At 40.4% G+C, this 288,358-nt stretch overlaps 9 protein-coding genes and 2 long non-coding RNA genes across 13 annotated transcripts; 4 read left to right on the plus strand and 7 right to left on the minus strand.

The window, feature by feature from the left end:
• Positions 1-6,879: 6,879 nt before the first annotated feature.
• Positions 6,880-47,092, minus strand: sntb1 (syntrophin, basic 1). The gene is made up of 8 exons (XM_085473152.1): positions 46,364-47,092; positions 31,706-31,943; positions 23,312-23,429; positions 23,078-23,167; positions 21,452-21,588; positions 21,049-21,245; positions 12,016-12,245; positions 6,880-9,835 (listed from the first exon to the last, which is right to left on the minus strand). The coding sequence occupies exons 1-8, from the start codon at positions 46,905-46,907 to the stop codon at positions 9,743-9,745; spliced, it is 1,647 nt and encodes a 548-aa protein (XP_085329278.1). The 5' UTR covers positions 46,908-47,092; the 3' UTR covers positions 6,880-9,742.
• A 7,058-nt stretch (positions 47,093-54,150) lies between these two features.
• On the plus strand, positions 54,151-57,682 carry LOC146698141 (nuclear factor 7, ovary-like). Of its 2 annotated transcripts, none has more exons than XM_085473153.1 (2): positions 54,151-54,476; positions 54,705-57,682. In XM_085473153.1, exon 2 carries the CDS (start codon positions 54,727-54,729, stop codon positions 55,990-55,992), a length of 1,266 nt encoding a protein of 421 aa, XP_085329279.1. In that variant the 5' UTR covers positions 54,151-54,476; positions 54,705-54,726; the 3' UTR covers positions 55,993-57,682. The 2 variants fall into 2 exon arrangements, with proteins under 2 accessions (XP_085329279.1, XP_085329280.1); XM_085473154.1 differs by having other exon boundaries at positions 54,725-57,682.
• A 1,530-nt stretch (positions 57,683-59,212) lies between these two features.
• Positions 59,213-61,456, minus strand: LOC146698142 (CCN family member 3-like). Its single transcript, XM_085472638.1, has 5 exons — positions 61,242-61,456; positions 60,806-61,034; positions 60,450-60,704; positions 59,848-60,071; positions 59,213-59,694 (listed from the first exon to the last, which is right to left on the minus strand). Exons 1-5 carry the CDS (start codon positions 61,290-61,292, stop codon positions 59,401-59,403), a joined length of 1,053 nt encoding a protein of 350 aa, XP_085328764.1. The 5' UTR covers positions 61,293-61,456; the 3' UTR covers positions 59,213-59,400.
• A 12,071-nt stretch (positions 61,457-73,527) lies between these two features.
• Positions 73,528-87,043, minus strand: LOC146698143 (secretagogin-like). The gene is made up of 11 exons (XM_085473156.1): positions 86,760-87,043; positions 86,278-86,348; positions 82,918-83,010; positions 79,874-79,963; positions 78,090-78,146; positions 77,680-77,757; positions 77,052-77,107; positions 76,806-76,851; positions 76,615-76,674; positions 74,875-74,943; positions 73,528-73,990 (listed from the first exon to the last, which is right to left on the minus strand). The coding sequence occupies exons 1-11, from the start codon at positions 86,827-86,829 to the stop codon at positions 73,862-73,864; spliced, it is 819 nt and encodes a 272-aa protein (XP_085329282.1). The 5' UTR covers positions 86,830-87,043; the 3' UTR covers positions 73,528-73,861.
• A 1,947-nt stretch (positions 87,044-88,990) lies between these two features.
• Positions 88,991-174,143, minus strand: LOC146698144 (F-actin-uncapping protein LRRC16A-like). Its single transcript, XM_085473155.1, has 38 exons — positions 173,622-174,143; positions 169,839-169,936; positions 148,488-148,538; positions 143,579-143,638; positions 142,366-142,487; positions 141,533-141,630; positions 140,399-140,469; positions 140,060-140,133; positions 139,823-139,898; positions 136,108-136,196; positions 135,079-135,173; positions 134,174-134,260; positions 132,682-132,785; positions 131,484-131,561; positions 130,941-131,017; positions 129,171-129,275; positions 128,806-128,875; positions 127,415-127,496; positions 127,222-127,321; positions 120,626-120,680; positions 118,627-118,799; positions 117,590-117,658; positions 115,044-115,137; positions 114,770-114,868; positions 114,433-114,561; positions 110,212-110,343; positions 109,897-110,072; positions 109,728-109,815; positions 109,358-109,498; positions 96,589-96,655; positions 95,785-96,011; positions 95,524-95,633; positions 95,142-95,381; positions 94,794-95,004; positions 92,815-92,851; positions 92,421-92,684; positions 92,193-92,321; positions 88,991-90,325 (listed from the first exon to the last, which is right to left on the minus strand). The coding sequence occupies exons 1-38, from the start codon at positions 173,659-173,661 to the stop codon at positions 90,153-90,155; spliced, it is 4,191 nt and encodes a 1,396-aa protein (XP_085329281.1). The 5' UTR covers positions 173,662-174,143; the 3' UTR covers positions 88,991-90,152.
• LOC146698145 (uncharacterized) lies at positions 98,912-99,600 on the plus strand. The gene is made up of 2 exons (XR_014922992.1): positions 98,912-99,061; positions 99,469-99,600. It is a non-coding gene; the product is annotated as an uncharacterized LOC146698145 (long non-coding RNA).
• LOC146698146 (uncharacterized) lies at positions 106,809-108,188 on the plus strand. Its single transcript, XR_014922991.1, has 2 exons — positions 106,809-107,000; positions 107,409-108,188. It is a non-coding gene; the product is annotated as an uncharacterized LOC146698146 (long non-coding RNA).
• Positions 174,144-178,358: 4,215 nt separating the features above from the next.
• LOC146698147 (tumor necrosis factor receptor superfamily member 11B-like) lies at positions 178,359-179,930 on the minus strand. The gene is made up of 5 exons (XM_085473157.1): positions 179,738-179,930; positions 179,255-179,645; positions 178,935-179,114; positions 178,772-178,853; positions 178,359-178,675 (listed from the first exon to the last, which is right to left on the minus strand). Exons 1-5 carry the CDS (start codon positions 179,753-179,755, stop codon positions 178,435-178,437), a joined length of 912 nt encoding a protein of 303 aa, XP_085329283.1. The 5' UTR covers positions 179,756-179,930; the 3' UTR covers positions 178,359-178,434.
• A 9,444-nt stretch (positions 179,931-189,374) lies between these two features.
• Positions 189,375-192,156, minus strand: LOC146698148 (tumor necrosis factor receptor superfamily member 11B-like). The gene is made up of 5 exons (XM_085472782.1): positions 192,148-192,156; positions 191,119-191,509; positions 190,799-190,978; positions 190,636-190,717; positions 189,375-190,539 (listed from the first exon to the last, which is right to left on the minus strand). Exons 1-5 carry the CDS (start codon positions 192,154-192,156, stop codon positions 190,299-190,301), a joined length of 903 nt encoding a protein of 300 aa, XP_085328908.1. The 3' UTR covers positions 189,375-190,298.
• A 4,133-nt stretch (positions 192,157-196,289) lies between these two features.
• LOC146698149 (tumor necrosis factor receptor superfamily member 11B-like) lies at positions 196,290-214,711 on the minus strand. 2 transcript variants are annotated; one of them, XM_085473159.1, is made up of 6 exons: positions 214,593-214,711; positions 206,653-206,847; positions 205,761-205,905; positions 200,086-200,301; positions 197,921-198,145; positions 196,290-197,617 (listed from the first exon to the last, which is right to left on the minus strand). In XM_085473159.1, exons 1-6 carry the CDS (start codon positions 214,638-214,640, stop codon positions 197,223-197,225), a joined length of 1,224 nt encoding a protein of 407 aa, XP_085329285.1. In that variant the 5' UTR covers positions 214,641-214,711; the 3' UTR covers positions 196,290-197,222. The 2 variants fall into 2 exon arrangements, with proteins under 2 accessions (XP_085329285.1, XP_085329284.1); XM_085473158.1 differs by having other exon boundaries at positions 206,653-206,880; positions 214,593-214,710.
• Positions 214,712-275,239: 60,528 nt separating this feature from the next.
• colec10 (collectin sub-family member 10 (C-type lectin)) lies at positions 275,240-286,205 on the plus strand. Its single transcript, XM_085473160.1, has 7 exons — positions 275,240-275,439; positions 277,485-277,556; positions 281,082-281,153; positions 283,098-283,151; positions 284,967-285,062; positions 285,365-285,576; positions 285,798-286,205. Exons 1-7 carry the CDS (start codon positions 275,340-275,342, stop codon positions 286,023-286,025), a joined length of 834 nt encoding a protein of 277 aa, XP_085329286.1. The 5' UTR covers positions 275,240-275,339; the 3' UTR covers positions 286,026-286,205.
• The last annotated feature ends 2,153 nt before the right edge of the window (positions 286,206-288,358 follow it).

The raw sequence follows: 288,358 nt of genomic DNA on the forward strand, positions 1-288,358 counted from the left end.
TACATCTGGGATTGGCTCTGAGCTCCTTCTAATTTGTAGTGGTGATGGACAGGTTGACTGGTGGGGTCAGCCAAGATTCTCTGTGGACTCTGATGTGTGTAGATGACATTATGACCTGTAGGGAGAAGGTGAAAGAAAGCCTGGAGAGGTGGAGGTATGCTCTGGAGAGATGAGGAATGAAAGCCAGTAGAAGTAAGACACAATACATGCATGTGACAGTGAGGATGCAAAGAGTAGAGTTAGTGAGGGTACATAAGTTTAAGTTACTGGCATCATTCTTCCTACAGACAGTCCACTAGACAGGTGAAGGAGAGAGTGCAGGCAGGGTGGAGCGGGTGAAGATGAGTGTCAGTTGATTTGTGACAGAAGGATAATAGCAAGAGTGCAAGGGAAGGTTTATAAGGTGTTAGTGGGACCTGCTATGATGGTTTGTGGACATAATGCTATTTCAATTTTCATTGGAAGTGACCAGAATGGATAAGATAAAAAAAATTAGTTCATCAGAGCGACAGCTCAGGTTGAGAAAAGTAAGAGATGTTGAAATGGTTTGGACATGTGCAGTACTGATAGGAAAGAGCAAGATTCATGGATGCAGTGAAGGAGGATATGCAGAGGATCAGCTTAGATGGAACAGATGATCTCCTGCGGTGAAGCTCAAGGGAGCAAGCTGGAAGAAAAAGCTGAAAGAAATCTCTTTTGCTTAGTCGTCTTCTTTAGAATAGGAATTATTTGACATTCGATAAACATCACTAAAACCTACTCTGTATTCAAGATGAGAAGTAGGTGTCTGACTGATGGGTCTAATGAAAGAGGCCTTCAGAAGAGTCCGATTGATGTTCGCTGAGACTAAAACCAATCAGGCACCTTTTATCAGGCAAAGCTTAAAAAAAAAAAACATGAAACAAGTTTTATGTCTCAGTTTTTCAGTTTCTATCTCAGCAGGATTATCGTCATCATTAATAAAGGCCACAGACTATGTTAAAAGGAAAACAAGGCTGAAATTGTGAGAAAAGGGAGGAGGGTCAAGGAGGTTTAATTTAATAATGAACGTCTTTGACTTTATGAATTGCTGAGGGCTCCATTATTCTACAGCTAGAAGTGTATTTATAAATATTTAATGTAGTTTTTATACTGTGAATTTTCTGGTTAAATTTCAATAGGATTGTTGCTGCTGTTGGTCTGTCACTGTGATCAGTTTACATCAATAAGCGGTAACATCAAAGTCGCCTCCCTAATGATGTGTTGTTTTAACAAAAAAGTCCTGACCCACTGGGGCATGGACTCCACAAGACCTCTGAAAGTGTCCTCTTGTTTTGAGTCAGTGCTTTGGTTCTCTAACCCCCCCCCCTTTTTTTTTTTGTAAGTGTATTGTCCTGCTGGAGTACGATGCTGGGTTTTTTTAAATGAAAAAAGTCTTTATGAATGTTTTTTTTTTAAAGCTTTATTTGCTTATGCCTGGAAAAAATGATATTGCAAAACCATTAACAAATAGTTCACGCATTCGGCTGACGTGCACCAGCTGAATGCGTGAACTATTTAAATTCATCTCCTGAAGAAAATATCTAGCTCCAAAGTCTCTGTATCTGTACAACCCGTTCTCACTCCCAAAGCGTAACATTTTACGCTAGGTGACAAATCGTCACCATATTACGTTTTCGGCTACCCACCACGTTCCTAAATGACGACCTCGGAAAAAGAGGAAATATGAGAACCGTCTGGACTGAACCTACACATGTTCGCTCTTATTCTTCAAATCGCTTAGAAACACGCTATTTAACATCATTAAAGTCCTGGATAAGGTCAGGAATAAGGTTATGGTCAGGGCTAGGGATAAGGTTAGGTTTAGGGCTGGAATACAGGGCTGGAACGTCTACTCCCGCGGGAGCGTCATTGCACTGGATTCCAGCCATAACCCGCCGCGTACCATAAGAACGCCGAAGGTCTCCTTTCGCGTTCCTCAGGAACGCCGCGGGACGTGACAAAACGTCGACATGTTACGCCTCGGGAGTGAGAACGCTCTGATCTGTAACACAAAACACTTACATTACACATCATGATTTAATTACATTATTGCTGCACTCGGTCTTGTCTTTATGACAAAAAGAGTTAAATGATTTGCTTTTTAATGTTCCGCCTGCATGTGTACATGTGTGTTATCGCTGTGCCTCAGCTCAAATGGTTTCTCCCCCCTCCCCATCTTTTATAGAGCCTGCACCCCTTCCTCTTGTTAACATACACATTTTGACTATAATACTGAAAAATGAGCAAAATAGAGCTGGGCATGCCTCCTCTGGGTCGTTGGCATGGATTTTGCATGCACCCCGTGCATCATCGCGTTCCCTGATTGTCCACAGGATATCTTGTTACAAGCACAAGTTCAGCTGAAGTAGCCCTCTGGGAATAAAATGATATTATGACACAACACAATGTTTACGTGTAGTTTGAAGTGTACGGGATTATCACTGCACCAAACCCCCGTTGGTTCTATTTTTGTGACAGTGTGCTGTACCTTTGGGATCCATTGGAGTGCTCAAGAAAGCAAAGTACACACTTATCTTGTGCTTCTGTGCAGGTTTATGGTACAGAGGAGACCACAGAGCGTCCAATGTGTGTGTGTGTTTGCATGCATTCAGGGGCACTTGGCTGTGGCAACCTGAAACACTACTTTGTCTCACTCACATGCATCCCTTTATCACCCCACATCTTTTTTTGTTTGTCATCACGTTCCCAGAGACTGGCACTTTGCACTGCGTATCATATTTGAACTTGGAGAGAAAGGGGGCGGGTAGATGGATTGTCTCTCCTTTGCTGCCAAAAACAGTGAAAGGTTGTGTACAGTCGGTGGGAGTACATAGTTTCATGAGTTGAGGGCGTGCATGTGTATAGGTTACATGGAGGCGGATGTTTTTGCAGCAGCAGACCTTGAAGAAGAGCCCTCCTTAAGAGAGAGGGTCACAGCAACATGCTCTCTATCGGTCTGATGCTGACAGACGGTGTGCTTTCCTGTGTTTGTGGACAGGATGTGCATGTTGCTGAGAAGGTTACTCATCCTCCTCTTGTCTATTTACAGATAATAATAGGGAGAGGGTGAGGAGATGACCCAGTTTTTCTTCTCTTGCAATGCCTACAAAGTGTTCTTTTGTCTCACAGCCATTCTTGCACTGCCTCATTTAAAACACATCAGTAACCAGATTCCAGAGTCCTTGAGTTATCAGTTCTGATATAACTTTAGTAGGAAACTAGCCCGAAAAAAGATATTTTAAAGCCACGAAAAGCCAGCAGGGAAAGTAAGAAGAAATAAAACTTATATTGTCAAGATTTTGATTAGAGAAGGGTTGCTGTTCACTTTATGGTCATTAAAATACAACATTCCTATGACTGATCTGTGACCAGGTTCCTGCCTTTTCTGGCATCAAGCACCCAGTACCAATGTCTGTCCCTGTGGATCGTGGATCTAAGGAGCAGCAAAACCATATTGTTGCTGGTGTAAACTGTGCAGGCTGAGCCCAGATCTGGCTCTAGGACATGGATGCAGTTTCACTTTTCTGGATATGGCATTGCAACTCCTACTTTTTGTAAACCTGGAGACAACAAACCTATGATCCACCAGTGCTGTGCTTAAAGGAAATATAGAAACTAATTTGGGGCATTTTAACAGCATATGGTTTAAAAAAAACATAAACATCCAGATGTGATTTTGACCCTATTACTGTTGTCCAATGCAGTCTGACAAATGTACAAAGCAGTAATGTCCTTAGGCACTCAATAACTCATCACACACACACTCATCAGGATGTGAGATAGGAGCTCCTGTTGAGGTACTTCTTGGTAATGAAAGCATTTAGAATTCCACTGAGCACAATCCCATCCTTCACGTCGCACTTGAGGATCACCTTCAACAGTTCAATACATCCCCTTTGCAGGCCTTTGTGACATTATTGCATATAGCTCACAAAGAATGTGTAAAATACTACCATAGTCAATTCTTCAGCCTTCATGAAAACACACTGAGTGGCACTTTTAAAGCCACTTTACACCTGCTTAATCCTGGAATCATTACGTACTTATTGCTGCAGAGAGAACATGACTAAAATATGGAGAAATAAGACATTTTTTACTCAGGATTTCTGCCCAGTGCATATGAGATAGTCGGGACAGAGACTTAGGAGGTGCATTACAAGTGCTTTTTATGGTGGCATCATGTCTTAATCTACGTTGTAATTTTTATCTTTACTTTTAGAAAAAGTTTGAAGTTTTGATAGCAAATGAAATCCAGTACTGAGTCCTGAAGGGAAGCATCACACAAACACTAAACCAATCACCAATTAGAAACTTTCCATAAAATTTAAAGTTGTTAAACTTTTAGAAATTTTGAATCATGATGACTCTTATTATGGGAGCTTCTAGAGACAAAGCAGCAACGACAGTCAGCCCTGCCAGCTGTTTTATAGGACACCTGGAAAAAATTACTTGTAATTTGGAACAAAGTGTTTTCAAAGTAGACAACAAGGCTACTCTTGATCTGTTTTGGAGTCTATTAATAATAATAATAATAATAATAATAATAATAATGTCATCACCATTTGTTTCTATAAAATTAATATAGACGAGAGAACTACTTGAATGTCTTATCAACTATCAGGCTGGTTCCTTTCTGTCGTATTTTTCAGCAACAGAATTTTTTTGTGTGTCCCTTATTTCAGAAATAAAAATTTGCCATGGCATGTAAAAGCGTACCGCGTATGGCCACATCCATAAAATATGATTAGGTGGACCAGCGATCTCCATCTCGACCACTCTATTCAAGACAATGGGACGACTTGGTGGCTTCCACAAACCCGCTCACTTTGCATTTATTTGTTTATGAGAACACATTAATCTGTTGAAAGACATAATTACCCACTAATGACTGTATATTTCTAAGTAAAACATTATAATTTTCTATGAACTAAACTAAAAAGATGTCTGACTGTACCTTTAAAAAAGAGAAAATATTACTATGACATTTGAATGACTTTAAATGAATGCTAATTTTGCATTGTGCATGCTGTTAATGTAAACAAGGATTACTTTGCAAACACATTTGTCATATCAACTTAACGTTGTGATAATGCAATGTGGTTACCTTCAAGCGTTATCTGCAACTTAAATGCATAGTGTTTCAAGGGCACTGAATGTCTGGAGCCCCGTGCTGTAGTAAAGGCAACAAAGTGTAAACTGCACTGTGACATTCATGAAGCCACATGACAGATTTAGTGTACCTTCACTTGCAAACTTGGGTTATTCGTCTTTTTTTTTACTATAGTAGTTAAATAATAATCAAATATTTTAGGTGAGTTTGTTCAGTTAGAGAATGTGCAAGTGGGTGTGTGTATGATAGAAAGGGCCCTGTCCAACACGCACACACACACACACACACACTTGCAGGTTATCCCATGAATCGAAGTGAAACATACTGGCTATTCAAGTATTCTGCTGTCTGGATCACACCATTCGTAGTCTGTACCTCTGGACCATGACTTTTCAGCATTTCATGCCATTCAGCCAGACTCTACTTCTTTTATGTTACTAAAGTAAGGACCCGTATAAAAGTTTAAGTTTCCATCTAGACATTTCACCTCATAAATGTATGAGTCGATTATTGACTTTAGCCTTCTGCGTGCCTTCTTTTCTTCATCCTACATGCTCTGTTCTGTTCCTCCAGCAATTCTGATTCCAACTCACACAAAACATACAGCAGATTTACACTCTTGCATGCAGCCAAATGCAAATACATGCAAACACGCACACGTAAGCGACCCAGGACCTGTGAGGACCTGCCACAGTTGAGGAATGCAACAAGAGGCTCAGCCAAGAGAAAAGCTATTCATTCAGAGCCCCTTCACGCCCCCTCCACCCACACATGCATTAAAAACACACAAAAAAACAACTTTAGTGGAATGCAGTTGCATGCTGCTGAGAGAGGTATCCACTGTGTGCACAAAAACACAACTTTGGGCCGCTCTCACACACAAACAGACACACAGTTTATGACTGATTGCTAATTGATTTGGCACTTTGCCAAGCCCTTAAAATGAAAAGCTGAAAGCCTCACTCAATACGGTCCATTCTCTCACTCTCCCTCCGTGAGAAGGCTGGGCACACGCGAGCGTTCACGTTTCTGTGGTTCGGTGCGTGCGCAAAGTTTCAGCACAAACGCCGTCGGTCCGTTTGTGTGCGTTTTCAGGTATTAAGCTTACCACAAACACAGCCTTGTGCGTGTCTCAGTGGGAAAGCTGACCTGTGGAGAAGTGATTTTCTTTCATATGATGCAACCGTTACTATCTGCAGACGTTTGGTGTCCTGCTGAGAGTCTGACTTCTGAGCTCAATATCAGCTCGAACAGAAGGGGAACGCAAGGAGCTTTGGAGAGGTGGGAAAATTTACTGGCAAAGGATGTCGGCTAGTAAACAATGTTGAGAGTTATTACTTTGTTTCAGGTCACAACACGTCAACCTCGACGGAAACACGACGTGCCAGTCCAGTGTGTGGAGGAGGAAGAGAGAAAGGATGCTACCTCATCACCTAGGATTCAAGTAAACAGTGTCAAGAGTTATGGCCGCATTAAGTGCAACACACAACTCAACTGCTCCATGAATCCTATCTGCTGAAATAGCCAATAAAACACTTTCTAAGTAAAGCTGATCTGCCACCAATACACTGTAATTTAGCACGCTGCTATTCATCCCAACTCTCTGTTAAAGTAAAACTTGGTTTTCGCTGCACTGCAGAGAAAATATTTACAGGTAGCGTTGTGCTCAGCTTGAGCCCGAAGCTGAAGGAAGAGACAATTCGAGTGCTCCATCATAACATCATAAAAAAAAACGAGCTGAAAGCCAATATTATCAACAGATTTAATTTACATTTTAACATGGCAGTAGTGTTGATTGGTCCTCAGTGTTAATGAGCAACGAGTAAATCACAAAGGAAGACAATGAAAACAAACTCATCATGTCACTGTTGTTAAATACATGATTTATGTGCACAGTTTGAATTAAAAACTAAGCTTTTCATTGTGAGTGACAGTACAGTAGCTGCCGAAGGCATCGGAGTATTCTACGTATCAAAGCATCCTTTAGTCAAAGAGCATCTCGCTGTTTGGCATTATCAGTAAGTGCTGGATTATCGAGGTGTTACAGTGTCTCTTTTACTATCAGTACAACAAAAATTTCTTCTACAGTGTAGTAAGATTACAATCACAGTGTGTGTGTGTGTGTGTGTGTGTGTGTGTGTGTGTGTGTGTGTGTGTGTGTGTGTGTGTGTGTGTGTGAATGACCACTGGAAATATTTCAGTGTGTTTACAATATAAAGAACGCAAACACAAAAATACCACTTTTAACAGCCATCATAGAAGTCACACTATTTCATGCTCACCCTGTGATCTCTGATTCACTTCTTTTATAATTCAAATATTTACTTTCTTCAGATGTTTAAAGGCACGAGAAAAGAGCCGGCAGCCAGCCTGTCAGAGACAGAGCGGCATACAGAGTTGATCTGCTGCATGACATCTAAAAGAATAATGAGCTGCGTGGCGGCTACAGGACTAAAGCAGGATTGAAGACCACGATAGCCAACTTGTTTTGGTTTTTCTCACAAATAATACAGGAAGTTTGGGGCAATATTTCATCGAACTTTAAGTTTCAGTACAAATACTGAGAATCACTTGAATTATACATGGCAGGTATTTTCGTGATCGGGTTGCAGTTTGTAAGCAGTTTATGATGTAGAGAGAGGTGTGCTGGGAAATTGTCAACCCTGGAATTAAGACAAGAGGAGCAAAACAGCATCATCACGTCTGATCGGACTGGATACTCTTAGTGAGATTGTTTGAAATGATGAGAGGTATGCTGACTCAGTTTGTTAAAAAGATCTAAACGAGAAGGCTCACTCAGTCATCTAAACATAAGGCCACAGACCACAGCTTAGAGTGGAAAGAGGAAACAGCTACACTGGGTCTGTCCAAAGGTTCTAGAGCTGACTTATTAACACGTCATGTGTTTATTGTGTGAAAACATCAAGTTATTGTTTTACAGAGTTTGCTGTTATTAGTCAAGTTCTTAGCTGCAGTCTTTTTTAGACTAAATCCCCTTTACCACAAGGTCAATTTAGCAACTGGTAACATTTTCTCCAATGGCATTTTGTGGAAAAATATTTTTCCCTCAGAATAGGTAAATAAACTTTATTATGTAAGTTTAAGATTAACTGTTTTCAGGCAAAGTCTTTATTTTTCGACCAAGTTAGCCTCACTCTGTCCAAAGATAACAAAATCAACTTACTAGTAGAGTAAAGATTAAATGGGGAAGACAGAGCCAGACTAGCTGTTCATGCTGTGCTGGAATACTACTCGGAAAATTCACGCAAAAACGTCTCACATAAATCCAAGAAAACTGCTCAAATAATGGTATCCTACTTTCTGAGTTACTAACATGAAGAAAAGGATGGCAGAAGAAAGTAAGCATTTAGCTAATGGTAAGAAACCTGTGGTTAGTGGTGCAAATTCATGCATTAAACATTATCTTTGGGGTTTAATATGTCATGCTGTTTCCACATCCTGACTTTTAGTTTGTATTTCTGAGCGAGGTCATCGGTGTGCGTTGGACAGCACTGTACTGAAAGGTACCAACCCACGGGCACACGTGAAGGGCTCAAAAAGGTAGAGAAACTGAAAATGCGACTTCATAAGAGGTCACAGTTCTGGCAGAGCTTTTAAATGCGTTAGTAGTTCCTAATAAAGTGGTCGCAAGTGCTTATAGCAGTCATCTCTCAGCAGGAGCATCAACGAGCATATTTACCTAAAAGATTAAACTGCTTCTTTAAATTATCTGCTCAAAATAGATTTTCCAAAATACTCTACATGTCTTATTTAGCTGTAGTTCTGTCAGGGATAATTTAATCAAACGCATCCCTACGCCCTGAACGTAAAACTCCATGCATGTAACGCTAATTTAACTGTCAGATCGCTGTCAGCTCAAATACTGGGCCACCAGCTTATTGTGTGCGGTGTGTTAAAAGAATACAGTGACATTTTGAATCTGAATGAGCTGTCACACTGTGGGAATCCGAGCCGCGGACTGTGGCGACGAGCTCCGATGATGAATGCCGACACTGCTAGCGAGACATCTCAGGGGACGCTAATAAAGACAAATGCGCAAAGTTTTTCCACAGTGTGTCAAGTGTTTGTGGAAGAAAAATGACAAGTGAAATTCAGAATGTCCTTTCAGAGCTAATGGTAAATAAATTATTTAATTGGTAAATGGAAGGCAGTTTGCCTGGTATTTTGATTGAATGGAAAGTGAATTCATCCCAGGCCTGCTACACGTGGACAATCCTTCCAAATCCGAACGTGACAGCAATGCCCGATATTCTCCTTTCATATTTCCTTATGTCATCCTTCTGTATCTAGGCCAGTCTGAACTTTCCTCCGTGTTTCTTCAATCAACATTTCAGTCCATGCAGCCATTACAGAGAGTCTGTTAAGAGCACATTTTCACTTTGATCTCTTTCTTAATTTTTTTTTCTTAAAGATAGAGTTGGAGAATCCATACAGAGTTTGATTTCCAGATAGAGGCTACATTCGCTCAGCTCGGGTTTCCGACTGAAGGAGTTTGAGGTGGTTTAACTGCATGCAGGCTGCAGATAGGCGGACAGACAAGGTGGAGTTCTGCTTTCAAAGAAGTTTACATGTCCCTTTGTGGAGGCGCCATCAAGCTACCAGACCCAGGCGGGAGATCTTAGCAGAGAGGAAAGAGTGGAGGATGAAGACGATTGGCTTTGGACATGAGTGGAGGTCCAATTGCTATAAAAGGAAAAGAAAAACAACAGGATTAAAAATTCAAAAACACAGCTGGGATACAAATGAGAAACAATGATCTATGTATATTTTTAAAAAAAAAAACAGAAAATGAATCTGCAAAGCACTTAAAACCAAAAGAAATATACTCAAAATGAACTGCACACAAATGGTTCTCCATGTGGCAAGTATTAGACGGCCCTAGCTGGTGCCAAGCACACACAAGTATGCACGCAAACACCACATCACTATGAACAAAGCTCTCTCATAGCCTGAATCAACAGTGGGTGATTTCACCGGTACTGTGACTCATATCCTGTTCCTGAGGTCAGTGGGGAGATTTAACCTAGAAATTCACACTAAAACTACTGTTTAGATGGTTAACTGTAACACTGCAGAAACAAGTGAAGCCAGAGCAGATCTACATGTAGCTACACTGTGATTGGACCATAAAGCTTGGCTTGATATTACACGCTTTCTGTATGTGCATCTGTGACAAAATTAGACAAGTTTAGATCCTGCTAAATTTACAGTACAGTACATACTGTGTGGGGGAAAAAAAGACTCCTAGTTATCTCCTTTTTCAAACGATGAGCTAATGAGCCATCAGCCACATCCGCAAATGTCTTGGGATTCCTCTTATAAAGCCTATAGCTGTGCTGGGATTTCAGAAACACTATAGACACTAAAGCAGTTTCTGCTAAGGTAGTCAGCAGTGGGTTTTGATTCAAAGCGCCAAAGTCTTTGCTTATTTGCCATCAGCTTAAACGGAGCAGTCAAACGCTAGTGTATCCGACAGAAGTTCTACACAGAGCTGTATGTGGACTGTCACAGCAGATCGAGGCGTTGACATAAACATCCGTTTCCAATTTCTAAATCCCATAAGCCTGGGGAGTCTATATTGTTTCACCATCACTCTCTCTTCCAGCATACAGTAAATGACACGGCTTTATGAGTGATGCAAAGGCAATGTTGTTGCTCTGGGTAAACACTTTGTTTAAAGGCTGGGGAAAGGTACTCTACAGGCACATTAATAGTCACATAAAATCCAACCTAAACCACACTGATGCACACACTGGCTTGGGTTTGCACTCGGCTGTTTTCTGGTCCTGAATTACTCGAGGTTGGCCTCTGAAACATGAGCCACCTGGACATCTAATCAGTGAACTGCTAGGTGGTGTAAAACAGATTAAAACTCTTACAGTAAGTGACGGGCTATTTTTAAGGAAAACTCGTGTGCTCTTACCTTCAAAGACTTAAGTGTTCGTGCGAAGTTTATTTCATTTCAGATTTTTTGATTAAGTGCTGTAATTTACTTTCTGCTGTACCACATTCCTTCTTCCTGTTGCGCTTGCTTCTAGCGCAGCTCGTGTTCCTTAATTCCCAGAAGGCCTTGCGAAAGCCCCTGAGAGTGGGAATGAACCTATTCTGTTTACTGTGAGGTGTGTGTAACCACACCCATTTAAGCCTGATGCTTTTTACTCACCAGTATTTCTAAACGCTGACACAATTATACCACTTAAACACTTTTTAGGACATAGTGTCTTTTAAAATGTGAATTACTGGAAAATCAAGCTGTAACTGAACCCTTTGGATTCAAGGAATCCACGGCAACTTCCTCGGGAAGATCCGAGTCAGCATTTTGGCCCGTGCCTTACCCACCTGTCAATAAAACAAGGTTTTTACAAACCTCTTCACTAAAATAAACACCACCTCTGAATCATGGTTAGAAATGTAACAGGTATGGTTTATAGTCAGGAAAATGTAAGAAATTATGTGTCATAATGTGTGTTTGTTTAAAGTTGATTTTGAACAGGCCTGGGAAACATCTGCAGAAACATCTGGGCTACTAAAGTAACTCCTCCTTTCAGTGACACTTTGTGGCTGCTGCACGTTTGACTTTCACAGCCTTAGAAACTCAAACTCATTCTTTTTATTAGATTGTGCCGACTCCAAGAACAAGACTTTATAGAAGTGCCGTTATGATATCTTTCAATTAAACTATGGTGTAGCTGAAAAACAAACAAAAAACCCTCACAAAAATACAATCACTACTATCAGTGTTCACCTCTTAGAAGAAACCGATTCTTATACATGAACATATTTTGTGAGGGTTTGTGTGTCTAAATGTGAAGTTAAAAATACAAAAAATGAACCAAAGAAAAAAAAAAAAAAAAAACACTCACAATTTCCCCTTCCTTCCCCCCAAAGTCGAGGAACAGCATGCGTACTCCGTCATCTGAAGACATCTTTAGTTTTTCAAAGGGGTAAGAGAGGAGAACTTGGGGCTTGCTAGTAGTGCGAGCTACTCTCTCCTCAAAGTCCTCCCCATCTTCTGCTTTCGGGTCAGCCAGCACAGAGAAGCCCCTCTCATAGTGGATCGCCAGCCGACACTCCTGACCCCGGTACAGACAACCTGGAAGACAAAGATTTTTGATTGTTAACAAGGTGCTCACGATGCTTGGCTTGGAGGTGGAAGAGTGAGGTCTAAAGGATACCTGCAGAGAGCAAGAGTAGAATAGCTAGTCTTAACATACAAGGGAAAATTTTTGTTTTTTTATGTGTAAAAACCATAAAATCCTTACAAAGTGTTGCTCACTGACAAAAGCTGTGTTTTGTTCATAGTCTATAACAACTGTGCCTGTGGAACCCAAAGTCCAACAAGAGACTGGAACATTAGCTATACTACATCCAAGAGAGGTACACTTCCTCTGAGTGAACTGGGATGGCTGATCTAAAAGAGCTTTTGCATATTCATGCCAGTAATATGGTTTATTAGTGCCGTTCGAGGGCTGGTTGTCAGTCCTGGCACGTTATAAACAACCCAAACCCTCGTATCTCTTGTATCTCATATCTGTTTACTTACTAAATGAAGTAGCAGCATTTCAGTGACACACTCTCCTTCTCATTCGGCTCATTTTACAACATTTCTCATCACTTTTCTCCCGCTCTTCCTCCTCTCGTCACAGCAGGTGTCTTAGCTGAAAGCTGAGTGTACTATCTTTATCAGCTCCTCCTGCTTTGCCTTGTCCCCGCACTGTGTGATCTAGGTGCATTTAGCCTTATTTTTCACTCCTTGACAGCAGAATACCTCCACTCCCTGCAGCAGACGTGAAGGCCGCAAGACGAAAACTTCATTTGCAGCACAAACTGTGCTCTCCTGACGATATCTGATCTACCAAGCAGCGTGTTTGTTTGACAAAGAGACGGTAAGAGAGAAGAGAGATGTTATCTTTCTATTGTTTGACCAAGATGTGTGTACAAGGATGGATGTTTGTATGTAGATACACACACACACACACACACACACACGAGGCACTGTTTAAAAGCACTTTTAACATCGCAGGTGATTTTCAGCATTTCTAAACACACTAGTTTTCTTTACAAAGTATTAATTCTATTCTACTTGCACACAATAACAGAATAATTTCAGAAAATAACAAAAATGATCAGTGTCAATGTAAACCATAGCACAAACCACTGCTGTGCAATGATAAGCTTTAACTTTGTAGAGGTAGGCGATGGATATACAGAGATATCACAACATTTCCATGTGTCAAGAACTGGAGTGAGAAGTATCATCAACAAAGAGAGCCACACAGTGCAGAACAAGCCTGGTAGAGGCAAGAATCAAAGATCTCAAAAACTGAAAAGAAAACTAGTGAGAGATGTGTCTGAAGACCCCAGAACAACTGCCAAGACATGAGTGAATGACTTGGCTGAGTCTGGAATTGCCTCAAAGAAGAAAAATCCTGCAGAGGAATGAACTGCAAGCCTGCAGAGCAAGAAAAACTCCACTTCTGCAGAACAGACAACTTTAGGCAATATTATAGTATGCAAAGGATAACCTGGAGAAAATTATGGATACTGGAAGCGCAGGCTTTGGTTAGATGACACCAAACTAGAGTCTAGTTTGGCCAAAGAGATACTGCTTATGTTTGGAGAAAGAAGAGGTGCACGAGCTACAGAACACCGTCTCCACAGTGAAACACGGTCGTCTGAGTATTTTGTTGTGGGAATGCTTCTGTTCGTCTGGATCTCGGGGATCTTGTCAAGGTGGAAAAAATCTTTAAGAAAGACAGCTTTGTGAAGATTTTCAAAGAAAACCTCAAGTAGTCAGCAGCTAAACTAAGTCTGTGTCTTCTGTTTGTCTTTTAACATGAAAATAACCCAAAAACACACGTCACTTCACGTCCTGGTGAATAACGACCTCCAGTAAACCACATTGTTGCTCTTTAGGGTTTAGTAGTTGTTAGCTTGTCGTTAAACTGAAAGAGACACATAATGTCCAATTAACTATGTTGGCAGTTAAACCTTCCTAATCAGACTACCATGTTTCAGTTTATCTAAAAAAACAAAAAAACAACAACAACAACTAAGAGAGGACGGTTAGCAAATGTGACTTGACTTCCTGTGAGTTTTATTTCCCCCGTACAGGGTAATTTGCAGTGCACAAGAATGTAATTAAACACAGAAATGCATTCTACATTCATTTTGATTTTGCTCTTTTCAAGCATATTTCAGTGTGGGTCAGCAGAAAGGCAAAAAAGAAACTTTAATTTCACTCTGGAATGTCTTATTCTAGATTACAAACAGCGGGAGCTGTCAGCTGTAAAACAAGCGTGGAACAAAATGCTACACGAATGTGCTCAATTAGCACTTCATCATACTCGTTACAAAGCAAAAGTAGGAGCACAAACTGCAGGTGCACAGAGATTAAAAGCTGCAGGTTTGGGTCAAGTTATAGGGAGCGCATAAAAGTGATAAACGTGGCACAGCTTTAGTTAAGACACAAAACTAAAGCCAGATTTACATTAGCTGAGTGCTGTTACAGCCAATGACATTCATGCAGGTGTACAGCATTATCAGTGTTGCTGGCTTAATATTAATGCTCAAGTATCTGCTTTTTTTTTTTAGTTAAACAGGCGGAAACTTGTTGACACCTGTAATCTTTGAAAATCCTTCAAACACTCCAAGCTTACTGTACACCTCACGCTATGAACAGCTACGTTTCTTGAGACGACCACCTCAGTTTGAACTTCTTTGAACTCTTGACAAACAAAACCAAAAAACACTGACATAAAAGTTGGAGAGCAATGTGAACAACATGGTGACAAATATAAAGTATCTGGCAGTGTTTGAGTATTTTTAACCTCCTAAGACCTGAACTCTTCCACGACATGCATTTTTAATTTCTCTTTGATATTTGGGCTGATTGGGAGCTGATGAATGTAAAAACAAAGAATTACCAGATTTATTTATTTTTTTTACCTAATTTTTGTTTCTAAGAAAAATGAGAGCCACATATGAGGATATTTGTTTAAACATTTGATAGAACAGTAGCAGTATAATGTCCTCGTAAGTGGATATCAGGCCCTTGTAGAGAAAAATTGACTATTTTGGTATAAATAACCCAAAATGTGATGTCCACATATGTGGACGCCAGGTCCTAGGAGGTGAAAGGTCTTTTGTCCACTTTTGTCTGATCTCCATTTGCATTTATAACAAATTGAAATATATGCAACTTTATGTTAATGTTGTTAAATGTAGCACAAAAGAGACTCAAATTACATTCAAGTAAATAAAGCAATAAATTAATCTCTTTCCTACTTATTGCCTGTGATACTCAAACAACAACCTGTGTGATGACTACGCTTCAGGAAGTAATGTTGATATGGAGAGCAGTCTGATTCAAATAGAAGCTGAGCCACACACATACAGTCAAATAGAGGATAATATCCTGTTTTAACCCCCGATGAAAAATGAGTGTCATAACGTGTAATATTTTTCTAACGATGTATAAACAATGTGACGGGAACAGCGTGTTCCTAATGGTATAAATGGCGCTGCAAATGAAACAAAGAGTGGCGGTCTTTGTTGTGTTCAGGAGAGAATATTAGACCTGAAAGTCTTCTACCTGAGAACATTGTTCTGTGGAGAAAGTTCCCACAAGAATACACACACAGAGGGAGAAAGAGGCTTTTCAGGCAGCAACAAAAGCCCTTCTTTCTGCCTGATGGTGAGTGGAAGAGACAGAAGGAGGGGCAGAAAGTGATAACACTGGGAGCCAGAGAGGAGCCAAATGAATCAGGGAAAGAGAGGGGTCAGAGAAAAAAAAAAAGGAGGGAGACACTAAGTGTGTTACAAACACCAACAAGTGGAAATTCTAAAAGATTATTAGGAGACAAAAAGTTGCATTCAGTATTATTTGTCTTGTAACTTGTAACTCATTAGGAGGAGGCAGAGTACCTCATATTTTGAAACTGCAACCCACAGCTCCGGTCTTCAAGTGTCGCAGAAGGTTAATAGGTTAATTTCCCACAGCCCCTGAGATAAAATTGCTTTTTAAAGTCCTCTAAGTCATTAAGAGGTTTACCTGTTCATTAAGGAGACTGTATCGACCTCCAAGACAATTCGGCAGGTTCTGCAGCTGTCACTTCAACGACAACATTAAAGAGAAGCTTGAAAAGGAGGACGTGGGGATTGCTGACTTTAAACAGCTAATGGTTTGAAGCTGAGAGTAAAGTTTGCTTGACTTTGGAAAACACAGTTGAGAAAGCGGTCTCGCTACAAGACCCATGTAAAACGGCATTAGGCAAATCACACATGCTAATTAGCGTGCATTACAGGAGGGAAGGCGGAGAGCTTTCAGTTATTGATTTTGATTAACACTGGTGAAAAGCATGCAGATGTCGGAAGGCAGGGAGAGAGGGTTTACGGTAGACATGAGTAAGGTTTAAACTATTCATATATTATGCCATGATATGCACCACAGAACATCGTGGCAGTGACTTCTTCCGCTAATTGCTTAAAATACCAGAATAACCTCGAGAAGGTTTAAGTCACCTTGGATAATAATAATAAAGGGAATGACAGCAGGCCGAGAGCTCACAAAATTTGATTTCAAATACGCCTTTAAAGCCCCTCAAGAACGGCCTTCTGCCCGATGAGTGATTGAAAGTTAATCCATCTTCAGAGCAAATCTTTATTATAGGATCTGACAGTGAATAAACTATAAGGATGATTTAGAATATAACACAGACGAAAAGCAGACAAGGTCAGTATAATGAATCCTCAAGTGGCAACCGCTGACACATGAGCAAATGCACTGAGGAATGTGCATCAGTCCATTCTAGAAAAAAGGTTAGGTATAGGGAGCAATGGAGATTCAAAACCCCGTGTCACCAACTTATTACCCAAAAGAATATTAAAGTATAGTCAAAAAATTAATCAAAGAAATCTATTACAATAAACATTTGTAGCAGTGGTAATAGCATGGTTCAGTAGACCTGTTAGTTGGACGAAAGTGATAAATACCCCATCCACACACAAATGTTAAATGGTCTGCAAAGGAATAAATTTGTATATTTATTGCCGTTCCCAAAAGATGGCGCCTCCCGACCTGACCTCTACAGTCAACATGAGTTTTAAAAACATGAGCTGTGAGTAAAATCTCAACAACTCTTGGCTGGATCGTTGTTATATTCATCAGATTTTAGAACTTTAGTGAATCACTTGCATTTAATCTGTTGTTTTCCATCAGGTTGCTTTATTAATTTAAAAGACCTGTAAAACTAACACCCTAAGCGGTTCCTCTCTGCTTAGTGCTAAGGAGAAAACGTTAACATTTTAATATGCTAAATGATCATGGAAGGGTTCAGACCAGTATTAAAAGGGTTGGCACCCCTTTGCTTTACACATACACACATCACTGCCACACATCCCTGAAGTCTGCTCAGCAGATTACTGGTCCTGGTTGGCCCGAGGTCCAAGTTAAAGCATAGCAGAGACTGGGACTGGGATTTAAAATGCTCACAAATTGTGAATCTCCTTCCTCTACTAATCAGGAAACATCAGAAAAACATTTTCAAAACCACTTTTTGTTGCTTGGTTTTTAACCCCACCAGTCAGCTGCATGTCTTTGGACTGTGTGGGTAACCGAGAGAGAACCCACACAGACACAGGAAGAACATGCAAAATGGTGAGTGGTGAGTGGTTATCAGTCTCTTTGCTTTAGCCCTGACACAAGACTGGCTACCTGTCCTAGGTTGACCCCGCCTCTCAAGCTGGAATGTAACACTCTCAACCCCAAATTAGATAAGGAGAAGAAAATGTATCGATGGGTTTTTAAAACCCAACTGAGTTTTTCTTACTGCTAGCACTACTAGCATATAAACAGTCTTTACAGATGTTGTGCATGCAGATGTTTTAGCAAATAAAGCAGCTGTCAAAAAAAAGTCAAGCAGCAAACAGCAGGGAGACTTAGCTAGAGTCAAAGCAGCTCTCTGGTTTCCTGAGGATTATTAAGAGACAGATGCCTGAAAAGAGAATGAAAAGAAGCACGACTCCAGATGAATTTGAACGTTTCTCAGTCTGCTGGGTGTTTAAGTTGGTCATATCAATTTGAATGATGATAATATGTTGTTGCTGTTTTCATAGAATTTTTTTCAGCTACCCCTGAGTGGCCAAAAATAGTTACAGCAGACTCTAAAGGCCCTGCATGACCGCACATGTGTTTTCACTCATCTTGGTAGAATCAACCTCTGCTCAGATTGGAGGTGGGCAAAGCTATGCCGAGCAATATAGGACTATGCACCCACACACCCCTATGAAGTCTTTTGGTCATCCAGTAGACAAGTAAAAGAAATTACCTGTGTGGCTGTATCGTGGCTGTGGCCTTTGATTTCTTTCTTTCATTGCTGCGTTTAGAGCAACAGATCATTTATGTTGAGCAACGCGCGTCAGTCTAGACAACGTTTAGTCATGGGATTAAAGAAAATGTGCTGATTGCGTTCACATTTCACAGCTAACTGCCATGACAAACAAAATCATACTTTTACAATGCAGCTTAGAGGTTTTAAATTAAGTTTCACAGACGTGAATAAAGTCGTGCTACGCTAATCACAGCGTGACATGTGTGGAGACGCATTTTTAGGAACGTTTTAACAAGAGCTTGGCGATAAATGCTCCAGAAACTACACTGACAACGAGGACACAATGACGGTGATGGTCACCGCTCGAGTCGGAATAAAGTCTGTTTCGTGATTGGCTAGAATCTGAAGAGAAAGTTAGTTTGGCAACGTGAGAAGGGGCACCCAAGGGAGAAGTGGAGGTCCCAGGGCATTCTGTGCTTTGGGAGAGGGAGGGGTGGTATTCTGCTGAAATTCCCGGGACGACCAGTGCTCACTGCTAAATAACACACACACACACACACACACACACAAACAAGCCCGTTCAGCTATCTTAGTGAGGACCTTCATCGACATAATGGTTTCCCTAGCCCCTTACCCTAACCATTAAAAATGAATGTGGTTCTCACTAGAGATGGCACGATACCACTTTTTTATGTCCGATACCGATACCGATATCATAAATTTGGATATCTGCCGATACCGATATGAATCCGATATAGTGTTTTTTTAATCAACAAAAGTGTTTTTTAAAATATCTTGCTGCATTTTGCAAGTTCATACTCAAGTTTAAAACAACAACTACACTAAAGCTATTCTGTTATACCTGTATGCAAAAAAAAATATTTCATAGTTCAGCAATACTGATCAATCTAATAAACTTAAACCTACACCATCCTCCCTATTCTGGTATTTTAAAGAGTACTTAGCATAAATATTAAGCAACCTAACTAATAGGGTTCCAACTCCCAGCAACAACAAAAATAAATAAATAAAAAATAGGGAACCACCCCTCACGCTCCACCTCATGATGCTTAATCGACGTAATCAACCTTAATTTGATGCAGTGTGAAAAAAAATGCACAGAAATCAATTATTTTTCAAGAAATATTAAATAGATTCAACATCTTTCTTCAACAAAATTGCAGACTGCACAGATGGTACCTTCCCAAAGGAAAAAGTACTATAGCTTACTAGGGTATATATATTAGACTTAATAGTTACTATATACAGTAATGGACTTCTATTCCTTTTACATCAAATTAAAACTTTGGGTGTCAGATAATTATTTATTAAAAGCTTTTATTTATTAGACATTTTAAATGAGAATAAGAAAGAAAAGTATGTCTTTGTGCCCCCTTTTCCCTGTTAATGCCCTATCGGCCCCCCTGGCTAAACTTTGCTAGATCCGCCCCTGCACAGTTACCAGCCGTCAGCTGTAGAAAAAGATCCTCGAGTAGAAAGTAATAATAAATAAATTCTAACAACAGCTTATCAAGCTTAAACGTGCTGCTGTTGTTCAGCCGCTGGTTTCCTCTTTCTGGTGCAAAGTGGGCCAAAAGCAAACTAGAGACACGGACTCGTGACAGAAAAGCCGATCAGCTGATCGTTAAGCAGTTTCATGATTGAAGTAGCAGCAAGAAGAGGCAGTCGCTTGTTAAGCTTAACGCAGGAATGCTTTACAAACATTCAGAGATGGACTTACACACTTGCTTTACTTCTCTCGGGGATAACTTTGTCGGAGATGAAATGCCGGGTTGCTAGCGAAGCTCCAAATGCTATCCAGACCACCGACAGGTCCCGCATGCCACAGCCGCTCTATCACGTGATGCCTACTGCTCCGACGTGCTAACGTTCTGTGGTGAGTTACGGCGTGTTGCAAGTTTTGTGAGGTGCTTTCGTGATATTTAATGGATCGGATTACATTTTTTATTTTTCTCCGATATCCGATCCAGTAATTTAGGTCAGTATCGGACCGATACCGATACGTAATATCGGATCGGTCCATCTCTAGTTCTCACAAGTATAGTAGAATGCACATGTTGGTCCTCACAAAGATAGCTAGACAGGAACACACACACACACACGCACACACACACACACACACACACACACACACACACAGTAGAAAAGCGTTCATTTCTATAAAAAGCAAGTACTTTGTCCACATCCTCCATATGGCTGTCAAATTATATCACAAACCCAAAGGTATCCTAATGTTTTAGTGGATGTAGGAGTCTGTATATATTATGCTCTTTGTACCAGATTTACGCTTGCCAGACCTCAGGCTGTACTTACTGGTGCAGCCTCTTAAATCTCTCTGGATATGATTTGCTGCAGCATGCCTGAACACACGTGAGAAAGCATCACAGAATCCAGCACAGTGACCCGCACAACTCAACCTGCTCCAGCCATAGCTCCTACATGCATTCCTGTCTCTATGCAGGTGTATCAATATGCATGTTCCTATGTTTTTTATGCATTATATCACTTAATCTTAATGTTTGTGTGCTGTGTAGCGGGACTCACTCGTAGAGACTTCTTTGATCATCTCAGCTGATCCGTGACATCCATTCACAATGTGTCTGGTCCACAGGGACAGGTCCTTGGTGGTCTCAGTCCGGAACAGGTGAGTCTCAATGCCAAGTCGTGTGCCAGTCCGAGTGGCAAAGAACAGCTCTGTGCCAGAGTGCGGCGACCCCCGGTCAGGGCCTGAGTGGACCAGACTAAATAAACACATACAAAGCCTTTTAGCAAAGAGAAGAAATTCAATATACACTCTTAAGCTTGGAAGTATTTTTAGAAAAATCATTTTTAAATGAAAAAAGCAACACCATAGTGTTAGTCATCATAAAACAAATTGAATGTGTTAAGGCCCAATATTAATGCATGTGCAAGTTTCTGCAAGTCAGTATCTTTATGAGGGTCCTACCGCGTTGCTAAAAGTGGGTAAGTGTGTGTAGGGCTCTGCCAGGCCTCCTGGCCTCGTGGTAAGCAGTCATATAGCAGCAGGTCCTTTTCTGTCACCACCACCAGCACCGGCTTCCAGCACTGCTTCTCACTCTCTGTCTGCAGCACAAACAACGAGACTATGACAGCTTTCCTTTAATGGTCTGACATATAGATATATAAAAATTAGTCTTTTAAAGAGCTGCACTAATCAGGAGGATTATCCGCACGACAAACGCTCCAGCTATTGGCCCATATAGTCAATATCTTTGTATGCAAGGCATTGTGACATAAATTTAGCAGTATTATTTGATGACAAAAAAAACCTGATAGATGAATTCAAAATTAAATGATCAATTAGTAAAATTCTAATATAATAGATTAACTAGGCAGTTAATCCTGTAAACCTGTGCAATATAAATTTGATCACATCAATTCTGCACGATTAGAAATACCTATTCCCTCTTGTGGTTTTTGCAAATACTAAGATTGTCTTCATGTTTTTAAATGAGAGTGCTGATGAGGCTGATCACTGGCAGTAACAGAGAAGACTGGTGTGTGTGTGAGCATGTGTGTAGTTGCAATCTGTAATAGCTGTTCACAAGGCTGTTCTGTTCTGTCACAGGAAATGTCTAGATTCACTATTGTGCACCCAAAATAAATGTGGCTGGTGTGCAGTTGTAGGTTTTTTTAAGCATATGCTTAGCGGTGCCCCCTCAGCCACTCATCTCTACAAACCCCTCACTCAGAGCACGCACACACCAAGTGTGGTATTTCATTTTACAATGCTCCATAACTATTCTCATTATGAGAACTTATCTGCAGCACAGCCACGGAATCCTAAGCTGCTCTTTGAAGTTCTGCCTCATCCAATCGTATCGTGGGATTTAGAGGGTCAAGGGTCATATTTTTAACATAATCAGAATATGTTGCTAAGTAACAGTATTGTGCTGCATTTAAAGATTAAAATACTGTCGAATTCACGAGGACTAAATTAGGTAGATACAGATATCTCTGCACAGATGTCTGCATGTATGTATACACAGTACAAACACACACCACATTAATACTTTGTCATATATTCATACACCATCTGGGCCCCTTTCCCAGGCCCACCGCCTCACTAATTTACACCTTTCTGACATGCAGATTGACCTATTGCTTTATCTTTCTCCAACAGTTAATCTGACAACTCCAAGTAGTATGCAACAAGTAAATACTGCCACTGCTTTATCAAGCAAACTATTTTTGTCGTTTTCTGTGTACAAATGTGTGCAGCTGCATGGCGATTTTCTTGACATTTACACCTGACTATCATATTTCCCCCTTCTCTGTGACAGATGGCTTTTTATGCTGCTTTTACGTGACTATTTTGAAGGATTTCTACCATCTGACTCAATTAAAAAAATACCCTTTACAACTTTACACACAAACAACAAATGCTTTATCTCATAAGGGCATTAACTCAGATTCCAGATATATTAACCCTCATAAAATACATTGGAATAATGTATCAGGAGCTGATTAAGAACTGATATAGAAATTTGCTGTCCCACCCCCAGAGGGTAGACAAATTTATATCCCCACACTGTGAGTAATGCACTCCTACCTTGCCTGCAAGCCATCCCAGGTGTCGTATCTCTTTGCTGCCAGCAACTCCTGCCCTGGCTGTGTTTTGGATAACCTCTTGCAGCACCCGCTGTAGCAAGATGGATCATTTTTAAGGTAAATAGTTCAATATGCATAACTTAACATTCAAAGACATTTCCAGAGGCTTACTTATATCTACTGAAATATCGAGTGCTGAGAGACACTGGTATAATATTTCACGTAGAAGACAGACCTGTGCCAGTGCTGATGTGACAGAGTGCATGGCGGAGAACCACGACAGGGCAGATGGTTGGTCTGGGCAACGCAGCACCACAGTGTGCCTGACATCAGGAGAGTGTAGCTCTAGTTGTCTACAGGGGAAGATAAGAAAAGTTAAATAGGTTGAACTTCTCTGTTATCATCCTGAAGCGAGTGCTAAAACCTTGAGAGTGAAGAATCTTGAAAATATATTTGTTAGCCTTACCACAAAACTCCAATTTATTCTGGACTTATAGTTTTAGGACTCAAATATTACCTTTTCAGGTTTGCGCTTTAACATATGCCCCCTTTCTTATTTGCTTAATCACAGCAACTCGGTCAGAACAATGAAATAAATGGCATGGAAATTTTTGTTTATTCAACATGCATTGCATTCTCTGTGGGAGACCAGCGCCGTCTCTCTCCAAATTTCCATATCTAATCTGCTTACATGAAATGTGAGTCTTTCTGGCCTTGGTTAAAAAAAACAAACAAACACATGCCTTTCAATCTCTCTGAATGGCTCAGTGAATATGAATTTTAAAAAGGCACATGTGTCTGCCTACAGTGCATAAAGTGGTGCACTGTTGTTTTATAGGGCAGCAAAGCAAGTATACAGCTCCACGACGTAAACCAGTATGCTATAGATAAATAACCTGACCACTTTAAAGGAAGGAAATAATAAGAGTAACAGTGGACACAGAAAACTATTAAATATTCTTGACTCAAAGATTTAAAAGAAGCGATATGGTAGCAACTGTACAATGTGTACTTCACATTGTGTTTGGGCCGTGTTTGAAGTATGCACAGTCTACAATGTTTATCACGTGATTTTCAAGGATTGAAAATGCACAAATAAGGTAAATGAAGCTCAAGTAGGAACAGTGTCTGCTTGTGTACGCTTTGGTAATATCCATTTAATAACAACCTTTAAAATACGATTGAAAATACAGAGAAAAAATTAGCTGTGGCACAGTGGACTAAAACTCCACACTAAGGGTGGTTTCAACATGACAAAAATGCTTTCTTTGCAGCTTTCTTTTATCACACAGATGGAGAACCTGAAAAAATCCCCAGTGGATATGATTAATTTGCTCTTCTATCAAAACGTAGGCGAGACCATCTACAGTAGATAAGCTCCAGGTGTTAATCTGAACTAAAAATAGAATCGGTGCTTGTAAAAAGGCAGGTTGATAAAGGGCATCCTGGAGGAGAGGAGCTATAAGGGCTGAATTCTGGGGCTAAAAGTGCTTTTTATAGAGAAAGTTTTTTGGTGTGCTATTTGCTTTGGCAAAAACTTTGACAACCTAAGTTATCTGTCCCTTGATTGCATGACGCAGGAATGGGGAACATAGGGAGGACTAGCAACGAAACCCATCCCACACACAAACAGCACAAGTGGATCTTTGGGTTCTCGCTACAATTTTGTAGGGTCTTTAACTTTTAACTCAGCATCTTAAGATGTTTTCATGTAAATTGGCTCTATAGAAATAAAACTGAGCTGAGCTGAAAAGGCTACTGCTCTGAATGCATGGCGTTACATAAGTGTGCTCCTGCATGAAAGAAGTTAAATCTCTCATTTGATCAAAGGGTAGTTGTCCTCGTGGGATTATCAATAGATTTAGCAAATATGTATTCAAGGTCTCTTCCATCATGCAGATGTGATCCAAGGATAGACTGTATGGATGTAGACACGGAGATGTCGTTCAGTGATTTTTTAAGCCTTGTTGTGAAACCCTGACTTGAGAATTTTAGCTATCTGCCTTATTATCTGTATTATAATTAACCTGTCTTCACCCAAAAGTAAACATCATTACTTTCTCTCCTTCTCCTGTCATGTAGTCCCCTTCTTTATTAACTCACTCCTTCTGAATTATCACTCCTGCTCATCACTGTCCCATCTTTCCTCAAATGCCAATCTTCTGAATCTTAGGCTTAAACACAGTTTAAACAGCATCTGCTGAAATGAAGAGAAAAACCTCAGATAGATGAACATTGCACTGAGTAAAGTAAAAGAAGATAAAACAGGCTCATCTATCACTTAATATAAAGCCATTTTATCACCCCCGAATCCTTAAAATGAAAAAAGAGTTTAATCTCACTCTGCAATCTTTAACTTCTGTTTATTATATCAGAACAGCCAAACTCTGTGAAACATCTAACTTTCGGGACAAATATGAACACCTCGTCAAACTTTTGCGGCTTAAAAACGACAACCTGCATTTCAACTTGGGCGTCCTTCTGTTTAAACATTTACCAAACATCTACTGGCAAGGTAAGGCTGGAAGTGAAGAAAGGAAAGAACTTTCTTGACTTTCTTGAGAGAAAACAGGTTAGTCAAGATAAATTTTGCTAAGGACTTTATCTGTGTCTGTGAATCTGCCCTCAAGCTTTATCAAACCACATAACAGTGTTATCTGTGTAAAGCTTAAGCTGCCTATGTCACTAGATGAGATATTGATCCCAGCTACTCACAAATAAAGTCAGCAAAGTTCAAGTCTGTCATGTTTTTTTTGTGTAATAATAAACTTCAAAATTAATGAACTTTAACCACAAGTTGTGTTGTTGTTGTTGTTGTGTAAAACACTCATATATGAGAAGACTAGATGATTGTCCCATGTGGATATAGCAGAATACCACTGAGCACATACCCCAAGGCCAGGTCCATGCTAATTAACTGCAACTTTTTTGTACTATTAGAGTCCTTCAGTCAGGCCTACTTTAGTCAAAAGAAGATAATTATTTCCAGTGGCAGTTTATGTCTGTGAGTATGGAGCCTCCCTGGACCTCCTTCCTGTCCTTTTACAAGGATATGTGGGAAGCAAAAAAGGACTCCTTACTCCTAGCACAGAAGAGAGAAGGAATCCACATTGACACAACACTGATTAGATCGCACAGAGCATGAGAAGGAGGAGCTGGGGTCAATGTTGGTTCCAAAGTGGCTTGCAGATGCAGTAGCAGTAGCCAAGCTAAATCAAATTTACAGCCCTTCATATTTGAGATTTGCCAATTAGATGTACGGAGACGCAAATAACTGGGACTCTAGACTCGGAGAGGGAAGGGTTGTGCCATGTGACAGGACAGCACTTTCTCCACAAATGTCACCTGTCTTTCCAGGGTTGAATCCCGGACCAAGTGACAAAATGCACAGTCTTCGGGCTTAGCCAATGCTCTACTAGCGTGGACAATCTGCAGGTACATGTGGAATGTTTTGTGCTGATCCTTGTCTTGCAAAGAGAAACCGCACCCTTTAAGACAGTGACAAACAGAAGATTTCTGCTTTGCTTGCTTCGGTTTAGTAATCATAACCAAATAAAGCAAAAACGCTACACAAGAAGATGTGAAATTAGTACCCTGCGGGCAGTGTACATACCAGGTAAGCATTGCAGACTAACACCAACAGGAGCTAAGTTAAGCTAACTTCAAGCCGGCTAACAACCGTGCTAATTAGCAGTAGCAAGCTAGTACGACTGCAGAATAATTACACGACTCTGAATGTAATTCTTTCTTTAGCTTAAATACTGGAATAACAAGTTGAGTATTACTTTGCAGACTGTCCCAACTAACATTATGCTCATTAACAGCCACTGATATAAATAAGAATCTTAAGTGACCCTGCTTTATTTTAGTACCTTGGGAAATACACACTAAGGCTGTGTCATATCATACCATCCCTGCTTATATCAGTATAAATGTTTATGTCATATAAAATTGTAATATTGCGAAATCAATGACATGTTGATGTCTTGCCTTTACATTTCCTAGCACAACAACACAAGCCCAAGCATGCTTGAGAGCAAGAACAGCATTATAGACTCCAATAACAATTTAAGAGCTAGCTTAATATATTAAGTGGTTTGCCTAAAAGATGTCAGACTTTAGCGCACAGTACTTTGCAAAATATGCAAGAAAACTGTTCCTTCTAAAGGTGGAAACAACCAATTTGTTCCACCACTTCAGGCAAAAACATGCTGTCGAGTAGGGTTGCCAACTCCCTGAAAAATAAATAAGGGACACCTCGTGGCCAGGGCCGGGCAACCCAGTTGTCTTCACCCTTCCCAGTGTGGTAGCTCTTTTTTTGTGTGTGTGAAATAATTTTTTAACCATTTGACTTGAATTTGATTTAAGCAGATGCATATTCTTTGTGATATGACCATATGGGAAACAAATGATCATTTAGCTATTTATTTTTAGCTCAAAATGACAACATTAACACAGTAAAACAGGTCTCTTTCTTAAACAGAAGCCTGTCATGCTTAACTTTTGAGAATATAAGTAAATCTTTCTTTAAAAGAACTCTGTCCTGCTTAACTTAAAATTATATAAATTAATAGAAAGCAATAGAACGAAAAATATTCTTGTAACAGTGCACATATAGTGCATTTAGTACAATTGGCTTCAGTTGAGGTATTATTTCAGCTTTTCTAATGCTAATCAGCTGCTCCTGTTTGTAAACCCGCTTGTTCCCATGATTACGCATCATAACTCATCATCATTATTCATCTATGTATTACTTTTATGTATTATTCATCTATTTGTTGTAATCATCCATCCTTGCAGTTGTTTATTACACAAAATAAATGATATTATCACACTTCTGGCCACATAGCGCTGATATTCACCGCACATGCCCATATTAACCTTAACCAGAGGGTTTAAACAACAAACCAGTGTTTACATACCATATCTGCTTCTGCCGTGGCCTGGTGGACAAAAAATTGGTTAAGGGTTCCCCGAGCTTTCACGCCCCTCATGTTCTTCTTGTGCCCACCACTAGAAGCATGCCTATGGAAAAAGTGCGCCGGCACACAGTGCAGTGCGCTTTATAGGTGTTATCGTGCACTTTCCCAGCCAGGTGTTTTCCTTTTCCCAGTCCTCCCTGTACTTTTGCAGCCTTTTTTCTTTTCTTTCTCTGAGGGGAACAAACATTGCTGCTCTAACGCTGGGCTCACACTGTGCGATTTTTGGCCCATTTTGAGACGATTTTTGAGTCGTGCGACCGATTTGGTGATCGGCCCGATTTTGGCCTTCATCGTGCATCGTGTAGTATACGTGGGGTAACGAGAAGCGATTAACACCTCGAGCAGCTCCCGATCATCAATCGCTCGTGAGGGTGTCACCGCAGCTGCTCACACTGCTCATGCGCAAACACGTAAACATCGGTGAAAAAGACGGCGCAGCACGGCTGTGCAGCGTGTGATCTGGACACAAGTGATGGAGGCACTTGTAGAACTTTGGAAAGCTCATCCGAGCCTTTTCGATGTGGCATCACAAAATTATCACGACCACAACAACCGTGAAAATAGTTGGATTTACACTGCTGCTCAATCACAGCTGCCTGATCATGTTTTTCATTAGCAATTTAGCAAAGTTGATGGTGGTGTGTCTGTGTGAGTGAAAGACAGAGAGAGCGAGCGACAGATTTTCTGTTATAACCTTCATGTTATGTTGGCACAGTGTGAGCACTCAGGTCGCATCAGAGCATCGGGCCGTATAGTGTGAGACCCTGCATCGTGACATGCAAACTTCTAATCCCTGCGAGTCAATCGTGCAGTTTGAGCAAGAGCTGAATAACGTGACTGAAAAAATCGCACAGTGTCTGCCCAGCTTTAGGTGTACTGTCATCCGAGACGTGCACCGCAGTGTCGGCGTTTGTTTCCCTGTTGGCCATGCTTGTTGTTGTGGTCATCTGTTGTCTTCCGGTATTTTCTCCGCAAGCGACCTTTCCTCGACCAATGAGATAATCTGAATTGTCATACTCGAATTGTCATAAGTGTGCTGTCAGCTCATTGGTCACAAAGCAGGAGAGGGGCTGGGAATTATGTTTTCAAACAAAGCGTTAATTCCATTAACATTTATAGACTACTTTTGATTCTCACTGTATTACGGGACAAAGTGCGTCCCTTATTAGCTCAATACGGGACGTGTACTTTTGTTTCTAAATACGGGACGATTCCGTTTTTTAAGGGACGGTTGGCAACCCTACTGTCGAGTGCAACTAGGGTACAAAGGCATGTGAGGAGGAGATGCTAACAGATGGTAATGTGTAACACAACCCTAAACAAATGATTCTACCAAGCATGTCTATAACTAGCACTCGCTAGTTACAGCCCATATTACAGGAAGAGCAAACAGTAGATGGAAATTACTGCTGTGTTTACATAATGGTAAAGAGAACTTAAGCAACTGGTTAAAAAGCAGAAGACTTCTAAGAAGACTTGAAAGGTTAAGTATTTGATTTTCCTACAGGATGTAAACTTTACAACATCCTGTAGGAATTTAGAGGTACAAACTTCTTTGTAGTTTACAGGAAGCAGACAAAAGAATATTTTTGAAATGAACTTATTTTCTTTGATACTTATAAAAACAATGCTAATCATAATGAAGGTAAGTATCAAGCAGCCTTGCGTGTTGCCTTTATGCTTAATGTGGTACGAAATGTCTCAACAACTCAAACAACTGCAGCTGCAAGTGCAATGAAAAACTAACACTTCAAACTGAGAAAAAGTCAAACGAAACCAAATCTAAGCCGAACAATCTAAACACAGCTTCCACGATAAGCTGATACTGCAAAAGTTTAAAAGGTACATCGTGTTTCCAGCTGACAGAGAACCACATATTCTATCCACAGATGGCGTTTTTACTTTTCATTCTATTTTTATTAGATTTGTTTATTTTTACTGACTGATTATTTAGTAGATTTATAATGTTAAAGTGTTGTTGTAGCGTTTCCATAAAGACAGTTGCGACTTGGCTTTGATGTTTCCTTCATCATCTCAAGCTTTCAAGTGTGAGCTTCCACTTTCTCCCAGAATCATACATATGGAGAGGGAGGCAGGACTAGACGAGGCACAGAATGATAGGAAAACACTGACAATTGTTTAGAGGGCAAAAAGTAAAATATCAAGAGAGTGACAAGGATGGGAGGACAATAGAGACAGAAAATTGATTCAGATGGCAGAATACAAAGAGAGATGATGATAGAAAAGAAAGGTAGAGGAAACCAAGCAGACAAAAACACAAACAAGTATGAAAAACAGACATGAGAGAGAGCAAAGTATAAACAAGTAGGGAAGCAACACAGAAAGTGAGGCAGAGAGAAAGACAGCTAGGGCATAAAGCACACAAACTCTGATATCAAACGTGTTTAGAAAAGGAGAGTAAATCACTCTTATCTTCCCCCATGCTGTTTGAGTGGGCCATTGTCAAATTACCAACCAATTAGCTTGATGACAGCCCCTAACAGACCACCCCCCACTGACTGAGAATTAGCTAGGCAATACTTCAAAGGTTTGTCTTTAAGGAAAACTGAAAATGGATTTTAAAAACCCGTTACTGAGTAATCCCCACAGGACAGCTGGAGAAGGCTGCTTCTGTTCACTCACTGTGACATGCAGGAGCAGAAAACTAGTTAACCTTTAATTAACTAAAGTAACCAACGATCTTTTCTTTGTTTCTGTTAAATTCAATTTTATTTATACAGAGCCAAATCACAACAACAGTTGCCTCAAGGCGCTCTATATTGTAAGGTGAAATCCCTACCATAATACAAAGTAAACAGAAAACCCAACAATCATATGACCCCCTTTGAGCAAGCACTTCGGCAACAGTGGGAAGGAAAAACTCCCTTTTAACAGGAAGAAACCTCCAGCAGAACCAGGCTCGTGGAGGGGCAGCCACCTGCCACGACCGGTTGTGGTGGACAGGACAAAAGACATTGATAATAACTAATGATTAAATGCAGAGAGGTGTATAAATACATAGTGAGTGGAAAAGATGACTAAAGAAGAAACACTCAGTACATCACGGGAATCCCCCAGCAGCCCAGACCTCTTGCTGTGTAACTTTGGGAGGAGAAAGTTCTGAGGTGAACTTTCAAACATTTTCTAGTAACAAAGCCTGAAAGCTATGTCTGACTACAGTCACATGACAGACTTATACCCAACATATCTGTGTTGCAAAAAAGACGACAACAAACAGAAAAAACTGCACACAAAAAATAGTTCCAGTGACCCACAAACATAATATGAGCATCTTTTCAAGACAAACCTGGTGAACTATGAGCGCAAGAAAAAAAAGATACATTGTATCCACAATGGAGTTTCGTTTCACTCACCACTAAATACAGAATTAAGAATTTGAAAAAGCGCTGCAGGCCTGGCAAAACAAAATGTACAGAACATGTTAAATTAATAACAGTTTTGATTCAAGATCATATTACTCAGCCCAAGGTGGAACTATGTGTGTGGTTAATGTATGAACCTGAAGTCATTAAACAAGCATTTAAAAAAGCCCAGAGAATCTGCTCGTCTGTGTGTGTGTGTGTGTGTGTGTGTGTGTGTGTGTGTGTGTGTGTGTGTGTGTGTGTGTGTGTGTGTGTCTTCGCTACCTGTTCTCAGGGTCTGGTGTGGTCATGGCTCGGGTTACATAACACATCTTCAGTGGTATGCACCTCCTGTCACCGTTCAGCGACAAGGAGTGCTGAATCGTAGGACTTGGAGTTTCAGGTGAGGAGGTGACGGGAGGGCTGCTGAGACGGGGCGACTCGGGAGGAGGCGTCTCCCAGCCGATCTCTGACACGGGAGAGCCCTTTTTGACATATGGTGTGGCCTCACGCATATACTTGACTGGAGAGGAATAGAAGAAATACATTTTTAGTACACACAAAGCAATGATAACAATAAAAATTGAGCCACATGTTGAGATTGCAAATTATTTGTCGTCACGTTTGGCCATCTTCATAATTTTCTGTAGATAAAATGGTTCATATTTATATGCTATAGTGACGCCTATTTGTCTTTGCACACTCTAAACAGTATAAATGATTTAATTCGTATAAATATATATACTTTTACAAAAATACATATTAAAATGAAAAAAGGCTACATGTATAACAATGAGGCTGTTCTTTTGCTGGCAGGGTTGTAACCTCATTTAATACAAAGGCCAATTAAAATCCCAACACGTTTGACCTTACAGGCTTGCAGATACTCATAATGTAAAATCCATATGTGCTTCAGCAGCAATTAACAAACCTTGTTGTTTTGAAGGTAGTCTGTATCTGTCATAACGCAGAGGAAGGAAGTGAGGATACCACAAATGTTCACATGCACAGCCAACATTGAAACTGTTTTACTTATAATACCACTGAAGTGTTTGTTAAGCACAGACTTTCACGGGGCGGAAAAGTAATTTTCAGCAACATATCTGTGCGTTAATGATGCTTGTCAGAGACCCAGGAGGGTGTACAGATTACAGAAACTTGCCTCTGATAGTAATAAAACTTAGGACCACAAGTCTGTTTCGTGTCCGCATCATGCAGTGGCGGTTAATTAGATTGATTACAGCCTCAGACCTGCTGCGTCACGCCCTCACCATATATTTCCTGTGTGTAGTTTTACAATCATCTGTCCAATACGTTCTCGTTCACCCGTTAAAATCAGAAGGAAGAGAATCAAATCAGTTACTTTGCACATGTGCTCTGGAGTGCACGATAGAAGCCCACTTCAGATGCTCTCTCACTAAAATATTCAGTGTCCTCTGAATAATGTCATCTCTAAAGATGACTATTGTCCACAGAGTTTTCTGATAAAGCAATACACGTTTTGCTCCACAGACAGCAGGAAGCTCAGTGGAAAAACAGTGATACATGTTCCTGTAATAATTAAGTGGCCCTCTGCGCTGCCACTTGATAACAGTAAATGTCAACATGCCATTTAACTGCGGTGGTTTTTGTCAACAAAATCAAGTGCCTCTTCAGCTCTCAATAATTTGTTGAAACGTATTGATTTGCCTCATCGTCTCTGTTGCTGCTGGCAGCTCTGGCACCACTGAGTCACTTCAAGATCCACGGCCGACGCCGCTGGGCTATCTGAGAAACGCCGAATCCAGGAAAACACACAGCTTTACTTGTACGAGTCATACTGATGCTCATTTTAAATTCCACATGTCCTCCTCTTTGAGAGGAGGAGAAAAGAAGGCTGGAACCATGTTACAGTGAAAGACAGAAATAGGGAGTCGGAGATAAAGTGGGTGCACAGATTGCTTTCTATGTCCTGAATACGCTAAATCCTTATTATGGCCTGGATGTCTAATTGGCATATCTCGCAGTACAGCTGCATATAATTGGCATATGGCTGGTGGCATTTGTAATCCAGCATGTGAACTATTCTTGGTAGAAGCACTATTGAGCACTACGGGATGGTATAACAAGCCTAACCTCCAACCTGTAAATTAGGGATGATAGGCTCATAACACAGAGGCTCATAACACAGAGGAGAAGACAGGGATGATGTAAGAGTGTCCTCAATGGACGTACAGATACGATGTGATCTAATTGCACAGTAGAATAACCCACACAGTCAGATCAGATTAAAACAGCTTGAAAAAAAAAAGAAAAAAAAAAAGGTTGATACTTTTGTTGAAATCAAAGGACTGAATAGATCAAATCCAGCGCAGTCAAATAAGGACAACCACTTCTGCTTTATGTTAAGTGTGTTAACTCGAAGGATATTAATAAAAAAGGGAAGAAGCAAAAGTCTGAAAGACTGAGACTGACTTTTGTGATTAGACAGCAGCACAGAGACCATCTGCCTCATACTTTGTGTTGCAAACATCACAAATCTGCAGCAGAACATCAAATTCGTGACGTGGCGTTTTGCTGAAAATTTTCTGAGCATCTTAGTTCAGCCATTCCTGCACTGTGAGGATGCGTTTTGCTCCCTCTGCATTCCTTTAAATGTCAGTTTGAAAGTTTAGACTTGGTATTTGGGCTCAGGCTAAAAAAACAAAAACAAAACACATATATAATCACACCTTTCTAATGGGCCTACCCACAGCACTGTGCCTAAATCATACATCCTTAAAAAATAACTGTGAAAGCATGTACACCACACAGAAACCACAAGACCTGCGGTTGATCAGCTAGGCGTCTTTTGCTCTGTGTCAGTTTCCGACGCTGGTAGAGAACGTGACTGTAAAGACAGCACGAAGCAAGATGAATCCCTCTGCTGATTTTCAGACACAAACATGTGGCACAATCCTAACAACTTACCCGTTAATTTCACACCATACACAAAACCTTTATTATTATCTACCCAAACAGCTGATACCCTGGTTACAAATTTACAGTCCACTCTCTGAGCAGAAAAAAAAAGACATGCCACCCATCTACTATAAAAACATAATGTTTAGTTGATGATTTGCTTGCAGTTAACATCTACAAAGAATCCCCATTCCTAGAAATAGAGCTCTAAGTGTTTCCAGTGGAGGGGAAAATAAAAAGGGGTACAGTCCGTGCAGTCATTACACTGTAAGTGTGTACATCTGTGTGCATTCCCTTGGGTCGTGTTTCTATCCCATTACAGCGCCAGCTCTGCGCAATAACCTCAATAGCTGGAGAAGAGCTTGAAAAGGATAGGGCTCATACTACTGGAGCCATGAGAGGAGTCTATGAGCCGGTTTGCTGTTACATAAGTCAAACTAAAGAGATTCAAACGAGAGGCTACACTTCCCTATCTATTTGATTTTATTTTCCACTTTCCAGCTCATCCTTGCTCACCCATGTGCAGATAAATCTTTTTTTATTATTATTATTATTAGTAGTAGTAGTAGTAGTGGTGTGATTTCCATTCTCCGAGGTATTTTGCAGTTACAGCAGTCATTGATGCAGATGCCTCAATGCATCAAAACAGCTGTTCGACTCACCAGTGAAGTCATTGACTTCTTTTGATGATTCAAACGCTCTTCGCTTAATAGAAACTGTACACGATCCATTACTTACACATTTTTACAGCTGATGCACTCAATTTGTTCTTGACTGTTAGACCTTCACAATGAATACACAACGACAAACACACACTCTTCAGTCCGTCCCTCTTGACAAACACACACTCTGGTCTATAACATTAAGTGTAATTACTGTAGCTGTCTCATTGTCTCTTTTTTTATTTAATGGTCTTTAACGGTATTTAATGGGGTTTGAAGTCATTGCATTTACTACTATATGCTTCAAATGTACTTTCTGTTTTGTGAGAAAGTGCATCAAAGGAGAGAAAAAAAACACTCATTAAAGCTGCGGAAGTGAAAGTAGACTGGTAAAAGCTGGAAAGAGGCCAAACCAGACTAAAGAGGTAGAAAAAAAAAGAGACGCTCCTCTGACTGTAGAATTGGGCCTTTTCCTCTTGTACCTGGATACTACAGCAACACAAAAGGCCCTTACAAATCCACCCTCGAGGCACCTTTTTGTAAGATGTTGGCCAATATTTCAAAGATTCCAATACTACCTTAACCGAACAATGTGTAGCAACTAACAGCAGGTTAAAGAAACGTGAAATGTGCATAGGTATGCTTACTCACTGACCATGAACTGACACCAAGTTCAACACTTTTCTAATCAACTTTCTGAAGAGCATATTTATATAAAAGACACCTGAAAGGCATTTGCTAAAATGTCACATTTTAAAATACCGCCGATGATGTTACAACACAAGAGATGTAGTACTAACAGATTAAAGAGTACTTCTATATGTAATACTGAACTTAATGATTTAGTTATCGTGCTATAAATATGAGTTAACCTGTGGGGATAGGTTAATTGATTAATCTAAATTGCCCATAGGTGTGAATGCGGCAGTGAATGTGAGTGCGAATGGTTGTTTGTCTCTGTGTGTTAGCCCTGTGACAGACTGGCGACCTGTCCAGGGTGTACCCCGCCTCTCGCCCTATGACAGCTGGGATAGGCTCCAGCGCCCCCCGCGACCCTGAAAAGGATAAGCGAAAGCGAATGGATGGATGTAAATATGATATTTACTGCAGGAGTGAGGGAATTTGGCATAGTGTAGTCTGAGTGATGCACAGTAGAGAGTATGAAAGAAATAAGAAAGAGAAAGGAGCACAAAAGGAGCGCTCAAAGACTTATTTGCCCAAAAAAAATGCAAATGTGCAGATGCAAATGCAGAGGATGTGGACACCACAGTGTGTGTTCAGGACACAAGAAACTTGCATTGAAATTACATTAAACATTAACCTGAATGTTAAAGATAACAAACCTACACCATTCGCACTCACAGGCAGGGATAGCTCAGTAGGTAGAGTGGTGGCCCCATGATCGGAAGGTCGGGGGTTCGACTCCACTGAACGGCTACCCTGAGGTACCCCTGAGCAAGGTACCGTCCCTACACACTGCTCCCCGGGCGCTGCACTGGTGGCTGCCCACTGCTTCACTGGGTGAATGGGTTAAATGCAGAGGAACTATTTCCCTATGGGGACTAACACGCACACTTTACTTTACTTTTACTTTACTTACTTTTTACTTTCTTTACTTACTTTTTTTACTTACTTTACTTTTTACTTTACTTTACTTTACTTTAACTTTACATTTAGCAGATATCATTATCAAAAATTTGAATTTACCTATAAAGCACTTCCCCTGAATTATGACAGCTAGCAACTTTAAAAAAAAAACCAAAGCTTCAGAGGATGAAAGTGTGAGCAGGAGGATACAGTCACTTTGTGGGGTTACAAGTTTTGCATCATAAAGTTTGATCTTTCCAAACTCTTTTAGCTCAGATTCATGCATGCAGCTATCAAGTAAGGAGTGCAGTGAGTATTCAGCTTATTATTGTATAAAGGAAAACTGGTTAGCAATTCTAGGCTGATGTCTATAACATTGAGATGATGGAAGCTGTAGAAAACAAGAGAAATATGGTCACAGTTTAACTTCCATGCTTGAAGCGTAAAAACTAATAGAAATAACAGCTTCAAAATAGTGCCAGGTCACCTGCCGTAATCTCATGCATGCGTTCACTTTTCAAATACGACATTACTGCTGTGTTTAGACAAAAGACTTTGGCTATTTAAGAGGATTAAACGTATTACTGGGAGTTCTGTAGAGAGTACTGAAAGGACTACATTGACAAAAAGCCTATAAAAGATAATTAATCCACAACTACCTCCCTTCAACAGCGCAAACAATAAAGCACAAAATAACTTGTGAAACCCTGACAACTTGTGCGGTAATGTTAACCAGCCATTCAGCATGACCAAGGACTGGGCTTTCAGTTTGGTCTTGGCTCAGGAATCACCTCCACACACAGAGACAGTGAATCAGCTGAGGCTGAAAGATGTTCTTCCAGATGACACATTTTGTGCCATGACGTTTGGAAGAAGAAGACGACGACTCGGTGTGATTAAGGCCTCACTTTCCAGCTCTGAAGTGGAAACAGTGCAAATGACTTATACGCAGACTATGTCTTAAAACAGCAACACACGATTCCTCCAACATGTATTTCCTCAGATCCTGTTTTTACAGTGGTAGAAAATGATTTTGAAGACACTAAGACAATGATAAAAATAAATAAATAAATGCATTTAAACTGGATTTGCAGGGGGGGGGGGTCTATCAGAGACAGGATAAAAAACTTTCATCACAGGGCAAAGGTAACTGCGCATCTTTTTACTAATTTACAGATACTTGTTCATCTAAGGCAGGAGTTGACAGCCTTTACTATCAGAAAAACAATTTTTGAGACACTTTAACCAAATAAATCTATAAAACATGTTAACATGTCTCCCTTTAAAGCACTGTAGATACGAAGCAACGCAGGTAAGTATGAGTCCCATCTGTTTTGGTGTAATTTAGTCAAATTTAAAGTGCTGAGTTTAGATTGACAATGAATAAAATACAATCCCAATAAGATCCCAGTAGCTTAAAAATTCAATTAAATTTTGAACAAACTCCAGCAAGAGCACACCAATACACCGACAGTGTTGGGAGTGAAAGCAAAGTTAAAACAAGTTTGTTCACAGGCTGTTAAATTGAAGGCTTTTCTCTGCAGCATTTAGTTTTGGGGGGATTTGGAATCCATAGGTAGGGGGACTCAAAAATAGTCACACAGGCTAGACATATGTATAGGATACACATCCTGCTCTGTCACTTCAACCCTTTTGCTGTCCTTCACTGCATTCATGAATCTTCTCTGTTGTCTTCCTCTTTTCTTCCATTGTACGATATATGCACTCTCTCTATTTCAGGTAGTTTCACTACTACCAATTAAGAATAGCTTGAAGCAATATTTGATAAAAAATTTAAATAATACAATAAACAACCGTTAATTAGTATCGTATTACTGCTCATACAATTTTTTTGGATCCACTAGAGAGCTGCATGAGGCTCAGGAGCCAAATGTTTGAGACGCCCACTGCCACCGCATAGCAGTGGTCAAAGTGCAGGATTTCCCCTTAAACTGTTCTAATACTCACATAAACAGTACAACAACTCTAAAGAGAGCCTTTATCTAAAAATCGACAAATATTGTTTGCCGGTAAATTAACTTTCCATTACTCACTAAAGCGACACATATGACAAATATTTCATTAACAGGAATCTCTAAATTAGAGCTGTATTCTACATTTTCCCCCGTTTCCACAAATGGCAACACAAACAAGTAGACCTACTAAAAACCAAAACGACAGACTGAGCAGATGGTGGGTTTGACAAAAGCCTACTGCCTCATACGTTCAACAGAAGTCTGCGATGCTGCATGACTAAGAGACTCTAACATGTGTCATTTTTGTTCACTCCTTTAAAAATCCTAATGTAAGGTCTAAATTGATGTGCTTCTTCTCCACTATAATAAAAAAAAAATCTATTTTGTCCTCACAATCACAAGGAAACTAGGCTAAAATAAACATAATGCACATAAACACAATGATTACACCTGGAGAAAAAAAGTTTTTGTGTTTTTTTCCAAACAAAACCAGCCGGAAAAACAGATGAGTGTCAGCGCCGGGTCGCTGCTTTTGTTTTGTCTCTATAAAACACTCGCACAGGAGAGGAATGAATGATTCAATCTATTATCTCCACCGCCACAACCACGAGTACAACGCCACAGTTGCTGTTATTATCGTCACAGTCATCCGCTCTGAGTCAGCCTCCACAAGCTGTATTGAAGGAGATGATATTTTCTCTAATGACATAAACAGTCAGCTGGTAGACACGCTGACTCGCGCTCTTCTCTTTCCACACACACTCAGCCATATATCGACTCTCACTCGTCTAGACAACAACGCTGATGATTTAAATTGATGGCACGCACGAATGCACACAAACAGGCAGATGCTCATTCAGACACGCACGCTGCATCACACTGCTGACAGCAGCACGCACACATGCACGCACACACACTTCCAGATGTCAGGTGATGACAGCTTTGGCTTGTTAAAGGCTCAACAGGAGAGCTTACAGGACACCGACTCATTTCCCGTGGCTGAAGTGAAGTGTGGCAGGTGTTCTATTGTTTTCTGACTTTTTATTCTTAACATGCTCTGCTTCCAATGGGAAGGTTGCCAATATTTGTTTGCATGCACTCAGCTGCGTGCAATGGTTCCATCAGTAAATATACTATTAATTAAAATACAAAAAAATACTACCAATTAAACTTGTTAAATAGGAGTTGTGTGTCTTTATGGTGCCCTTATGTAACCCATTATCTGCATTTATTTAGATAATAATGTTTTTGTAGGGTGAACAGTTGGTCCTCAACTTAAGAAAACAAACACTTTTTACTTGTGCTGCATTCATTTAACACAAGTACCGTGTGTATAAAATCTCTTTTGAGGTTCTCCTTTTCAAACAATCAGCCAAAAAAATGAAGTTTTCTCCACAGACTGTATTTAAAAGATGAACAAAAGGAAGGAACAGATCAAGGGGAGTACCAGAGGACACTGCGTACCTCTGTGGTAGTGGCGTATTAATCATAAAGTAGCCATAGCCTCAACCATACCCTGCTTTACTGTTTGTTTTACTCACAAAGAGATAGTTTGTTCACAGAGTACAAACAGCTTCAACTAACAAAATATTCATGAATCCTGGGTTTGTGCACATGCACTGCGGACTTCTATGCAAGCTGACTTATTTTGCAACCAGTGGCACACTGGTTGCAAAATAAGTCAGCACATTCAGGGGGAAAACAGAAGTGAAATGTGTGAATCAAACACCGGGGCAGCCACTTTCTAAATTAAGATCTGCACCTATTTGCATAGGACTTGTTTTGATCTGACGAAAATTCACTGATCCGTTTTAATCAGGAACTGCATTTTTGGCTACAAACAAAGCACTCTGAATAAATACTAAGCATTATTTGCTCAAGTGCAGAATATAAATATTGTGCTTGCCAGACTAGAATTTATGCTTCTCCAAACAAGGTGACAGGCAAGAGTGAATAAAAAAAAAACATTAATCTCGATGTTGATGACCAGTTGTAATAAACGACTGATCTAAAGGGAAGATTTTCCCCAAACTGTCCCAATTTAGTAGAAACTGACCTGTCTCTCTACATGCACTCGTGTTTCTTAGACTGAGGTTCTGCCCACTGCACTGCAGTGGGTAATAAGACTTGTTAGAGAAGATGTAAATGTTCCTTATAAGCTACTTGAAATGCTCAGCCTGGTGGATAAACTGAAGCCAGACACTGGATGATGCTACAAAGATGAATTGAGGGATCACTGTAGCTGCAGGGACACTACTGATATGTTAGGCAAGCTTTATGATGAAATACACAGTTTAATGTTACCTGCTAGTTCAAGTCAAAATGACTGCTCTATTAGCCATGTAGTCAGGTGTTGATTAATATCAGGTTAAAGCTGTTAAAGGGTGAACAGGAAATGCATCAGGATAAAGGAGTTTATATTTATTACATCAAGATCTCCCATTAAAAAAAGACAAAACCTAAAAAAAAGAAATACCACATAGACAAACCAGAGGATAAAAATTAAGGAGCAAACAGAACAATTATTCTAAGACTCTTTATACCTCTAGTAATTACAGTTGTGGTCAGAAGTTTACATACACTCATCACAAACATGTCATTTTTGGCTTTTAATGACTTCTTTGAACTATTTTTTCAGGTTGGAATGATTATATAACATGTATCTTTAATGACTTTAAAAACATGAATTGGGTGCACAACGTTGAATTTATGACATGTAAATCGACTGGTTTCCTTGCATGGACCAAGCTTTAAAGCCAGTTCTGAAATGTTCAATAGGGTTGGGGTCGATGCTATGCGAAGGCCATTCCAGAAGCTTAATGTTGGCCTGCTTTATCCTTTCCAAAAACCAGTTTTGATGTGTGTTTGGAATCTTTGTCCTACCCAGTTGTGTCCATGTTTCAACCATCTAGCTGCTAATTTAAGGTGAAGCTTAAGAATTTCACCTTAAATTATTTATTATTTCACTATATCAAATGTGCAGTAACAGCAGCAAAAACAGTGCATGATGCTACCAACACCATGCACGACAGCTTGTACAGTATTCTTAGATTACTGTACAAGCTAAATGTACAAGCATAGCTCTTGTCATTGAGGCCAAACAGCTCAATATTAGTTTCCTCTGATCATAAAAATATTGATTTTGATTTTTCCATGATGATATGAACTGTGATAGTGATAGTGTAAAATTTGTTTCGCTTGTGGACAGTGCAACTGGTGTCCCAGCAGCTCACAGTTCATGGCAGGCTGGTTGGTTCCTGGGTTTTCTCCTCTCACCTGAGGCTGACAGTTTGGGTCTTCTTCCAGACCTCTACAATTCTCCTTAGATCTTCACTCTGTTTCTTGGTCTTTTGCACTGTTCTGAGTATTGGTCAGTCCAATGAGCGCTGTCAAAAAGAGACTACTGGTTGTAGTCAACCATGATCACAAACAAGAAATTAATAAGCCTTGTCAAGTTAGACGACCTTCAGCACCACTAATTAAAAGATTTAAGTATATGTAAATATACATTCATGCCCATGATGAGTGGATGGAAGCTTCTGAGAATTGTTTAACTGTTATTAAGTCATTTTTAAACATCTCAAAGTGTTGGCAGCTTCTAAAAGAGTCAAGTTAATAGAACATCCTATTGCTCTGAGGTCAGTGAAAAGTCCATTTAGATTGTTATTTATAATGGCACTTTTATAGTCTTGCTGATCCCTTAAGACACTTTTACACTACAAGCCACACTAAGCCCTTCCCACAGGTGTTCACACAGCTCTTTATCACACACACATGCACACAATAACACCAGTGGATGCATTGTGGAGCAATTTGGGGTTAAGTATCCTGCCATAGGACACTTTGATATATAGATCAGAGGAACCAGGCATCGCACCAGCAACCTAGTTACATAATTACTCCAATTTACATCTTAGCTGTAATCTGACATCAGGAGTAATATATTTATCCTTAATTTCACTTGATGACTCATCACATGAATACTTAAATTAATACATATATGTCTTAAAATAAATAATCTGTTTTGCCACCTACCATCTATTATAGGGTTAAACTATTCCGTTATATTTACAGAGACGAGTGAATTGACGTGTTTTTCTCCAAAAGAATTCTTCTCATGTCTTTTCATCTTAAGCATCTTAAGCTGAGGCATGAATCAACTTTAACACCCACATGATTGGACTGAAGTGTCAATCATCACTGCATAAAAACATTTAACAAAAAGAAAACATAAGAAAGAAAACAAAGAACACAGTACAGGGACCATAAAATTCTTATTGTAGTTAACGTTGAGAGGTAAAAGGGTTCACATCCGTGATGTTGCCACGCAGGGTATTTCAGAGGTTTTCTATAGAGCCCTGATGATGCGAGAGGAGGCAGATTAAGACCTATGTTTGCTGACGGAGGGCACGGGAGAATCCCTCAGTGTCATTTAAGGGCTCAGTGCACTTCAAGCAAACTGTCTGATAAAATGTGACATCCGATCACGTCTAAAAGCAAAAGTGTGTTGGAGAAGAGTCAAGTGAAGGGAGGTTTATTTAGAAAGCACATTTACAGCAAATAAATAGACAAATAAATAACGCAAGACCGAAAAAACAAACACTTGCCATCCAGCACCCCACTGGTTCAAATCTGTGGAAGGACTGTGTCTGTTTGCGGTCTTTATCTGTACAACATGAATCATTCAAACGGGTAAACAGTGTTCCCTCAAAGGCATTCATGGTATTCCACTCAGTGTTGTTAAAGTGAACAAAAAAGAAGCTTGTGAACATGAACCCTGCCTTCTTTCTCACCTCTGCACACCTGTCCATTAGCTCTTTTGCAGAAGACATTTTGATGTGTTGCACTGGCACAAGTAAAGGTGTAAACAATAAAAATAATGAATGGTAAATTCCATGTAGCCGTCTGTTTCAGGGCCCTGGTATTTCTCATGCAGCTATAATTACATATAGGATTATTTTTCTTATGCTTTGCTTTTCTTGCTGTGACATGTCAAAATGTCTTCTGTGAACACAGCGCGCTACAAACCAAAACTCTGGCCTTTATCATGGTGACCTGCCGCAAGCGGTTATTTAAAGGTGACCGATTAAACTGCGTTCTAAGCTGATCTCGTTTGCAAACAATCTTGAGTGCAAACATCCAGCTGCACTGCACAGCAAAGGCAGACACTCCAAGTTTAAAGTGTAAAATTAGTGTAAAATTTGTTTCACTTGTGGACAGTGCAACTGCTGTTTCAGCAGCTTACAGTTCATGGCAGGTTTGGTGGTTCCTGGGTTTTCTCCTCTCATCTGAGGCTGACAGTTTGGGTCTTCTTCCAGACCTTGGCAAAGTGGTGACAGATCTGAAACTTGTATTTACATACAACTGCTTGAAGTTTTTAAATGTCTCCAAGAAACCTTCCAAATTTGTGTAAATCTACAATTCTCCTTCTTAGATCTTCACTCAGTTTCTTGGATGTTACCACTGTTCTGAGTACTGGTCAGTTCAATGAGCGCTGTCAAAGAGAGACTACTGGTTGTAATCATGATCACAAACAAGAAATAATAGGCCTTGGCCTTGTCAAATTACCGATAACGGTGACAGATTAGTGTTCTAAGTGGACCTCGTCTGCAAACAATCTTGAGTGCAAACATCCAGCTGCACAGCACAAGGCAGACACTCCAAAAATAAAATTCTGTGGCACAAACTTCGACGATTGTCTCTAAAGGTGCCATTTGTTGATCGGTCCTTCAACAGACCACCATAACATTACCGGTTGCGGTTGCTAGGAGTTTTGTGGTGCAGAGCCTTTACTGATCTCCTTATAGAGATTCCCATTTGGTTTGTCTGACTGCATACTGAGCAAAGAACAGAGCCTACCGAGAGTCTCTGAGGACTCTTTAACTAAAGCAGGAGGCTCTCTGACATCAGGGCTTGTTCTCAGTGGGTCAAACTGCTGCCCTCTCACAGCTGTGTGAAGCGGAGGGAAGTAGCTGCTGCCTATTTTCAGACATATCTGTCCTTCGTAATGAGTTTCCAAGATGCCTTGTCTGTGCTTTAGTAAAGGATACACAGATTACAAACATCCACGTACAAATCCTTTGCACATTTGCAGACAAATTGCACCAGCACACTCTATTCCCACGGGACAGGTACGATCTCCTAAAAGACACATCAGATGTTTTGTCTTGATCTCTTTCCTCATATGATACAGTCTGCCTCTCTCAAATCTTTTCAAGGTGGCTCCCACTCAAGAATAAAATAAAATGGTGCTGATATTTAGGTTTGACATATCACTATTCATTCGATTTTACTTTACATTTGACTAATTGATGCCATTTTGTTGTGCAACACCTTCATGTGTTACCCAATTTCTCACGTGCAAATTATCTCTCTTAAATAGCAGTTACTGTGAAAATACTAACCCTCACAGTAATCTTTATTTCAGCCTCTTTAAACCTCTTGTTAACTGTCCTTCTGTTTCAGTCTCTCATCCACTCAGTCTCCCATTAAATGCTCTTATACCCCCTCATTTTTCTCTCTCTTCACCTTCCTCTGCTCCGATCTCCTCTGCCCTTCTTTCAGATCGTGATACAGTTTTCAGCTGGGACCAGCATGTCCCCATGAGGAGTGTGATCACCGTGTTTGTGTATCTGAGATGAGAGAGAGTCGTGTGCACATGTGTATGGGAGAGAGAGAGAGAGAGACACTTTGTTCTCATTGTCTTGGGTCCAAGAGTCCTCTTAGGGACAGGAATGAAAGAACTGAGAAGTAGGCACTTATGTGCAACAGTTTCCTGTATGAAGGAATGCGTGTGCGTGTGTGTGTGTGTGCACGTGTGTCTGTGTGTAGTAAAATGGTCTTCACCTTTCTCAGTGTGGCTACCCACAGCCTAATCTTGATCTACATCTTGATATTTTAGCTGAAAGCAACTGTAAAAAAAAATGAACAGGCTGCACATTTGAGGAAGCAAAAAAGGCCAGAGGAAGGGAAAAGATATGAGTTTGATGTTGCATGATTGTCCCATGGCACATCTAGTTGCATAATACCTATTTCCTTAATCTCAATTATTCTTTTCTGCAAAAGGCAATCAGTCTGTAACCTGTTTCCAAATTATGTAATAAAACAGCACCAAATGCCAGTGTTGTTCAAGACTAAGGTGACTGCAATCTAATTTGATATAAACAGGGTGAATTAATATCGGCTGCTGGAATAATATTTACTTTCCCAGGTATGACAACCAGCACCTCTCTTCTTTAATGTAAAATAAATTACATCCTACAGCAGAGGTCAAAGTGGAAGCAGTGTTTTTCCCGGTTCTTTTCTTTTTTCCTGCACATTCTATTAATGTAACAAGTGAGTGACAAGTGACTGTAATTAACTGGAAAGTAGAAAATAAAAAATGTGTCTAATGGACATGATCGAGAAACCTGAGTCTAAAAAGGCAACCATGTGGAGCCAGAGGTTCTTCCGACATTACCGGTGTCATTCAGTGAAGGAGCACTGCTCTCCTCACGTCTTTGAGTGAGCCTATGGGCATCCCAAAAATATTACGCAACATTTGAGAAACTGACACACAAACTGATGTGGAATATGTTACACTTAGCTCTTACCGTCGGGGTACGCTTTTCACTCATTCACTAAATAAAATCTGTACTTGCACAAACACTCACAGGGGCTTCCAAAAAACAACCCGTAATCTAGTCAATCAATAAAAGGTTCCCCGACCTCTACCTCTCTTTCAGGTGTTCCTCTAATTCTTTTATCCTCTCACATGCCTCCTCTCCAGTATGCCTTACCTTCCAGAGTCACCTCTTTCCCGGCTCGTTTCAACGCCTGCACAGCCTCGTCGTGGGTCGCGTCCCGCAGGTTCATACCGTTCACGGACAGGATCGCGTCCCCCACATACAGAGACTGGGTCTGGTCCGCAGCGAGCCCCTTGAATATTTTACTGATGAGGATGGGCATCTTATTCTCCTTCCCCCCTTTGATGCTAATCCCGAGTCCCCCGACTTCCTGCTTGGTCACCTTGACGCACCGCTTTTTGTTGGCGATCGCTTCGGGTACCCGCTCCGGGAGGTCCGTGAACGCGGTGCGCACAGTTTGGGGGCCATTGTTGGAGTTGGTATTACTGTTGTCATGGTAAGATCCGTTGGTAACGCCGTTAGAGTTGACATTGTCATCGACACTCTCGTTAACGTTGCTCTCACAGCTTAACGTGAGCGCTTCCTCGTTCAAGTTGACCAAAACTTTGTGCCACTGCTCTCGCACCAAAACCTCCACAAATCCACTTTTTTGCACTCCAGAGCCAATCGGAACTCCAGTCGCTACTACCACCGCCATCTTTGGAGCATTTCTGTAAAAAATCACATGTGATTTAGTTCCCAGTGCGCTCGCAAGTTCCACCCTATCTCCCTCTCGCCCGGGCTGGACTTTGCCCCCTCTGAAGTTTTCTGCAGGACTTATATCGAGCGTCCCGTCCGACCAGCCCGAGCTCTTTCAGCGCAAACTCCCCCTCCGCTCTGCCTGCCCAAGATCCTATCTGCTGGGTGGAGTTTTCCTCCCCCCGCCGTCAGCCGATCCCATCTCCAGATCCCGCTTGTACAAAATGTGTACATCATTTGCCAACTTCTTGTAAAACACGCTAACCACAGAGGTAAACAAACACCGGGAAGATTAGGCAAAAATTCACTTCTCATCTATTCCAGCTAATTCAGAACCGACAAGACTACCATGATATCTGCCTACACTACTGTCATGTTAGAGTGGGCTTTACGAATCTTTTACACTGGCAGGAAAAGAAAATGTAATTTGTGGAGTAGAATATTTTTGTTTTGTGCGCTCTTGGGTAAGATGGAACTGAAGTCACGGAAAATTTGCATTTTTTTCCACGGCGCTAGATTTTTAAAGACATATTTAAATAATATTAATAATAAGATGAATCATATATATGACTAGAACTAATTTCCAGTCTTTCAAGTGTCTAGTGGGTTCCAGTCTTCTACGATAGCCCGTTTTTCCGTGGGTGAAGTGAGAAGGTTTTACGCGCGTACAGGAATGCGCCTGTGCGGGTTTTGTTGTTTCGAAGAACGAAAGAAGAGAGGGAGCACGTTTTTCTCTGAAACTCTGTCAAGGAAGGCCTCCCTCTAAGGCTTTGCTTTGTCTACTATTATCAAAGGACGTCCTTACGCCCTGTCAATCACACACGATCCAGAAAGCTGAAAAAAAAAGTCAGTCAGCTCAGACCTTGAGAGCGCAGCTGGAGATGTCAGCATAGTGACCGGAGCTTCTCGGAGCATCGCTGGTCAGGCGGACCTTTCTTCACAGGCTTAACCCCTGTGTTCAAGTCTAGTGAGTGACTGACATTGAGGCTGAGACAAAATCAGTTTCATCTCATCACCAACTCCTGACTGCGTGTCAGTAAAAGCTGGAATACTGAGAACAAGAACAATGTTTAATGTAAACGTCTTTAGCTCCGCAGCTGTCTGGCTGTGGATATTACTCACAGCTGCTCAAGTGCTGAAACGTGCTGAAGTAGACCACAGTGTCACACTAAACTATTAGAAATGTTGCTACGACACCTACCGGTGACGCCTTTAAATACTAAATACTAGAGCCTCTTTGGCGATTTAGTGAATGTATGACTTGGCCGCAGACTGCTAATGTAGAGTATTTAACCTCGGTTTTGTGCCATATGTGCACAACTAGATTGTGTTTGGGATTAAGTTGAAACGTGTCATTAAAAGTTGTTCAGTTATGGAAATATGTAGGAATGCTGTGCAGTGTGGGAGACAAGCTTCCCTACAAGCCTGCCCTAAAAACTATGTCAGATCATTACTACTGAGCTGCACTAAAGACATGATTAACTGTGAGCAAGAGACTGCAACAGAAATACAAAGAATATTTTTAGTTTAATGAGGTGTAGGCAATACAAGCGATTTTTACTTTTATATGGAAATGAGCTGTCACGTGAAATGTACAATCTTTGTTGTGATAATGACCTTCAAAACAAACAAAGAAACAGAGAGGGAGAGAGTGCTATCTTTTTAAAGGTGATGGTACTTAAAGGTGTTAATAAATCTTTTTTATATCCCTCCTCACCCGGCGACTTGATTGCACATTTTGTTTTCAGTGCATCAGAGAGCAGCTGCACAGAGGTGTGGTTACACACAAACGCACATGTTCTGTGTTGTGGGTCTGTGAACTGGCTTTCTGGCGATAATTAAGAGGGGGAAGCAGTCAGATGAAGACTTACTGGACGCACATGTGTCCCGATCTTGTTTTGAGCTTTGTTTTTTTATTATTATTACTATTATTTCACTTTTTATTGAATCATTTATTCATTCAGGGCCACCAATGGCCCCAAGGGGGAAAAAAACCACACTCATTCGTAAAGCTCACTTTGGTATATCTTTTTCCCCATCTCTCTTCAGCTTTTCTTCATCATCCATCTCTAGTTTTACTAGGCTAATCCTCCCTACTAGGCCTATTTGACCCTAAAAGCATGGATGCTGTGTTTAAAAAAACTTGTCAGCTGCAACATGTTTCAGCTGACAAGTTGAAAAATAGGAAGCTAAAGACCAGGAAAGATGCATAATGCTATAATTAAATAAAGCATTTTTCAACAAAACAAGTGAAAAGAATTTGGAGATTAAAAATTATCTAAATTCTACTGAATGGCTGTTGTGTCTGGCCTATTCTGAAAGCCACAGCTACGCAAGGGAGATAACTGGTTTTTTTTTTTTTTTGGTAAAACATCCCCAGTTATCGACTGGGAATGAAGAAATTATTTATATATTCGAGAATGCATATAGAGATGCACCCTATCAAAAACTTATTTCCAAATTATATTGTTCACTGACCAATCTAAGGGGTCATGATACGAGATATGTTAAAGCAAGATGGGAAACAGAGGGTAATCTATCCCTAACAGGAGAGGAATGGGATGGGATCTGTAGGCAGCAGTGGTCGGTAACAAGCTCCGCCTCGTGGAGGGAATTCAGTTGGAAGAATGTAATTCGTTATTTTAATACCCCGGCTCAAAAATCCAATTATTCTCATAACACAACATGCTGGAGGCAGTGTGGACATGCAGCAGCAAATCATTTCCACATTTTATGGGAATGTCCTCGTGTGGTTCCATTTTTGAAGGAAATACATAAAGTCCTGGAAACAATCTTTCAAAAGAAAATACAATTTCATTTTGCAGTATTGTACCCGGGTAACTTAGAGAGTCTTAATCTATGCAAACCGGATAAATATTTGTTCAGTGTGCTGTTGGTAGCTTCCAAAAAGGCCATAACCCGCCGTTGGCTTAAGGAGGATACTCCTACTATAAATGAGTGGATTGATGTGATATATACTATTTTGTTATGGAAAGAATAACTTTTAGACTAAAGTTGCAGGCGGACACATTTGAGGATTACTGGTTGAAATGGTTGAAATATGTACAAAATGGGAGGCCCGATTTTGTATAATCTCATTGTATGTTCTGGTTTGTTAGTTTGGTTTTGTTTTGTTTCCCCCCACTGTGATTAATAAAACATAAATTAAAAAAAAAAAGGGGGAGATAACTGTTTGGTGATATGATGAATAAAATGTGAAAATATCTTTTAGGAAATCACAAGAGACGACCATCCAGCTTGCTATCAGTCCATAAGTTTAAAAAGCAGCCCACAGTCTAAAAAGCAGCATCTATGGGCATTAATGCACATGGCATGAATAACATGAATAACCATTAATGCCGAATGATATATACAAGTTTTGGAGGGACAAATGCTTTTTTCCAGGGGAAGACCTTGCTTAATTCAGTAAGACAATGCCAAACCGCATTCTGCATGTATAATCAGATCCCTGCAGTCTGGGTGCCAAGCAGGAAAAACTAATATATTTGGTGCATTATGAAATGAAACATACAACAAATGAGGCACTTAACTGTTGAGAAAAACCTTTCACTGTCAATTTTCAAAAAGCTTATAGAGCTGATGCGACTCAGTGAGAGACATGGCCTTACCTCAGCTTTACAGAAACATGTATAGTCATCATATTGCTTCACCAATACATTTTTTATCTATTAGTTTTAGCTGGAATGAGAATCGAGTACACTGAGAAAACCTTTTTAAGTTTGCTGCTTTAAGACTGACATGTCAGTTTTCCTATATAAAGCTTATACAGGGAAAAACATGGTGGGAATGACCATTGCCTTTGTCCATGCTTGGTGGCACATACATCTTTATGCTTGTCCAAAACAAAATGAGGACACGCTCCTCATAGACAAAGAAAAAAAGATCAGGATTTTGTAAAATACACTTCTCAAATCAATTAAATGAACGCTTGAGATCTGAATGGGAAAGAAAATCATGCTGGATAAATGTACAGATATGGACTGAGTAATGTGTTAGGGATGAAATGATGCCACATTGTTTGACGGAAATGAAAATTATCAACCAAATCAAAGGGGGAAAATGATGCAGCAGGCTAGTCCATTACCAGTAGTCCAGTAACTCAAAATGTTAGTTTGTATGGCCCCCACATGCATGTGTGCATACCTGATGGTGCTCCTAATGATACACAGTTGGTGTCTTGGGGGATCTTCTCGCAGATCTTGGGCAGGGGCGGATCTAGAATGGTGGCAAAATGATTTCTTGCCATCCCTATTTCCACCCAAGTGTTACATATGACAGAGTTGTTTATCAAAATAAGATAGCATTAACACTTTGAGCCTAGCTATTATTAACACTGAATATAAATTATAAAACTGAATATATTACATAGTGTTAACCCCTCTCCACAATTAACAAATGGTTCAGCCCGTAGTGCCGACCGGATTTATTTCTTGTTTTCTGACTGTGATTGTGCCAGATCACATTTTGAATCAACACCGTGGGCATTTCAGATTTCACACAGGTGGTTGTTTGTCACATGGAATGAAGGTGAGTTTTATAAACCCTCTGAGGTCCACGGACACACCTGACTGATTTTAGCTGATATAGCAACAAGCTGCAGCCACGCTGAGTCTCCATTTGAGCTTGTGTTGAAAGTTCGGACTTCAAAGTATACACCAATTGTTTAAGAAGAGAGCAAGGAGAGAGCGAGAGAGCGATGTCAACAGCGAGTTTTGAGATGTGGGAGATTTGTGACGTTAAGCGTGGAGTGTATGGTTAGTGTGTTTTGTATTCGTTGTTTTGTTTTGTGTGTCAGTGAGGGCACTAATGAATGTTACAAATGCAGATTGTCATGTAAACACTGTCTCCAGGTGGAGTGATACACCTGTTGTCAGGCCCGCAGGGTTTATCCCTGTGGTGTCTCCACTGTCTTGAGGCGGACGCACTATTTATTTATTTTATTTTATTTTTACTGTCACAAATAATTTGTGGGTCATCTTATTGTGACACCTGATTGTTCTCTCATTTTAGTTATAGCAGTATTTCTTTTTTTTATATATATATGGTTGTATAAAAAAACAAACAACAAACCGCCAGATGCATTAGCTGCATTTTTAGATAAATAGTTGCATATAACTTTATTGTTTACAAAATTTGTGCATAAGTTTTCAAAATTTACAATTTATATTTGCATTTCAAGTTATGAAAATAATTTATTAAACATGTCTGTGGTTTTATAGTAAAAAATATAACTACTACTAGGATTTTATGTTTTTTGTGTGATTCCATATCAGTTATGTTAATATAGTATGTCAATGAAAAAATAACTAAATTCAGATTTCTAACACTTTGTGTAAATTTAAACATGTAACAATTTGATTATTTCTAACAAAAAATAGTGTAAAACTTAAGTTAGACTTGTTTGTAAATAAACCACCCCATGTTGTGTAGCTTTCTGGATTATATACTTATTGGGCTACATACTTATTTATTATACAGGCTATACAGTACATAAAATCAAAATTCACATGTTTTATGTAACTGAAATGTTTAATTATGTGGGGTACAGAAAATAATTACGTTATAGACCATATTTATATGAAATGTGTATAATTACTGCATTTGAATCGTTTTAACCATATGTAACACCTGCATATGTGTGTTTTTGTTTTTGTTTGGTTTGTTTTGTTTTGGGGTTTTTTAAAGGCTTTGATTTTGCCACCCCATTTGTTTTCCATGTCACCCTAAAAAAAATTCCTCTAGATCCGCCCCTGATCTGGGGGCCATTCAGTAGTATCAGTTCAGTGGTGTTTATGTGTTGATACACAATAACTTGATGTAAAGCCTTATTAGTCCGACAGAAACAAAAAATAAGCAGCAATTTAGCAGCATTAAAAAAAAAAAAAAAAAAAAAAAGGTTTAAGCAAAATGAATGATTTGTTATTTAGGGTTAATTTTAATTTTACCTGCACATGGTTTGGCAAACAAAACAAGCACTCCTGATAGTTTAGGACACTCTTGGTAAATATATCTTGTTCTCAGCAGTTATATTAGAAACCACAGGTACATAGTTTCAATAAAAGTTTCATTGCCACTCCATGCCCTCATGGCTTACATGACTGAGCCCGTCTATCCTTTCACCTGTTCTTTTGTGTTTCCTGCCTTCTCATCCTCTCATATTTCTACTAACTTACAAAAAATTTTCCCGTCAAAAATTTTTTTTCTTTTACTTTGATTACAGGAAAAGCACAGCTGAAACAAATTAGATATGTGTTCCAGTAAGCCATATAAGTGAGTCAGCGTGCACACCACAAGGATGCTGGATCTACTCCACCCAAATGGAAAGTAGTTCTTGTCTACATGTAGCAGATGCTGGATGGACATTAGAAAGACCAGACATATTTACTGGTTAGCTTGCAATTGAGATTTGTGCATATGGATAAAGGGGTGGCATGATGCTGAATGGTGAAAAGGGGGCTGGGAGATTAAGTTAATGGCAGCTGGACAACTGACTGGCACAAAGCTATACAAATATATGAGAAGCCAGCTGTCAGTGTGACATGCTGGTGCCAAATGGAATCTGATACTGAAATGAAAAAAATAAAACAAAACGGATTATAGTCATGCTGGTAGCACTTAAAGTGTGTAAAGTGCTTACCTTTGGTTTTATAGAAGAAAATAAAACATTATCATATAACTTGTTGACCAAGTACAACTTTGCACTATCTGTTTCTGGGTGGTTTTAAAACTCAGGCAACCACAATTAGAAACAAGAACTTCAGTCAAATGTGCAGGCAAAGGAAGGAATATTGCACAATAGTTCATTCCTGTGAGCGAAACACACAAACATAGCTGTGGAAGTTAACCCTTTAAGAACAGAGGCTGTACAAGTAACCACTTGCTTGCTACAAGAAGAGAGTTTTTCAAGATTAAGACACTCAAAGTCGCTTCTCGTGGCTTTTGTAAATAAGTTAATTTAGTGATTGCAGTAAGAGATAATTAAAGACAGTAGTGCTTATATAACTCATGCTCTCAGTCATTTAATGTCATTATTTGCTTTTCAGGGCTGTTAAGAGGTGAGGGTCATAAATAAACAAGTCAAAGGGAGTGTTACTCAGCAGAGCATGGAGCTACTTTCGCATCATTTACAAGGAAATGAAAGCAAACAGAGCAGTTTGTGTACAAAGACAGGAAACAGGTCTGCATACAAGGCGGGGCTCAGCTCCCCTGGTTTATGTAGAAAACTAGGATGAGTATTTTAATACTTTGAATTCTGCTTATAGTTTGTTGTTTTTATAGTACATTTTTACATGCATACTTTTCATGCCATGTGGATGCCAACAATACTTCACCAGTTAAACCTGGACTTGTTCCCTGTGAGTGTGAGTCAGGGGAGGAGGAGCACATTTCAATCGTTTATAAGGAAATGAAAGTGAGCATTGCAGCGCAGTCGAAAGTCAAACTTTTAAAGGCAGCATAGTTTGTTTTAAAGAGGCAGCAGAACAAATAAGAATTTGTGTCCAGGAAGGTAAGGATCAAGTCCTTTAATAACATCCATTTAATTATGTTTATTCAAAGTAAAGTGAATGATTAAAACTTGTTGATTAGACTTTTACGTGGAAGTTTAGTTGACAGCAGCATCGGGGTCACTCTATGATCATGTTTTTAGCCTTGTTTTGTTATTTTTCTGGTGTGTAATGGCTCATATTAGTAATTCTATGAATTAATAATAGGTATTATTATTGATACTCAATAGATTTCAAACTCATGCTCCAGGAATGGCCGCAGCCAGCAGTTTTCTGACAGAAGATCAGCTCCAGTGCTCCATCTGCCTGGATGTCTTCACTGAGCCTGTTTCTATTCCATGTGGACACAACTTCTGCAAAGCCTGTCTCACCAAACACTGGAAAGACAAAGAGCAACGTCAGTGTCCACTGTGCAACGAGAAGTTCAACAAAGGGCTCAAACTTTGTGTCAACACCGGATTCAGGGAGGTTGTGGAGAATTTTAAGACGCTCCCTGTAACAGCTGAGAATAATTCTCCACTCCCACCTGGACAGGTGCCATGTGATTATTGCTCTGGCAATAAGTTCAGAGCCTCTAAAACCTGTTTAGTCTGTTTGGCTTCTTTCTGCGAGACACATTTAGAGCCTCATAAGAGAGTCGCTGCCTTAAAAAGACACAGACTGACTAATCCTGTGCATGACCTGGAGGACAAAATATGCACAAAACACAACAAAATTTTAGAGCTCTTCTGTAGGACAGAGCAGACTCGTGTTTGTACCCTGTGTACGGAACACAGCGCTCACGATACTGTCCCTTTGGAGGAAGAATATGTAGATAAAAGAGCTCAGATGGGGAAGAAAAAATTAGAAGAGCCAGAAATTAAGCAAGAACAAGCACAGAATTATCAGAGGATAAAACTGAAAACACAGAGGAAGAAGAAAAGCAAAGGTAAAGCAAAAGAAAAAGTGCCTAATCAGATAGTAGGTCCTCCTCCTTTTTCTTTTCTCACTGAGGAGCCACGGCATATCGGTGGCTATTCCTACATCTCTGAAAATAAGGGCTTGTCTGAAGGGAGATTTTACTACGAGGTTCATGTTGGAGGGCAGACCGGCTGGGTTTTAGGAGTTGTCCCGGAGTCGATGCAAAGACAAAAGAAATTCAGACCAAACCCCAGGAATGGAAATTGGATTGTAAGGTCAGGAAGTAACTACTGCAGATGTCAACAATGCCTGCAAATGCCTGTTTTAAGAAGAAGGCCTGAAAGAGTCATGGTGTTTGTAGATTATGAGCAGGGATGCTTGTTCTTCTATGATCCAGACAATGCAATGATAGTGTACTCTGTTACTGGCTGCAACTTCAGCGAGAGGATTTTCCTGTTCTTTCGTCCTTTTGAGGAACTCAGCTGTGTACAGAGGCTGCAACGGAAGTTCCGAGAAATTTTTCAAGATCCAGAATCAAATCGCTTATACTGGATGTTTGTTTTGATATTCGTGTTTCTGATTTCATATTGGACGTCATTGAATGAACGAGAGGACTAATCTAATCCTACCACTGATGTGATTTCCTTTCAGTGCTGGATGCTTGGCAACAATGATGTTGACCTTTGCTTTTTAATTTACTACTTTTTAAACTTCCTACTAAAAATGTTTTTCAAGAGTATTTCTTAAAGCATTATATATATATATATATTTTTTTTTTCATCGTTACTCTTCACAGAGAGACAGAGATGGATATCTTTTCCTGTATGAGCTGGAAGACTAACAAGCTGTGGTCAGTGTGCTTCCAGCTGCGTAGTGATGAAGGAATCTGCCACTTAACCATGTGCAACAATATGATGGAACTTTATATAGAAAATGTCAGAAAATCACAATAAATGCTTTTACAGCTGTAATATTATCATTTTTGAGTACATTATTATTGCACGACATGAAAAATGATTCGCATTAGGTTTTCAAGAGCATGGTAACACCACTTGGGGGAGCAATATGCTCACGCTTTCTAATACCCCCTCATACGTTCACAAATCACTAAAGTCAGATGAAATACTGTATACAGTACAACTAAACAGTACTTAATGTAGCTAAACCACCACATTGGGTTTTATTTTCAATTTTTAAGAAAAATTAAAGCTCCTTGGAGACTTAAGGTAAAAGCAATTTGTTCGCTGCTCAGAAATTAATGTTCAAGATTTTATATTTAGCAGCTCTGCCATATAATTAACTGGAGAGAAATTTCTAAGATAACCATAATGAAAGATAACTTTTCATTTTGCATTATCAGCTCAAAATTTCTATTTGCAAGGCAGCCTCATGGTCAGTCCTGCTGACATTCCCAATAGCCCCAGTTATAGTGTTAATGTCAGTATCATGCCAGCATGCTGAACTAAGAACATTATACAAGCTGAAATAATAATAACTGATACAGTGTTGATACATAAAAGGTTTCTTTATGTCAGTGATACTGTATTGACCTAAGATTTTAAATTGTATTCTGCATGTTTTTCAAGTTGTTACTGTATTGTTCTTTACATGTTACTGGTTTTCTGGTCTATTTCGCATAAGATGGAATCCATTCACTTTTTCTATGCAAATCCCTCAAAAAATTCGTATTCATATCAATAAAATTTTTTTTAGAGTAAATACAACTGACTACAACATAACAAGCTTAAAATCCTATAGCCACATGTTAAAACCACACATCTCCACACACCTCTGGACAGCAAAAATAATGCAATCAGAAGCACCGACCACACTGTCAGCCCCCGCTGATTTGAGCTATGAACTAAAGTTTCCACTGAGGAGGTATTTTAGGAAACTGTGGGAGTCCCACAGGGAATATTAGGCTTTTCCATTATGACCGCCCAGGTTGGGTTCATGGAGAGAGGTCAAAGAGCCACCTCCCACTGCCAGCAGAGTTCACAGGGTTTGGTAATTCCCAGGTCCCAACACAGACATCTTAACGTTTCAAAAGGGAATCCTTTGGAAGAGGTATTTCCCAAAACACGTACCTGAAAAATAAAATATGTCAATTTATTTCTGGGAAAAAGCCTATTTTTGTCATTTGAATTTGTGGGTTCTCAAACTATATTACCAAATTCTAAATTCTTCTTCTTAATGTAGAGCAGCCATTGTCAGTCAAGTAATAGTTTGCAAATCCAGAGTCTGACATAGTCACGTAACAATTTCCCGTAGACATCAAGTACAGCAGATGTGGATCTACCACGCATTCAGCAGCATCAGAGAGCAGCCAGTGAACACAGCCCACAGATCACTGGCTGCTCTCTGCCCAGCCTGGAGGTCACTGCAAACTCTCGGTACCTCAGCAGAGCTGGCAATATCATCAAGGACCACTCTCACCCCAGCAATCAACTGTTTGAACTATTACCGTCAGGCTGACTGTACAGGTCACATAAAACCAGGACAAACAGATTCAGAGATGGCTTCTTTCCCAGAGCTATCACCGTAGTAAATAAGCACAAAAACAATTGAACCTGCTTAGCTATACCGTACCGTCACTGCCATTATATTATGCTGCTATTCATACTGTCATTATATTAATGCTGCTATCCTGTATATATCGTTTGAGTACTTGCGATTATTTTATTGTACTTTTTATATTTTACATTTATATTTATTATTTATCTTGCACCAAGGGAGTGGCTCTCCAATTTCGTTGTACTCTGTACAATGACAATAAAGGCTATTCTATTCTATCAGTGGCACGCTGTGTCCTGCAAGCTTTATTCGCAAGCTGCAAGTTTTATATTAAAAACTTGCATGTGTTTCACATTTTGCTCAAACCAATTGAAAATGATATTTTATCTTACCTTCATCCCAAGAGTAAGAATGATTCCAAATGCAGATTTTATCATTGCATGGCAATAAAAAGAACAAAGCTTTCATACAAAAAAATACACCTTTATTTCAAATGCTGGGATTTGCAATTTTTGTTCAGAAACGTACAAAAAGAAGCTGAAAAGGATCAAGCAGAAAAAATATATACAATTTGTGTTTAATATTACCAGTTAACTGTGTATTCAATACACACTCGGTCAAACAGGCTACACAGCAAGTATTTACAAAACTTTTGTCATGATCAAAATAGCTGTTACGTGCACTACTTTAAATAAAACTACAGAAACAAGTCCACTAGAAATAAAAAGCGTACATTTAAAACAGAGGCAAGATTTCAAGACAATGTTAGAAATGGCACTTAGACACCACAGTGAACTCTCTTTCACCGGTTGAGCTTTTGTTTGCAACCATGTCCAAAGTAAACAGTTCAGCTATTTCAAAAACGTGTCTCACGGTGGGAGAAAAGGTTACTGATCGCCTCTGGTTGTAACCTTTGCTCTCACTCTCCTCTTTTCTGTCTGTTTATCAATATGAATTTTAATCCAAGTGTCAAGCTGTACAGTAACATTTATTCTGATACAGGGTATTCTTGCGTTTATTAGCAATAAACACTATGTTGGAGAAAGGCTTCGTACAGTCATGACACAACCCTGTGCTTGTATATCATCATACTACTCTACCTCTTTAATAGAGGGTGTTTAAAAGACTCTTTACAGCCTACACTCATCTGTCCAAATCTATTATGGAAGGATTGCAGTATGCTGTATCTGATCTCCAAAAGTGAAGAGGCATCAGATGGAATCCATTCCAGTCATAAGGTTTAAGTGCTTTCATCGTACTTAATAAAAGTAAAGATTTTTTATCTTCCACAGGATGTGAAACAATTCCTCACCAGGGGAATCAAAAAATGAATACATGTACCACAATGGACAGATGTCAGATGTGTACATGTCCCAAATTATGGCTCTATTGAATATAGTGTGTATAGTTCTTCATTTATACTAAAGATATAGATGGTTTTAAAACAGAGTCATTAGCCACACTCTGGTGATAATTGTGATCTCACTAATAAACTTTTGGGTACTCCCTGATCTATATTCGCATGCCAGTGTAACCCAGCTCTGAGGGCGGCCACACAGCATTGTCTCGAGGGCAGTGGCGGTGGCAGGCGCACGTCGTGATCACCATGACGGGCCTCCGTGTAGTTTTCCCATTAGCACACTGGAACTCCACCAGCGCGGTTTTGGTTCTGTGAGGGGTGCAGCAGCGTCCGTCTGTGCAGGAGCCACAGAACCGAGGTTTGTAGGCTTGGACGCTGGTGCAGTTCTTATAGAAGAGGTGAATGGCTTTGCTGCTCCTCACCATCTTCTGGCACCTACTGCCTCTCTGCAGGGAGCGGTAGAAACGACAACTCAGTTAATGTGCGCTACATCGCTCTGGAAAATAACTCCATTCTTGTGCTTTGTCGTTGTGAAATTAGCTCATGCAGTCAAGTTACGCAAGCTAAAGAAAAGGAAGAAACCTCTACTCAGATTGTACCTGTTGTGCAAGCTGTGTCAGCTGGACCTGCTGCTCATCGCAGGGTCTAATCATACACAGCCGACTCTGCTTCACCATCTCACACCGGCTGTTCTTATTTGTGACCCTGGTGGACACCCCCATGCCGCACGTTTGAGAGCACGCTCCCCACTCTGTAGTCTGCTCAATGCAGTTCAGGCTCCGGTCCCAAGCGTCAAAACTCACAGTTTCTTCCTGACGGTAGGCTGAATGAAACACAGAAAGGCAGTTTAGACAGAAATCTAAAAGTAAAAGCTTCAAAGCATATTCTGGAAAAGCCAGTGATCACCATGTGCCTTGGCATGTTTAAGAGACCATGCTCAGGTTGCACATTCCAGACTCATGTTGCAACACTGTCTCTTTGTTCTGTGCTTCCTCGTCCTCAAATCTTACTCTAATTTCTTCTTTTACTCCTTCTCCTGGTTCTTACTACCTTAACTCTAAAAATGTCAAAGAAATATGCAAAACCTTTTAGCACTGTGTCTCACAGAGGAGTGACTCCAATTTCAAAAAACAATGTGCAGCTTATGTACACCTCAGTATAAACAGCCCATCTCATTTCATCCTACTTGCAATCTTCTCACCTGCCATGGCAAAGCCGCCCAGTGCACTGGCCCCAGCCTGGGGCTCACACACCCACTTCTCGCAGCACTCTCCAGGCACCTGGATCCTGCGTGGCATGGGGCAGTCTGGTCCAGGCAGCATAACATCCACGTTGCAGCGTGACACACATGCTACCTGCCCGTCGCGGCATATGCACTGGTACTTACAGCTGGGGAAAAAGGTCTGACCGTTCTGGTAGACAGAGCCGTCTATAACACACACAGCTACCTTGGGAGCTGGAGGAAGAAGGCAAAACAACAAGAGAGGACAAAACTATGAAGGGTTAAGCTATGATTTTGAAAAATCTATGTAGTAGCCCTAAGATCATCCCATTCACCTGCACAAATACCAGTCCTCTTGTGGATGTCAGCTGAGTAGTCACATTGGAGCCCTTTACGTGTGTCACAGGGGTTCATGTCAGAGCACGCCTGCCCTTTTTGACGGGCGCACACCAGGCAGCAGATGCAATCATCCAGAACCAGAGGCACCCCAGGGGGACACATGGGAGGCTCTTTAGGGCACTGGCATCGACGTGGACACACCTGGCACCAGACTAGTGTAAAAACCTATGGAAAAAACAAAAAATGTATTTCACAAGTTAGTAAATCTCCATTTTTAAACTGATTGCGAGTAAAACAAAAATATAAAAATATACATCAAATATATATAAAACTATTTAAAATGATTTAATTACCTGGTATTAAATAATAAAACACTTCCATGTTAAAACCTAAAGTCCTACAGGGATATTTCATTACCACTGTGATTCCTACCTGTGCTGTGACGAAGAAAACAAATACCACTCTATCCACCACACTGACCATCTTCCTGCATGGAATCAAAACTATTTGCAGCCTAAAAAACGTGCAGTTGTCTTCAGGGTCCGATTTGAGTCCTTTGGTTCAGGGTTTATTCTTCCCTCCTCTCTGGCTGTGTGATGTAGCAGAAGGTGTCTTTGTCGTTCTGGTCAGAGTTCAGAAGAGGAGGACCTTAAATACAGCCCAGCTGTCCTGCTGGCACCATGACGACAAACAGGAAGGAATGCTGGAAAGATCTCCCAGACTGCTGGACGAAGGCGAGGGCTGCATTTTATGGAGCGACCGGATCAAAGACGTGCCACGAACCCAACAGAGGGTCCAGCTGACACAAGATTGGATTCTCCGAGGAAACGTTTTTATTTTATTCAGCTGAATTAATCATCATAAATTATATTTGTGCATTCAGTTGATTGCACAAGAAACAGCTGTTTTTGTTATATACACTTTTATCATAACTATTTATATTATAGGTTCCTTTTGTTGCAGTCCAAGATGTTAATATCATATACAGCAGGCTGGCTCTTACTTTTAACCCTTTGACCTCTTTCCTTGAACCGTGCCTTGGAGGTCACAGTGAAAAACCATGCTATTCCCTGTAGACTCATTTCTATTTCTTTAAATAGCTGCACAGTGGAAACATTTGGTTCATCAGCAGCTTGGAAAAGCAGGGAGATGACAAAAACACATCTATCCTGAGGTGTATTATGGTGTCTTCTCACCAGACATACAGTGGCTTGCAAAAGTATTCGGCCCCCTTGAACTTTTCCACATTTTGTCACATTACAGCCACAAACATGAATCAATTTTATTGGAATTTCACGTGAAAGACCAACACAAAGTGGTGTACACGTGAGAAGTGGAACGGAAATCATACATGACTCCAAACATTTTATACAAATAAATAACTGCAAAGTGGGGTGTGCATAATTATTCAGCCCCCTGAATCTTTGTAGAACCACCTTTTGCTGCAATTACAGCTGCCAGTCTCTACCAGCTTTGCACATCTACAGACTGAAATCTTTGCCCATTCTTCTTTGCAAAACAGCTCCAGCTCAGTCAGATTAGATGGACAGCGTTTGTGAACAGCAGTTTTCAGATCTTGCCACAGATTCTCGATTGGATTTAGATCTGGACTTTGACTGGGCCATTCGAACACATGGATATGTTTTGTTTTAAACCGTTCCATTGTTGCCCTGGCTTTATGTTTAGGGTCGTTGTCCTGCTGGAAGGTGAACCTCCGCCCCAGTCTCAAGTCTTTTGCAGACTCCAAGAGGTTTTCTTCCAAGACTACCCTGTATTTGGCTCCATCCATCTTCCCATCAACTCTGACCAGCTTCCCTGTCCCTGCTGAAGAGGAGCACCCACAGAGCATGATGCTGCCGCCACCATATCTGACAGTGGGGATGGTGTGTTCAGAGTGATGTGCAGTGTTAGTTTTCCGCCACACATAGTGTTTTGCATTTTGGCCAAAAAGTTCCATTTTGGTCTCATCTGACCAGAGCACCTTCTTCCACATGTTTGCTGTGTCCCCCACATGGCTTGTGGCAAACTGCAAACGGGACTTCTTATGGTTTTCTGTTAACGATGGCTTTCTTCTTGCCACTCTTCCATAAAGGCCAACTTTGTGCAGCGCACGACTAATAGTTGTCCTATGGACAGATTCCCCCACCTGAGCTGTAGATCTCTGCAGCTCGTCCAGAGTCACCATGGGCCTCTTGGCTGCATTTCTGATCAGCGCTCTCCTTGTTCGGCCTGTGAGTTTAGGTGGACGGCCTTGTCGTGGTAGGTTTACAGTTGTGCCATACTCCTTCCATTTCTGAATGATCGCTTGAACAGTGCTCCGTGGGATGTTCAAGGCTTGGGAAATCTTTTTGTAGTCTAAGCCTGCTTTAAGTTTCTCAATAACTTTATCCCTGACCCGTCTGGTGTGTTCTTTGGACTTCATGGTGTTGTTGGTCCCAAGATTCTCTTAGACAACCTCTGAGGCCATCACAGAGCAGCTGTATCTGTACTGACATTAGATTACACACAGGTGCACTCTATTTAGTCATTAGCACTCATCAGGCAATGTCTATGGGCAGCTGACTGCACTCAGGGGCTGAATAATTACGCACACCCCACTTTTCAGTTAATTATTTGTAAAAAATGTTTGGGATCATGTATGATTTTCGTTCCACTTCTCACGTGTGCACCACTTTGTGTTGGTCTTTCACGTGGAATTCCAGTAAAATGGATTCATGTTTGTGGCTGTAATGTGACAAAATGTGGGAAAGTTCAAGGGGGCCGAATACTTTTGCAATAGAGATGAAGCTAACTGGAATCCAAAATGAAAATCATTTAATGGGGGCGTCTGATTCCAGTCCAATACAGTTTTCATGATCATCATAAAAAAACATGAAATAGGTTCAATCTTTGTAGTTGTTCTTGTAATCCCACATGCATGTTAGGAGACATTTAAACAGATTAAAGCAGATGACATTGAAACTGGGTTCACACAAAGGTATAAGTGGATCCAGTGCCACTCACGTACAAAGTGGGGTTTAATAAAGTGTGTGGCAGATGTTCGTGAAGGATGCTTTTCTTGGCACAACCCCAAAGGGAGTGTGTCTAAAAATCCAGAGCAGTAACAATATAGTGCAGGAGGTTGTTTCTGTTTTGGAAAGTTGGCATACAACACCTGATTTCACTCAGTAATACCAAATTTATCCATGCTGATATCTGTTTTGTTGCCACAACAATATATATTTTTTCACATTTCTAAAATAAGTGAAATAGTTCAAAACTATGATTACATCAGGAAGTGTGTCCAGGTTCCAGCTGTTTTTAAAAGCTTCTCGGTCCTTCGCAGTATACTGCCCCTTTGATAGTGAGTAACATAAAGCAAGCCAAACCCACCCCCAACCAAAACTCAAACTCTCTAAATAACTTGGCCCTGCCAAAAGCTTCAAATTCAGTGCTGTTCAAACAGTTTTACCAGAGGAAGCCAAAGAATGTCAAACTTCACAACTTTGTTTGCTCAGTCTGCGCAGAGATCTACTTTTTAACTTCGTCCATTATCTCCTCTTCAGCTTCTTTGGACTAATAGGAGGAGAGGCTGTGCCAGACATCTCATCATGAGCAGTAGAGCTGTAGGATGTGATACAATGTCACTAAAAAAGAAAAGTTTTTTTTAACATCCATCATCTGCTTTTGTTCTTGTTTCTTTATACTATCAACCATCCAAGATGCCTTTCTTTTGATATTCACTGGCAGAAAAATACATTATTTGAATGCTCTCCTAATATTTTTCTTTTTACCTGATTACAAACTTTACAACTTTTAGATCACTGTAGAGTTTTCACTGGCCGTGACCGTTGGGGAAAATATTTAAATTCTTGGAAATCTTTGAGCAATGTGGTTACAAATCTGTAGATTTAAAGGAATGGGTCAAAAAATGTAGATGGCACCGTAATAGAAGGAATAATGTAGAGGCTGAGATGACATTTATCCACATGTGCCAGTCTTTCTGTGTCTATATTTATTTCTCCAGAGGGGGTCTGTGGCTACAATAGTAGATGAGGTCTCATCCCCCTTTTTGTTATTGTCACTCGTCTTTTGTTTACCTGTTAAATGCATTTTATAATCCAGCGGTAGGACACGTTTTAGTGCCACTTTAAAATGAGATTTGACACACTGAGAGGTTATTACCATAATTTGGCCTGTCATCCTGTTGGTGTTGGTGTTGGACTCTGCTGTAGGGCTGTAAGCTTTTTGCCAAGTGGTCAGGCCACACAGTCACAGCCTCCTCTGAGAGCTTCACGCCCTGATTCTCTGAGCGTTTACAGTCAACAATAGTTTGCAACAAATAATAAGGAAACCTTTGTGGTGAACACACCGTGTGGTGCAGTGGGTGGAGTATTCAGCATCTTTGACCTGTTATTTATATTGTATACAAATTTGTATGATGGCAATAGCCACTGTGACAACGTACCATCTAATGGTTTGTGGATTACTGTTTTAAAATTCGAAGTTTGGCACTCTGTTTCCCTTTGAAACCGGGGGTGGGGGGCATATTTGGACAAAGTTATTGGCTTATGCTATCTGGCAGGCTAGCCTGGTTAGCAAGATGGAAGCATGGATCCCTGGACAGTTATACTGGATGCTGACTTAAAAACATTCAAAAAAACAAAGGTAACTATTTTTTACATTGTAATAAAATGTAAAACAGGTGAGTTTTGCCAATCCATATATTTTTCCATCCATCCAGTCAGTCAGCCAGCCTGTGTGGAAGCTGTGTGCATAGATTTGGCTTTGCAACCAACCTTCATTAGGACATTTGAACTGTAGTTTTGACTCTTTCACAGCTGTCTTTTGTTTTCCAGTCCTTCTGCTCAGTTTAATTATATGCTCCTGACATGTTATGACACCTTATGAGCCAATATTAAAATGTTCTATTAGGTTTAGCTTTTGGTGAGTGTCGCACTTTCTTACTTTGTAGTTTGGAATCCCAAATCAAATGTACATTAAACCTTTTTTCAGCTTTATATTGCATTTAATTACACCGTTATTACAGGGTATTCATATTTCTTTATATGCTTGTCATAACATCCTTTTTCAAAAGTGACTTCATTGTTTGCAGAAAGTTTTCTCCACCTGAAAACCACCTGGGATAAGTCATATGGATCCAAACATTCACAATGCAAATTTGGCTGGTTTCTCTGTTGAAGACAAATATAATTATTTGCACAGACTTCTGTTTGTAATAACTGTAACACACTTAGAACAGAGCTTTTTCCAGTTTTGTGAAAATGATAAAAGTGAACACAAAGTCCAGTCTGGGTTATTGGTCTCTCCTGATATGTTTTTTATGAAGCCCATAAAATATTTAATGTTCTTAGTGTGCATTCTGATGGTGGTATGAAGTAAATGAAAGAGTGTAAACTCAGTAACTGCAGTGTTTGATCAATTCTTTTCCAAAGGAATTACAAAATAAGACCTTGAATAATTCAACATGGTTAAAACTGCCATGCCTTAAGTCCAAATATGGTTCTTTTCAGTAAACAGGCTTTAAATCCTCAAACATATAACTCTCCAGCACATTGTTATTTTCTTACAAACTGAAAGGAATACTAATCATAGTAGTATATGCTAGATACAAAACGCTGAAAAAAGTGGCAGCCTAATAAGCTGTTCAACCAATGAGTCAAAGCATAGTAGACATGGCTTCAGGCTCTCTCACCCCGACTAGGGCTTCATCTCTTGCTCTGGCCGGGTTCAGGAAGAGTTGAAACATCCTGATCAAAGCGACTCGTCGCCGTCGCCTAAATTTTAATCATCTGCTCAGGGCAACATATTGAAAGTCTTTTATCATGTCCATATGAATCATACACAAAGTTTAATGCTCATCGCAATTTAAATTCGCTTGCCTAGTGGCAGTCAGTCAGTGGGTTTAGCAGCTTGGGAGGCCACCACAAATCTCTCAGTCAGGGTTTATTTGCAGTATGCCACTGCATATGAGCTGAATCACTGGGACAGAGGCATGTGTCTCTAATGGTGGGTGGTAGTGGATGGACACAATGTGGAGCTTCAACTAATAAAACATGTTGTATGGAAAAACCACAGGCTGCACTTCAACAGGATGTCAAATGGCTTTATACTCTGCTGAAGGAAACAGAGGGACCCGATGGCTTCCTGTGTGCAAGGAGAGGGAAGCTTTAGACTCAACTTTTCAGCTGTTTCGGGTGCAGTAATTGAATCTGGTCATAAAGTACGAGGGACTTTCTTTTGCTCAGTAGCAGATCATAGTTTTCAAGCAGTCAGCCCTTGGAGTCACTTATTGTCTTAAAAGTACTTAAACTGGGAGGTGCCTGCCTGCACACATCAGCGTCATGTATCTAACTTGAAGATGTGCAGTGTTCTCTGAGGGAAAAACCAAAATGTTCATTCTGACAGTCATTTTGAGGCAGCAGAGACCGATAGCAGCAGTGCAACAAAAGCGTGTTTAATGCTATTCACAGTCAGTCTTTGCATTTCCAACAGGACACCCTGTTGAGCTTTCTGTTTGTCACAGTTTGCAGCCGAGGGCAGAGTTCATCTGTTCCATGGTGATGTTTGTTTTAACGTCTTTGTGGCTGAAGAACTGAACACATGGCTGCCACTTGGGGGAGAGCTTATAAAAAATCAGACCACAATAAAAAATTGAATTCACAGCCAAGTTTAACGGCGCACAAAAAACGAACTAACTGAGGGAGGTCTGACTGGAAAAGCTGACAGAAGGGCTTGGACTTAGACTTTGAAGCCTAAAGTATATTTGGTTTATATTAAGATCAACGATCACTGGATTTTTGGGGATTATTTTACAAATTTCCTAGATTTATGAGGGCATTTACAGGAGAAGTATCCCTAAAAACATAATGTTTAAGTACGAGTGCCTGTAATTGCATGTTTTAAATAAGTTCTGTATCTTATAATAAAATATTCGCAGCTGAAAATTTCAAAATGTCAGCATATAAACACGTTTTGGGTGGTTTGAGTCATTGGCTTTATCACTGCTGCCACACACACTTAGTATTATTCTTCCAATACCCTTTAAAAGCATAAAGTGTATACGCAGTCTCAGTGCTGTGTAATGCACTGGAACTTTATGATTGTTACAGAAATAGTCATGTTTACTGCCTGATTACTAAGGACTTTATTTCTTAGTCCTCACTTCATTTCATTCCTTAATTTGTGTTGCAGAATAAACAGTTTGAAATGACTGGCAAGATTTGTTTTATTAAAACATTTTGACTTATGAACATTAACATGGTTAAACGTGAATGTCTGTTTTGTGCTGAGATGTCCTAATAAATAAGTGATCAGCTACAATAAATGAATTCAGTAATAAACAATAGGGAGTGTGAATTCAGATTACAGATTACATATTTTACTTGCTGTCAAATTCTGTGGTTTTATTTTGATTTGTTGTTTGTGGTTGTATTTTGCTGGTTTCTGTATTTTAATTTATTAGAATCTATTTTAATCTACTGTTTTATTGATGTCATTATTATTATTATTATTATTAATTCAAACCAGTAGCAAAATAATAAATTTAAAAACGATACATTTAAACAGCTCTGAAATAACAAGTAAACATAAGAGTTGGGTTGTTAGAAGAAATGTTGTGATGGCCCACTTTATTAACGAGCAAGTTGTGTCGATTTCTTTGCGTTTTTGCATCTGAACCTCAAAGAAGTTTGTGACATAATGATAACATTTAATCTGTTTGATTCACTGTTCTGAGTTTGGCTAAACTGCAGCAAAAATTTACGAGATAAATTCAAAGGCCCTTGTTTCACAACATATCTTGTCTTTGAATGACCTTCTATTGCAAAGGTCATGGAGCTGCTCAGTTAAATCCTTGGCAACCAGTGACCTGGCAGATTGTGAAGTATGTTGAGAGTTCAGCTTATAGGTCCTCTGGCTATTTAGCACTGGCAACGTGGGAATGTTATGCTTCACCTAGGAGAGGGATTGAAACGCAACTGCTCAGAGGCAGGCTTTTAAGGGTTACAATTTACAGCACCTTTCTTATTTGGTGTTTACTTACTTAGAATATTCTGGAGAAGTGACATGGAAGAAGGACTGGGGTCAGCCGTCTGCCCAGCACCACTGCCTTCATAAATTTAACTACCTATTGTTCCCAGTTTAGCATCGTCAGACACGCAGCTTCATGCAGCAGGGCATTCCTGCAGATATTTACCCAAGAGCTAGGCTTAGCCATCAAATTGCATGTGGTCTCTGTTTTTAGGGAGTAAAAATGTATCTAAAGAAAGAAAAAAATTTTTTGAGATGTGCAACATGTTCTTGGCTCTTTATTAGCTGGCCTTACCTCCAGTCAGGACACGTGGTCAGCTAAAAGTTTTTTTGTTTTGTCTCTTTAAACTGCCATGAGCTCATCTGCATCTGTGAGTACATTGGGCTTTTGAGAACAATAAAAAAACAGTCATACTGTTAAAAAAGTGGAGTGTTCATGCGTAGCTCTATAGTGGCCTCTTCTGGATATAAAGAGAACATTCGTGCACAAAAGTGATCAACCAGGAAATCAAACATATATGTAACATATACATAACATATATGAGTGTGACACTTTAACACTCTAATGACCTCAGTTTTAATTTGATAGTCCCACTTTGGGTTTCTTTTGTTTTTATATGTCAATGTTTATAGGAGAACAGGAAGCTTTAGGAGTGCGACAAGTGAGAATAAACCTTAAACTGTTTTGCAGACTCAATTTATTATCACTGAAAATCACAAAAATTGTTGGTGGGTTTTTTGTTTGTTTTGTTTTTTTCACTCCCTTGCCTGTCTGCTAGAGGGCAGCATTATCCAATATTAAAATGATGTTCTGTGCAGAAGGGAGTGTCTCCTTCTCTTTCCAGCTCTCCCTCTCACATGCAGGCACACACACATACACACACACAATCCAATATGCGTGCACTTATTGGTTCAGCAGCTGTGTCTTAATTACTCAAAGGGCTTCCAGCTAGCACACCAATATTGTAACAACAGGTGTAGCTTCACATGTCGAGCAAAAATCTCCCAGCGGTTGAAATGTTCCTTTAGTATGCTACATTCAAGACTATTTTGTATTCATCATCAACATGAGATATAACTTCACATACAACTTATTTGCTTTTTTCAGGAAAATTGTCCCACTGATGGAAAACAATGCTCCTATTAGCCATCTTAGTTCTTGGAACTGAACACAAAGACAGAATAATGACTTCAAAGTGAAAACACATTAGACGCCACGTGCCATGTGCCACTCAAAGGAAAAACGCAGTCGTGATTAAATTAGGAATGATTCTTGGCTGTAAAATCTACCTCGTTAAAGCAGTAACCCAGCAGGTGCCCTTCTCGCGTTTAATAAGACAATAGTGCAAATACATTCAAAACAAATCATAAAACAAGTTCGATTTTTTTTGGTGGTCTTCAGAAACAAGCCAAATCTAAACAGTCTCTAAGGCTGTTATAACACCTTCCCTGTTTGGTTTGGTTAAAACAAACTGCCTGTTTGCACTTTAAGTGCAATATGGGCTGGTGTGAATTTTGACAGGTGCAGCCTGGTGCAGACCAGAGGAAGGTTCCTGGTGCAGGATGTTGATTGTGAAAGTGTGACATGAACGCAAGCAGACAAGCCAGAGTATTTTTGGATGATAAATTTGCATTGAATTGGCAAAAAACCAAAATCTGCTTTTATAAATGAAATGTATCAGCACTGTTAAGGTCAAAAACAGAGCAACACCTTCACTTAAGTGACTTGTAATGCATTTTCAGCCTGCAATAATGTACCGACACTATAGATTAAAATCTATTATTAATAATTTGATTTTCCTATTGAGGATGAACTAGAACATTTAAAGAATTGAATGTCATGCAGACTTGTTTTTGAGTTTTAATGTATTCAACTTAATCCAAGCACACAGAAACATCCTGTGCACCTCTACATTGTCTCAGGAGCTTGAAAATAAAGCGCCTGAAGTTTCGTGAAGATGTTTCCCCTCCACAAGTCCCAGGTATTTAAAACCCTGAGGGGATTGTCCCTTAAAAGGGTTGTTGACCAACTGTTAATCATGTGTTTCACCACATGAGCCAAGGTGTGGAAAAAGGTCTGCCTTGTTACCACCAGAGGTTTTGGGGTGAAACCACTGTAAGATCTTGCTTCGCCCTATTGGGGATGACCCATCGGGGTCACCTGACACATGTGAGTGGATGTTGATCGCAAAACTGCATTGTAGATGGCAGACAGTTGGTATCACAACGCTCCCTTTATTCAGTGATAGTTGTTCACCGCGGACATAGACGGCCTCCTTTAGGCGCAGTGTACAAAAGGATAAAAGTCACTCGCTTTTCTTCCAAGATTCTTAGAGTGCCACGGCCTGGATGACTGAGAAACTACACAGATAAACCTCTACACCACCGTATTTGACAAGTGATGTGGTATGCTTTCCTGTTTGCTCAGATTAGTTTAACAGATGTTTGCAGAAACAGTTGCATAGATGTGAACATGATCTGCATATCTTAGACTTAACTATAGCTACCCTTTAACCATATATTGTGTCTGGCTTCAATAGACATACTCCAAGAGCTTTAAAGTATCAGGCACAGCTCTTGCAGTGGAACACTACAAAATAAATGCATCCATGGGTCATTACTTAAGAATTAAGCTCTACCTAATAGGTTTATAACCTGTTTAGGGGCTTGGAGCAATGGTGGTTCAGGGATATTTTGCTCCGAGGCCACATATCAAGAGGCATCACGTCTCCACTAAATAAATACAACCAATATTATAAAGTGGAAATTATTTACACAAAAATATGGATCTTTCTCCATGCAGTCATTTTTATTCATAAATGAAGGAGGTAGCCATCTATATCTAAGCTTATTCCTGGGGAAAGAAAATATTACATTTTCCCGGTAAAGCGGATCTAAAAATCCAAGAGCCTTCTGTTTTGACTCAAGATATATTTGTGATATCGTCAGCCTTTGGCAGGCTGATAGTGGTTCAGATATAGTCCAGGTCAATCTGAAAGCACTGTCATCTAAAATTAAGTTTTATTCAGCTGATAATACAAGAATGATTAAACTAAAAAATGGCCTGAATAATTCTGAATACACCGTGCTCCAGCCTTGATGATAGAAATTGTATTTTATTGAAATTCCCTCCTACTCGCCTACAATAGCTGTTAAACATCCACTGCAAATGATTCATGTGATACGGTGGTTGGCCATAATGGGAAAGTGTTTTGCAGAAATTGGGTAGCAGCTGCTCTGCCCACACAAAAACACACAATCAGCCCTTAACTGTACCAGACATGCACGAAAACACTCGCAACTGAACCTATTACCTGTATAAAGCAAACAGTGTAAAGGTAGCAAGGCTTCTTTGGTGAGTGATCTCTCACACACACACATGCGCGCACAGGAGCTTTGTGGAGACTCAAAGGTTAATGAGGCTCCGTAATCCAGAGTAAAGCTTTTAGGTCTTCACCATTAGTCCCTTTCAGTGGCTTGAGGGCTGTTTTTATTTTAACAGCTTTAGTTTACATTGTCCATCTCTGTGAGCTGTTAGCAGAGAAGGATCAGAATGACATGTGTTACAGTGTATGTGGTGGAGTATTTAGACCTGACCTTCTCTAAGCAGATCATCGAGCTTAGCCTGATCAGAAACAGTGTTTTTAGAATACAAATGATCAGCCAACAAACGGCTATTGGATTAATCTTTATCCCAGGGATGTGAAACTCATTTTACATGTTGGTCACATACAGCAAACTTTACCCAGAAGTGGGCTGGATGAGTGAAACTCTCTTTTCTGTCAGTGTAATAACTAATCTCTGAGATGTCTCAATATAAGGTTAAAAAAAAGAAGAAGAAGAAGAAGAAACTGAATTTCCACAGCATGTCTTGGTCTTCCTTTTTGACAGATGTGTAATATTACAGAAAAGGTGCTGGTAGTTCATTGCCCAGACCGCTCCGTATTTATAAAACAAGGTTTTTGTTCATTTAAAAAAAAAATCTATAGACAGCAAAAACAGGAACATTTAATTGTTTTTTGCTTGTTTACTTTGAGATCTTCATCAGCAGGAAAAGTAGTTAAACGTATGAAAACACATTTAAAAGTCACAAAATTGACGCCCTCCTTCACTTTTACCGAAGCATTTCAGCTGGTCAGGTTTGAGTCTTTGCCAGGCCAATTCTGGCCCTGGGCCTTATGTTTGACACACCTTCTGTAGCCCCTTATTTGCTTCTGCACACTCCAAACATTATAATTCTTTCCTTGTGTTTTTGCAGCCATCATCATCAATGTGATAAAACTGATAAAAGAAACTGAAAAGGCGTCTCATCTACAAAGACTGTGCAGCTTTCATGTTATTATTTTCTACAGGAAACACCAGCACCGGCTTTAACATTTTAACCCTCTCAAGGCAGGCGTTGCAGATTTGCGACATTTAAAAGCTAACAACCTGATTACCCCACATACATATTTTATGAGTTTTTTTTTACTCAGAAGTACCACTGCAGGTATTCTTTTGTGCATTAGCAACAAAAACTTAATTTGAGCCTGAGAGGGTTAAAGATTTTACATGACACGAGAAATCAATATGCCATTGTTTATTTCCTCTGCAGACCATTACAGTAAAAATATTCTCAACATCCTGTGAGTAAGCCTTCTCTGTAAGCAGAGAAACATGCAAGTGCATAAGGTACTCCAAGAAAACATCAGAATGAAAAAAGGATTTATTTTCACATGAAACAGCACACTGATATACCACAAATCATATGGCACTGAAGTTCATTTCAACGTAACATTCAAACCTCATTGTTTTCATGCACAAATAACCTGTAATTTCAGATCAGAGGTCATTTTATTTCGCCACAGAGCATCTTATTATGCCTAGCATATCAGGATCCAATACACCATGAATGCTGACCTTTAATAACTTAGCAACTTGACTTAGAGCATAACACAGCATTTCACTAGCTATCATTTATTATCGATTAAACAGCACACGTAGCGTCATTGTTTCATAATCCACTAGTACAGTACAGATCTCTAATTTTTCAGCTTGACTCCCAGACACAGAGCTAACTCGTTCCTTTGGATCTTTCCATCCTTGTTGACATCGCAGTGACGCAGCAGAACGGCTCGCAGCTTGTCCAGCTCAGGACCCGTGATATTAGGCTGGAGAGGAGAAAAGTACAAATTCATCTCTAACTAATGTGGTGACTTTCCCTTCTTTGTATTCAGTATTTATTTATATTATAGATTAATATCTGTGTAACTAAAGAAAACGGGTAGAAAACAGGAGTTTTGTTTTTGTTTACAGCAACGTGTCATTAGTGTGTGTGCATGAGCATGATCAGTTTTTGTATTCAGGAAGTAGGGAGTCTGATAAATCTGTTTCATATAGATAACACAACATTACACACTCGCCATAACACGTAATGTAGGTCACACACAAAACAGTGAAGCTGTATAGGAACAACTCTCATTTCTGCTGTTGAAGGGAGAGAGATGGTACAACAGGGACAGCAATGACTGATGATTAATCTTGTTTACATATGATGATGAATGATTTCGCCACCAGCAATTACTGAGCAGATACATTCTCTGGCCACTTTGTTAGGCACACCTGTTTCATTTGCTTTAATGTGCACAAACTGGCCAAAATGAAACAGGTTGTAAAACACTGCCCTGTCTGGTGACTTGAAAACATGAAGCCATCAGGCAGATGGTTCACACTGTTGGTGGTGGTGTAATAGTGTAATTTTCTTGGCACATTTTGGGCCCCTTAGTACCAATTGAGCATCACTGCTGACCATGCCCATCCTTTTATATCATCTCAAACTGCTTTCTTGAACATGAAAATGAGTCCACTGCACTCAAATGCCTTCCACAGTCACCAGATCTTGATCCAATAGACCACCGCTGAGATGTGGAAGAACAGAGGGGGGTATAGTCTTCAGTAGGACGATGTTTTGTAAGCTAATGTCAGCATTTTCAGCTAAGTACTACTCTGACTGGCACAACCATTACATTAAGTGGACCAAAGAACAGACTCTTACCCTGACAAGGCCCATCATATCCTTGACAAAGCCATCGACCTCAGGACCCTCAAGTGCTCCTGTCTCACTCTGAACAAGAAAAAGAAAAGAAGTTGTAGGAAAGTAGAGAGGCAAAAACAAAGGCGCTTATTATCCTTTGTAACTTACTTCCCACTCACATTAGTCAGGCAGTCAGCTTTTTCCTTTTTTCTTTCTTTCTTTTGTTTGCTAGTTAGGGGTGAGGGTTGTCCCACAATTGTTATGTACAAAGGAAAAGGAAACTCATCGGAGGATGAATGAAATTAATTGCAGGCGTCGGTGAAACGACTCATAGAAAAAAGTTTAAAAATCAGATCTTAGGGAATCACGTCACTGTCTTTTATTCTGTGCTAAAAACTACTCATATAAATACTTAAATGTTTATAGAATAGAACTGGGTTTTACCAAGAGACCAGCTCTTAGCTCTTTAACCTTCTGCCTATGTTAAAATATTAGTTAACTAACTTGTTCCCATCTTTCTACTCTATTATATGTTAAGTACTTAAACTACTTTATTCTTTAATATCCTGAAAACTGCAGAACAATTGTCAGTAAGCTGATTTGATCATGCATCCAAGTACAGAAAAAAAGGGTTCATTCAGATCATTTCCTCAGGTATAACTTGACAACTGCATGCAGATTACTTTCGGGAATATGTGGGCTTATTGGAGGGTTCTCAGGCTGCAGTAGGTGTTTGATTAATCAGAATGACAGCGTTAACTCATCATCCCAGAGTGTGATTTGACTACATAATGGATTATTTACATCATCATCTAGATTACAGATGTACCGAGCCCACCGCAGCACAGTATGCAAATCTGTGAGTGCTATTAATTGGCACAGGAAGACAATAGTGCTGATGATATCTGTCCTAGGGTCAGTCCTACTGATAAGAGATTCAATAACAAGTTGAAAAGAGACTGCTGAACCCATGTTTTATGTTACAATCTGATCGACACACTACATGGAAATTGGCAACTGCAGGCGCAGAAAATAATATATTATACAGCCGTCCACTGCCGGCAGCTTTATCACCACAGGGTGCTTTGCTCATGATTTCTGCTGAAATTATTATTATTTTTTGTATTTGCTACAGCAAAAAATATCTGCTTTGTTTTAACAAAGAAAACCTGAATCCAAACATCCAATATTATTTGACCCCTAGGTTTGCATTTGGCAAGCCAAATAGTGTTTGTCTACATAGATGCAGATTTTATTTTAATATTCAGTCAGTTTAACACTGAGCCAGACAGCAGCCTTTCTCCCTTTAGTCTCTAGCTTGTTGAACAAGCAACCAAAGAAATATTTGTTAGAGATGGACAGTTAATAAACCTGCACATAGCTGCACATTGTGTGGCATGTAAAAATACCTGCAGAGTAATACCTAATTTGGTTTACTCCTACTAAATATCCCCTGTATTTTGTGCCTCCTTGCTTATGTCTTCAGTTACGTGTTGTCTTCCACTGAGATCGATCATGTGATTCATCACAACTATCTGCTACGACTTGCCGTAACAATTAACAGTACACTGAGAAGTTGGAATACAGTGCAGATGCAACATTTTAGAGGCGCAACAAATGTAGTGATGATGTGTCACTTGTTCCACACGATGTCTTACCACAATATTCCCATATTTTCTTTCAGAATGTGCTGATGAATAACGTGGAAAACATGTCTGGAAATGATTGTCTTTCATCCACTCACTGTATTATTGTACTTACAACATCATAGTGGTTAAAAATCTTCTCAAAGTCTCTCTTTCTCTCGTCTTTACTGCAGGCCTTGGATGAACAAGGGACGAGACGGGAGGAGGGAAAAAAGTTAAACAAGAATTTGATTTAATCATAGATTTTAATCTGTTGTTGATCCAGTTACAAAACTTATGAAAGAGCAACATAAAGAAGAAACTTACATCCATTCGGAACTGGAGAAGGAAATTTTCTTCTAAAGCTAAGATCCTTATGGGAAAAACATGGAAAAAACAGGGAAATAGTTTGTATCACCAGCTTTGAAATAATCTTATGAATAGTTTCATTCATTCTTACAGAATAACTAAACAAACGGACATTCTGTGTATCCGGTAAGAGACAGTGGAATTCATTCTGAGACATGTAGCGTCTTGAGCTGTTATCACTGAGCAAGAATCTTTGAGCCGTACCTCGCCAGATCGTTCAGATCCAAACGTCCGTCCTTGTTTTTGTCAAAGATTTTCATCTGCAAGATAACAGGATGTGTTAAGAAGCATGAAAAACATAACCCTCAGTGAACGTCTGTCTTATTTCTTTGTTTTTCTGCCTTTTTTCTTAAAACCACCTGCGACTCTAGAGCCACTCATCAATCTGTATGCCTCTATGGGAGAATCAATCTCTTGTAAAATGAAAACTATAAAGGAGAAGGAATAGGCTGTCTGACACTTGAGGCTGGTAGAAAAGTAACTGGGGAAAAAGAATTTGTATTTGATATTGCTCGATTTTGATCCTTTTGTCATTTGATAGCCGCAAAAGCAAAGAAAATACCAACAAAATGACATCACAAGAATCGCAAAAATCTCTAATAAAAACTAAATAAAAACAAGTAATGTTTTGGGGACAACCAATACAAGTCAACATTACAGGAAACCCACAACTCCTTTACCAGCTTTACACAGCCACACAGGAAATGCAACAGGCGATCCGGCTAACAGTTAAGTCAATGAAGGGGCCGATGAGTCCAGCTTCACACTGAATCAACAGCATAAACTGTCAGCAAGGACTAATCGCACTTAATTCAAGAGTTGGATTTACTACCATTGCATCAGTGTAGTCCTCCAGCTTGTCCGGTGTCACTTCCTTGTGCTGCAGCTCGAACAAGTCTTTCAGGAAAGCCTGTCGGTTTATCAAATAATCAAACAGCAAAACAGTCAGTTCTAGGAGTTCTAGTTTACAAATTCTGCAAAAAAACAAAACAAAACCAAAACAAAAATAGCGCTTTATTTATGCACGGTATGAAAAAAAAGTAAAGACATTCACAGCATTGATATGCATTTAAAGCACCGTATATCTCTAAATCAAACAGCCATTACTAGATCACACCAAAAACAACGAATCTCTATTCTGAAGAAAAAGATTGCATCTTGGTATGTGGAAGAACAGGAAACAGTCAGTGAGGAAAAGACACATTAAATGCTTCTGCTTCACAAGGAGTTTATTTTTGTTACCTTCAGCTCCTGAGCCGATATGTAGCCACTGCAGTCAACATCATACTTCCTCCATATCTAAACAGGCAAATCAGCAAAGTATTACATGTGATGTCCCGCGGTTATTGAGACTATCTGAATACTGTAAAATCACGGTAACTCATATCATCATGTTTTTACAGGATATTAACTAAAGAGAATTGCAGTTTGCTGGTGAAATTCCCTGGAAGTGCAGTGCAGATTTACTTTAGATCGATTATTATGGATTTATTGCCAACAGTACTCACTTGTCTGCCTTCACATGCAAACACATTTGTGTGACATCTCATTCTTTATCCATAGGATTTAATATGATGTCAGACCACCCTTTTCAGCTATAACGGCTTCAAATCTTCTAGGACGGCTTTCCCACAAGGTTTAGGAGTGTGTTTATGGGAATTAGTGAAGATTCTTCCAGAAACACACATGTGAGTTCAGACGCTGATGTTGGACCAGACCGCTCTAAGTAATCCCAAATCGGTTGAGGTCAGGACTCTGTGCAGGCCAGTGAAGTTCTCCCACACCAAACGTGCTCATTCCGTGTCTTTCTGGACCTTACTTTGTGTGCTGGTGCGCAGTCATGTTGGAACAGGAAGGGGCCATCCCCAAACTGTTCCCACAAAGTTGGGAGCATGACATTTTCCAAAATGTCTTGGTATGCTGAAGCACAGAGCGTTCTGGAACTAAGAGACCGAGTCCAACTCCCCAAAAAACAACCCCACACCATAATCCCTCCTCCACTAAACTTTATACTTGGCACAGTCCAGCAGACAAGTACTGTTCTCTGGGCAACCATCAAACCTAGCCATTGGATTGCCAGAGGGAGAAGAGGATGAGAGAACACGTCTCCACTGCAGCTGACACTTTACATGCACTTGGTGATGTAAGGTGTGGATGCAGGTGCTCGGCTATGGAAACCCATGCCATGAAGCTCTTTCTGCTCTTTGTTCTTGTACTAATCTGAAGGTCATATGAAGTCTGGAGGTCAGTAGCAACTGACTCTGCAGAAAGTTGGCAACCTCTGCAGAACATGCACCTCATGCTTTAATTTTACATGGCCTACTACTCCGTGGATGAAATGCTGACACTCCCAATCGCTTCCACCTTTTTTTAATACCACTAACAGCTGACAGTGGAAAATTTAAGTGTGAGGAAATTTTACTTGTAGCACAGGTGGCATCCTATCACGGTACCACCCTGGAATTCCCTTTGTGGAAGAGCGACCCATTCTTTGTTTGTTAATTTTACCCCTGTGAGCACAGAAGTGAAGTGGAACACCTGAACTCAGTGATTTCGATGGGTGAGTAATTTGGGTAATATATTCAGGAAAACCTGTTGAAGGTTTGAAGAACCACAATGGGCTATCACCACACTGTAAAGCATTTCAAACAACAATCAGTAGCTGCAAGCGTTCATGCAGAAATCTCACATGCGACTTGTTGAATCTGACCTGCCATGAAGATTTTTTAGTCAACTTAATCAAATAAAAGAACACCTGAGCCCATTCATACTCTTCCAACGTGCAAAAAAAGGACGATGATGTCCAGTGAAATAATGTATCATTTGAGGATATAAAAAACAGTCCACTAATCAGATCTTTAACGGTGTGTTCTCCATATGCAAGCCTCAAAGCCTGGGTCATCAAGATACCACTGGGGTTTGAGAGGTTTTAATACTACTGGCATTACTTTTAATTGTTAAAATTGTTGATGGGCGATGCTTAGGTCATGCCATGCTCTGCTCTCGTGTGTTATTTTTGACCTTACCGTCATGAATTCAACACTGTTGTCCAGAGGATTTTCTCTGCGGAAAACTAAAAGGAAGTTTTCATCCTCAGGCAGGATCATGTGGGCCAGCTGGAAAATAAAAACAGACACAAAAATCTGAGTAAAGACAATGATGATGCTCCGTGAAGCTTTTCATCTTAATTCTCGACTAAAGTTTCCATATTGGGAGACAACACATGGGGATGATTTAATTTAGGTGTGGTCCTGCACTAGCCCATCCTGGCTCCTCTCCAGTTCATGATGCTTTACTCTTGTCTGTCCTTCTAACCAACATCAGGCCTCCATTAGCAGATTAAACCATCTTCGATCATCATTCCTACTAAAACACGAGATAATACTGGCGCATTCAGGTCACAAATCCTGATGAGACCTATAGTAAAACAAAATTGTTTACTGCACAAAATATGTGGCTTTTAAAGAGCTGATTGCCTAAACAAGTGTTGCTTAATGGTTTTTTCTTAGCTCGCTTTAATGCCGTGAAACAAAAGTCACAGATGCAAAACAGACCTCTGTAAGTTTTCTTTTTGCCAGTGAGGCATGTGGTCGCAACATAACAGTTGCACACACCAAAGAATTCATGCCATGATGTATATCTGGCACACAACAGTTTGTTTGCTAAGTGCACTTAAACAGATCACTCATGTATAGAAACAGCAACTGCAGCAGAGACAGGATATTGTGGCTTTCTGGGTTTTTGACTTCCTACTAATAATGTATGTGAGGATGTCTCAAGCGTGCAGGGTGGGGAGATGGCATCATGACCCAAAAAGTGGTTGATTCAGACACATTTATCTTCAAGTGTGTAGCAATTCCTGGTACAAACCCAGATGAGATGTTACATCTATAAATGATATGACTTAAATAAGTATTTCAACTTATACCACTATGATGCAAATAAAATGCTCAATATATGTCCTAGCACACATTTACATGTAGTGAATTTTTATGTGTTGAGACTGAACATTAGCTACACTTTGTTAAAAATGATAACTGCAGTCTTTATGAATGTGTGTGTGGAGCATCGCAGCTAAAGCTCTGTCACCTTGAATCTTGCACACACATCTGGAGGACTCTCTATGACAAGTATGACAAGAGAAGTGTTTGAACAGAGGTGTTAGTTTACTACATACTCTGTTTAGAGACTGAACTTGTCTCAGAGACTGAACTTGTCTCTGAACTAGTTCAGTTTCTGAGCTAGTACCACAGAGCATTGTACACATTATCCTACTGGAAGCAGCCATTAGAAGGTGGGCACACACTGGTGGAAGTAAAGTCTTCAGGTAGCCTGTAGTGTTCAGTTAGTGCGAACTTGTGCCAACAATGGTGTAATACCGTATATGAATCAGAATAGTTCCATGCTTTCTTTCCATTCACCTCAAATCCTGGCCTACCATGTATATATTGCAGCAGAAATTGAGACTCATCATATCAGGCAGCATCCAGTCTTCTGCTGCTGTAGCCTATCTACTTAAAGATTCACCATCTGTTCGTAATGAGTGGATATTTAATTTACTGTTGCCTTCTTATCAGCTCCAAGAGTTCTGGCCATTCTCTGACCTCTCACATCAGCAAAGCACCATAGTACTGGCACTCTCTGAATATTTTCTCTTATTCAGAACATTCTTTGAAAACTCTAGAGATGGCTGTGTGTGAAAATCCCAGTAGATCAGCCGTTTCTGAAATACTCGGAGCTGCCATTCTGGCACCAAAAAACACACCATGTTCATTTAAATCACCGTTCTTCTCCAGCTCTGAAGGTCAGTTTGACCTTCAGCAGGTCATCTTGACCTTGTTGAATTTGATTGCTACCACAGGTTTGGCTTATTAGATATTTGCTTGATTTAACAGGTGTACTTGTAAGCAGCCAGGGACTGCATGTGACAACTGAAACTACGATTGCCTTTCCATTTGTTTGGACAAGAGCTTGAATCACCTGCTAAATTAGCACAACAATTATAATAGCTTACATAAAAATGATTATAGTGACATCCACACAAACAGAGTTGGCACAAAAGGATGATTGTTACCAGACTGGAAATTCAGATGGGCAGAACATGAAGCTACAAAGAATACTCTGTCCCTGCCTCGGTCACAGTAAATCTTCAACGGGGCACTTAGGGAAGATATGTATTGATTTTTATTTTCAGCTTTCTGAGTAAATGCCTAAGCTTTTGTGTCTGTGGTTGCTGCACACATGGGAATGGTCTAATGAATGGCTGAAAGTTTCTGTGTTAGAAGGAAACATAATTCATTTCATTGCTCTGATGAAGCACTGTGGCTACTGCTTAGCTGGGAGGTGCATCAATTACCCAGAGTGGAGCTCGGGAGAGCAGCGACATATAAATATGTCTGTAAAATTCAGGGGAACAGCTGCTGCATGTTAACTCGTCAGTCACATTTGATTTAAGGAAATAAATGGAATAAATCAGAAAGTCCTGTAAGAATTAACCCTGGTTAAACCCAAAAAAAAATGATGTCGATGTTTGAAGAATTAAAATAAATCAGTGGGCCTTTCACAATGCCAGTATATTGTTTACACTGCATAATGTAAGCATCAAAAGAACAAAAGAGTACAGTTTATACATTGTATATAGAGCAAACTGATATTTATTATATGGACTGTTACTCTTTAAATTAGGATTTTCGTGCTATTCTCCTCTGGCTGTCTTTTCGCTGCAAGGATAACTTTGGATAAGCCCCATTAGTCCGAATAATTTCAGTTCTTCTTAGATAACATACAGACTGAGCTACTGTCATACATAGATGAGGTAAATAAAAGAAGAAAAGGACATGCAGCTAAAGAAGTGATAGGAGGACTTGAATAGACAAAGTGTATAGAAAACAGGAAGTTAGCCCAAGAAACTAAACAAGTTATCAGAGAGTGACTTTGTAGTGTCATGCTGGATGTTTGTGCACACCAAAGTCTAGAATTGTACAGCTTAAATTTTCACATTTTGCTGAAAGCTTTGGTATTAAAGAAAAAAGGAGAATTCATGTGTGTTATGAGACATAACTGGCTGTACCTCCTGAATCTGTAGTTTCCCGTCGGCAGTGAAATCATAGGCAGACATAAACCTTTTCTTCAAATTCTGGACATCTTCTTCAGTGACTTTGTCCTGTACAAATTAAAACAAAACATTGATTCTCTATCCAAACTCAACCATTACAAAACCAGTACACGGTTTAACTGAAAGGCAGCTACAGTGTGGAATAAACAACGGTTCTAAATGTACACAGTAATAAAATATAATATATAAGATAAATCCAGTTATGCTATTACATACAGGTTGCTTACTATATATTTGAGAATCTTAAGAATCAAAGATATTGAACATAATACTTCAATGGGTGAGTCACACTTATTTTAAGCAGTGTCACCATGGATACTTATTTAATCTAAGACTTTTTTTTCTCTCAAGGTCTGCTTTCTCTACCCCAGGCTAACTGATCCACAGCTTAACCCACAGTTCACTTACTTGGCCTTCCTTTTCACATTCCCATTCTCATTACTCACTACATTATCACTGCAGGAGATCACCTGCCTACATCTACCCTCTACCATTCTCCTGTCACTCTGCATGTCCCCCTTCACAACATCTATGAACCTCCTCTGTGGTCTTCCTCTTCCCCACCTGCCTAGCAGCTCCACCTCAAACCCCCTCTGTCCAATATATCAGCTATCCCTCCTCTGCACATGTTAAATACAGCTCAAACTTGCTTCTCTAACTTTGTCTCCAAAATGTAGAACCCGAGCTGTCTATCTGATGTTTTCATTTCTAATCCCGTCCTGGTCTTTCCTAGTGAAAATCTCAGCTTCCTCAGCTCTGCCACCTCCAGCTCAGCCTCCTCTCTCTTTGTTAGTGCTAGCATCTCCCAACCATACATCACAGCAGGTTTCACTACTATCTTGTAAACATTCCCTTGATCTCTTGCTGCTCCTTCTGTTGCAAATCATCCCCCACACTCCTCTCCGCTCACTCCACCCTACCTGCACTCGTTTCTTTACTTCTCTCAAGTGTATTTAAACTACTCTACCTTGAATACCTCAACTCCTTGCAGCTTCACTTTTCCACACTTCTCTCTCATTCACATATTCTGTCTTACTTCAAATTTCATTCCTCTATTATCCAGGGCATACCCCCACCTCTGCAGGGCCTTTCTACATGCTCCGTATTCGAACTACAGGTCACAATGTTGTCTGGGAACATCATCGCTTTCTAAGACTACTGCTTTGATCTCCACTGCCAGCCTGTCTATCACCATGCCAACAAAAAGGGGCTCGGAGCCGACTGATCCATCCACTGGAAACCATCCTTGGGACCTGTGCGAGCTCGTTGTAATTACTGCCAGACCAACCTGTTGACTCAAGTCAAAGAGCAGTCCTGAGAGAGCTGACAACTTTTCGGACAAAATGAGATCTTTTTCAGTTCATTTATCAGTCATTCGGTTTATATAGTACCCTAACAACAATCCAGAGGCTTGTGACTGGAGTGACTGGAGCTCATTAGGTGAGTAGGTCTTCTACTCAGTGGAAGGTTGGTGGTTCGATCCCTGGCTGGTCGCCAAAGTATCCTTGGCCAAGATACTCAACCCACAAATTACTCTTCGATGTATTCATTGGAATATCTAATTGTTAGATAGAAAGCACTTAGATAGAAAAAAGTACTAGTATGAATGGATGTGAATGAGGCATATTGTGTAAAGTGCTTTGAGTCTTCACCTAGAATAGAACAACACTGATCCATTGAGATTCCCAGTGGACAGACTGTGCTGGGTCTTTTTATTTTCCATTACCATCTCAATTATGTGCTTTTATCTGATGGATTCTTAACTTGCTATTTGATGCACAACACTGTACTAGAGTTGCATTCAAGAATAAAGAAAACACTTTCTAATAGACTGTAAACAAAATTAAATAGACCATAAAAAGAAAGAAAAAGCAGTGCAGAGTTAGTTTGTTGCATGCTTATCTCAGCTTCTTTCATTTCCTCTGCAGACCAGTTTCTTTCTCTGCCAGATGTCAGATAAGTGTGAATCAACTGAAGGCGATAATTTTGAGCCACTGAAGTTCTTTTAAAGTATATTTAGCAGCTCATCTTTCAGTTCTTTTTTAACCATGAACCACTCTGTAACAGTAACTATAGAAACCTGTGGATCTAAGGGGCGGAAGTCTGACTCTCTGCTTCATCCAATGCAGTGTACACAGTCTGCAGACTGACAGCCCTTCTCATTGCAGAAAGAGTATTGCTCTTGAGCATTAGCCTTGTATCACTCACTCTGTTGCTAAGTAAAGATTTTAAAGCAAACAACTTAATTTGAAAAACATGTTTTTCTAGACTAGCATTGTTTAGATTTTACTGCCACATTAGACTTGCAATGTATCACATAAAACCTGAGTATGCAACTTGTGAGCAATTCTTGTACAATATTTTGCACCACATGCATAATTATGTGGCATGATGCACTCCAGGAAACAAAAGAACAAACCAAAGAGCACTGTGTGGCTGATGCTGCCCAATAGTTCAAAAGCAATGAATAGAAAAAAACAGAATGACTGTCAAGTGCTTTTGTAGCACAAAAACAAACACACCAAACACTATATCACCTTGGGGGGGGGGCATTATGGATGGAAAGCAAACATCAGAAAGACAAAAAGGACATGTGGTTGGTGGTCTGTTTGTACTAGTACTACATAATTAGTATCCAAGGGAGTTCCACTGATAAACACACATGCAAACATGAACGTGTGCTAATAGATGTGTGCTCGTCTCAGTGTCCATTAGGAAAGAGCTGGCTCTGTCTTTTTTTCAAGACAATGGTACTATAACGTTCCTCAGTAAACACGATGTGTCATTAGTGCACAAAACACACAGAAATGGCCAGTTTCTAATCACGTCAAGTGCTTTTCCTGACAGTGCCCAGAGCTCTTTAATTGAGTTGTGCCTAACATCCTTAAGTCACCCCACCCATTTTAGATAGCTCCATAATGTTCAGCTGCCCACACGGCAGAAAATGCTGTGAATTCTGTGTCTGAATTAAAATTGGGATTACCCAATTCACGCTTTTCTTTTCATAAACTGCCTCCAGTGAATTCATGAGACCAAAAAGAAGAAAATACCTCCTACTGTGCAGCAATTTGTAAATTTTGTGGCAACAGAAATAGAAAAGCATTAGACTAAACAATCTATAAAATGCAGGCCTTCATGCAAATTTCTACACCACTACTTCTACTGATACTATATAGAGATAAAATCATACTACATGCACACAGAGTGTCAGGATCAGATGTTACGATGCTATAATTTTCAGCATTGTGCTTGATCAGCTGCCCTTGACTGTATTTAACAGCTGTCATCGCAATAATTCATCCAGAGGCGACTTACCTGTGGACGCAGTCTTTTCATCATGTGACGGAAAAAGTCATCAAGCTCTTTGCCCTCAATGTAGCCATTATCTGTCCAATTATAAAAAAGAAAATCCCGATGTCATTAACAATTAAACAAAGTTGGATTTTCTTTCAAATAAATAAATAAATACCTAGTGGAGAAGTAGCTCTACCATAAACAAGCCGAGTTCATATTTTTAGGTGTCTTGTGCAACTTTGCACTACTGCTTAGTATTCAACATCCTCTTTGTTTTATCTAATCTTTTCAGATGTGATTAATACAAAGTTCCTACAGGAAATGAACAACTCACTCATTCTCTTCTTTTTTTATTTTTTTTAATGTGATTATAATATTTCAACTTCATGAGAGGTCACCTTTCTTAAATGTCTAACAATGACAAAAAAATAATTCTAGGTACTCCACTGTTTTATGCATCTTTATTATAAGAACAATAAGAAGACATGAGTGAATGTCCTTACCATCTGCATCAAAGTGTTGCCATATCTCCAGGAAACCAGCTGCGTCCAGGTCCTCAAAGGCAGAGTCCATGTTTATTAAGGAAAAGCAGGCTGTGAACTTTACACATACAGAAAGAACGACGTCTGAGGTGACAAACTGTTTTTACACTGTAGCCTGCTTGGTTGACATATGCTTTTTGTGACTAAGCGAAAAACCACTCCTCCTTCCTCTGTGTATGTGTGTGTAGGGAGAGAGAGAAACACACAGTTCACATCCAGAAGGAACAGCACTACTGTATTTGCCATCTGGTGGTTGTTTAGCTACACTGCAAAGCAGATCTTCAACTGGAACAGCAGATACACACAACGTGACAAATGTTATAGCCTGTAAAATTATTTTAATCAGTATTAATTGCATGAAGAAATGCCCATCATCAGACTTAGTGGAACATATTTAACCGTGTCCAAACAGAACAAGTGATGTATTAATGACAGAAGGAAACAACCAAACAACAAAAACACATTGAAGTGCATTAACAATCTAAGTAAACCTAAAGTGATTACGTTTAATAAATAATTACGTACAAAGAATTCATTTCTACATTTATAAACAAGTGAGAGGAAAACCAACAAATGATCAAGACATCACCGGCCACTGTTTGCTTTTTTTGAATTTTTTTTTTTATTATTCCAAATAAGTTACAAACAAATCACTAGTATAGAAGTGTACTTAGTACCAAAACAATATAGGATTCGCTGCGGTCACATAGGTGTGTGGCTATATCATATGTAAGTATATTACACGTGCATATGTTACACATACATATATACACACACCTACATGTATGACAGCACATATATACATACAGTACAACTCACAGTCACATCATGCAGTCACACACGTAGACACCGAGGTCTAAACTTAATGCTACGAGTTATTTTCATGTTTCTCCCACCAACAGAAACGATGTGGACACTCAAGTTTGGAAGGAAACTGGAAACTATCTTTCACGCGACACCACAGATGTCCGGATCCTTTCCTTGCAGCATATTGCAAAGTAGTGCTTTTTTTGTTTTTGTTTGTTTTAGATAGGCGTGAACACCTTTGAGACAAAAAGTGAAGTCTGAGTGTTGAAAATCAAAGCAGCTCTTAGGGACAAGACTATATACAGCAGAGACGTTATTTCAAGTCCATGATTAGTGACAAAGAAGCAAAACCTAACCCTAGAAAAAAGACATCAGAAGACACCATAATATATGGAAAAGGTGCACCAGTAAGACCTTTGGCCCTGACTTGAATTAGGCTCTTGCACAGTAACATAAATACAAGCCATGGCCCTTTCACACTGTTCATGAAGACCCAATCTTGAGCGCACATATCAAAATGACAATAGAGCACAGCTCGACCTGCAGAATAAGTAGTTAATGCGATATAAAAGGTTGGAGTTTACATACCGGTGTTTATAGAGTGTGATGCTGACATTATGTCAGACCGAGTGACTGCAGAGCTCGAAATAAAAACAGAGGCATCTGTTTAAGACTGAACTGGCAACACAGTGCAGCATCACACTCAGGAAGAGTGGGCTGACTGAAGCATATCGGCCACTAAAAACCGACGTGGCATGAGTGGGATATCAAACCATTTATGCAACGTCTGTGAAACTGCACGGTCCAGTATCAAAAAAAACAGCATCACGTGCAGATGGAGAGATGAGCTGTCCACAAATCCTTTGCCACTTTCACTGTTTTCTTTACTTTTTTTCAATTCTGAAGATTATTGAGTCCAAAAGCACCATGTATTTGAGAAAGTTTGCAAACTGTATCAGTGTGAAAAGGTCACTGCTTGTTCTTAGAAGAGAGAAATCAGAAGAATTTGGCCTGAGACCCGAGCTAATGTGACTCAGTCAGATCCTGAAAATGGTATGTACAAAATAGCCCGAAGGTCCACGTGGTCAAAATACTGCTACCTTCAGTTCACTTTCACTTTAGGCACTGCTTGCTTTTTGAATTTAAGCATTATGATTGCCACCTAATGGCTTGAGATTTTTCCCCCGTCCTGTGTGGAAAGTAAAAGTGAACTAAATTTGGAAGATGCTGAGGAAGAAGAGTGTCTGAAGGCTGGATTTCCTTCCTGTATCCTGCTTTTACACAGAGGACAAACTGATGAGGTTATTTTCAAAGCCTGGGCTTTTCTTTTGGAGGAATGTCAATATTACTCAATGAATAACATTAGTCTGTTTTTGGAAGGAAGGAGCCCTCTTTATCTTTAAGAGCAATACAGAGTCTCAACATTTTGACTAAAGGCTGCAATTTGTTTTCAGGAACACTTAGTAAGAATTTAATTTTGTTATAAACACAGAAATTTGGCCAAAATGTATACAATCAAACTCTGTATTGCACTTTAGTGGTATCCTCTCCCCTTAAAACAGCAAATAAGATATTTTTCCACAGTGTTTACGTACAGAGAACAGTATTATTTAACAGTGCTGAAGCCATACTGATTATCAATAAAGTTCAGGTTAAACACATCGCACTGTCACTCCAGCTCTTGCAGTGAGTCTAACTTGAGTCCAGGTGGTGTGTTTGCTTTACACTGATTTAGAGTTATCCCTCAGTCCTGCAGTGTAGTCTGGCTAGTCCCCTGTGAGTAAGTCAAAGTACATCAAATATATCTGAGTTCTGTCTTTGCTTAGAGTCTCAGCTGAAACCTGTATATTCCTGTAAAAAAAACACGAATTGCATAATGGATTCAGGCACCGTTGAAGTCCCCAAAAAGTCCTTTGCACATGCTGAAGATTGTATATACCAAAATCTGTAAAAATATATTGAAAAAAACAAACGCCATTGATTCCTGGTCTGGTTGTATGGGTAAAGTACAGTAATCGTGACGTGAGCGGTATTGCGTGTTTGGTCCTTCGGAGACGAGCTATGGCAACAGACAACAGAAAGACTCAAGTTAAAGATTTTACACGTACACACACTTTCACAGTCTCTCTGCTTTTTTGTATAAATGTCATGCATCATTTTTAGTGGTTTGAAAACCTAAGATTTCTATTTAAGTTCCAGACATGAGATTTTTACCTGAAAGCAGAGATCAATAGTGTGATCTAGAGAGGAGAGAGAAGGCTGTCTGTGAGAAGGAAGCTCTTTTGCGACATAGTAAAGTATTTGGGTTAGGTTAGATAACCAAGGAGTTAAAACCCATCATTAAACATGATTAAATTAAGAGGTTTTCTTTTTATAAACTACTACAAACCAAATATGATTGTTGTACTTTGCAGTCAGACAGGACCTACAGGTACAAGCTCTAACACAAAAGAAACAACAGTTAGGTTTGCTGCCCTGTGGGGGCCTTCCTTCGTTCAATGTAAATTTGAAGCTTGTCAACAGGCGTTTTATGTCAATTTGTTTTACTTATATCAAAATAAAGTCTTTGTCTGCCTCCTCCCCAGAGTCTGAGGACTTCTTGCCTGCTGCTTTGTCCTTGTCTGAGTTTGCACTTTGGTCCTTGTTCTTGGAGGAGCTGTGATCTTCAGAGTTGGTGCTGAGAGGGCTGGATCGCTGAACAGAGTCCAACATAGATCTCACTGGTGGAGATAAAAGGAGAAGAAATAATGAAGCAAGAAAGAGAAGAAAACTTTAACAGTTTTAGCTGTTTATTGTTTAGTGACTAACCCACAAGGACTGATGGCTGCTTATTTTCACCTCGGTTCTCTTTCTATATTATGGTTATTTTTGAACAGTAGGATAATGGAAAAAATAACCATGTTTGCTGCTGTAATAATGATATTATTAAGTTATAAGACTATGAAAGGAAAGCGAAAATAAAATTAAATCAAGAGAACTTGTAACATTTTAGCTATCTATGTTTGGACCTTTTAGCTCAGAGCCTCGAGCAGAAGCATAGTTAGCTTTTTTAACCATATTTCTAAACTGGCAACAGACCATTGTGACTGTGCAATTTGAAGAGTAAGATTCAGTACCATGGCATATGATTGGTTGAGTTGACATGAATGAATTTAAGCTCTGTGGTCCCACGGGAATGAAAGAAGTGGCGTTCCATATGTTCCATTAAGAAATGGAGAGAAAATTGCAATATTTTAAATATTCTCAACGGCAGCCCTACACTCAGTTAATAATACATAAACTCACTTTAGGGATTAAGATTTATGCTGTCCACAGTTTGAATATTGGCTTTGATCCTGTCTTTGTAGTTTCAGCATATTTCAGGAGCTGTACTTTGTATCTACTTTCAAAAAGAATCTCACTCCAAACTCACAACACTTTTTCTGAGTGGTAGCCTGCATGAAGTTGATTTTTCTTGCTTATTGTGATCATTATGTTGAGTCAAAATGGCAACTTTTTGCTTTTGAAATCTTGCAAAATTACATTTTTTTTTTAAAGTTTACTAGTGGTTTTACTTTGCACTACATTGACCAGCAGATCACGCTGACAACTGCAGTGCCTGGAGCGAGGCCTGGGATCCCAGATGAGATCTGGAGGAAAGTGCAAAGTGCAGAGTTTCAGAGGCGGAGCTGTTGAGTGATCATCATGGGGAACATGAGGTGTTTGGACAGTAATATGGGCAAGTTCAGTGAGATGACTGAGACCAGGGGGAAGACGGTCTGTAGTCTTCGCTTACTGGACCCACAGTGGCTTCAGGCTTCTGGTGAACTGGGACTTTAATCTGAACAGAAGTTAACATTGCTGTTTAAATGTAGTTTGAATAAACACACTGTGTGGATTCCTCCATCAGGAACAGATAACAACCAGATAACAACCAGATAACAACAGGGACTACATTTCAGCTCCTTCTTGTGTCATATTTAGATTCAAATCAATGACTTCTTTATGTGACTACTAAACTGAGCTCCTCCTTTAGGCAACTCTGGAACCTTTCCGAGTTATTTCTTTCTGTGATGTTGCATTTCATTTACTTTTTTCATATAAAGTTGAATTTACAATCATCATAAGGAATATAAAGGCAGTGCTTTACGTTTTAAATGTTGGGATCTACCCAGTATTCATGTTTGAAATGAAAACTTTTGTCAAAGGTCACTTGAAGATTGGCCACTGGACCAGGGTTTCAAATACAAACTCTCACATTAATAATTATGTGTAAGTGTTACATAATAGATAGTAGATCAAAGGCAGTGAGAGCCTTGTGAGAGCTGTGACCCGAATCTGTCAGTGTCACATCTGTCATTTTGTAGAAAATACAGCAGCGGCCTCCACGGCACGATAACAAATACGAGACCGCAGGGGAAGCAAACACTGTGTCAGATCCTGACAGCGAGATCAAACATCCACCAGTCTGTCCAACTTCACGAGGAGACAAAAAAGTAACAGCTGATGTATTTATACGGGGATGACTGACAGTTCACTGCATTTTCAGTGAGGCTCTAAATCTATTTTCTTTAATGTGTTAACATGAACAAAATAGGAGAAACGTACCTTCCTGAGTGGTTTTGTTGGTGGAGACTCCGTCCTTGCCTTTTTCCGATAGCACCCTCTTCAGTGTTGGAGGAAGACCTGTGGCTTTATGAGACACACTGCCACTGCTGGTGGAATCTGAGCTCTCATCTATGTGAAGAAAAAACAAAGCAAGAGAAAACAATCTTTAAGCATTAAGTATGGATACATACCTAACAAAATAAAACATCGCACAGAGTTTGACAGTACCTATGCTCCTGCTGCTATTCGTGGTCCTCGGCTTCTGCGGGATTGTAGGTCGAGCAGCCAGAGCAGGCTTTGCTCCCTGTGGCACCGGTGGTTTGGGACTTACTGGTCCTCCTGGGGAACTCGAGGAAGATGTAGCTCTGAGACGAGGAGCTGGCTCTGGCTTAGTCTCACCGCGTGGTGAGGTCTTCTCTGGAGAAGCAGGGTCGGGCTTACTAACAGAACCACCTGGAGACCTGCTTTCTGGAGTGGTGGGTTGAGGCTTGGCTGTTTTACACGTGTAACAATGAAAAAGAAAAATCTGTTTTTTTATTGTTTTATTGTACTGGAAACATCAAAAAGATTCTTAAACTTTCTCCTCTAAAATTTCAGGTATATGAAGAAGAAAAAAGCTCACCTGTTGTATTGCTGTCAGGTCTGTCAGGGCTGGAAGACTAGAGCAGACGAAAAAAACAAATAAACACTGGATCACTACACAAAACAGCTGAATAGTTTTAGATCAGGCTCAAGTGCACAGATGCAATTGCAGTTTTTCAGTTTCAACCATACACACACCAGGAAGCCAACCAGAAGCGGCGTACAGCAGGAGAAGCTTTAGTGCTACTGATACAAGGTACAAGACCCAGAAACCCCCGAATGATGCAAATACCACAAACCTCTCTGTGCGCAAACTTTTAGTTTAATCCCTGGTGTTGCCACACTAATTCTTCCCCCTTTGAATCAAAATACATTTTTTTCCGTTTTCTCTTTTTTCCTTTTCTATTTTTAATACACACCAGGGGAAATAAATATGTCAGAGTGGAGAAAGCAGACGGACGTGCGGGACGAGTAGTTGTATGGCTGGGAAATCTATGTAGGTAGAATATTCACAGCACTTATGTCATGCTGTGAGTCATGACAGAAAAAAATAAAATCGGCCTTCTTTTTCGTCTTAATTTTGTCATTTTGCTTGATTTCATGTTTCCATCAATTCAACTTTGCACTTGTTTCCATTCCTGCTACTCTCACCTTGCCCTCTGGCAGAGAGGCTTGTTTGTGTTTTTATGTCAACATGTTGTCAGGTGCTGTGAGCAGCCTGAGGTCATCAGGGTCCTTGCATGCCTTTGATTTTCGATGCTTCTTATTTTACACATCCTCCCAGCGGGGACGTCACACTTAGTGACTGTTGAATAAAGGAGCTTTGACAAGTGGAAGCTCATAACCTAGAGTGCTTTGAATCCAAATATGCTCTTTTTAAAAAAGCACCACCAGCAAGGGTGTACTGGGATATCGTTGATTGACTGATCAGGATCCTCTGAACTTATTAAAACTACAGTTTACAGTTTATTTTTCCATTTATCTGCTAAATAAGACTTGTTTTAAATAAACTTAAATAACACAATATTGATTAAAAATTAACTGCAGTATTATTTTCACAAGCTAAGAACAACCCTAATACCAAAACTGATGCCATGTAAGGGCCCCACCCAACTACAGAGCAATAATTAGCCACAAGGACGAATTGCTTTACATTCAAAAACAAAAACAAGTAAAAAGATTATCACTGCTCGAATATGAAAGAAGAAAAAAAAATAGGCTGTGTTTTGACAAGAAATGAGGGTATACCAAGAGGAAGGAGGAAAAAAAAGCTGTGAAAATGGCCCAGGCGAGACAAATAGGAAATCCACTAAATGAAGTGTGACAGGACAGGAAAGTCCCATTTAAAAAAAATATTCATCTTCTTTTATTGCGTCGCTTATTAAGGCAATATCTTTAGCTCAACTTCAGAGACTGGGCTTGAACCCAGGGTGGAGTGAGTCGTGACGAGTGTCAGGGGTGAGGGTGAGAAGGAGGTGAAGGGGGAGGAGGAGGAGGAAGGGCATCTGAACCAAAGGCCTTTTAAATCCAAATACAGACAAAATAAAAAAAAATGTGTGTGCATGTGTGTATACATTTATAGACAAACAATTAGCATAGACAATGACTTTAATTCCTGGAATGTGTAAATATATTTTAACGCATTTTAATCCCTGTGTGCTTCTCTACCCATTTAAAAGCCCAAACATATGAATCAACTTTAAACCGCTTCATTATATCACCAATCAAAGAAATAAGTAGAGCAGTAGCTATTTGGTTCCACTGGCAGGATGTTTGCAGGATTAGTTCGGCATGTTTATGTGTGTGACTGCTCTGTAATACATTCTTAACTCAAAGACTTTTTACTCACTAAATTAAGCTTGTATATGTGCGACAGAACTGCAGAGTTTAAGTCTTTTTGGATTTGCCTCAAGTCTTTGTCTTCATCTTTGAAACAGAGCCATCATACATATTGCTGTGCCCCATTTTCATGTACTTTGTGTGGTTTCTTTGTTTTTGGTTTAATTGGCATCACTTTACCTTGTACGCTCTTCTTTCGTGCTTGGCTTTCATCTCTGCTAGGAGCCCACTGCCCATCATCTGCACACCAGGATACCGCTTGCCTCCCTGAGGACTCCCCCTGCCATCTGAACCCTCCCAGGGTTCGTCCATGGAGTCTGGTGTCCTCAGCTCCTCTGAGCGGTCTGAGCTGCTGCTGTAGTCTGTGGGCTGTGAGCGACTGGAGGCGTCTCTGTGGTGGAGACGGAAATGTTGTCAAAAAAGCTGGGAGTGGTTACAGAGGAATATAAAAAATATATATATATATATATATATATATATATATATATATATATATATATATAATTCTGCTTTAGTCTTCATCTTCACCTCGACTTCGGCTCAGGTGCTGGGCTCTTAATTGCAACCTTCGGTGAGGAAGGCTCCTCTGGGATGACGGATGGCTGTGCAGAGGGTGATGGACCCGAGGATGTTAAAGTGGCCTGGATTTTCTCAGACTTATCCAGTTTGTCTGATTTATCCGATTTAGAGGATCGTTTGATGAGATTTAGAAATCCTCCTTTCTTTTTCTTCTCGCCATCTTGAGATTCTGAACTCTTCAGGGAACGCCTGAGAAAAGACACGACGGACAAAGGGACACATGAGAGAAAGACTTAATAAGAGAGGAGTATTAGAAATGTCAAGATGAAGCCCATTTCAACTTATGTATTCAGTGGATAAAAACATAAAGAGACAAGAGTACAGTCCTTACTTGGAATCCATCTTGGTGACTTTTTTAGAGAAGAACTCATCTACACCCTCATCCACCCTTCCCATGAGGCCGTTCTGTTCCCCATCTTGAGATGGAGTGCTGCTGATTTGCTGAAAGAAAAAAGATTTTCTGGACCATCTGACAGAAAGCAGATCAACTGCACTGGACTATATCTAAAGAGGTCTTATATGTTATTTTGAGACAAATGTAAGCTCACTAATGCCTTGAAGTAAACTTGAGAAACCCATCTTGACCACTCACTGGTACTTTGCTGGAATGTGTCTTTTTGTTCCTCCGAGGTCGGAGTTTGGTGAAGTGCTGGAGCTTTTTTTCTTCCTCAGATGGAAGCTCCACCATCACACCTGTGGGACATGGCTCCAGTTTGGGCAGCACCATAGATGGAGTGGATGGAGTGTGAGATGAAGTTGAAGTATCCTCCACATGGATGGGGACATCTTCTAGGGCTTTGTCCAGGTCAAACTCCATCTCTGTAGATTTGTAATTTTATAGGATCAAATACAGAGAAATAAAAAATAAAACCCCATCAAGTCAACTTCTTATTAACGTTATTACAGTTAAAACTACAAACTGAAAAACTCAAACTAGATATGAAAAAAAGATTTTAACTATAATAAAAAAAATAAAAACTAGATTTTTATGACACGTTAACAACATGAAATGATTTTGGGAACTTGGAAAATTGTCTTTTAAAAAAGGAAAAAACAAAGAAAGTTAACATGACTTAGCTGATGACGGTTTATTGGACATATTTGAAACTTTGCGTCTATTTTTCTAAATATTTTCCTAAATCTTGCCTCTGGCATGTGTCCTCTATAACTAAACTAAACACTAAAACTAACACAAATTTAAGTAAAACTAAAGATTTCCAACCAATAAAAACTAAACAAGAAATAAAAATCACAAAAGGTAAAAAAAAAATTAATCCAACTACAAAACTAGAATTATTCTGCTTTGTATAGCCTAAAGCAGCAAGACAGCATGATAATCTCAATTTAAGAGAACGTGGTGTTATAACATGTAAACTCAGAAATATGAAGTACTAACCAAAGGCACGAGACACTGGTCGCAGCATCCTGCTGTGGATGCTCTTCCTTTTGGATTTTGGAGTCATCTGCAGGAGGAAAAGTTACACTTGTAGCAACTGTGAACTAAAATGAAAACTTTATTTTCTATAAGTGACGAGTGGATGAGTGCTGAAGATTTTAAAACCACGTAAGCAACAACTGTGTGCAAGTACAAAAAGAGTGAACAAAAGAACAAACAGCACATCTGTCATAACGCGACACAAGCGAGCCGTTAACATGTTTTCCACATCTTATATTTCTAATTCCTTAACGTTGAAACTCAATAACAGATATTATAGCTTCCTGTGTTTAACCGTCAAGCTTATGAAGAGATAAAAATTAATATTGGGCAGAACTGAGTTCAGCTTATTGCTGCAGCCCTCCACAACAATCCCGGAGTCTTATGTGGCCCTTTAATAAATTTTTTTGTCCACCCCTTCTCCGAAGTCTTGACTGCTGCTTTTATTTACTCGTATCTCAGTGCCACAAGATGATATCGGATCTCCAGAAGCCAAATGTATATTTAACTTAGAACATATTTTAAAGAAAATAACAATATTGTAGGCCAGTTTTCTTCAGACTTGGAGCTCATACTCTTAGTTTACAAACCAAAGTATCAACTGGTTAATCTGACAAATCTCTAGAATTTTAAAGGGGTTTGAAATGTTATCTTTATTATTTATCCTTAAACACAGTGGCAGGATGAGGGAAGCTCTACTGCTTCTTTTTAAGGAAACACTCTTCATACACCAAATTGTAAAAGAACCCAGTGAGGACTGTATAGCAGGCATGCACAGGGGAGAGTGAGGGACAAGGAAAAGAACAGTGAGAGCAAAGAAAAGTGGACAGGAACGAGAATCGAGCGAGGCAGTCCACTATTACTTACACTGGTGCAGCACAGAATCTCCATGGAGCAAAGGAGGAAAAGAGAAGAAGGAAAAGAGGAAAAGATTGAAGAGAAAGGGAGACAACACAGAGTAAGGCCTAACGAAGAACAAGCGAGGAAAATGAAAGGAAGCAGAGGAGGAAGGAGAGGGAGGCAGGGGAAAGATTTAAGAAGAAGAAGAAAAAAACGTGGAGATAACTATGGAACCAGAGGAAGACAGAGGACAGGAGGACTTGCTGCTTTTCCCCACAGCAGACTGCACCAACACTTTTCTGCCAGATGATTACAGTTATCATCTTTGTTTTGCCAACAGAAAAAAAACGGACACTGCTAAATATTTCACCTCTTAACTCGAGGCCTATAAAAGACTGTTTTCACTTGCTTCTGTTCCAGTTTGGCTGGGAGAAATAATATATATTGCACTGCTGGTAGTGAACTTAAACATTGTCCTTTAATGAAAATCACTAGAAAGCATCACAGATCAAATAAGCCATGGATCACAAAGGGGATAGAAGATGCATGTAAAAAGAAAAATAATCTATATAAGAGATTCATAAAACAGAGGACAAAAGATGCTGAAATAAAGTACAAGTTATATAAAAATAGATTAGTAAATATTATAAGAACAAGTAAGAAAAAATATTACCACAAATTATTGGAGCAAAGTAGAAGTAACACACAAGAAACATGGAGGATATTAAACAGTCTAATCAAAAAGGGCTCAAAAAATAAGAATTATCCAGAATTTTTAAAAAAAGATAAAGATATTGTGCTTGATAAAACTAAAGACATTGCAAATGAATTTAATGATTTCTTTTAAATGTTGGCTTTAATTTAGCAAAAGAAATTCCAGAGTCAAGAAATAATAACGACCTAAATAAACATATTACTCAGAATGTGTCCTCCATGTTTATTGGTGCTGCAACTCATAGAGAAATAATTAACATTGTGAAGACATTTAAAAATAAAAAGTCCACTGACTGTTTTGGTATTGACATGATATTAGTTAAAAGTATTATAGAATATATAGTGCAACCTTTCGCATACATTTGTAATCTGTCCTTTCAAACTGGTGTGTTTCCCTCACAAATGAAAATAGCAAAAGTTATTCCAATCCATAAAAACGGAGAGAGATGTCAGTTTACCAATTACAGGCCAATATCACTACTCCCACAGTTCTCAAAAATTTTAGAAAAGTTTTTTGTTAATAGACTTGATAAATATATGGAGAAGCATAATCTCCTAAGCGATAACCAATATGGCTTTAGAGTGAAAAGGTCCACTTCAATGGCAGTGATGGAACTTGTTGAAGGGATATCTAATGCAATAGATAATAAGGAATATACTGTTGGTGTATTTATAGACTTTAAAAAGGCGTTTGATACATGTTAAAAGTCCGCTTGTTCATTGTAACTGTTTATACTACGTTACCCATGATGCACCTCGGTATCTGTACTTCCGGTTGGGAACGTGTTCAGCGCAGTTCTGCACAGATGAGAGGTGTGTCGGAGGATAACGTATTTACTTGCATTCCTGTGTGAGTTAATACTGTGTGCGTGCTTACCATGTGAGTATTGTAAGATGAGAGTGATGCTTGTTTGACTTTATCTGTGTAATTTGCTATGTAAGAAGCTAGTCCCGTTGCTATCGCTAAGATGCGTTTTTTTGGCCTACTACAGGCAGCCTTGTGTTCAGCCCATGTTTCATTTCATATACGACTTACTGTCAAGCATTGTGGTTGTAGGCGGATGTAACTATTTACTATGTTTATTCTCTGAATCGTTGTAATCTGCAGAGGTCTGGGTTGCCAATGTATATACGAGCCAGAAATTCATTTATGGTCTTAGGGTGCCATCTAGTGGCCATGAGGTTATGGCAGATTGTATAACATTACGCTGGAAACCCACAGTACTGTAGAAGGGGTACACTGCTATCCATAGTGGTTAATACAAATGTTTGTTTTTCTGTTTACAGATGACCACACACACCCATAGACACACTCACACCCCCTTTACCTGCATGTGAATCCTATAACGCCTCCCTACCAACGCTGTACATCCTGTTGATGTCATCTGCCACCTCCTTAGTAAAGTTATTTGAACTACATCACTGTGGAGTACCATTCCTTCTGACCGAGGACGACTCAGTTGAAGCGTGATCGGCAATCAGTGCAAACATACATTACAAGTGGTCCTTCGAGCCGGAGTTCGCCTTGGCTGAGTTAATGAGATGGCAAACCCTCGGGATAGAGGTGCATCGAATAGCCCCCGTCCAGCGCGGGAGAAGAAACTTCCGGGACATCTGGTGGACTATGAGCACAACCTAACTGAGCCACCCGAGCCATCTAGAGCTCCAAGTAGTTCAAGCAGCTCCGACTATGAAGAGGATGAGAGATTGCAGAAGATGGAATCAGTTTGGAGCAGTGTCCTCCAACTAGAGCTGGACGATATATCGAGTTTTTAAAAAATATCGATATATTTTTATACGAGATATAAGATGTGACAATATCCTTTATATCGATATAGTCTATGTTACGTTATAATTATACTTGTGGAGCCGCAAGTTTGCCTCTCTTTTGTCCACTTTCGTCTTTAAGCAACGTTACTCGGCCTCCCCTCCTCCCCCATCGCTTCACCTGCAGGAAGCGACAAGATGGACACGGCAAATCTCCGTTAACGAGTTACTGCGCATCGCCCCGTGCGTGGGGCTGGACGGCGTCAACGTGTAAGCTAGCTAACCACGCTAACGAGCTAACCACGCTAACGCCATGCAGCCCAGAGGTGCTGCACGGACTAAAATCCTTTCATTTTCTCAAAAGTTGACAGCGCGCCTTATGTATGAATTCTGGTTGTGCTTGATGACTGCGAACCGATTTTATGTGGAACACGGCGCTCAGCAATCTGTGAAAAAATGTTTTAGTACGACTTTGGTAAGCTACGGAGCTGCACCGCTTGATGGATTGTCGGAGCATTACGGCTGAGCCTCGCGGAGTGATACGTACTGTGCTTCAACGTAATATTACCCTACTGTGTATAAGGACCATAAATGGCACCTGTTAAGAGACGTGGTTGCGAAGCGGATTTCAAACTCCAGGCTGTCAGTCACGCAGTAGAAGTTGGGAACAGAGCAGCTGTGAAATCTGTCTTTGTTATTGTGCTCAGCGTCTTTTGGTTTACATTTTGACTGCACAATTGTGAGCTTTTTGTTTAGCACAAAAACAACATTGTTTTCTTTTATTTATGGAGCATTATTATTTAATAAATGCTCATAATTTATTTTTGAGTAAATTTTATGTATATCTGTTCTATGTTAATAAAAGTGCCTGTGTGACATCTGGGACACAGCTTTGACTAAGAACTCTCTTTTTGTTCTTACTTTATGGCTTTAAAAAAATATATCGAGATATATATCTTATATCGCCATCCAGCTAAAAAATATCGAGATATGAATTTTGGGTCATATCGCCCAGCCCTACCTCCAACACATGACTCAACTGCAAGTGTCTATGGAGGAAACTCGTGGGACATTACTAAAGCGGGTGGAGCGTTTGGAGCAAGCTTCTAAACCTGGCAGTCCTCTTCCCCCAGAAACAGGAGCGTTAGAACAACCCCAACGTATTTCCTCCATAACAGAAGTTGCACCACTACAACCTAGCAATGAGGTGTTACATGATACCACAGAGCCACTAACTGTGCTAGTAAGTCCCTCAGAGCAGGGCACCACAACACCTGCAAACATGCCAACGCAAGCGGAAACATCTGCTCCATCACCTCCCCGTAAAGCGAGCCTTCACATTCAGCCAGTGCTGCACCCTGCCACTTATGTAGCCGCATCGACGCCACTCAGGAGACCTGGACGATGCACTGCTGAACCCTTCTCATATCAGCGATCGGAACATCAGCCCCTGATAAACAGGCCAGGCCAGGTGCAGCTATTACATTCTGCATCCCCAGCTGATCAGCCACTACAACATGCTCATCTTTCAATGCACCAGCTATCACAGGCTGTGGACCCAGCGAGTCTGCAGCAGATGTCACATCCCGCTGCTCCTGTCTTCCAAGTCAGACATCCAGCTAATCCTGTGTACTTGCAGCAACCTTCAGGTCCACCAGCACCTGTGCCCCAGCCATCACAGTGGGCAGAAGCTCATCCCCCTGTGCCCACCATACTGCATCCTGAAGCTTTGCCCGATCCAGCTGGCAAATACTATGTTCCTTATCCCTCAGGATGTAACTATTCATCATCTTCCTCTGCTGAACACCATAATCCACAGGTTGCCACAATTTACCCAGCAGGAACGCCTCTACCAAACCTGATGGAGATGATGGTGGCATCTTCATATGGCATTCCAAAGCCTAAGCTGGTGATCTTCCGGTCGGGGAGAGAGAGTGACTTCGCCTTATTAAAGAAAGGGCTGGACAGCACCTTAGGGCCATATTCTCATCTGGGAGAAGATTACAAGTATCAGGTCCTACTAGATCATCTAGAGCATCCCAGCGCCCTACAGGTAGCCAAGCGCTACATTCACGACCGCACTCCCTACACTAGTGCAATGAGGGCGCTAGAGCAGAGGTATGGACAGCCAAGGCAGTTAGTCCAAAGTGAGCTTAGCACTATATTAAACTGCCCCCCTATTAGAGCCGGAGACTCTCAAGCTATTGAAGACCTCTCCCTGTCGGTGTCCAGCCTGGTTGGGCTTCTCAGTACCATGGATGAAGTAGCAGCCAGTGAGCTTCATTGTGGTTCACATGTGGATAGACTGCTTACCAAGCTCCCTCTGAACTACAGGGACAACTTCATCGAGTACTGTATCACCCGGGGGATCATCCGCAGTGGCAGCAGCCGAACATACAATATGTACGACTTCTCAGAATGGCTCGAACGGAAATCCCAAGTCCTTCAGCTATCCAGACAAGCCTCTCAAATGCCCCCGGACAAGCCACGTCCAGAGAAGAACCTACTCAAAGCCTCAGCAGGGCTCAAGCCACACAACAGATCTGCTTCCATCTACTACGGCCCAAATCCAGCCCAAGCCAAGCTAAAACAGGAGGGAGAATCTACAGCTCCAGATCCGACAGTCCAACCTAAGAAGAAACAGAAGTTCAAACCTTATTGTCCATACTGCGAAGGGACAGAGCATTATCTGAATGGCTGTGATGGATTCAAAAGGCTAGACCTCAAAGCTATGGCTACCTGGATTACCGAGAAGGCCAAATGCTGGCGCTGTGGCCGTAAACATTCTCCAGAGCAGTGTACTCTGAAGAAGCCGTGCAGCACCTGTGGTGACCAGCATTTGTCGGTGCTCCATGACCTGGTTGAGGCCAAGAAGTGGGACCCTAACATACTAACTGTGAGTACTAGTATGGTCTACCTAGACTATTCAAGTCACTCAGGTCGTGTTATGCTTAAGGTAGTACCAATCCAACTACATCATGGGGGCAAATCACTGGATACATTTGCTGTGCTCGATGACGGCTCAGAGAAGACTGTTGTGCTTCCAGCGGCAGTTAAATCTCTAGGTTTGGAACAGGAGGAAGCAACACTCTCACTGAGAACTATCCGTCGAGATGTAATCCAGATGAAGGGAGGCTTTGTCTCATTTCAGGTGTCACCAAGGGCTAAGCCCAAAGTGAGGTACAAAGTAACACATGCCTTCACAGCCCAACAACTGAGCCTAGCTACTCAGTCATGTCCAGCTGAACAGCTAAAGAAGAAGTATCTTCACTTACAGAAAGTCCAGATTGAGGGATTTAACCAGATCCAACCTTTGGTGCTGATTGGCTCAGATAACGCTCATCTCATCACCCCTGTCCGCCCCGTCCTTCGGGGATCGTCCAAAGGGCCAGTAGCTATCTGCACCAAGCTCGGATGGGCCATCCAGGGGCCGGCCAGTAGTATGCCTACATCTGAGGGGGACCTGCAGTGCCTGAACATGTGCCTTTCTCCTGCAGAGGCCCTGCATCAAGATGTGAAGCGTTTGTGGCAACTAGATGCTCCCCCCTACAGGACAGAGAAGGAGGTCACACGGTCAAAGGAGGACAGAGAGGCGGTAGCTATGTTGGAGACAAAGACCATCAGAGTCCCAGTAGACGGTGTCGAGAGATACGCCACTCCGCTGCTGAGAAGAAGGGACTTTCCACGGATGTGTGTCTCTCCTGAAGCAGTAAAAGGCCTCCTCAGATCCACCGAACGTAAGCTGGCCAAGAATCCTGATCTGACCCTCACATACAGCCAGGAGATCCACAGGTTAGTAGATTCTGGTTATGTTGTTAAGCTGAGCCCAGATGAGACACATAGCTCTTCCGAGTCATGGTATGTACCCCATCACATGGTACATCACAATAATAAGGCTAGGGTGGTCTTCAACTGTTCGTTTGAGTTTCAGGGGGCCGTCCTGAACCACTACCTCTTACCAGGACCTCCCTTGGGGCCCACTCTGCTGGGGGTATTACTCCGCTTCCGCCAACACCCTGTAGCTGTGAGTGGAGATATCAAAGCCATGTTTCACCAGATTCGGCTGCTCCCAGAGGATTGTCCTCTGCTACGGTTTCTGTGGAGGGATTGTGAAACTGACCGGCCCCCAGACGTATATGAGTGGAGAGTTTTGCCCTTCGGAACGACATGTAGCCCCTGTTGTGCTATTTTCGCCCTACAGAGACATGCAAGGGAGCACAAAGACACCCACAAGGACATCTGTGACTCTGTCCACACAGCCTTCTATGTGGATAACTGTTTACAGTCCCTGTCCAACCCAGAAGAAGCAAAGCAGCTCATCGACCGAATGAGAGATTTACTCATTCAAGGAGGATTCGAGATACGTCAGTGGGCGAGCAACGTGCCCGAAGTAGTTGCTCACCTGCCCGCTTCAGCTAGATCAGAGAGCTGCGAGCTTTGGCTGAACTTCAAAAGTCTCGACCCACAAGAGTCAACATTAGGACTCAGCTGGCACTGCCCGACAGATGTCCTGGGATATAAGCACCGCCCTATAACCTACTCCACGGTCACGCTGCGCAACGTGTACAAGGTACTAGCTACCCAGTATGACCCCCTAGGTTATATTTGTCCCTACACTACAAGGGCCAAGCTGATTGTACAGGCCCTGTGGAGCACAGAGAGAGGATGGGATGAGCCCATCGAAGGGAATCTACTTAAGTCCTGGCTTGAGTGGGAAGGCGAACTGTCACACCTTCAGCATGTCACCATTCCCCGCTGCTACGCTCCTTCTCACAACTCCAGCAATGTGACATACGAGGCTCACATATTCTGTGACGCATCAGAAAAGGCGTATGGGGCTGTGGATTATCTCCGAGTAATCGAGCAACAACTGCCCATCGCCACATCATTCCTGATGGCTCGCTCCAGAGTGGCCCCACGCAAACAGGTGTCAATGCCCCGGCTGGAGCTTTGCGCAGCACTCACAGGAGCCCAATTGGCCAAATTACTCCAGACAGAGCTCACCATTCTCCTGCAATCGATCTACCTGTGGACAGACTCTACAACGGTGCTGCAGTGGATCCAGTCTTGTTCCTGTCGCTATAAGGTATTCGTGGGGACTAGAATCTGTGAAATACAGGAGCTGACATCTCCTGAACAGTGGCGGTATGTGACCTCTGACCTCAATCCCGCTGATGACATCACCAGAGGGAAACATCTCGCTGACCTAACTGTCTGCAATCGTTGGTCACATGGTCCACCCTTTCTGTCACAAACTGCTGACACTTGGCCTAAGTTTCCAACAGAGTTCCCGGCATGCAGTGAGGCAGAGCTCAGGAAGACTGCATTCTGTGGGCACACTTCTGCATCCCCGACCTTACCGGATCCAACACAGTATGCCACGCTAGATGAGCTGATTGCTGCTACATACCAGACCCAACACGGGGCGGCTGACGCTCCTATTACAGCAGTGGAGCAACTAGAAACCAAGACCATGCTGCTTCGCTCGGCTCAGACTGACAGCTTCCCAGAGGAGGCCCGAGCCCTCCAGATCGGGCACCCAGTCCGCTCAGACAGCCGTCTTAGCGTGCTGTCCCCTGAATATGACAGTCTTACCGGTCTCCTCAGAGTCGGAGGCCGCCTCCGTCGAGCTGCAGACTTAGATCCAGACAGTATTCATCCCATCGTATTAGCAGCTGAACATCCCCTGACCAAGCTCATCATAAAAACTTATGATGACCAGCTCCTTCATCCAGGTGCAGAGAGGCTGTTTGCGGAAATACGGCGCACCTATTGGATTCTCAGAGGACGTCAAGCCATTAAGAAGCATCAGCACCAGTGTGTGGACTGTAGGAGATGGCGCGCCTCGCCTTCTACACCCAAAATGGCTGACTTACCTTCATCACGGCTGAGACTCTATAAGCCGCCGTTCTGGTCAACGGGCGTAGACTGTTTTGGGCCATACACGATAAAGATAGGTCGTAGAAGAGAGAAACGCTGGGGAATTATCTACAAGTGTCTTACAACCAGATGCGTGCACCTTGATCTCCTCCCTAGTCTTGACACCGATTCCTTCCTTATGTCATTACGCAGATTTATTGCACGCCGAGGAAAGCCATACGAGATGTGGTCTGATCGAGGGACCAATTTCAGAGGTGGGCACAGAGAACTCCAAACGGCGTTTGAAAACATGGAGCCGGACCTCAAGCAGCAACTGGCCAAGCAGACTATCAACTTCTGCTTCAATCCCCCACACTCTCCTCATTTCGGAGGAGCATGGGAAAGGGAAATCAGAGCAGTGAAGTCAGCTCTGCAAGTAGTCCTGAAGGACCAAGTTGTGGCGGAAGAAGTCCTACTCACTGCTCTCATAGAGGTTGAGGGCATTTTGAACTCAAAGCCGCTCGGCTATGCATCGGCTGACATAGCTGACCCAGATCCCATCACACCAAATCTTCTTTTGATGGGGCGGCATGATTCGGCACTACCCCAGGCAGTTTACGGCCCCTCAGGCACTCTTTCGAACAGAAGATGGAGGCACAGTCAGGTCATCAGCGACCACTTCTGGAAGCGGTTCATACAGAACTACCTCCCAGGACTGCAACTCCGACAGAAATGGAGGAAGTCCACTGACAACATGGCTGTGGGACAAGCTGTTATGATTGTGGACTATAACTTGCCTAGAGGCCTTTGGCCTGTGGGTACCATTGTCAAAGTTTTCCCAGGGATTGATGGCGTTGTTCGAGCCGCCGAGGTCAAAGTTAAAGACAGTACCTATGTTCGCCCGGTAACTAAGCTGGTAGAACTTCCCGAAGTTCCTGAGGACTCACATGACACTGTTTCAAAATAGAAGGACTCTAGCGGGAGTGTATTTGCCTACAAATACAGGGGCGGCTGTTAAAAGTCCGCTTGTTCATTGTAACTGTTTATACTACGTTACCCATGATGCACCTCGGTATCTGTACTTCCGGTTGGGAACGTGTTCAGCGCAGTTCTGCACAGATGAGAGGTGTGTCGGAGGATAACGTATTTACTTGCATTCCTGTGTGAGTTAATACTGTGTGCGTGCTTACCATGTGAGTATTGTAAGATGAGAGTGATGCTTGTTTGACTTTATCTGTGTAATTTGCTATGTAAGAAGCTAGTCCCGTTGCTATCGCTAAGATGCGTTTTTTTTGGCCTACTACAGGCAGCCTTGTGTTCAGCCCATGTTTCATTTCATATACGACTTACTGTCAAGCATTGTGGTTGTAGGCGGATGTAACTATTTACTATGTTTATTCTCTGAATCGTTGTAATCTGCAGAGGTCTGGGTTGCCAATGTATATACGAGCCAGAAATTCATTTATGGTCTTAGGGTGCCATCTAGTGGCCATGAGGTTATGGCAGATTGTATAACATTACGCTGGAAACCCACAGTACTGTAGAAGGGGTACACTGCTATCCATAGTGGTTAATACAAATGTTTGTTTTTCTGTTTACAGATGACCACACACACCCATAGACACACTCACACCCCCTTTACCTGCATGTGAATCCTATAACGCCTCCCTACCAACGCTGTACATCCTGTTGATGTCATCTGCCACCTCCTTAGTAAAGTTATTTGAACTACATCACTGTGGAGTACCATTCCTTCTGACCGAGGACGACTCAGTTGAAGCGTGATCGGCAATCAGTGCAAACATACATTACAATACAATTGATCATTCTATATTAATGAATAAACTAGAGAGATATGGCATAAGAGGGATAGCATACAAGTGGATGAAAAGTTACCTGGATGAACGATATCAATATGTCGAATTCAATAATGTAAAATCTAAGCAGTTGAAGGTAACTTGTGGTGTTCCTCAGGGCTCTGTGCTGGGCCCTAAATTATTTATATTATATATAAATGACATATGTAGTGTTTCCAAACTGTTAAAATGTGTATTGTTTGCTGATGATACCACTCTGTACTGCTCAGGTAAAAACTTAGAACAGCTTCTGACTACAGCGGAAAAGGAGTTAAATATATTTAAAAACTGGTTTGATGTAAATAAGTTATCATTAAATATAAAGAAAACAAAATTGATTATTTTTGGCATTAGACAAGTGAAAAATGTGTCTAAAATAAGGGTTAATGGAATTGAAATTGAAAGAGTGTACGAAAATAAATTTCTTGGAGTGATAATTGATGATAAGCTGAGTTGGAAGTCTCATATAAACCACGTGAAAACAAAAATGTCAAAAACCATTGCTATTCTCTATAAAACAAAGCATGTCCTGAACAAAAAAATCATTATACACACTTTATTGTACTCTGTTGCTTCTATATATGACTTATTGTCTGGAGATATGGGGTAATGCATATAAAACGAACACTCTTCATATTTTCAAGTTACAAAAAAGAGCTATAAGAATTATAAACCAATCAAACTATATAGAACCAACTAACATTTTGTTTATTAATCTGAATACCCTGATATTTTATGATTTAGTTGAATATAAAATGGCACAGATAATGTATAAAGCACAAAATAACTTGCTTTGCCCCAGTACTCAGAAACTGTTCAAAGTCAGGGAGAGTCAATATGACTTAAGGGGAACAGATTTCTTTAAAAAAAACAAGATAAGGACAAATATAAAGCAGAGATGTGTTTCTGTTAGAGGAGTTAAACTGTGGAATAGTTATGACAGTGATTTAAAAAGGTGTGGTTCATTTTCCTTGTTTAAAAATAGAGTATTAGAAAAATATATAAATCAAGAATGAAAAGAGCAAAAATAATAATACTGAAACTCTTGATTTTTTGCTTTGATGTAGTTACTTATCTAAGGTGGAAAGTTTTTTTTTTCTTTGTTTTTTTGTTTGTTTGTTTGTTTGTTTGTTTGTTTGGTTTGGTTTTTGCTTTGTTTTATTATTTTCTTCAAGCCCTGTGTACAGGAGCTGCATACAAAAAGATATTTTGTGAAAAGGGTTGGCGTAATAAGCAAATGCTTCAGCCAATACCTTTTGATTAGCCTTGTCTCATGCTTTCTTTCTTTATGGTAGATTTTTGTTCTGTTTTCACTGTTTTTTTTTCTCACTGTTTTCACTGAGATTTGAATTTGAATGCTAATCAATAAAATCAAATCAAAATCAAATCAAACTCCAGCCTAGTTTTGTAGCCTTTCTACACTATTTACTCACCTGCATTAAAAATGAGCCAATAACAGCCAAGAGTGCTGTTAGCATTTTGGCAAAAGTTTTTCAGTCTGTGCTAGAATTAATGATGGTCAATGTAAAGATGACGAGAACTAATTTTTTAGGTAGAGGTTAAATTTAAGGCAGGTGTATTTGTGAGCTACAGCTAACTGTGAGAAAGAACCACTGCCTCCCTTTGCTTAGGTAGGTCAGCCGTTAATTCTAATTAAACACTCACACCCTCACCTGTTGCCCACCATAACCTACCATACATGTTTCCAAATCCTCAAGCCTCTCAGCCTCCAGTATCTCGGCCGATGCCCTTTTTGGAATCTTTTCCTCCGGCACATCCAGGTCCACCGACTCCTGCTGCACCAAGGGGCGACCTCGGCGTACCAGATGATCCGCCTGAGACGACCGGTGACAAGAAAAACAATGAGATAGCGCGCAAGAGAGACAAAAGATGTAAAGAGAAGAAGGAAAGTTGTTGAAAGGCAAGCAAACAGAAGGGGTGAAGAGTCAGGATGAGACAAGATCAATAGGGGAGAAAATACTAAATAATTTTAAATCAACATTTACTTTTCCCCCTCTAGCCATTGTTAATTAATGAATACAAAACAGTCGATTCTAATCTTACCAGCACGTGCTGTGACGTGGAAAGAGCCTCCAAAATCTCATCGACGATGCGATCGGACAGAAAGGACGCTAGACTCAGCTTCACCTCACTGCCACAGAGAGAGAAGGTGAGGGGAGCTGTAAGGTCACAACAGACTTAAATGCTTAAACTATGAAGCCTCCAAACACACCTGATCTTGTTGATGATATCTACCCCAGACTGCTCCAGGAGGGTTTTGCTAACAAAGCTTTTAGGTACAACCATCCTAGCTGAGCTGGCCTTCATCAGCTCTACTCGAAGATTACTCTTCTTCATCACATGAGGACACAGAGACTCTGCTGCATCCATCATGGTCTCCAATAGCGTCTAAAGAGACAGCAGGGAGGAAAATGTAATGATGGATCTGATTAAATTACTAGATGACAGCTGTCATACTGATCTCATGAGCCTACATTTAAAATGCAATTTCACAGACTTTACTAATCTATGACCGTTAAGGCCCAACCTGCAGCTGTTGGTCCATGACAGCAGTCACCTCCCCGGCCATAGACTCCAGTTTCTCCTGAATTGGACCTACTGAAGTACTGTTCACCTCCTCTCTGGAAGCTGATCCGAGGTGGTAGAGGTTGGGAAGCAGCTAAAAACATGACAGGAAGGCACACAAGGACAGGATAAACATGGGCTTTCAATATGGCTGATTGAATTTTTGCTCTAAATTTTGAAAAAGAAACATCTCGATATCACTGGAACAATATAAACTATCCACACTGTATTACTAAATTCATTATAAAAGTCTAAATTCAAATGGAATAGGGCTGAACGATTATGGAAAATAATCTAATTGCGATTTTTTGCCCCAATATTGCGATTGCGATGCGATATGCGATTATTTTTTAAGGTCTTTGTCTTCTGTATTATTAAACAAAGACAAGCAATACATCATATAGTATGGCCAATACTATATTACATTAATTTTAAACTGTTCTTTCCTGGAAGACAGACCTCTGTTATGATGACATGAGGTGATGCATGAATTGATGACTGACATTTTTATTTAACTTCTTCAATCACAACAGTATATTTGAACATACACAATAGTTTATTTTTAGCTTACAAACATCTAAGCATAAAGTGCTGACAAGGAACCCTGGTGTAAACATTAAAATGAAAGTCAGTACAATGTGCAGATTGCAGAAATATACATAAAAAAAAATCAGTGGCTTTACCACACTCAGTTTTTCGACATCTGTGAACTACTAGACAGTCATTCAATTAAAAAATAATATTAAATAAATAAAACTAATAAATAAAAAATACACACATCTTACTGATCTCTGCAGTCAGTAACATTACACATAAAGTGCAAACATAATAGCAATTGTATAAACACACACACAAACACGCCTTTAAAGTTTAAAGGCGTGAAATTGGACGGTCTAGTTCTGATTAGCGTCACCGCTGTCTCGGTGGAGTTTAATAAACTCGGCCGTCTGCTTCTTGCTATCTAAAATATAACCAGACACTGGTGTAAATTCTCGACTGTCTCATACTTCTGTTTAAGTTTTCTGTTTGACGTTTAGTCAGCTGTGTGAAAACCAAGGAGGAACCCACCCGGGGGATTAATAAAGTTTTATTTTATCTAATCTAATAACTTTAATCTCAGCCAAACCGATTTACTCACGAACAAACAAAACACTGAAAAAAGCCCAACAATAACATTTTTAGGTTGTCTAAGTGACTTATATATTACGTTTAACCCGAGCAGCGAAACTCCGCGGTGATCTGAAAATGATGTGCCGGGAGTTGTGCCGTTCTCGGCCGCATCAGTAACCCTCGAGCTCCTGGCTAGCTGTCGAGCTGGTGGGTAGCAGACGCCTCTGAAAACGTCGAAGCACTTTTGCAAATATGGGATATCTTGATAAACCGAGCAGATATTTGATGTTTACACAACTACTTTCTCGCCTGAAAATATGTTAAAAGTTTATTTTGTGACCCAGAAAGATTAGTATGAGTAATTTTAAAACTTAGTAGCGGCCGCCATTGCTGGAAACTGGAGTTTGGCTGGGCCGCGCTATGAATTCTGGGATATGGTAGTAATTTGGACAGCCTTCGGCGCGTCGCTGTGACGTAATCGGTCTACAAATGCGGCCTCAGGAGGATGCAGCCCATGAATTTGGACATGTCCAGAGTATAATCGCAGCCTTTGCGGTTAGAAAATTGCACTTGATCATGTCGCGATATTATCGCAAATGCGATATATCGTTCAGCCCTAAAATGGAACATATAGAATATAATAAAACACTGACAGTAAAGTAAGATAGAGTTTGCGTACGTGTGTCAATATATTAGTACAGGGCAGCCATGTTTCCTAATGCATGTGCACCGATCGGGCATAACCGCTGATGACGTGAAGTGGATAACACTCATTATCACTTTATCATGGCACCTGTTGATGGGTGGGCTATATTAGTGTGAAGGTGGACGTTTTGTCCCTTTACCCATATGGAAAAGAAATAGTAAAAACTTATATGTGATTACTCATGAAAGTGGCCACTTTCTCATTACTTTCATACATTGTTTTAGTAAGTATCCAAAACATACAAGTTTCATTATATAATTTTTCAAGGGATCTTATATCTGTTTTCACTCTTATATGCTTTTCATACAAGTTTCACACAAGACAGATACAAACTTTATAAGATTTATATATATCTTTTCCATATGGGTAAATTTGATGTATTAGGAACAGGAAAAAATGGGCAAGCTTAAAGATTTGAGCAAGTTGGATGAGGGCCAAACTGTGATGGCTAGACGACTGCGTCAGAGCTCCTGTGGGCTATTCTCAGGCTGCAGTGGTCACTTATTATCAAAAGTGGTCCAAGGAGGGAACAGCAGTGGGCATCCAAGGCTCACTCATGCACAAACGTGCTCTTCACAGAAAAGGACGGATTGCGTGGTTTAAACCAACAGACTGTAGCTCAGATTGGGGCCCCATTGAATGCAAAAAGGGGGACCAGCACAATACTTAGCAGGTGGTCATAATGTTATGCCTGGTATGTGTCTATAGCTGACAAATACACCTTAAAATCTTTTATGACGCAGGATACTTGGTGAATTTGAAAATGTTGGTTTGTTTTGAATACTTCTTTTGTACATTATTTAAGACAAACATACCCTACATAATTTTTTGTTTTCCAGTAAGAAAAAAAACTAACAAAAAAGTAGAATTAATACAATGATTTAGAACAAATGTAGGAAGAAAATTTAAATCTATTGCATAAAATAATATATATGATTCTGACAGGCTGTGGTCTGGACTTCTGCACACTGAAAGTAAGCATGGGCATTGCACATTTACTGGTACAAACCATGACTCGTATATCCATTGATAATCCAGTGTTTACAGTACAAATAATGCTTCTCCTCTTGATGCTTTTGTGCTTTTTGAAACAGAAACACTTTTGGAAGCATCTTTGGCAGCCCACCTTTTGTCCGCCTTTTCATTTTTTTAACTGAATGGTCACAGCATGTAAAGATTAACTGAATGTTTTATTAATATTTTATCTCAAGCTTTTTGGTTTTAATGTCGAAAACACTTTTATTAGAATATTGTTTTTATCAAATCTGTTCTTAGAGACTTCAGTGTACAGTTACAGTGTGCAGCAAAAGTGCAGGTGTGACTAGGTGTCTGTGAAGGTTCTCAGTCATCCAGGTCATCGTAGTCAAAGGAGCTTGGACAAAACACAAACTTAACAATGTGGTGTATGCTGCACAGTGCAGCGAGGAATGCCCAGACCTCTACATTGGAGAGACCAAACAGCCACTTCACAAGCGCATGGCACAACATAGCAGAACCACCTCCACAGGACAAGACTCAGCCGTCCATCTGCATCTTAAGGATAAAGGACACTCTTTCGAGGATGCCAATGTTCACATTTTGGACAGAGAGGACAGATGGTTTGAAAGAGGAGTGAAAGAAGCCATCTATGTCCACTGTGAGCGACCATCTTTGAACAGAGGCGGGGGTTTACGACACCAACTCTCTGCCATCTATAATCCAGTTTTGAGATCCCGTCCCAGACGCCTTAACGCCCACTCACATCCTGGGCCATCTGATCTCAGGAATTTGCATGATAAGGTGGGGCCAGGTTTCACAATGAACACACCCGAAACTCTGGCTGATTGGGACCCACGCCCAGTTTCCCACCTTGGCTCAGGCGATTAGAGGATCATCAGGGGGTCCTTTTGTCCCTCTGTGGGGGGTCACTCCCACTAGGTTTATATCTGGGACTCTCCACCATTTGACCTTAGAACTGAAGAAGCTTCTCGGATGAGAGGTGAAACGTCTTCAAGCAACTTAAAGAAGTCCAGACGCTTTTCTTTGCAAGCTCCTTTGACCAGGTGTGACTAGGCACAAGTTTAGGATATTGAAGAAGGCCCAGTCTATCCTGGCTGATCTTAGCCTTCTCTTATCAAAGGACGTCCAGTTGCTTCCGTCTGGTTTCAGAAACTGTATGTGAAGGACAAATAGACTCAAGAACTCCTTTGTCCCAGCTGCCGTTGAGCTTTTGAATATCTTCTTAATTGTAATTTTACATAATGTAGCGATTTTGTGTATCTACTGACTATTTACTGATTGATGTTAGTGTGTTTTCTGCTGACTGTACAACAAATTGCCCCTTTGGTGATAATAAAGAATCCTTGACCCCTTCAGCTGTCTCCTCACCGTTTTTGAATTTCTGGCATCTTTGATGAGGCTCTCCGCTGACCTGACATCCTCCAAGATGGCGTCCGTCTCCGAGTTCCTCAGAGAGTTCAGGTGGTCCTGGACTTTAACACAAATCCTGTCAATCATCTGGAAAACAAAAACAACAAGCGATGACTGTTTTTGTGTGCCATACAACATGTAAAATGCTCAAAAGAGGAGTTTCCAGATGCAATTTAGTATAACTTGGGGCAAAGACACTCAGTGCTATATCACTACACCAACATATTTAATATTAACTCAAGTTCAGAGCAGAAGAGTTTAAGTTTCTTGGGGTCGCAATAATCGCCTCACTCACCTGCTGTGTGGTTGTGGTTACGATGCCCTGCTGAAGCCGATAAGCCTGTTCCTGAAGATATTTTCTTGTTTCGTGGTTCCTGTACAAATACGTTTCAATCTATGGAGCGAAAACAAAGCTGATGTCATGACAGCAAACTTAAAATAAAAGATTAAAATTAAAATCAGTGTCAGTTTATTCAGAATGTTTTTCTTCACTGATGCCATTGCATTCAGCATGTTTTAAAGACTAAAAGTCTCTAAAAGACAGGAACCAGAGGGAGTTCTTCATGTACCTTTAGTAAGGCATCCTCAGTTTTCTCAGGGCTCGCCTTTAGAGCCTGGGAGGCATCAATGATGGGGAGGGGCATGAAACGAATGGTGAAGTTCCTAATGGATATTTTTTTTTAAAACAGACGAAAAACAAAATGAAGAAGAAGCAAAGTGATGTATTTAGAGACGCATTGTGCATTGTAGCAGTGAAACATTATTGGATTAAACTGGTACTCCTGCGGAGGTCACTGATCTCTAAGTGAGAATCACACACATTATTTACATCCACATTAAGATTGGAGAGATGAAGGGACAGACATGTAAGGCAGAAAAACAAAGACAAAAAAGCATATATACAGTACTACAATTCTACATTGTAGATACAAACTGAAGACAAGAAATATATAAAGCAAGATATATGGAATTATGTAGCAAAGAAAAAATTAATAAATAACTCTAAATATGTCTTATATTTTAGATTCCTCAAAGTAGCCACCCTTTGCTTTGTTGACAGTGCTGCAAACCCTCGGCCTTCTCTAAGTGGTGTCAGGGTTCATGGCCTGGCCTCCACAGTCACCTGATTTAATCCCAATCGAGATGGTTTGGGGTGAGATGGACTGCAGTAAAGGCAAAAGGGTCAACAAGTGCTCAACATCTCTGGGAACTGCTTCTGGACCATTTCAGATGACGACCTCATGAAGCTCATTGAGAAAATGCCAAGTAGGGCTGTTCCATATATAACGATATATATCGGATGACGATATAAAAACATCTTTCGTTTCATTTTACGCTATGTTTGTTTCGTGGTGTCGCAAAATAAACTGTTTACGGCAATATTTTTTTCATCGTTTTGATGGTCATTGTAGTGGCTATATTAATTTCTTAAAGTTCTCTCTTTCTCTTATATTTAATATAACCACACTACAGACTACTGTTTTTATGGGTTGTTGTTAGCAACAACGACGGTAAAACCATCGCATGTCCGCTTGTTTATTTTCCACATAAACTTTTCACAATAAAGCTCAAGATCCTGTTGAGACTTTTCAAAATAAACAGAATCACGTGAAAAAGTATTATTGATGGATGAGAAGCAAAAAAAAGAGCCATCAGGTGCTAAAAAATAAACCTTAGACTCAAACATTAGAACAGGCTTTTCCCCGCCGTCTAATAAATACTCAAAGAAAACGGCGGCCGTTACAACCTATGTCTAAAAAAGTATAGTTTCATGCATCGGTTAAAACACTCGACTCCAGATACATGACGCCCAGCTGGAAACACTTCACCTATCCGAGATTCACAGAATTTACAGAAAATATAAAATTTTTTGTGATTTATATCGTTATCGGACGATAGATGTTTTATATCAGCATATGAGATTTTGGTCATATCGCACAGCCCTAATGCCAAGCGTGTACAAAGCAGTAAACAAAGCAAAGGGTGGATATTTTGAAGAATCTAAAATATAACACGTTTTGAGTTATTTCTCACTTTTTTGTTTACTACATAATTCTATATGTGTTAATTCATTGTTTTCATGCCTTCAGTGAGAATCTACAATGTAAACAGTCATGAAAATAAAGGAAAACCATTAAATGAGAAGGTGTGGCCAAACTTTTGACTGGTAGTGTATAAACCTGTTGCGATATGAAGGTAAAGCAAAGGGATTAGAATAATTTTTTAACCTCAAAGGCTGAATAAATGATTGTTATTCATTCAGATTGTTATGTGTGCTCTCCTTCCTCACGCCTTGACCAGACAGATCTACTCTGAACAATTTCTATAAATCACTGAGACCCGTGGATAGCTTTTATATGCTGGGGATTGTGGGAGACTTTGAATACTCCAACTGTCTGTTATATTGCAGTATTGAATATCTGGAGAGAAAAAAACTTTAAAGAATGCAAGGTACACAGGAGGAAAATGGCGAATTGAGCAAAGGAAACAAAGACACGCGATGCTGCACTGCTGAACCGAACGGAGATCAGAAACAAGAAATTGTTTTTTCAATAATACAGCACAGAGACTCGGAGGGGAAATGAAGATATGTGCTGCTGGGAGAATATGACAAAGAGAGAGGAGATGAAAAAGAGGAAAGAGGTGGATGAACCTACACATCCCAGAAGCAAATTTATTCACACGCACAAACATCCAGATACACAATCTGAAGGCACGGTAAACAAAATCTGATTTGTCTGGCTTTGACTTCTACTTTTTTATGTCTTAATGTATCACGCTTTCTTTCCCTCAGCACACTTTCATGTCATTGTGTCTCTGTAGTATTCCCTGCATGTGTCACTCTCTCCTCTCTGCGCCTTCCTTCCTCTTATCTTTTCCTCCTGTCTAAACAAACCTCAGACTTTCCTTCTGCTCTGCACAAAGAAAAACCCCCATCTGGGCTGCAAAAGCTACAGTAACTACACATCCGTTCCTTCAGCAGTTTTAATGTTATACACAAAAGCATGCACGGTGTAAAAAAAGAAAGAAAAAAAGGCATTATAGAAGCACTATACATTTAAAGATTTAATTTTGAATAGACAACACATTTACAAGCATGGACGGCATTACTTACTTTTCCAGAGCGGCTGCTACATCCTGCAGACCCTGAGGGCTGGTGTTGTTCTTATCCCAGATCACAGTCCTGCTCAAAACAAGCACACAGTATGACCCGAACAGAGGAAGCCATTAATTCTCAAAGATGATTTACAAGATTTTACTTGCTATCTTCTGATTACCCATAGGCATTAAAGAACATTTATAGGGATTTTATACAGAAAAAAGGGGGTAAAAAAAGAAAAGGGCTATAAAATAGTGGTTTGAATATTTAACTGCACAGTGGCAAAAGGCAAAATCTGTGTCAAAACAATATACGTAAGTATAAGATATGGACTGTTGAATACAAATAACTGTGCAATAATTCGTATATAGGGCATTGTAAATATTGTAGCCTATTTTAGTTACTGCATTATTAATACAGCAGTAATTACACAGGTTTATTAATCCTAGAACACCAATGTCAGGTGATTTTCACCCACATGATGAATAAATACCACTTTGTGGTTATTTCCAGGGGAATTCATGTAGTCAAATAAATAAATAAATAAATGAATAAATAAATAAATAATAGTCATTTGGTCATTTTTTCTCCATCAAAAAATGTCATTGATGCAGGGAGATCGTGCCTCCAAGTTTTACATGTGCCAGGAATGGGTGGCCCTAGAAGTGAGAACATTCCCAGTTCCATTGTCCTTTTCAGTTTTTTAAGGAATTTTGTTGTTAATAATTCCCTAATTTTCCACTAAATTTAGAGCCTTTTTATAGGGTACCCCCATGATACCTTTATTTATTTTATGAGATGCTGAATAAGGAGGAATAGGAGAAAAGTACATATGTTTCATCGGGTATATCGTGTTACTGATGGTGTTACAAACCTGCACATTAGTCTTCTAGGGTTAATGTGGATCTATGTCCAGCTTCATATCTTTATTATTAGATGCTACTAGACAAGTTGCTTTTAAACTGGAACTCTTAGAAGCCCCTCATCTTATGAAACAAGCAGTTTTAAAAAGTTACAACCATGTGGTGCAGCTTTGACCCCTGCACAGCTACCTGAGTTTGGAGTTGATCTGTAACGCCTTAGCCAGCATTTTGGCCCCCATGTCACCCATTGCATTCCCACTGATGTCAAGCCTTGTGAGCGTGGAGTTGCTGCCCAAAGCATTGAGAATGATGGTGAGATCACTCTTGAGCCTGGAGTCTGCTAGAGACAGAGAGTTGAGGGGCTGGGAAGGGCAAGATTTAACAGGGACAAAAGGTGTGTGTGGGGACAAGAGAGGGTAAAGGTGATTAGAGTGGGTACATATTATGAATATAAAGGGAGAAATGCATTCAAAATTACTAATACAGGACAGTAAACATGTCAACATGCGTGGCCGTCAAGTAGTATTTGATATGTTTTGGCATTGCTGGAAAGCATTCAATAAGAACTCCTTTGATTTTGGCGATTTTGACCTGTTTTCCAGTCAAAGCATTCAAGAGCTTAGTCACTGTTACAATAAATAATTCGCATCACTTTATTACAGTTTAATAATGTTTCCATCGGCCCACCCTATGATCTTTACCACAAAGAAAATGTGATAATGAAGCTGGACATGACAGAAACTTTATAAAACTCTCAGGTTTTTTCATAAACAAAAAAAACTAAAAAAGAAAACAGATTTGAATACTGCAAACTTCATTTAATCCCTACAGTTTCAGCTTATCTCAACTTTCAAAATAATAAATGTAGAGCGCATAACCTGTAAAAATAGTAACTAAGAAGTGTACTTGATACCCTTTCTTTGAATTCAATTTTATTGAGCTTATAAATAAATATCCAGCTGTAGTCACGTCAAGGCCTGCACGCATGCTCATTCCATGAGCTGCAACAGAAATACAAGAGACCTATTGTTGGATGAGAAAGGTTTCATTATTTCTTTTAATAACTGATCTTGGCAATGAAATTAACATCTCATGGTTTCCTGTGTTGGGAACGAGCTCTAAATATAGAGAGCTTTAAACAGAGCAAACTAACAGTTAATGCGCTCACAAAGCGAATGGGGCGGCAGAGCAAAGGCTGTTTGTTCTGACATGAAGGATTTCCTTTTAATGAAACTCAGAAGGCATATTCATGGGATAAATTTAGAGATAATGACTATAAATTGCAGTGTGTGTGGTGATGACCGTGTGAAAGGCCAGTGTCAACATGGTTATTCAAGCAGAGGATTACTTGATTAGAGCTTCTCTGGGGAAGCACAGAATTAATTACAGCCTTCATCCGCTCGTGTTTCACTAAAAACATTTAACACAAACAAAAAATATAAATAGAGAAGTTTACACTGGAATAGCCACGGAAGAAAATTCTTGCTTAACTTCTGTAAATACGAAACAAGATTGAAATCTCTGCGTTTCCGCAAATAAAAACTGGCTTAAACATGTTCTCTGATCACAAAAGAAAGCAGGGCACAATTAAGATGCAAGTACACCAATAAGTGCAGGCAAAGGAAGGTATATAATGATAGTATCAGTATGCTGTGCTTACAAAAGTAATTACTAGTGGCATCCCTTTCTACGCTTGAAAAACAAAAAGGGAAAAAAGGACTGGGAAATTGAAGCCTGAGAGATGCAAATAGTGGCTTCATAGCAATAGTTCATCAATAAATTGGTGAACTAAGTTGATTAAAACAACAGGGATTTCCCCAATTTTGTACCCATAATGCCAAGTTAAGCTAGGCAGATGTTGGATATTTACCATATAAATTCTTTTAATGACATATTTATACTGGGCTTGCACTACCAGTTGAAAATCTGCAGTGTGCAATGACAAGGGTTAAAATTTTGAGACCAACTTGCATAATTTCCATGCTGAACTGTGTCTTGATTGATCAGTGTAGCAAAACATGCAACATAACCGTCCACTGGTGAGGTCAGTGGTCAGCTGGAGCGCAGCTGGTGGAGATTCAGGGACTTGCTCTAGCCCCTGGCTGCCTTTCTGTGATATCTGTATTTAAGATGTTCTCTGTTGTCACATGGTTGCTGACCACACAGAGAGAGAAATGGAAAAACTCACCGACTCCTCCTCCTGAATCAGGTGAACCAAGCTGTCCAACACTGGAGCGAGATTTCTAAGCAGACAGAAGAAAAAGTATATAAACACTATAAAATGATTTTTTTCAGCCTAGTGACATTTTGTAAATCCTCTTAGGCTACGTTCACACTGCAGGCGAAAGCGCATCAAATCCGATTTTTTGACCCTATGCGACCCATATCCGATCATGGTATGACAGTATGAACGGCACAAATCCGATATTTTCAAATCCGATCTGGGTCACTTTCGTATGTGGTACTGAATCTGATACATATCCGATTTTTTAGAAAGCGACTGCTGTTTGAACGGTCATGTCGCATTAAATCCGTCTTTTACGTCACTGACACAAGACAGACACCAATTATCAGCTCCGGAGAAGCACCCGAGAAGACATCGTGAACGCTTCCTGGCCTTCCAGTGTAGATGTCAGTGAAACTGTTGGGAAGACAACGTGAACATTTTATTTGTACTGGCGACCTGTCCAGGGTGTACCCCGCCTTTCGCCCTATGACAGCTGGGATAGGCTCCAGCGCCCCCCGCGACCCTGAAAAGGATAAGCGGAAGCGAATGGATGGATGGATGGATGTATAATCGGCAGATTCTGACAGAAATCTGCAACTATCCTTTGAAGCACCGCTCCTCTCTAAAACAGCAATAAGGATAATTATTAGGTTATTTACATTATTATGTAAATAACAAAATAACTTAAAGCAAAAATTGGGAAACGTAAAGTCCGAAGTCTTTATATTAAGGGCCATCAGTCAAACAATATTGTTTGCTCTGGGTCCAAACAGAGCGCTTTTGTGTGACGTCTTCTTTTGCGCATGCGGGCCGCTTTGAGCGTTCACACTAGAGCGTGTTTGCTGTCGCATTTTATTTGTAGTGTGAACGAGCAGACAAAAAAATCGGATTTGATCAAAAAATCGGAATTGAGCATTAAGACCTGCAGTGTGAACGTAGCCTTACATATCTGGTTGTTCACCTTCACAGAATACTAATAAATAGTAAACAAGCAGTTGCTAAGAGGAAAAGCCAGACTTCAATGATTTGTACTGGAGCTTTTAAACTCAACCCTTGCCTAATTTCTTGATTGTTTGTAATGTTTTATTCCCAGAATCAAGTCAGGATATTGTAAAATTATGATTTTATTTTATGCCATGTTATACCCCTAATTAAAGATTGTGAATTATTATGTAGTTTTAGTTTGCATTATTCTCCTGAATTAGAAGAAGCTGATAACTATTGCATTAGTTAAACTGATTTGCATTACATTAAATTGCTGACTTGTTGTGAATGAATGATATTGTTTTATGATGCATTATATTGCTGAGTTATAAGAAATACTGTTCGCAGAAGGTTATTGTCTAATTTGTCTGAGTAGAAGAGAACAGAGTGTGCTGGAGTTTTCTGCCCCATTTCAGCAGGAGCAGATAAACAGGGAGCCAAGGTCGTAGCTTAGGCGCTGTGTGAGAGAGAGCATGTGAATGTTTAGGCTTTTTATGATAAGGTGGAGGCACCAGAGGTTATAAAAGTTTGAGCAATGCTCCACCATTTTGAGATTTTGAGGCTGTCTGCATCAGTGTCCATCTCCCACGTGTGTGATCATTAAATCATCGTTTGACTCAACCCGGCCGGACCAGTGTTGTTATTGTGGTTTTTTCTCTTGTCTCCATCCCCAATATTTTGAACCTTAACATTTTGGGGGCTCGTCCTGTGGTATTGGGGTGGAATTTAAAAGTTTGGACGGTCCGAGGTTGTCGAACGGACAGGCACGAGCCAGTGGTCTGATTTGAGTGGACAAAAGCCGGCTTATCTAAAGGTAAGGCACTACCTGTTGAATTATTTCCAAAATGTGCCAAATTGGATATGACTAAATTAAAGTCTACTCACTGAAATTACTGGTAGAGTGTCTGTTTTGATTTTGATGAGAATCACCGTGTGTTATGCAGTTAAAGTTGCTTAAGAATGTTTAATGAACTTGAAGAAATATGAAACTGTTCTGGAGGTAACAGATATAATGTTGGGTTTGAGTCCCTGGATATTGAGCTGAAGGCTCAGGTAGTTTGGTAGGGAAATTAGGACAGAAACTGTTCTGGAGGAAACAGAGACTGGTTAATAGTTTTACAAATTAGGTCAGAAACTGTTCTGGAGGTAACAGATACTGTTTAATTGATATGTTAAAATTTGTCAAAATTGTTTAGGTGAAAATTGTTATAGGACGGCACTGGAAGATGCTAAGAAGCACATAGCCCGGAGGTTACGCTCCCTCCTGGCCGTGGACGCGCGGTCTTGACCTGTCGGCGAACAGGGGTAGTTCAGTTTGGCTTTAACTGTGGGGTACAGGGCATCCCGAAATAAGCTAGGAGTTAAAATGTTAAGGTTCAAAATATTGGGGATGGAGACAAGAGAAAAAACCACAATAACAACACTGGTCCGGCCGGGTTGAGTCAAACGATGATTTAATGATCACACACGTGGGAGATGGACACTGATGCAGACAGCCTCAAAATCTCAAAATGGTGGAGCATTGCTCAAACTTTTATAGCCTCTGGTGCCTCCACCTTATCATAAAAAGCCTAAACATTCACATGCTCTCTCTCACACAGCGCCTAAGCTACGACCTTGGCTCCCTGTTTATCTGCTCCTGCTGAAATGGGGCAGAAAACTCCAGCACACTCTGTTCTCTTCTACTCAGACAAATTAGACAATAACCTTCTGCGAACAGTATTTCTTATAACTCAGCAATATAATGCATCATAAAACAATATCATTCATTCACAACAAGTCAGCAATTTAATGTAATGCAAATCAGTTTAACTAATGCAATAGTTATCAGCTTCTTCTAATTCAGGAGAATAATGCAAACTAAAACTACATAAAAATTCACAATCTTTAATTAGGGGTATAACATGGCATAAAATAATATCATAATTTTACAATTCCCCCTGATGAGGTCATTAGAATAATGACCTCACAAACACCCTGTAGCCCAGTGTGGCCGGGTTCATCTCTTCTCACTCCTGAGGTCCTTTGTCCCCCTGAGGGGCGAACCATATGTGGGATGACCTCTGTGTTTGCGCAATTCAGATGCAAGAAAAACTAGGATTCCAACAGTAGCAGGTCCAGATGACAACCTCCTTGTCTCCCACTGCTTTCAGCCCTTATTCTATTGCTGCAGCTACCAGTGTCGTCCAGTTGGGTGATCCTCTGCTCTTAATTCTTCAACCTTAGGGGTTAGACAACCCTTCAGTCGTAACACAGACCAGGGGATTATTCTGCCTCGATTTCAAACAACGATCTGTGTATTCTCCAGAAAAAGGAACAGGAAGGTGTCCCCTTTTTGCCCAAAAGCCTCTCGAACTTCGTTGGTCTGGTGTTCCCGGATTTCCGCCAACCCCTTCATGGTTATTGCTGTGTTTATGGGATCCATCCTTTTGTGGTGACTAGCTGGAGCCCAAACGCCATGACCCTTGGACCCAGTTGATGTCTCGGCAGTCACTGTGTCTGACTCTGCTACGGAGGATCCTCGCATCTCTGTGACCTCGTCTGGTGTCTGTTCCTTTCTCTGTAAGAGACAGAAAACCAAAACACCTCTCTTCCTAACCCTAATAATCTAATGTTGTTATCTACTGACCTTCTAGTGATTCAGAATTGGTCTAAACATTCAGAATGTCCCAGGGACTTATTCTAATCATATCTTATGTGTGTGTGTAAGCATGTTTGCATTTAGCCCTCCGCACTCAAGGCATTTCTTACACTTTATCAGTCCGGACAGTCACGCCGAACGAAGCTTCTGACCTTCAAAAGGCCGAGTGCCAACTCGTTATAAGCACATTTGCAAGGTGTGTCTGAAAATTATTGAAACCCCTCTTTTTAACAAAAGACAAAAAATTAACAAATCTTCTAAACGCTATTCAGTTCATTTCAATGAGTAATGATTAAACATGAAAATGATAGTTTATGCTTTTTCACTGATTCTCTAAAAGGTCCGTCTTCTCGGACCGCTATTAGCTTAAGCTTTACCATTCCTAAATTATTAAAGACACAAATGAAGTTATAAAATGTTCAAATAATCCTGGTTTGATGTTAAAGCTCAACCTTCCCCCCCTTTTTTGACACATTCCAATGTGTCAAATCAACGGAGCTAGAACATTCAAAAAAAGTTAGGCAGCTACAAAGTTTCCCAGACTCTTAAGGTGATCCGCGTGTAACGTTCTGACTCAGGTATTTAATATTTTAATAAATCTCGTTTAATTAACTGCCACTATTTAAACTAACCTTAAAGACATAATTTAAGAAAAGATCACAAAGAATGATCATTTTTATACATATTGCAACTTGTTGCTCATTGTAGAGTTGTGCTCAAGTTAATAAGGGTTAAAAGCTACAGTCAGCGCGAATGTCTGACTGATCTATTGAGGGGAAAGGCTTCGAGCATAGAAGGCCGCACGCGCTTACAAAACACTGATATCATGTTATTCTTTGTGATCTTTTCTTAAATTATGTCTTTAAGGTTAGTTTAAATAGTGGCAGTTAATTAAACGAGATTTATTAAAATATTAAATACCTGAGTCAGAACGTTACACGCGGATCACCTTAAGAGTCTGGGAAACTTTGTAGCTGCCTAACTTTTTTTGAATGTTCTAGCTCCGTTGATTTGACACATTGGAATGTGTCAAAAAAGGGGGGGAAGGTTGAGCTTTAACATCAAACCATGATTATTTGAACATTTTATAACTTCATTTGTGTCTTTAATAATTTAGGAATGGTAAAGCTTAAGCTAATAGCGGTCCGAGAAGACGGACCTTTTAGAGAATCAGTGAAAAAGCATAAACTATCACTTTCATGTTTAATCATTACTCATTGAAATGAACTGAATAGCGTTTAGAAGATTTGTTAATTTTTTGTCTTTTGTTAAAAAGAGGGGTTTCAATAATTTTCAGACACACCTTGCAAATGTGCTTATAACGAGTTGGCACTCGGCCTTTTGAAGGTCAGAAGCTTCGTTCGGCGTGACTGTCCGGACTGATAAAGTGTAAGAAATGCCTTGAGTGCGGAGGGCTAAATGCAAACATGCTTACACACACATAGGATATGATTAGAATAAGTCCCTGGGACATTCTGAATGTTTTAGACCAATTCTGAATCACTAGAAGGTCAGTAGATAACAACATTAGATTATTAGGGTTAGGAAGAGAGGTGTTTTGGTTTTCTGTCTCTTACAGAGAAAGGAACAGACACCAGACGAGGTCACAGAGATGCGAGGATCCTCCGTAGCAGAGTCAGACACAGTGACTGCCGAGACATCAACTGGGTCCAAGGGTCATGGCGTTTGGGCTCCAGCTAGTCACCACAAAAGGATGGATCCCATAAACACAGCAATAACCATGAAGGGGTTGGCGGAAATCCGGGAACACCAGACCAACGAAGTTCGAGAGGCTTTTGGGCAAAAAGGGGACACCTTCCTGTTCCTTTTTCTGGAGAATACACAGATTGTTGTTTGAAATCGGAGCAGAATATTCCCCGGATCTGTGTTACGACTGAAGGGTTGTCTAACCCCTAAGGTTGAAGAATTAAGAGCAGAGGATCACCCAACTGGACGACACTGGTAGCTGCAGCAATAAAATAAAGGTTAAGAGCTCTTCGGACAGAGGTTCTAGTCTACGTCTGAATGGTATAAGGGAACACCAAATAAAGCTGTGGGAGAACAGGGGAGTGTCATCTGGACCTGCTATCCTTGTAGTAATAGTTTGTCTTGCACCTGACTTGCGCAAACACAGAGGTCATCCCACATATGGTTCGCCCCTCAGGGGGACAAAGGACCTCAGGAGTGAGAAGAGATGAACCCAGCCACACTGGGCTACAGGGTGTTTGTGAGGTCATTATTCTAATGACCTCATCAGGGGGAATTGTAAAATTATGATTTTATTTTATGCCATGTTATACCCCTAATTAAAGATTGTGAATTATTATGTAGTTTTAGTTTGCATTATTCTCCTGAATTAGAAGAAGCTGATAACTATTGCATTAGTTAAACTGATTTGCATTACATTAAATTGCTGACTTGTTGTGAATGAATGATATTGTTTTATGATGCATTATATTGCTGAGTTATAAGAAATACTGTTCGCAGAAGGTTATTGTCTAATTTGTCTGAGTAGAAGAGAACAGAGTGTGCTGGAGTTTTCTGCCCCATTTCAGCAGGAGCAGATAAACAGGGAGCCAAGGTCGTAGCTTAGGCGCTGTGTGAGAGAGAGCATGTGAATGTTTAGGCTTTTTATGATAAGGTGGAGGCACCAGAGGCTATAAAAGTTTGAGCAATGCTCCACCATTTTGAGATTTTGAGGCTGTCTGCATCAGTGTCCATCTCCCACGTGTGTGATCATTAAATCATCGTTTGACTCAACCCGGCCAGACCAGTGTTGTTATTGTGGTTTTTTCTCTTGTCTCCATCCCCAATATTTTGAACCTTAACAATATAGAGCAAAACTCAATCCCGGCCTTCCCTTTGACTTCAGCGGAAGCTCCAAGCTGTGCACAACAGCTCAACACCACCTCCTCCTTTGCTGCATCCTTACTTGGATTTGATGTTGTTGAAGTTCTTGCCCAGAGAGAGGTGTCTGATAGACCGGTTCTTGGCCAACCAAACAAGCAGAGTGGACAACTCTGAGTCTAATCCTGAAAATGAAAGGTATATGTTGTACTGTAATACACCTCTGCTTTGAGATTAGTAAATACAGATTACAATAAGCATGATCACCAGCATCTCACCGTTGTCAGAGATATCCAGGCTGGAGATGTTTGGGATCTCAGCAATACAACCTTCAAGGATCTGAGATCCTCCAGACCGCAGCTGAAAGCACAGGAAAACAAACTGTGGTAATATGTTCATTTTACCGCCAAGCATCTGAAACAAACAAATCCTGCACTGTGACTGGAAAATATGAACACAAAAGGTCACAGTACTTCCACAAAGGATTGAATGCTTCATAAAAAATTCAACTATATATTCAAGTACACAACAAAAATGTAAGCTTCTGTGCACCTCCTAAAATTTCCTTTATTACAAAATGCAAAACATCTGCATAGGATTATTTCAAGTAACACACATCCAATTTACTATGACTTAATGCACATTCTTTAAAATAGCTGCACAGATCATTCAGAGCAACTGTAGCTTTTAATTAATGCAAAATGTTGAGGGGAAAAAAGCTCCACTAAGCATAAGATCAGCAGGAAAAAAAAAAAAGCCAAACGTGCACATGAAAAAAGGAAAAATGACGTGTTAATTATTAAGAGTGAGCACATTAGTACTTACACAATGGCCAAGCTTACAGAAGCATTAGAGGGAGAGAACAGCATGTCAAAAGCAAGCCAGCAATTACCAACAACAAAACACACAGATGCTTAATGAGCATTCTTCTGGCCACACACTCACTTATCAAAGACACGCATTTGCACATGCAACACACTCAGCGGGGAGTCCTTATTTTGCATGCTGCGATCGCACTCAGACAACCAAACGGTTCATTAAGGCATCGAAAAGGGACGCTTGCGTCATTTCCCCCCAAAAAAGCTTTGGTTTGGGAAGGTTTCTGTGGGGATCTGGATTCGGATTTCCTGGGTAATCTGTTATGAGCTATCTTTAGCGATCAAGATAAATCTGCAGAGAGCTGTCTTTTCTCTTTTTGGAGCAGGGGAAGGTGAAGGCTGATGTGTGTGTTTGAGAGTTACGGCAGAACAACTACAGCTGGAAACTGACCCCACATCCCAAATCCCCAACTCAAACTTCACCCTTCCCTCTCACTGTTCCTCTCTCCGCCTTTTATCCCTCCCTGTTGTCTGCCGAGTACTCCATTATGCAGCCTCTTTGCAGCATCATTAGCCTGTCAAATGGTTTTTGAGTGGATCCTAAAAAGCCGATTGCATTGGACGAGTATCATCTTTTTGCGCTTTTTTTTTTAGTAGTATTTAAAAAAGCGCTCTTAAATGATAGCTTGGAAGCACACTTACAGAAACAAAACTACAGCTAAATATCACTTGTCTCATTGGTTAGTAAATAAATGGTTATTTAAATATTAAATATATTATTTTTGCAAATGTGCCATGAAAGTTCCCAGTTCCCTACTTGCCCTGCACGCACTGCACTCTCTGCGTCTTACCTCACAGCAGCTGAGGTCTAGAGAGACATCCTTCACACTTGGGTTACTGGCCAGACCAAGTAGGAGCGCTCTACAGTAATGACATTATTTCCAGTTAAAAATACATATTTATAATTCAAAACATGAAAAATGAGATAATTTTAAAAGTAAGGAGAAAGTAAGACCAGATGGCCTTCATTCAAATTCTATATTTTTTATATAATTCATGTAATACTACTTTCAGTGAAAACAATAAACTCAGAGTTAGTCATTGTAGGGCTGACGAGACAAGCGGCATTTAAATGGTATCTATGCTTCAAAATGGGCTCTGAGAATTTGGAAGGAGGCCCTCAGACACATTAAAAGTGAATGAATCGCTGTCTCACTTCACAGCCTCTGGTGGCAGCTTGGTTCCTGACACGTTGATGGAGGTGAGAGATGCGGCACTACTGAAGAAATGCTTGAAGGACGGGGGCACGTCTTTGCCTTTCCTACAGAAACAAAAAGAGAATAAGGATGAAATAATGACACTACATAGAGTCAACATCGGATAGAATTTCACTAAGTCTACAAGCTTGCTTCCTCGCTTTTTTGTGGTACCAGCAAAAGGATCAGTAATGCAGAAGACATTCATGACAACATTAAGATTGTACTACTCTAAAATCTCATGACCAACTTTATCTGATGTTTCAGATAAGGAGTTGTAGCTCTACCAATCAAGCAGCACAGATGGGTCCCACATATACTGCAACTCTTAGTTGGAAGTGCTTAGTTGCTCAGCTCTTCCTTACACTTCACTAGCCTCCATCTTCTTCCACATGCTATAGTCAGGTCCTCTTTACCTTACTCTGCTTACCCAATCCTCACTCCCCTCCATCTCTTCTTTTGATAAAGTCCTCGACTCCTTTGAGACACACTGGGGGAAAAAGCTCCACCACTCACCCATCTGCCAGTCACAAAATCTCAACAATCAAGTGCAAATTCACAGAATTTGAACTCACATAGATGTGATGACACTTGACTACCAGCAGGTGTCACACATCAACATACAGACCCTTATAAATAAAAGACTGATTCAGCCAGTACTCCTATACATAAAGACAGAAAGGAGAATCAAACATTAGCCTCAGTGGGTGCTGTATTAACAGCAATGAGAGACTCTTCCAGGTCAAAGCCCATCTTCCACTATCACATCATGGAAAACAAAAATTACTACCCTACTATATATTTTCTATCCAAGCAAGTTAATCATGATTACCTCATTATTATTTCACAAAAAGATGCAGCTGTTAAAAAACTACACACATGCCACCAGTTTCAACTGGAACAAAACATAATTTAGTCCACCCATCCACTGCACATCCACGCACAGACAGTCATAGGGGGTTTATATTGAATAAGAAGCAGTTCCAGGGCTAACAAACACTGAAAGCAGGAAGAGGCAGAAACGTGGATCCAGAGGAAGAACAACAACTCCACACAGAAGCAGCTACATCCAACCAGAAAGCTTCTTGTATGAGGAAACAGAGCTAACCATCACACACAAAGTTAACCCCAAATTCAATACAATCAGTAATACTGATTGTTAGTAATAACAAAAAACAAACAAACAACTGAGTGTTATCCTCAGCCTCCTGGTAGTTGCACCAATTTCATCAATCTGAAAACCCTAGTTTACCTCCTTCTGGAGTTATCACATTCACAAGCTCTTCAGAGGAAACTTGACCTAAACTTTTCCAAGAGTTTTAATAGATACACCTCTAAGTTGTGAATTTCAAAATCCTACGTTGCCTTGTTCTCGAGTTCTTCCATTCACAAACTTGGCTGTCCATGTTGCCTGCCCACCCGGCAGGGTTACAGCAATGTCCCATCAGCCTTTTACAGGTTAGGGATAACAATGGTGCTGATGCTGTAAAGCTGTGATTGAAAACCATCATTAAAGATGAAACTAAAGAACATTGAAGTTTTGGTCTATTGGGCATTTGTTTATACACCTTCAGTTGTAGCATGTGCAGTACTTTCATAAAATCATACACATTTGCTCTTCAATGACAGAGCATCTAATACAGAATACAGTACATTAGAAATGACTTCCTCCTCATCAGGTCTGAGTTAGTAAAACCCAGATTTGTATTTTTTTTTTTTTTTTTTTTTACCTGTGAGGGAAGACGCTCTTTGACACGTTGAGAACAGAGAGGTGTTCAACTGAGCCCCGCAGCAGTGCTGAGCAAACCTGGAACACACATAATAAAAAGATCAATCAGTTGCAATAGTTTTCATTGCAGCTGTTTTTGAGATGCATGAATATATTTAGATTTATTGGTACACAGGAGAGAAAAAAATATGACTTGCAAGAGAATCAATAATTTCTTTGGATGACAGCTGGCTACACCTCAAACTAATCAATAAACTGTGTTTGGCTCTTAGACCCACATCAATACTTCACATACAGTATTACACCACTTTACATATACTCAACAGCAACACAGATTGAGTGGGTTACACTGCCTGAAACACAGACATTAATAGCGAGTATTTCACTCTAATTAAACGTTGCTCGTTTGCAGAAAGTAACTCTGCAGGTTTGTGTGGTCTGTTTACCAAAAATGCGAATCACTACGGTATAATAATGAAGCAGACATCTCTTTAACTATTTATCTATTTAGCTCCTTTGTCCAGTTTCATTTTGACTCACTCACCTGGTCCAATAAGCAATCAGTGTTGGAGAGGTCAAGGGTTGCCAGGCTGTTTGGCTGGCCGAGGAAGTGGTAGAAGTGCTAAAAAATAAAGCATAAGAACAACCTAGTGTGGGAACAGAGTGTCACCATATTTATGTGTCTGCTGGTGGATGCAGAGCATTCATAAATCTGATTTCAACCCATTTTTGTTGGATTTGAAGGAATGTGGCAGAGTTTCACTTGTCCTCTCGATCACTAAGTGATGAGCTGCAGTGCACTGCAGCCAACAGGGTGGGACGGAAAATTCGCATCACTGGCCCGCTCAGCTTGCTTTAGTGCCAGGTTTTCCAGATGCCAGAAGTTCTGCTCTATAGCTCTTTCGAGAATCTGGATCTTGCTCTATCCAATTTTCAGGCTAAGCATCAATCCCACTTCTGACCCTAATATTGCAAACCCATGTGGAAGAAAGAGTTGCGAGACAGAAAACTAATTTTCTATTCGCAATGCCTTTGCTCTGTACACCGCTCGACCCCAGCTTTAGCACTGACACCCACGAGCACACAGGAACATTGACCAGAGGCAATAACTGTTACAACACTGCAACTTAACACATTAACACTGACATGAACAGCCAGGAATTGTGAATTTTATTAGCACCAGGTATTAAATCACTGATTTTTAAACTACGTTTGTAATCAAATCCAAGCAAGAATGCAAGAAATACCAAACTATTCCTTTCTCATCTGTCAGTGGTGCAACACATTTAAATAATGTGTATGTGTTTGTCTTTACTTTTTACTAAGAACTCAGTCAGTGACCCCTTGAAAACCACCGTTGTTATGGAAAAGTGTTCCTGATCGGTTAGCATGTGTTTGCTTAAGGTGGCTGGCAGTCGCAAACTGAACTCAGTCGAGAACCTCACTGTGATTGCATTTCACACATTTCAAAAGTGCACTGCTTTTACTTTGAAGGTAAATGGTTTCCTTTCTGGTTGTAGAGGAGTTTGCAGGTGTTTGCAGACAAGTTGGGTTAGCGATACAAATTGATGAAGACTGCTCTACTCTGGCTAATTAAGCAAATGAATGCCCCTTCAGACACTAATGAAATTTTCTTTAAATTTCTAATATACTATTAATATTCAAAGATAATCAAAGATAAATGATTTACACAAAACTGACATTTTTTTTCCCCCCATACGGCCACAGTTTATGTTCAGTACCTGCATGTCGTCTCCTCGGAGCATGTTCCCTGAGAGGTCCAGATGGACTAGGCTGCTGGGGATGGACGGGTTGGCACTCAGTGACTGGCAAAGGCTATTCACCCCTATAACACAAACACACACAAAACAAGCACTGTCAGCGTTATCATAGCCCTCAAATCTCCACTTGATGTTTTGACAGTATATTGAAGGAAATGGCAGGAAATGAGCAGTGGGAGAAGACCGGAAAAAACGGGCTCAGAACGTCGAGTGAGCGCATGGAAAATGAAACGAGTAGGCCTCCACACAGTTCTGTAAATGCAATCCACAATTCCAATAAAAACCTATCAAAATAAACACAGTAAAGGCGATATTACCGACTTAATAAATATATTGAAAAAGATATCTTGCAATAAATATACTGAAAAAGCCCCACAAAAACTAATCTTTATGCAACCAGTGTGTGTTTGCCAGAGTTAAAATGCATGTGGAATGCATGTCTATGCACGCCTGCATTTCCACAGCTTATTATTGACACACTGTGCACGCAACCACTGACCTGTGTCACATCACATCGCATGGCTGACATGGTACTCTGACACTTTAATACTATGAAGTCCTAACTGACTGTGTCAGCCTGTAAATCAAGGCGTGACTGTCAAATAAATGCTTTGATGAAGAGATGAAAAAGAATGAGATTAAAGACAAATGAGAGTAAGAAAAAGGACATTCAAAATATCAAATGAGCAAATTGCTGAATTATGTGCTGCAGCAAAGCTGTTTTAAAAAACCCAAACAAAAAAAAAAGAAAAAAAAAAAAAAGAGTAAATGTCCCCAATCTGCAGCTTTTGCTCTTGGCATGGAGTCACAAATTATGGATTGAACCTTCAGCAAGGCAGAGCTCAGTTTAAGCAGCCTTACTAACTCAGCATGTGGAATATGATAGCTTTTTATTGATTGCCTGAAAAAAAGCAGGTTTACAATGAATTCCTATAGACCAGCACGGTGCTGAATAGTTTATTTTGGATGATAACCAAGAAAAAAATAGGCTGCAAGTAACTGCTGACAGAGAAATTTCAATCTAGAATAGCCTTAAATACAATCAGCCTCTTGGCACTATTTATTAAAGGAAGGACTTTGGGCTACAGACTGAAGGAAAGTGATTTAGAGAATAGCATTTATGCAAATGAAAACATGAACACTGTTTACAATTTCTTCCCTTTCCATGCATCTCTCTATAAGAGTGTTAATAGTGTGATAATTAAGTCTCATTAGCATCCCAACAGTGGGTGTGATCACATTAGTGGAGGAAATTAAGTGCATCTTTCTGTAGGGGTGCATGTAAATGCATACAAAAACGGAAAAAAAACCAAGTGATTACAGCACGATATTTGTATCATATGTCCTTTTAACCAATCTGTTACTTTTGCTACAATCTTGCAAGTGGATCCACGGATCGCTTTAACATTTAACAACTCTACAGACGCAAACACCAAGGGAAAACAGCACATACCTTTGGGTGAGAGTGAGGTTTTGGAAAAGTTTAAATGCTTGAGCCCCAAACGGAGTTTGGCAAACTGAGCACCCAGGGAGGAAACACCTGCAACGAGAGAAGAATTTATTCAACACAGGTCTATCTTAACTGTCCATGAATGCTTGGGTATTTGTTACCTGAAAAAGAAAGCATTACACCACATGGCAATAAAAAGAAAAAAAAACTGCTTAGTTTATATGACAATATAGTTACAGTTATCAGAATGAGCCACCTTTTATTTTTAATATTATTATTTATTTTAAGGTATAGTATGGCAAAAATGAAATGATAGATTTATATACATATATATGCCTATGAAGGGCATATTCACCAAATATTTGTAATAAATTTTACATGATGACAAATAAACTAGAGACTGGTGAGCCCCAGACATCTGTTGCATGTTTACAAGCATCTGTATGAATATTTGGTGGAATGCATCTTTAATTCATGTGTCCTGGATAGACTGAGAGGCCTTAGGACAGAGCTGATGAAATATTAAAATGCTGCACTAACTGCACAATCACAATGGAACATAAACCGTCTGTATCATCACTAACTCTGGCTGTGTCAGGCTGTGGTGTTTGTACTATAGAGCTGTCCTTTCACTCTACCTGCATGTCGCTTTATTTGTTTTCTATCTGTTTGGATTTGTTTGCCATTTCTAGTCATTCTAACTGTACAGCTTCCCCGCCTCCTGATTCCAGTACCAGAGCCAATGCAATTACGTGATATATTACTATATTTAAAAGAATGCTGTAACCATTTGTAACCTGTGAAAATTGTATTTTAATATTACAGAGCAGAGGTGAAACACAGCTTTTAGAGAGGAGAAAGAAGAAGATCACAGAGAAATACATTAAACTAGATCTGAGCATTTTTACCTCTGTCCTCCAGTGGGTTGTTGGCAAGATTAATAGTGGTGAGTCCTGAGCTGGGGTTGTGGGCCAGAGCAGCAGCTAGCTTCTGGGCAAAATCGCTGTAGATTGTGAAAGGATGTATTCATTACAGGTCTATAAACAATGTAAGCACCAAACAAAGACCTTCAGAATGCTTCAGCACCTTTGATGTTGCTTTTACAGTAGCAGGAAAGAAAAGCTTACAGAAAGTGAACTGAAATATTAGATTGGGACTGCTAAAAAAGCTATCCAATATTTTTAAAGAAGCGAATACACTGGAACAGCCTGGCAAAGCTCCCATTTCAACACTAAATAGATTAACAAAACTGGATCCAGTAATGTGATGCACAGCCATTTCCTTCACAGATCTGACGGAAGCTAAATCAAATTAACATCCCGGTACCCTCTGCAATGTTGCTGCAGTTTTCCGTATGTAGGTCTCGGTCTTCCCATAGCTTGAACCTGAGTCTGTGTATGACAATGCTTCAAACACATTAACAGTTTTCTCTTGCTGTGACACTCATTAAAAATGGGCTTTATTACTATTATATCAAGCAGGTATAAAACTAAATTACACGAAATCATAAATCTGACCCAAGTAATGTCCGACCTGTCAATATAAAAGGTCACTCCACAGAATTAATATTGCACTTCCATATAGCACAGACACTTTTGACTAAGAGATTAAAAGGGTAGATTGAAAAGGGTAAATCACCTCCCATAATGTGAGGTAGCATTTTTAGCTGTATTCATTCTGGATGCAAACCTTGGATTTTCAAAATAAATAGTTTTCGTCAAAATTTTTTCATTCAATAGCAAAAAAAAGAAAAAGCTTTCAAAATCAGAGAGTCACATCATAATTCTCCCTATATTTTCAATTCATTAAACTCATTTTAATCTGTTATTAAGCGACCTTGGAGTTCTGAGATTTGAAAGTGTGCTAATGATTACATATGTGTACTGTCCTAGCTACCTTTTAATTGTCTTTGACATTAACATTTCGTATTTTCTTACGTTTTGAGTCCTGCATTGTCCAGGACCAACTCCTCCAGTCGACTGGATCGAGACACCACCCGAAGGATCTGCTCACACACATCTGCAGACTGAAGACGAACATATGTCAAAGCATTTTGGTAACAGCGGTGCAAAAGTCATTATATTTTTATGTGTTAGTACAATTTTGGTTCAAATCATCATCTCTACAGACTGTATGGAGGATCATCTTGGCAGAGAAAAGAACAAAAGGCAGCAAACATCCAAGAAGAAGAAGAGCTTTGAATGTCCCTCAAGAAGCCTAAAGAACCATTTCTGAAGATGACTTAAAGAAATTACAGGACAGCTTCTCTATAAGAGTTCAGGCTGTGTTGAAGATTAAAGGTGATCTGGAAACATTGACTTTCAAGCTCAAAGCACTGCCCGTTTCTGATTTTTCTAGCAAAATACTAAGAATAATATATTCTTTCCTAAAGATTCGTGAATGATGCACACGAAAAGTGTGAATGGACAGAAAATGATGGGTCACACTCAAAGCTGTTCACAGCATAAAAATATGCAAATAAACTGAACAAGCTCCAAGGCTTAGAACATGATTTATCTGGAACAGCAAAACTTCGATACTGAAGGTCACAGGAACAATAAAGAAATGTACTTTTGCAAGTGTTCGTTCTCAACTGCTCTCTCCAGAAAGCAGTCTATTTATGCTAATTAAAACCCAACAGTATACAAGTGAATTCTTCTACTTAAAGACCATTTAGGCATGACAAGGGAGAGACTGGGGAGTTCAGACTCTGGACACCTTAAGAGGGAGAAAAATAGTTCTCGCTTCTGTGGTCTGAACACCACAGGAGACACAACAGAGGGACGAAAAGCACTCGTATTTAGACAAAATTAAAGATTCAACAGCTGAATGTCCATGCCCTACCTAGATGCTCACTGACCCACTTCACTGTGTGCTGCGTCATACATACACAGAAATCATGCACCAGACATATTCAGTTAGCATTGCTACAGATATATCTTCCAATAATCTGTACCGAAAAACTCAAAAACTTTCGTTATGATAGAAGGGCCAGTATGTTGTTATTAATCACAGTAGCTGACATTTCTTCAGTGAGGGGCTGTTTCTGTTAGCCAGCAACCTCAGTGTGGCCAAAACAGTGCCTGTATTGTCCAACGCGGGCCTCTAGAGTGTGGAGGAGAGAAAGGAGAGAGTGATGATGGAAAGAGAAGGAGACAGTATCAGGAAAACTCGGAAGAAAGGGACTGTTGTTCACTTGTTCACATGTTTACTCATCGAAACTATGAGTGTTAAAGAAAAGAATAAGAAGGATGGAGGCCACCGTGGATGACACATGCTATATTTTTTTAAAAAGAGCGATACCAGGGTAGTGATGGATGAAATGGAGAAAAACAGGGGAGCGAGCAGAGAGGCAGAGGGCACACAAAGAAGTCTTGTCTTTTCCACAGCAGCCACAATAACACTGTTGGGGACAGCAGGGCGACACTGTCAGCATGTGTATTGTACCATTAACCACTCATTAAATAACAACCTTGTCACGCTGTGGTGTTCTGACCCTGCACTCTGCTAAATTGTCCCACGCTTTCACACATGTGCGTGCACGCATGCACACCGCGCTATCATGGCTTCATTAAAGGGTTATCCCTCTGCCATCCTCTCCTCTACTCCTCTCTCATTGCTGGGCTCAGCATCTTGATTAGACCACTAGACAAACAGCCTGAATGAACTGAGGATGAGCAGCGAAATCCCTCACTGTGATAGCCTGCTGCCTGTGAGTGTTTGTGTCTGTATTTGTTTTATTACTCAGTCTGCTGCACTGATATTGCTTATCCTTATCTATACGATAGAGATGCAAGACTGAAGTTTAAGGCTTGAGGCGCGTGGATTTAATGTTTTACATCTCCTTATCAACTGTTTTTGTTCTCGGTGATCCACAGGGTATTTCTTAAAGTAACGCTACGGCTGAACGTTAAACACAAAGCAGACCAGCTTGAGTGTCAACCTCTCGTTGAACTTTTTGTGCATCAACTGGCCTCATTCTGTCTACTTTCACAAGCTAAAATGTTTAGTTCCCCTCTTCTGGTGTAATTGTTAAACACGATTACTCCTTGTGATGCTTTCTGCCACGTTTCCTTACTCATCTGGCATTTCTCACTTTCATTTTGTCCACTGACCTTTCCCCCCGACCTTCATGTTTCTGTCCCACTGCTCTGCTGGCTGTCATCGCCTTCTCTCACACTCTCTTCCTCTCTTATTGTTCTGTCAGACTTCCTATTATTTCCATTGGAACGGGAATCAGAAATAATCACGCTCCAGATCACATCCTCGCAGCTCTTGTTTCTCCAGCTTCCCCAGTATCTCTATACAAATATGCACACATTGGGAAAAGAGGATTTTTTCCCCCTTAAAGCACTCAAAGAGGACTGGGTTGTAAAGCCACAGAATACAATTCAAACACTGCCAAAAAAACAACAACACTCAAGCAGCACACACAATTGAATAGCACTAAGACAAAAGCCTTACGTATCATCATAACCACACACTAATCTCAAATAGAAGGGCAAACATTAGCACATGTACCTGCGTGAACATTTGTGCCCAAGTTTAAACACGGCATCACAAGGGACAGGATTTTAAAATTCAGCACGAAAGAAATTGTCCATGACGGAAGCGTGAGATAATTGCTCGGACTGAGGAAGCTGCGTGTGGTAATTGGTGAGACTGAGCGAAGCCTCGAGACGCAGAGTTGGTAATGGAGTGCTGCAGGGGGGCAACAGCCCAAGACATTGAGCCCCTTTGTCTAGTACGGATTAGGAGTCTTATCACACGAAAACATTGGACTGATCGTCAGTCAACAGAGTGGTGGGGGAGATGGAGGAAACAAAGGGGAAAGTATTCTGTGCATACACCCCTATATACCATAAGCAAAAGGTAGAGGAAAAGCTGCTTACATTAGAGGGAATTTACAAAGAGAAGGAAAAATCGAAATATGCAATATAGAAAGAAACAGACATTACACAACTGAAATCTATGTGATGCAACAACAGTGTTAGGTGCCCCTTTTTTAACTTTCACAAAATAGTAAGGAAAATCAGCTCTGCTCTTTAGCATAATTTAAAATATGCCAAACGTGACATGATAACACTCTCAACACAGTTTTAGACCCACAATAAAACAGAATAAATCTCCATCTTTTGCTCTAATTAACCGCTTTCTGTTATCACTTGAGACATAAATCACAAATGGAGGCAAACTCTAAGCCCTTACCGACAAATACCGACTCATACAAAGCAGAAACTAACGTACCGCAGTTGTAGCAATGAGGCGAGGCGGTGAGCAGCAGGTTTACCCAACCAAAGAAATACAGCAGGGCGGCTTTCTTACCTACTTACACCTGGGATAGGATTAAATCTGGTTCTGTGGGAAAACACTAACAGCGCATACCTTTTATCCAGCACAATGAAGATATAAGCTACATTCATATACAAACTAAAGGAATGAGAATGGAAGAGACTAGCGCTGCTATAAGAACTACCTTTGTTAATATGCTTGGTGATGAGCAGCACTCTCTCAGCAAACTACATCCTCTGACATGACCACAGAGCTCTTAACACAGTGTTAACAAAGAACTGAATATTAAATCTTCTTTGGAGTGCTCAGACTTTAGCTTGCATAGTGTTAGCCAGATTTTCAAATATGAGAAGTACTAACCAGCTTGTAATCCTTAGTAGAGACCTTGGTGAACCACTGGTTAAACTCCAGGACTGCTATTATAGCTACCAGATCCCTGAGGAGGAGGAGGACAAATGCAGAAGAGAAAAAGTCAGAGCAGCCATAAAATCTTTTTTTATCTCTCTCATCAATACCATCTCAGACTCAGTGATGACTTTGATGGTAGTTTTTAAATTGCACTGGTGGTAATATTTAAAGATCTTTGCCGGCACTCACCTGTTCTCCAGATGACTGAAGTCCTGCAAATTAAGTTCTCTGGTGTCTTGCGTTAAATATATAGTGTCTACATCCTGGAAAGGAAACGATTAATTAATCTTGACTCTAGAAACAAAGCAATTGCACTGGGAGAGTAAAAGATTTGTTTCATGTAGGAGAAAAAGAGCAAGAGCACGAAGGCGTCAAGAAATAAGGCTCTATATATGTGTCAGTGCTGTTGGGCCTTATCAAAAGTTGTTGCATGTTTATGGATCCAGCCTACAGCGGTGAGGCTTAGATGAAGAAGAATCTGTCAATGTGATCTGTGCAACTGCACAAAAGAATATAAACAATGCTTACCCACTGCACCTCTTCTCTGTAAGGCATCCCCAACCAGTCACAAACACATCGGTACATCTGAGAAAACCCACCTACACAGAGACGGAGACCATCAAATACGAAAAGAGAAAACAGAACAAAGTAGACATGTGAAAGGAGGATTTTGGAAACGTGATTATTTGCAACACTGCACAGACCATGTAAACTTACTACAGCAGCAACACATCATTTAGAATATATAGAGAGAGCTGTTTGGAAAAGTCTTGAGCCATTCTTCATGTCCTGCTTTTGTTAAGAAAATGTAATGTAGATATATTGATATTGATTTATTGAAATCTGTGAAAACATTCATGGAAATACAGTATATAAGGCATTTAGATGCTTACCAGATAGCATTACATGATGGATAGAAATCGGATGACACATTTCTGTGTTCATGATTCCAACAATTTTTGACCAGATTTCCAACACCATTGGTTGAAATGCATCCCCAAAACATTCAAACATAACGTGTTTTACAGATTCCTGTAGACACACTCTGTTGTACCTCTCTCCTGACCTACTCTGTACACACTGAGGATGATTTAACCCTAAATCACTCAAACAGACCTGTTGCCACTGATTTTTAGTCCAGTTCTTGTGCAATTTGGCATATCTCAGCTTTTTCTCACAGTTTTCCTTCCTTAAGAATGGCTTCTTGATATCCAACCTTCCACTAAGAGATGATGAGGCTTCAGTGAACAGTAGATAGATCATCTAAAGAGCCAGATAAATCTGTCAAATCCTGTGTTAAGTTTTTTTGGGGGATATCTTCCTTTTTTCTTAAGGAAATTACATTGCTACTTCTTTTGTCCTCCACTTTTCAAGTTTACTCAGTTTTTAAGGACACACTGCACACTGTTAGATCTCACATTACTGACATACACCAAGTTAGCTCTTTAAGAATCACCTTGTTGGTCAAGAAATGCTGTTTTATGACTGTAAAACTTTTATCTTTGGCATTTTTCATAGATTTAATAACTGGAGAGACATGTGGGTTTCTGTGACAGGCTGCAAGTCTGGCTCCGTGGAAGTAAAATATAAAGAAATAACGGGTGGCTGAAGAGTTTTGCACAGTACTGTGTGCAGATGCACGCAGTAGTCACAGGTTCATACCACAGGGTCCAGGTTCAGCAGGTTTATTGTTCTCCCACAGAGTCTGCAGAGAAGAGAGCCTGTCTGGAGGCTCCATGCAAAGCTTCTTCATCACTTTACTGAGAAAAGAAGTCAAATGAAAATATATTATGAAAACTGCAGCTGGTGAGAGTTTCAAACTAACAGTTTCATTCTTTTTGAAACAAGCAATACTGAACTGCTTTTGCAAAGCCTTACTTTTCTACAGACATTTTGTAAGCAAGCGATGAGGCAGCTGTTATGCACTACATGGTACAGCAGGAATTTAAAAATAAACTATGTGATCTTAAATTTAAAAAAAAAAACAACTAACATCTAACTGCTTAAAATATAACAAAAGGCAGTATTAACCCTTTAATGCCTGTTGTATCTTATTTGATACACACACACACACACCCAGTTGTAGCAGAATTGATACAAATTAAAACTCATATGCAAATGTACATTTTTTTCTATTTGTCACAAAGTTTAATAAATACTCAATTTTCTATAAAATAGAATTTTCTGCCAGTAGCTCGGGCTTTAAAGGGTTAAATAAAATACAATCACATTTAATGATGGTCAGCCTCACGATGAGCTCAAACACTGTACTGTTCAAAGGTTATAGAAGTTTATGGTTTACGTCCATATTCATTTCTGCATTTCTATTTTTGCTTCCTGTTCAACAAATCTATGAAAGACACTCACATCTGCACTGCAATACACAGCCATACTGACGAGACAGGTGAATACTGTACATTTTACACACACACACACACACACACACACACACACACACACACACACACACACACACACACACACACTGAACTCACCTAGGGGGCAGACCTGGACATATCCTCTGCATACAGTTTCCTATGTGAGCCACCACCTCATTTACCTCGTCTGTGGAGGGCAACTTCAACGAAAATGAGCCGCGCTCATATTCTATGGACAGCTTAACGGACATAATCTTAATTAGTTATCACAACAATTAATGATTCCACCTTCACTGCAAGTCAATCACAAGTGCACCCATTTAGTTAAGGGACCGACACATTTTTACTTTCTCCTTCGGTCTGGTTTAATCAGATATAACTGACTGATAATCAGTTAATGTTAGGATTCAACATTGATGTATTGTGTGTTTTTGCATGCATGTGTCTTATTCTGTTCATTTTAATCCATATTTGACTTTTTTTTTTTTTTTAAACACCTCCCTGGAATCTACTGAAAATAATTAAAGTGAAAAAAATGTAAAAACCCATCTATCTACGTAACAACAGTTCTATCCCACATCTCTGCATGTAATGATTTAATAGTATTAACCAAGACTGGCTGACCATTTCAGCATTCACTACAATTATGCAAATGCAGATCAGAGCCTCTTCTACCGGCCAAAATTTACATAATCTTTGCTGATACATGGGAGACCATCGGTCAAGATATTAAGAGGACTGACATCTCTCAGACGAGTGGGACAGAGGTTCAGCTCCAGGAACAGGGTGGTTAGTGCTGGATTATCATATTTTATGGATAAATCCTGCTGACTGGCAGCTTGGCACAGATGTTCCGTTCTGGTTAGCCGTGAATTAATGAGTTTCTACAGATCATACCAGCATTTAAGACGTTTTCCTGCCATAGTTTTAGATTTGTCTATTTTATTTTTTCATCCTGCTGAAGTGTCCCTAAATAGGATAAAAAGTCTTTTCACCAGATTTAGTGTATTAGTACAATATATGCTGATGATTAAAACATCATGAGCACACACAGAAACAAAACAATATTAAAACCTGACATATAAAAGTTTAGGCATGTGTGTTTATGTGCCTATTGTCTCACTGACTATTCAATGCTTCATTTTTTTAATCGTAATGCTTTAAACAGCATCTGGACAGGTTACAGATATAACACAGATGATGCACTTTAACAACAACACAAAATGGAAACACAATTTAAAGGAATAGCTGGACAGCTTCAACTTTGTTCTTACTCTTAACATGAGAATGACTGTAGTGTGAAGCTTTTTTCTTTCATATTTTTCTGTACCTGCGTTGGCTTGTTGCAAGCAATTCCCTGGATCTCCAGATAATTAAAGGAGTGTTCCACCTAAAAGAAGAGAACAGATGTCCCATTAAAATTTTAATATCATCCAATGGCATGACCTTGTACTAATGAGAAGTGACAGCGACACAGATACCGCAGATACAAGATTTTTAAATATCTGTATCGTCATCGTTCGTAAACAATACAGATTTTTATTTTTTTTTTAAATAGAGAATAATCCTATATATCAGCCAATATATTTTTTCTTCCAGACACACAAGCATAAACATTTTTATCTAAACTTCACTAAGATAGTTGTTTTTTTAAACCCACACCCTGTCTGACGCTGCTCGGATCAGCTGGGTGTTGGGCTTGTGGATTTCCAAATATGTGTGCTGCCAAAAAGGGATTTGCAAGACACCCTTCTCTGGATAAACTATGCAACTTTAACACTCAAACATCGTCAAGCTTGTTTTGCCATTCCCTATTTCACTTTATACATTTTTAATTATCATCGTTATAAATACAAACACCAATGGATTACCATATACCTGATATCGGGCAATATCGGGCTCTGAAATCCATTGGTTTAGCTTTAGTGCAGATCGTGCTGAACTACAAGTTATTACAGTCTAGTGTTACCATACTGTTGAAGAATATGCTGGTTGGTATTAAGAAGAACAATTATAACAACCGAAAAAGAAAAGACAGAAGAAGAATATTAGGAATAAATTGGTGTAATGCGCTAACTCTAATCTAATGAGTCCTGCTTAAAAGTGTCTGTGTCACAGTTAATAAGTCAGGTTGCAGTAATTTAATCTTCCAACACCGACTCACACAGACGAACTTGTTTTAAAGTCATATTTGGTGTTACATGTTTTTCATCACAAATACTTGCATCTCAGTTTTCAGTCAAGTCCACTGGAAGTAAAATAAAACAACTACATATGACACATACTGTTCAACTTCTTGTGGCTTTTCCCTGCTTTGCACAACTTCAAATGTACTTTTTAAACTGTTTGAAATGAGTATGGCTCTCTTGCAGCTTAAACAGAACACAAAATATACTGAATCATCATTCAAAAGACAGTCTATCAAAACATTAGGGCTAGAGAAACCTAGAGCAGTCTTGCATCTGAATGTTTTATTTCTGCTTCAAGAGAGCAACTCAGAGCGACTTGCCTTCACAGGCCTTAAAAGGACAGAAACAGATTCTTTTAAATGAGATTGAAAACCTGTGCATACAAATGCCTTCTGCTTCATACCGAGTGCAGTTTTCCTCTGCTGCTTGCTTTCACACAAACACATACAGTGCCTGAGGGTAGGCCAGAGAGCAGGGCCAGACTATTCCAGGTGGGCGCTGTGTTCCTGAGGCTTGGCTCAGAGATGAGAGGAGGGAGAGGATAAGCAGACTGTCTGTCTACTGTCTGACTACAGTATGCAGTGTGTGTGTGTGCGCGCGCGCATTTGGTTTCGTAGTGCTTGTGGTTACTAAATCCACAATAAACACACAATAGCAACTCTCTCACTCAAGGTGCTGTGTAAAAACACCCCGCCCCCCAATTTATATTCAGCGCTTACTTTGATGTGAACTGACTTTTAAAGAAGAAATTAGCATAACTGACATAAATACAGCAGAAGAAATCAGCTCAGCTAATGACATGTTTCTCAAATAAAACAAAGCAACAGACTCCAGTAGCTGTTATTGTTATATAGGGAGGTTTGGTAAGTTTTAACAGGGTAGAAGGCTACCAACTGTAAGACACTAAATTAATCTTACACTAATTTTGATGCTCATTTGTTACTGCAAAGTGTTGTTTGCTACAATATGTATCCATAATGTAAAATAGGTCAATCAGTTTATTTATTTCAGCCTGTAAAAAGGTGTGGCTGTAATCTGAAAGGACTTAAATCAGTGTGGTGATGAAATCTGGGCTTCAGCCATTGGCGACGGCCAGCTCCATGCTGGGAGGTGTATGGAACCAAATGCCTGAGTAATTGCATCATTCACTCATTCGTTCACTGCCCGTCTGTCAGTCTAACGGGTCACACTGCACCTAAGTTTATCTGAAAGGTATTTATTATAACTGTTAATATTGAGGATGCTGCTGACCATTTGTATTTCAGGTTTTAATGAGATAATGGACACTGACTATGTTTTGTATATCAAAGGTATGCTCAGTGTGACCTTTTATTACATAAACTCCATTAGTTCTGACATCAAACAAAAGACAACCGAGCTGAAGAGCATACAGGTGAGGCTACAAAAATAAACAGAGACAAAAGGCAAGAAGGAAGATCTGAATGAATGTGTGTGTGAGCATGTGTGCATGCTTTTAGGAAGACACTGGCAGACAGCGAGGCCCTGGAGCTTCTCAAGAGGAGCCAAAGCATCAATCGAAGCAGCGTGCGCACACACAGAAAACCACTGACAAGCACATGAGAGAGCTAGAGGGGGATTTCAGCTATAACTAAGAGGAGAAATATACAGTCTAATGTTTAACTGAGGTTTTACTTTTATACACTAAAAACACTTCAACATTAAGGCCTCGGGCTGCTTTCAGGAAAACAATACGCATGAAATCCCCATCGTACAGTTTGTGCTCCTATAGGGTTTTAAAGCATTACCACTTTTTATGCATAACTATACAAGAATCCATGCATTTACCTTTTACCATAAAATAATACAAAATCATCTGTTGTATTATTTAAAAAAAAACAGCTTTCAACAGAAGGTGAGTACTGAGGATCCAGAGTGAGGAGAAGCTAAACTTTATTTAGGATTGATTGATCTTGGCTGTGAAACAGACTTTACATTAGAAAAGTACATTTAGGAGAAATATGGTAACAATCTTTTACTTTTTCTCTTTTTCTAGTTTTAATAACAGGCGCCAAGAAACCACCCATAACATTAGTGCATTAGTTGGCACTAGTGAATGAATAATACTAATACTACTACTATTAACAATAATAATAATAGAAATAAAGAATTTTTGATGCAAAAATTAGTCAATCACAAAATTAATCACAAAACTGTAATTTTTCCTTAAAAAAATAAATTAAAAAAAAATCTTCTGCCTGTCAGCTTAATGTAATATAAATTCATTTAAAATAAAGTCAATCCACTGAAGACAAGATACTAGTTATCCCATTGACCTTTGGCATTGTAGTGAGTGGGGGACGGAAACAGAGGTGTCAGCGTAAGAGAAACGGATGAACTAATGGATTATTGAAAAAGATTGGCAGGATAAGAGTGAGAAAAGAAATAGGGGAGGAAAGGTGATCTGTGGCTGTGATCTGGCTAACCAAAGAAAGATTGGTTTCACTACAAGAGAGAGAACTGTCTCTCAACAGAAGAAGTGTTTAAGCCAAGACAAGAAAAAAAAGGTGGAAAAAGATCCGAATGCAGGATGAGATATGGGGGCGGCTCTTTATAAAGCAGGTGTCTAATCCCTCTGGTCAAAAGACAGCAGACAGATAAAAAACAGATGCAGAACCAGCTAAATAAACAGACTTTAAACTTGTGGCTCATAACACTAGAAACTTTTCCAAAGTGGAAAATGATGTTATGTGAAAGAGTGAACTATGATGTTTTCTGTGTTCAGTCAATCAACCAACTGCACTGTCTCCAGGGCACCTTATTCACTGGAGAGCAGGAAGCTTTTTCTTTTAAAATAAGATGGTATGCAATATTGCGACTTGAGAGAAATACTGTTAAAGCTTTCCTGTCCTGTCAGGCGAGTCCAGATTTTGTAGGTGTTTTCTATATACAGTCACATCCCTGTTTGGGTTTATGACTCCAAGCTTTGGTTATGCATGTGGTCAGGCTAGAGGCTATTTTTGACAATGAGTCACTACTACTGCTGAAAACTGCTGACACTGAAAACGTGCTTAATCACTTTTTTTGTTTCATTAGCATTAGCAGCCGCAACAGCATGGATGGTACTGTATCCACCTTGTGGGTCTGTGTGTGTCATGTGTACTTGATGGCCAGAAAAGCCAGTAAACCCTTGGCCACTGGCTCACCCACTTCACACTCCTGTAATACATTCTGCTTATTTTTTTTCTTTATCAGAATATTACAGATGCAGGATTGGACAAAACTATTTTAAACAACTTTTATTGTGCAAAAACAGCAGCACAAGTCTGCTGTTAACCTTGATAATACATGTAGTGATGGTAACAGCAGTTTTGCATGAACATCTGTGTTGTGTTATTGCACTGCTGGTTTTTATGTGGTAGTGGTGACTGTGCTTGTAAAGATGATGAGGGATATTTCAGTGCTGGTGACAGTTACCATCTGCACTGCATTATCGCACCACTGTATAAAAGGATTTGCCAGCAAGCTTTAGAACTGCTTCAGGTACACAAACTTAAAAGTATCTATTTAAATCCAAAACTGCTCCCTGTATCACCAGTGAGAGCAAATGATGGCTGAAACAGAATTGCTAACTCTGCTGTAAGGAAATATCACACACTGCTGCCTGCAACAAGCATTACAACATTAATAATGAAGAGAAAACAGTGCTACTGTGTGTAATAAAAGAGTTGCAACACACTGATCATTATTCAGACAATGAGCAGCTTGTTGTTTTGGTTTTATGGTCATGAACCTTTTGGTTCAGTCTTCATATTCTGAAATTAACCAGAAAAATGTTAATATACATTTTTTTAAGTTTGTGTTTTTCTCTCGCAACAAACACGTAGTGAAAGAGGAGAATGAAGCCAGTTAGCAAGGAAAATCCCAGAAACCGTTTCCAGAAAACTTTCCAAGAAGTTCCAAAACTTCTGAAGTGATTTCAACAGTTTAATATGATTTATTTAAATGGAAAAAATGAACCCTAAAAGTACTTTTCTAACACAATCCTACACTCTTCATTTAGTAAAGAATACTATTCTCAACTGCTCTTACCTTGGCAGGAATGCGTGCCGTCAAGAGGTAGGCTCGGTAAGATGCGAGAGCCTAGGGGAGAACAGAGACAATAATGAGTATGTTGCTGTAAATATACACTGTGAACAACAAGAACCAGGAAATGGCAAAGAACACAAAGAGCTGCTCTGGTGACTCATCAGGATGAAAAGACTTGTGACTGTGAAGCATCTCTGTGAAAAGAGTGTAACAGAAAGATTCACTGACACTTGAAACATAGAACTAATAACATTGAAACATTTGTTAAAGTCTCTTTATCAGCTCAGCTCACTAAAGATACACATGCACTGCTGCACTAACATTCTTTAGACATTACCCGGCAGAGCTTACGCACACATTAAATGGTCTTTAATCTGCCAGCTCCCTAATACAAAGTCCTTTTGAGGCCTGAATGCACCCATGTAAGAACAGTGGTGGTAATGGTCCAGTTAATCTGCAAGGAGCAAGTGGTATTCATGTATACAGTCTCCTGCAAGCTCTACTGAGGTAGCTCCCTTATTTAAACCAAAGCAGTAAGAAGATGTCTGTATATAAGAAAAGGCAACTTTCGCGTGATGTCCCACCTCGAGTCGCCCAACAATGCCCAGAATTCATGTTTAAAAGATGGTTTAGGCAGGCAAACTTTGTGTTTGTGTTGCTTCTCCCTGCTGAATAAACTGTCTTGATCATGTGTGTTTATGATGGAACACAGCGAGGGCAGAGCTTACTTATGTTGCTGGTCTGTGAAAGGCTCAACCAGGCACATCTCTAATGCCTGGTTGAGCAACGCTTTCAAGCAGACAAGCAGCTTTGAAGGGTCATTTGGCTGAATTGTTTTGATGCCTCACAAGGAGTATAATGTGGTTTTGGAGATCTTCCTCGTAATATTAACAGTGGAAAGGATGCAATTTCAGTCAGGATTACTACAGTCAAAAAAAGCTATTTATCTGCAGTCATGTTGTGGGACCACCCCCACCTTAATTTGTATATATGTACAGATGTCAAAAGTATAACACCCAAAGAACAGACAAGCCCTAAAACAGGGTTGATGTGGGTTGCAAAGCGGCTTGCAGACATATTGCACCTGAAGGCAGGCTATCCGTCCATATCCATCTTCCACTAAACCAATTCAGGGAGGAAGTTGGATGTGTAAAGTGAACAAATTTTATCATACGGGCACCACAAACAGGAGAACAAAGGTTTCAACCTTTAAGAAGTAAAAAAAGATTAACATCAAAAAGACATAATGTAACATTTTAAAGACAAAGGCATGGATCATAACACTGCTTTTTCTCCTGCCAAAAAGTATCACAGCACAGCAAAGGTTGACCTTTAAAACTTCAGAGGGACACTGCCAGCCTTTTCAAAGAAAACACCCTGCTTGGTCAGCAAAGATACACACCAGGAAGAGATATTTGTTTTACACTAATCATTTATCGGCATATTACGTTCTTGATGAACTGTTAAATTGGCTAGCCTCTAAATTTTCATGATTTCTGCAGTTAGGCTCACACCGCATGGACTAAAATGCCTTAATAGCCAAAACCCCAAATCAACCTCTGGCCCCAGACCTTTGCTGAATGTCATTCCTGTGCTCTATTTACCCAAAATATGAAATCTAACATGCAGAGGGCCAAAAAAAAATACACAACAACAAAAAACATGTTCTCCATTAAATGTGTCTGACCAAGAGTCTGAAGTCCTAATATGCTCAGTTTACTTGAAAGAAAAAAGAAAAGAAAAAAAAAGTATATTTGTTGTTGGTTACTCAACTTCCTTCTGTCAGAGCTGAAATAGCCCAAACTGTTTATCTGTGTCATACTTACAGTTTAAATAATTTTGGTAAAGCCAATCAGATTTTTAGGGAAAAACTGCCACAAATGCCACAAGTATTGAATTAACTCAAAAACATTCACAATCTTAACATGCAGGCTACAGAGAAAGACAGCTTAGATCAGCTAAGCTTGACACACTACAAACAAAAAGAAAATGGAGGTAGCAGAAAAAAAGAGAACAGAAGTTAGAGAAAACTGATCAGAAGGTTTAGAAGCAGAAAAGCAAAGTGAAAGAATACAAACAAAACAGGAGGAGAGATAACAGGTTTCGTGAAACAATGACTGATTTGAAGGTCAGGACAGGAAGAGAGAAAACACTGAAGCAAGTCTAGAGACTGTCAAAATCTTTTTTTATAGACGTGAAAAGAGAAACAGAGGGATGAAAGGCACGGTTTAAAGGAATGACAGTGGTTCCCAGGCCTCTGTGGCTCAGCTTCACTGGCAAGGCTTTCATGGTTTGATGTGATGGAGACAGACAGGCCAGCCTGTATGGCCAAAGATAACCTCTTCTAAAGAGCACCAGTCACTGCTGCTACTCTCAAATCTCCTGTCATTGTCTCAGTATCATTTCTGCACTGTAGCACTCATTTAGATACAATGTGTCTGCAGGTGTACTAGTGATGGAATACATTTCATTTCTCCTTAAGGGGTAAATAAAGATACAAATTTTATTTAAAGATCACTTTAGTTTAATATCAACTGAGGAAAGTGTAGAGACTGTAACTGATGCAACTGAGATGGATATACATAATCCATAATTTGGGCAATAACTTTACAGTTTATATTGCAACGAGTTTGTCTAACCTTGGGAACTGTTAAAGGGGCTCTCCAGCTGCTTTACACAGTTGAGATTAGTCATCACCAGGGGCAGTATTCAACTAGTGGAAACTGCTCTAAAATGTCTTCTGTGGCTCTGGAGGGAGTTTCCAAAGTTAACAAAAATATATTCTTGTTGATGTCATTATAATTATTTTTTAGACCCAAATTAATGTCTAAAGCAGTTTCTCTCTGGGAGATTAGTATCCTGATTCTGATTAAAGGTCAACATATCTATATTTGATCATTATTTACTTTATCAATTTCTTGATTGAGTTACTGGAATAAAAGCTGTATTTTTTTTATCTCAATTCCTTATACAGTTATATTATTATGAGCAGCGTCTTCTTGCAAATGGTCATTACAAAGAACTCACTGACTGTGAGTAGAGTAGAGTAACCATGTGACTGAGGTTTCGTCTTACATGTCCGGTCTTTGTAAATTGTAAATTTAAAGAACTGTAAATAATCCAGTACTTAAATTAAATCAATTAAAGTAATGCAGGTCAGTCACATACTTTGAAAAGGATAAATTCAGCACCCCTTATAACAAATTCAAAGTGTTTCACAAAATTTAAGCTGCCACAGCCTCTTCAATTTTTCCTTTAGCTTTCCTTCCTGCCATCCTCCTCCTGTCAACGCATGATCGCCCCTCGGCACTCTCTCAGCGCACCACTCTCTCCATCTGCACTTTAAAGTGGACAAAGGCACAACGACCCATGACCCCCCCCCCCCCCTCTGCAATGTCCCCTCTACCTCTCTCTGTCTTTGCTATCTGTCTTAAGTGGATTTAAGCCTTGAGCCTTCCCATCAGCCAGTGATTTCACAGCGACCACCATCGTGCGTTCAGCTCTACTCAGCCAACCAGATGGCAGCAGCATTGAAGCATGTCTGCAAGACCAGAGAGAGCATCTGCTATTGCACACACCCTCTCTCTCTCTCACTGTAATACACATAGAGACACACTAGCATTCACACACATCCTGGTGGCTCACATGCAAGATAACTGCCACAAGCTCTAAAGCACCATTTGTCTTCTTGGCCTGAAATACATATCACCGGCAGACAGACACACATACGCACACATATACACAAACATCTGACACAGAGCTATAGATACAAATCATTTTTGCTTCGTGCACATGTAAAAAAAAAAACAAAAAAACAAAAAAAAAAAATTTGCAGTTAAAGCACAAAGAAGTACAGGCCAAGAAGACCTCGAACCACTTTTAAAAGATTAGCAATAAATCAAGATCGGAAAAGTGTAAAACTGTGCGTGTGTGTGTGTGCGTGTGTGTGTGCGTGTGCGTGTGCGTGTGCGCGTGTGTGTGCGTGTGTGTGTGCGTGTGCGTGTGCGTGTGTGTGTGCGTGTGTGTGTGCGTGTGCGTGTGTGTGTGCGTGTGCGCGTGTGTGTTGTGTAGTCCATTCATACTTTTATCATTTGTAGATTATTTTTTGGCTGTCAAATTGTCAACACCCCCCTCCCGTCTCCCGCCCGCCAACCCATTTATCCACTCAAACACACTTTGCGTTGCTACGGCAACTGCTGCCCCATACTGCAAACACACATTTGTGAATACACTAATAGACGCACGCACATGAAAGCCGTACACTGCGGTGCCAAGTCTTGCCTGAGAATGTCAATGAGTTTTCTCACCCTTAAAACAACTCTCAGTCTGGCCTACAGTTAGCCTGAATCTCTGTAGGAACCGGAGCCACACAGAGCAGCGTTTCATCTGCGGCCATTCAGCTGTGGCAGCACTCAACCACAGGAAATCTTCCCCCCACCAAAAAATGCTTTATTCATCCATCATGTCTTGGGGTGCATTCACACTCAGTTGTAGCCATCAATCACACAGTGTCAAATGTATTCCTTTGGTTTGTTCTGGGTGAGAGAAATGTCCAGAATTAAAACTAAAAACAAAATAAAAAAAGCAACAACATTTGTGGCACTGTCAAAGATACTTATGTGTCCCAGAGCAGAGAAATCAACCCAGAGTGGCAGTGCCAAGAACTGAAGTGGTGACTTGCTCCAAGAGAGAGTCAATACACCTAAGAATAAGACCCCTAAGCTAAAAACAGAATGAGTCACTTCAGCTAATTCACCTCTTAAAATGTATTCACCCTTTTACACTTCAAAAGGGCCTAAAGATAAGAGCATGGCCACTTTGACTCACAGGTTGATCCACTGGTGGCGTATCTGATGTCCTGGTGTTGGTGTTGTTCCTGCATCATCATAATAATCTATCTATAGATATATAAAATGCTTTTGTTTATATAAACCTCTCTTCCGGAATAAATAGTAGGCATTTTAAAATGTTTTCCTTATCCAACAAATATACCACCAAGCTAGGTTTGTCCGTTAGCCACATTTTGGTTACTTGTGTTTAGCTTACTTCTTAGCTAATGCTAACTGAATACTCAGACAGTAGTCAACTGCAATGCTGATCCTGGATGGACATCATTATTATGAGGTTGTAGGAACAACACCAGTGTGGGGATAAGAGGTCATGTGAGTTCCTGTAGCCAGCAGTTGTCTGTTAGGGTTCACTTGTGCTAAATGGAGTCATGAAGTTAGACATTGTGTGCTGCCTCCTCTAGCATTTTCAGTGCAGCTATCTGCCAGATAATATGGCTTGCTGTATGGCTGGTTGTACTAACAGACCATCCAAGAAGTCTGCTCTCAGGCCTTAGTACTAATTAGCAGGTATTTATGTCCACGTAATAGACCCATAGAGCCTGTGGGTACAGCTTCTGATCAAGCATGCTGGTATTAGCTTGAAACTCTACCCTCCAAAGCCAAAATTAAGCCTATCATTTTTTCTCTTGGACAAATTATGACTCACCAGAAATTTTGGCAGCAGGGAGGTAAAGTGTTTAACTAATTGTTTCATTCATTTCATGCTGAAGCCAAAATATGTTCAGTCAGTGGATAGCGCACAGCCAGCACAACATCCCCTCAGTCCACTGCTGACACAGACTCTTTATTGCATAACTAATGCCAGACATGTCCTTCACTATGTCTAACATTAACGAGTCATAATGTTGGCTGCAAACTGTCAACACAGCACAATAAAAGAGTATTTTTTTAAGTCTATGCACCACAAAAAGTAAAGAGGGGAGAGAGACAGAGAGAAAGAGCAGCATTGAGACAGAGAGGGAGACTGTGGGTGAAGGCGAGCGAGGGCGGTGGTAGACCAAACCCAGTGAAATAACTTAATAGAGCTTAAGTGCTATTTTGCTGATAAGAAGCCATGATGTAAATACAATCACAGGAGAAGACATTTAATGAAGGGAAGTGTTGCAAAGCTGTTTTATCTCTGTCAAAACAAATGCTGCTGTGATGACCCTCTCAGCTGTTAGTACACTGAAATCCATCAGCTCTCCGTGGAGCCAATGCAGTGAATTTCTCTCATTCCCTCTCTTTTATTCCATAATCTCTTAATGTGCCCATACTTCTGTGGCCTCATTGTGCCTCACTGTATTTTAAATACTATGCACAAATGTGAGACTTGTATGCTCGTCTTTATGCCGTGGAATGTATGAATATTAAAAAAGAAAAAAATAATCGTGGCACAGAAAAACCCAAGAAGGAGAATGCTCAGGTTATTTTTCCTTCTTGTTCAGCCTTTATCTCAAACTGAATGCCATCATAAAGCAATATACAGAGGAAAAACTGTTGCAACCTGAAATTCATTGTTTTGGTACCTCCTCTCTTGTATGTACAGCACATATAATTGCTCATGCTACTGTCTGTGTGCACATATATATGTGGCGAGTATGTAAAGAGAAGGCATACCAATAGACTCAAACCACTGTCTGCTCATATCTTGGAGCGATCAGGGATGGTGTAATTCAGTGTAAGAGATGGGCTGATGATCACTGGCCCGGAGCAGCTATTATAAAAAGGAAAATACTACAATATAATCAGTAAGGCAGATACCTTCATGTGTGCCACGTCTACTTCATACATAATCCGAGCGGGTCGGGTCGCCAGGGTTTTTGGATTCATTGCGTCAATAGTATAGAAGTGGATTTAAATAGATCAGTGAATACTCAATAGCATGGTGCGCCACCCTTTTTATTTTTAATGAAAAAGACAATTATAATAATAATATAGTCATTTATTATTATAGTCGCTTATCCAACGCTCCTTGAATTCAATTTGTTTTTATTTACTGCCTTAAAAAAATTAACGCAATACTGTGGCTCATGGATCCAATATTATTACACTTGTGAGCCATAACAGAAGAGCCACCTGCCTAATATTATGTAGGTAAACATGGGCAAAGGACATCTGCCCTTTGGAATCTGGGACAGTGATGGTGGCAGAGGACCAAGTTTGGTCCTGTAATTTGAGGAATCGGGACTTGATGTATCAGACTTGTTCCTGTGCATCATTTGGATGTTCAATTAGATAAAAATCTGGAAAGTTTGAAGCCTAAGCCTTTCGCTCTATAGTGCTTCCTTCAACCATGACAATTTCTTGATTGATTCTTTCTCTATTATGGTTTGTTCAGTCTGTCTGCATTTTTGTAACGTGACTTTAATGTAAGGTCATTACAGCACTAAAATACTAAAACTGTGCTGCGATAGCAGCTGGTTGGTTGTCAGCTGGCTTATAAAATTAAAATTAAATTTAACAAAGAAAAAAAATTCTCATTTTACACTTATTTGCAAAGTTTTTGTTTCAGAGACTGTCCTGAAATGTAATCCCACATGGATCAAATTTTTTAGGTCTGAAAGACAAAACCGGGATAACACTAATTACAGATCACTGTCAAGGAGCCATTCTTAAGGAAGGGAAACAAGGAGAAGAGGTGCAGGTATACCAAATTACAAAAAAACTGGACTGAAAGATAAGTGGCAACAAGACTGATGGAGTGATGAACCCAAAATTTAAATTTTTGGTTAAAATTAGCTGTTAGTATGTACAAGAGGAGGTCAGGAGAGAGGTATAACAACTAGTGTCTACAGCCATTGTGGAAATTCTGTCATGGCTTGGGGCTGCACTTCAGCCTGCAGTGTTGGGGAACTTGTCAAAAATTTGATGGCATTAGGAACTCATTAGAGTACCTTTAGACTTTGATCAAGAATGCAATACCATTTGGAAAGTGTCTGATTGGCATGGTTTCATTCGTCAGCATGACAATGATCTCAAACACACTGCCACTCAGTGGAACACCATAAGCATTAACATAACCATTGACCTCCCTAAAGCTTGGAACTTAACATTATGGAAGCAGAATGGAAGAAAAGGCAGCCAATACTCAATGAAGAACTTTGAATGTCCCTATAAAAGCCTGGAGAACTATTCCTGAAGACGAGTTACAGAAAGGTTGTCTAAGAGAGCTCATGTCGTGTTAAAGTATAAAAGTTGCTAAACTAAATGTTGACTTTCAACCTGCTTTTGCCTTAAACACTGTATTTATATGTTTGTTTGCACATTTTGATAAATCCCTTCACTTATATATTTTAAAGCATCCACAAAGCAAACAGATAATTTTCGTCAGCAGAGGAAACGCGCTCTTCTGTGTTCCTGCCATATGCCTGCAGTGGGAAAAGCCTCTGGTGCCAAAGATAACCCCTTATCTCCACTGATAGAGTAGGAAGACTCAGTCGGACTAACACAGAAGTAATCACCGGTGGGATTTGCGTAGAGGTCGAGTTGAACCTAAATTGGCTCCAGAAAAGGCTCCCCTAACCATTCTATATTCAGGCAGAGAAATCATTTATTTTATATTGATTCTCCACAGCTAAGATAAGCTGCTGACGGTGCAGCTGAGGTCTGCTCCTCTAACGTCTGCAGACTCACGCTATGCCAAAACCACAGCACAACGCCAGTATGTAGTACCTTTTCCTAGTACAGCATTGGTTATAAAATAGGTGACATGATTATGTACAGTTTGGTCTTCTGTCTGCAACCCCAGTTGAGAAAAATAACACTGCCTGTGTACATCTAAATAAACCTTAGAACTGCTGTAATTTTGCAAAAGGTAGCAGCAGCCAGATAAGCAAAGACATCAGTATCTTTATGCTCACTTATATAATTTAGGGAAGCATGCCAAACACTGCACAATAATAATGGAGACAGCTCAAATGGCTAATAATGCACCGTGTTCCGATTATGAATGAAACCATCCTGCAGTGCATATCCCTCCCACACTACACCAGCAGCCATGAAGAGAACTGAACGAGAGACATCAATTTTCTTTTATCACTGCCTGTTCATCATTCTGCGTTTTACTGCTGGAGAGATGAGCGCAGTGAGGAACAAAGGTGGCTGACAGTGCTACTTCCCTGAACAGATTTGATTGGCTGGTCTCGTCAGACCACAGCTGCAATGAGCCGAGGCATCAATAACTGTGGAGTCTGATTATGTTACATTTCAAGCTTTATTCTATTTTCAGTGTTACTGCTGATTTTTTTTTCTTTTAGTCAGACAAGAAGCTGTCAGCATATATGCACAAGGTCTTAAATAATGAATAGAAGACCATGTAAGCTTGAGCAATGGAAATGTATCACAGCACACATCACAGCAAAAAAGAAAATCCATGCAGCAGTTGACATATTAGTCTCCAGACTAAACCCAAAAAAGCATTTTTGCATATTGAATCAGGCACCATAGATCACTTCTGTGTGCAGCTTCTGTCCCTAACAAGTTTAAAATGCTGCTAACCTGCTAACACAACATATCTGAGACTGATCAAGCACTCAAAGGGCCAGGCACAGGGATTAAATGACTATGCTTTCAGATTAGGATTATACTCTAATTTCCAGGTCCAGGATATGTATCATGGTTTTATAGCTTAACACATGGGAATAACACGGGTCACCCCTTAGAGCAGTGCCACAGCCTGCACACCATCCTCTATGAGCTGTGTCCGTGTTTAGGTTACAGAGATAAGGAGGAACCACAGGGGCTCATTCATTCATCAGCATGCCAGCCAGACACAATGAGGAGGTTGGGTGTGTGTGTGTGTGTGTAGCTATTTGATTGTGAGCCAGTTTGTGGGCAAATCGGATATCACTGTAGACCACTGAGATTAAAGAGTGAGACAGTGAATCACATGAAAAAAAAGAGAGAGCAGAGGAGGTGAGAGTGCCATTTTTACAACCAAGGTAACAAAAAAAAATCAGAGTGGAAACCCTCTAACAGGAATACAGTAAGGACCGACACAGACAAAGGCAGAGCAATCAAAGGGAGGAGGGAGGGGGGTTGGCATTACCCGTGGTTTCCCTCTGGAGCAACAAGATAACATCAGCTGGTAGTAATAACACACGCAAACTCAGCGCTGGGCACTAGGCTTAAGCTGTATCACAGTATTAGGGGATACCAGGTTAGAAATCCAGACAGCATCAGTAAATATATTACACAAAAAAAAGGAGGAAAGAAAAACAGATGTGGCTCTTTCTATGAAACCATTAAACAGGTGATGTATTGAGGTCACATATTGCTGTGCACTGCACGAAAACATCAGAAGGAAGTGTATACCAGCGAAATATGGCAACTGCAAGCATTAAACAAAGTCTTAATAGTGTTACTGTCATTCACAAAGGTCAGCCAACCAACTGAGTGTTTGTTATTGATTGAGCCAGTGCATAAAATATGTGGTTCAACCGGTCTGTGGGTTACTCTTGCTTGTACTTCTGCTGGTCCATCAGCCAGCGGCACAGGAGAGCGAACTTCTAACATCCACAGAGCTGAAGTGAAACTGAGTGTTAAACAATGAAGTGTCCACTGCAGTCACAGCCTGTAATTTTCATATTGTACATTTATTGATTTTTTTCATGCTTCTTCCATTTCTTGTGAACTCTGCTGTTGTTCACTTCCCTTTTCCAGCCCACTTGCCAACCAATCAGCATCCGACCGGCATCATCTGCATTCAGCGAAATGTAGTTGGGATTCTGGAGGAATGTACTGGACCAACATTTGCGGTGGATAAAAACCCTCATCTGTTCACTGACCAAATATAAACACATAGGCAGGCAGACACATTTGAGGGACCATAAAATGCGATTAAGAAGGCACCACTAATGTGTGAGGGTCGAGTACTCCAAAGGTCAAAGACTGGAGGATCATTCCTAGCCAATAATTTCCTAACTGAAAAAGTATCTAGTGGCTTTAATCATGCCTTACAAATTATATTAATCAGCTAATCTAAAATTAACAAAAACACTCATTATGCCCAACATTAGCAATGCTAGCTGTTACCAGCAGCCTTCTATGCAAGTCCTTATAGTGGTAGGTGACTACCAGTGAGGGCAGCAAAGATTTATTGTTTCATATACAAATCCCTCACATCCATAGCTACCATTACCATGACAGCAACAGTACCTTAATGGGACCGTCCCTTTAAAGAAAAATGGAAATTGGTCATAGCTAAGACGGGACAGTACTATAACGGCCATAAGCAGGACTTCCCATTTTAGATCTTTTAGACATTTTGTGAAATATGCTTTTCTGTTTTATAGGAACACAACAAAAAAACAAAAAAACAAAACGAAACAAAACATATTTTTAACATTCATGAAAACAGCCAACAGCTAATGAGCTTAGTTTAGCATAAAGACTTGAGAAAGGTGACACAACTAGCCTGACGCTGTTCAATGGTAATACAATCTGTTTATCAGCACCTTGAAAGCTCATTAATTATACAGCTTGTTCTCGATTCCCATCTTCGTCCTGCGGTAATTGGCTTCCAACTCCGGAATACACTGGGAGTTGAGCATTAACACAAACGGATACATGTGACTTCATACAAGGACCAAAAATCACTGAATAAAAGGGGTGCAATTGTCTCCTATATGAGATTCAAGCCCACCATTAATTCATTAAGTAATGATCGTTGGAACTGCATTTAGTCTATAGCAGGCCACAATAAAAATAATAATGCAACCTGAACTGCAATGAGATTATAAAAACCAACCATGCAGCAAAAGCTTTCAGAAGTCACTGCAGTCATTTTGCATGTGTAAAAATGTCTGTGACACAGCAAAGTGTCCAATATGATGCGCCCGTTTGGGGTTTCCATCCTGTTTTGACTTGAGTTGTTGGTTTAAGCCTCGACATAGGGCTGGGCAATATGGCCTAAAATCCATATCGCGATATAATCTGAAGCATGTGCGGTAACGATATATATTGCAATATATTCTTTTCTTCTGTATAACGTATTTTCCACACTATAAGGCACACTTAAAATCCTTTAATTTTCTCAAAAATCGGGTGTGCCTTATGTATGAATTCTGGTTGTGCTTACTGACCTCAAACCGATTTTGGCGTGCAGAAATCTGTTAAAAAATGTTTTGATGGATTGTCAGGGCATTACCGCTGCCGTAGTGAGGAGCTTCACGGAGTAATCTGGGTCCAAAACTCCGTCCCAAAGTCCCAAAGTCTTTGGGACCCAAAGTCAAATGAACACTGAGAGTTAAAAATGGTCTAAATTCTTTCATCTTTAATAAAATCATCAGCTTTGCTGCTTTAGCAGGTGTAACAATTAAGTTTAACATCCATGCATCCCTGAAAACAGAATTTATTAAATTTAACGGAGTTAGAAGTTAACAGGAAGTTAGCTCGCTAGTTTCCACCTAAACATGACATACCATGTTCTGACTGAGAGATTTTTGAAACTAATTAAAACGTACAGCTCTGCTATCACTTCCAACATAAATGAAGACAGAAAACTAAACAGCAGTGACGTTTGTAGGGTTACTGAAGTTCGACTACCTGGTATATAATGTTGTGCTACGTGATTGCTAGCGACACAGCTATGTTAGCATAACATTAGCACAGTGAAGCTGGAGAACGAACGCTAACTTTTTTCCACTCGATAAAAGTTAACGTGAGGGATTCTGGTGGTCAGGGACAAATGCAATCACGTAGCAGGATGCTATACACGGGCCAAACTTCAGTCAGGAGAACAACTGAGATTATTCATCCACAATACGAGGTTAGTTATTAATATACTGCAACAACTTGGGAATAGAACAGCTGCGAGAGAATTCAACATTAATGAATCAATGTTACGGAAGTGGAGGAAGCGCAGTTTTTGGCTTTCCCCATGTTTCAAAAGTGCTTCATCTCTTTGCTATGACTGTCGCCCGGCATAATTTGCAGATGACAGTGGTCGTAGCCGCTGCGATGCTTTCGACCAAAACAGGCGCTTGATGACATCATCAATATGCGCTATCGCGATAGAGCCGTATTGTCAAAATCTCTATCGTTGGCCAAATTTATATCGTTTCTATCGTATATCTTTTATATCACCCACCTCTACCTCAACATCTAAATTTCAAGCCTAAAATATGGATTCATACAGGCAAAAAACATGAATTAGGTCAGTCTGGGAGTAAAACAATAAGAGGATTGTCTTTACTTGATCGCTGGGTTCATGTTTTCGACACAAAACCTTACATTGATTAGCCTTCATTGTTTTGTGGCTGTTTACTATGACATGGTGTACAAATGTCATTGTTGTCCAATCAATGCTGACTGCTGCTGTGACCTACAAACCTCATTCAATTACACCCAATAAAAACCAGCTGATGCTGTCCATACTAGGCCACTGCAGATCAGCACCAAACCACAGACAAGAGCAATGAACCACATTATGAAGATTTTGAAGAAAAAAAAAGACAGGACTATTAAAGGTGAGGTTGAAATCAGACATACTGGAAGTCAATAGTGTGAAATTATATGACCCAAACCTATCAAATCAGCGACCTTAGGCAGGGTCAATTATATTACTCAGACACTCTGAGTGACAATGCCCATGACCTATGAGGTAATAAAGATGAATGACTGTGGGCGGGACTTGCATTGAGCCACGCTACGTGACAGGTTAATGTCTCTCTGGGGAGGTTTTGTAGGGCATAATGGGCTCGATAATGCTGTAACACAATCACTATTCAGCTTGGTGGTGGGTAATACAACACAGAGTGACATACACTGAGTCACTAAAGCATGACAGGAAAGAAACTGTAAACTTCTTACTTATTCATGGAAAAGGCAGTATGGTGATTCTGGTAATACTTTCTCACACATACACATACTGGTGTCATATAGCCTGCTTTTCCATGTGATGTTAGTGTTAGTAAATACAATATACCCCTGTGGGATAATGTTTTGGGTACTAACATGAAGTTTAGCACTTTTTTTAAACAACCCCAACAACAAATGTTAGCCACACTTCTTCTTTAGCTTTTTTTTGGAGTTTTTCCCCCCACATACATACATACATACATACATACATACATACATACATACGTACGTACGTACGTACGTGTTCGGCTGCTGAAGCGATGCTGAAGTGTACTCCAGAGACTATGTTTGTTAATGTGGAGCTTTATTGATGTACTTTGTGAGCATTTATTTATCTTGTAATATCAAAGTCAATTATACAAAAGTGACCATGTTAATGCTTTGTCTTTCTACAATTTGCTCTGCACTCAGTAGATGAAAGACCGTCTGTGTCTTTGATCGCTATATCACAACACAGTTAGACCCACCATACTATTACCCACATTCTCTCTCATGCACGCACACACACACACACACACACACACACACACACACACACCGAGAGAGAGAGAGAGAGAGAACCAACTCCATGCGACTCCTAATTAACCCTGCTCATTCAGCTAAATCTGGTCCAGTACTTTACAGAAACCAAACTGCTTGGAAAGAGGTTGGTGAATAAAAAGCTTTCTGATAGCATGGTGTGGATGCATGATGTGCTAAAATTAGACTTCCTGACAAAACAAAACTAGATCCTGCATTCAGTCGAGACTTTTCTGATTGACTTAAATGAATAATTTGATTACGTTTTGCTGTGTATCCTTGACCACACTGTTAGGGAGATGAACCTGAAACTTTACATTGCCTAAAGCCGTGTTTGTGTTTGGAAAAATAAAAGAAGGCAGCTAAAAAAAACAAAAAACAAACATAAAAATTCTAAGTACTGGACAAATATTAGTCTTCAGAGTTCTTGACTTGGACAAGTGACCAGCCAGACCAATATGTTTAATTACAAACCAGTCCATTTCATGAACGTGCAACAGCAAGACAGGAAAATAGTTGCTAGCACACACTTGCACTCACAGCCACATGCTATCATGCTGTTAGAGTTAAAGCTCAGCAATGTCCTGAAGTAAAAGGGGGGCCAGCATAACATTTAATGACAAACCTAATCAGACATTTAAATCACCCTCAGTTGGCTGAACGTTGACATTTTAATGACACTAACAACGGCAAAATAGCTGAAGCTAAAGCTAGCCGGAGCTCATAAGCAACAGCAAGCTAGCCTTGGTATGAGCAAAGGATCAAAACTGTTCAAGGAAAATGAAGGAAACAACTGAAAAAGAGAAAAAAGCAACGCTGTTTACAGCAACTCAGTTTCAGTTTCATCAATTATCTGTATGTTTTTCCAGCAGCCAGTAGTTATTTGAAATAAAGTTATTTCATTGAGAGTTGATCCTATAACTTACTACAGTTTAGAGAGAAAACTAAAATGTAACAATTAAGAATATTGCCTGTTTAATGCATAGGTTACTCAAAAAACATAATTTTAAAACAATCACTTTTTGGTATGGACCATGTATGTCTCTTGCTTTTAGCCCATGTACTAGCCAAGAGCAGTAATAGTAGATTAAATACTACAATGTATTATAGTAACTTCAGAGTATACTCAGCAGGGAAGCTGTGACCTGTTTGACACATTTTTTCTGCCTGGTTAACTGCAAATGTCATCCTAATTATGTGAATAATCAGCACATCCTAATGAGATAAAAACACAGAGGTACTTGAAGGAGCATTAAGCAGTTAATACACACAGCCATGATGGGCTTCACATCATTAAAACGGTTTGAACTCGAGTTAAAGGGGGGAAGGCGAGAAAAAAAAAAGTAATCGTTTGCACACAGCCATGCAAAGTTCCAAAATGATTCCCAACCACAGGAATGATAACCAAACTAAAAATAGATGTATTTGGACAGGAAAGATCCTGTAAGATCACTGTGGTTTTTGTCAGACTGCTTTAACCACACACCCCAAACTCCCACTCCAGTTCCCAGTGAGAACATCCCACTGTCACGATTCACGAAGCTGCCGGATATCACAAAATTATTGCTCTGTGACCAATGGCAGCCCTGAACACATGTAACACTGTGACACAATAGAGATGATGGGCTCTCCCTTTGAACTGTGCATCTTTAAAAACTAGTTCACTAATTCACAAAGCAGTCAATGTCATGGCGACACCTAAAATGCAATAATAACTTTAGATTATGACATTTTTAAACACTTCTTAATAGGAAGTAGACACACTATGAAAAAATAATAATAAAACACTCATAAAAAAAGAGAATTTAACATAGGAGGGTACTTTTTCTGTCAAAGAAAGACCAGAGGACTCCTGGTTCCCACATGGGAACATTACAGGTGATCATCTGGGAGTAGACAACTGGGTCACTTCCATTTTCACAATTCCTCTAAAGACAGGCCTCGAGGTTAAAGAAAAGAGAACAGTGACAGGTTGGACAAGATTTGAAGCTTTGGTCTTTGCTATGATGGTTTTTCTCCACTGATTATTCTCCATGCACTCTGCCCTGTACACTACATTTCAATACACATTTTACTCTTCCCCTCTCCCTTCGCTTCTACTCCAGGGTGTGTTTGATGGACTGATGTTATTATCTGTATCCCCTTCATCCCCGTCTTCAAAGCAGGGAGCTGGCTGTATGTATCAAGCTTTCGTGCGCTTAACAGATGCCTCAGGCACACTCCCAGCCTCGCTCAGGCTGGGAGTGTGTGTATATAATAGACAGCCTAATTGATAGTGGAAATAACAATACTGCTCCCTTGATTATCTGTACACGCCACAGTGGAGAGAGAGGTGCCGCATGTTCTAAAGCAAATTAAGTTTAGGAGTTTATGTGGCATCTGTAGTCAGGTAAAAGAAATGTATCAAACAAAACATCAGCCGGATGGCTTCTGAAGATACTACGCTACTGATGTAGGTATCATTTCAAAGAAGAGATTGCATTAACTGCAATAAACACGCACAGTGCTCATTGTACAGTATATTCATTTTATTACATTTAAAATTTTCCACTCATTATGTAGCCGATGAGGGTGCCTGTTTGATATAACCAAAAAGGTTATTAGTCTGTGTTTCTGTACATAACAACAAAACTTACCAATCTGCAGATCATTTAACCCACTGAAAATTACAAATAATACAGAGACAGTATTTCAAATATCAAAACAATAATGTGTATTTTTAAATATAAAGATCCTCATTTTAAACTTTATTTCTTAAAAAAAAAAAAATTGAAAAAGAAGTGATGATTCTTTTTAAAAAGGAAATAAAACTAGGGTTAGGCTGGTGTTAGCTCTTTGCTGATCTATCGGCTTCAGCATTTATAATGGCCGATAAGTGAAAATGTTGACATTGCATGGTTTGTTCACAAGGGACTCTCTGCAACTTCCTTCATGGCAACCTGCTTAGAAAGCCACAAACATGACAACCAGCTGATACAAGCAGAGTCTGGCAAACCGAGAGAAGTAAATAAATGACCACAAAAAACAAACGTTAAGGAAACCTGTTTATGTTTTGCATTTCTCAAGGAAAAAATATTCCATGACACATTCGAATATCAGATTTGTAAATCAACAAATCAGGACAGGTATCTGTCTAAAAACAAAACAACAACAAAAAATCCTATATAGGTCGGAGTTTATTTGTAATGTTACAGGGCTAAGGTTCAGTATTTCAAAAGTAAAGGAAGGGAGTGTTTACTCCTCTTTGAATGAGTACACGAGCAAACAACTGAACAAGAGCACTGTGAGACTGCATCTCCACCAAGGCTAAACATTCCTTCCATACCATGCATGAATTACGTCCTTGGACATCTTGGTCTGGACTTTCTAAGGAAGAAGATAATGTGCGACATGCATATGATGTGAAAGATCCACTGTCCCTTAAACCACAATGGCAATCCATGCTTCCAAAATTACCTAAATTCAGATACAGGTCTAGATCAACTTCTAAAGTTCACAATTTCAAAGTTTAGCCAAGCTCCACCTCTAGATAGCTTTTCCATGCATCCATATGTTTTTGAGTAATACTTGCAAAGAACAGATAAACTGTTGTGAAAATAGATATATGGTACTTTTTAAGTAAAAGAGAAGCCAACAGCAAAACTGCAAGGTGTCACGTAAAAATCACAAAAACGTCCTAGAGTCTGCTGTCCACCAAGATTAGAGTAAACAACCACAGAAAGAAAGGAGAGCTGCTTGCCATGATTTGAACACCTAACAAAGTTGGGAGGAGGAGAACACTGATGTAGGTTCTACTCAGCGTCAGTAAGAACACATTACTCATCAAGGTTACTTGAACAGAATCATACTTTCCATTTACTGCATAATCAAATCCTAACAAAGTTAATTTTTCCAACTGTACTAAACCGCAATAGTATTAAACTGACTTAAGTTTGTATTGATGGCTAATCTGTTCTATAATAATTCAAGCTGTAAGGACTCGAAAACTTTACACCTCTTTTAGACCTTAAACACTGAACAGCAGATGCTACACTTCCATAATATACTAGCTATACCCTCCATTTAAACTAGCTGAACGCCCCCTTTTTCTTCATCCTGTTTCTACTTCCTGTTTGTACTTTTCCAAAATACTTGAAGCTCATATTTGATAGTAACATTTAATCTCCAGGCAATCTATAAATAGATTGTTCTTTCATCATGCCAAACTCTAGATAACACTCACAGGTTACACTTCGTGACATGTTTATTTTCCCTCTGAGCCACTTCCTCCATAATCAGTCTGTCAGACTCTGCTTTTCTGCAGAGCAACAAACAGCGCTGTACTTGTTCTGTTCAGTCGAGCAGAGCGCCGATACGACGTCACGCTCCGCGTCTGGAAGAAATACTAGAGCCACTCCACTGGAATTCCTCACTTCCCAGTACTGACTCCCACTTCTTTCTTTTGTTTAGTGCGTATGTGCGTATGAGCACTACTATAGCCTCTGTGTCCAGCTCCTACATAGCGACATTGTTGTCATAGCCACGTAAAGTTAGCTGCAGGTCGAGCACTAGAATGGACTAAATTACATTTGAGTATTAATGAAAAGTTTTAAAAAGAGAAAAACCAATAGAATAGAATGAGATAAACTGAAAAACATACTATACAAATAGAACAAAATACTTTGTTACAGGAAAATTGCGATTGGTGGACATCAAGGAGACAGGGTGATAGTTACAATTGTGTATGTTGTGTGTCTGTCTGCACGTGTATGGTCCTCTGCAGAGACCATGTTGTATTAATAGATTACATGATTCCTGTGGACGCTAACAGTGGACTGTCAAGAGCACATTTTTACCCATTTTAGGCAGACCAGTGTGTGAACAATTCTCAAGGTTCTTAAAGTGAAAGAGCCAAGTTCCCAGGAGGTGCATCCCTCTGTATTCATCTTATTATTCTTATACAAGAGGCTACTTTACTTCTGCAATAAATCTCTTCTCCATAAGACCTGTTGCCACTGATTTTCAATCAAGTTTTTGTGTAATATGGCATACCTCAGCTTTTTCTCCCAGTTTCCCTTCCTTAAAAGTTTCAAGCGACTGTCGAGCTTTTTGACAGTCAACCTTCCACTGACACCATTTCTGATGAGGCTTCAGTGAATAGTCAATGGATCACCTGAAGGGCCAGATGCATCTCTCACGTTCTATGTCAGGTTTATGCTGGACCCGTTTCCTATTTCTTAAGCACATGACTTTGACAAGACATGACTTCCAATACTGTTCGTCTGCTGCAGATTTTGTTTAGGGCTTTTTTGGGCTTGTGATGTTTCCTGTAATGTTTGCACTGGAATGAAAATGAGTTAAAAAGCAGCCAATGTCCAAAGAAAAACTTTGAAAGACCTTCAGAAAGCCTGGAAAACTCTTGCTTAAGACCACTTCCATTCCAAGAAATTCTGCTTCCTTGGATTCAAACTATACAGAAATAAGACATGGCTCGATGCTTTTGCACAGTACTGTGGGTTATTAAAGGTTGATTTATTAAAATCACAGCTAACATTAGGAATGAAACCAGAAATGCCCTTTTATGCAGCAAGTAAAACACTAGCAAATAACAGAAGTCTTTAAATAACACATCTGTACCTCTTCCACATCAACCGTGCTGACTCTGATGGCTCCAGAAACCAGCAGTGCTAATTCATCTCATTTAGTAGAGGAAGGCCTACTTTCTCCCCCCACAGTGTGCTCCCAGACCATTTAGCAAGTACAGAAGATGTTAAAGAGATGCTCATCACTTTTGTCTCTTACCTCTTTCTGCTTGTGTCCCTAGGAGACTTGTACAGTACTAGCAGTGCTAGCATTACCACAAGCATATAGATGGAAGAAATGTGAGAAATCTTGTGCAGGCCTATTCACAAAGCTTTTTCCCCCCACACAAAGCTGAATTACAAAAAGCTCCACGTTCCACTAAGAGCTGAGTTACTAAAAGACTCCTGCCATTTTCACAAAGTACTATCCAACTGTATGAGCCCTGCTTAGATGCTGATTTACAAAAGCAACTGTTCTGTCTTAACTATATCAGCTTTTTGTCCCTGTTCATCACAGAAAGAGCCAAGTGCATTTTTAATGATCTGCCAGGTATTAATTATTTAGCTGCTGGTGGATTTACTGATCTGTGGCCAAAAGTTAATGGTCTGAGCTGCTATTTCCACTTGATTTCTGCACACACTGAGGGCTGGTGTTTAAAGTCAGAGATGTTGCTGGATGGATAAATAAGTGAATAAATGACAGAATGAATGAATGACGCATCGGACAAGTAGCAAAGGAAGCTAGTGGCTGTAGATTGAGCCACTGATCAACACTATCAGCAAAGTAGCAGCCACTTTGGAGCTACACAGATAAGGCAACTTTAAAATCGTCTTTTAAAACCTCGATTGCTCGACTCCCTCAAACTGTATCCAAACTTACAAGCTAAGAGTCAGCATGGGAGATTCATTGTGAGGATATCCTTATCGCCAACACGCAACATACACATCCTTAGAAATTATAGGGAAAAAGGTGTTTCCTTTTGGCAGACAATCGTGACATGTTTCTTCATTATAAAAGTAATCCTACTAAAAGGGCCAGCAGGGCACTGCCAATATGAACTGCTAACATTCAGCTCAGCATATTTTTAATAACAGAAATTCAGCCAAAATATAAATAAATCCTTACCAAAAAAAGAAAAGCAATCACAGTGCAACTCCCCGAGTCCGATTTATTCAGCTCTTGTGCAACCTTTACAAAACCCCACCGAGAAGATCACACAGCCCACATATTGGGTTAATGCCAGACACTGCACTGGCAATTATTAATAAAACCTGATAAATGTTACCAGCTGGATGCTTTACACACACACTCCACTGCCCCTTCTAATCAGATCACACACTCAAGCCGTTTTTACACGTGAACTCTTAATGAAGCGCTCCTTCATGTCTAGAAATGTTCAGGGCTGCTGTGCAATCAGCCTAAAAATCAAAGTAGTGAACCTTGAAAAGACAAACTATGCAGCTACAGACAAGTGTGGGAAAAGCAGGAAGATTTTTGACGTTCTTAGGAGAAATCAGTACATTTCGATAAATGCAAGCCTTAATGAAACAACATGGTTTGGCAGCATCAGGAGTTGACTCACCAATACTCTGTTCTCCATCTTGTCTCCTTTGATCTCCAGTTTGACTCTCTTCCGCAGTGACAGCTTCACTTTTCTTCCCACCGCATCCCTCACGCTCTCTACACAGAGGAGGAGAGAAGATGTCAAATAAGGAGTCAAATAAATAAGGAGTGACACAGACTAAAGTGAGAAAATTTGGGAAAATGCTGTTAAAGAAATTGTAATTCCCTACAACAAGAGAAGAGAAGAGAAGAGAAGAGAAGAGAAGAGAAGAGAAGAGAAGAGAAGAGAAGAGAAGAGGCGGCTTTTAATGTATATTCTTTTTCATTTGTAGTCTCTTTCCAACTTTGCTTACGCAGCAGAGAAAGATCAGTGTACATCAGCCACAGGGGAAAAATCCATCATATCTACTGATTAGGAAAAAAAATGATGAAATATTTAAGTTCCATTTTAATATAACAGAATATTGACTTTATTCTAGTTTTCATTTAATTATCAGATCATGAATCCCTCTTCTGACGACTGAGACGTTTAACGCCTACTTTCTAACACATAAAAAGAAAAGAAAAGAAAAAACATCATTTATAATATAATAATTTCAATTATTTCAATTATGCATGTGAGTATATCCATACCCGTTTGAACACAGGCCCACAGAGGCTTAATGCCGAGTGTATGTTTCCCGTTACAGACTGATTATTCACACCCAGCAGAAGTGTCAACAACCAGCGAACAGGCTCAAACAGGAGAACTGGGTCAGCCCCCTCTCCACGTTAATTCACCTAAAACACAGTCACAAATGCAGTCTGCGCACATGCGTCTGACACAGACGGGGATTCTGCATGTACATCTGTGCTGCGCATATCCTCGCCTACGGGCTTCCTCACACCATCATAAGATCAAAGGAAAAGTAATAATTAGGTACGGTGCAAAACGGTTCATCTGCCAGCCTTGAGCTTCCTAAATAAACTTCACTGCAAGTGTGCACCATTTCCTGCTGCAGCACTTTTGCAACCTCAGTGCAGAGACCTGAGAGTCACAGAAAAATCTCTGCGACTCTCAAAAGGCCACAAATGTAGGCCTTGTATGTTTTAATGGGTCTGGGCAGATTTTGGTCTCAAATCACTCGTGTCGGACTCGGATGTAATTTTTTTTTCTGCCAATTTAATGTAGCTGTGACAGGATTTCTTATTTCACAAGGCATTTGTTTTCATTTGGTAGGTAGAGCATGTGTGCTATAGGTCACACCAGTTTAAATTGGAGGTGGTGGGGAAATGAGACACTTATGTCATTGCAAAAGTGTAAACAAACTACTGAGAGCTCCATAAATTAGTTGGCTAATTTATTAACTTAGTGTCAAACCTGATTTGTTGCTTCACAAAGCCACTAATAAATACACTCATGACACAGTAGGGGAAATAATTATTTGATCAAATGCTGGAGGAGGAGCTTGTTAATAATCTGACTGCAGGTGGGGCTGCAATTACCAAGAACACCATTAGTAACACACAACAAAGTAATGGATTGGAATTTTTCAGAGCCTACAAGGTCCCCCTGCTCAAGAAGGCATGTGTACAGGCAGATTCTTTGTGTATGGCTCAAAGAACATCATCCCCACAGTCTAGCATGGAGGTGAAAACATGCTTTCAGGCTGCTTTCCTGCTAAGGGTGCACAACGACTTCACAGCATTGAGGGGCCAATGGACAGGGCCGTGTACTGTAAAATCTTAAAAAAGGTCCTCCTTCCCTTAGTAACAGATGGGTGTCCAGCATGACAATGACCCAAAACATATCACTAATGAAACAAAGGAGTGGCTGAAGAAGATAAATACTAAGATGCTCGAGTGGCCTGGCCGGTCTCCAGATCTCAGTCCTATAGAAAATCTTTGAAGAGAGCTGAAGCTTGGAGTTAACAAGAAGCAGCCAAGAAACCTAAAGGACTTAAAGTTTCTGTGAAGAGGAGTGTGAAAAAAATCCCTCCTGAGATTTCCATCACTGTACTGTTTCATCTATAAAGAATTAAGAAGACATCATATATCAATATAGAGACAAATAATCATTTAAGTCATTTTAGAGCCAGTTTGCTTCAAAAGTGAGCAAAATTGTTTTTCCTCTCTTCTAAATGTTTAAACTTCTGTGTGTGAGAAAATAGTGACATGAAGCAATTTTATGGAAAGAAAGAGCATTTTAAATATTTAACTCACTCTCCAAAAAGATCATAGAGATGAAGGTCAAGTTTACTACCAGCATCAGCATTGCGCTGCAAACTTTCTCCTTCTGTTTCCTAACTCTCCTTGCTGACGCAGCCTTGCCTGTCTGGTTACTTTAGGTGTGTAATCAGACGAGTAACTGTTGCCCTAACTTTGAATGTGTCTGAGCATGTTTCAGTAAAATACATTTTGAGCACGAGCTCACTTATTCTGAATATGTCCACTTCAATATTCCATCCTCAAAAGGCTGAAACTCAAAGTGTCCTGACCTAATCTGCTCACTACCAAGTAAGTTAAACGGAAAACATGAGCACAAGCACTTGACATGTCCTGTTACTCAGCAGAGAACACTCTGAGTTCATGCAACAATTTTCCATCTGCAGCATCATGCTGAAACTCCTTGCACGATGCCAAGAGTAATGCTGCATGATACTGAATCATCACCACCAACAAAGAATGGCTAGTTATACCCAGACGCAGACAGATTCCTTATATTTAGTGTGCAGAGTTGGGTGAATTAGTCAGCAAACATCAGGGAAATTTCCCATTAAGAAGAGGAGGAAAAATACCGTCTATAACAAACCCAAACACTGTAAAAACCTGCAGAAACTGTATTTAAAAGTGGTTCCCAGTCTCTGTTAAAGACATATATGTTTAACAGTTCAGGGAAAATGTAAACAAAATGGCTCAAATTAGTTAAAAGGTCAAGTATGCAAGAGTTCCACTGAAATTCCTGCAATGTAAAATTACACTCTTTCTGGCTTCTGTCCTAACTGGAGGCCAGGGTACACAGAAAATAACATGTAAAAACTGTGTTAGGGATCTATAGTATAAATGATACACGGCTAACACGTGACCTGACAGCATTTTTCTAAAAGCCTCCTTGACATTCTCCACTGCTCCTGTGTCTGGCAATGAGAAAATGAACCCTGCTTGAGATGAATGATGAAGTTCATCCAACATTACACCTGGATGTCAAAACCTGACCTACTTTCTTAAACAGAAACCCTGAGCCAAGGGGTTTCCAGACTCACACAAATGAGGAAAGGGGATCATGAAAACAAGGGTTAGAGTAGAGCAGCTACCAAGAAGGCTAGAGATGCTAAAGTGGACCAGGATGACTGTGAGTTAAAATTATGTGCAGAGGACTGACAGGCTGACCACACACATCTCAACTATCTGGCTCTTCTCCCATGTAAACATTAACAGAACAAGCACCTTGTGGCAGTGCTCCGCGTATAAACATCTCCAAGCTTAACTGGAGATAAAGAATTTGCAGTCTCTTAATAACAGCAGTCTGCTTTAGGGAGAAATCGGTTTAGTATTGCTATGATATTGAAATGAATGAATTTAAAAGAAAAAAAAATAACCCTGTATACATATTTTTATACTGTGGTTGGATATTTGTGCCTTAGCACTGCACTCCAAGTGTGGCTGCATTATAAACACAATAGATTTTATGGTTACAATACTATCAGTAAAACTTGTTACCATGCGGAGCACATGCACGCTGTGAGTTAGGAGGATGAGAGAGAGGGTATCGGTGATTGTTCCAGCCTGGACACACAGCCACAAATCCGCTTTTGTATCTTACCCAGAAGCTCTTTTGGGACCTCCGACACTTCCTCGCTCATTTTGCTGAAGATAATATCCAAAACAACGATAAGAACTGGCTCAGCGCATCGAGAAGCCTTAAATTATGAGGGGAAATCGTGAGCGGAAAAAGAGGAAAGAGTCAGGTGGTTCCTCCGCCGCCGCTGCTGCTGCTGGGATTCTCCCGGTTACATGCTCCTCTTCTCTCGCAGTGTCCGGACAATGTATCCGCTTGTGTTTAGGCGCATCCCTTTTCAGTTTGGAGAGTGGTGAGGTAAAGGCTGATGCTAGGGAGGGAAAATCAGCTAGAGTCCTTTTAAAATCATGCTGAAACCCTGCAGCCTGAGCGCCTGGCCGAGATAAAAAGACCACCGCTTACACGCTCTCACACACACACTCTACCGTAAAGCTGTCGGTAATGGGCTACAGTAGGCTACCAGCCAATGGTGGGAAACGGGGCCCCTCCCCGGTCGGTGATGCGACAGCCTGGGAGCCGATGCGATTCCCAGAACACCGGCATGGCGTGGCAGGAGGGGGCGGCGGCGCTGGTGGTGTCAGACCGATATTAATGAGACTACAGCACCAGCTCCTGGAAGACTGGGACCTCTAGCGGTGCCAATCCCCATGTTTAACATCTGACACACAAGACTCCCGATGCAGAAGTAGCTAAAGCGCACAGCTTCGTTAGCTTTAGAGATTATGTATATATATCGTTTGGAAGTACATAAAAAATATATTAAAGCTTTGTTTGATGGTTGTTAGAGTCTTTTGAGGAAAAACAGCTATAGCATACGTCAAGAGTGGCAGGCTACATTTTATTGTGTGAAAGATTTAATTTGTAGGAAGTGGTTTTTCCAACAGTAATATAAACGGAGTGAGGGCGACACCATGTGGTAGCTCGTTGACAGTACAGATTGCTGTAGTGGTTGCACTATGTTGGATTCATATATATATATATATATATATATATATATATATATATATATATATATATATGACCCCTTGTGGCTGTTCAACTTGTAGCCAAGCATCTCACTGATCACTGCTGCCGTATTGTAGATCAGCTTGTTAGTGTCGGTAATCGTGGTTGTAGGTATTGCCCGTAGTGCTGCATTAACATCATCTAGCAGACCTTCTGAGGGTACTTCACGTAATCTTGGTAACCGGCTACGGGGGATCCAGGTTTCAAGCTTGGCCATGATCCTATTTTTCAGGTCAGTTCCTCTCGCACTCAACGATCCTTCTCCTATCGCACTTGGGGCTATGTACCCAATCTCGGGTGGGGGTGATGATATCTCCCCCCTGACCTGGCGTCCTGACTCCTCCTTGCCGTAGCATTTGTGTTGTACCTCGTCAATCTCTAGCTGTGAGAGCAGTCCCTTCTTTCGAATGTTGGAACACTGAGCTACTAGTCGTTTCGCCGTCATTGTGGATGTTGGGTATCGAAGAATCCATAGGTCCATGGAGAAGGAGGCTAGAGGGCAAGATCAAAGTAGCACGGAGGGAGGTTAGCCAACTAACGGAGTTGCAGAAAGGTGCGACAAATAAGGTGCCTAAGAAATACAGCAAGCTGTCCATACCTGAGGCCTTGGAAACTGCCAAGCAAAGACTCACAGCCTTGGCCAGCCGCTTGAGGAGGTACACCAGAGAGATAGAAGGCAGGAGAATAAACCAGCTGTTCTCCACAGAACCAGCAAAGGTGTACTCTCAGTGGCAAGGGAACAATAAGAGAACAGCACCACCAAGGCTGGAGACGGAGCAATACTGGAAGAGCATATGGGAGAAGGATGCAACCCATAACGGCAATGCTCAGTGGCTGGTGGATCTGAGGGCAGACCACAGCGACCTCCCTGAACAGGGTCCAGTAACCATCACAGTGGCAGATATCCAAGAAAGGGTCTCCAGTATGAAGAGTTGGACAGCACCAGGGCCCGACATGGTTCACGCCTACTGGCTGAAGAAGCTGACTGCACTCCACGAGCGTCTGGCAGCACAAATGAACCAGCTGCTAGTTAACGAGAGACACCCGGAATGGCTAACTGAAGGCCGGACGGTCCTGATCCCCAAGGACCCCAAGAAGGGACCGGTCCCCTCCAACTACCGACCAATAACCTGCCTCAGTACTACATGGAAGCTCCTGTCAGGCATCATATCGGCTAAGATGAACAGGCACATGGGTCAATACATGAGCGGGACACAGAAAGGAATTGGCAAGAATACCAGAGGTGCAAAACACCAGCTACTGGTAGACAGAACAATCAGCCGAGACTGCAAGACCAGACTGACCAACCTGTGCACTGCCTGGATTGATTACAAGAAGGCCTATGACTCAATGCCCCACAGCTGGATACTGGAATGCCTAGAATTGTACAAGATCAATGGGACCCTAAGAGCCTTCATCAGGAACTCAATGGGGATGTGGCGTACAACACTAGAGGCCAACTCCAAGCCCATAGCACAAGTTACCATCAAGTGCGGGATCTACCAAGGAGATGCTCTGTCCCCACTGCTGTTCTGCATAGGCCTGAACCCCCTCAGTGAGATCATTAACAAGACTGGCTACGGATACCGACTACGGAACGGAGCAGTTGTCAGCCACCTCCTGTACATGGATGACATCAAGCTGTATGCCAAGAGTGAACGAGACATCGATTCACTGATCCACACTACCAGGCTATACAGCAATGACATTGGAATGTCGTTCGGACTGGAGAAGTGTAGTCGGATGGTAACAAAGAGAGGGAAGGTAGTCAGAACTGAGGGGATCGAACTACCAGAAGGCAACATTGCAGACATAGAGGACAGTTACAAGTACCTGGGGATCCCGCAGGCAAATGGGAACCATGAAGAGGCCGCTAGAAAGGCTGCAACCACCAAGTACCTGCAGAGGGTCAGGCAAGTCCTGAGGAGTCAGCTGAATGGTAAGAACAAGATCCGGGCCATCAACACATACGCCCTGCCCGTGATCAGGTACCCTGCTGGGGTAATAGGCTGGCCAAAGGAGGAGATAGAAGCCACTGACATAAAGACAAGAAAGCTCCTTACCATGCATGGAGGGTTTCACCCCAAGTCCAGCACCCTGAGGCTGTACGCTAAGCGGAAGGAAGGGGGCCGGGGACTGGTGAGTGTCAGCACCACAGTCCAGGATGAGACAAGGAACATCCAAGAATACATTGGGAAGATGGCCCCAACTGACCGAGTGCTCAGTGAATACCTCAGGCAGCAGAAACCCAAGAAAGAGGAGGGAGACGAGGAACCATCATGGAAGGACAGGCCCCTGCACGGTATGTACCACCGGCAGATAGAGGAGGTGGCTGATATCCAGAAATCCTACCAGTGGCTGGACAAAGCTGGACTGAAAGACAGCACAGAGGCACTAATCATGGCAGCACAAGAACAAGCTCTGAGTACAAGATCCATAGAGGCTGGGGTCTATCACACCAGGCAAGACCCCAGGTGCAGGCTGTGTAAAGATGCCCCAGAGACAATCCAGCACATAACAGCAGGGTGCAAGATGCTAGCAGGCAAGGCATACATGGAACGCCATAACCAAGTGGCCAGCATAGTGTACAGGAACATCTGTGCCGAGTATAACCTAGAAGTCCCGAGGTCAAAATGGGAGATGCCCCCAAGGGTGGTGGAGAATGACCGAGCTAAGATCCTGTGGGACTTCCAGATACAGACGGACAAAATGGTGGTGGCTAACCAACCGGACATAGTGGTGGTAGACAAACAGAAGAAGACGGCCGTAGTGATCGATGTAGCGGTTCCGAATGACAGCAATATCAGGAAGAAGGAACACGAGAAGCTGGAGAAATACCAAGGGCTCAGAGAAGAGCTCGAGAGGATGTGGAGGGTGAAGGTAACGGTGGTCCCCGTGGTAATCGGAGCACTAGGTGCGGTGACTCCCAAGCTAGGCGAGTGGCTCCAGCAGATCCCGGGAATAACATCGGAGATCTCTGTCCAGAAGAGCGCAGTCCTGGGAACAGCTAAGATACTGCGCAGGACCCTCAAGCTCCCAGGCCTCTGGTAGAGGACCCGAGCTTGAAGGATAAACCGCCCGCAGGGGCGTGCTGGGTGTGTTATGAAAGTGGAGTTTTGCAGCACTTTTTTTTAGTAAACTATAGTTGAACTATAGTTGAAATTTGAATATTTCAGCTTTTTGAGATTGTGTCAAACAATTTGGAGAATCAGGTAGAGTGCTGTAAAAAAGTATTTGTCCTCTTTCTGATTTCTTCCACCCTTGCTAAATCATAAGTTACATGTAGTTAACAGTTTTTGGAAGGCTGACTGGTCACAGTTAGACTCTTCATAGCTGCCCATACTTCCTCTTTACTTGCACTTCCTAAATCACTGTCTTTATTTCATCTGTTCTCTCTCATTTGCAACACACTCTTCACTTCTTATCATATATTTATCCTTAACTGTCAAAACCTGCTGCAAATCATTTCCAGCCCAATCTCTCCAGTCCTCTTCTCCTTCATGCGTAGTCTCTCAGTATTCCTGTCTGCTTTCATAATCTTAATCTTTGCAAACCTCTTCCTTCAAATACTTTCCTGAACTTCCTCTTTCCACCACCAAATCTCTGATTCCCAGAAACTATACCATCTGAAGTTAAGTACAGCATATACAAACAGTAGCTTTAGCAATGGAAACTCAAGTTTATAGAGTACATATATACTTTATAAACTTGAGTCATTTTATGAGTACATATATACTTATAAAATGACAAACGATACAAAGAACATTCTGCTTTATCACATAACTTTGTAAAACAGGTATACAGTTTTTATAAATGTGTAACGGACTGCAGACTAGAGAGCATTGTTTACTTCATCTATTGTTAAGCTGCAGTTTGGGTTCTGCTGCTTAATCTCATGGAGTCTCTTCTTTAGCTTTTCTGCCATGGAGTTAAGATCTGAAGCTGTTAGCATGTCGGGAATCTTCCTCAGCTTTTCCTCTGGAGCCTTTGCCAGCCAGTCTATGATGTGATCCATGAGAGGCTCTCTCTGTTTGGGGAGACTGGACCTCTCTTCCGACGAGGTAAGAATGTATCTGTTGCAAGGAGACAATGGTTTAATTGGCATCTTTTTTGAATTTAGAGGTGAAGGAGTGCTGGAGAATAATCAAACAGACAAAGAGTGTGCTCACTTGGAAACAAACTTCTTGATTTTTCCTACACGCATCCTGTGTGCATGGAAGAATCCTGAGAGGAATGTCCTGAGAGTCTCACCTGAGAAAGTTTGAAATAACTTTGTAAATTTGGTTGCATTAAAAAATATTTTGTTTTTGGCAGATAACATTAATAACATACCTCCGTTTGCAAGACTCTCAAAGGTGCCACACACGGTGTCAGAATAGGCTGAGCCAGTGAGGAGTACGCTCTGCCCGCTGGAGCACTCCTGATGTTTTACACACAAATCCACTGCAGAAGATGAGCTGGAAAAATATCCCTCTGGACACGTTTCACAAACGGTGTTTGTCTGCTGTGTACCTAAGAGAGGACAACAGAGGACTTCAGGTCACTACATTCATTGGAAGTGTAAAGTGAGTTAGACATACTGATGTTTTGGATAAACAGAAGAAGATGGACGGATGGTTTAGTAGTTCATATTTATTAAATGAATACTGTACCTTTAGTTTGAACCCCGTATCCAGGGCCACACTCTGTGTGCTGGATACAGAAGTCATCAGCCGAGTAAAAACCTTCTTTGCACCGACAGATCCTGTTGGTTGTCGGGGAGCACTCTGTTTCCACCTCCAGGTTACCTGTGCAAAGGTCGTTGCAGTACAGACACCTGGGCAGGTAGTTCCACAGATCGGTGAAGTGGCCATTTTTGCACGGCTGACACTGTGTGGGTGTGGTGGCAGTGCAATGAGCAGACATGAACGTGCCCGGTGGACACTTGGGACATTTGAGGATTTCTCCGGTTACCGGGTCTCGGTGGTTAAAGGTGGGAACAGGATCCACCACTGAGGCACCACAGAGTGAACCAGAGAGCAGGAACAGCGCTGGCACGATAAACTGTGAAGAGAAATGACACGTGACATTATGCGAAAAATTAAAAAAACAACAAAAAAGTACGCTCCCAATATTACACCAGAGATAAGACCTACTGAGTTCCCAACAAACATGTCGACGATGAACCCGCGTGTCTTGAAGTCTTGATGTCTAGTCTTAGGTTTATGTGTTGATGTTTAAATCACGGGAATTCCCCACATCCTTACCGCGATGACGCTATCCACGCTTGGAAAACATTTGCGCACGTACAGACGTTAGGTACGGTTCATATGCGGTCGCTATTCGTTTCGCCTTTAGGTGCACCTCGTAAATTCAGCCATCTCTACTCCCAAGGACATAAGGCTGTTTAAAAGGCTTTTTGGGGTCAATATGTTTCCGTTGTTGGGATAAACACGTGTCTTTAATAACTTTGTTGTTCTTGATGCGTTGTTTTATATAATTCAGTGCTGAAATCATAACAATAAGGTAGCTTCTAAAAGTGAAACATGAAAGCTATCACAAGGGTCTTGGTAATGTGTTAAATAAAAAAAATATTATAGGATTTGTTGAATTACAAAAGTAGACTTGTTTTGAGATGAAACTTTCAGAAGTTTTGAATTATATACAACATGGCATCAAAAAGAGTAACAAAGTCATTAAAGGTATGTTTATCCAAACAAAGGAAAATTAATCCAAAACAACAACCTTATGTCTTTGGGTGTACAGATTGATGAACTTACGAGGTGCACCTGAAGGCACCATGAATAGCGACCTCATATTAAACCGTACATAACGCTGTAGATGCGCAATTGTTTTTTCAAGCGTTGATGACATGACTACAAGTGGTTGAAAAACAGTAGTGGTGTGCGGATCGATACTGACATATGGATTCCTCCAATAACAGATATTTATCCTCTGGAATTGATTTTCATATTAAAATATCCTCATTTTATCAATTTAGGGGAAATTTGCAGTTGATTATCAGGACCATTGTGTCGATTGCTGGGAACTACTTCTTCTTCCGCCTGTCATAGTTATATGCGAAACACCGCTGTTTAAATACTGAAAAACATTTCATACACAATGCAGTTAGATAATAATTTGCGTCTATAAAATGTTTCTCAGCTATAATATTTTCAGTCATACTAGTTAGTGATTGTTAATTTAATATTTTAAAATTTTGGTATTGACTTTTCAAGTTTTGTATTTATTGTTTGATAATTCTTCATAATTAAACAATAACAACAATTAGTCTGATGACTTTTCATTAGGAAAGTCCTATTCCTATTCATTAGGAAGGTATAATTGGAAATACACTACTTTGTATGGATCCCCGCGGTCGGCCTCCGGACCTGCTCCATCCCTTCCATTGGTCACTTGGCCAGCCACCTGAACCGTTTTGTTTTGCACTCAGTTTCCTTAGATCACGGCCAGCCTTCAGAACTGTTTTTTACCATGTTCTTGGACTTTTGCTCTTGGTTTTTGGACTCGGTGTATTTGTATTCTATTTTTGTGAGTGTTTTGGTATTATTATAATTTAAGTTTAACTAGTTAGTTCTGAGATCATTCTTACTATGTCTCTGAGGTTGCTTGTGATCATTTGTTTCTTAGGTTCCCCTTTGTCCTCTGTGTCCCTCTCTTTGTGTTTGTGTGTGTCCTTGTCTTTTTTTCCCTCTTGTGTTTACGTGTTCCCCTCCTTGTGTTTCCTTCCATGGCTCCCCTGTTTGTCATGTCAGTTCATGTATCTTCACCCCGGTAAGGTTGGCGATATATCGACTATCTGAGTCTATAGGCTGAGGTTATTGTCAATCGTTTTTACAAGGGAGATTTTTTTATTTATTTGCCCATGAGTAATTTTGCTAATAATGTTGGCTGATGACCTCTCCTGGACTGCAAATACCACGGCAGTGGTAAAAAAGGCCCAGCAGCGTCTCCATTTTTTGAGAGTGCTCAGGAGGAACAACCTGGAGGAGAGGCTGCTGGTGACATTCTATAGAGCCACCATAGAGAGCATCCTAACGTACGGCATAACAACATGGTATGCAGGGTGCTCAGTTGCAGATAGGAAAGTACTGCAGAGGCTCATCAACACAGCCCAGAAGATCACTGGCTGCTCTCTGCCCAGCCTGGAGGCCATTGCAAACTCTCGGTACCTCAGCAGAGCTGGCAATATCATCAAGGACTACTCTCACCCTAGTAATCAACTGTTTGAACTATTACCGTCAGGCCGACGGTACAGGTCACATAAAACCAGGACAAACAGATTCAAGGATAGCTTCTTTCCCAGAGCTATCACCGTAGTAAATAAGCACAAAACAATTGAACCTGCTTAACTATACCATACTTGCCACTGTCACTATATTATGCTGCTGTTCATACTATCATTAAATGAATGCTGCTATTCTGTGTATATCGTACTTACTATTGTTTGAGTACTTCGGTACTTTTTATATTTTATGTTTATAGTTATTATTGCATTTTGCACCAAGGGAGTGGCACTCCAATTTCGTTGTACCTTGTACAATGACAATAAAGGCTATTCAATTCAATGAAGTTAACAGAAGCAGATAATAAATAATAATAATAAATAATAGCGCTGTTTTAATGGCACCCTCCTTTAGCTGCGAGCAAATGCACCCTCCTCAGAGTGTGCCCAAATACAGCAGTGATTCATTTACTGAAACTCATAACAGAAAGAAAGAACGGCAGTAGCCTATGTTCAGAAAAAAACCCCAAAAACATTTTATTTAAATAAAAAAACCACAATGGTGGGGAGGGAAACAACGAGAAACTGGCTTCTTTTTTCCACTATAATGGTGTTTACTGGCCGTTCCAGTGTTTATCTGTCTTACACACTCGACCAAACAACAAATAAGTTAAAAATCAAAATGTCTCTTCCAGTGAATATAAAAAAAATTTTTTGTGCGATTTGGCGCATCTCAAATAAATAAATAAATGAATGAATGAAAATATTCCCTACAAACAAAACTTATAAACTCTTTGACAGGAAAACAAGCATGTTTACTTTAACAGGTTTTAGCAGTGATAACAATATTACCAGCAGTGCTGAAAACGTGTTCTGAAGGTGTGCTTGTGGCTTGTATACACAGATATTTCCGTGTCATGTGTGGCATCAATGGGGAACGTTTTTCATGCATTTTCCACCAAACCAGTGGATTGTCTTCTCCGTCTACAACCTCCTCGCTAAGGTAACAGTCCACTTCTATCTATGCCTTCTCCTCCAGTGTACAATTTGGCAATTAGTTCGTCCATGTTTGGACGTCTTCTGTGTTCTAAACGCAATTCAGTTTGTGCATGTTTACACTGCTCCGCCCATCAAAAGTCTCATGCGTGAATACATCGCCTATTGACGGTTATTGGAGTGATGATTTTTGGTTGGAAAATTCTTGCTCCCCGACCCATTATCTCCCTCTATGTCCCTTGTTTCCTCTTTGTCCCTCTCTCCGTGTCCCAGTCATGTCATTGTTTTCGTCTCCCGATTCTGTTCCCATGTCTGTTTCTTCCCTGGTCCCAGTGTCAAGTCCATGTGTCTTAGTCTGCATGTTTCCTGTTTTATTTTGACAGTCTCTACTCTCGTGTTCAGTGTGTTCTCTTTTGCTTCCTCCTGCCTCGTCACGTATTAACTTTTTACAGCTGTAAACTTTTGCAAAACTTTTGCGAGATCCCGAGTTTGTTTTGCGAGATCTCGCAAAACTTTTGAGCTGGACGAAGGCAACGCTTGTTTGCCAATCCTTGCCTTGACATCTGCATCGGTTCAACCTTGCTGGTCGATGATGCTGCCTAGGTAGGTAAAAGAGTGTTCTTCCTCCAGAGGACTCCCACTAAGGTGATTGGGTTGTTATTATTGGACTTGATCTTAAGGATTCTGGTCTTCTCCTTGTTGATGATGAGTCCAACCCTTAGCTTACAATAAGGTCGTCATGTGACATTATTTTTTGCCATATTATGAAAGGGGCTGCGGTAGGCTACCTGCTATTTAAAAGCTGCATGAAATCCTCTGCAGGTTAGCGCAGGATAAACAGGTAAATCTGCACTACTGTGATGAGTTTAAACTAAAGAGCAGTGTGTTGGACTGGTGCACAGGGACGGGTGCACACCTTAACTGCCTCCCTACTTACTTTGCTGTTTAGACGCAAAGAAACCAACTATAATATAAACAACAGAAGAGTTTTTATTTTCCTTCTTTTTCTCTGCTCATGTTCTACTTACCTGGTTATCTTTGTTAGAATTCAAATTTAGACTGAAGTAAAGTTTTTATTCCTACAGTGATTATTTTATTATTACATTAATGTAGCACAAGGTTCAGTAAGGTTTGGAAAAAAATAGGTGGTAGAAGGTTGTTCAAGGAGCTAGTTTTTACTTTATTACTTTTCAAAGTACATTTCAGAGCCTGTACTTTTTTGCTTTTATTTGAGTAAAGATCTTTCATTCGAAAATAGAAAATTGAACCCACACTAAAATAAGGAAAAATAAATATACACTTGTTGGGTTATTTAACTTGAGTGGTGCTTAGGGGTCTGCGATATGTTGAGTATACTTGATGTAATGCAAGTTTTTCCACATACAATGGTTAAGAAGGCTTTATTGTAACATTCGAGTATAAGAGATAAGAGATAAGATAAGATAAAACTTTATTAATCCCTTGGGTGGGTTCCTCTGGGAAATTCGATTTCCAAAAGCACAGCACCGACAGAAGTTACAGAGTTACAGAATATTATATACACACACACACACACACACACACACACACACACACACACACACACACACACACACACATATATAAATACAGAGACATATATAAATAAAATATACGAAGGGGATAAATAGAATAAATAGGAATAAAAATACAAGTGAATTGCACATTTCAAGTATTGAGGTCTATTGCACCATTGACTATTAACAAAAGTATTGCACAGTGAAGTGAAGAGGCACTACAGCTTAGTTGTTCCCCCCTCCTTTGTCCTCCTGTTTCCCCTCCCTCCCTTTAACGCCATCAGTTAAACAGTCTGATGGCGTGTGGGACAAAGGAGTTTTTAAGTCTGTTAGTTCTTGTCTTTGGGAGAAGCAACCTGTCACTGAACAGACTCTTCTGGTTGTTAATGGCCGTGTGCAGAGGATGCCCAGCATTGTCCATAATGTCCAGCAGTTTTTTTTAGTCTCCTTTTCTCTGCCACTGACACCAGAGTGTCCAGCTTCATGCCGACCACAGAGCTAGCCTTCCTGATCAGTTTCTCCAGCCTGGATGAGTCCTTCTTTGCTGTGCTGCTCCCCCAGCACACCACAGCATAGAAAATATACATCGAGTATTTGCCATCGAAGTACTAAACTGTCTGTATGAAATTCACTGAGTTTTTTTTTCTCCTACACCCCACAAGTAAGTCATTGGTTTTCTAAAAAAATTGTCTACCCGGTGCACTGCGCTCAGCATGTGTTTATATACTACCAGATAGGGAATAATATGGCGACAGACGAGCGAGGGAATGAGACACGTTGTCATTTGGATTTCACAAAGAGGTCAAATAAAATGTGTTCATTTGCAAAAATTGCAACAAACAAATTTATTCCGCTGCAAAATTGGGAATGTTTTAAACGTCTCCCCACAGAAAACGTTGAATAAACCAACTGTGACACCTGTGACTGTTCTTGGTCAGTTGTTTTTATAGTCACTATCTAGACTTTTGCTTCTGTAATTTAAGGTCATCACATTTGTTAAATTTTACAATTATATATATTTTTAACCCTTTAGTATTCTGCTCAACCAATTGGTAGAGTACATTTTCAGGCCCTATGTCTAACTGAGGCTTTCACTGAAATTGACCTAACTTATTCAGTCTTTTCTACCGACTGGTTTACATCTGTAATGCCAATAAATTCCACCAGAGGGCACTGTGGATGCAAACGGTTGGTTCTTCTTATCCCTCTCCCAACCAGGAAGTCAGAAACAAAAAACCATCCAACATATTTTGAGTGTTTTTGATGAAACTAAAGTAGGAAGGTATCATTTTCTGATATAGTGTTAGAGGACTTACAGGTCACATCTGTTTAGTATGTGATCAATTGCTGTTGATAAATCACATTAAGTGTTAGCACAGCAAGAATATGCTGAAATAATTTCCTCAGTAAATAATTTTTGTAACTTTCTGAGTAAAATGTAATCAAGAGTAGCATGTGGAAATCACAAATATCACAACTAATCACCTTTTAACCAATTTACAGTAGCTGGAAAATTAATATTACTAAGTTGTCAAAATTATAATTTCATGTTCAACAAGTACTATATGGCAATTACATGGCTAAAAATCACATGGTCCTGTGGCGGATTCGTGACTGGTGTCTCATGATACCATCCACCTTCAACCACAGTGTGTTTGAGGTCATGGTTTCATATGAAGCCAACAGGGCTGGCACCAGTATATTGCCAGCAAACCAGATGAGAAGGGCTTTAAATTGTTCTGCCAACCAAGTTCATCTGGCAACATTCACGACTTGCTGCTGTATCAACGGGGATCTACATTCTTCAATGCTCCCCTCCGTGCAAAGGAACAGAAGCTACCTCTAGGCCAAAGTTGTAAAAAACACTTTTGAAACCCATAAAAGAACCTCAGCTCTTCACAAGTTTCAGCTTGGTCCAGAACTTGAACAATTCCTTTGTGTCAGGTGCATTAGTACTGTGTGATCAAACTGCACTGGTGGAGCTCCCCTGATGAAGAAGGGCAATGGAGCAGTGATTACAGGTCTGATGAAGGTCTGATTGCAGTAAAATGATTTGACAACAAATGTGTCAACCTTCTTAATGCCTGTGGGTTCATGCCTCTTTCATCGGTCAAATGGTGGAGCAAAGAGTCCAATGCAAAGATCACCATTCCATGCCCATCACTCATCCCTGTATATAATTAGCATATGGGAGGAAGAGGTAGAGCTCAATATTTTAAAAACTATAGGGTCTATTGAAAAACAAAATGATTGGTTGTGGTTATTACTTACCCAAGTCAATAAGAAATGCAAGAAAATCATTTTTCCATTGCTGTTTTGGACCTTGAAGGGTTAAAAGCACATTTTTACTTTCACTTGGTTTTTTGTTTGTTTCTTTGTTTTGTCTCATGAATAATTTTTGATGGACTTTTTTGTTGCTATGATCTTTTGGTTGATAAAGGTCTACTACTGACCACAGAAAGAGACTTACTGTGACAGTATTGTCATTTGTGGAAAAACCTCTGTGTGCAACTTACATAAAAAAAACAAAAAAAACATTTCAGTTCGTTCAGATTTTTCAATTCACATAGAAAAAAAAATTAAATGGTCAATTTGAATGAGTATACCAGTGCAATTTGAAGTACTATATAGTTTGGGAGGTTATTTAAACATATCGTGATATATATTGTGTATCGTGATATACCCAAAAAATATTGCGATATTAGATTTTCCTCAAATCACTCAGCCATAGTGGTGCTCTTTACCATCTCGCATCAACAGTGACATATGTATGCAAATGAATATAATTATAAAAAATAAAAGTGGAAGGACATCTGGAAACATGCAAAAGGTTTCTAGTCATCAAAAAGTCAGTGGGCTGGCAGTAACAGGCTGCGAGCCAGTTCTCTGGAAGGGCTGGTCATACAGCTCAACACTGTTTCTGTGAAGACTAGGTGCAGTTTGAATGTGGAAGCTTCTCTTTTTTCTTGTAAAGTTACTGTCTATTGTGAGAAAATGTGATAACGTTTTGAGGAAAGTTTGTGTTTAGTCGAAATTAGTCTTTATTTACTTTGATTACAGTTTAATAAAGGGCACATAAATAGATACCTTTATAGAAAGGCTTGTATGAATTTCTAATGAACATTTGACACACCAGATGCCCCTAAGCTGAGATGAGTTATTTTGTCCAAAGTGGCCATTGTTTCCTCCTGCACCGAGCTCTGACTCACCTGGAGAAGCCTGGAAGCACTGTGAGGATCATGTTCTTTGATTTCTCCAGTGCTTTTAACACCATCCAGCCACGACTTCTGAGAGACAAGCTGGAGCTATCGGGAGTGGACCACCACATGTCCCAGTGGATACTGGACTACCTCACAGGACATCCACAGTATGTGAGGACACAGGGCTGTGTCTCTGATATGCTGGTCTGCAGTACGGGGGCCCCACAGGGAACTGTGCTGGCACCGTTCCTCTTCACCCTCTACACTGCAGACTTCTCCATCAACTCCCCACGCTGCCACCTACAGAAGTTCTCTGACGACTCTGCCATAGTTGGCCTCATCACAGGTGAGGACGACTCAGAGTACAGACAGTGGACTCTGGACTTTGTGGACTGGTGTCAGCAGAACCACCTGCTGATCAACGCCGGGAAAACCAAGGAGTTGGTGGTGGACTTCCGGAGATGCAGACCCACCACACTGACACTGGTGAACATCCAGGGAGTGGACATTGAGATAGTGGACTCTTATAGGTACCTGGGTGTTCACCTGAATAATAAACTGGACTGGAGCCACAACACTGATGCTCTTTACAGGAAGGGTCAGAGCAGACTCTACCTGCTGAGGCTGCTGACGTCATTTGGAGTCCAGGGAGCGCTTTTAAAGACCTTCTATGACTCTGTGGTGGCATCTGTCATTTTTTACAGTGTTGTATGTTGGAGCAGCAGTTTATCGGCAGCTGAGAGGAAGAGGTTGGATAAACTCATCAGGAAGGCCAGCTCTGTTCTGGGATGCACCTGGACCCAGTGCAGGTGGTGGGAGACAGAAGGACTCTGGCCAAAACAACATCTCTGATGGACAGAGTCTCCCACCCCATGCATGTAAATGTTGCTGAACTGCTGCATCCTCGATGCATGAAGGAGCGTTTCCGCAGGTCCTTCCTCCCTGCAGCTGTCAGACTGTACAATCAGAACTGCTCCCAACAAACATAGATGTTTGCATCTGCGCTGTAACTGCAATAATTTAATCAACCGATTCGCACTACAACCTGGTTCGCCTCTTATCTGTATTTTTATTTAATTTAATAACCGTACAGTACTCTGTTTATAGTAACCATTGTCCTTAATGTAAATATGTAAAAAAAAAATTGTATGATTCTCTTCTGTGTCCTGTGTACTGTTTGTTTGTATATGTGTCTTTCTGGCTGCTGTTACAACCAAATTTCCCCTTGTCGGACAATTAAAGGATTATTCTATTCTCTTGATAAAGAAATAAGTTTTGGATGGCAGAAATACAAACAGGGTATCGGCACACCTACTTACTTACAGCATCATTTCCTTAGGGACTAATAAAGTATTCTGATTCTGATTCATAAGGACACAATGTCTGTACTTTTGCCACCTCCACTTGTTACTATATCAGGTGTTTACTCAAAGTTGCCACTAGATGGCGCATAACGCTAAGGAGGAACGTAAACCCTCTTACAGGTCAGGGCTGCAGCACAAATCCTGCAGTCAAGCACTGAACGAACTGTTGTTGATGGACAGTTGCAGGGTTTATGACTACACACCTCCCAGATCTGCCAATTATCACAAATGCTCGAGTGCACTACTTGCTGCAAACGGTGGCACAAGCAGTTTTAGAGGGAAATTATTTTTTCACAGAGGGGCAGGTGTGGATAGCTTTTCTCCCTTAATGAATGAAATGATCATTGGAATACTTCATTTTGAATTTATTCAGGTTATCTTGGTCTAATATTACTGTGACAAAAATGCAAAACATCAGAAATCAGGAAGGGGGCAAATACTCAAACAATACTGTATTTTTGTGAGTTTAAAAGGATCCTTTAAAACAGTACATTATTATACTTTAACAAAACTTTGATGAGCAGTGCATTCTAAGTTCTCTTGACATTAGGCTGAAATCGCTGCCAATTCTTCATTTTATTGTCAAGTAAATGATCAAATAATTAATGCAGTTATAATTACAATGAATTTACTAATGTGCTTATGCAATGATTAATTCATGAAATTGTCCTATTGTTATATCCACGACTGTTACACTTTGGGAGTGAGAACGTGTTGGATCTCTAACAGTTCCTCACTCTAACTGTAGTACTTTGTAATACAATTACAAAGTATGTGTTTTACTCCAGGATCATGATAAGAAGAAAGACGAGCTACATTTTCACTTGTTTGAAATAGTTCATTCATAGGAAGGTCATAAGGGAGGAGGCGATACAGGAGGTTGTGACTTTAGGTTACAATGTGCGCGATACTTTGTTTGGTTTTTACACTTGGCAGGTAAAATATTTCAGTTTGAATGACATTCACACAATCTTATAAAAATCCTTTTATTTAAAACTTTAAATAACATCACAATGTCATGTTTAAAATATTTTCATATTTCAGTTTTTTTTGTGTGGAATTCCTAGTTGTTGTTGTTTTATTTTCCACCCTTAAGCTCTTAACAATGTTTACAAAAACAGCTGTAGCAATGTGAATATATGTATTTAATAGCTTGTTCATTGTGGCCCTTATTTCATAGGAATAATTCACAACTCTTCTGTAATGGAGTCATGTGTCTTCTAATCAGAAGCCTCAATGTATAAAAATAATATTATTTGTTTTAACATTTGTCTACCTTTATTACAATGCATGTACACCAATAAAATGGAGAATGGTGTAAAAATATCCTCTTATAACACTTATAAAAAAAATTTCAATGTGTAACGGACTGCAGACTAGAGAGCATTGTTTACTTCATCTATTGTTAAGCTGCAGTTTGGGTTCTGCTGCTTAATCTCATGGAGTCTCTTCTTTAGTTTTTCTGCCATGGAGTTAAGATCTGAAGCTGTTAGCATGTCGGGAATCTTCCTCAGCTTTTCCTCTGGAGCCTTTGCCAGCCAGTCTATGATGTGATCCATGAGAGGCTCTCTCTGTTTGGGGAGACTGCACCTCTCTTTCGACGAGGTAAGGATGTATCTGTTGCAAGGAGACAATGGTTTAATTGGCATCTTTTTTGAATTTAGAGGTGAAGGAGTGCTGGAAAATAATCAAACAGACAAAGAGTGTGCTCACTTGGAAACAAACTTCTTGATTTTTCCTACACGCATCCTGTGTGCATGGAAGAATCCTGAGAGGAATGTCCTGAGAGTCTCACCTGAGAAAGTTTGAAATAACTTTGTAAATTTGGTTGCATTAAAAAATATTTTGTTTTTGGCAGATAACATTAATAACATACCTCCGTTTGCAAGACTCTCACAGGTGCCACACACGGTGTCAGAATAGGCTGAGCCAGTGAGGAGTACGCTCTGCCCGCTGGAGCACTCCTGATGTTTTACACACAAATCCACCACAGAAGATGAGCTGGAAAAATATCCCTCTGGACACTTTTCACAAACGGTGTTTGTCTGCTGTGTACCTAAGAGAGGACAACAGAGGACTTCAGGTCACTACATTCATTGGAAGTGTAAAGTGAGTTAGACATACTGATATTTTGGATAAACAGAAGAAGATGGATGGATGGTTTAGTAGTTCACATTTAATAAATGAATACTGTACCTTTAGTTTGAACCCCGTATCCGGGGCCACACTCTGTGTGCCTGATACAGAAGTCATCAGCCGAGTAAAAACCTTCTTTGCACCGACAGATCCTGTTGGTTGTCGGGGAGCACTCTGTTTCCACCTCCAGGTTACCTGTGCAAAGGTTGCTGCAGTACAGACACCTGGGCAGGTAGTTCCACAGATCGGTGAAGTGGCCATTTTTGCACGGCTGACACTGTGTGGGTGTGGTGACAGTGCAATGAGCAGACATGAACGTGCCCGGTGGACACTTGGGACATTTGAGGATCTCTCCGGTTACCGGGTCTCGGTGGTCAAAGGTGGGAACAGGATCCACCACTGAGGCACCACAGAGTGAACCCGAGAGCAGGACCAGCGCTGGCACGATAAACTGTAGAGAGAGACGACACCTGATTATAAGTGCTGAAAATACCTCAGAACATGTGATTTGCTATGCCTGTGAGTTATAGCTCCCTCATCCTGTAGCTCTAAAATTTCACCTAAAGTAGTGGAAATATTTACTAGCTTAAATTGCACAACTTGAAAACGCAAGTCAAAAACAGTAACACAGGAACATGCATCAAAAATATGGAAGCATTTGTTTGTTTTTAATCCTCTCACATTAGCTGTGTTTTGTTTTTAAGTTGCCTCTTGTCTGATCTGAACTGATACACTGACTTTTCAGGGGCCAGAATGAAACTAACAAGAGGAAACCTCTTTAACCTCAATGCAGCATCTAATGGATAAACCATCTGTACACTGTAAGCACAAAAGAGTCCACTGTGGCAAACGTCCTCTACAAATCATTGATAAAAGTGATTTAAGTATTTAACTATTTCGCGTTACATAATCAAATGTAATTAAACATAAATGCATATCTCTGTTTATTCTTTTTCTATTGTAAAATATTTCCCCATTTCTAGAATTTGTATACTCTGTAAAATAAACATAAATGAGTTTTAAAATTTTTGAAATGTTAACCTATCACGTATTCCCATTTTAAGCTCTATAGTTGTGTCAAATACTCACCATGTTCATGATGGGATGTCTGTCAAAGAGGATTTGACAGCACTCGGCTTTATAGGGACCATTCCTGCGTGGGTGATGTGGTTTGTCTAATCAGCTGTAAACTTCATCTTAAAGGTCAAAGTACTTCTGTGTAGTAAAGCAATGTTATTGAAAAAAGAAACTGTCAGAAAATGGAAGGAAGTATTTGGAGTAATGTGTGATTTAGTTTCACTCGCTGCCTGTTGCTAACTTTTTATGCGTCATCTTAATCAAGTGTTGTGACAGAGTTTTTTGGTTCCTCCTTGTCTGATAGAAATAATTCACATTTAAGCTCATTTTCAGATTTCACCAACTTGTTGCTGGGAGGCCACTGATATGAGATTACATGAATAGAGCATATAGTTTACTGTTTACTCTTAAAAGACCTTAAATCTTCTGTAAAGTGTAGGGTCAAATATACAGTGTCTTGCAAAAGTATTCACCCCCCTTGAACTTTTCCACATTTTGTCACATTACAGCCACAAACATCAATCAGTTTTATTGGAATTCCACGTGAAATGCATGATTACTTTGTAATGTCATTGAATACACAGTGGATTGTGTAATATTGTATTCAAAAGTCCAAAGCTTGCACAGTTTTAAAAGCTCAGTTGTTTCTTTCATTTGTGGGAATTTGATGAATATAATTTATAGCGAAATAAAGAAGTCTACAATGTTACAGTAATATATCTTATCACACATGAGTCACAGGTTTTTGAGAAATATCTGCCTTTGCACAACTTGAAAAACTTCTAAACTTTCAGGGAAATGTGTCTGTGCTGTCATTTGCATATGATGTGCGGGTTAATACAAATTTTTGATATTTTTTTTCTACGACCTGGTTCTTGAAACAGGCAAAATCATACGTCACTATGTGAGTCCCCCTTTTAATTTGCAGAATACGTCAGTGAGTCACTGATTGGGGTTTACAGTCTGATGACTTAGCAAAACGAACTGGTCAGTGAGTCACAGCAGGATCTTCATTTCTCTGTTCTCTTCCTGTTTCCACAGAATATGAGCATGACTCAGTTGTGGTAGGATGTGTTTCACTGTACTTGTTCATTGTATTTAATAGGTTAATTTGACCAATTTGTGCATTTGAGTTATATATAAAAAAAAATAAGGATTTTTTCCCCCCATAATGGTCATGAGCTCATCAGGAGCCTTCATAATATTATTCCTTTTTTATCAATTAAGAGGTGAAGGAGTGTAAGGTACGGAGCCCCTCAAGGGACACGGGAGAAAAAAAAATTAAGATGGACTTTTGCGAGATCTCGCAAAACAAACTCGGGATCTCGCAAAAGTTTTAGACGCATTCTTCGGAGGCCGCCAGCTCGAAGCCGACCGGGAGGTCGAGGCACGATGTGCCGGGAGAGTGGTGTTCCTCCTGGCTGTAGTAGGTCTCGACCTCCCGTTAGCTTCGAAATGGTGGGTGTCAGACATCTCCGAAAACGTCGGAGCACTTTTGCAAATATGTGATGTCTTGTAAACCGAGCAGCTATTTGACGTTTACACAGCTACATTCACGCCTCAAAATATCTTAAAAGTTTATTTTGTGACCCAGAAAGAGTAATATTACAACTAAGTAGCTGCCGCCATTGTTGGAATTCAACTTTTGCGAGATCCCGCATTTTTTTTTCTCCTATGTCCCTTGCGGGGCTCCGTAGTAATGGGTAAGTAAGTAAGGAGCAGGCTCACCTGGCAATAAAAGTCCTCCCAGCAGGCATCCTGTGCACGCTGAAGAATCCTGAGAGGAATGTCACGGAAGTCTCACCTGGGAAAGTTCCAACAAAATTTGAATCCACAAACTAAAAACACACCTACACACACCTTTTAGACTCTCACAGGTGACACACACGCAGATCAGGTAGTTCCACAGGTATTGGGCACTTCTGCATGGCTCGCACTCTCTGTACACAGTGATGATGCAGTAATTGGACACGCGGAGCCTGTGAGTGTTTCTGTGGTTAATGGGTCTTGGTGCTCATAGATGGGATCAGAGTCCTCCACCCTGATGCAGCAGATCTCACCAGAGAGCAGGAATGGCACTAGTACAGAAAGCTGTGGAGACGAACAGTACCTGCTGATAAGGGTAGCTCACATACTACAGTTGTAATCTAGTATAACTATACTTATAGGCAACTAATTATACGATTCTGTAATAGTAATACCTCGATACAGTAGATGGTGTTTTTTTCCTTCGTCTCATAATGATCATCGTCTTGCATTGATGGCGATCCTGCTGAGGTCTGTATCCACTCTGACTCAGAAAGGCCTGAATTCTGAATTTTAAATAGGGGCAGGAATTTTCACTGGGAATAACTGGAAATAAGATCTAGGATATTAAAATCAGCAGCAGGAGGAAGGACAACGTGTCTCCTCCCTATTTGATCCTCCCGAATCTCCAACATTTAAAGTGCTGACGGTTTAGGAACCAGCTGGTTTGGTGTGACTAACTTACAGCATCTCCCTTAAGCTCCTAACGACCAAGGATCCATTAATGCAGTGTTTCTTGTTTCCTGTGTGATGCTGTAAAACAAATGAAACTTGAGTTTTTCACTCAATCCTCAAGTGTGCTGTTTATTTTGGGATGGGCTGATAAGGAGTTTGAGGGAAAAGGGTTCAAAATTATCCTTTAGAGCAGCGGTCCCCAACCTTTTTTGCGCCATGGCCCGGTTTATGCCTGACAATATTTTCACGGACAGGCTAGTACCGGTACAGAAAAAAATAAGATTTATTCATAACACACGTGAGAAGACCCAGGAAAACCGAGTTAACGATAAAAACGATAACAAAATAATGCTAAAAACCAATAAAGTCCCCGATAACTGTACATTTCACACCCGAGCCTCAACTCTCACGGCCCGGTACCAAACGACTCACGTACCGGTCCGTGGCCCGGGGGTTGGAGACCGCTGCTTTAGAGTGGTTTTCTTAGCTTGCATCGACAACTAATAGGCATGATGAGTCTATCATGTGCACACTTTACAGCCTGCAATAAAATGTCACATTTACTGCTTTGTCGGTGCAGGAAATGCTTTGTGCCCACAAGTACGACCTACATTTATCAAATGTCCTTTATTTCTTAGGTTCTAACTGACTTTGTATTGCACGATTCATGGTCCTAATTTTGTTCTTTAAATTATTATTGCAAACATGCCAGAATCCACAGTTTAAAAACGCTGTGTAGTCTAAAAAATGCAAATGATACCATATTTAAATGTGCTGATTTTCATATCTTTTTTCAGCTCTTCCGATGTGGCCATATGACTTTTTTTTTAGTTGAGTAGCACTTATTGTGAGTCCTTTTAAGATGTTATGTATCGTGCTGGCTTTGCGGAATTTACACGAGGTACACAAGGTTTAGAAGATTGCGTGGGTGTGTCGACTCAAAATCAGGTCAACCTTTCAGTCACATGCTGAAAACTGGCACTCGCTCATGTGAAATATGGGTTTCAAAACCAGATGATCTGAAATGTGACACATCCTCTGTGCGTAATTCAGAATGTATCCTGGCCATAAAAGGTTTTTGCACTCTTCACTTCTATGCCATTCAATCACTGAGTTCTTAAGTCCTCACCGCTACAGAAAAATGATACTGCCTGTGAGATATACATGAAATCAGCATCAAGTTATGATTATAGTACACATTACATGCACCGTGATCCTTTAACTTCAGACATTTGACCCACCATGAAACGTCAGCTGCACTTTCATACTTAGAGAAATCATCAAGGCCTATATCCAAATGTAACTGCAGTGCCTCTGTTTCTAATCCTGGCAGGCTTCATGTGCACTTTGGTGTAAATAGAAGCTACACTGACATCTTGGAAAAGCTGATCTAATGTAGGTGACTCACATCAAAGTGGCTCTGTCAGGAAACTCACTGTACGCCTTGATCGCTAAGCTGGGGAAGACCAAATTCTTCTCAGTCAAGAGATCAGAAGTACAGATTGTTTGATCCAGTCAGCCATTCAGTCCCCTTCCATCTCAGGGAAGGCACCCTTGGAGGATTTTAAAACTAAAAGCATACAATATAGTTGATTTACCAGAAAACAATGTTTTTTGGGGGGGGGTTTCTCCAAAATTTAACACTGCTATGAAATCACAAGACTAAAATCGTCTGTCTGTTCATTGCATATTTATAATGAAACAATACATCTTTACACACTGAATTTAGTCAGATCATTTGTTATCAATGTTCACAACTTAAACAAGCTTAAAAAGGACCAGTCAGGCACATATACAACAAAGATCATACACTTATAGTAAAAACGCGATACAACAAAAATATAAAACAAATATCACTTCATTAACTTGCAGCATTTGGAATCCAGTATTTCTAAGAAGTAATAAACATAAGCCTTTACATGTTCAGAAAGTAAAAATTACTTTTTTTAAATAGAAAACAATTGCACTCCTTTGTACATTCATACAAGTAACAACTACAAAATAATAACGATGAGCTTTGCTTGTCAGCAGTCCAGAACAAACACACCAACAAATGAGAAAAAATATTTCATTATGAAACCAAATCCTTCCTCTCAAACAGCGAGAAAGCAACAATAACAACATCTGCCGGACCATTTTCTATAAAATAGTATTAATATTTACATCTTAAATAACATTTTTTTTTAATTTTTCACAGACTCCAGTCATGAAGTTCTAAAAAATCTTTTTTTTTTCAAAAACCTTTTATTTTACATCCGTATTCAGTACACAGATGTGTGAACACCTCTTTTTTTTGTCAGATTCTTCCTTGCGGACGGTTACCGTGGACTGAGGATGAAGTTATTAGTGCCTCGTTTAGGTCAGAAAAAAATCAGAGAAGGAAAGACAAATTTATTTTTCCATCTTTCCTTCCATGTTAAAGTTAGGAAAACCCATTTTTAGGCAGTATATGCATAGCTTTGATATTATAAAGCCCTCTCACTATTACAAAAAAAATGCACCTCCCTGCTCATTGTGTATCTTTTTAGTGTTCCCTTTTTTGTCAGTGAAATAGTGTTTATTTATGCTTTAGGTTGTATCTATTTCTATTTGTACCTGTGTACTGCTTATTCATTTAATGGCTTATGGGCTTTAAAACACGATCCATCCTGAAGCATACTGACAAACATCTTCTGAAACATCTTTTGTGCCGAGGTGGTTCCAATGATGCGGCTGATCTTCTTCAGGCCTTTGAGCAGATAACGTGGTGCCTGTTGGTTGCGCAGGACCCTGAGACTGTGAGACAGAGCATTTGGTAGGTCCAGGTTGTGGTTTGCTTTTTTCCAGAGGTGAAGAAGATGCAGAATGTACTGCCTGGGGAGGCAAGAAGAGACCACGGCCTGGACATCCGCCTCCTTAACTTTCACTCCCGGCAAGCTGTTCGTTACCTTCATGAGGTCGTCGAGCGTCAGGTTTTTTAGACTGCTGCAGCGGGAGACCTTCCTCTCACAGTGGTTCACACCTTCAAATAAAGTATGTTTACATTAGTACACCAATGCAAAAATTAAAATAGCAAACAGATATGTTAAACAGGGCAAAATAGCATGTGAGCACAACACTCAGACGCTGCTCATATGTGTGGTCAGTTTGTGCGCTTGATTTAAATATTCTCCTCCCTGTATTTTGCACCTTGAGAAAGAAACTCACAGCAACATATGTGCAACTAGGTCAGTCTCTAAAATCTCTGAGTCTTTTTTCCTTTTTTTTTTCTAAACAAAAACCCAGTTTGTGCTGGTGCAGCATTCTTGTAAATCTTATTTTATACCTTGTATGAAGCCATACAGCTTGTCCTGGTCTTTGTTCTGCTCTCTCCACAGTCGCAGAAGGTGGAGAACCTGCTGCTGGGGAGAGCAGGTCTTCTTCAGCCTCTCCAGGCTCTTGCGATCCACCCTCTTCCCAGGAAGACTGTCCAACAGTCGTTCCAGGGGCACCGAGGAAAGTCGCAGCGAGGCTAGCGACTGGAAAACCGCCTCTTCACAAAGAGTCACATCTGGAAAGAGAAGCAAAGTGGGCTTGAAAACACACACATGCACAAAAGTTCTGGATAGTGATGCTTGATATCCATTTGCTTAAACCAGAAGGAATTAACATATGTAACATATGTAACATATGTAACATTTGTAACAACCTGTTACAAATGAGTAAATGTTCACAAGTAATAAAACAACTTTAGTAAATTCCAAACCATTGGCTGTATGTATTCCAGTATGACAAGCGGGCTGGTAGAGTGACACCTGCCCAAACATGGCCCAGCTTTTAGTACAATGCTTGACATCTTAGTGCGATCAGCTATGTTAAACATATTTATGTCTTTTAGATCTTTTATTTTTCACCCCTTGTTTAAATCGGTATCTGTAGATAATGCCAAACTAACCTTAGAGGTTCCCACCTAAGTCCCAATTGCACATTTGTGGAGCGATTCCACGACAGTTTGTGGTGGCACGTTACCGCATGTTTGCACACTTTAAATAGACATCGCTGTGTAACTGACATTACACACTATGTTTACTGACGTAACAGTTTCACTATGTTTTGCTTATTCATCTGTGTCACTGCAACTCTTCAACCATAAAATCAACAGTAAAGACTCCATAGTCTCCACCTTAATAACGTCAATCTGGGAATCTGGGATAACAACATAAAGTAACTTTAATTTCTTTTTTTTTGTTCCTAATTGAAGGCAGTTTAAAATTAGATATAACGGATTTTAACATTTCAATACTTCATCAGTTTACTTCTGCATATTTTTTGTGTTTGCATGTGTTTTGCCTATGTTTAGAGTGTTGCCTTGTAATTTGACCACGAGAGAACCACAGCTGTCTTTTCTTTCTGTTACTCATTGGGATCACTCCTACTAGCCGAGCCAAACTGTAGCCGAGCCTGTTGCTCTACATTTTTTAAGGCAGCCAAGCGAACATTCTTCTTCCTGCTTTCGCTGAGGACACTCCCAACCGGACACACTTCATATAATGTGCAATTTCACATCCTTTTTATTAAAGATGATGTGAAATTACACCAAATTTCATGTTTCATGTTGATCATTTCAGTAATTTATGAGTGATGTAATTGCGGCTCGCACCACAACTAACAGTGACTTCCTGGTGGCTTAATACCGACTTTGGGAATCCCAACTGCTTTCAATTTTACATTTTTTGCTCAGAAACACTGCTAAGCTGTTCCAGGATTTGAAGCAGGCACTCTGCGGTGGTGTAGTTACCAGGAAGGCAATTTGTGAATGAATGTTTGAGGAGAGCATCACCCTCCCAGAGGGACCACAGCTTTGTGTGTTTTCGTCTAAGTGTGGCATATGAGTGCGCCAGGGTCTGTACATCTGCATGTGTGTGTTCTCCAGTGTCTGTGGTTTCTCACGGTCTGGGAATTTAGTGTCATACTTGCGGCTTCTCATCTCAAATTATCCTTCAGCATCTGTCACAGTCAAAGTCTGAGTAACAAAGAGCAACCAGCGTGCCTTGCGTCTCCTTTGACTCAGTTTCCTCTGTTATTGTGTTTGGGGATGTGACAGTTAAAGGGGGTAATTGATCCATCATGGGTCTTTTTGACAACAATGCCATAAACATCCAGCGTTCAACCCTTTGGTTTTCACTGCTGTGTTGGTTTTAAGGCACGCAAGAATTTGCAAAAGATTGGAATCTGGACAGCGAACCTGACCGAGGAAATCCCCTGCCTTTAGGAGTGAAAATGACCACATGTTTGAAATAATTCACTTCAAGTTGATTTTTAAGTTGTTGACAGCTGAGGTTAACTCAACAACACTGGTGCATGTGTGTGTGCGTGCGCGCGCGTTTATGTGTGTGTGTTGGATAAACACTGCGCTAATGATCAACCCAAATTCCAGGATTAGTCCTAAAACGTTCCATATGATCTTTTTCTGCAGCGCCATGCCCAACATGACAGCGCGTATGTTCTCACCAGTCTGGCACAAAGTGTGATGATGAGAGCACTCCAGGGTTGCCTTCTTGTCCGGAGTGCCACACTGGCTGTCTGCAGTGGACGTGCCCCATCTCAGTGTCTTGAGGCCCAATTCTGAGCAGTTCGTGTGAGGCTGGCACGGCTTGGTGGAGGAGCCACCCGGGGAGAAATGACCATCAGGGCAAAGTTCACACACTGTGTCACTCACTGGCGTACCTGGAAGAGATTTACAGAGATACGTTTTGCAAATGAAAACTGATAGAAGTGACGCTTCTGAGCATGTGAGAAAGCACCTAACCACAGATTTTTTTTCTCATCTAGAGCTTTAACTGAAACTCAGCCATTTTCACCATTTAGTGCAAAAAGAAGCAGATGTGATTCTAAGAACCGCAGAGACATGTGAAAGCTCATCATACTGAGAGCGTGTTTCAGAGAATGACTCATATCAGTCGTAGTCACTACACCGCCCTCATTCTGTATCTTACATGCTCTTACTATGATGTCATGTGACTTAGCTGCAATGTGATTTGTCAGCTGATTTTTTTGCAGCCAAAGCCACTTCTAATAGTAATACGTAGGCATGTTTTGAGAACTTTATTTTACAGTTGATTTACTATAATATGCTGCAACTTTAAAACTATATTTAGATACGTGACCTTTTTTTTTATAATCTCATTTGACAGTTGCCACAATACCATTACAGGAAACCATCACAACTTCTGGTATATGACCATCAGCACGCATGACAGTCCATGAAGTGGAACTAGTAATCACATCCTCATTTTATTTTGATCTTGAAGTGAAAGTGCGTGGGACGACAAGCCATGCTTATTTCAGATTTAACCTTTGATTAGTTTCCCGCTACCATGGTACAATGCGTCCTTTCTTGAAAACATATCGTCAAATAGGAAACCATCGCCTTATATGCATAAAAAACAATCAAAAACGTTTCCTCTGCGAGTCATGACAAAGCATGTACTCTGTCAGATGACAACGTGACAGCCTATAACTGTAGTATGATGGTTATATTTTATTGCTGACTTTAATGTCAATTTCTCAGAATTTCCTCTGCGGAAAAAAATTTAAAGAATGCATGTCAGCACTTTGCTAAAAGAAATTGCTTTAGATCTGATTAATGGTGCACATATTATCGTTAATGTTTATGTAATACAAGGTTTACTAGTTATTGACTAAAGACTCTAGACATGTATAGATGAAACACATTGTATGAATCATTGATTTGTTGTTCATCAAAGTTTTATTATAATGACAGCTTATAATAGTGATAATATTAACTACTACTATTGTTAGTAGTTGTAGTTGTAGTTTTGTGTGCAACTTTCGATGCTGCTTGTTCAGTCTGCTCTAGAAAACTGGTTTCCAAGTTAATTACTGCTGATTTATTTAATCAAGGAAGTCGTCACCTGACTAAATAAATGTTGAACAAAAATAAATCTTGGGTATTTTGGAAATTTTGATGATCTAACACTTGTTTGCCTAACAATATAATGATCAAACAAACATGGAAGAGGCAAAAAAAAAAATTACTCACGAAAACTTGATTTGCACGCTGTTCCCCCCTCCCCCCGTACTGTCTACCATATCGATCGGATTCCAAAAACACAGATGAACCACATAGCAAATCCCATTCGGAGAATGACAAAGAATTCTAACCAGAAACAAACAATCAGGAGATCAAGGGGGAAAGGACGGAGTCATAAAAGGCTTGTGTTGTCAGAAGACTGACCCAGCATCCTGTGGTTTAACCACAGCTCGAGGCATTACATAATAAGTTTTTTAGCTTCAGTGGGGGGGGGAGATCCCCTAAATTGCTGTCTCATGTCTGCTGATTGTGGATTAAGGTCAGTGGAATTTATGGAAAAAAGTATTGCAGGGGTCACATGATAACCACAATCGATGGAAAATGTTGTTTCATCCTTGTGATTTCTGGACTCTGGTCCAAAGTTTAACATGAAGTCATGAGAAGGTTGGTGTTAGTTTATGCTGTGGTTCCAGTACAAATACCAGATTCAGTGCACTGGTATGCTTAAAATCAGACTTTCTCACCAACAGTTCCTACAGACACACTAAGGAAGGAATCTGAAAAAAATATCAGATTGGATATCCACTATGTTATTGGCGCATGGTTATTGTATCAGGTGTTGATGGACACAATACCTCTTAAGCATGAATGATAGTTGCATGGACTCACGCAGCTGCAGAACATTAAAAACTCACCAGCCACTTTATCAGGTCTTTGTCTAACTGCTTGTTAACAGAAATATCTGGTCAGCAAATAACATGGCAACTAGAGTTCAAACTAAACATCAGAAAGGGAAAGAAAGGTGATTTCAATGGCTTTAAACGGTTGGTGCCAGGCAGACTGGTCCAAGTATACAAAAAACTATCTCTAGGGTTTATAGAGAATGGTCAGACGAGACTGAACAAATGGCTTTGAGCTTTTAGGAAGGCAAGAGGCATATCTGATGCTCTTCTGCATACCTCTTACGCAGCAGAAGACCACACCGGGTGCCACTCTTTTCACCTAAGAGCAGGAAGCAGAGGCTATCACGAATCCATGGATCCGTCCTGCTTTGTATCAGTGGCTCAGATTGTTGTTGGTGCTGTTATGTTGTGGGGATATTTTCTTGGCACAATCTGGCTCCCTTGGTAACAACTGATCATCATTTAAATACCGCAGTTTATTTTTGATGACCATGTCCAGGGTTAGTTGTAGTAAACTGCTACTATGCAGAAGTCCATTTGGAGCCTCATGCCAACCAATAGACCTGCACGGACCATCGCATATACAGTACATATACACAGAAACTACAGCGTAATTTTAAGTCTTTGTAAGGTCTGAGACATCACACTGACTAAGTTGAAACTGCCGGAGAAACTAGAAACTGTTGCATCACATTATTTCTAAGAGGAAGCACAGGAAGGGCGAAATAAGTTGATGACTCATCGCTCAAGTTTCCTCTTTATGCTTTACAATTTGCATTATCAGGTACAAAAGGAACAAATGAGAAAGTGCTTTCACTCTTTCAAAATGTCACATTATCATCTGTTGCTTACTTTTAAAACCGAAGACAACAATACTGTGCAAATAATAATTTATCTGAGGGTTGTAGACATAGAAGATTCATAACACTCTGATTTAGCTTCTCTGATTTACATAAAAACCTTTCAACACTACAGGATGTGATAAAAAAAAAAGTCACAGATAAAGCTACATGGCTAGCTTTGAAGGCCTGGAATCAAAGGAAATGAGTTATAGCTATTATAATGATATATACATTTGCTGTGGTTCATTTGGCGCACACTGAATGACACAAAGTAACCTGAATTTTCTGAGTGATGCCAGTAGACAGTTTGTTTTCACGGTTTGATGAACTCTGGAATGGACAGGCATTTCTATAACTAGTCTTGCTGACCATTCAAAGGACTTCATATCACTAACAACACAGACTAAAGTGGAAGAGACTGAGTCAGGTCAGACATGCTGTATATCAGTGTTAGAACACTGATATACAGCATGTATCTAATACAGAACGCCAAGTTCTGTATTAGATACATTTTGTGGAGAAAGGCTATAGTTACGTATTTCACACCTTCAGGACATACGTGACTGTTTTATTTGCACAGACACTTTATGATGTCAAGACTAACTTTTCAAGTTCTCCTGTTGACTCAGAAACAAGTTATCAAGTTATTTTGTTTTTTCTCAACATGGACAAATGCATTTATGCGCCAGTTACTCAGCTTAATCGTGCATATGTAGCAATAAAGTTGTTAAGATTGTTCTTAGCTATAACTTAACTGCCCGTTTCACACATCTAGCGCTCTAGTTCACAAGTACAACAAAGCATGCTTTGCATGTTTTAACAGCTACATCAAAAACCCTGATAGCCTCTCACTGCCAGGAAACACAGAGCAGGAGATGGTGAAAATACCTCTGTGAGGAAGAGACACAAACAGAGAAGTAGGACATTTCTAAGAAACACTTTAAAAAGGTTTTTTTCTGTGAAAAGGGAGATGCTCATCAGGAATGGGTTTGGTTCACATATTCGGAAGAAGAGGAAGAAAAACCTGGTGTCTGGTAATATAATTAAGAACATATCTGAATGTGAAAATGTAACTGACGCATCTCTCTGCTTTATCAAAGTTCCTGACAGGCCAGTCCAGTGTAACCCGCCCGGGAAATTGGTGAGATCAAAAGAAGATCAAAGAAAAGATACTTGTTACAGTGACACGTCCCTTTGAGCACACATACTGCACTTTTCTCATGTTTACTCACTAAGATAAACCACTACAACTGTCTAGTCTACATGCAGACTGAATTTACTCTTGCGCTATTACAGACACCTGATGTCAGCAAAGTCAAATTCCATTGTACACGGTGGGCTTCATGCAGCCCACTTAGATTTTAAATGGGCTGGACCATTGAAAGCCCTTTCCTATCAGTTTAACTATGCATTTGATATGTGAAATAATATAATAATATAAAATCTGATTATTTATTTTTAAAAAGTATAACGGAGTGTTTCCCCCTGATAAAGGAATCCTGCAGTAAATGAAAGAAACTGTTTATTTACATGTATTTCCTACTGCCTACACTGTAAGAAATAAAAAGGTTCTGGCAGCTTGTCGCCACAGAAAGTTTTTGTTCATTAAAAAAATGCCTATTTTATTTATTTATTTATTTATTTATTTTACTGTGAAGAAATTCTATAGTAGATCATAAAAAAATGAATTGTTTCTGTCATTGAATTGTTTATCTGTTATTTCATTACTTTTGGTGCCTCTGGGGGAGCGCTTTATCGGCAGGAAAAGCTGTAAAATGTATTAAAAAATACAATTGAAATTAAAAATGTATCTCCTTTTTACACTTTCTAAAGATTTCCAGTGGGCTGGACTGCAGTCTTTGTTGGGGCAAATCTGGCCCGCGAGCCTTATATTTACACTCCTGCTTCTGGTAGCAATCTACTCATTTAAGTCCAATTTACACAAAGGTTTGACGTCACCCTGGAATCTCCTTTCTTTAGGAGGAAAAACACATTTGTTTTATTTGATATGATATGGAAATAGTCAGAAATGTTGTAAATGATTACCCTTAATCATAAATTATTGATTGCTTTTAATATACATAACATCTGCAGAGGCCCATTTTTCCACTTGAGTGGCCTTTTGTACAGCTGGAAACAGTTTCTCTCCCTAATCAAGCAGTGAATTTGGCTACTTGCAGGACCACAGAAATATCTTCACAGACCGCTGCCTTAACAGAAGTAGCCTGAGTTAACCACAAAAAAAGAAAGCAGGAGGCGTCAGTGCAGAATGCCTCCCAGGTCCTTGACTGGCAGCTTCAGGAAACGGTGGTTTGTGAAAGGAACGGTACTCTTGATTTTTTTGTAAAACAATAAATTTGCAAAATGTTGCACCGGAACAACAGCTGCTGAAAATGGGCCTCAGTAGCAATTTGATTAAAAATCATTATCTATTTATGATTTTATTAATTCTTAACTGCCTTTTGCAGAATTTCTGATCATCATTTTCAGTTTAAAAAAAAATCAAAGCATTTTGTGCTGCCCAAACCAGCTGTTTTCGCTTTTCAAACAATTCCTATAGAAACTGCTCAGTCTGAATAATATTCTTAATGTGGATGTTACTCTTACCTAAAGCTGCCACTCCATATCCAGGTGAACAGGCCTTGTGTGCGATACAGAACTCTATCACTAGGTGGAAACCTGGAGCACATTCGCACAGCTGATCATGAGTGCTGTTGCACTGCTGCTTCACTAGCTGTCTCTCCTTACACACCTAAACGGGAACACAGAGAGGTCACACATGTGAAGCTGTAAAGCTGCACACGCACAGAAAATGTAGGTAAAAGTTTATTTGCATGTGTTGCTATAAACAATACAGCAGTTCACAGCAACGCAGGTCATAAAGAACATCATGCTTCCGCTCTGCAACTTGTCTCAAATATCATATTAGTCTGTTGGGAAGACGAAAACTGAAATTTAAAAGCATCACAAAGCAGACATGTTAACAATACAAGGATTATCATGAAAAAGCGGTGATTGCGTAATTTATCTGGAGTTGCGGAGGAGAAACATCAAAACTCTGGGGGAAGATCATTCTACCACAATGAGCAAACTGGGACTTTCATTTTTAGTAACAAAAACTGAAGTGGAAATACTGGCTTAAAAAAAAGACAAATGCAGCACCAAAACATAAATAAACAGTAAGGTCATGCATCTTGGGAAAAGACACCAGCAAAGCCACATAAAAGCACCACTGAAAAAAGCTGGAAGACAAAAAACTAAAGGTATGTGCATAATTCCTGACCATACTTTGATTTCAGCTCTGGGAAATTCTTTTAGGTATGAGACGATACATTGATCTTTTTTTACTACAAAATCCAGTAATTGTCACAAAAACCCGTCAGTTACGGTCTGAACACACAACAAAGGAACCATTATCGGCCTCATGAAACATGTAGCCCTAGTTTCTATTAAGAAGAAAAACTAGAACTGAATGTTAGGTTGATGGCCTCATACGTACCGAGGTGCAGTACTGGCATTTCTCCCCCCAGTGCCAGTTCTCGGCGAAATGCCTGTCAGGACAGGGCTGGCACTCTGTGGGCATGTCGGCAGTGCAGTGTCGTTTCACCGCTGTGCCAGGTGGGCACTGGTTACACGTGAGGAACGCGGATGTCGCGGGGTCACGGTGCTGGTACGTTGGTTGTTCAGCTTGCTGCTGAAAGGCCCAGGAGAGAGAAGCTGTCAAAAGCTGCAAGAGAAAGAAAGTAAGTCGCTTCAGGAACTGACTCAACAGCAGTGACAAAATCTCTAATGAAACCCGTCTCGTGAACAGCTTCACTTTGGCAAAAGAATCAAATATTTTTATATTTTGGAGCACTCGCCAACCCAAAGATTCCAGTAAGAACGAGTTGACTGTAAGGTCAGAGCAGTAAAGCTCCTGGTGGACATAAGGTCCTGTTCTTTCTGCTGCTCTTCAGAGTGCAGTTCAGAGAATCAGAATAGACTAGTTTCCCTGAAATTGATAAATTGATTACTCTATAGGGACAAATTCTCAGGAATAACACAAGTGTATTTTAAACTTTTGGGGCAGTAACGTCCCTTTTTGTTTTGCCTCAACTCGTCATTATTTTCAGTAAATGCTTTTTGTTGATCTCAACTTTTAGGATTAATAAAGGGATCAAAATGATTTTATTGGCCTTCTGGCATCATTTCTCATCTGTTTGACTTTAATCCAAAGCTTTTTAAATGAATTCAGATGTTTCAGTCATGCCAAAATTTTCTACACATTGAAATAAAAGAAGTGCATGACACAGGATTACAGGCATTAGTTGTGCAGCCTTGTGTTCTCTGCCCTCACTAGCAGTTCCCTACCCATGCCGGCAGCCCCGTAAGCTCGGCTGCTTTGCAGCTGAAAAGCATCTGATGTGATTCAGAGGTGATCTATCGCACTTTAATACTGTCCCAGATTAAGATCCACACCCACACTCTCCTCAGCCACCCAAAACCAGCCCATCGTTATGGATACTCTGTAAAGTGGGTGGTTTTCAGCGAGGCTCTGACAAGCCTGTGTAACTAATGACAAAAACAAGCCCATGTATCATCGCCTAGGCAAAAACTGAAACGCTTGGTTCATTTCTAAAATATGAGATATCAGTTAGTGAGCATGTTTAACATGGAGCCAATCTAGCTGGTCGAGGGCACATGCAGACCAGCTGTCACACATTAGGCTTCTTCCACTCAAAGGCCCTTAGCCATTGGTTCTTTGGACTTTCCCGTTGGCCCGGATACATCCTCACTGCTTGGACGACTAACCAACAATAGACCGTCTTGTATTGTCTGTGAGTGTGTGTTTGCATGTGGTTTCTTGCTTCATATCATGTGTGCATCTTCAAAAATAAATGAATTTGTATGACAAACAACTAAAAAAAAACTCCCATGCATGTGTGTGCAGGGGTGCGAGCATGCAGGAATGCGTGCGCGTGTGAGTGTATATGGGTGTGTGCGTGTTAGTCGATGTTCATGTCCAATTACCATCTTCCTCAGAGCTGGTTTGCGCGCTCTGTGGTCTCCTGGCTGCTGTTCATAAAGAGTACTGTTGGAGGTTACTGGGCTTTCCCCATTCACCACCAGAATACAAAACAGTCACCCACTCTGTTCTACAGATTACCCGCAGCACACCACTGATCTCCTTCCTGCGTGCATGCATTTGTACTTATCCCATTCACCTTAGAACTCGGAGCCACAAAAAACAGTCGACTTTGTGCAAATGAACATGCAACTAAAGAATGGCTGGAAAACCAGAATGTGTGTGTGTGTGTTACATGATGACTGCCTCTGTATCCTTTAATCAATATTGAAGAATAAAAAGAAAAAAGGTCTTTTCACCAGAAATCTACGCGTGTTTATGAGTGGGTGTGAGTTTGGGAGAAACAGTGTGCAGTACAGCTGCGACTTCCCTGTCCTGCCACATGTTACTGAACAAACTGCCCGTTCTACAAATGACTACAAATGACGTGTTTTTCCTAAGCGTCACTGCGTTTACGTCCACACTACTACTTTACGTGCACCCTGCATATACGTGTTTTGTTATTTGCGTCATCTTATTCTGTTTCCCTTTCCAATGGTCATCACCGAGGAAGACGGCAAAAAATAGATGAATGGGTTTCGCACACCATAATAGAAACCTAACATCAAACAGCCTGGAGAGCGCAGTGCTTTTCCCGGCAAAACCTATCGACCTCTTCCACCGAATGTTCAGTGGAAGGCTTTCATCAGCGACTTGCTGAGCAGTAGCATGACTTTGTTTGTAGTCTGGGTGGCCCCAGCAGGATTCAAACCCATAATCATAGTCTTACTCCTTAAATTAAGAAATGTGTATATATATTAAGCCCAGAGACCAAATCCAATTGATTTAGAAACAGGAGAGTGGAGTATGCTGAGTGACTAACAGAGGATCACCTGGATCATCCAGGTGTGGTTTACTGGCAGGACAGTCCAACCCTCGGTCAGAGCCCTTGATAAACGTTTGCCCCTTTTGTTTTAGAAATCCGTCAAATGGCACAATAGCTTGCCATGTGCATGCTTGTCCCTCCCTCTGTCTGTCTATATGTGCTTTCTGCGTCACAGTTAAAGTCATGTCCTGCTTTATTTTAGCAATCTGCTTCATTCTGTATCTTTTTTGTAGTTGCTGTCTTTGCCTTTATTTTACCACCTTTGTAACCGATTTCCACCTCCCTACTAGTTCCACCTGCGTTCTCTCATTTAGTGCTCTTTGCATGTACACTGTATAATCCTGTCTTTCCCCTCTGTATCCCTATCATGCCTTTCATCTTGTTTCAGTTTAGGTTTTGATGTCTAGTGCTTGTACCTAGTTTTGTTGGACTCTCATGCACCTTTTGTTGATTTTAATCTATCAAAGTTCATTTTTTTTATTGTCAGCCAATCTGTCCTTGTTGTCCTGCCTTTAGTACTTTTTGTGAAACAAGTTTGATTTGCCTAAATCTGTGACATGCGAGCACAAAGCAGTGACAGGAAATGTATAAAAGGTAATAAAAATGAACGAGTACAATGATGCTTTTTAGGTTGGGTCTGAGAAATGCCTCGGTTGTGCAGTGTTCGGTGCACATATGCTTTCGTCATCTTCAAAGTGAATGAACCAGAGGCCTGAGAAACAGATGTAGCAGACTTTAAAAAAACAAAAACAAAGTAAAACTCAAGGCCAGCCCTCATAAAGTATAACAAGTGTTTGACAACAAGTAGTGTTGTTCAACAGATGTTTGACTCCATATTGAAAGATTATTGCATATACAGATGTTATCTCTCAGATCATCTGACTGCATGTTTTTCAGAGAAGGTTCTAGACATTATTTAAGGCCCTTCCTGCTTTCTGGTCACTTTCTGATGGGCAGCACTAAATTATCCCAACCACCCAGCACGGTAGCTTTCTGCTACTGAAGAAGAGAAAATGTCAACTTTTTAAAAATTAACTCACTGGGATGGACGTCCTGTGGAGCATGTGACTCCATCTATCAAGAGCTACGAAAGATACTGAACTTTTCACCCGTCTGTCTCCTTAGAAGCTGCCATCTGACGACATCATGGACGACCACGGGAAATCTAAATTACACAGCAGCTAGGGGCCACTGACAGCCATAATTATAATGTTAGCATCATCAGAGGAGTGCTTAGCAAGGGACATATCCTATTTGGAGCTCAGCCAGCTCAGAGGAGAAAATCAAGGGTGAAGGTACGGAGATGGTGATAATTTTCTAGCATTCCTGTGCAAAAGCCCTTGAGCAAGGCAGAGCAGCTGCTACATGTAAATAATTGCAAGCGACACTGGAAAACGGCTTGCTGGAAAAAGAGGCTCAAAAAGTTCCCACATTTCTGTGGATTAAACTAAAAAGTTTGAATAAAACAGTCTATATTTATACTGGATAAACCCGCTTCATCAGATATAGTTTGCTTATATAACCTGTGCCAGCGAATCCCGTTTGAACTGAGCTGAGCAAAAAGCTTCGTGTTTATGAGGAGAAGTTTCTACCAATGCTTTAACAGAGAACATGTGCTGCTTTAAGAGATGTTTTCTCTTTAATAAAGACAAAACAAACAGCGGGAGTGGGTTCCATGCTGTAGAAGGTGGTGACAGACATGGTTATATTGGATCAATAGCGTCTCAAAAGCGTCTCACTTGTGCTAGCTACCCACAACATTCAACACAAGTGATACCCAATCCAGTGAGCTATTTACTGGCTCTGTGATTAAGCGAGCAGAGGCACACACTTTTCATTTTGTTTATCTGTCACTGATCTATCACTATGATGACATACTTTGACTGGAACTATGTGCAAATCTATTGCGCTGACATAAAGCAGTTTATTGGGGCCTTTTTTACGTCCCCTCTGACTGAATTTGTTTGTGAAGAGGTCAGGTCAAACAGGTCAGCTAGTACGAAAAGGCAAAATATCAGTGTCCTATCGCTAACCGAATGCATTTCATTTGTGTTGATGTGTTCCGAAAGGTTAAACTACAGGATAAAATGATTCAAATGTTTTTATAAAAAGAGCTTGGGAAATTTTAATGCAATTTAGTAATTCACAACTGCATTATGAAACAGAAACACAATACTTTGTGTTGCTCGTGGAAAGATAGAGTTTGGACTATGCTGAAATGCAGCGCAAAAAAACAGACTCCGTGCTCGGTTTGCTTGAGGTCAGCTTTAAATTCATGGCATGAGGAGAAGAGCTGTGGCACAAAGGGATCAAACCACGTTGCACCAGCTTATCCACCAGGCACATGGATTCAGTTAACTGCAGAGCGCAGGTGGTCTGAGGGGGGATTCCAGCCTGTGCGTGTGTGTGCGTGTGTGTGCGTGTGTGCGCGTGCCTGCGCGTGCATGTGTGCCTCCGTGGGTGTGTGCGCAGGTCAATGTCTTTTTTCACTTATGCGACACACGATGCCACACCACATCAAGCAGTCTCTGCTCGGTGCGCTCACACCATGTTCTCACGCTGGAGAAACTTCTAATCTCTAACTGGCTGCTAGAACATTTTACAGATTAACCTAAATTACTGAGTCGTTTATGCACGAGAGCTAATGTTTATTGTGGATTTTGTGTCAAGGCGCTCTAACCCAAAAAACGTGCTGCCGTGCAAAAATCTTTCTCAGTCTGAAGGTGCCTTTCTTTGTGATTTTTGCTGGGTTTTTCTCTTTATTGTAAAAATGTTAAACAGAAAATATTTGGGCCGTTGGATAAACACACAAACATGCAAACTGTCCAAGTGATGGAGCTGTTATTTGAGAAAGTGCTTTATAGTTCTTTAGTTAAAACTCTGCAATAACTGAGCTATTTAAGACCAAATCTGATCACTTTTCTGAATTGCTACACCAGCACAACATTTGGATACAAAGAGGAGATCCTGTAGTTTTATGCTGTGATCATATTGAGGGGCCGAAGCTTTACTTCTTCTGCTTCTGTGATCACGCGTCACTGTGATTATCTGGACTGTTTTACTAATTTAAACGTTTGTGGTTGTTTTTATTTCTCTGCTTGCTGAAACCAAACCAAATAAATCAAACTGTTCTCGTGTTGTTACACATCTAATGTCAGGTAATCTTTTACTACAGAAATTTGCATCATATCAGTCATGCTGTTTTTAGAATGATTCATACAGTAGTAAGAGATAAACAGCAGGCTCTCTTTCTCCTCTTTGTATCCATTAATTGCTCCATCCCACTCGCCCCTCCCTAGCCACCCCAGGCTCCCACACACAAACTTCTGCTATCAATACCTACTGTTGATGGAAACGGGAAGTTAGGTGTATGGAAGTAACCTTTAGAGGCAATTGTTGCTTTCTGAATAAACATTTGTGCTTGTTTGTTTAAAACATGTTGCTGTGATACCTTCCTACCCGACTCTGTCTTTTCCCGCCATTCCTCACCCTTTCTCCAGTGTTTGGCCAAGTGAGCTTTCTGTAGCTTCTTCAGCCTGCGTGTGAACCTGCGGCTAGTTTTGAGGAAGTTGCTGTTGCTAATGCCAACGGCCACAAGCAGAGCGTAACGTGGAGGCGGCGTAAAGATAAAGAGAACACAGATAGTAGATCATGGATAATAACAAAGGGGGAGAAAGCATGTCCATGCATGAGGATTAGAGGTAGGATTATCCAACCATGCTGGTTAACAGTCATGTTGACACACTGACAACAACAACTGACTGACTACCTGCTGCTCTGACAGTGGTGCGTTATTTTTGCCATTTCAAAGAAAATGACTGTTTACATATTGAAACATGTGCCTTCATAAAAGCAGGTTGACAGGATGAACTATTCCACTGGCATCATGCTGGGCAATGACCCAAACAGATTTTTCTGGAGCCAACACAAGCACATGTGTGAGGAGTATGCAGAGCAACAGGAACAGCACACAGGTGCTGGAGGTGTATTTAAGATCCAAAATTGCAGTTTCCATTTACCACAGAATTGTTTTTCAGACAGACTGCAACCAAGCCTGGCTGACAGGCAGACAAACAAGCATATCATGTGGTGGATTCAGAGGAGATGGAGATGTTGGCTGGATGTTGCCAGTCAAGACTGACTGAGTAAACAGTTGCCAGAAAGTTGCCCGTCTTACTCACCAAATGACTGATGTACTGGCCGACTAACTGAACGATGCATAAACAAAAGAGCAGAATATTTGCCTATTTTAGGACAGGCTACACTGAGTTAGAGGAACTAAACTGTACTGAGTATCACATTATATGGTCATATAAACTACTATTTCACAGCCGTGTTCGCTGAATTACGCACAAACAACACGCATCTTCCTGACTGACCGTGCTTGGCAAAAAAAAAAAATCTCTCTTTTTCCTGCACTCTCACACAAGGCCAAAAGGATATTAGATCAGTGTTTTGGAGCTACAGAGTTTTATCTGTTTCTGGACTGATACCCATCTTGAGCATACATGAACATATGCAAAACCAGAAAAGGCCCCGACACAGGACGGCATGCAAAACACACCAATGGAAACAACATAAAAAAAAAAAGGAGAAAATTGGTGTAAAGTCAGACACTGGGAATTCACCGTGCCACTCTGCTTTTGGAGGATAACATTTCATTCATTTTAATCATGCAGTATTAAAAGCAATGAAATACTACCCAGAGTCAACTTTAATTTATCTGAGAAAACTATAGATCGTGTTTGAAGATGTAGAGGCTGAACAGAGCAGTGAATAAAACGAGCTCCATTCATTACCAAAAGCAAACAAATCCCCAGCATAAACAACACCGGACAATTTACTTGAATAGCTCTTTAAAAAAAAAAAAAAATCCTAACATAGCTCTAAAACGTACTACTAATATATCTGACTTTCTGCTATTAGTATAAACTAGATACAACACACCATAAAATGATATGCAAACTCATGCAGCAGATACACAAACTAGATTGTCATCTGTGTCTGATATGGAGAATGGCAGCCGAGTCTGAAAAGCAACTATATGCTCACATATTAATGCATCTATTAAAGCCCGATATAGCAGCATCAAATACCAGGACCGAACAATATTTAGGGGTACGCTTCGATTGTGGCGCACAGCCTAAAGACTGGCCCCTCACATTAATGGGGGATCATCAAAGTACCTGAACAGAGGCGTGCTGCACAGAGGGAACATGTGGTTGGCAAATATTTAGCTTTTCCTTATCTAGCCCTTAACGACAATACATGCAAGTCACTGTATTCAAATTATGCCAAAGATCTCCAGATTTATTCGCATTTCTGAAATCTATGTATCGCAAAATCCAACTAAGGATCAGTAATTTTATATATAAAAAAAAAACACACACACACACACACAAAAACGAAGGAAAAAGAAGAGATGAAAAAGTCATTCCTTCAGAATAAAGTGCTGCTCTACTGCTGAGCATATCCAAGGAGCGGAGCTGCAAACACTTTGGCTACTCACCACCATCAGTTTCATCGCCGGTTTGGATTTGGCTATCCGTGAGCTCATCTTCTCTGCGTAAAAGCGAACTGCGGTATGATGGAGTCTCCATCAAAGAGCCTTTACTATATACAGGAGAGAGCGAGAGGGAGAGCGAGAGAGAGACCATGCGCCCACCCACGTTTTCCAAGGCACTGCCTTCTTCCCTCCTCATTCTCCGATCCTAAAAATAAAGTGCAGCATCCATCGGAGCTGCGTCGCGATTAACCAAAACAGTGGATGGCGTAGGTGACATCAAAGAAAACAACTTCCAAACGTATCTTGCATGAGGTGGGTTCATCCATCAATTAAGCCAAGTTTGCTGGGTTTCTTAGGGATACAAATATTCCCCAAAAATATGCCACATGTTGTAAATTGAAAGGTCACCCTGCTGCAGCCAGGTTACACCTAGCTAGGCCCAGGACATAATTACATTCTGGAACAAAGGTGCAAAAGTATGTTTCCATATGCACGTTGTGCAGAAGTGTTTACATATAAAAAAAAAAAAGGTTAAGCACCTAATTTGACAAGCTAAAAAGCACCAAAAAACCCCACATAGCTTTAATCAGTGTGAATAAAGAAGACTCTTCCAGAATAAATGTTTTGACTCCTGGTTTGACATAATGTAAACATGATGATTGACGTGTGTTTATTTGGACCAGCCAAAATCATTTAGCTAGAGTGGTTGCGCTTATTTGAACATCCCACTGTGGAAAAGGACAATTAAACACCAAAAATATTGTTTTTCTCAGAAGGTTAACCATCACAGCTTGTGTAGAGTGAGCAGAAAAGCACAAAGAACTTCAGCTACCCGCTTTAAACTTCATTCTACATAGAAAGCAAAGAGGGAGCTCTTGCAAAAAGATTGTGAATGGATGATGTCACTGGATGACAAACTAGGGAATTAAAGATTTAAAAAAGAAAAGCAAATGAAGTCCTTAACCAGACAGAAGTGCACCCATAATTCAGACAAAATCCATGATGAGTTACGTGTAACTCACGCACATAGTAAACCCAAAAGGCCACACACCCACGCTGTGATCTCCGTGATGCTGAATCGATATCCATCTTCCACTGAAAGTCCCAAAACAGATCTGGTTTTCTATTTGTCATTTTGTATCCGCTTAGCATCCACCCCATGCAGAAGGATGACAAAATGTCCCAGCCCGCTGCCGTGACGTAGAAGCGCAAGGTTTCAACGTAAGCAGAGAAAATACACACGGCACACCCACTGACCGGCGTCCAAGGCATGTGAGCGAAATGTTAGTGGTGAGGTCACGGCTCACCACAATACGACCAACGCGACACACACAAACGCACACTCGCACATTCAAATGCATACTTTAAGAAAAGGATACAAAAATACACATGCTGTGCAACTCTTTCAGCACTGAGGTAAGGGTACACCACAACAATAGTGGAGCAGGAGCTGGACGTCCAACCTCTCGAGCACAAACACACAGGAACGCTTGAACGGCGAGCCTTTCTGACGTGCTAGTTGGCGCTGAGGTGTGCAGTGTATTCGCAGTGTAAACGTGGGTGTTAAGAGGTGAAGTGGAGCATGACCGCTCCACCGACACACATACACACACATCTAAGTCACACAAGTGCAATTCGCTGACTTGTCCTATGCCCATAAATTGCTGGCTGGTTTTGGCCTGTCAACGGTTGTACTACAGTTATTTTTAATAGCCTGTCAAAATGTACTCAAGGCTAGGTCTCACTATGTGTCTGTGTTTCTGCATGCATATATTGCATATGAATGTAGAAAGAGTGCAAATACTTTTTTAAAGGGGGGAAAAAATCAGTGTGTATGCAGATAACAAAGGACAATCTGTACAACACGCACAAAGTTTCAAGTAACTCTAAAGGTGATGCTTGATAAGCACAAACAAAGATGTGGTGATTACTTAACTTTATCATCTTTTTATCAAATCTCTGGCAGGTGATCCACTTCTCACAGCAGCAGTACCACTATTGTTTAGGACCATGGCAACTTCTCTTTAGCAAGTACTGTCTGGGTGCATGGCATACGATGCTGTGTGTGCCTGACCTGACTAACTCCATGGATGTCTGAGTGAGCTGCCCAGTGCTGTACCCATCTCAGACCAACTCATTTCCATAACAGATTTCATAAACGAATGAGTAAAAAAGGGAACTTGTAACTGTTATTGTGTCGGCAGTGTCACCTGAAGGCTGAAAGTTACAAAGAGCTCTTTTAATATGTGCAATGAAAACTTTTCACCTAATCATGCAAATAAAGGATAACTGCAGGTAACCAGAAACAGAAGACAATCAAAACCCTGGAATTAACTGTAGCAAAAACCCCACCTGCAAAAAGTGCACAACACGTTGTTATGGTAGCAACTGAAGGGTAAACTTGCAAAACACCTAAATGCTGATGTAGCAAAAGCTTTGATTTTAATTAGATTTTAATTTTGATTTTATATGTGTGCAGATTTGCACACTAATTGCATGCTCAACCATGCCATTAGAGGCTGAACCACTTTGTGATTAGAGTCCACAAAGTGTCTATATGCAAGACAAATGGATCCCTAATTTGACATGTCAGCTCACTGCTATTGGTGTATGTGTTTGTGTGTCTACGTCCTTGAATAAGAAACACATTTCAAAGCTGTTTTTAAAACCTAGCTACGGCTGAACAAGGGCAATATAAGTCCAAACCATTTTAATAGTCTGTGAAACTATGTATTCAGTCAACCGTGGTAAATTTAGTTCCACACTCCATCATATGGGGGCCCTGGTAAATTTGTTTCACCATGTTCCTCACAATACAACACTCACTCTCAGTTGTTCTGAGCATTTTTCGCTTTCCTCCTTAAATAGAATTTTCCGCTGCTGTGACGAAGTCTGCAAAGCTTCATCCATCCATTCTATTCCACTTATCCTTATCGGGGTAACGGGGGGGCTCTAGCGCATCCTAGCTACCGTGGGGTGAGAGGCGGGGTAAACTCTGGAGAGATTGCTAAAAGAAAGAGACAATCATTTGCACTAACTTTCACACCTACAGGCAACCTAAGTCAGGGGTGGGCAACTCCAGGCCTCGAGGGCCGGTGTCCTGCAGGTTTTAGATGTGTCCTTGATCCAACATAGCTAATTCAAATGGCTAAATTGCCTCCTCAACATGTCTTGTAAGTCATGTCCGAATTCATGAGCTGAATCCTCCTGAGGACCTGGCCTTTGTGGTCTACGTGGGCAGATTCAGAAGGTCGGGTTGGCCGGAAGTAAACGGCTGTGAAATTGGACAGTCTAGCTTTCAGATTTGCGTCACCGCTGTCTCGGTGGAGTTTAATAAACTCGGCCGTCTGCTCCTTGCTATCTAAAATATAACAGGACACTGGCGTAAATTCTCGACCATCTCACACTTCTATTTAATCAGTTTTCTGTTTGACGTTTATTCAGCTGTGTGAAAACCCCGGAGGAACCCTTAATTAATAAAGTTACATTTAATTTAATCTAATCTAATAACTTTAATCTCAGCCAAACCGATTTACTCACGAACAAATAAAACACTGAAAAAGCCAAACAATAACATTTTTAAATTATCAAAGTGACTTGTTTATCATGTTTAACCCGAGTAGCGAAAGACCGCGGGGGTTTGAAGACGATGTGTCGGTCGGCTGAGATATTTAAGTATACACAGCTACATTCTCTCCTGAAAATATGTTAAAAGTTTTTTTGCGACCCAGAAAGAGAAATAAGAGTAATATTAAAACTAAGTATCTGTCGCCATTGTTGGAAACTGGAATTGGCTTTGGCCGTGCTGTGAATTCTGCGATATGGTTTTTCAATTTTGTTGTCCGGGTGGACAATCGGGAGAAATTCGGGAGAATGGTGGCTCCGGTATTCTCCCGGAAAAATCGAGAGGGTTGGCATGTATGGTTGTGGCAACATCACTAACCTTGTCAAACACCTCAGAGTAAATCATATCACAGAATATGACGAGCGTATGTTGAGGCGAACTGAAGAGGAGGACAGGGACAGGTGCTGCTAGGGCGAGACAGACGTCTCTCACGGAGTCCTTTAGTGCGGCAGGCAGGCAAGGTCTTCAAATAGCGCACAACTTCAGGTTTTTTTTATTTCTATATGATGAACTCTGCATTATTAAGTGATAAGAACAAGTAATCTGATGTCCTGTAATCATTATGACGCTATAATTTGAGATACAATAAATAAAATACGTTTTTGTACAAAGTATCGGTATCGGATCAGTATCGTCGATACCACCCTGAATATTACTTGGTATCGGATCGGAAAGAAAATCAGTGGTATCGCACATCACTATTATCTAAGTGACTTATATATTATGTTTAACCTGAGTAGCGAAAGACCGCGGTGATCTGAAAATGATGTGCCGGGAGTTGTGCCGTTCTCGGCGGCTCTAGTAACCCTCGAGCTCCCGGCTACGTATCGAGCTAGTGGGTAACAGACGTCTCCGAAAACGTCGGAGCACTTTTGCAAATATGTGATATCTTGATAAACCCAGCAGATATTTAAAGTTTACACAACTGCATTCTCACATGAAAATATGTTAAAAGTTCATTTTGTGACCCAGAAAGATTAATAAGAGTAATTTTAAAAATTAGTAACTCCAGAAACTGGAGTTTGGCTGGGCCATGCTATAAATTCTGGGATATGGTGGGCCACGAAGGACACACTGGCCCCATCCTGTAAATTTGGGGAAATGAAGGACGCATTTATCAGCTGCATTCGGAGGAGTCTACGAATTTGGACAGCCTTCGGCACGTCGCTGTGACGTAATCGGTCTACAAATGGGGCCTCAGGAGGATGCAGCCCATGAATTTGGACACCCCCGTAGTTCTGCAGAGGTCTGGTAATGAACTAATCATTTGATTCAGGTGTGTTGACCCAGGGTGATATCTAAAACCTGCAGGACACCAGCCCTCGAGGCCTGGAGTTGCCCACCCCTGCCCTAAGTGCATGTCGTTGGACTGTGGAAGGAAGCCTGAATATCCAGAGAGAACCAACACAGACACGGGGAGAACATGCAAACTCCACAGATGGTGGTTTCCAACAACCATGCCACCGTGCTGCCAAGTCTATAGAGTCAAATTATTGAATTGTGTCACTGAATGTCCTTTTTGACCATTACACATAGTTAGTGAACAACATTCAAATATTTTTAGTGCAAATATTGATTGAATTATGAAAAGAAAATGTTTATTTTTTATAAAAACATCCTTCTTGGTGGTTAATAATAGTAACATGAACGCGTTATAATAATAAGTTTCATTAGTGAAGGTGTGATATGGTTTAGATAAGGTTTGCAGCATCTATTGAACGGTGGTGTTTAGTCATACTGCAGACATCTAAAACTATTAGTTTCACTTGGGTCATCTTAGCTCTGCTCTAAGTTAGTGGGCTAAGGTGATGTTAATGCAAAAGGTTTTCAGGAAAGCCTGGCCACATCACTTTAATCTCTGTTGTTGTACAGACACAAAAGAAGAAGCACGTTGCCCTGTTAAGGATCTTGACCTTCTCATATTCTACCCTCTGCCTTCATGCGGTCCACCTCAAAGTTCTTATTTCAGGACATTTTATACCTCTCACTGCCTGGGCCCCTCAGATGGAAATCACAGTGGACAAGACTTTATTTTACTAACTGATGCAAAAGCCTCAACAGGATACTGAAATCATCAATGTGGAGCAGAAATGCCTACAGAAAATGTGGGTAGCGCAGGGTTGTGAGTCAGGGCACATTATAAATAAGGTCGAGGGGGAGGGGGGAAGGGAGGGTGAGACTGATGTAGCTGGGCTTTCGATGGCTTACAAGCAACACACTGAGTGTCTGTAAAGCGAATGAAAGAAAGCAGTAGCAGAAAAAAACAGCGAGACAGGCATGAAAAAAAGGATGAGGGTTCCAGCAGACTTGTGCCCAGCATTGGAAGCTTTGCCAGTTAAAGCAGTGAGTCACATGTGACCTTGGGAGAAGAAATAACACTAGAGGGATCCCTGGATTTCCACGGCAGCTGATGTGGTTACCTTGTTTTCTCTGGTGAGGTTTCTGAAAATGATTTAGGGGAAACTCTTTTCTTCTTCTTCTGAACTGCGTAGTGTCAAGATGTGATGCATGCAACGAGGCTTATTTTCGGGAGGTGGCTGCATGCCTTTCTGCCACTTTTAAAGCTCTACTAGGAATCGGTTTCATTCAATAATGGTGAAGAGCCGAATGCATGCAGGTTTTTCTAAACAAACATTACAACAGGTGAATTAGTGGACTAATTTTGGTTTTTATTTATTTCCTAATTTTACACAGTACTGTGGGTGATATTTATACCATAACACACATTAATGCACTCACTATTATTTCACGATAATGCTATAAATTGGTACATTTACATGGTCCAATATGGTATGTCTACAATTCACAAAGACATAGATGATATTTTTACCACCCTAAAATCATCCCTTGCTTATTACTAGCTAAGCATTACCAAATTAGCACTTCCACGTAGCTGGCAGTAGCTGACTAATATTAGCAGGAAGCAATACAATGTAAGTTTCTGCATGCAAAAACCCCATCATGCCTCAACACTCGACACTCCCTAGAACCACAAGCACCACAACCTGCAAATTTAGGGTGCTTGGGGTTCATGTACAGCACCCATTGTAGCATTAAAAATAGTGAAGCTCGCCACTTTGCTCGCTACAAATTACTTTCTGGAGTGCTTACTGCTTTTTTCATATCTTCTGAGACTTCTGAAGATAGCGTGATTCCAACGATGACACCAATGATGATGCCATCTGGTGTCATTATTCTCTTGATCTGCTTTGGAGCATTGGGAAACCAATGTCTTTGCTTTCCGAAACGAATATTTGCAAATGTGAAAAATCAAAGGAATCTTTATGGGGGCACCACCCACAGTGAAGCTTGCGGTTTAGTTTGAGTCAATAAGGGAAACCGTGGGATGGCATGACAGATTAATAGATCTTTCTCGAGTCTGTCATGGCTCATGGCCATTTGTAGTTAGTGGAATGATATGTCTGGTTACTACTAGCGCATGCTAACTAGATACCTGAAGCTGTGCCAACTTCTTAGACAATCTGTTTTTGTTGCATAGCTGTCAAGATAAAAGCATAACATACGATCACTCTATGTATTTTCATTTTAGTTGGGTCAGTGGTTTTTGGGAGGCGGAGAAGGACATGAAATTCATCACTATCAGGGCGCAGGTGAGCGCTAATTAGCTAGCATGTAGCCAGTGTTTATAGGCAGGAGTGATACAGCAGTAATATTTTGGTTAGGTTAACGCAATCCTTTTAAATGTGCCAATGACCACCTGGGTTTCCATCAAAAAGGACAGTTTCGTGTGGTGTAGCCACTGCTCTTGTGTGACAGTTTTTGGATTTAAGATATACAAATCATAGACCATAGATCGCAGCCACCTGCTATACTCTACTCTGTGAAAGCCAGCTTAGCGGATATTTTTAGTCGCATCCCATTTAACTGTTTATTAGAAATATGGCTCAACAAAGCTGGTAACAATTAAGACTTGTTTTGAAAGCAAAAACAAGTTACAGTGCCCAAATAGTTATTCAAGATTCAAAGAACAATGTGACCACCTTTTAAAAAAAAATTTAGTGGTTACTTCCATGTTCGCTGGCACACTCTGACATGCATAACTGCTACCAGGAAAACTTCCCAGTAGGGGTCAAAACGTAGGTCATATGAGTCATGTCTATGAGTCATAACTAGTTACTATAATTTATCGTAATTTCCATGTTCTAAATATGCCTCACTGTTAGAGGCTTCTCTCTAAATGCAGAATTTATACAGAATCTTGAAATGGTATCGTGTTCCTTTTTTGTTAGGCTGACTTTGTGTTCCCTGGTAAACGGGCCTGAGCAAAATACAAAAGTATTTCATGTCCTCACTACTGGTCGAGAAGCTAATAAGGGCTTTCTGGCAGTACACTTTATTAGGCTATCTGATTGCCAACGTGTTTCAGAACCAGATCTCATCCGACACAAGAGCTTCAGATACACAGAAAGGAGATCGTGTAATTACAGAAGACTGATGTTGATGTCACTGAAAACAACACTTGCATTGTTTTCAGTGTAAAATATGATACTGCATTTCATGGTCATTAGAGCTTTTCTGTGAACTAGACTATGGACCATGTACCAGTGGGAATGTAGACTCTAGAAATACAGAAAAGCACAGCATTAATTTTAAGAATGAATGAACCAGTTTACAGGTGATTCTTTGTTGAGAAACTGCCGGATCCTGTAAAACGAATCTCAAATACACTCACAGTTGAATTAAAAGCACACATTATACGGCTTTTTAATTATTTTGCCGTCAGCAAAAGAGAAGTGATGGCTAGGGAAAGTCAACAGACAAGAGGCAGCTGCCTGCTTTCTTGTTTGTCTAATTTTGGTTCATGAAAGGAATTCTCAATGTGTGTACTTGTACCTAATGTTTACCATCTAAAATGAGCTCGTGGCAGAGAAGGTCTTACTCATCGGCCACAATCTACAGTGGCGCAGACCCAGAGTAAAGATGCCCTTACTGTGCAACTACTGTACTTACACTGTACCTTGTTGGGCTTCACCCCTGTCACACCTCCATAAAAGGGTAAAAATAAAACACACGGGAGGTTTCATTAAGAACTATTAATAGTGGCCACGGCCAAACCAGAGTTTCCTCAGGGCGGAAATGTGACTGTGCATGTATAGGATTTTTTGTAGTCTTTTGTGGTATTATAAACCATAAATATTTTTATTACCTTAACCTCCTAAGACCCGAAGTCTTTCATGGCATGCATTTTTAATTTCTCTTTGCTATTTGAGCTGATTGTACGGTGGCCCTGAGAGGCCAAATGGACTGCAACTTAAGAAAACACCAGCAATAAGAAAAACGCTGCAAAAGCACACAAAACACAACGGAAATAGGAAAAACGACAACGGAAATAGGAAAACACTAAACAGAAATAGGATAAATGATAACGGAAATAGGAAAAAAGAAATCCAAAAGCACAAGGGAAGTGTTTCTGGGGAGACAATAACCCAACTGACCAGTTGCAGGAACCAAAATATGCTGAGAATTGTGCCTCCACTTAAAAGAAGTGGAGGATCTATTGGTTTTGTGAAGAGAGAAAAGATGAGAGGTAAGTGTGTTAGCCTAACTATTAGCCTAAAATCCGTCATCAGTATTATATGAATCATGATAAAACACACCTACCACGTTTTGGGTTCCTGCAACTGGTCCGTCGGGTTATTGTCTCCCCAGAAACACTTCCTTTGTGTTTTTGGAAATCTGTTTTTTCCTATTTCTGTTTTCATTTTTCCAATTTCCGTTGTGTTTTGTGTGCTTTTTCAGCGTTTTTCTTATTGCTGTTTTCTTAAGTTGCAGTCCATTTGGCCTCTCAGGACCACCGTATGATTGGGACCTGATGAATGTAAAAACAAAGAATTACGTAATTTTTTTTTTTATTTTACCTGATTTTTGTTTCTGAGAAAAATGAGATCCAAATATGAGGACATTTGCTTTAAATTTCAATAGGACAGTGGTAGCATAATGTCCTATAAGTGGATATCAGGCCCTTAAAGTAGCCAGTGACAAGGTGATACCTTTCTATAAAATGTTACAAACTGCTGAATCTTATGATTATTATCCAGATTTTTCAGATCCGAAATTGTCATGTAGTGTATACTGAAAGCGTTGCATTTTTGTGAAAAACATTTGTCCTCAAAAGCCATACTGTGAAAAAAATTATCTTGATACGAAGCAATGATGAGCTGGTCCTAATATTTCTAAACAAGAAAAGGAAGAAAGTTCATCCAGTTCTCACAAGAAGCAGCAACAGGGAGAATTTGATGAACTGAATAGTGATGGGTCGGTCGCGAACGAAATGGCTCTTAGAGCCGGTTCTTTGACGTGAACAACGCGAGCCGACTCCTTATCGCGAGCCTTGGGGTTTTTTTTTTCTTTCTCTCACCCTCTCTCTCGCACTTTTTTTCCACTTCACTCAGCATGCGAGCCTTGTGCTTTACGCTGGGAAGAGGGGGTAGGGGCGGTAGTTACACTCAGTAGCACAGGAACAAAGCAGGAGGGAGAGAGAGAGAAAGAGAGCCAGGGACAACAACGTCACATTAGAAAGGTATAGTAATCATCCACAACTATTTTCAGTTGCAGATGATAAAGGATTCAGAAAGTTTATTCATGCAGGTCCATATGACAGAGAATGTGCATCTTCTTTTTGTTTTCATATTATAATTTATATTTAATTGTGTTGTGGTTTGCAGTGTTTTGTGTTGTTTCACTTTAAATTTGTAAAAGTAAAAAGCTGAAAATTTAAATAGTTAAAAGTTGAAATGTGAATAGTTGATTTCTGTATTATATGATTTATTTATTACATTACATACATTACATATTACATTTTATGTGAAGTGAATAAATAAAAGTATATTTACGGTGGCCTACAGACAAAGCGCATACAAACTTCAAATCACGTACGAACCCTGAAGCACGTACAAACTCCAAAACACGTAAAAACTCCAAAACACGTAAAAACTCAGAAGCACATAAAAACTCAAAACACGTACAAAAGACAACAGAAGTGCTCCAGGATGCTAGGCACAGGGTTGAACTTTTGTTACCTAGTGGCTACACAAGCCAGCAAGTGTGGTAATAACAGGTAAATGAACTTTTTTTTATTTTATTATTTGACTATATATGAATGCTTGTGTATAAATACACAAACAATACACATATGCTTTCATGCTTTCAATTGTGTAATTTAAGTGATCTAGGTAGCTCTGTTTTGGAAGTTCATATATAAACATATATAAATAAAACCACTTTTTTTTAATATTAGTAATTCCTTTTGTGCATAATTTTATATTATTGTTAATAATAAATTAATTAAAGCAACAAAACAACCTGAAGAGCCGGTTCGGAGCCGAAACAGCCGGCTCTTTTTAGTGAGCCGAACCGAAACAGCCGGTTCTCTAAAAAGATCCGGAAATCCCATCACTAGAACTGAAGATGTATCATGGCTTTTGTACGCTTTCGGATATATCTCAGGATGTCAGTAGGGAAGTTTGAGCTCTAGTTGGGACTAAGCAGGTAGAGAAAATGTTTCAGAGAGCAGTGTCTAAGGTAAAATAGTATTATTTAAAATTACTGTATATTGAGTACCTGTGTGCTTTTTGAGCTACAAACACACTCTTCACCACGTGCATTTTGATTGGTCAGATCTGTGTACTCGGATGGGAAGGATCAGAAAAGTAAAACTTGATCCCAAAAATAAACAATTTGTCACAAATTAAGAAGTTAAGAATAGTTGAGTCCAAAAACCCATTTTTTACATGTGTGCAATGTTAAAAATGTTCGTCACTGTCTTAGATTTGCTATCAGTAATTTTTGACTCAGATATGACATAATGAAGACGACAGTGTTTCCATGTAAGTTTCCATTTAAATTGAACATTTTTGCATTGTTGAATTTTTCCATCATTATCTCTGCAAGTATTTTCCACAGCAGTAATCTCCTGCAGTCTGTCTTTACCTCGGAAAAGATGACAAACAAACCAGCAGAGTCTGAAACAGCAGTGTGTTTTCCTGCTCTCACACCAGGACGCCACTGGCATGCAGTCCAGTAGGCTTTCCCAGCACCGGGCACTTAGCTTGGCTCAAAGGAATGGCCTGTCTGCCTGTCTGTCTGCATTCTGTTGGCAGCGCGTGGATGGGCGTGTGTCCCGTGTGTGTAAAGTGCGATAAAGAAAATTTCCAGAATGTTCTGCTATAGTGTCTGGTGTTTGTCAGTGTGTGGAACAGACATCATCTTGAGTTCAAACATATTGGCTGTTGGCCCTTATTTTTGTTCTGTTATAATTTTCACCTCTTGTAAAATACTGTTTTTAAAAATAAAGTCAAGGTTATTCCTACATCCATTTGCATGTCTTCCTGAATAAACATAAGAATATGACATTATTCCATACTCAACCCAGTCCAAGGCTTGATATTCCCGTAATCACCGTGATGACAGGATGCAGGATACTGAGGTGAAGATAGTTAAATAGCACTTTTTAAAATTTATGTTGGTGAAATAAGAGTTTTTGGTTCATTTCAGCTGCCAGAAGCCACAAGTAAAGCAACCAAAAGACTGTGTGTTTTGGTTTAAAAGTGTTTTTAAAAATGTGAGCGATTTTATTTAATCTGGAGAAGCGATTCAGAACGAGTGATGCAGCTGTTGCACTTCGCATGCTTATGCTTCATATCTGAAACGACACATTCAAAGGAAAATAAGGTATCAGACACTGCAACAGAAGGATAACAATGCACGCACTTTCAGTGGAGTGAGTCACACACCTAATGAAAACCTATGTGGAAAATCTAATGACTGCAATTATCATGATGTCATAGCAATAACATGGCCTCCAAATAAATGACTGTGTGCATCTTTTGTAAACAAAAACATATTTGTTAACATAAAAAAAACATGAAAAAGCTTTTAAAATGTTACATTTAGCGTAATAAATAAAAAAGTATTTGCCCTCCCTCCCCCTTGTTAAATCACATGTTTGGGGGAAACCTGAGTTCAGTTTGACAAAACAATACATCCTGGTGCGATGTAAATGCCCGGCCATCAAACTCAAGAACATCTGAGAAACAAAGTTAATGACATCTCTCAGTGTTGAAAGGGTTACAGATTCATTTCTAAGGCTTTGAGACTCCAGCAAACCACTGTGAGAGACATTATTCAGAAATGAAGAAAACTTGGAACAGTGGTGAATCTTTCCAGCAGTGGGAGACCAACCAAATACCAAAAGAGCGCACCAACAACTCAACCAGGAGGTCACAAAAGAACCCAGAACAGCATGTAAAGAACTGCAGGCCTCACTTGCCTCTGTTAAGGTCAGAGTTCACTTTTCAGCTGGGCAAAAATGACATCCATGGGAGCGCTCTAAGGTTAAAACCACTGCTGACCAAAAGTAACAAAGGCTTATCTCACATTTGTGAAAAAAAATTGAAATAAGCCATGAACGCCTTGACTAATCCTTTGAACCTCTACTCATCTACAGTTATGCACTAAGCACAAGGGATATTTTAACATCTGGAAAACAAGATCTTTCTCTGTCTTTTGTTTTCTTTTGACACTTTAACTTTTATACTCACCTCTGAAACTTGTGTGAATCATGTAGTTACTTGAAATGTACACCAATCAGCAATGACTGTAAACTCTGAGCAGTTGGTGAGTAAAATAGTTTCACATACGCACAAAAATCCCCCGCAAAAGATGAAGCCTTTGTTAAATTTAATTTCATTTTTGGTCAGGATTTACATGTTTTTAATGCTCTGCGTTTGGCTTACAGTTTCAACTCAACCATAGATGGTAAAAAAAGTCTATTTATTACTAATTTATTAATATATTTAAACGTATTTAGATGACAGTGATGAGTCGTGGTTGTGTACACTGAAAACACTACTAGATTGTACTGAAATGCGCAAAGAGACAGAGTCTGACAGACACATGCTTTCATTCTTTTTATATCTGTTTAAAAGCCAGCCATTAAGGAGTGCGAACTATATCCGCTGATGGGTTCACTGCCAGTAAAAAGGCGCTGAAAACTATTCTTGTCTGACCTGGGGTTTGACTGACTGGAAATGGCACGGAGGAAACTGTTTAGGAAATCGAGAGGTGCAGTGATGGAAGAGTGCCACGAAAATAAGAGAGGGAAAAAGGCAAAGAAAGTGCGGCAAATATAAGAAAAATGAATCCCATGTTACGACCTCGACTCAGCAGTGACAAATTAGGAATAAGAGATAGGTGAAGACAGGGGAGTGAGTAAATATTCATGTTCTGGGGTCTTTTGGGTCGTCCACACAGAGGGCCATATTTGTTTAACTTAAGGAGGATTTCATTAAGCTTCATCCAATCCATCCGTGGAAGGTTTTCTTTTCAGGAAGGTCTCCCTTTCTGACCACAGCAGCAGAGCTGATGGTCTTTCCGCAGGCAAACTGTGAGGCTGCTCGGCTTTCTTGGAATCTTCATCACGACCACATGAAGAGAAAAAAGGAAACGCTGTGCCGTTCTTTTAATAGAAGAGGAGGACCTGTAAGCACATTCACACGGCAATTGGGAAGTACACACAAAAAGAGATGTATGTGATTTTCTCTGACAGTTTTATTTTTGTCGGTTGTGTTTCTGATTGCTGTTGTTTCCCACTAAACACTCAACCCAACATAGGCAGCTCTCTTGTACTGAGCAGCTCTGAATAGCTCCAGTTGTACAAGCAACTTTTAGCTTAAGCAGCTTAATTCTTTTTTTTACATTAGTTAAATATCACATGTAATTTATACACACAACTGTAAAAATACACAGTTTCATGATGGTGTAGTTATTTCAATACTATACATACCAGAGTTTTAAACCAAACACAATAAAAATAAGTCTACAGTGGGAAATAACCAGTGTGATTCTTGCGTAATGAGAGGTATAGAAGAAAATGGGAAGTAATGATAAAAGAAATGAAAACAAGGTTTTCATATATTTGATTTCCAGTTTGTGTGATGTGTGACAGCAACACGAATGCTAGGGGAACACTGGGAGCTCCGAAATGACGGGACTGTGGGAACCACAGAAAACAGTCACCACAGTAAACAGTAACGGGAACAGTACAGGAATAGGACGACACGACAAGGAACTGAAACAAGCTGAGGGAATAAATATCCAAGTGAGAATGAGAGAAAAGAAAGGAGGCACCTTAGGAACTGCACACAGATGAACTGAATCTCATAATGAAACATGGGGAAGTTAATGAAGAACACACAAGGAGAGATAACTAACAAACTGATACAGGAAGAAACCAAACAAAGACAACAGACTCTCAGCTACAAACTTGACAGAGAGGCACAAACAGAAGACTCAGACGGCAACGAAAGACTGAACAGAGACAACAGAGTGAAATAGTAATGACAAGCATGCTAACCGAAATAAAGAACTCGGGATACGAAGGGGAGTGATGAACAAGTGTAACAATATCATTTATGTATTAAGGAAAATTAAATTCAAGATCCACAAACTCAAAACTATGTCCAAAACCCGAGACCAAACCATATTCTGAATATAATTTCTGCATGAGCCTATCAACTTTAAATCAAAATTACAACACCCATTCAAAAAAAGCTGTGATGCAGTGATTGTCAGATGTCATGAATCTGTATTTAATCACCAAAGAGCATAAAAAGCAAATCGAATATTTAAATGGAAAAAAACGGAAAAAAAGTTTCTTCTTCGCTCGTGTCTTTTCACTCTTTCCTTTTATTGAAATAGTAACAAAATAGCGACACCATCATTAAACTGTCTATGTTGTTATTGTTAACCTCTGGCTCTCATCCACACTGTGTCTTGGTCAACGGTGCACTTCCAGGCCTTGCAATCTCTGGCCTTGACCTTTGCTTGCTCGAAGGTTAGACGTCGTTGTTTAAGATCGTCTTCAGTTTGATTGATCCAAGTCTTCTTGGGCGCATCACGCTTGATTCTCCAGTGGGCGGGACACTGCTGCAGCAGAAGGCGATATGACAGGCGAGACTTTACAATATAAAGTGTCATGAGGCAATTATTGTTGTGAATTGGCACTATATCAATAAAACTGAATTGAAAAAAGTTAGGACGGCCATATTTGCCACAGTGTATCTTCCCCTCTTAACAGTCTTTACATATCTGGGAAATGAGGAGACCAGCTGCTGGACTGCTGGGAATATTGTGCTATTCTTGTCTGACATAGGATTCTGGCTCCTTTATTAATCCTGGGTCTTCTTTCTTCTCTTTTTTCTTGATGAGCCTAATGTCTTCAGTTGTTGAAAGGTCTGCTCAGCAAGGAAGCCAGTTCAGCACCAGTACTCTTCTACTATGAAACCATGCTGTTGTAATAGATGCAGTTTGTTGGTTTAATCGTTGTCTACCGCAAATATGCAAGGCCTTCCAAGGCCGTCATCATTGACGAGAGCACATGTTGCTCTAACATCTATGTACACCTTTCAGCACTGTGTGAATAACAAGCAGGATGCTTCTTTTTTGATGCAGCGGCAGCAGCATCCATGTTTTCAAAAAGTAATTTCAAATTTTGATTCATCTGTTCACAGACCAGTTTTCGACTTCAGTCAATTTTGAATGAGCTTTGGAGCAGAGAGGACAGCAACATTTCGGGATAATTTTCATATGTGGCTTCTTCTCTGTATGGTAGAGCTTTAACCTGCATTTGTGGATGGCACAGTAAACTGTGTTCACAGACAGACATTTCTGGAAGTGCTCCTGAGCCCTTGTTGCGATTTCCATGACAGATTTATGTTTGTTTTTAATGATGCATGAGGGCCAAAATTCATGGGCACCCGTATATGTGCACAGATTTCCCCAGATTCTCTGAATCTTTGAGGATGAGATAAACCTTTGGAATGTATTGGATCACTATTTTGCAGACTGGCGAACCTCTGCCCATTTTCTGTGAAAGTCTGCCTCTATAAGCTGCTCATTTTACACTCGGTCACATTACTGACTTGTTCACAGTTAATCTAAGAACTTGCTAGATGTTCCTCCAGCTGTGATTTTTTTTCCTTAAAATTGAATTTTAAATGTTGCACTTTCTTAGGTTTAAATATTTAATATGTTTGTAGTGGAAATAAGATGTGGGCTTATGAGTTTTGAAAATGACTGCATTCTATTTTTACATTTTACACCACCTCCCAACTTTTGTGGTATTGCATTTGTACTTTTAAAATGGATTTCTGTGAAGGGAGAACAAAGAAGTAATTCACAGTCGTTCATAAAAGAGCTCAAATCTTTTTGTTAATAGCATCTCATTACATACATCCCTCTGAGCTTTTTCTCTCTGTTTGAGTTCCAAAATATTATTTTGTTGTAAGTGCAGATTATGGGTATAAAGCAGTCTATCGTGTTGTATCAGTTAAGACAAGCTCCATACTTTTGTTTTATTGAGAAATGTCTTCAAGGTGAATAATCGTCTGAGTTTTGAGCTGGGTTATGAACACTGTGTAATTTGACAGCTGTAATAGCTCCAATGTATCTTTTTTTAGTCGAAACGATACTGCCAGCGTGTTTGTTTCCAGACTTGCACACAGGCAACTTAAAAAATAGTTATTTATTTATTTTAGGACATCTGGTTCAAATTACTGGTCACATGCTTAATACTAAAGATAATCAAAAACACATGTTTGAACTGAATGGAGGTACTGTTATCTTACAGCACTGCGTCTTGCATTTCAAAGTTTAATCTAAAAAAAAATCTAATACATAAATTGAACACTGTCTATAGCTATATAGCATTTTTTTATTTTAAAGATAACTCATATAATTTATAAACCTTTTCCATTTTGACATTTTAAAGAAGAAAAGGTTCAAATGAAGTGAAAGACAGCTGAATTGAGCCACTTCACAATCAGAGACCGGGTATTTTGCATGCGGTCTGCCTTGGTAAACCGTGCACATAAAAACTCTTTTGCTTTTGTTGACTTAATCTAGAATAAACTGACATTATTAAAGGTCTAAGAAGTGACCACAGCTAATAAACTCCTTTTTTCAGTTGAAAACTGTTGCTCAAACAGAATTAAAACCATGTGCCCCACTGCTCTTTTATTGCATCCTACATTGGATATTTTGAAGTCAACCCTGTTGAGTGGATCTGATCCGTACACTATCACACAATTTTACTAAGCCTTCAACACGTAGCTCATCAACTGTTTATGTTTTTAAGACCTTCATAGAGTCAAACAGCTGTTTCCCTTCTTTCTCCAGGTTTGGATTATTATTAATGGCTCAAATTACAGGCCACTATTCTGGGTATTTCCCTAAACATTACATGACCATTCTGACTAAGTGCTCAAGGGAAAACCCATCGTAACATACAGTGGGTCAGACATTTCATTTTATGGCGTCAGAGACAGTTTGTGGTTTATCAGTGCATTCCAGTTGTGGCAAATGAGTCTTATCTTATTGTTTTACCATCCACGCTGTCATCTCCCTAAACCCCAGACAGAGTACAGCGGACGCTGGGGAAAAACAAAGTGCTGTGCACATGTGTAATATGAGATGCTTATGAAATTTCTCTGTATTTTCAAATGATTTACTGTATAAGTTTCAAGTTTAAGGATAGCTTAGACATTTTTTTCCTTACAGTTCTCCAGAAGTAATGTGCAGGAAGAAATGATGAGGAAATTAGGAATAGGCTTCTTTGTCCATTTATTTTGTTAATACATTTTGTAACATTATCTAACTGTGCAATAAACTGTTCAAAATGAGATCTTTTTTACCTGTTTAAATGCAGCTTTAGAAGCCATAATCAGCAACGCTCCAGTGATGCCTCTAAACACAGCTGAACTATCCATCTCTGGTCAGAAATTATTTATTTCCACGTTTAAAAAGCAATAGGAAACATAAATAAAAGGAATGGAATGACACAATGGCTCAGTGCTGGGAAGGCAGTGTGATCCAGCCAGGAGAACAGACTCACTGTGAATCGGTGTGTGGGCCAGCCGTGCCCCTCCTGACAATGTTAAGCAACGGGTGGTAGAAGTGCTGGGGAGCACTTTATAAGTCAGGGGTGCTGCTGTAATGGTTGGCAGAGGTTCTCACAGGTAGTCATTTTAATTAGCGGTAATGCATCACACATAAGCTAGATTTCTGTGGGATGTAGACACTGTAAGTAGCTGTTAATTATTTTTTTGGTTGCAAAGGGCTGCGTGCATTTTCACTGGCATGAAAATGGGAAACTGTCTTCATTAACACAGCGGTCTGTGGGTAAAATTATTGTTTAAGACCTACTCCTTATTCTCTGCAGTCTTGTGTTTTTAGCCAGTTGCAATGTACATTCACCAGCCGTTGTATTAGGCAATGGGTGACCCCCTGATGTCTTCAAAATTGCTCTAATTCATGGTGGCATAGATTCAACAAGGTGCTGGAAAAATTCCTCAGAGATTTTGCTCCATATTAACTTGAAAGAATCACACAGTTGCTGCAGATTTGTCAGCTGCACATTCATGTTGCAAATCTCCTGGTCCCTCATATGCCAAAGGTGCTCTATTTGATTAAGATCTGGTGACCATGGTGATCGTTTGAGCACACTAAACTCGCTGTCATGTTAAAGAAACCAGTCTGTGATTATTTAAGCTTTTAGACACAATGCATTATTCTGCTGGAAGCAGTCATTAGAAGATTTACCCTGTGGTCATTAAGGGATTTGCATATTCTTTTAATCTGGACGTAACGTTTTCGGAATAGTTTTGTCTCTCAACCAAGTGACTTTTTCAGTCTAAGATAACTGCAGGTTTCCCCAACCTTGTAAACGGAACATTTGCATAATGACTGAAACTAGCACCACTGGTAAACAATGGGCTGTGAGGTCAGTTTCATGACAATTAATATGCAAATTGTGTCATGCCTGTGGGTGTCGACCAGATCACTGACATTTCTAGGTGGTGCTCTTGGACTCTGTGCCAGCCTGTCTTCACCTGCAACCCATCTCTGTTAATCAAGGGCAGCAGCGTTGAGGAACAGTGCAGACTGTCTTTCTTCACCAATCTACGGCGGTAAATTGGCCTTCACGTTCGGACTTCACACTCTCCATTCCTGCTGAAGAAAGAATGGAACTCACCTGCCTTCGCTCCAGAACTCTGCCACCAATCACCACACCTCTCACCTGCAAACCCACCAACTCCCACTTTCCCACCCCTCCGTTGCTGCTCTCATCCGCAAACCAAGTAAGACAATCTCTGCTATCATCTCACACACACCCCGCCTTAAGCTTATTTCGGTGACAGAAGAACCTGCCTCCGTGAAGCTCTCCCAATATCCCGCTTTTGTCTGTCAGATAAACCAGCGTTCCTCCTTGTCCAGGATGTGTACATCCTCATCATTGAAAGAGTGTCCACTGGCCTGTAGGTGGGATCAAACTGCAGAGTCCTGGCCTGACGAGTTAGCTCTTTCACTTTGCCAGAGGTTGTTTGGTTTCCCCGACGCATATGGGTCAGTATTTAAGGTTTGACTCTCATCATCCACTGGAGCACAAACTGAGTGTCATAAGGATGCTACAACGCAGAGCGAGCACCATCCTCACAGATACAACGACCAGGAAAGCAGAAGAACATCACATTAAGAAGGCCCTGAGTAAATGTGGTTATCCCAGCTAGACATTTGTCAAATCTGGGAAGGCACCTAAAGAAGGTTCCAGCTGATCCAGGAGAGAAGGACAACTGCTGCCAAATCAAAAATCCGAAGTGATCCCGTATGTTTCAGGAGTATCGGAACAGTTGAGATGCATGTTTTCTCAACACTGCGTCTCTGTGGCTTTTAAACCCCAAAACACATTGCGCCAAAAATTGGTCCACCCCAAGGATCAGGTCCCCCGACACAAACAGAGTAATGTAGTTTACACTGTTAATTGCCACAAGGATTGCCATGATTTATACATCGGGGAAACTAAACAACATTTGGCTAAGCAGATGACACAACACATAAGAGCTAACTCGTCAGGCCAGGACTCCGCAGTCTATTCACACCTTTAGGCCAGTGGACACTCTTTCTGTGACGAGGATGTGCACATCCTGGGCAGGGAGGAGGGCTGGTTTGAGCGCGGAGTCAAGGAGGCCATTTATGTGAAAAGGGAAAGACCATCTCTGAATCAAGGAGGGGGCCTAAGGGTACATCTGTCACCATCTTACAATGCTGTGATTGCAGCCATTCCTCAACTCTCTGTTTATACAAGGCAGGATGGACCCACACATTCATGTTTCATGTTGTATCCTCAGTTTTTTGTTCTTAGCTTAAATGAATTTCACCTGGTATTGTCTTCTGCACAGTGGCTCAATGTAATTCTGCTGTCTTTAATTTTATTTGAATCTTTTCTTTAACAAAATGTCAAAGTAGAATTCAAGGTTCCACGAAGGTAAGGTAATTTACCTTGGCTGTAACAAGTTATTTGAGCTACTATTACCGTCCTATCAGCATGAAGCAGTCTGGTCATTCTCTTCTGACCTCTGACATAAGCTAGGCATCTGACATCTAGTGAGAACTGACACTCACTAAACGTTTTCTCTTTCTTAGGCTACATCCACACTAGCGTTTTCAGTCGTTTTCAAAGAGTTGTGTGTCCCCATAAAACGACCGAAAACGCTGACATTGCAGTTCTGCGCATGTGTGAAACGCAAGACGACTCGACCTGCGTCATTTCCCTCTGCCGTTTAGTTATATTCTGGCTCTTTGAAACGTGTTGCTAAATGGCAAGACAAAGCACCAAATTTTTCAACTGGACTGATAATGAGGTGGATTTGTTGCTCCAAGCCACCAACGAGTACAAGGTTTCCAAAGCATCGACTGGGAGATAGGGCTACCAAAATTGTGAGCAAACAAATGTGATGGTGATGTGGTACGATAAGGTCCGCTATCTTGGTTTAAGTGGTCACATGACTGCATCATATGACCAACATGCGTCATTGTTTTCGAAAGTCTGCATTTGCGAATGTCCACACTGCGGCGGGACAGCTCCGTTTTGAAATGCATGTGCTTTCGAGAGCGTTTTCAAAATGCTGCCTTTTTCCTTGGGGAAAACCGCATCTCAGTGTGGATGGAAGGCCAAAACGTTGAGAAACCGATGCGTTTTCAAACGAAAACGCATTAGTGTGGACGTAGCCTTAGACCATCCACTGTAAACACCAGAGATGGCTATGTGGGAAAATGCGGGTAGATGGGTAGTTTCTAAAACACTTGGACAAGCTCGTCTAACACACAACAGTGCCACATTTAAAGTAATTAAAAAAAACTTTCTTCTCCTCTCTGATGCTCTGATGCTCTGATGAGCCATTCATTTATTAGATTAAATAAAAGGGTACAGAAGACACTCTTTCCTTTCAAAGACCTACAATCTCCCTCTTGCCTTCCATACCTTAAAGTTTTCAGGTGAGGTCTGCTTTAAACTGTGCTCAACTGAGATGTTGACAACATATCACAAGTATTATTATTATCATTATTATAGAGAGACACCCTGATGTTAGCATCTAGCTCAAAACAGCCCTGTGTTGATACACCTTAGAGCTAAATACCTGGCTGTAGGTAGCAGTTATTTACAAAACTCAATTCAATACCTGTGCATAATCTCTATCATCCCTTCTCTTTCTCTTTTTAATCATCTTTCTGTTTCAACTATTTGTTATCTTTGGTTAGGTGATGTATTTTTGTCAAGTGAAAGATACCTGGAAGAAAATATAGATGCTTAGTTTAACATACAAACACGTCACATGATTATTTACAGGTAAATACTAACTTGCTGATGCAGTCTTAAAATAATGCCTAAGTAAAGTGACTCAGCTTTAATAGTAGGTAGCCCGTAAAGCACAGTATGGGTACTAGCTGGCATGACAGCTTGTAACTTTCAAAACAGTGGTAGGGAAAGCTTTTGTAATAGATGATTAAACGAGGGGTTGCTATTGTAAAAGCAGGCTGTGCTGTGTGGCCAGGATCATATAATGGCAGCTCTGTGTGTCAAACCTACAAACATATAAAACAACACCGCAGGGTATTCATTTTCACTCCAACAGAAGACAAACTGTGGTCTTATTTTCTAGAGCAGAATTTCTCAAATTAGCAGCTCTCTGTACATTTTAGAAGTTGTTTGCTTTTTTTATTCCCCAAGATGCTCTGCAGACCTCTGTAATTAGTATTAGGCCAGAGTGGACAACTCAAGATCAGAGTAATGGTGGCCAGCTGCAACAGATGGAGAACAACGTTTGACGTAACAAACTGGGTGATGACTGCAGTGCTAACAGATCCAATTTCAGTACAAGGTACTACCAAGGGCCTTCCTTGGTAGTACCTTGGTAGTCTTGAGCTAAACAACTCAAGCTAAACAGTATTATGGGAAATATGAAGCACTGTAAATGCAAGTCAAGCACCGACCAAATACTGAACTTTTAGTTTGATTCAGTTTATCTAGTGCCAAATAACAGCAACAGTTGCCTCAAGATGCTTTATTGTAAGGTAGAGCTCTTACGGTAATACAGAGAAAACCTCAACAATCAGATGACCCAAGTATGAGCCAGCACTTGAACGGGAAGAAACCTCCTCAGACCTCCAGCAGAACCAGGCTGACTGAGGGTCAGCCATCTGCCAACTGGTTGGGGGTGAGAAGAGGAAGACAGGACAGAGACAGTTTGTGGAAGAGAGCCAGAGCTTTATAATATTGATTACGTGCAGAGTGGTGTATAAACACATGATGAGTGAAAAAAGCTGAGTGAAGCACTCATGCAACATGGGAAGCCCCCAGTAGCCTCGGCGTATTGCAGCATAACTAAGGGATGATTCAGGGTCATCTGATCCAGCTCTAACTATATGCTTTGTCAATAAGGAAAGTTTTCAGCCTAGTCTTAAAAGTAGAGAGGGTATCTGTCTCCCGAATCCAAACTGGCAACTGGTTCTACAGAAGAGGGGCTTGAAAGCTGAAGGATCTGCTTCCCATTCTACTTTTAAAAGCCCTAGTGACTATAGTGACTGATTTTCAGGGAGTTTTTAGGACCCACTGAAAATAACGATTTACAGTAGTAAAGTCTAGAAGTAATAAATGCATACACTAGTTTTTCTGCATTACTCTGAGACAGGATTTTCCTAATTTTAGAGAAATTGCACAAATAGAAGAAATATGCACATTAAAGGACAAATTCTGGTCAAAAATTACTCCAAGGTTCCTCACAGTGATACTAGAGGCCAAGGTAATGCCATCCAGAGTAGGTATCTGGTCAGATACCATATTTCTAAGAATTTTAGGGCCAAGTACAATAACCTCAGTTTTAACTGAAGTTAGAAGCAGAAAGCTAATTGTAATCTTCATATCTTTAAGACATTTTGCAGTTTAACTAACTGATAAGTGTTATCTGGTTTCATTGATAGATGAAGAAGATGGGTATCATCTGCATAGCGTTGAAAATGTATGCTATGGCTTCTAATGATACTGCCTAAAGGAAGTATGCATAATGTAAACAGAATTGGTCCTAGCACGGAACCCTGTGGAACTCCATAATTTACCTTAGCGTGTGAGGCCAACTCTCCATTTACATACAAATTAAAATATAGCATGTAGATACAGGTCAAACCACTGCAGTGCAGTACTTTCAATACATAAATCTTTATAACGAAATATTATGGTCAACAGTATTGAGGTCTAGCAGGTAAGATCAGAGATGAGTCCACTGTTAGAGGCCAAAAGAAAATCATTCATAACTTTCACTGATGCTATTTCACTAATGAAGGCTGAAGGTTAGTGTGTTGCAGCCCTTTGTGTGGTCAACTACATGCCAGAATGCATTTTCAGTCTGCTAAAACTCTCCTCTGCAGCACACCAGTCCTTGCCACTCCTGATAAGCATAACATACGTTTTCACTGCTATGCAGATGACACCCAACTTTATCTATCCATGAAGCCAGCAATTAGTTAAAATTGCAGGAATGTCTTTAAGACATAAAGACCTGGATCATTTTTGACCAGGATATGTCCTTCCATGCACATATTAAATAAATATGTAGGACTGCTTTCTTCCATTTGTGCAACATCTCTAAAATTAGAAATATCCTGTCTCAGAATAACGCTGAAAAACTAGTTCATGCATTTATTACTTCTAGGCTGGACTACTGCAATTCATTATAATCAGGATGTCCTAAAAACTCCCTGGAAAGCCTTCAATTAATTCAAAATGCTGCAGCAAGGACTAGAAAGAGGGAGCATATTTCTCCTGTATTGGCTTCCCTGTTAAATCCCTGTTAAATACCCTTTTAAATTCAAAATCCTGCTCCTGACATACAAGGTCTTAAATAATCAGGCCCATCTTATCTTAATGACCTTATCATACCATATCACCCTATTAGAGCACTTCGCTCTCACACTGCAGGCCTACTTGTTGTTCCTAGACTATTTAAACGTAGAATGGGTGGGAGGGCCTTCAGTTTTCAGGCCCCTCTTCTGTGGAACCAGCTTCCAGTTTGGATTCGGGAGACAGACACTATCTATATTTTAAGATTATGCTTAAAACTTTCCTTTTTGCTAAAGCATATAGTTCTGGCTGGACCAGGTGACCCTGAATCCTCCCTTAGTTATGCTGCAATAGGCGTAGGCTGCCGGGGGATTCCCATGATGCATAACCAACTATTCACATTTCAACTTTTAACTATTTAAATTTTCAGCTTTTTCCTTTTAAACAAATTTAAAGTGAAACAACACAAAACACTGCAAACCACAACACAATTAAATATAAATTATAATATGAAAACAAAAAGAAGATGCATATTCTCTGTCATATGGGCCTGCATGAATAAACCTTCTGAATCCTTTATCATCCGCAACTGAAAATAGTTGTGGATGATTACGATACCTTTCTAATGTGACGTTGTTGTCCCTGGCTTTCTTTCTCTCTCTCTTCCTCCCGCTCTGTTCCTGTGCTACTGTGAGTGTAACTACCGCCCCTCCCCCAAAAAACAAACAAACCCACAGCTCGCGATAAGGAGCCGGCTCGCATTGTTCACGTCAAAGATCCGGCTCTAAGAGCCATTTCGCTCGCGACTGACACATCACTAGTAGGGTCTACTTTATAATATAAAGCGCCTTGAGGCAACTGTTGTTCTGATTTAGCACTGTATAAATAAAATTGAATTTAATTGAATTGATTTCACATGTCCTTTCACATTAGAAGTGGATGCCAGTGCCAGCAGTGCAGGTGCAGTGCTGTTGCAGGAAGACAAACAGGGCGTTGATCACCCAATCAGTTACTTTTCAAAGAAATGTAACAGTCACCAAAAAAGTACAGTACTATCGAAAAAGAAGCCCTTTCCCTGCTGCTTGCGCTACAACATTTTGAAGTATATGTTGGTTCTAGTTCATCACCTGTCATTGTCTACACCGATCACAACCCCCTTCTTAGCACCTCTCATGAGCCTCAAACCAGAGGGTCATGAGATGGTCATGAGATGGTCACTCCTGGTACGGGTTTTCAATATGGAAATATTCCACAAGGAAGGATCAGAAAATGTGCTAGCGGATCGACTCTCTCGTGGTTTTCCATCTCACTAAGTATCAAACATCTACAAGGGAGATGTTTGGTGTTGGGAAGGGGGTGGTGTTACGGCCCGGGCCATATTTTGAATCACAGAGTCTGGATTTTGTGCAATGGGTGTGTTCTGTGCCTTTAAGTATCTCTGCAGGTCCTCTTTCTGATTGGAACTGCAGATTGGTTTCCGTCATCAAGTGACCATGTTAAAAACCCTCTCCAGCAGTTGTCACCTGGCAACAACTGACAGCAGCAGCAGACCTGTCCTTGGGCTCCAAACCATCAGTGACATATTTCCCACGTGATTTCAGAGAACCGTTAAGTTTTGCATGCAGTGTCGTAAATACTCTTTCACTTGTAAATAAGCAATGAGGCAGAAGGGATGAACTACCTTACTGTTCTCTGTACCAAATCTCTTATTTATTCAATTAGGGAGTTAAGGGTAGCGCTTGTCTGTTGTTTGGTTTTTGTTTCAAACAGGGTTTAGGTAGCACCTCCCTTTTTGGAATAGCTAGTTTTGTTTGTTATTTTGGCCTTTTTTCATGCTAACCGCTAGACCAGGACATAACATAGAGATTGACCTATAATTACCTAACAGCTGGATCACGTAATGGATAAGTAGTGGTTTAATTACTGCCACTTTGAAGGCCTGTTTAATAGAGATAGTTGCTTGTGACCCTGACAGATCTGTGCCAAAGGTAATGGAAATGGTCCCCTTGCCCCATTTGCCAAATCTTCTATCAGGAACCTTGTGATAACTTTTGACTCAGCTTTGAATGTTCATGTCAAATCTTTGGCTTGCTTTTTTCTTATCGCTTTAGAAATATAGTAAAATGTAGTATGTCACATTCTGAACTGAAGATTGAGATTCATTAATTGCATTTATGTATTTATTTGATCATGTTTGGATTACTGTAATTCATTGTTCACTTGTCAAAGCAAAAACTTCTTAGAACATCTTTAGGTTGTACAGAAGTCTTCCAAGTACTCACATGTCACACCATTGCTGACCCAACCGCAATGGCTCTCTGTTGAATATTCCGGTTTTGACTTTGAGCTCTTCATGGACAAGCCCCAGCTTACATCAGTGCACTTTTACATCCATGCCTCCCCAGCAGATCTGTGAGCTACTGGCCGAGCATCGTACAAGGCTGAACAATTAAGGAGACAGCGATTTTGCAACAGTGTCCCCCAGATTCTGGAAGTTTCTCCCTCTGAGCTTGAGATCTGTGGACGATCTCTTTCAGAAAAAACAACTAAAAACTTATCTTTTTGGAATTGCATTTGGTCAATGCTTTTTAACACTCTGGTATTTTGTTCTGAAGCACTTGTAGATGTTTATCTTGAAAGGTGCAATAGAAATAACATTTATAAAATAATTTACTTGCTTTACTTAATGAAGTTACAAATCCTACTTCTAATTTCTGTCCCTGACGACCTTGTTGGCTTGTTGTTCTTGGTCACAATTTTTGTAATAATGAAATCAAAAGGATCATTACTAAAATGTGTTATGTGTTTGCCACAAAAACAATGTGTTAGGTTTTGTTTATCTTCAGTATAAATATCTGTATCATCCCATTGTAATTTACCTATAAGGGTGTAAAATATACAGCTGTGGCCAAAAGTTGACATACATTCATCAGTCTTAATGACTTAAAAGAACAAGAATTGGCCAAACAAGTTTCAATTTATTTTAAAAGCTTTTGTTCTTGGCAGAATTGGTAGAATTCCTTCCCTCTTCTTCATTATTACATCCACTTTGTATAATGTCCAGGTATTGCTTCCAGCAAAACAGCCCCAGTGCATGATGCTACCACCACCATACTTTTTTAAAGGTTTTAAAACCTTACCTTTACTTCTAATCTAAGTATGACAGTTTAGTCTTTCTCTTTACAAATGGTGATGCATCTAAACAACTTAAACTAATATCAGTGGAACCTGCAGTTTTTTAGAAATGGCAAATTAAACTTCTGGTATACCCTGATGAAAATTGACCAAAGCCTTAATGAAAACTTGTGGACTATCCTTAAAAGCTGGTTTACTGTCAACAAACCAGTTAATTTAAATTAACTACCAATTCTGTAAGGTCGAGTGGTCAAGTATCCAACTAGAATTATGCCAGAAACTTGCTGATATATAAATAATAAAAATTGATTACATCATAAGTATTCATATTCATGAGTAATATTATTTATTATTCATTATTATTAATATATTTGAGCCTGTATGTATACTTTTGACGCTGTGTGGATAGGTCAAAACTTTTTAACTTGTGTGTCCAACTCTTGTTTTAAAAGTTTATACAGATTTATACCGTGCAAACGTAACAGTTAAAACTAAACTTACCATGACATTCATGCCCACAATGAGTGCATGTAAACTTTAGACCACAACTATCAGGTAATTAAGCTGCAATTTGTAGTTTAGTTAAACCTCCCAATTAAAGCTGCCCCAAAGAACATCCAGTAACAGGATAATTGTTGTTTGCCATCTCACAGCTGTTGTGAAATTGTGTGAGTGAGTCTAAATGATTAAAAGGTACAAAATGGGACTGTTTCATGTAATCAAACCATGGTTTTATGCCGTGACATGCTTTGACACACCTTGAACTGACTGTCTCATGTTACACGTCAAGCCGAGCCTATTATCCTTTCCAGCTAGTGCTACATCATCTGAGTTAGTGTTGTTCTCTGAAGACACAGTTGTTGTTATATTTACAGTCAGCATTAAAGACTGAAATTAAGTGGAAAATAGTTTTCTCATCACATTTTCCCAGTACCTTTTGTAAAGAGTGCATTTATCTAATTGTGTTGATAGGCAAAGTGAGTTTTTTGATGCCAATTCAGGCAGGCAAAGGCACTCTTTTACCTATATTCAATGGAATTAATGGATTCTGACTCAGAGCACTAGTGCTTGAATTCTCAAGCAGACATCATGCACTTTTGCCAGCTTGTGCTCAAAGTGAAAGCTAATACATAAATACATTCTGGTAAATACAGAGAATGTAAACACTTTGATCTGAAAGGCCATGGTCTAAATGTAATTTAACTGTAGCAATCCGATTATTAAGTGATGACGTGATGAATCCTACTTCCAGGCCTAAAGTAGTCTGCATTTAATATGGCTTTTGTGTTGTTAACATGTTTAATGTTTTGTATTTTCTTCTATTTAATCTCAAAAAAATCCATCCATCCATCCATTCGCTTATCCTTTTTCAGGGTCGCGCGGGTCGCTGGAGCCTATCCCAGCTGTCGTAGGGCGAGAGGCAGGGTACACCCTGGACAGGTCGCCAGTCTATCGCAGGGCCAACACACAGGGACAGACAACCATTCGCACTCTCATTCACTCCTAGTGGCAATTTGGATTATCCAATTAACCTATCCCCACAAGCTGCACGTCTTTGAACAGTGGGAGGAAGCCGGAGTACCCGGAGGGAACCCACGCAAACACGGGGAGAACATGCAAACTCCACACAGAAAGACCCCAGCCTGATGATGGAATTGAACTCAGGACCTTCTTGCTGTGCGGCAACAGTGCTAATCACCGCGCCACCGTGCTGCCTAATCTAAAAAAAACTCCTAAAAAAAGTCAGTGATCACCGTTGACCTCTCTCGGCTTTTATTACCGCTAATCATTTATTTAAGCTCAGTTTTTAAAACCTTACGATGTAACTACAGCCCAGCCCATGCAGCAGTATATGAATGACTAACCTCGTATTATGGATGGATTATCTCCTCCTTATCTTGTTCTCCTGGCTGAAGTTTGGTCCTTTTACAGCATCCTGCCATGCGATTACATTTGTTCCTGACCACTGAGAACACTCACGTTAACTTTTATCGAGTGGAAAAAAAGTTAGCTTGTTTATATTATGCTAACATAGCTGTGTCGCTAGCGGTCACGTAGCACATCATTATATACCAGCTAGCCAAACTTCAGTAACCCTACAAACATCACTGCTGTTTAGTTTTCTGTCTTCATTTATGTTGGAAGTGATAAGGAAGCTGTACGTTTTAATTTGTTTCCAAAACCCTGCAGTCAGGACATGCTAAATTGTATTTACATGGAAGCTAGCGAGCTAACTTCCTGCTAACTTCTAACTCCGTTAAATGTCATAAATTCCATTTTCATGGATGCCTGGATGTTAAACTCAATTGTTACACCTGGTAGAGCAGATCGCTGATAATTTTATTAAAGATGAAAGACTTAAGACAGTGTTTTAACTCTCAGTAATGCCACAGTGATCATTTGATATATGGACCTGCAGCAGAGTTTAGGCCCAGACACGGCTAATGAGGTCAGACTGAACAACCGGATAACAATTACAACTTGACATAATAGCTTATATAATAGCAGATAAACAAAATCATAACCACAGGAAAGTTAATTATTGCACTGTTAAAATAGCTTTACTTAAAAAGATACATAATAAGTCAGAGAGAGGGACAGTTCAATGTTAGGGCAACAAGAAGACTCTTCTCATAGCTGTCAAAGTGATATGACAACTAAACTTCCATAAGGAAAATAACTGCCCTGTCACGGTCTGAGTGGGGTGAGTGAGGTGGACCCAAGAGCAGACGCAAGTGAGGAGACGGTAATGGATCTCAAACTGAAGACGAGCCTTTATTGGGCTGACAACCAGAGTGCAAACAAAAGACACAACAAGAACAGAGGCGAGTGCTAAACCAAAACCTAAACTGGAAAATATTAGAAATGACAATGAGAAATGACTATGGGAAAATAACTATGACGACTATGAACAAGATTTTGTGCAGGTGCATGAAGAAACTATGAAAAACATGAATTAGCAAACATGAACATGACCTGCACAAAATCCTGAAAAAACACTTAAGCTGACATGAGGGATGGAACACAGGAAGACAGAGGACTTAAATACACACATGAGGTGATCAGGGGAAGTGAAACTAAAGCAATGAACATTGAACACAAGACCCCATCAAAGTAAAACAGGAACCCTAAATAAGACGCACACATTACACGAGCTAGACAACATGAACTACGCAGAGAAGACACATGACAGATAAGACTAACTAACCTCAAAGGGAGAATTAACACAGGGATGAGACACAAGGGTAACCCGATAAACCATGAAATATAACTGCAAACTAGGTATGACAGAATGAAACTAGATAAGCTGAAAAGAAACTAGAGTACAGATGAATAACAAAATATCATGAAACTCAGAAACACTGGGTGACCCAGGACCGTGACATACCCACTCTATTGCACTGGATGTATTTTCATGGTAGCTGCATGAATAAAAAATAAACACACTGCATACAACCATGTGGTTAACTCACCTTGCATTAAAACTTTCACATTACTTAAACATGTGTCTTCAGGCACATGTAGTTCACAAAGTGATTCACAGCAGTATATTTTATGTTACTGTCCTCTCAATAGTTAAAGGTTTGGGTGGCACCAAAGCTGTATCCATCCATCCTTCCATTTATCTTCAATCTGCATTGCTTTGGTTGCCCATTAAGCTCATGGATACCCACAGACCCAACTTTAGCCACAGCAGATAGACAGTGAGCTGCAGCAGCATGCTTTCACTAAAGTGGGAGAACTCTCAGTCTACTGTAGCCTGACAGAGAGCGTCAGCATGTGAAATCTCCAATAAGCATATTGATATATCCTGCCAAGCTTTAACGGGGCCATTGCTGCTGTGACAAACACACGAGTCACCAGTGAAACATTTCATGGAGTTTATGAAGTGAAAGGGAGTGGTAAGCCTTCCTACTGAAACCAAAATGATCAAAGTGATGCAGTTTAACACAGCCTACAGTGTCTATGTTAGGGTGTGGTTTTTCAGTGTGTGAAAACCCAAAGTGACCAGGTGCAATGATTCACTGGTAAAAACTCGCTGATGTGTGAGTGTCTTATCCACTTCGTCTATGAACCAAACCAGGCAGGATATCCATGGTGTATGACTAGACTGAGACACCACATATTTACTACGTGAATCATGAGTTTCTCTGTGGCTGAGCGTTTTCACACTGTGATGTTAACAGATGCCTGTTCTTGTTGTATTTCACAGATGTCCTTAAATTAGTAGCAGACCCAACAGATCTTGAGTAGGTTCTGTTTAGTTTTTCTAATGCACTTTGCCAAGCATCTACATTTACCTGCTCATGTCCTGAAAGGAAGCATTTGTTTGTTCTCTTTCTGATGTAAACCAGAAAACCGACATCAGTACCGTATCTCTGTGCAGCATTGTACAGAGATAGAGATGGGCAAAGATGAGTCAGTCGAGCTGAGCGTAAGGGCTGAAAGCAGCGAGAAATGAGTTGGCCTCGTTCTGTCAGAAACACCACTAATTGAATCTCAATGAATCTTAATGGCATCCTTTTGTGCCATTAAACAAACAGCATAAATATGCCTCAAAACTTGTGGTTTTAAGTTGAGTTACAGGATTTTTTTTTTCTTGGCGCGCAACACCCGGGTGCATCGACTTCCAGGAACCCGGCTTTCTCTGTGATGCCAGGACATAGCGTAGGCACTGCACAGAAGGGCTGGGTGGACAGAGAAACTCTTATTTGTCGAGAAATTGTTATACTATGTAACCCACAAATATATATATAGATACAGAAATATAGATATATAGATTTTTTTGTGTTGTTTCCATACAGTCTTTAAGCGAAATGCTATTTGGCTCAAGCTTAGTGTTTATTAGAAAGAGGGCCGTGCACTTGTTACATCATCTGACTTTCTAAAGAGAAGGAAATAAATGTTAAACTATTCAGTTAAAGTCGGATAGGCTTGAATTGCTAGAACAATCCCACCCATATCAGCACATTTTACAGTGAAAAAAGGCTTTCTAAAACTGCCTGTTGATAAATTGTACAGGGCACCACGGCTGCTCCAACAAAGTCTGACCCTTCTTTCTCTAGTATGGCAGCTATTGACTCAGCGGTCAAGGATGCGTCAAGGACCGCAACTGTAATTTGATTTAATTACTGGTCAGAGAAGAGACTGCTGCATGTTTCAGGCAACGGTCAGCACAGACTTTCACTACACTTGCAGGGAAATGCATGAATAATTATTTAAACGGTAAATCTGATCTTTTGAAAATAGAAAATAAAACCCTACACTAACATAAGGGAAATGGCATATATGTTTGTTGGATGATCTAACTTGAGTGGTGACCTTTACCATCTCGTGTCAACAGTGGAAGCCAAACATATGTATGCAAATTAATAAAATTATACAAAATAGAAGTGCAAGGACGCCTGGAAACATGCAAAAGGTTTCTACTTATCAAGAAGTCAGTGGGCTGACAATGACAGACTGCAAGCCAGCTCTCTGGAAGAGTTGGTTGTACAGCTCATCACTGTGCCTTTGTAGTTTAGCTGCAGTTTGAATGTGGAAGTTTCCCTTTTTCTTGCAAAGTTATTTTTTATTGTGAGAGAATCTGATAAAGTTTTGAGTGATTTAAATGGAAAGAAGCCTAAAAATAGATACCTTTATAGAAAGGCTTGTTCCTTCACTTTGATCACTTTAATGAATTTTTAATCAACATTTGACACACCACATGCTCCTAATCTGAGATGACTGAAGTTATTTTGTCTAAAGTGGCCATTGTTTCCTTTTCTTGATAATAAATAAGCTTTGTGGGGGGCGTAAATACAAACAGGGGACATTCCCTGCTTTTTTGCAACCTGCCACACTACAAAGAGTTGTGTTGAGCCAAACCTCGACCATCAGCCAGCTGCACCGAGCCTCTGAAGGCAACATCAGAGAGCAAAATGTGGTCGCTGGTGGCTAACCAGTAACCATATTATGAGCTGAGCTCCTAAGTCTCTTTCTAAACCTTCTGGAGGTTCAAAGCAACAGTGAGGTTTGGGGAGAAGGCCACTTCGTCATGCTCCCATTCAGATTGGTGAGTATTGTGGTCCGGCATGAGTGGATCGGTCAAATCAGCTCCATAGTTTATCAATGAACATCTGGAAAGTGGATCTGCGTGTGGACGAAGGTTCAAATGGGCAATGATGGTCTTAAATCACCTATCAGTGCTTGTGTTTTGTGGAATAACTGCCTTTGATCTGAACTTCTGAGCTCTGTCTGACAAGCAGTGGTCAGAATGATGTAAAGATATGCAAGCGTTGAGGAAGTATGCAAGGCTATTCCCAGAGCAACCAAAAACAATCATGTAACACCTACGGTTCAAAGCACCTATTTGACAGATTGCGTGCTCGGGTAGAAAGCTACACCGGGAGAAGTGAGAGGAAGGTGTTTATTGTGTGCGATAAGAGCTGTCAGCTATGTACTCATGCGCTGTCACTTTCAAGCAAAAGAAAAACAATCCAGCGCAAAGACATGACTACTATACTCCTCTCCTTGTGACTCTTATTTAATGTAAGGCTGGTCTTTAAAGATCAGGAATTCTTTGAAACTCCTCCCTGAGCCTTTCATGTGATTTTCCATCTGACCGCCACTGCCCTTTCTTTAATTTAAACTCTTCTTCTCAAGCCAACGCTGTAATAATCATATAATCATCTTGTTAGACTTCTCATTGTTAATGCAGTTTCTGGTAAATGTAGGACCCACACATCCTGGAACATGTGATGCCAGGCCCTCTGTGCACAGATCCCCGTGTTCAAGTCTCTTAAGTGCCATTTCTGTGTTTGTGGGGTTTTTCTGAAAATGTTATGCTCTCTGCGTGTGTTTGCGTGCATGCACATAGGCTCCACTATGTTTGTGTAGCTGTGACGTGGGTTTGGGTATTTTCTGTAGAGTCCCTCTTAAAAATATGGTTTAGATGTCCCTGATTCCTGCCACTAGCTAATGTCCCTCCTGGTTTCTTTTGTAGTAACTGACCCTATTCCTTTGAGGGCAGTGTAATTTTATTGATGTAGCTAAAGAAAAGAGAAATATCCTCTTAATTTACTCCAGTGTCCATGTGCATTCTTGGAAGTCAGACAGTTGATGTGACATCATGACCCGTAATAGTAAAATAGTAAAATGGTGTATTAACCTGCTGGGGGGAAAAACTGTTTTGTGTGATTTGGAGGTTAGAAAAACACTACACAACTACAAAAACAGATATTTATCCTCTAAACGTAAGGGAAACGTAAGGGAAAACAAGTTCTTAGGATTAGATAACAGTAGTGCGGTGCATCCAGAAAACTGACCAGAGAAAGTGGAAAAGTGGAGGGAAATCACGCTCCAAGCGTGTGTGACACACCCCACCCAATATGCACGCTGACTGTGGAGCTGACCAGGTCGCTTGCGAAAGAGGTGTAGCCAAAACCCCCTTTTGTTTTTCTGGCTTTCCCCTCTCTTTTCACTGAGGCGTATTAAAGCTACGGCCTTTCTGTGGTCACACAATGTTCCAGTTTCCTCCTCTTCACTCGTAGGTCCTCCTCTCTCCTCCTCTCACTGTCTTTACTCTGCCATCACATCAAGAAGCAAGTCAAATTAGACGCCTGAAGTCGGACCTCGTACTACTGGTCCAATTTCCCTTGGAGAGGAGTGTGGTTGTTTTCAGCCAGATGGTTACGAGAAATTTAGAGGATATATAAGTTCATGCTGACCTTTATGTAAGGATAGGGCTACATATATTTAAAGGTGTGTGTACTGGTTACACGATGAGGCTTTGCCTTAATCACTGGATGAACAAGTGCTTTGAGAATGTAAGAATGCAAAGACAATTTTGAGGGTGGAGGGTTAAGGTTACTTCAGTGCTTTTTTAACTATTGTGTTGGAGGAGCTACAGAAGAACCTATCCATGTCCTAAAGATCAAACATTCGTAGTTTGATCTTCAGGACATTTTTGTTAATGTTGCTGCTTTGCACAGCCGAACAGATGATAAACAGTATCGGCTTTTCAGAAGCTGAGTTTTCTGCCACACAAGCACTTAAACTGTGGCAGCACTTTTAAAGGCCAACAGGAAACTGTAGCAATATGGGACGCAGCTCTATTGAGCCGCAGACATGAAAACACTGAACTGTGCTTTTCAGCTGTAATTTATTACAGAAAAGGCACTTTTTGACACTTTATATTCTGGGTTTTTTTTAGATAATTTGCACCTTCTTACTTGCAACTGTGGTTTATGAATTCTCCATCTGAAATTAACCTCACATCTTTTTAGAAGTTTAAGCGCTTACCACACCCAGGATTAAGTACATTTCAGCCAAAACTACAAAAAAAAAAACATACAACATGACAATTAGCTAAAGCAATCCCAGCCCTTGTGATTTAAATGGCGTGAAAACAGAGCCATAATGTTATACGAAGCTTTGCATGTCAGACAAGGAAAAAAACTAACAGATTTATTGAAGTTGCAAATTTTAAGTATATGAAATGTGACAGATGGATTCAGCAGGCCTACTGTTTGTCTGTCTCACACAGCGTTTCAGCATATGCCAGTTGCGCGTCTGAATATGTGTGCTTGGCTGTGACAGGGGAGTTTCCAGGCTCCACAGACCCTGATGAATAGGTCACTGTGTGTCCGTACATGTGTGTGTTTGTGTGGTCAGCTGTAACGTTTGCACACTCGTTTTCTCATCAACGCAAAAGCGCTCAGAGTCAGAATGCTGATCCTTTTTCTCATCGCTAAGTCCTCCAACAAAACACACAAACACGCACTTCGGGCCCTGTGCTGGACATCGCTCTGTTACAATGCCCACACTCAGTCCATGTGAATGATGCAAGAATTATTAGTTCACCTGCCAGACGTCCCTTTTCCTGTCATGCCCATGGATCATCATCAGCCGTTTGGTGACTCACATCAACCGACAAGTGGCAATCTCCTCAGCCTCCAGACACACGACCATGACTAAAGATCAAAGAGGTTCCAAGCTACTGTGGCTACCCAGATTACCAGGCTAAGACAGGCAGAAGCCCTTAAACCCCAGTCAAGTATGATTTATTGGGGCTAAATATCATCACAGCTAGTTCTGTTCCAAAAGGGTTGGTCCTTGTTCTAAATGAAGACCATGAAAGTGTGCGAGGCTGTGTTTTTATCCTACCACTGATGACTGAAACCAGGTTCTGATGCCCTGCGAGGCTATATTAGAACCAGTAGTGCGGCCAGAGTTGATTCATCCACTATAGTTCACGGCACATGAATGTAGTCACTTAACTGTCTCCGTTACGTTTGATGGGTTTTTGTTGCAAGCTCACTTCATACGCTGTTTACGGGAAAAGGTCAGCGATTTTCGCAACACTTTAACCATTCCACTCAATCTTCTGTCTTTAACACAAGCTATCACTCATGCAGATTACAGAGAAAAAGTGGATTCAACTAAACAGCACCATGTGATGGGATCAAAGCAGCCACAGCATCCTCCAAATCCTCCAGACCATATTATTTTTAAAAACGTAACATATTTATCTATTCAATTACAATACCTCATATTGGGGCTAGAAACACACGTTTTTTAAAAAAAGAAACTGGACCAGAAGCACAAACTGGATGACCTCTTGGCCACTCTATCTCCAGCACACTTTACACTGTACTTTTCGGTTGGTCCACACCCATCTCTGATTCTCACACTCAGTTTTTCATAACTGTAACATTTCCTGACTGTATATTCCACTGTTGCTGTGTTATCATGTTGACACAATCTGTCCGCAGACATACAGACTTATAAACACCTGTCAAAATACTCAAAACGTCCTTTGTAGTAGTTCCTGCAGACAGACACACACACACACACACACACACACACACACACACACACACACACACACACACACACACACACACACACACACACAATACAAATACAGTACTCTCACAGACTGGTAAACATGTAGCTCAGTTTTGGCTGGTAACCATGCAGGACTGAGGTGAGGTTTTCCCAAATATTGAATATTGTTAAGGCAATAATGCTCCTCTATAATAAGCACCAAATGAGTTTGTTGAAAAATGAGAGAAAAAGTCTAACTTTAACAAATATAGATGCACAAAAGCTGCAGTATAATTGCAGTTTATGCACACTTCCTTCATGTCTGGTCCCAGGCTCTGTTTGTTCCTGAGCATCCCAGGTGCATCTTTAGTGACCTTTTTGGTCTGCTTTGACCACGCAATGTTTCCTCCCTGTCTCTTTCTTCCAGACAGCCTCGGAATAGCACTGCCAGTGCTCTGTCTGCTTTTCTCATCAGAACCGGCAGGAGCAGAACACAGTCGCTCTCTGTCCTCCTGCTTTTACTTATGCGCTCTGCTTTTTTTTCTAACAGGACAGTGACAGATTTAACCCATTAGACAAGAAGTAAAGGAGACCGACAGGCAGGAGAAGCTAAAAAAGGTGTCCTTGTACTAAAGCTTAGAGATGTCGAAGGAAAAAAACAAGAACAAATCGGGGGGAAAGAATGCAGTTATTGTAGCTTCTGTTCCTGTAATTTGTCCATCTCCCGAAAACCAACATGATCTTTTGTCAGTGCAAATGGGCTGAGTAACCACTGTGTGTGTGTGTGTGTGTGTGTGTGTGTGTGTGTGTGTGTGTGTGTGTGTGTGTGTGTGTGTGTGTGTGTGTGTGTGTGTGAATGTTTATACATCTTTGTGAGGACCAAAATATGGAATGCTAGCATAATTGTGGGGACCAGCAGTACCTTATTGGGACAAAATGCCCATCCGCACAAGTTTGAAGGCCTTTTATAGACTCAAAATGTGGTTTTAGGGTTAGGGTTACAATTTGGATATTGTTAGGTTTTATACGCATTTATTTTTGATGGTTAGGGTTAGGGTAAGCGGCTAGGGAAAGCTTTATGTCAATTAAATATCCTCACTTAGATATGAAAGCAAGCGTGTGTGTCTGCATATGTGTGTAAGTGTGTGTGCGTGCATTGCTGGAGCCATGGTGATGATGTCAGTGGGCCCCAGTCAGATTCAAAACAAAGATGAAATGAGAAGTAATTTTACTTGGGATTGGAGGACAATAAAGAGACAGTAATGCATAAGACAAATGCAGGAAAAATGCATTTAATTGAAGGACCCAAAAACAGATGTAATAAATATGTAGCTATCTAGAACAAGCACTAACTTGGTTCAGTTTAAAGATTAGCATAATATGCTGCGATGAAATGCTGAAAGAGTTTGTATGAATCATGGTTAATAAAGATCTATGGAACCCAACAGCTAACTGTAAAGAGGTCAGAAAGAATGGTCATATCCACACAGACATGATCATTACATTCCTGGGATTAGATGTGGTGTTTATACATGATTTTCTTTTTAAAAATACTCTAGCTTAAATAATGAAAGTATTTCAGATTGTTTTTTAATGGATGGCCAAACTAACAGGGTTTCAAGAGCTCATGAAGACATTACAAAACGCTTGGAAAATGCCATTAACACATTCATTTTACCTCAAGTAAACAAGCCGAAGCCCACTGCTGCACAGTCTGTTATAATATTACCTAAATGTTCAGTTATGTTGATTTTTCGGCTCAAGAACAGCGCAATTTTGGCCTCATGTTTCAGACTGGGCAGATTTTCCTTCAGGTGGAGAGGATTTTCAGCACAGCCCGCGAAAAAGATTTATATACAAAAATCACATTACCACATGTTGTGGTCAAAAGTACCTCAAGATGTTTCACTGTCAAACAGCATACGCCTATGTGTAAAATATGGACATAAAACTCTCTTCAAAACTTTGGAGTTTTTAAGCCTCTGCAGACTTTTTCTAATTATAAGAAACAAGAGTAGTTTCTGATTTTCCTACCCGAATGTGTTGCCAGTAGGCAGTTTAATGATTTTTAAGGGTAAGAGTGAATATTCCAGAGGTGCAAATTTGTCCAGGATACAAAAAAACAGCAGGGTGATCCCAAACCCAAAGCTTATTGCACAAATGAGCATTTATATGACGGCTGCAGTGTTCCACAAAATCAATCATCTGTTGCGATCCACCAGTTGTCTTTCCTGCCCTGCCCCTCCCTTCCTGCTATTTGCTGTATCATATGTTCCATCATATACCCGGGGGAGACAGAATGTACGCAATTTTCATCTGCAAGTGACAGCCTGTCATTGCTGGATGGGTGGAGGGGAAGGAGGGGATAAGGAGGATGGAAACATGGAAAGGAAAAGAGTGGGAATTAACTGATATTCAGTGAAAGAGGTGTCACCTCTGTTTAGGTGCAGATGTCGTGTCCACGTATGTTTCCACCATTCAGAGATGGAATAGAAAAAATTGGTACAAATGGACAGTTAGACATAATTAAAGTCATCAGGTCTAAGATGACTTTGAGATTTACAATTTAAAGGAGTCCTCAGAATCCTCAGAAAAAAATAGCTGTTACAGGTACAGTGTTTAAAATATCACAGAGGAAAATGCTGCTGTTTTTGCCACTGTTAGCTGCTGTTACCCTCTGTTAGCTACCCTTAGCCTCTGTTAGCTGCCGTTAGCCCAAGCTAACTGGCATTAGTAATACTTTCTTTAAAATAGACCTAACTTTGTTGAACTTGGGTGCTAAGAGAATAAACTCTCATACAATGTGAGAATGTAATCAAGATGTTTAAAAGTGGGAAAGTATGATTTTTAGGCCACTTGAGCCTAACATTAGCTAGTATGTTAGCTTATAACCAGCTGTTGTTGCTATTTAGCTGGCTTGCAGGCAGCATTACGGACATTCTGCTGGCAATAAGTAACTATGAAAATATTGAGAATAAATAAGTATGTTTATGCACATTTTTTTGTTAGAGTCCTGACTTTAATTCAGGAGGATGAGTGTCACGGCTGCCGAGGCGAGCCGTGTGGATATAGAAGGAGGACCCAAGATGCAGGCAGTGGATGAGATACCGGTGGTTTTATTTACAGAGGTGTAGTGGCAAACAAACAGTGGGGCATAACAAACAACTAAAGACACCTAAACTGGGAGAACTAAAATAACAGACCTGGGAGCATATGACAACGGATGATGAATAGCAGAGAGACGCAGACGAGGAACAGGACACCGTGGAACACAGGGTAACAGACTGACACAGAGTTACACAGACTGACACGGAGGAACACAGACGAACCGGCAACAGGCAGGAGAACACACAGGGCTTAAATACACACACCAGTAATCAAGGGATGAGAGACAGGAGGGCAACACAGCTGGGAGGAATCTGGGCTGACGGGACAGGGGAAACGTAAACTGATCACACTCACATACGACACGGACCTTCACAATAAAACAGGAAACTCAGATACATGGAACCAGACAAGACATTGAACTAAACAGACAGATTCACAAACAGATGGGGAGACACCATAGACAGACAGGTACAGACGCAGACTTAGAGGCAGATCGAAAATAACACAGAACTTAAACAATCATCATCTAGAAAATGATAACAAACCAAAAGCGCTGGGTCACCGACCCAGGACCATGACAGTACCCCCTCAAGGGCTGGCTCCAGACAGCCCAGCAGAAACACAAAAACGGACCAAAACCAAAAAAGAAAAAAAAACACCCGACCAGGGTGGGCGGAGGGGGCCCAGGACGGAGGGACAGAGTCCAAAAGGCCCAGATGGTCAAGTTCAGGAGGCCGACCATGCGAACGGCAGCGGGGCCGGTCCCGATGCCGGCCACGCAGTAGGCAGCGGCGTGGAAACAGTTCTGGGGGCCGACCGTGCGGACGGCAACAGCGGCGTGGAAACAGTTCTGGGGGCCGACCGTGCGGACGGCAACAGCGGCGTGGAAACAGTTCTGGGGGCCGACCGTGCGGACGGCAACAGCGGCGTGGAAACAAGTCCGGAGGCCGGCCACGTGGAAGGCAGTGGCGGCGTTCAGGAGGGCGTCCACGGCGGCGGAGATGCCCAACAGGCGGCCAGGCAGATGACCGACGATGTGGAGGTGGTAGTAGGGGACCTGAAGGCTGCGTGGCCCCTGCAGCCCCAGGTGAAGCGGAGGCTGGACCAGACGAGGCGGAAGCTGAAGCGGAGGCTGGACCAGACGAGGCGGACGCTGAAGCGGAGGCTGGACCAGACGAGGCGGACGCTGAAGCTGGACCAGACGAGGCGGACGCTGAAGCGGAGGCTGAAGCCGACGAGGATGAAGACACAGAGGCTGGACCAGACAAAGAGGATGAAGACGCAGAGGCTGGACCAGACAAAGAGGATGAAGACGCAGAGGCTGGACCAGACGAAGAGGATGAAGACGCAGAGGCTGGACCAGACGAAGAGGATGAAGACGCAGAGGCTGGACCAGACGAAGAGGATGAAGACGCAGAGGCTGGACCAGACGAAGAGGATGAAGACGCAGAGGCTGGACCAGACGAAGAGGACGCAGAGGCTGGACCAGACGAGGCTGAAGCAGAAGCGGAGGCCGGACCAGGCAAAGCAGCTGATGAGGATGCTGAAGCTGGACCAGGCAAAGCAGCTGATGAGGATGCTGAAGCTGGACCAGGCAAAGCAGCTGATGAGGAAGCTGAAGAGGAGGCCACTGCAGGTGATGCGGAGGCTGGACCAGGCGAGGATGAAGACACGGAGGCTGGACCAGGCGAGGATGAAGCGGAGGCTGGACCAGGCGAGGATGAAGCAGTGGCTGGACCAGGCGAGGATGAAGCAGAAGCATGCGCTGGACCAGGCGACGCTGAGGATGCTGAATCCGGACCAGGCGACGGCGTGGAGGATGCAGCAGAGGCCGGGCCAGGCAACGGCGTGGGGGATGCAGACGGAGGCGCTGCAGCAGGTGGCGGCATGGATGAAACTGCTGCTGCAAGCGTGGATGAGGCTGCTGGTGGAGCAGCTGGTGGTTGGACGGGCTCCTCGGGCCCCCCAGCTGACGAGGAAGAAGGCTGGACGGGCTCCTCGGGCCCCCCAGCAAAAACAGTCTCAGAACCAGTGGGCACTGGAGCCCCTGGCACACACAGAACAGAACCAGCAGGTGCGGAGACCTCTGGCAAGAACACAACAGAACCAGCAGGCACACGGGCCTCTGGCAGGAACGCAACAGGACCAGCAGGCACACGGGCCTCTGGCAGGAACGCAACAGGACCAGCAGGCACACGGGCCTCTGGCAGGGACAGAACAGGACCAGCAGGCACACGGGCCTCTGGCAAACACATAGCGGCCTGCAGCTGCGCAGAGCATTGACCCTGCTCAGGCAGCGACAGCTCTGTGCAGTCCTCAGCTGGCTTCTTAAACTCCAGGGGTCCAGAGTCTAATGGGGGCTGAAACCCAGCCTCTGGGGAGGCCCTGGAGTGCATCTCAATCTCAGAACTGGCCAGCCTTTGAGGAATGTTGACATTGTTCTTGGGTTTGTCTCTCTGCTTAGAGTACGGAGTTGTTGAACTGTCCGTTATGGGTTGGACTGACATGGCTTGCTGTACAGGAGGAGTAGGTGAAGGTGATGGCTGAACAGGTAGTGGAGCAACCGACACAGGATGCAGGGCTGGTGACTGCTGAACTGAGGATAAAGCTAATGATTCTTCTGCTAACCGGGCTACTGACTGGGCCATGGATTGTAACAGGGTTTGTAATAAGTCTGGCTGTGACTGTAATTGAGCTATGGATTGTGAGGCTGAATGTGGCGGAGGTGGCGACTGGGCTTCTGGCCGGGCGGCTAACTGAGCTTCTGGCCGGGCGGCTAACTGAGCTTCTGGCCGGGCGGCTAACTGAGCTTCTGGCCGGGCGGCTAACTGAGCTTCTGGCCGGGCGGCTAACTGAGCTTCTGGCGATAAACAGTTTTTGTCCAGTGCCGTACAGAACATCACCCCTGAGTAAACGGTCCCACAGTTCAGACCAACAATACTGTCCTGTCCACTCACCACAGCTGGCTGCTCGGAAATCCCCAGGTCCGACTGTGGCGAGGAGCGTCGGCAGCGTGAGCGCCGTTTCCCCCTCGAAGGCTGGGTTGACGGGCCGGGCAGAACATCCTCTGTCGGACTGGGCAGTGAAGCATGAGCTGCAGGGTGGGTGGTAGCAGCCGGGGGGTGAAGACGGAGTCCATTCAGAATGAAATTCTGTGCAAGCGGGTGAAGTGAGCTGAGCAGCCAGGGGAGACCAGAAACCAAGCGCTGTAGCCGATTAGCCACGGCTTGGCGAAATTCTCTCCCCTCGTGCTCCAGCCACGCGTTGATTAATTTGTCCACGGAGTAAACAATGTCCTCCCGGAGCTCCTTGGGCGGGTTGAATGCTGCTGGGTCCATAGTGGCCGGTTCGTACTGTCACGGCTGCCGAGGCGAGCCGTGTGGATATAGAAGGAGGACCCAAGATGCAGGCAGTGGATGAGATACCGGTGGTTTTATTTACAGAGGTGTAGTGGCAAACAAACAGTGGGGCATAACAAACAACTAAAGACACCTAAACTGGGAGAACTAAAATAACAGACCTGGGAGCATATGACAACGGATGATGAATAGCAGAGAGACGCAGACGAGGAACAGGACACCGTGGAACACAGGGTAACAGACTGACACAGAGTTACACAGACTGACACGGAGGAACACAGACGAACCGGCAACAGGCAGGAGAACACACAGGGCTTAAATACACACACCAGTAATCAAGGGATGAGAGACAGGAGGGCAACACAGCTGGGAGGAATCTGGGCTGACGGGACAGGGGAAACGTAAACTGATCACACTCACATACGACACGGACCTTCACAATAAAACAGGAAACTCAGATACATGGAACCAGACAAGACATTGAACTAAACAGACAGATTCACAAACAGATGGGGAGACACCATAGACAGACAGGTACAGACGCAGACTTAGAGGCAGATCGAAAATAACACAGAACTTAAACAATCATCATCTAGAAAATGATAACAAACCAAAAGCGCTGGGTCACCGACCCAGGACCATGACAATGAGGTAGGAATCAAGTGCAAGAGCAGGAGAAAGACATGACAAGAACAAGATTGTGAAAATATGTATTTGCACTTTTTAAATTAAAAGTAACTTATATGGCTAGATAGATATGAAACGCAATGAATCCCAATGGCCACCTTCATCTCAGCCACTGTATTCAAGATGGCAGGGCAACACTGGTTCCACAAACCAGTACCAACTCCTATATATTTTTAGTGGATTAATTCTAAGTTTTTAAGGATGCATTAGAAGACATACATGTAATTACACATCAATCAATGTATATTTATAAGTATAACATTATATTTCTATTAAATAAACTAAAACTGATGAGTTTACTGATAATAGAGAGCAGGCAAGCACAGGGCGCTGTTTTCCCACAGATGTCTATACAACCTGCTGACACTTCACAACTAGAACAGTTACTCCACTTCTAGCAGTCAAAGCGAATTAAGTTTAATAAAGTTTAAAGGATTTTTGCCTTGGCTTCATTTCTCAGAATAACAAGCTTTGTCCATCTTTTTACTATCTTAGGTTGCTGGCAAGTAGCCCTGTGGGTTCCAGAAAGAGCTCATGTTAGCAGTGCTGCGGTCACAAACTTTGACAACTCAGAAGGCACAGATGAGCACAAGCTAGTCTGCATAAAAGAATCTTAAATCTGGGCCAGCAGGATGATGGAAATAAGACAACAGAGAGCACAGATGAGATGAGGACATCACAATAATTACCCAAGCAGCCTTGTGTTGACGAGCCAAACCCATCAAATCCTCTGGGGAAACGTTGATTCACCCTGAGCCAGAGAAAGGAATGACAAAGTAACACCCTCAGATGAAGCACCAGGCAACTCACTATGACACCTTAGAAAACCACCAGACAGATCATAGTTAAATGGGGTTTCTCAAAGATGTAAGACGTAAAATCCTTCCCCAAAAGTCATTATCCCATCACAGCTCTGGACTGATCACACACAGCAGTGGGACTATGGCTCACTTGACACTGCACAATGAAGAGCTGCATAAGTATCCTTTTATTCAGCCTTTTCCAAATTAAAAGCATGTCAATGCAATTATGGAAAAGTTTTTCGCACACTGTGTTGCAACTAATTGCCCATTTTAAATATGTCAGCTGAAACATTCAGATCAGTCAGTGTTTTGTTGTTGTTGTTTGTTTAATATGACAACTGTTGGTCATATTTAAAGGAATGTAATGGAAAGACTCACAGGTGTCACAACTGTAACAGATTTAAGCCACAAAGGGGATTTTATCTGATTTTCATGGCCTCTTGGAAAGAATGGATGTAATAAGAGGGAAAATATTAACATCTGGAAGGCTGATGATGACAAGACAGAGAGAGATCGAGATAATCCACTATGAACAGCGTCTTGCAGTTCAGATGAGTCTCGTGAATGAGGAATGATGATGGGAAAAAACTGTGGAATCACTTTCAATTTCCTGTCATATGAAAACAGAATTAAAAAAGTTTCCTCAAGGATGGGGAAGGTTTTAGTCACGATCTGATGAGAAATACTTCAACTCAAAAGTAAACATTTATTTCACAGTAGCAAGAAATTCCTTTTCATGTTTGGCACTGTACCCCACCGTTAGAGATTAGGAAAGAATTTCAGGTCGCATGCTCGCTGTATGCTTTCTCTAATATTGAGAGTCAAACTGCAGCTGTTTCTGCTTTTGTCTGCTTCGGATAATCCCTGTGATGCTGAGAATATTTTTTTCCCTCTCAGTTCGCGTCAGTAAAGACTGAACTAGAGTTTTTGTCATGAGGCTCACTTTGTTAAGCAACGGGAATCGGGCCATGGAAAGAGACAAGGAAAAACCGAGTTAATAAATGCTCATAGCATGATGCTTTCCTCTAACTAGTTTTGTTAAGGCCCAGCTATCTTTTTAACATTGCTTTAATTCAGGTTTCAGAACTCATGTGTGTTTTGCATATAGGGGAACATATCCTTTAAATCCTGTTTGGTTCTAAACATGTGCATCATTTCTTAATGATATGACACAGTGTGAGTTAGTGTCCATTTAGGCGTGTTGCTTTCTTCTTCTGACATGTGCAACACTTTTGCTCTGTTTCATGTCATTTTTTTTCTTTCTGCCACAAAGAGAAGGTTTTCCTTCTTTGCCAGAGGAGAAACACGGCTGAAGGAAAGAAAAGAAAAAGGAAGAACTATTTAGCAAAGGATCAAAACCTGAAGGGAACCATAAGTAGATAAATATTACTGTGGATTTTTTTTTAATATTTTGTTTCCAAGTACAACAGGCAAGAAAATCCTTCGAAACAAAACTAAAGTGAGCAGCTCCCTTCTGACAGGTGAGGACCAGTCAAATTCGCTTTCTTGCAGACAAATGAGGGTTTGAGTCTGTAATAGCAGATTCAAGGACCATTACATCCCTTCATAAACAACCAAAATATTGATCACTCAAAGTATAATATTTATGCTTTGGTATTTATCGTCTGAGAATGGTAATCCGTCCAGTGCAGACACATTTCTGTATCTTATATAATCTTAATAGGAGTTCAACCATTAAAAATAACTGACAGAGAGGTGAAGAAACGATTGCAGGCATGGTGGACCGGGTAGAGATAGGTATCAGTGGACAGCAGCGAAAGTCAAAGAAAGGGTTTACGTGATGGTTGTGAGACCTGCTGAGATGTTTGGTTTGGAGACGGTCGTACTGACGAAGAGATAGGAGGCCGAGCTGAAAGCGGGAGAGTTGAAGAAACTGAGATTTTCACTGCAAGTGACCAGGATGGAAAAAATGAGAAAAGAGTATATCAGATGGAAAGGTCAGGGTGAGCATTTTAGAGACAAAGTTAGAGAATACAAGGCTGAGATGGTTTGGAGGAGGGATAGTGGATATACTGGACAAAGGATGTTGAGGTTGGAGCTGGCGAGCAGGTGGAAAAGAGGAAGACCACAGAAGACCTTAATGGATGTAGTGAAGGAAGATGTGTAGAGGTTTAGTGTGGGAGAAGGATAGGGTGAGATGGAGGCAGATCATCAGAGGTGGAGAACATTTAGCAGAAATGTTCACTTGTACTTAGTGATGGACTGATGAGTTTGAATGGCTAAAATGTGACTTCAGAGAACATGGAGTCAAAACTCATTAACTGAATATATCGAAAATGCCTTGAACAAATTTCTTCAAACGTAGTGGAAATGTTCACTTGGACTTGGGGATGAACTGAAAGGTCAGACATTAAGGTCATAGTGAATTCTGGGAGGAATGCCCTAAGAGAATGTCACTACATGTTCTCACGCCAAGCTTGTCTCAAAGCCAAGAATTCATGCTCTGGCTGTGATAACGTTGCACACGTCTTGTTGGAAAAGATGTGTGAAATGTCTTGTTGGAAAAACTGATGTCATTATGGGGAGGAGCAGTGGTTAGCAAAACAGCCTCACGGCAAGACGGTCCTGGGTTCAAATCCACCAGCAGGTTGGGGTTTTTCTGCGAACAATCTTTCTGCGTGGGTTTTCTCTGGGTAATCTGGCTTCCTTCCACAGTCTGGTTCTATGTGTTAGCCCTGTGATAGATTCCTGAACTGTTCAGGGTGAGCCCCCACCTCTCACTTTTTCACAGCTACAATTACAACCCTGAACTGGATGAGTGGAAGTAATTTTACATATAATTTTATATAATTAGGACAGGATGGGTATAAACTGCATATTAACTGGTTTGCAGAGGTCCCAATTTAATTATTTACTCCTTTGATTTAATGTAAATAATGATTTGAACACATGCACACATGTGCAATAAATGTCACGGACTGCGGTGGCAGAGCTTGCAGTGCAGGTAGGAATGTGGGCCCAAACGCAGGACTTTGATGAAGAACAGTGAGGCTTTATTTACAGTGAATGAAAAACAATAATGTCCAGCATTCAGCACCGTGGCTCCCGTGACGATTCCTACGTGAATCTCACACAGTGCAAATATTCCTGAAGGTGAAAAGATGGCCACTCCAAAACCCAAATTCCAACCCGTGACTTCTCTCTGTGGTAAGGCGCTCCGCTCCCAACTCCTGGTGACACAAACACACATACGGGTCAGCAGGTGATCCACAACTGATAGCGAGGTCTTTACTCATTCAAACATATAAATCGACGCTTGTACTTAATGGCTTTGACACAAAAGTCCCCACGCTGCCTAGAACTCAGCCACTCTCTTAAATAGGTTGCTCCTGATCAGAGTAATCCGCTACAGCTGGCTGCGGGTGACAAGTAAACCCTCTCGCGACGAAAACAAAACACATACAGGGAGATGGAGTAACAGGAGAGACAACAAAACACAAAAAATACATGAGACCTGGGTCCCAGGCCGTGACAATAAAGGGTTTATTTCAATCAAACAGTACTTTTTTGCACAAGATTATCAACCTTTTTTTGTCTTGTCTGTAATGACACTGACACCACTCAGTACCACGACAGTAACATTAGCTGTGATTCTCACTAATTGCATCAATTTCTTAAAATAAAACATGTTTCAGCCACACACGCACAAGAATTTGCTTCTCCACCCTTCCTCTTGTTACAGCTTAAACGTTCACTCTTTGGGGTGATTTATAGGGTGAATATGAGAAGAAAGAGTGGAATAGGTCTTTCCTGCAAACTGTCACCGACATGAATCCACATTTCACACGGCCTTTTAAACCGCACATAACAGTCTCAACCCACACATCATAATCTCAGGCCACACATCATGGCGAGATCTGTAACGCTGCTCACTCCGCCAGCACAGATTTAAGTCATTTAGATTCAGCCTAAGACTGATGCTGATTAATACAGGGGGGGGAACATAGTTTGTTGTTTTCCTGTATTTGCACAGCAGTGATGAGAAAGAGTCTGTGCTGTGTACATGGAAATAAAACATTATGGCTTATGAAGCAGCTTTGAATCCAGGCGCATAGTATCAAATCCACGCTAAAGACACACAATTACATCCCATTGCTTTTACACACACACACGCACATACACGCACGGGACAAGCTGTGCCTAAAGCAACACTACAGGCTCCAACCTCAGTCTTCAAAAGCAGCTTCAGCCTTCTGTTGTCATTCCATAAGTCATCCGCTACAAATTACATTTTCTGTGTCACTGATTTATGCTGTGAAGAAAAAGCTATAAAAATGGAGATCTACGTTTGAGTCCAAGGACTTCTAGTACTCTCTTTTATTTAAAAAAAAAAGAAATCCAGAACGGATTACTGATCTTTCAGAGGTGTTTTTCACACTTGCATCTTGACATTTTAAAGCCTTGTCTTCTGAGAGAAAATGTGTTTTGTTGTTGTTAGAATCTTTTGATAATCGTGCCATAAAGTCCAGTTCCAGTGGAGATGGACAAGCGACCCAAACCCCCATTAATCTTGTTATACAAACAGTCATCAATAATATTAAAGGAAAGGGAGACATGAAATCCAGAAGTGCATATTTGTAACGCTAGATTAAGCATTTTTGCAATACATCAGCTCCAGATGGACAACTGTTATTAATTCTCATTAAAGAGAAATTGTGTGACAAGTTAAGAGAAGCATCGAAACAGTGAAATTTAAGGATTGCTGCTTTTACTAGATGGGTGGCTCACACATACGTGGAGTAAGTGCTCACATCTGACACCAGAAACTGATTTAGGGAAGAGAGAATATCTGCAGGCTTTTAGTTACACATCACAGGATGCTCGTCTCTCATTTTTCCACTTACAATTTGCTGTTTTTACTGCTAAAACATGTCTACAGCTACTTACATGAAAATCTGTGTGCAGAGCTCAACTTTAATTTTTCTTGTTGTTGTTGTTGTATTATTACTCCTGCTTCAGTTAAAGATGTTAGTTGTTTTGTGTGTGTTTTTTACCTCTGCTTGTGTGTGTGTGTGTGTGTGTGTCAGACTGTGATGTTGAAATCAGTCATTCAGAGTGACTCCTCCAAAGAGCCAGCGTGAGACAAAGAGGCCAAGCTGCCAGAGAACTGATGCAGAAGACTGGGAAGCTTTTAAACTGCAACCAAACCACTTTCACGATGTGTTCGGTGCAGCGAGGGGAATTCTCCAAACACTAATTTGTCCACAGTGACATGAAAGTCCTGTTTAAGGTTTTCCGTCATTTTCTGTTTATCCCATCAAACTGTACGTAGGCTGATTTTAACAGACTGTTAAAATGACCAAAATGACTAATTGGCTAAATTCAATAACCAAAAGAACCATAACAGTGTGCTAAACAATAAAACGACTTTACTGGAAACCAGTGTGGACCTTACACTATAGACTTATATTTATAGCAGTTCTCTGGGTAAAATGTCTTGTTTTTGCCAGAGGCCAGAGAAGAATGGACTGACTGCTAAAAGCTAAAAGGAAGGCAACAGTAAGTCACACAGCCTCTCACTACTACCAAAGTATGCGGAAGAGCGTCTCTGTACACACAGCATGTCGTACATTGAAGCAGATAGGTTAAAGCAGCAGAAGACCACACCAGGTTTCATTCTTGTCAGCTAAGAACAGGAAACTGAGGCTGCAGTTTGTATAAGCTAATCAAAATAAGACAAGACAAGATTGGAAAAATTGGCTGTTCTGATTAGAATTCCTGCTGCAACATTTGGATGATATGTTCAGAATAAACAACATGGAAGCATGGATCCATCCTGCCTTATGTCATCAGACTGCTGGTGGTGGTGTAATGTTGTGAGGGATATTTTCTTGGAATACTTTGGGCCCGTTAGTTGCAACTAAACCTTATTTAAACACCACAGCCTTCCTAAGAACTGTTGCTGACCATTTCCATTCCCTTACCACCACAGTGTACCGATCTTCTTCTGCATTCTTTTAGTAAGGATCTAAAAGCTTATCTAAAAGCTCAAATCATCTCAAACTGGTAGAGCACAGTTGAGATTTGGTGGAATGGGAGATGAAATGAATGTCAAAACAACAAATCTGCAGCAACTGTGATACTATCATGTCAGCATGGACCAAAATATCTGAAGAATGTTTCCAGCAGCGTGTTGAATCTGTGCCGTGAAGAGGTGCACAGGCAGGTGCAACTCAATACCAGCGAGTGGTGCCTAATAAACTGGCCACAGAGTGCGTATATATTATTTATTTTTATATTAGGCTACAGTATATGTGTTGCCACACATGATCAGCACATGTTCACACAAGACAAGCTGCTTGAGAAGACAGATACAGTTTGCTCTTTTAATCACCTTATCCAACAGCGGACGAGGTGATTAGCAGCAAAATCCGTCTGTGTCTCTGGCAGTCTGCGTCGTCTGGTGTGTATAGCAGCGCACACAACGTTAAGTAAACATTAGTGGTTAGCAACATCCTAAAAGTGAGACCATGTCCACATTCATGCACATGCTTACATGGAAAATAGATTTCACCCAAACAATATAAATTCAAATAATGATAAGAGTTACAGTTAATTGCAGATCTATAAATTCTACTTGACATGTGAGTCTGTCTAAATTGTCACCTGACATTTTGAAACAAAGAGTGTTTGGCTGAAGATGGAGAAGAAGAAGAAGAGAAGTTTGGCTACTGTTGATTCCCCCGCTGTTCCTAAGCAGAGGCTATTTCCAAACTTGTAGGTGTAGTTCAGACACAGGGGAGGAATTCAGACTTAAGTCAATCATGGAGAACAGAAAGGATTTTTAATATTAAAGTGCAACCACAGGTCTGGATGAGGTATACTATAAAAACACTGTGACATCCAAAGCGGTGAGGTGGAGTCGTGAGAAATGGTGAGTACTCTAGAGGTGGTTTTCTCAACACCCATCTGACTCATAATATTTAATATTGCCAGCTACTTGAACACGACAATTTGCGGCTTACAGCTCCCTATCTAATCCAGCGTTTCATCGAGAGTGAGATAAAGTGGTTTGCAAAATCAATCTTCGCTCCAAGTATTGTTTTAAATCCCCCAAAGGGGTTTGTAATCTCAGTGAGATCAGAATTTCTAAGTGTCTTATAAGGATAAATGAAGTTGTGTCTGTGTGTGTGTTGATAGTATTAGACAGCATTGCTACACTGTTTGATGTCAAGGAGGGGAAATGATCTTATATATTTGATTTGTTACTGGAAGAGGTCCTTATGTCGCCAATCACTATGCTGTTGAAATGAACCTTCCCAGAAACAATTATGGAGAATTTGGTGTTATACAGCTATTATTAGCTTTAGAACAGTAAGTAATCTTTCTCAACAAAAGCAAAACAGTAATTATTATAATATGCGCAAAAGTTGTTTAAATCAGTTGTAGAGCGATTAGTTAAAAAAAATAAGTATTTAAGTAAAAATACAGCTGGGGATTTTTAGTGTGAAGTCTAAAGGGCGAAGCTAAAAATGGTGATGGGTGAGCTTACTATAAATACTGTTGTTTTTATAGTGCTGCTTCACTTCAACACAGTGATGTCCTGTGAATGTCTGACTGACAGCCTGTGTATTTTCCCGGGCCTGTGTGAGTCTGAGCATTATTAATCTGCCTCATAATAACCTCTTCTTTACAGATAAAAAAAAGATCCTGCGTGAGTGCAGTGCCTGCTTACTCCGGCCTAAACATGGAAGTTGATTTTAGTCTAAAACGTCTGAAAAGAAAATTACCGTGTTTTGTGTCCATTTATAGGGTTCAGGGAAGCTGATCAAATTTTCCCCAGGGACTTTCTCCGGGAAGGAATGCAAATGATAACAAATTAAGCCTCGCATCAGGACGCTGTGGCACGGTGATTTTAACAACATACTCACACGTGTACGTCCACAGATACGGTTTCCAAAGAAGACAACACAAAACAAAACATGGATACACACATATTTGAAATTAACTGTGTTTACATTTTAGCCTCCAGTGTAAGTTCATCTAGCCAGACAGTATGGATAACATACCAGAAGCTACATGTGCACCTATGGAATATATGTAAGGCTGTTGCAATGTTAAAATAATTAGCAAGTGTAGTTTTGCTACTGCTGCAGCTGCTTTTTGGAATTTTCCTTAAGTATAAATGTTTTGTCCAGAGGGTAAAACTGTGTCCAGGAACTTGGTTTGACCAAGTGCCATGATGTAAAATATTGAAGAGAAATGCAGACACTAACATGGATTCCTAGAGCAAACAAACCTTGTTATGTGGCTGTGACAGAATTTATTTTGAATAAGTTAACAAGTTGGAGAAACAGTTAATTTAATAAGAAAAGTCAAAGCTATTTACATGCCCTGGACACTTTATTAGGTTCCCTATGCTAGTACTGGATTGGCCTCAATTCTTCATGGTACGAACTTCAATAAGGTGCTGGAGAAGTCACACAGTTGCTGCAGATTTGTCAGCTGCACATCCATGAGGGTGCCACCACATCCCAAAGGTGATCTATTGGATTGAGATCTGGTGACTGTGGAGGCCAGTTGAGGCCAGTGATCTCATTGCCGTTTTCAAAAAACCTGTTGGAGCTGATTTGCGGCATGGTGCGTTACCCTACTGCCATCAGGAGATGGGTACACTGTCATCACAAAGGGATGAACGTGGTCAGCAACAATAGTCAGGTAGGCTGTAGCATTTAAATGGTGCTTAGTTGGGATTAAGAGGGTCCGAGTGAAAATATCCCCTGATATCATTACACAGTCAACACCAGCCTGAACCACTGATACAAGGTAGGCTAAATCCGTGTTTCCACATTATTTGTGCCAGATTCTGCCCCTAATATCTGTATGTTGAAGAAAAATTCAAGACTTATCAGACCAGGGAATGTTTTACCAATCAGCTGTTGTCACGTTTGGTGAGCATGTGCCTCAGTGTTTGTGTGGCCTTCAGTTTCCTGTTTTGTGAGCTGGCAGGAGTGGTGCTTGGTGTGACTTCTACTTCTGTTTGCCCATTCTCCCATAAACTCACTTTTGTGAGCTGGCAGGAGTGGTGCTTGGTGTGACTTCTACTTCTGTTTGCCCATTCTCCCATAAACTCAAGGTATTATCACTCAATATTCACATTTTTTTTTAGATAATTCACTGTAAACCCTCAATTTGAACTTCAGCAGGTTACCTTGACCATGTCTACATGGCTAAATGCACTGAGTGGCTGCCATCTGAATGGGTGATTGGTATTTTTCTCCTGCAGTCCCGAGACATGTATATTCGTTTGGATGCTGATTCTATATTGGCCGTAATGCATTAACGAGCTGTTAAACAGGTCTACCTGTGAAAGTGGGCACTGAGTACATCGGCACAAAAGACTTTGAAGGGTTAACATAATGTGGTGTAAGTGGTTTGTTTTTGTAATTTATAATAAGCAAACATGGAGTATTTTTTCCTCCCCTTCGTTTGAATAGTTGGTTAACATTTTACTACTAAAGGCAAAGCTGACATTTGATATACTGAAGCGAGTCTGTTCAGGACACTGTCATGTGGTTATAAAGGCATTAGCACAAACTAAAACCCAGATTGTGACCTTTGATACTTGATGTGCAACTATTACACTGAATACTTTGTTTCATTTGGTCCTGTTGCACACTGTAGCTATGGAAATGGTGTAGTCATGGTAACTGGTTAAAACCACTTAGGTTAAAGCTAGGATTAGGTTAAGGCGATATAATTTAAGTTGAGGTTTAGCAACCAAACAGTTTATTTAAGTGTGGAGTAAGCCACTGGTCATGGTCAAATAACACAAACTGTAGCCTTAAAGTGAAAACCCTTCTCAGTATAATACTTCCTGGAAGAGCTGGATATTGAACCGAAGTCTGAAGACAGATGTAAATACTCATCCATCACCCAAACCACAACGCCATTACTTTCTATCACACTGTTTTCATGTCAAACAAATGTTGAACTCATTTTGTTGACGGAGTATCCTCTTTTCGTGGAAAGAAGAAGTGTGTGTCTTGGTTTTTGGGTGGCATGGTGGTGCAGTGATTAGCACTGTGCCACAGCAGAAAGATGGCTGTGGGTTCAACTTTGTGCCTTCGTAGGTTTTCTCTGGGTGATTCAGTTTCTTGCCACAGTCCTAAGATATGTGTGTTCAGTTAAGTGACGATCCTGCAAGATAGATGAAGTACTGCATAAATTTGGATTGCAGTGTAAAGTGCTCTAAGCATTCTAAAAAGATGATTTTCCAGTTTTCAACAAATCCCATAATCATGCTTTTTTTTCTACATAAATAGTTTAAGAGATAATTTTGGTCACAAGTTGTATCAATATGTTAGAGTAAAACTTTAGATTTGTTAGAATTTGGAGAAGACAAGAATTGTATCGAGAAGTACTCCACCTACAGGTCAACTGTGAGCTCACCTTTATCCTGTTAGATGCATTAGAATAAATCTATAGGTTTCAGGTCAGTTCAAAGAAATATTTTGCCCAGTTTCTAGTACTTTCTAACAGTTTTAAGATATTTGCTTCTGCCATGGAAAGAGTAGGAAATGGCAGGTAGCTCTTGAGCTCACTGGGGAACAAGTGCACAAATAACTTTATATCCAGTGTGCTTTACTGAGCTGACAACTCTTTTCAGAAACTCTCCAAATCCTTTAGGTTTCTTGGCTGCTGCTTGGCAACTCAAAGCTTTAGCTCCTGTTATGACCCAGGTCATTGTTGCCGTGTGGTGCTGTTACTCGCCACACCATGCGGGGGCATTGTTTGTACTCTGTGATGTTTGTTATGTAAGTTTCCAGGTGGAGGCTGACCATTGGTGGAAGAGGGAATGAGGCCAGCTACAAATTGGGACCTGACTGGGCCGGCAGTGTCTCCTACCAATCTGGACATGGTAGCTGTAGGGGTGGGAAGCCGTTTCTTTTACAACCTTTTTCTCCTGTTTCGGGTAGGGAAACGGGTTTTGAGGTTTGTATTTTCTTTTGGGGTTGATTCACTATAGGTAAGTTCTGATTCATTTCCAGTGTGTTTTGTTTGTTGTTTTGGCCATGCCCACCCTGACGCTCGCTACCTGTCAAGTTAATAAAACGACTAGTCATTGTAAAGCTGTGGCTGTGTGATTTACTTCTTTTTATTATTTTTCTTGTGTTGCACTCCAGCCCCCCCAGGCCAGTGTGTAACACTCCCTCCACAGATTTCCTATAGGACTCAGGTCTGGAGACTGGCCAGGCCACTCCATGGACTTGATGTGTTTCTTCTTTAGCCACTCCTTTCTTGACCTGGCAGTGTGTTTTGTGACATTGTCATCCATGACTCATCTTCAGAGTTCTGACTAAAATGAAGGAGGTTGTCATCCATGATAACACAGTGAATGGCCATGTTAACTGGCTCCTCGGTGTGGTGAAGTCATCCTCTAACTTAAGCAAAACAAACACCTCCATGCTTGACTGTAGAGATGATGTTCATTGGTTCATACTCAGCAATTCTGAATAATCACACCAACAGGTTTTATCTTCTCACCAAGGTTCTTCTCACCTTTCTCCCCGATATCCCTGTTTTTTTTCTTGCCCATGATGGTTGAGAGGCTGGAATGGAAATAACTGATTCTGTGTACAGTTGTGTATTATATGAAGAATGATGAATTGATTGATTGCAATCTTTGTGCCTGATAGGCATACAGCCAATCTGTGACAGCCAAAACGCCGGCTGGGTTATAAGGGATCAAATGCTTATTTGACTCAGTGACATCGAAATCTGTTTTTCCAGTCTGATGTAAGAGAAGAATAGAAATTGAGGTACTAGTGTGTTGCTGGCCATGTGCAGACTAAAGTGTCTAGATGGCACAGGTAACCGCCATTACACCCACATAATTAATTATCGATATAGTCCCAGTAGTTTGTATGTTATATCTTGTCAATATACAGGTGAGTGTTTTTAAATTTCGACTAACAAATTGAAGGTTTTGACAGTACTACTGATTAACGCTCATAGTTGACTACTTGGAAAATGCTGAGACAAATTGAAACATGACTTTAATTCATTCCATGTGAAGACTCAATAACAGTGAAAATGAACTGAGTCACTTCCTCTGAAATGTGACATCATAAAAACAAGTAGATGCACTGCCTTCGGTTGTCACTGTCTGTTGTGTGCTGCTTTCCTGGGAAAAGGGCTTTTTCTATGCCCCAATCTGCAGTAAATACCAGGAAATACATGCAGCCAGTAATGGCACTCATGCTCTGCAGTAAATTAATGTGGTTCAGAGGTTACGTAAATGTTTTATATACTTGGAGATGCTGTTGACCGATTTGTCAGTGACACACGTGTGGGCAGTGTATGCTACTGCTGCTGCTTTAAAATGCTAATGGTGGTGCCAGTGTTGTAAACAGGGCTATAAGCAGCAGAGAGAAGAAGGCTGTTTTGTGGTGTGGTTACCATTTTGGAGTCAACCCTCAATCCAGGAGTGTGAATCACATTCTTAATTAGAGAACGTAATCTAAACCACGTGTAAATAATTAGCCTTCGGGGTAGCAGGGCTGTTCTGATGTATATGAGTCTGTATTTTACATCCCATAAGTTGTCTGAAACAGTCCAACAGACAAGTCCACGCAGACTGAAAGGGTAATTAATAAGTGAAGACATAAACACGCACACACAAGAAGAAGTACTGCCTCTTTACTGATGCATTGTCTCATAAGTGTTGTTTTTGAAAGGCAAGCAGCTGTTTTAAGTAAAAAGCCTTCAATGTCTCCCCATCCATTCATTATACATGCACCTCACATCTGCCAAGCACCGAGCAGCAGATGGACAAAGTTAGCAACCATGTTGTGAACATAATGGAACATTTAGCCTTTAAATAGCTAATTATTTCCATTAGGAGCTGATGAGAACTTAAACCTACATAGAAGGGAAAAGTGGAAATTGATCTTTGGCTCATCAGGTAGAGACATAAAAGTAACCTTTCTATACTTTTCTATCTTATTGAGGGTCAGAGACTAAATGGACACCACTGAATCTATTTATCCATTGTTTTACATGCTAACTGCTGCTGTTCGGGGTCACAGGGGGCTAAAGCCTATCCCAGCTGTCACTGGGCAACAGCTGGGATACACCCTGGAAATGTGGCTATTCTATCAAGGGGCGTGACCACACATGATTTTCTTTCACAATCCTGGCCTTGGTTGTCTCTTTTGAACTTTCACTGAGCAATCCAACATGCTAGCAAGTTATGGTCAGCGACACCAAAATCCAGAGCCATAAAATAGCTCATTTACCAAAGCGCCCCTCTCTTAACATCATTAAATTCCTTCGCAGAAACGATACAGGGTTGGAAGCTTAAAGCAAACCGTGGCAGAAGCTAAGAGAAACTGATATCAAGCATGTGAGGTCTTAAATATTTTCAAGCGTGTGTGTGTGTGTGTGGTTTAAACTTCCTTTCAAAGATAACCCAAGAGGAACAAACATCACAATCAACAGCAAAAAAGTGATTAATGACTGTGACTGCTCCAAGAGTGCATCAGGTCCATGTTATTTTCTTTGAAGACTACAGCTTTTCCAGCAGTTGAAATAATTTGTATTTTTATCGTAAAGCCAATACTGGATACATTTGAAAGACTTTTGTCTCTAAATACAAATAACATTATTTTTTTAAAAAGGGCTTCCAACAATAAAACACAAAGCTTTTTCACTTTGAATGCTTTTCAAAGTGACATCTAGCCAATCAGTCCCTCAGGGAACAACAGTCTGATTAAGATGAAGTTTTCTCTTTTGCTCTTTTTTGTTTTTATTCTGCTTAAAGGACCTGAGCACACTGATGCCACTGATGAGTTGTTTTTTGTTGGGTTGTTTGATGAAGGACTAAAGACATTCCAGGAAGCATAATTCTTGAATAAGGAGATCTCCTTTTGTGCCAAGACATGTGGCTTGGACTACGCTCCCCTCCTAATTTGCAATCCCTCTTTGTTCCTTGCTCTGTCTCCTGCCTCTGCGTCTCCTATTAAGACTCATCCTCTGATTATTTGCCTTCTTTGATACTGTACTGTGTGTTGTCATCACATAGCAGCAAAATTGTGCAGGATACAAGCGGGCAAGAACCTGCATGCATGCAGTATTTTCTATGTAAACCAAGTGTTTTCTGGTCTGAAGACTCGGGACAAGAGAAAAAAGCGAGTCTACTCCCTTGTTCATGATAAGAAGGCAGTCTAGTCACTTTCACTGGAACTATTTGTTCTGACTGAAAGTATTTACTTTTACACTTCCAAGAATGTTATTAGCACTTTTTTTCATTCAGGACCTTCGCAGTGTTATTGTGAGCTCTGGTTCATCTAATTTCCCTTCAGTAAATTAGAAGCAGTTGTTACTCCCCAGTGCTAGCCGAGCATGAGCAGAGATTTTTCTTGTATCAGTGAAAGTAATACCAAAGCAAAGCACAGGTGGCTCTCAGACGTTCCCATGATTCCACATTCTCTCTCCAAGAATGAAAATATCAACTGTTAGCATGTGCCAACCTCTAAGGGAGTGTTAAACCTCAATCAGAGGACTGAAGTGTTCGTTTCATTTTATTCCTAAAAGTTAATTCTGTTTATCTAGGCATAGGGTTTTCAGTAGGAGAAACATTTAATCACGTCACTTATCTGCGTGACTTTTTCCAGTCTCAGCTGATCAACGGTCATGACAATTTGCATATTAATGATCGAGAAACGGACTTCCTTGTGTTTTCCTTACCTGGATAATTGAGCATGTATCAAGACATTGTACTTTATTCTTTACAGGGTACCCATGTATCTGTCCAAATAATGGTAAGATTTTTCACATGCAATTAAAAAGTTAAACCACATGCACAGGAATGCAGTACTCTGGTGAGTGTTGTTTGACATTTTGACAATTAACTGATAAGACTGTATAAACAAGTGTGTCTGTGTGTCCTACAAACAGCAGCACTGCTTTCTTCTGTCACTAATGCTACGCTGATCCCTGCTCCTCGACCATCTGCTCCAAAAAGCCAAAAGGTTTGGATTTTCTGCAGCGGTCTGTGATGGTTGGGAGATGCCGCGGCTCTTGGTGCTCTGCGTGTTTGTAGCCATCTTCAGCTACGTTTCTGTTTCTATAGAGGTTTGCACCAGCTCCTTGATACCAGGAGCTAAAGGTAACGCACTGTGGCGCTGTTGTAAATGTGTGTGTTTGCATTTTGACTGGATGTCAGCTTGATTTGTAAATTTTTATCTTTGCATAATGAAGTCTAAAATGTTTTCAACCTAAAATCAACAGTACTCATGTACTTTGTACTCATGTTTGTTCGTGATGTTGGAAACGTTGTTGTGTCCCAACGTTACAGGAGAGTGTTAGAGTGTGAGAGTGCAACATTCTGAGGAAATACCCCCTAAATGTTTTATAGTTTAAAGAGCTGATGATAAAGCCACCAAGCATTAAATGTTCTAAAGTTTACTAGCTCACTGTCTGCTACCCCGCGGTCTTTTGGAGGGAATGCCTCCCTGTGTGTGTTTTCCATTTTATGACATCCAGTGGCTTGCTCCCCTGCTGATTGAGACAGACAGACCCTAATAAAACACAAAGTGAAGCTATGCTTTTTTTCTCTCTTTTTTGCGCACTGTGCTGGAAAAAAACGAGAAAAAAAAAAAACGGCCTTTATTGTAAATGGAAGCCAGAGGCCCGTCTCTCAAGGAGCTGGCATGCAGAAACTGAGATTGTTAAGCTAAAAGGCAAAAAAATTTAAAAGATTCTCTCATTGTGACGAAGGCCATTTATTAAATTGTTGAAGTTTTATAATTTAATTTAATTTATTTTAGTTTTTTAGTTATTTATTTTATCTTATCTCATTTTAATTTTCTTTACTTATGCTTTTAGCATGTACAGCACTTTGTGAACTCTGGTTTTATGTTAAAGTGCTTTATAAATAAAGGTGGTATGGTATGGTATGATATGGTATATCCAAAACAAAGTCTGTTTTACAAAAGCAGCTTCTGAAATAAAGTTAAATTATGTTTGTGATGGGCAAAGGGAAGAGGCGTCTGTACCATCAGTTACACTTTCACAGCTTTCCAGAGAAGTTTCCCATTGTTCCATCGTGATATTGTGTATTTAGACAGCTGCCACAAACGCGAACAGATTATTTGTACAAGACTCATCCAGATACTACTCACCACAGAGGCAGTCTCTTGAGTTTGTGTAGACTCACATCTGTGTATTTCGGTGGGTGACAGATGCGCATTTTTCCCAGTTTTAGACCCCTCAAAAATGTCTTACGACTTATTTTAACCTTTTTCAACAAACACAGTTTTATTACATTTACTGGTATGTTGACTTCATCATTCTTATATAGATTTACGGGAATTTTTTTTTTTTTTTTAGACGTAAAAAAGTGGGACGCTGCAGGCCCAGTTCTTGAAATTGAACGACAATAAACACCGAATTCTGACATTTTTGGGGAAATAACCTATCTTATTGCTACTGCGACATGTTAAATAGCAGATGAAAGATCTTCATTTGATTTGACACCTTAATCACACAAACCAGGCCTTTTGCTAATTTTATGCTACATGGTTTCAGTTTAGTAGTCCACAAAATTAAATAGTTACGCAGACTGTATCACTTGACCGTGCAGTGATTTAGCTTGAAAATGTCTACACAGCCGACCGAGCTGAATTATCAGTTTTCCTAAGTACTTCTGCCAGCCTAATAGAAGCAGACTCTAAGCAGAGTCCTTCTTTCTAAGCCCAGCATTTAACAAGATATAAACTGCTGCCTGCATCAACAACTGAGGCGAAATTACTGTTTTAATAGACATTCAGAAATCTCTTAAGATTTCATGCCAAGAGCCTTTTGATCCATGGTCCCGCCTCAAACATTTCTGCTACACCTCATTTGTGCTTTCAGCTCTAAAAAGGACTTTGTGCCATTAATACTTTTAAAGCACCGATGTCTCTAAAAATTATACTGGCTCGCCGAAGACTTATTAAAACAGAGTTATTTCTTCTTTATAAACATCCAAAGAGGATTCAGTCCATCTCCTTGTGATGATTAGAAACACTCTGCCACACTTACATTAAAACTTAAACACAATCATTCACCAAAGCTCTTTGCTGAAGTGGTTTCTGACGTGCTGTTAGTGCTGATAATGGATCGCCACATTGATGGCCTTTTTGTTTACAATCTTTCTTTTCTAAAATCCAGGGGACCAAGGTGGGATTGGAGATGATGGAGATCAGGGGAAACTGGGGAAGAATGGACCACCAGGACTTCCAGGTATCCAGTATCCTTCTGGTCAAAAATGGCTAAGCTGTAGGACAAAAACACGTAGACCCCGGTAATGTGTACACTCACAAAACATGAAAGACATTTAGAAAGAAAAAAAAAGGATTCATACAACTTTTTGTCCACGAGCGCAGTCCTCATTGAGCCAGTAAATAAACTGATGTGTAAAATCAGTGGGGTTCCCCTTTATCACCAGTATAACCCAAATAAAATCTAATTTGCTTTTCTATCAGAGTGCGGTTTAGGATGGTGTAACAGGCAAGCATCAGTATAATCACAATGACTCTACATCTGCCTTAATGGCACTCAGACACTCAGTTAACAGGTGCAGGCGACTGCTCCCTTCCTGATATTTTCATTGTAGCTGCTCCCCATTCATCTGGTAAGTGTGCACACAGAGGCAAATGGAGCTGACTGCAGTACTTTTTAGTCATACGCTTGCTAACAAATACAAAAATGTGACTCTTATACTTAGTACAATTTTCCAAGTCTAATAAACGTGACACAATGCTCTTTGAAAAAAATTCCATTTGTATTTAAAACCTCTAAAAAAAATCTAATTGTCAGGTTTTCAAATCACATACTGTAAAATAGTTTTTCCAAACTCACTTCTCAGAATTCTTTTTTTTTTTTTTTTTTTTTGAATAGATGTAAATACAAGAAAACCCCCAGCTTCTTCATTAGCATGTTTCCTTTAGGTATTGCAGTGGGGTAGAACAGCTGAAGGTTAAAAAGAAGAGAAAAAGTGATGAGTGCCATAAGTGTACATCTATATAATCACACCTAGGAAATAAAAAAATTAAGTCTGGCTTGACCAGTCTCTTTTTTTAAAAAGTTAATTTTCCTTGCTTGTCTAATATGAACAAACATAGCTAGTAACAAAACCACCCAGTGTGCAGCTTTTGCATTTCCCTGCTGTTGCAGCTTGCCTCCCTTTGCTGTGGTGTGAGCTGCACTGTGCCACAGACAAACAGCACTGCACTGACATGACATCTGTATATTTGTGGAGGAAGCAGATCTGTAAATTGCTGCTGAAGAAAGCAGGGGTTTTCACAAGGTTTTTTTTCCAGCTGAGCTGATAGGCATACACACAAATACCTGCTCACACATGCTTAAAAAAAAAAATGCATGCAATGCAGCATCCTGCACATGCCAGAGAGTACAAGACAGCAGACACAGTTCACACGTGTGTAAATATAAATGCAATAAATATAGTGTCATGATCGTTTGTGTGCACACACCCAGCTTTTATTCTATAACGTCTCACAGAGCTCAGCAGACATGTGCACGCTGCACACTAAAAACACCCTTCTTTTATCAGTGTGTGTGGGAGACGAATGCCAGGGCCGCTGGGGTCATTTTCAAAAGTGCAGAAAGCACGTGCACGTGAAACTCTTTCAACTTTTCAACTTTGCGGATATTATTCAACGATATAGAAAAGCCAGTCATTATGGTTTCTATGTGTGTATACTTACTGTAGGCATGAAAGCAGGTTTCTGTGATGATTCTGTAACTGTAGTATGTCAGCAGCCTGACAGATGACGCATGTATTCCCTGTTTTAATTTAGGCAGTTTTACAGGAAACAGTTGCTTAATTTTGGAATGTTAAATGGGAATATGTGACTGCTAATGCTCCTGTGGGCAACAAAAACAGTTTGTTGCTCCAACAAACAACAAACTGTTGTGCTGGACTTGTACATTTTTTAGCTTGAATCGAAACTATAACTGAGGTTGAAATCTTTGCATTATAGACCAAAAAAAGTGGAAGAGCATGTCCAGTGCAAGGTTTTTAGAGCCAGTATCAACAGACAGTTTAAATACAGTATGTCTATAACCTAGTGAGGCGTTACGAGTCTCTGGTTCGTGTATGCTGCACAGGGTGCCAGACAAGCCATGAGATGAGACACATCTATTTTTCCATTATGTATTGGCTGATATATCGCTCTGGCTCAAAACTATGGTGTTATGTGAGGATCTTAGATCTTGTGCACTTTTAGGTAGCTAGAAGTGCACAACAGAACAACCTTATTTTCATGTTCCATCTCTCTATTAATCTCTACTAAACAGAAATGTCAAAAATGAGACTCCACTTCTGCAACTGTGCAAGCAACATTTAGTCAATACACTGATTTAAGATCATTTTAGAAACCAAACGCATTTTATTTTTGTTGTATTATGGCAACAGCTAGTTGCTTAGTTCAAGGGTGTTTTGAAATAGCTGAAGGCTTTATTTAAATTGCCTTAGGCCCCAAGGCTTCGCCTCCTTTATCCTCCAGCAGCTGGAGATTCCAGACGTTAAACCAGTTGGGGTGGTTGGCCATTAAAAGTGATAGGAAGGACCGTTATCTGAACGTTGAGATAGGCCGTTTAACTGGCAAGCGTAAGCACTGCTAAAACATTATTCACCTGTTGCAGATGGAATAACAAAAGACCACCAGATTAACTTTCTTCGTGTGGCAACAAAACAAACACGTATAATCACTTCTTGTCGTCACTTGTCACTTCAGTGTTGTTGAAGCATTCACTTGTGTGCTTCTCGGGCGCTTTCATGCAGAATTTTCCTAATTTAAAAGAAAAAAATAAATAAAAATCGCACCCTTGTATGAGCAAATTTTTCCCAGCGACCTCACACAATCCATAAGAACTCATGCCTTCTGCCAACACTTCTCACAAATCACCGAGTCGAAAATCAACATGCGCAAGCGGGACATGTGAAATATTAGTGAATAGCTGGCTGTACGTGTGTGTGTGGCAAATCCCTCTAATAGTGGCAGGCTTCTCCAATGCGTCACTTAGTATTTCGAACGCCATCAATTTTCAGTTGAATAGTTTCCTGAGGAAACACTCATTCAGGGGCTGGCAGAGAGCCTCGGTCTGCTAGTTTTCCCATGCGCATACACACACACACACACACACACACACAGCCTTTTAGTTTAATGTTCGCCATTTAGGATACATTTTTAAGGCGCCCTCCAAAATCATGCACACTCCTGAGTTCTTCTAAAGACAAACAAAACAGTAAGCCAGGCAGTGGTAATCAGATTACAGTGTACTTCAATCCATTACAATCACTTTGTTTTTTAGATTAAAAAAATAAAACGTATTAATACATGATTAAATAAATAACAGTAAAAATGACACTAGAAATACATGCATTTAACAGACAGTGGATCCGACAGCAGTTTTTGCAGGGAGAGTCCTTAAAAGATTGAATGGCGTGGAATAGAGTTGCACAGATTATACAAAAGAAACTAAAATATAATGATACTAACACAAAAAGAAATTGATTATTATTAAAAGCGTAAATTAACACCATAATAATAACTGATTTTTCCAGTTTATGCTGACTTCGACCACATTTACAATATGTGAAGTTCCAACATGCACACCTCCTCTACTTTTCTGGCATATGCAGACTATGTTGGACTGAAACAGCATTTTCAACACTTTTTCCAAATAATATTTCTTTATTCTGTCGCAAATACCTCCAAATCTCATCCTTCCTTTCTCCCGCAGGAGTGCCGGGGGAGTCGGGCCTTAAAGGAGAATTGGGCCACACAGGAAAGATTGGGCCTACTGGAGACAGAGGTACAACAAAGTCATTTTAATCTAAAGTTCAGGTTTGATATGCAGTTTAACACAGTTTCCTGCCAGTCTCAGTGCTTCTCTAGTCCTGCCTCCTATCTGTCCATCCATCTGCCTGAAACCATACTGTAAAACCTTACTATTGCATTACTCATTCAAGTGTAATATTTACAATAAAATAATAAATAACTAAGAACTAATAAAGTGCATCAGGGGGTAATACTTAGTTCCTCAGTTTCCAAAAGCGAGAAAGATTAATGACCTTTCATTTTTCATTCGAGTGTATAAATTTGTTCTCGCTCCAGTGCCATTAAACATTTTGATAGGTAGCTGTGAGATTTCTGCAGACGCTTAATGACTTTCAAATTGTCTTTAAGAAAAAATACGGCCTCCCGGATGCCCTCCTGAGATTTCACTGCCGCTCGCTCCCTAACAATGGTCTCAACTAAAACCCACATAACTACACTAACTGGCAGACTTAATTAGTCCCAAGACAAACACACAAGGAGAGTTTTTAAAAATTAAATCTGCTCATTATTGAGCTAACTAGACAGTTTCCACTAAAGGCTTGTATTTTTGTCTGTTTCTTTCACGTTTTAAGTTATCGCATCAAAAGATCCTGCAACATGATGTCATGCAGTTGCTCTGCCTGAAGTGGCTAAAGTGGCAGTTTCCATTGTAGTTTTTGTTTTTATGAGCAGTCATGTTCCCCTGTCTTTCTAGACATTCAGTTTCTCAGTATTCATTATGATTAATACGCTATTAGGAAAGTGGCTGTGTGTAAGCTATATCAGGCAAAGGAGTGAAGTCACAGCTTTGGATTTCATTGATGCTGAAAGCCCAAAACTCATAAAACACCTGAATAAAAACACTTGTTTTCAGGAACATGCCAACATAACAAGATCACAAGCTCAAATTCAGTTCGTGTTTGCAAGAATGTTGGCCGTGATACAGGAGCACTGAAGAAATTCAGTTCAGTTTCCACATGGGCAATTGGTGTTCATTCATAATATAAAAACATGATAAATGAACAGACATCGCTTTTATAATTGTAACTCCATGTATATGGATTCTTATCAGATTGTCTGCAGAGCTTACATCGTTTTTGGCCAAAAGAACAACTATATAAATCTACAGACTGTAAAACTGTGGAGTTACTGAGTTTATATGGAACAAAAAAGGCAACTAACTGCAGCTGGAGGACTGTTTGGGATGAATTCTACTGTATACTCCACTGAGACACTGGAAAGCCGTATCAGGTCACATTTTACCATATTTACCCACTGTGTTTTTCCGTATTTTTTGCAAAGGAGCTCAAACAAGCTCAAATAAATCAAATCCATCAGTATGGCAAAACAACTGGTCAGATTACAGGTACAGTATTTCACTGTTCTGGCTGTTCCTCATTCAAAGCTAGGCCATTGTGATGTTTGTACTGCAACCCACTTCCCCAAAATTTGCAACTGCCATTTGGGTTATTTTCCACAATGAAACAACAGTGTGAGTGCAAATTCAGGACAAGATTTACACACAAACAGTAACATTTGATGATATCTCTCAATTAAAAATATATGTGGATGTTACTGTTATTTGGTATAAATTATCTTGTTGGAATAATTAATTGTGACCTAATGTTGGTCAAACTTTGACCATCTAGAAAGGTAAATAAATGGTAAATGGTCTGTATTTGTATAGCGCTTTACTTGGTCCTAAGGACCCCAAAGCGCTTTACACTATACGCAATCATCCACCCATTCACACACACATTCACACACTGGTGATGGCAAGCTACAAAGGCATGCGGCCCTGTTGAGTTTTCAATGTGTGATACAGCCATCTGGTGGTAGAACGTTGTAACTACATGACAAGGTCAACAGGAAGCTTCTACGAGGTTGAAATACAGCTAACAACAAAGGGTGCTATTAATGATTTTTGATTCTTCTGCAGGTGACAAGGGTGATAAAGGTGTAGATGGACCAGCTGGTTTAAAAGGGAAACCAGGTAACAGCATGCAGACACTGCCTCTCGTTTTAAGTCATACAGCCAAAACTAAAAAAGCTTTTTGCATGAGTCCTGTGAAAAACTAAGTACATTCCTACTGATCCCAGAGGAATTATTAGAGTAAAAAGAGCTAGGTGCTGCTAATCAAAATGCACTTGATTAACTGGTCGTCACTTTTAACACTGATGTCAGTTTGCTGGTCTGGAGCGCTCAGATGTTTGGTAACACAATGACACCCAGTGGAAGTCAGAGCAAATTCACCCCAGTGTCACACCATGCAATTCTCAGAGACACTGAGCTACATCTCAGCCTCTACAGGTCTTGGTTAGCATGTTAAATGTTAAAGTTCATGATAGTATAATCACAGAAGACTGAACAGGTATGGTTGTTTCGGAAGGATTGTCAGGAGAATGTCTCTTCTCTCTAAGCTGCATCTAAACAAATCACAAAACTCGAGCACTGTCCTTTGGATGGACCAGCCCAAAGTGGAGATGTTTAGAGCATATCAGCACAAACACTCATACCAGCTATCAAGCACGGTGATGATTCGGATTTGTTTTACAGCCACACGACCACGGCACCTTGCTGTCATTGAACTCATGCCTATGCCAAAGTATTCTGGAGTCAAATGTGAGGCCATCTGTCTGACAGCTAAAGTTTAGCCAAAAATGGGACAGTGATCTCAGGCACAGCACCAAAAATATCTATCAGGATGGCTAAAAAAAGAACAGAACCAAGGTTCAATGGTCAAAGACCAGACCTCATCTGGGTTGGAATACTGTGGCAGGACCTGAAGAGAGTTGTATGTAAATGAATACCCCGCCTACACAGTGAAAAAGAGTGGGCCAGAATTCCTCCACAGCCATGTGAGAGATGATCAAGTCATGCAGTAACTCCAAGTTATTGTGCAAAATACTGAATCACTGGAAATGAATCAGTAACTTGTTGTAGGTCAAATGATAAAGTCTCACTCATGCAGTCAAACAACCTTGAAAAAGAATGCTGCAGTATTTACTTAAACTGTCATGGTATGGGCCGTTAGACCCAGTGTTTTGTGTTTAATATTAGTATTTTCTTATGTTTTGGGTTAGTTCTTGTTTTCTTAGTTCCTAGGATTTGGGGTCTTGTGTTTAGTGTTGTGTTATAACCTGTGTCCTCCTCCGGTGCTCTGTTTGTGTCTCTGTGTTGGTAAAACAGTCTGTAAATTTCCTGTTTTACTTTGAAGGTCTGTGGCTCATCTTGCTCATTAGTTTCAGCTGTTTTCCTGTCATTTCCTGATTACTGTGCATGTGTATTTGTCGGTTCGTCTGTGTTGGTTATTATTTCAGATCTCCTCATTAGTGTTCCCAGTTTAGGTTTTTAGTAATTTCTCGTGCCTCGTTTCCTGTTTTTCACGTTGTAAATAAACACTTACCTGCATCTAGCCGTCTCCTGAATATTGGGTCCTTTTTCTACAAACACCACACGACTGATACCCCGGCCGTGACGAAAACTTTTAGCACACCCATAAGTGGATTTGATCTGGGAAATGGAGTTCAATAAACAACATTTAAACACATTATTAATGAATTCCTTCAAATTCCTTTCTGGGAAAAAAAAACAAGTATTTGTTTGTGACTCTCAATCAGTTCTACTAGATGCTAATGGAGATTGTCCCTAAGGGAGCAATGCTGTAGAAAAGCATTTAATGATCCTTATTACAATCACTAGTCCTTGTACCAAGAAGCAGGTTCCACATTTGCCTAATTTTCTGACATCTTCTGACATTCAGACAAATATTCATCCGAGCTGTCCTAACCCCATTTGATCTATTAGGTACAATGTGTGACTGTGGGAGGTACAGGAAGGTGGTTGGACAGCTCGATATCAATGTAGGCAAGCTGGGGAATGCAGTCAAGTTTGTGAAGAACGGTAAGTCGCTATGTTTTCAATCTTTTACTAGACACTAGACGATGTCTTACCTTTAAAATTTAATAGAAGGAACTGAGACAGGTTTCTGTGTGAAAGAGCTTGTATCAAGTCTGGCCTCAAAACACCAAATCCTTTCTTCATTCAAGACTTACATTACACACTAGTCCCTTCATGTCTGTGCATCATCCTGCCACTTGACTTCTAATTTGGTTTCTGTGTTAAGAAGAAAAAATCAGAACAATGAAAACATGCCTTTAAACTTATGTCAGATGACCTTTAACCTTTGCACATGTCCTGTTCAGTGGTTCTAGGCTTGAGAGAAACAGAAGAGAGGTACTACCTGCTGGTGAAGGAGCCCAAGAGGTTTAGAGAGGCTTCAATGAACTGCAAGCTCAGAGGAGGCAACCTGGCCATGCCTAAAAGCACCAACATCAACCGTCTCATGGCAGACTATGTTAGTCAGGCAGGACTGACAAGAGTGTATATAGGAGTGCAGACTCAAACCAAGGGCATGGTAAGTGGTTTTGATAATATTAACTAGGTAGTAATTAGTAAGTCTAATGCTTTTTTGATACTTTTAATGTGGAAAAATAAAAGACGGTTGTGTAAAGTGTAAGAAGGACATATTTTAGGCTGTTGTGGGCAGTGTTGGTCAAAAACAGAACAAAATTAGTTAACAAATGATGACAAACTGTTGTTGTTGTTTTTAATCTCTTCTCTATTTTCTAAAATCAGGACGGGAGCAGTCACGTTTATGCAGACTCCACCCCTCTGCAGGGTTTTGCATCTTGGAGCCAAGAGGAGGAGCTACAGCCCAACACAAACTCCAGCTGCGTGGAGCTGCTCAGCACTGGAACGTGGGCTCACGTGGAGTGTGAAGCCACCATGTTTTTCATCTGTGAGTTCCCGAAGAGCAGGAGAAGAAGAGGAGGAAGAGAGGCAGTTGCCTCGTCATCATCTTGACCTTGACCACTCACTGCACATGTCAAGACAAGGATCAGACTCCTGAAAAAAAACATTTATATTTCACATTTCCTGCAAATATGCAGACAATTTCAGTGATTGAGACTACTGTGTTTGCATATTTCACTAAGAACCATTACCACCAACAAATCAGTAAAATTGTTCTAAAATTAACTAAAATTGGGTTTCTTATTTTAATTTCTTTTTCTTTTACAGTTGTAGTGGCTTTCACTATCTGAGAAAATATGGGGCTCACTTTTACTGCAGTTTTTACCAATTCTGTGGCACTGCATCGGTATCATTGAAGGCTGCGACTGTACTGAAAAATTTATATCAGGGTTCAAGAGGTTGGTTTAAGCAATTAGATTAGAGTAAAACGGTCTTGTGCTTAAGCACACAGGATTATCGTGCCATTTCACACAGAGTTACTCACAACTCCAAAGTAAATTAAAGTTTACTAAACGTCTATAAGAGATTTACAACTGCTGTACCCTGCTGCTCAATTACAAGTGTCCAGAAGTACAAAGAATCTACAAAGAAAAACTGAGTAAGAAAACATGATTAGCAAGGAATGTAACCTTGAGTGTTCTGAAATATGTATTTATTGGTGCATAAGGGAAATTGAAATAGACAAAGGAAATAAAGGGACAAAGTATATAAAAGGTTTCAGATTATATTGTTCTTATTTAGGATGTCCCTTATATATTCTGATGATATTTCGTGGCATGTGAAACAGTGTAAAGTATTTGTAAGCGATCCAAAAATAATAATTGGTTAATTAAAACTCTAATAGCTTGTGTTGCTCTGACAGAAATACTGAAGATCTATGAACATTTATTTTTGAAAATGTGCCATTATGCTGCTTTTTCTGGGTAAAGGCTAACAATGAAAAACTTGTGATACAGCCTTATCATAAAACAGTCGTCTTCAAAATCTTGAACTGCATCTTCATGAATGCAATTCCATATTACTCTGTTAGATAAATCTATTACTTTGTTCTGATACACGGAGGTTATGATATATGCCAGTGTATTTGAGAGGTAGCCAAGAGGGTTTGTTTTCTTTTGTTTTCTTTTTTTTTGGGGGGGGGGGTTACCCCTGCTTGAACCCTGACAGTTGTTTCAAAATTACAAATACATTTGTACCTTCTTTAGGTACAGTTTGCTGGTCAGCGTGGATAGAGTTCAACCACAAGTGGTACTAGAAATGGAGCAAACTAAAACCTGAAACTAACCCACATGAACAGAGGGCAAGTGGAAGTGGGTGGATCAAACTGACCTGGCAGATGATGGATTCTGTGGTAGCGGGGAGCTGAATAGTGCTGGATACGGGGACTGTGCTGAGATCTCGGGTAAAACCAGCAAATGAAAGGATCTTTAGTGGAACTGAATTACCATGTTTTTGTGAGAATCAAGGTCCAGTGGATCTTAGGAGTTTATCCGCTTGATTTAGCCTACTGATTCCCCAATGTCAACATCCCTCCATCAGACAATCATTATTTCAGACATTTTAGTTGATTTCACTATAAAAGAACAAAGAAGAAGAATAAAACACCACACATACAAACACGCATATATTTTAAAAATATCCCAGTAATTACAAAACAAATGAAAAAATAGTTCCAGTGTTTCCAAAAGCAGGAGAAATATCTTGAATCAAGTCATTCAGACATAAATTAAAAAGTAAAATTTCTCAACAATGTGGGAGATTCACAGTCACAAACACATGGCTTGCACATGTTCACCTTGTGTTTCACTTTTGAACTACTGTAAGTGCACCTCAAAAATGCTGCAAAACATGGAATACCATATCCTTTAAAAAGACCTATTTTAACATAACTGTCATGGCTAACTGGGGTGAGCCTTGTGGAGCAAATAAATGAGGACCCAAGAGCAGGCACTCGCTGAGATGCGAAGGAGGTTTATTGCAAAATCAAACACAAGGTGAAAATGGCAAAACGCAACTAAAGATAATGCATACTGGGGGAAACTAAACAGCAGGGCTATAGGAGTCTGGGTCAGTTGTAACGGCAACAGTCTGGGTTAATTGTAACAATAATGCAAATGTTACAACTTACACCACTATTACTTTAACTGTTTTCTTTGAATTGCAGTATGTCGAGGTCGTGGAAGAGAAAGACTGACCGAGGGGTGCCTCTCAGTATTTTGGAGAGAGCATCAAATGTTAGAAATCAGGGAAAGCCCAACAGATCTGTGGCAAAATTGTATGGCATTTGCAATGTCAGTTTGCACTGATTTTGTAAGGAGAGGAAGAAGCTGGAAGAGCAGGGATCAAGGGGACTCCCACAGTAGGATACCATGGTGGAAAGATGG

This window comes from Copadichromis virginalis, linkage group LG11 (genome assembly GCF_057382275.1).
Source record: "Copadichromis virginalis isolate Kocher_CV1m ecotype Utaka linkage group LG11, C_Virginalis_male_GT1.1, whole genome shotgun sequence".
In the NCBI taxonomy this organism is placed as follows: Eukaryota; Metazoa; Chordata; class Actinopteri; order Cichliformes; family Cichlidae; genus Copadichromis; species Copadichromis virginalis.

Bases quoted from the DNA above. Each gene is read 5' to 3' on its own strand.
- sntb1 (XM_085473152.1), bottom strand. From the start codon at position 46,907: ATGGCGGTGGTAGTAGCGACTGGAGTTCCGATTGGCTCTGGAGTGCAA. The intron at 31,944-46,363 runs GTAAGGCATACT...ATTCCTCTCCAG, and splicing joins GAAAGAGGTGACTCTGGAAG to TCAAGTATATGCGTGAGGCC. The intron at 23,168-23,311 runs GTCTGTCTTCTA...ATCTTGCTACAG, and splicing joins TCACATCAGCACTGGCACAG to CGGGTGCTGCAAGAGGTTAT.
- LOC146698141 (XM_085473153.1), top strand. From the start codon at position 54,727: ATGGCCGCAGCCAGCAGTTTTCTGACAGAAGATCAGCTCCAGTGCTCC.
- LOC146698142 (XM_085472638.1), bottom strand. From the start codon at position 61,292: ATGGTCAGTGTGGTGGATAGAGTGGTATTTGTTTTCTTCGTCACAGCA. The intron at 60,072-60,449 runs GTGAGAAGATTG...TGTTTCATTCAG, and splicing joins GGGCGGCTTTGCCATGGCAG to CCTACCGTCAGGAAGAAACT. The intron at 59,695-59,847 runs GTACAATCTGAG...CGCTCCCTGCAG, and splicing joins TGACACAGCTTGCACAACAG to AGAGGCAGTAGGTGCCAGAA.
- LOC146698143 (XM_085473156.1), bottom strand. From the start codon at position 86,829: ATGGACTCTGCCTTTGAGGACCTGGACGCAGCTGGTTTCCTGGAGATA. The intron at 77,758-78,089 runs GTAACAAAAATA...ATAAACCGACAG, and splicing joins TATCGGCTCAGGAGCTGAAG to GCTTTCCTGAAAGACTTGTT. The intron at 76,852-77,051 runs GTACGGCTCAAA...TTTTCCCATAAG, and splicing joins GATCTGAACGATCTGGCGAG to GATCTTAGCTTTAGAAGAAA.
- LOC146698144 (XM_085473155.1), bottom strand. From the start codon at position 173,661: ATGAGCGAGGAAGTGTCGGAGGTCCCAAAAGAGCTTCTGG. The intron at 127,497-128,805 runs GTAAGACGCAGA...CTGTGCTTTCAG, and splicing joins TAGACCTCAGCTGCTGTGAG to CTGCGGTCTGGAGGATCTCA. The intron at 110,344-114,432 runs GTGAGGAGACAG...TCATGTTTTTAG, and splicing joins ATGCCAGAAATTCAAAAACG to CTGCTTCCCAACCTCTACCA.
- LOC146698147 (XM_085473157.1), bottom strand. The intron at 178,854-178,934 runs GTATGTTATTAA...AAACTTTCTCAG, and splicing joins TGAGAGTCTTGCAAACGGAG to GTGAGACTCTCAGGACATTC. The intron at 178,676-178,771 runs GTGAGCACACTC...TCCTTGCAACAG, and splicing joins ATCAAGAAGTTTGTTTCCAA to ATACATTCTTACCTCGTCGG.
- LOC146698148 (XM_085472782.1), bottom strand. The intron at 190,979-191,118 runs GTACAGTATTCA...GTCCTCTCTTAG, and splicing joins ATACGGGGTTCAAACTAAAG to GTACACAGCAGACAAACACC. The intron at 190,718-190,798 runs GTATGTTATTAA...AAACTTTCTCAG, and splicing joins TGAGAGTCTTGCAAACGGAG to GTGAGACTCTCAGGACATTC.
- LOC146698149 (XM_085473158.1), bottom strand. From the start codon at position 214,640: ATGAGCTCACGGATAGCCAAATCCAAACCGGCGATGAAACTGATGGTG. The intron at 200,302-205,760 runs GTAAGAGTAACA...AATCTCTTCCAG, and splicing joins ATATGGAGTGGCAGCTTTAG to GTACGCCAGTGAGTGACACA. The intron at 198,146-200,085 runs GTGAGAACATAC...TTCTCTTTCCAG, and splicing joins TCACACTTTGTGCCAGACTG to ATGTGACTCTTTGTGAAGAG.
- colec10 (XM_085473160.1), top strand. From the start codon at position 275,340: ATGCCGCGGCTCTTGGTGCTCTGCGTGTTTGTAGCCATCTTCAGCTAC. The intron at 285,063-285,364 runs GTAAGTCGCTAT...TGTCCTGTTCAG, and splicing joins AGTCAAGTTTGTGAAGAACG to TGGTTCTAGGCTTGAGAGAA. The intron at 285,577-285,797 runs GTAAGTGGTTTT...TTCTAAAATCAG, and splicing joins AGACTCAAACCAAGGGCATG to GACGGGAGCAGTCACGTTTA.